General features: G+C 38.0%; 6 protein-coding genes across 34 annotated transcripts; 4 read left to right on the top strand and 2 right to left on the bottom strand.

Annotated features, from left to right (window-relative positions):
- Positions 1 to 22,981: 22,981 nt before the first annotated feature.
- Positions 22,982 to 30,258, bottom strand: LOC116711508 (uncharacterized). Of its 2 annotated transcripts, XM_032550837.1 has the most exons (13): positions 30,001 to 30,258; positions 29,770 to 29,914; positions 29,299 to 29,412; positions 29,066 to 29,210; positions 28,316 to 28,464; positions 28,075 to 28,208; positions 25,918 to 27,700; positions 25,609 to 25,753; positions 25,420 to 25,533; positions 25,182 to 25,326; positions 23,826 to 23,974; positions 23,596 to 23,735; positions 22,982 to 23,515 (listed from the first exon to the last, which is right to left on the bottom strand). In XM_032550837.1, exons 1-7 carry the CDS (start codon positions 30,104 to 30,106, stop codon positions 27,552 to 27,554), a joined length of 942 nt encoding a protein of 313 aa, XP_032406728.1. In that variant the 5' UTR covers positions 30,107 to 30,258; the 3' UTR covers positions 22,982 to 23,515; positions 23,596 to 23,735; positions 23,826 to 23,974; positions 25,182 to 25,326; positions 25,420 to 25,533; positions 25,609 to 25,753; positions 25,918 to 27,551. The 2 variants fall into 2 exon arrangements, with proteins under 2 accessions (XP_032406728.1, XP_032406727.1); XM_032550836.1 differs by lacking the exons at positions 28,075 to 28,208; positions 28,316 to 28,464; positions 29,066 to 29,210; ... (1 more) ...; positions 29,770 to 29,914; positions 30,001 to 30,258 and having other exon boundaries at positions 25,918 to 26,135.
- Positions 30,259 to 47,327: 17,069 nt separating this feature from the next.
- dlgap1b (discs, large (Drosophila) homolog-associated protein 1b) lies at positions 47,328 to 148,013 on the top strand. 4 transcript variants are annotated; one of them, XM_032550842.1, is made up of 12 exons: positions 47,328 to 47,529; positions 84,851 to 84,936; positions 101,370 to 102,495; positions 104,971 to 105,185; positions 110,725 to 110,902; positions 111,443 to 111,698; positions 135,215 to 135,588; positions 135,671 to 135,750; positions 139,499 to 139,920; positions 140,861 to 140,952; positions 142,282 to 142,434; positions 142,915 to 148,013. In XM_032550842.1, the coding sequence occupies exons 3-12, from the start codon at positions 101,437 to 101,439 to the stop codon at positions 143,128 to 143,130; spliced, it is 3,045 nt and encodes a 1,014-aa protein (XP_032406733.1). In that variant the 5' UTR covers positions 47,328 to 47,529; positions 84,851 to 84,936; positions 101,370 to 101,436; the 3' UTR covers positions 143,131 to 148,013. The 4 variants fall into 4 exon arrangements, with proteins under 4 accessions (XP_032406733.1, XP_032406737.1, XP_032406736.1 ...); XM_032550846.1 differs by lacking the exon at positions 142,915 to 148,013 and adding an exon at positions 142,633 to 142,908; XM_032550844.1 differs by lacking the exon at positions 47,328 to 47,529 and adding an exon at positions 72,420 to 72,468.
- Positions 148,014 to 151,367: 3,354 nt separating this feature from the next.
- On the bottom strand, positions 151,368 to 158,057 carry tgif1 (TGFB-induced factor homeobox 1). The gene is made up of 3 exons (XM_032550848.1): positions 157,774 to 158,057; positions 154,832 to 155,061; positions 151,368 to 152,961 (listed from the first exon to the last, which is right to left on the bottom strand). Exons 1-3 carry the CDS (start codon positions 157,787 to 157,789, stop codon positions 152,305 to 152,307), a joined length of 903 nt encoding a protein of 300 aa, XP_032406739.1. The 5' UTR covers positions 157,790 to 158,057; the 3' UTR covers positions 151,368 to 152,304.
- A 3,778-nt stretch (positions 158,058 to 161,835) lies between these two features.
- otud1 (OTU deubiquitinase 1) lies at positions 161,836 to 165,127 on the top strand. Its single transcript, XM_032550847.1, has one exon. It carries the CDS (start codon positions 162,096 to 162,098, stop codon positions 163,314 to 163,316), a length of 1,221 nt encoding a protein of 406 aa, XP_032406738.1. The 5' UTR covers positions 161,836 to 162,095; the 3' UTR covers positions 163,317 to 165,127.
- Positions 165,128 to 166,273: 1,146 nt separating this feature from the next.
- kiaa1217 (KIAA1217 ortholog) lies at positions 166,274 to 285,161 on the top strand. Of its 25 annotated transcripts, XM_032551771.1 has the most exons (23): positions 188,170 to 189,471; positions 228,888 to 229,174; positions 246,312 to 246,392; positions 247,711 to 247,906; positions 253,497 to 253,695; positions 255,253 to 255,346; positions 260,573 to 261,420; positions 263,060 to 263,164; positions 263,602 to 263,651; positions 265,727 to 265,869; positions 266,021 to 266,196; positions 271,079 to 271,209; positions 271,574 to 271,721; positions 272,145 to 272,640; positions 273,786 to 273,984; positions 274,078 to 274,346; positions 274,755 to 274,910; positions 275,189 to 275,311; positions 279,225 to 279,305; positions 279,411 to 281,057; positions 281,556 to 281,699; positions 283,524 to 283,797; positions 283,921 to 285,156. In XM_032551771.1, the coding sequence occupies exons 1-23, from the start codon at positions 189,129 to 189,131 to the stop codon at positions 284,034 to 284,036; spliced, it is 6,306 nt and encodes a 2,101-aa protein (XP_032407662.1). In that variant the 5' UTR covers positions 188,170 to 189,128; the 3' UTR covers positions 284,037 to 285,156. The 25 variants fall into 25 exon arrangements, with proteins under 25 accessions (XP_032407664.1, XP_032407666.1, XP_032407657.1 ...); XM_032551773.1 differs by lacking the exon at positions 188,170 to 189,471 and adding an exon at positions 166,274 to 166,580 and having other exon boundaries at positions 283,524 to 285,161; XM_032551775.1 differs by lacking the exon at positions 283,524 to 283,797 and having other exon boundaries at positions 188,168 to 189,471; positions 283,824 to 285,156.
- A 139-nt stretch (positions 285,162 to 285,300) lies between these two features.
- Positions 285,301 to 287,477, top strand: LOC116712057 (uracil nucleotide/cysteinyl leukotriene receptor). The gene is made up of 2 exons (XM_032551787.1): positions 285,301 to 285,414; positions 286,405 to 287,477. The coding sequence occupies exons 1-2, from the start codon at positions 285,392 to 285,394 to the stop codon at positions 287,324 to 287,326; spliced, it is 945 nt and encodes a 314-aa protein (XP_032407678.1). The 5' UTR covers positions 285,301 to 285,391; the 3' UTR covers positions 287,327 to 287,477.
- Positions 287,478 to 288,358: the final 881 nt, after the last annotated feature.

Genomic DNA, 288,358 nt, shown 5'->3' with positions numbered 1-288,358 from the left:
CTCATAAAGGTGCTGCTGCACAAAAAATACTCTTCATGGCAATCCACACATCATGTGACACTGCTCCTTCATATGCAGATGCAATACCATGACTAAAAGTGTTCAGCTGTTAAGGCCTCATGAGATAAAAATCAACTGCAGTACAGATAAACAGTATGCTCATATCTTGCAGGGTATAAGTAAAGTTTTTCACAGGAAATGGAAAGCTCCAATCATGCCTTTTACTACATGTGGACCTAGTTGGGGGAAAATGTGTACTTTGCCCTGTTTTGAGCTGATGGGAATCAACTCTCATGACATCATTCCTCCTCTGCTCTTCTTTCTTGTCCGAAACAGAGTTCTCTCTTTTCTACCTGTGCAGCTTCCCACTCATCACATCTCCGTCCTTGTCATGCCACACTTGTCCTTCCCCATAAATTGCCTTCATCATCAATTACTGCTATTGCGACCAGAGCATAAGGCCATCAGCAACTATAACTTCACTCTGCAGGTCCTGTGAAATGACCAGAGTGGAAATATGGCGCTGCCTTGGGCGAGGGACTTCACCGGTAAACATGCCATATAAATTCTAGCCTGGATGTGCGCCAGTGTGTGTGTGTGTGACATACAGCATCAATGTAAGGTGTGATTGAAAGTAGAGAACAATTAAACATGGATTTTCATTCTAGGGTGTCTAGGGTGCTGTGCTAAAGTAGTGTCATGATTTAGTCCTTTACATGTCCTTTGCTCAACTTCAATTTCTGATAATTGAAGTTGGCTATGATTTCACTCAACTTCACACAAAATCAGCATACAGGATGCCTAACAGGTGTGTTGGGTCCCTTTTTCAATATTCAGACCTTATGAAATAAGACAATGATTGGGTAAGCTTCTGAAATTATTACACACATGTAATTAATAACAACATTGTTTAGAGCTACTATTTTCATTTTGCCAGCATGAAAAAGGTGTTTGACTGAACTCATTTGATTGAGAAATCTATAAAAATAATAGAAAAATCCAGTATTAAAGTCCAAGGAATGAAATGAAGATCTAAAAAGGAGGTATACTTCATCAGAAAGTCCTTTGGAGCCATTTCTAAGCAGTGACAGCTTTCAAGAGCATCAGTTCGAACATTGCTGTGCAGGCACAAGCTACAATATGTCAACAAGGTCTGGAAGCAGACACTACTGACATTTGGAGGTTTAGGAACATGGGAATCACCAAATCGCAAGATTACCATGAATAGGGAACTGCTGGAACACCACCAGTATCATTGTGTCCAGTGAGACACTGTCACATCACAGGGGAAAGAGAGAGCGCTGAATTAGAAAAGAAAAGTCTGCAATTTCTTTTTTTTAAATTGTAAAATATACTGCAGAAATTTGCAGTTATTCTCATGGATAAGTCAAATGGCTTATAGAGAAACATTCCATAGATTAAGCCATTAGATCAAAAACTTCTAGGTTTGCAAGAGTCTGTGAAGATGTAATACTGAATCCAAATTCTTCAACTGTACCTCAAAAAAGAACCGGATTTTAAAAGAAGAAGCAGCGAAGCTCTCAAGCCAGATCCCTGCTACAAAGAAAAAGAAAAATAAGTATGCCAAATCTGCCAACACTAGTGATTAAATATCCATCTAAAATTATACATGAATCTTGCTGATGATTATATTATAAGTGAGTGGTTGAAGTGAAGTAAACTAAAGGACATGTAATTAAATCCCAGTGGATGTCTGAATGTGTAACTTTGATGCTTTTGTGAAACACACAAAAATACATAAGGACTTCAAACTTTTCCTTCCACTTCTTCGTTTTGAAAATCAGAAAAGTTATGTGTTCTTAACTTGTAAGAGGTCCAAGTTCTGTGTCTAAGACACCAACCCAAATCACTACCCCTGCTGGCATTGTTCCTGTTCTGGTTAACTTGGCTACCTGAGTCGCCACTGGCTGCATGTATTGTAAGTACCACATTTTCCTACAATTGTATGTGTTCACTTGTGTACCTGATTAAATTTATCAGGACTAAATGTTTTTTGGGTTCTTTTTCCTTTGCACTGCAGACAAGAAGGAAACTATCATGCTGCACTTTCTGCTGCCCTTGAAGCTTAATGATATGTATTTCCACTCTACCACCCATAGCTAATTGCAGCATCAACGTATGTCAGTGGCTGTGAAAGCCAATGGAGGCTCAGAAAGGCAAGGTGTTAGGTTGTGATGTGCTGAGGCAAGCAGCTCTGAACGAAGGAAAAGCAGAGGACATTCAATAAATTGAGAGGATGGAGAGGAACAGACACTGTTTGACAGGCTGTTGGCAGAGTACACCAAGAGCACAAACTCCTGAACGACGCTCTGAACTTGTGGTGTGTTCAGAAATGTTGCTCAAATTTAAGTTAGTGCAAATATTACATTTCCTCAAGCTGAGGATTTAATTTTGAAGACTTTGTATAGATGCCAAATCCTGCGGCACACCGTTTTGGGTTTATGAACTGTTTACTCTATTTTTTGTCGTCCTCAGTGCAACAGCTTTAAAATACGCTCCAAATATAGGGTGAACATGTATTATTAAATATAGATTTATATTTTTACATAATCTGAAATTATTTTAATGTTTTTCTGGAAGTAATGTTTGGTAAAACAGCTGCTCAGAAGTATTACTGTGAGAGAGCGGATCTGTGCTGTACACATTAAACTGTTAGCCTCCAGTTTTCCTTCATAACAAATACCCAAGCGTTCTACTGTGTTATTTTTAGGGCAGCATATGTCAGGCCTTTAGCTTCTGATGACACAGCATAAGACATCATCAGATCAGTTGCAGCCAGGCTACAAACAACAGTCAAAATATATTCACGTCAGTCTCTGGAGAGCCGAATCATGCCGGTTTTATCACACCGAACGATTTTTAACTTTATAACCAGTGTGTCAGCAGCTACAAGAACAATACAAAATATTGGATTTATTCTGTGCTTCACAAACATGCTGCATTATGAAAAGTGGAACATAATTCCATGCCTCTCAACTACCTTTTCCAACATCCTCCACACTTATTGCCACCTGTGGTGATGTTGTGGTAAAAGTCCATAGATGAACAGATTTCCTTGGTAGCAGTGTAATATCACACTGAAAATAGGTAGAAAAACATAACCTGTCATTTATGTAGTTTTCGAAAACATAAACCAAGGCAGGAGTTAAAGGGGGGTTAAAAAACAAACAAAAACATTTTCAGGTCTTGCATCATGTCATAATTTTATTCTCAACTCAAATATACCTAGAGTGTTGTTTTGATTCTTTCATAAATGTTTGAGAAATCCTTTTATCTCATGTGGCAGCCATTCAGGGGTGCATGTATACTTTGGTCTCTCAAAGCAAGTCTATTTTCACAAAGTACACAAGCATAGTTATTGATTGTCCTATAAAATGGCACTATGTACCTGAAAAATACATAATATTGCCCATTTAAGTGCAAAGTACACCCACCCTTATTGATTTCTACGAAACAACCCATACTTTTATTCTAAATGTATCTTAATGAATGATAAATTTAGATTTTCAGGTGTTTTAAACATCTTTGGGGGGACCATGACATTTTAAGGCCTGTGTTAGTCAAGCCTGAAATAAAAGCGGTGGATGACGTTTTGCCTGATCTTTGTAACAAAAGAAACTCACCTCCTGGCTGTAAACTATCAACCCAATTCCTTGACTTCCCAGAAAATGAATGTCCTTGTAAGTCTCTTACTGGCGGACCTAAGGGGTGAAGTGACCACTTTTCTAAAGCCACTCCAACATGTTAACAACTTGTTAGGGATTGAAGATGCCATCATCTGTCTTCATGCTTCAGAGACCCTCTTTGAGAATCACATTCTTTCCTTTCTCCAGAGCATTAAAACAACTTAGCCTGCCATGTTATGTGCAAAGCTCCAGAAAATCTAGTGAGAGGCCTCCATAACTGCCCGTGGTAGTGACCGACAGGCTGACCACAATGTATGAGCTGCAGAGGTTGTGTGTCACACTACATCTGAAGCTTTGAGTACAAGCCAGACTTGTGTCACCTGCAGAAACGCAGATTACTCCACTTTTGCGTTTGTCAGTTTGTCAGGAGGATGAGAACAGGGAAATAGTGGACCCATTTGAGGCACAGTGTGGGAACAGATCGACTTGTTTTGAGTGGGAAGAAGACAAAGGCATGACCTTGTACTTAGAAGAGGAATAAGCAGAAATAGACTGTCAGCTTGCACCAGACTGTGAGAAGGTGTGTGGGTGATGAAAAGGCTGTTTACTTGGATAACTGACAGGAATGTAAATGCAATACCAGTGCTACAGGAGAGTATTCTATAATCACAAAAAGACAGTACAAAGAAAATTATGCATGCATGAAAGGAACATGCAACTCCATGCAGAAAGACCCCAGTCTAGAATTCAGACTTAAGACGTATTTTTCTCCATGCAGCAGTGCTAATGCCTGTCTCACCATGTTTAACCAGGTTAATCCACAATTATTTATTATTAAATAGCACTTAATAAACTTTGAAGCTGTTTTGAAGCTGTCTTATTATTCAAAGAAATTACGGCATAATGTAAATCTTGAATGTTGCAACGGCTTCTTGGCATGAAAAAGTATTTTATTAACAGTGATTGTGCATGGACACATTCACAAGTGTAGCTCATTTTTTAGATGCTTCAACAGGAATGGTGCTGATTTTTCTGTAAAGAACATGATGTAATCACAGATCACCTTGGACCCAGTCGACTGAACTCAAATCAAGAACAAAACATGTACACTGCCGTCTTTAAGGGGGAAACGTCAACATGTTTCCTTCAAGGCGAGGGCTTGGTGACAGGTGAATGTCTGTACATGGGAAACAGATGTTGTTCAGCCGATGTTAACGTACACCTCTCTGACTATATCATCTTTTTCTTAACTTTAACAAAAGGAAGGCATACAGTCCAATTGTCAAAAATAATACGGTCGGAGGATTTTTTTTTATTAACCCTAAGGTTCAAGGCAAGTTTGCAGCTCCAGCACACACAAGCGGAGGAATGAAGCACCAACTTAATGCATTAATTTTAAGTGCCCAACATTAAAGAGACAGGTTTAGGTGACAGAAACCTCTGGGCAGAAATGCAAGTGGTTTCTGAGAAAGAAAACAGTTTTGTCTGACCTACAGGAGTCATCATTGCCTGTTATAATTCTGGCATTCTGATTCAATTTGTGGATGTCAAGGCATTTCTAAAACCTTCAGCTGTTTTCTTCTTCTTCTTCTAAACTCTCTCCTCTCAAATTATCTTTAGGAATTATAACTTTAATGTCCCAAGAGAAACCAAGTTAAACTGTTGATAAATATTAAACCTTTAATCAGCTATGCTCATAGTTGCAACATTCATTCCATGTAAAAAAAATAAATAAAAAAAATCTTTTTGTATTAATTCCCTGTATAATTCATATGAGAACTGTTTTTTTGTTGTCTTTTTGTTTAATTTTTCCTGAAAGAATTCACTATATAACACTGTGATTAATAATAAATATGACTCTAATAATGCTGAATGTTTTTAATGGAGAAATAAGTCTTAAATTGAATAATTATCCAGAATCTCTTTAAATTCTCTCTGTTTGATTTCACTGAGCTGAAGATTTCTTCCTGTTAAATGGGAGTTTTCCTCTCCATTGTCACTACATGCATCCTTGGCATGAAGGACTGCTGTGAATTAAATGACACATTGAAAGTGATTGTCGACTGTCACCACATGCTTAACCAAGAAGAGTGAATGATTTGATGCAACCTGCTGGGTTATTAATTATATTTCTAACTAATTTTAACTAATTTGATATCCAACTATGAACTGTTTGATAAAAAGGCTCAACTGTAATGTATGCAGGATTGGATTGAAATGATTCTTTTTACAAAGTGCTTTGAGATGACATGTTGTGAATAGGTGCTATTTAAATAAACTGAATTGAACTGAATTGAAATTACAAATACCTCCTATGGAACTAATTGTTACAATAGATTATGAGACTCATTTTTTATATTAATGAATACAAATTAAAATAGCCTTCAACTTTACATTGAAAATTACATTACATGAAATTATATTTTTGAACTAGAAATGGTTTGCATGTTTTCATAATCTAAAGCTTGTCTTGAAGTGGTGCTGCTGCAGTTCTTGTCACTGTTTTATGCCTTATTTTAGCTCATGTCTATTTTAAGGCCTTTCTCCCAATAGGTCTTGTCTGCTCTCGTTCATCGAAATAGCAGAGAGAAAAACGGATGTTCACTCCTTTTTGAAGATGCACCAAACCTGCCACTGGGCAAGCAGCATTATGTAAATGTGTTGAGATATAAAAACTTGTTGCCACCCAAGAAGAGGATAAGCTTTTGCCTTTTTTTTTGCCACAGCAATCACTTCTATGTTTGTATGTCCTGTCGTTTTATGGCATTTTGAAAATCTCCAGAGAGTTGGGATGTGAAGATTATGATGAAATTATGATGAAATTCAGCCTTAGTGCCACTAAGGGTTTTAGTAACACTGGTCACTCTTTTCCCCATTATTCTGGTTTGCATAAATTTGTTAGAACTGAGTTGTTAAGATCTTTCATACACATTGGAGACGCAGCTGTTGTTGGTTAGTTTGCATCTAAACCAACAAACAAACAAACCCCCTAGAACGATTGACAGATGTCGTCTTGTTAATTGTACACTTCTATTCAGCATGTCACACTGCAGGTTCCAGCCAATCAAGAGTCCAACAAACCCTCTGACAAGTCTAAGTTCTTAATATGAGTTAATGAAAGTTTCCTAAATCTTGCCAAAACAATTGTTTGGATTTCCTAAAATGTGCTATTCTTTCCAGTTGCAAATTACAGTAGATGGCAACTGCTTTAACCACTGGATGGCGATAGGTCTGTTTTGCAGACAACAGGCTTATATCTATAAAAAATATATTCTGCTTTACTAAGATTATGCTCTCCAGAGTATAAAGCTATTCTTTGTAGTTTTAGTTTATTGTTTTTGGGGAAATGTTATTTTGTGAAAATATATTTACTGGTGGTGAATTAACATTGCCAATCTACTTCATAAGGCTGTTTCATGTGCTACACCACTTCAGATAAATAAATAAATGAACAGATAAAGCTGGTGTTAAAGTTAATTATTTGACTTCTAATCAATGTTTTTGCCTGTTCACATATACGTTAAATGGGTAAGGGCAGAGTTGCTTGTAGTTTGTGTGCTCCAGTTTCAACATCCTTGCAACATCAATTGGCCTGTGGATATGGAGTGAGCTGCGTTCAGAGTCTTAATAAGAAAGCATTTAACTGACTGTCAAATCATTAAAGAGTACATATGATGAGGGCAGCACAGTTGCAATACTCATTGAGAACAAACAGTTCTACTTTAGTGTCATTAGGCCACAAGGCATGTCATCAAAAATAAAGGTATTTTTCCTATGTGCATTTGCGAACTGCAATCTTACTTTCTTATGTTTCTCTTGGAGTGATAGCTTATAATAATGGAGCAATAATTTTTGAATTAAAACAAGAGACTATCAGCCTGATGTGACAGTGAGATAAAGGCACGTCTTTATATTTAGTGTGTAATTTCCTGGTTTCGACTGCATTTTTTTAAACCACCACTTGCTGCAAGGTGTCTAGGAATCTGTGTGTCTTCTTAAAGGGAATTTGACCTTGTCTAAAATTATGGTTATAGCTGTAGAAATAATTGCCTGCTGCGGGAGTATGAAACGCATTGAAACTTTTCTTGGCAGGAAAAGAGACTAAGGTCATGAGAAAATGGCACTGAATGGTTGACATCAGGCTTGATGTAGACATTCATGGTAAGAAAAACAAAAGTGAAATATCTTCAAGACATTTCAGGTAAATCAGGGAGAGTGCTTCATGTGAGTAAAGATAACTTTTCTAACAGTCTGTGGTGAACTTTGAGTTTTGCAACTTTGTAGCACAAAAGAAATAAAATAGACAAAGTAAGAGGGGAATGTGAAATGACCCATTTGCAGCAGAAATAGGCTGAATGGCTTTTATGGTACTGTTGATACAAACTACCTAGTTGGTTGATTTATCATTTCTTACTTGCTCCTGATACATATCCAATGGCAGTCAGGTCAATGTAGCTCTTACGTTTTATGTTGTCGCCATCTTTCTGTTATTATGTGGATTCCTGTAAATCCTACTGCTTTGTTTTGTTTCCAGGCAAACTTTCACAAGTCCCTGCAGGACCCAGTGCAATACAATGCCCCATGGGGATTCAAAAAAAAACAAAAAAAAAAACAAGCACATTTTGTCACCTATCATTGTGTACCGCTTGTATATGATTCATTACTACTAGAGTTACATTTTTAGTTGACACTCCTGCATTATTCCTCATTGGCTATATGGGCTCTGGACATGCTTGCAACGTGGTACTGCAGCGATTTCCTCCTTGTGCAACCATCAGGTTGATAAATTACCTAGGCCCAGTGTACAAGCCCAGAATAGAAATACTTTACCATCTTCCTATGTTTTCAGTTGAATTTGAAGCAGTGAAAACTGAGAAGTTTGTCTGCTCGTTACCACCTATTTACTTTCCAAAGATTAAAAAAAAAAAAGAAGTCAGACCGTTAGCGCTAGTATGTGATGCCTTGCTGTTAATATAACTGGTAGTATATAACAGTTTTCGATGTACTGCTTATTTACTTATGACTCTTCACACAGGCTAATCTTGAGAATCCCACCCAGAAATGCTACTACAGTTTATATTCACTTAAATGTAGCTGTACTCTCAGTTAGAATTAAATTTTATAGAGGAAACAGGTTTGTTTCTTATTCTGCCCATATTTTACAATCCTGATTTTAAAAATAAATCAATTGTTATTTGAATTTATGTTTTAAACTACACAATATTAAGCTAAAATGAAAAACAATATTTTGTTTTTTTCTGGTCAAAAGCAGATGAATAACAATTTTGTAACCTTTTTAAGTAACTTTCTGCTCATCAGTTTCAGACTTTAGAAAGAGTGATGTGTCTCAGGAGACAGGAGTTCATCTTGGGTTGCCAGATCGATCTCCAACTTTGTCTTTCTAAGTTGTTGTGTCCTTGGGCAAGACCCTTCACCCACTTTCCCAGCTGGTGGCCAGAGGGTCCGGTGGTTCTGGTACATGGCAGCCTCGCTTTTGTCAGACTGCCCCAGGGCAGCTCTGGGTAACCTCTAGTAGCTTGCCACCATCAGTGCATGAATGGGTGAATGCACTGTGTTGTGGTGTTGCTATATTGAAATAGTGGAAAATCATCCGCATCAGACGTAGTTCAGGTTTTGTTCTCTCTTTACTCTCGTCCGTTCTCCTTCTCCTCTTTCTCTACCACATACAGCGCATTTTGTCACATCATATTCAGAGCTCCCCCTTCTATCCTTTTCATGCAATAGCAGAACATAACATTTTCCCTTTTCCTGAAACAATTACTTACATGTAACATTTGCACTGGATAACTCACAGCAGAAAGCTAAGTTTGTAAAATTACCATTTCAATAACCAACAGCAATCTGAAAATTTTACGAACCATATTAGCTAAGGCAGCAACAGTACATTAAATGAATGTCAGCATTAGAACAAAATTACCAGTTTCACTGTTAAGCATAAGCATTATAGTATGGACATTTAAACCTCTTTATTTTTACTGTATTTTACTTTAGTAGAACAGTAGTATATCTTTACTTGTCTTATAGAACACGAATACCAGTCTGAACAGTAGGATTTACATAAAGTTTCACTTTATCTTACAAAACCTGACAACCATCTTGGTGCATTTCTAGATCTCTGACTTCTTCTAAGTGTAGCAGCAGATTCATTATTGTTTCCTGGCAGTGCACAGGTATCAAATACAGTATCACTAGTTTAGTATGTTTAACTTGGTGCGCATCTTTCTGTTTCTCAGCAGCTCAAATGGGGTTTTCCGGTGGTTGCATGAGGAGTAGCTCGGTAGTTGTGCAGGAATTCTGTTACAGCTTTTTTCCATGAACTGTGACTTCTTTCGGAAGTCCTTAAGTACTCTGTTAAATCTTTCCACAGCACCATTTGCTTTAGGATAGTATACACTGGACCTTAAGTGCTGCATCTCTCTCCCTCAGAAAATTACTACATGCATGAGAAGTAAACTGACAACCATTATCTGAGACAAGGTATATCGGATTACCTTCCCTACTGAACACAGTGACTAAAAAGCGAATGACAACATCTGTAGTGACAGTAGAAGTGAATGCAACCTCAGGCCATTTGCTATAGTAATCTGTAAGTACAATAGCATAACGGCAGTCCCATGTAGCATTTTCAAATGGACCTGTAATGTCTATTGCAACTTTTTCCCATGGTTTACTAGGGAATTCAACTGGAGTAAGTGGAGCAGGAGCAGTTATGGCTACCTTATCACTGTACTGGCAGTTAACACAGGAAGCAATGACAGAATGTACAAATTTGTCCAGTTGTGGCCACCAGAAAAGTTCACGCAGTCTCTGCTTGGTACGGACAATGCCTTGATGTCCTTCATGTGCTAAATCAACAACTCTGGCACGCAGTGAAGCAGGAACAACTAGTCGATCTGTCAATCTCAATATCAGTGAACCATGAACTGACAACTCATGTCATATCTGAAAGTATGGAGCAAGGTTCTCTGGAAGACCTTGTTTGCATTTAGGCCAACCTTTTTCAATCTGGTTGTGCAGTAGGGACAGTTCTGGGCAGGTTTCACTGGCAGAAGTGAACTCTGGAAGAGAAATGGTACACAGTGACTCTTTAAAAACAGCTGCAATCATGTCAGGTTCCTCTGTTGCCTCGTTTTCAGCAGTTAGTGGTAGTCTGGACAGGCAGTCAGCAGTGACGTTTTGGTGTCCTGGGCGGTAAGTGACGTCATACGTGAAGCAGAGCAGTCGAGCGGACCATCTGCCAATCCTTAGTCCAGCACGGCCAGAACCTTTAGAGGTGAGTAAAGTCGTGAGTGCTTGGTGGTCTGTACGAAGAACAAAGCGACGACCCCAGAGGTATGTTCTCCACCTTTCCACAGCCCAAACGCAGGCAAGAGCTTCACGTTCGACCGTGGAGTACTTGCGCTCAGTAGAAGAAAGAGTTCTGGATGCAAAAGCGACAACTCTCTCACTTTGATCTGAATGCAGTTGAGTTAACACCGCGCCCAGTCCATAATCTGAAGCATCAGTAGTAACATAGGTTGGTAACTCAGGGTCATACAGAGCTAAGGCAGGACTGTTGACTATCAATTCTTTAAGTGAAGTGAAGCTAGACTGTGCTTCCGTTGTCCACTTGAAGCTTAAATCTGTGGAGTCTCTGAGCACTGCACATAGTGGCTCAATGACAGTCGTAAAATCTGGAATAAGCCAAGAAGAGCAGCACCTGACTCAACAACAACAAGAGTACCTGCAGTAGAATGACTATCATGAGGAATGGTAGCTTTTAAGCACCCTTTTACGGAAATGTTCTCTTTTGCATAGGTAACGAGAGCAAATGTAGGTTCAGTTAGCACACATTGTGAAAAGTAGGTGCTGTAAATGTCCTATCTTTGCATCGTCCATTAACAGTCACTTGAACTGTGCAGAGCATCTTGTCTTGCACTGCATTGTTCACGTAAAGAACTGTGGGCTCATTAATGACGACTTCACGTACCTCCTTTTGAGTCGAACGGCACACTCGTGAAAAATGTCCCACTTTACCACACTTATTGCATGTCATTTTAGCAGCAGGGCATGGAGATTTGTTAGCAAGGTGGTTGAAAGATCCACAGCGGAAGCAGGAACGGTTACCAGCAGGCTTGAGCTGTGACAGGAGCAGGATCCCGCGGCTTCTTCTTCGTGTCCCAGCGGCGGCTTGGCTTTGGTTGCTTTTGTACGGCCCTCACTGGAGCGGAAGCGCTAGCAGCAGGTAAGCATCTCTTAATCCACTTTCAATTTGCAACGCCAATGTAGTAGCTTTAGCAAGCGTTAAGTCCGGTTCAAGTAATAATCTGTCTCTTATGCGAGTATTAGCAACACGCTCGGTCAGTTGATCACGTAGCATTTGTTCCTCCATGTTCACCAAAATCACATGTAGCAGCCAACTCCCGTAAAGAAGCTAAGAATTGGTTTACCGTCTCATCCGGTCTCTGTGCTCGTTGTCGAAACTTGTGACGTTCAGCAATGACGTTCACCGTCGGCACAAAATGTTCTTTTAGGGCAGCAATAGCAGCAGCAAACGTGTCTCCGGTATTCGGCAGGGTGTAGAAAAGCCTTTGGCCCTCAGTACCCAGGGCACGAAGTAGAACCGCGCATTTTCTGGCATCAGGCCAGCCATCCCCTGATGCAGCTATCACCAACATGTACAGTAGTTGTGGGACATTTTTAGCCATGTTGGAAATTATATCGCTGGTTCCCCTGGGCATGGCATGAATGGAGCAGGTAAAGGCACAGAAATAGACATCCTCGTCGCCAATGTTGTGGTGTTGCTATATTGAAATAGTGGAAAATCATCCGCATCAGACGTAGTTCAGGTTTTGTTCTCTTTATTCTCGTCCGTTCTCCTTCTCCTCTTTCTCTACCACATACAGCGCATTTTGTCACATCATATTCAGAGCTCCCCCTTCTGTCCTTTTCATGCAATAGCAGAACATAACACTGATGGTGGGTGAATATAGTGGGAAATGCTCTGTGTTCCTCTGGACATGATAAAGTTCTATACAAGAGCAGGCTGATTACCATTTAGAATAAGTAAAAAGGGTTTGTGTTTTAATTAAAAGTTTTATTTTAAACAAAAGCCTGTTGACTATTTGTTATCTTTTTCATTACTGGATTGTGATATGAAAATCCAATTACAAAAACATCCACAGAACAGAAGGAGTTCTTTGTGTTCCAATGTCAGTTGTCTTATTTAAATTTCTCCCAAACTAAAGCCTTTGCAATGAGTGGATTCAAAGTAGGATTATTGTGCTTGATAATCTTTCACAAATCTCTCTTTAAAGTGCTAAGCTTTTAGATTTGGAATGAAATTGAGGATGATGTTTTCTCTCCCCCACCCTGCACTCAAATACTCCTGGCATGATTTAATTGAATGGTAGCCAATCTACTCTGAAAACACCTCAAATAATTACTACATTTTGACTAATTGAGAGAAAAGCTTGAATATAAAATATTGGGGCTAATTCAATCACTTTAATTTAATTATTCTTTAACAAAAATCTATAATTGAAATAGTTAATGAACTATTTAAGGTACTTTAACTAGTAATTGTCTAATTTCAAATATAATGTGTCAAGTGATCCCCTGATTGCCTTTTTATGGGAATAGCCAGAGGGTCTGCCCTAAAAAAATATGAAAATTAACAAAATAGTCAAGGTCATATGACATGGAATTAGCAGACAAGCTATCTGTCTGTGGCTGCTAGAGACCATCTAATGAAAAACACATGACATTCTTGGTTTGGGGTTTGAAGTAGTTATGCCTAACCAACATATTCATTCCTCTTAGAACTTTGTTGCAGTTTGTCACACTTCTGCTTCAATGTAATTGTCATGCTAATTGATATCATTAAGACCAAAGAATAAAGGACAGAAGACAGAGATGAAATTCTGGTGAGGTCTGAGGGAGGGTTAGATCATAAAGCAGCAATCCCAAGTTTTAAACAACTGACAGCGGACTGTCCAGTACATCCTCCAAATATGGAAAGAGCATAACACAACTTCAACACAAACAATACGACACACACTTTCTTCATTCAGTTGGACTGAGCTTCTGCTATTTTTTTTAAAGAAAACTGGGCAATATTTGAGCTTAAATGTGCAAAGCAAGTAGATACATGAACCAAACCAGTTTTATTTGTAACTCCAGTGTAGAAATGTATTTCTACAAACTACAGCCTTTTTGCATTGTTGTTGGTAAAAAAAAAATGTAGAAAAACCCTGTATAATTTTCTTTTTACTGTAAAATGTGGTACAAATTTGTGTTGTTCTGCTCCATTAAATCCCTCTAAGATATTATAAGAAAGCATGAAAAAGATGCAACAATTCCAACAAATCTAATAACCTTGCGTTGCAGACCCAGGCTTTTCTCTGGCTGTGTCATTAACCACACACTTTGAGTTTAACATTTAAAATATGATGTCAGGGCCTAATAATTTCCTTGAATGTCTCCCATCTGTTACCTGAAAGGACAATCTGGTTCTTCTCTCACCTTGTTCAGTGAGGTAATAAGCCCACTGATTTCCAAGAAAATGACACACTGGATTCACATCCCTCCCCAGCCTCACGGTTCACAATTCTTGTCAGACTCACATGTCATGACCACTTCTGAAGCAGTATGAAGGGTCCTTTAATCTGTAATTTGCTGCAATCAGAGACCTCAGACCTTTGGGGTATACTGAGTCAGATACTTGAAATTGATCCCCGCTGGAGGCCATACAGTAACACGCTGCTTTCTCTTCCCTTCTCTTTCTAGGTGTGTTGATGTGTTGGTGAGAATAATATAAAGTCGTTACTGACAGCTCTAATTCTGAAAGGTGTCTTCTTTCCCGTCTTGTGGTAGGTAATGATTCTGTCCCTTAGTATATTTTTTTAAATATGGCATAAATCAATACTTAGCCACTCTGCTCAAAATTTGATTTAAATCAGATTTAGCTCAGCCATACACAGAGGAAATTTGAACACATTTCTACCAATGTTTTTCCCATTACCTAAATGATTGCTTAAACTGTTTAAAGAATGTAGTTTATTGCAGACAGAGATCTAATGTGTCTTATTTTTCCTGGAGAAGCAACAGACTTAAGGATGATTTCTTATCTCTGCTTAATGTTTTCAATCATACTATCCAGCATATTCTTCTTAGAGTAGAGAGAGTAGAGATCCTTATATTTTGCTGAAAGGCAAAACATTAAACATTAAATATTGCAGTATTATATTGTTTCTTTTGTAAGACTTTTGTTAGATTAGAAGGGGTTCTTTATCAACATTTCTTCAGGCTTTCTTGTGGTCTAATCTACATGTTGCTATGAGATTTGCCCCACTACCATGTCATGCATCACAAATTTTTTAATTTAGAGGAAAAAGAAACCAAATGATGGCAGATGTTATGTGGAATAACGCAAAAACCTTTCTGAATTTGATAAACAGGAAATGTAAAACTCCAAGAATACAAAAATGTTACATGTGGAGATATTCACTAAGCACCGCTTCTAGAATACACCGAACAAATTGACAAAATAGTGGTAAACAAACAGATTTGACAAAAAGGAATGAAGTGAGAAGATAAAAACTCAATGATAGGAGGGAAAACTGAACAGGGAACAAGTTCACTGATAAATGGGGAGTATGTGCAGAGCTGAAAACTAATCAGATCTAGTGGCATGACAAAGTAACAGTTTTTCTTTTCTTTTTTAGAAAACTTAAAAGTGAATGTCAACACAAAGCTGCAGATAGTACACATAGAAGTGAGGCAGGGAAGACAGAAACAGGAATGGCAACTGGAAAGTCTGACCAATGACTTGGCAGGCAGAGTAAAGGTACTGTTTGTGGAGGTAATTGCTGGCGTGGCAATATGTAAGATTGATTAACTTAATGTGAAACAGCTGTACGGCAGCATTAACCAAGGAAGTTGAGTGGTGAACAGACAAAACCAGTAAACACCAAAATCATATAAAAGAGCAAGTAAACAAAACAAAACGAAGCTTCAAAGTAACAAGAAAAACTCAGCAGCTATAAAGCAACTTATGATCAAGAAGAAAATCAGAATCAGTTTAATTTGCCAAGTTTGTTCACACAAACAAGTAATTTGACTTCAGTTCCATTTTGCTCTCAATGAAGACATCTTAGAAATAAATATATAAAAAGGGAAACTAAAGTAAATTTGTACATAAAGGGGATCTTTAAAAAAAGAGGAAGACCAGGTTGATTTGGCCGCCTGGAATACAGTGCAAAAGACTAAAAATAACGAAATAGAAAAGTAACTATACTGACAAGAATTCAAACCAATACATGAGATGAATAAAAGAGAAAAAAATGAACTAACAGTCCTTCAGCCAGTGACTGAAGGTGCCCCACTGTCACACTTTATGTGACAAAGGGGCAGCGCAAAAACCAAAACAAATGGATCTTAGAACATGACATAATTTGTAATAATTACATCATGTCTATTTAAATACATTGTAAAACGTTATGAGATCATATATCAGAATTCTTAACTTTGGTCATATATTTAAAAACCAGCACTCTCTTTAATTGATCATTAACATGGTTTCTTTGTTGATTTGTTTGTTGCTTTCTTTTTTTTAAAAAAAAAAACAAGTCTAGGTGAAGGTGAATAAATGGAGTCAAAACCAAATTTGTTTGCTTGTGTGTGTTTTTAAATGTCCCGGCATTTGAATTATTTTCAGTGTTTCAGAATTTACAGTAATACCAAGATTTACATCATTATATTTAAATCCTTATAATGTGCAGCTTGATGTTCTCTCAATCTGTGAATTAGTCCATAATGTTTGTTAATCGAATACAGTCTTCGAAGGTCCACAAATGAAATAAATCTTAGTCTGCTTTCAACTTTTCAAATCAACATTTTGTACGTTTTTAAAATTCCCACAAATGAGAGCAAAATGCACATTTATAGCAACACTGGTTTTGTAAAAAAAAAAAAAAAGAACATTAATATAAATATGCAGGGAATTTGGTCAAAGATTCAGGAATGTAAAAATTAAAAGCAATACTGTTAAAAAAAGAAAGAAAAAAAAACCTCTGAAAGATCCTCAGTAGTCATAATTCTTATAAATGATTTATGTTTCTGTCTCATTTAAGCTACTCATGGACCACCAGAGAACCATTCTCATAATAATTATTGCTTGCCTTAATTACAACTGTAATTTAAAGTGCATATATTTTGATTAACATGAACCTTGCCCTTGTTGGTTTGCCTTAGTCCTAGAAGATATCTTAAAATGCACATCTGCAAAAACAGAATTGTATCACCACTAATTAGGCAAATATAGTTAAAAAAAAAACCTCATCCGTTTAAAAGAATAATTATTCTTACAGATTTCACACTTTTCTATCTCCTGTCCCCGTATCTGGACTGGGTGGGTTTGTCTTAAATATGGAGCAAAAACGGAGTCAGGGATTACTGGCTAATTAGTCTTCGTGTGTCATGGGATTAATTAATTCAGAGCATTTACATATATTCTAATTGTCTTGGCAAACTAATTGGCATCTGTGTGCCACAGTTGAAATACTGAGGGCTTCTTAAGTTTGTTTGTTACCAGCAAAGAGTAAATATGTCAGCCTCATGCATGTTGTTGCTCCATTAGCTTTGTGAAATGCACCAAACCCAGAATACCACTTGAATGTAATTCATCCAAAGTTTGTTCATTACAACTTCTGTTTTTGTGTGAATCACATCGGCTGCTCTCAGTTGTGGTCCAAAAAGTGCTGTAATTCAAAATTATTGCTTAATGACATTTTAGGGTAATGGTTTCTATTTCATCTTGTCATTTTATCCGTGAAGATATAATGTCTTTTTTGTTCGTTTTTACCTCTGTTTACCTTTTTTGTGTGTTGTTTTTTTCTTGTAAAGCGTCCTTGGGAGTTTTGAAAGGCGCTAACAAATAAAATGCATCATCAACATTAATTAAAAGAATGTTAGTTAATTGAGAATGTTAATTAATTGAGACAGAGTAAAAAATGTCTTTCCACGAGGGCCAGTTTCCTGCACACTTTTGGATGTGTCCCAAGTCCAACACACCTAAATCAACTGACTGAATTACCTCATCTTGAACTCTGGTTCCATGGAGTCCTGATAATTACCTAATTATGTGATCCATGTGTGTTGACACAGAGACATGTCTTCAAATTGCAGGACATTGGCCCTTAAAAACTTCAGTGTGACACCTGTGAGCTAAGTCAACGCATGCTTTCCAATAAGAATACAGGCTTATTAAAATTTTAAGGCTGTGTGTGTGCGTATGAGCGCATGCGAATACTGAAAAAGTTTACTTTATTTTCAGCACGGAGGATCATTTTTTGTTGGAAACTGTCTGGGTTCCTCTTCTCCTGGCTGAATAAAACTCTGCATTCTTACTCTGAGAATTTCAAAATTCCAATGCATGTTGCATTGGGTGTCAACATTTCAGAATTATGAAGCAGTTTGGCCATTCTTACAAAGAGTAATTAATTTAAATTTCCACCTGCCTCTGTAAGCAATGTAATCCTCATCTTTGGTTGCTCAAATTGGTTCTATAAATATTAAGTAAATTTGTTAAGAGGAGGAATACATCACTGTACTTTATGATAAGCTTATAATCATTCATACATAACTGACCAGGACTCTGATGGATGTTCAGGGGTTTTAAAATATATATTTATATATTTTATAATGAAGACCTTAATATTTTTCTCAAAATGTCCATACTGATCATACATGTTTATTTGAATGACAATCATAAAAAAAATAAAAAAAAATGGTTGATTGCAAACGATGCATAATTGTACTAAAAAGATTTTTTTTCCCCTAGTGTTCACAATGACAAATGAGACCTCCTTTGGTTTAGTTGATGAGGAGACCTTAATGAGGATGGCATTTACCAAACTAATCAGACAGCAAGAATCATGTCACCATTTGGCATTTGCAAATGATGTTCTGAAATTGAAAGTTCTATAAGTAATTTTTGTAGTTTTGTTTTTAAATTGTGTGGAAATGTTTTCTCACCTGATCACTGGTGCAGTAAAAATATTATTCATAATAATTGCTCAAAGACACATCATACCCCACATATGACACATTAAATCGAAAACAAAGTTTTGCTTTCTCTAAACACTCCTTGAGATCATTTCTTAAATACACAGCAGCTGTGAATGTTTTCTTGTCCCAAACAAAGACTGCTTTCCTCAGTTTAGATCAGCTCCTTTATAAGGAGCATTATGCTGAGCAGCCCTTTGGTTCACGTTAAAGCTCTACTTTAATTTAAGCTTTAAGAATATCTGAAAATGGGGTCATGTTTAGGAACGTAGCTGCTGAATTTAAGCCTCTTGCATTGATTCCTGCCAGAAGCACAGTTTGTTGATTTCAGACTCTGAAGACCTCACATTAAAATGTTAGAGATAATTGATGCTCATCTGGGCAGCCAAGCATGCTTCAAAATTTTAAGCTAATTTAGCTGTACCCTGTAGAGCAGGAGGGCTCAAGTGGGAGGACAACTTGGCACAAGGTAACACTTCTTTTTCTTCCCCAACCCAATCTCTTTCCTCTACATAATTATATGAATGAAATTAATTGGGAATACACATTTGCATATCTAGGTTATTTCTCTTATGGAGGGTAAGGTCTTTGGAGAGTACAGAAACAATTACAGGGCTGCCAGACAGTGAAATACCACCAGTTCTCGCAACACGTCTGCCGCCTTCAGCCAGTCTTTCACCCCAGGGAGGATTTGGCCGCAGAGCTCCAGAGAGATGTGATAAAGCTGTGGCGCAATATGTGCGCGAGCGCCATCCAATTTATTGGCCTTCACCTGAAATCTTAAAATTACCACTTGGGCATTTATCATTTGTTTTGCAGGGAAGCAAGCACTGAAAATTATGTTTTGAAGAAAATGGGATTATACCTTCTGGAACCCATGGCAGCTAGTACACAGTGCAGGAGAATCTCATTTTTATGGTCATGCTGAGATGTTTTTCTTTTCCCCCTAGCATCTTAAGACTATTGTGTGAAAATCCAAAGATATTTTTAATCCTCTGGTCTGGTGCAGTGAATTGTTGGAGGTGAAACAGACAGAGTGTCCTGTTAAACCGGAAGCTCCTTAGAAAAATGTGTGGGTGTTGAAAATGTTCTAGTTAGTTAGGAAACACTAATGCTTCACCACTAACAGGGATTTTGTAAAGGTGAAAGTAACAACTATTTTTTTATATACCTAGCCTTTGTAAGTTAATTAGATGTTTTACAAATCTGTAATTATTAATCTATTACTTTCAATTATCTTATAACATGATGTGATATAATGGATCATTTTATCCAGACCGTTTGAATCTCTGCAGTATGCTTATTTGGCTTGCAAGCATGGTAATGAAGATGGCAACTGTGGCATGCATCTTGGGACTACTAATACCACAACAAACACTGGAATTAGATCAATTAAAAATATTATTTTATAAAGAAATGTCAAGTTTCTGAAAAGTATGGAGTATCTATGAACTCCATACTTGTTTGAGTTACATTTTGCATTAATTACTGCTTCAGTGTTGCATGGCAAGGATGTATTCAGTCTGTGGTTCTGCTGAGGTGTAATGGAAGCCCAGGTTGCTTTGAAAGTGACCTCAGATCATCTGCATTGTTGGGACTGGGGTCTCTCATTTTCCTCTTGGCAGTATCCCTTAGATTTTCTCCTGGGTTCATATCAGCCAAGCTCTCTGACCAATCAACTGAAGTAACACCACAGTGATTGAATCACCTTGGTGCCTTGGCAGTGTGGACAGGTGCCAATTCTTGCTGGAAAATGAAATCAGCATCTCCATACAGCTTGTCAGAAGAAAGCATGAGGTTTTGTAATATTTCCCAGACGACTTTAACTGTGAAATTCAGAAAACACATTAGACCAGCACCAGCAGATGACATGGCACCCCAAGTCATCACTGCCTGTGGAAACTTCACACTGGACTTCAAGTAACAGGGATTCTGTGGTTCTCAACCCTTCAAGGTCTGGGACTTTGATTTCCAAATAAAATCAAACTTTACTTTAATTTTAAAATAAAACTCTGGGTTCTCTTCAAGGGAAGTGGGATTTTAATTAAGAGGGCATTTAAAGCACAGCTGTATTGTGGGAGCAAAACAAACATGCAAACCTTTCTGTGTTTCTTAACTCGTGTGAATGTCGGGGTTAATCTAAATTCAGCAAAGAGAACTGCCTTCCACCAGTCTTTGTCTCAGATTTCCATCCATAGGTCTCTGTCTGCTGAACAGGAACGGAGTGAATTCAGCTGTAAAAGTCTGCTTTTTGCTCTCCCTCTGTTTAAAAACAGCAGGGGGAACAGGCCAGCGTAGCGCCGAATCTGCTTCGCAATTACAAGGAGCAGCAGGAACCCAGAAAACAGTTAGCAGGGAACAAAGAGCATAATCAATTGAATTGGAATAAGCTAGAGAAAACAAAAAGTTTTCTTGATCTTTTATACATTTTTTCTTCTTTTTTTTTGCAGGATGGTTTAATACTGACTCCAAATGAAAGAATTTCATGCTTGTTCAATAAATACATTTGTCTGCATTAATTGCCTGCAGAGAAGAGATGTTTTTATATTGGAGGTTTTCAGCCCCAGATACTGAGCAAAGACAACAATTTGTAATTTTTTTGTGCAAAATCCAGAGTGTAATGCCACAGGATGACACAATTCACACATCACTTCCATCAATCATATTGTGAGAATCTGCCTTCTCTGTGTGAACAGGTTTTACACGGCAGAACAACTATGTTTTTCTTCAACTATTCAGGGAAAACTTTGTGTGATCTCCAAAAAGAAAAGAGCATGCTGCATGACCCAGCAGCATGCTCTGTTCTTCTTTTTATTACACCTTCATTTATGTAGGTAAAAAGTCTTAAAAATATATGTATTTTAAGATACTAAGAAACCAAAAGAATAAATAAAAATTCCATCTCTGATTACAATTACACCAATTAGCTAAGCTGATCAACTGAAAGCAAAATCTTGACACAATAGTGAATCTTGTCAAAAGGTTGCTCCCTCTTCTAGATCCAAATTACAGTAGTTGTACACAGAAAAGCACACAAATAAAACATAAAATGTAATCCCAAGAGGGTGGTCGGTCCTGTGCTTAGTCTAGGTAGGTAAGGTTTGTTGTTAGACTCTTGTTCTTTTCCTTTCTGTCCATGTTTAACAGAAAATAAAACAGCACAGCTTGGAAAACATCAGAGTCACATTGCACAAGACAGCTGACAAGGAAAATGGATTTTTTTTTTCTTTTTCCACAATCTCAACAAAGGATCAGTGTATATAAATTACTATCTCCTGAATTGAGCTGTTTTCTTCTGAGAAAAATAAGTTTATTGTGGCTCTTTAAAAATAACCAAGGGGAGCAAAGTACAGTAAGAAGAGAAGTGTTCTTTGCACAACATGAGTAATGAGTAATTTACGCAGAGTAAATAGGAAATAAGCAGCTAAACAGCTGCAGTTATTTAAGAGAGAGTATTTACAATAGTAATAGTATGAGGTTTAGACTAAAAATGTTTCAAAAATCCCTTATCCATAACATATTTACAGAATGTGTGAGCATGTAAGCAGGATCTCTAGCAGCTTTTCTTCTGGTTTTGATATAGTGTCTTTAAACAATCCTCAAAGCAAATCTATCTGCCTTAAAAGATCAGAGCTAATAATCTCCTGTAGATAAGAAAAATGTTACTGTTGCACAAATTGCCAATTTAAGCTTATGATGAGGGTCAGTGACATCCGCCCACCACAGAGGCCAGTTTTACAAGTTAATGTTTGTGTTCAAATACTAATGCAACCTTGTGCTGGCAGGCAAGAACAAGAAAAACACACCTAACAAGCATATGTGAAATAAAATTAACCGGATGATGCAGAAAATGGCAGAATTTTGCATTTCCATCTTTCAAAACAGTATCCATTTTGCATAACAAATCTTTATTTGTTGAACAAATGTCACTGCCAGGGTCACATTCATTGTACGAGCTCTTGTCTTTGTTTCTTCTGCTTTAATTACTTTAATAAAGCTCAGTGTCCTCATCAAAGGTTGAGCTGCTCTTCCCTGAAGCCAAAGGGCATGTTTGATATTCCATTCTTTAAGCAGTGTCGAGAAAGAGAGAGAGAGAGAGAGCTCTTAAACTTGAGTGTGATTATGTCTTTGGTACAGCGTCACAGAGAGGAGCAGAGAGGGAGCTGAAAAATACAGATGTTTTCTAATTTATTAAGAGGATTTTATAGTTATGTAAACACAACCAGGCACTCCCCCCCCCCCCCCCCCCCCACACACACACACTGTGCTTTTAAGCTTTACTCCGTTTATTTTGAGAGTTTACAATGCAGCACAATTCAAGCCACATAGGTTAATAAAATTAACATCTGTAGAAGGCCAGTATTGATTCTTTTAATTTAGAAACAGTTTTTCCTTATGCATGTTAAATGCAAGGCTTGCATCATTGTGCCATCTCCTGGTGCAGCTCCAGTTTAAATTTCTCAATTTTAATCTAAGCGTTTGCTGCCACCTTTTGGTGAATGATGTATACCACACACTTAAAAATTTTCAGCGAATGAGGTCAGTACACAAGGTTTGTTCAGACACACAACGGAATTAATTATTGTGTTCTTTTAAATAAATCTATTTATCAAATGATGGTCTCTTTTTTTTTTGCAATTCAACTCAGTTCTCTAGTTTGGCTTTAATATTCCCTTCTGGTTTGCACACGGTCTCACAGCCTTCAAGTCTCAGCTCTGCAGCAACAGGCTTGTGGGACTTCTCCAGACATGCAGAGAACAAATGGATGAAGCTCATGATGGTTATCAGAAGCATAAGGACTCCTAAAGATGCAAAATGCTCAGTGTGAAACTCCATGATGTAGTGGTCTGTCAGGATAATTCATCACACTTTCTCAACTTACCACAGAAGGCGGTGTTTATGGAAAAATTCTGGACAGAGTAGCTGCTGGTGAACATTGCACCCAGTCCCAGAATGAGGATGGCATAAATGCTGAATGTATGCCACATGTACTTGATCAAGAAGAAGTTCTGAAGGATGAACCTGTAGGTTTAGCAACAAACATGGTCAGTCGTTTCTTATTCTTTTATTTTATATTCCCAAGCAAAATATGTTCTGAATTTCTGCCCTTACCATGTAATAATGAACACGGAGATGATGAAAAGGACAGTGGCACTGGCCACTCGGTCCTGCACACCGGCATAATATTTAAGCACTATGCCAAAGCCCACCACAGAATGAAAGAGAGACCACCAGGCAAACACAGCTAATCCATTCTGTGTCTAAAAAAAGGGATTTGAACATTGATCATTTTTCACTTCCATCAACACTTCACAAAATAACTTATACCTCACAAACTTTTGAATGTTTCAAAAATACAAACACAAACTTTAGTATATTTTAACCAGATTTGTACTCTGATAGACCACAACACAGTTCATAATTGGCGACAAAGGAAAATTATCACTGGTTTTATTAGTTTATTTTTTTTTCTAATAAAAATCGTAAAAGTGTGACCTGCATTTATTTTTAACCCCTTTACTCTGATACCTTCAATTAAAGTCCTGTCCCGCCAATCACACTTTGAATGAAAATAGTAAAACAACTGAAAAACTGTGCTCCTTTAAATCTAGACTAAAACCCCACATGTTAAGAGTTATTTTTGAACCTTAATAAGTTAAACACTAACCTACATTTTTGATGTGTAATGACGGCACTTGGCAAAATATAATGTTTCGATTGTTGATTTTTGTGTTTTTATGATGTAAAGCATTTTGAACTGCCTTGTAGCTGAAATGTGCTGTACAATTAAACTTTATTGACTTACTTGATTGATTGAATCAATGAAAATGTGTCTTAAGTAAGCGAAAAGGTCTCTAAGTCACAGATCGAAACCTAAAAAGACTCTGAAACTTTGACTCATCAAAAGAAAAGTGTATAAGTGGATATTTGTTTTTTCTGTTGTGAGCAATAAGAACAGGATATACACTACTTTTCTTTTGAAAACTCTTGCTGTATTTAACTAGTGTGATTTTGAGTAAAAATTGTGTAAAGTTGGGGTGTGAAATTTGAGCTATTCATGAACAGTAGTCAGAAGCCATAGAAAACAATCGAAGGGCTGCAAGTGGGACCCAGACAACACCCCTGGTCTTTATCAAAGAAAACCTACTTTTGTTAGAAAATAAATAACACAAAAGACTTGTGGCTGTAATTGTAGTGAAAGATTCTTCTTCTTAAGTATTGACTCAGAGGCCTTGAGTACATATTCATACCACACTATTCAAATTGTTATTTGTAAAGAAAAAAAACATTCATGTTTTTCCTCCATTTCACAATTAGATAATATTTTGTGTTGGTCTACTGCATAAAAACCCAATAAAATACATACAAATGTTTGCTTGTAACATGACAAAATGTGAAAAAGTTCAAGGATTATTGAGGTTACTGGAAGGCACTGTAACACTGCAACAGCCGTCACAGTCTTATCACCAGATAACGTGTCCATGGAATCACACCAGGGTTGTTGATTGCCAGCCAGGCTTTATGCTTGTTCAGGTTGGAGTAGGAAAGGAAAAGCATGTAGAAGCTGTGAAGTGGTAAAATCCACCTAGACAACACTGCTGGTAGGATATAGCTGTAGAAAGCAGAAATAGCTTTAATTTACTGGTGTAAATAATTTACTTGTTCAGTCTTAGCCACATGATATGCAGTGTTGCACACAACTTACTGTCTATCCCACATAGGCATGCTACACACTCTTGTAATATTTATGATAGTCCACATCAGAAAGAATTTGGGAGGGTGGATTTCAGGATTGCACGACTGGGGGCCGAGTACATTTCTATATACAGGAGAGCAATGTCAAGATCAGAAATTCTGGCAAAAAACAACCTTTATTCTTGCACCGCAGATGTACCTTCTGAAGAGGCTCACAGCTGCATAAACAAGCCACATTTTAGACCACAGATCAATCCAGATCCAGAAGTTCTCAGACCACGAGTCCATCGTCAACTCTAGGGAGAAAGTCTTGGACACATTCCAGGATGAAGTCTGAAAAACAGCTAAGGACAGAAAAGCTAATAATCATTAATCTGTGTGTACTCACGATCTTGCAAAAATACTAATATCAAAAGTCGTGTGAGAAGACACCAACATTTCTTTGATTCCTACAATCTTTGAGTTTTAATTCCATGATTGAAAAATGCTTGCATGATGTATCACTCACCATTGGGCACTTTGTCTTCCTTCGCCAGGTAAAAAAAGACTTCTGAGATTATCTGAGTGATGATTGCAAGAAAGATGCTGCCAGCGTGCATCGCTAAATGGAAACCAGTATTTTCGTTCCGGGGAAACATGATGGAAGTCGTTGTACGATCGACTACAGAGGGGAGATTCTGAAGACAACGCATTAGTACTATTATCTTGTTCATGGGACTTTGGAACTTGGCTTTTGCTGAGAAATTTTATGATCTTGCTCTGATTACTTTTCCATGACATGTTGTAACAGCTTGGTTATTGAGTCCAACTACTGGATCCATAAATAGAATTTCTCCAAGGAGAAAAAATATAGTTATTTTTAATTAAACATTTATTACAAAACTAATAAAAACACCTCTAACAACTTATTGTTCTCTTAGCCATACATTTAACTCCCAGCAAGAATAAAGTTTAATAGTGTCAAAATTATTAGCTGCCCCTTTTCATTCATGTACATGACTTCTATGATCTTATGAAATATGACTTGCTCTCAGCTGTCAATGAAGCACTTCAGGTTCTTGACTTTAAACCTACATGTCACTTTTTGTTTACAGAAGTTCTGAACCCACATGGAGTGTAATGACACGGTGTATGCTTCCTCTGGTGATTAAATCATTACAAAACTATATAGTTATCTGGATTTTATCTTCAGAGGTTTTCCTAAGCAAGTTCAATGATTTCCACCTATGAATTTTATTTGTATTAACAATGTTAATGCAACCTGTGGGCAAAATGAAAATTCAAGAATATAAATATATTATGTTCCATGACCAAAAATAAAATCCCTTATGGACGTAGGTGACAAAAATCAAGACATTTTTTGGAATTTATGTTGAAAACTAGCTTAAGTGGACAATATAGAGTTTTATTAATTAAAAAAATGCATGTTTTGTTTTTCTTTCATATTCTAATTTTAGTGGATATTGCTATTTTTTGATATAGAACATACAATATGGAATGTGTATCACGTAGAACTATGTTAGTTCCAGGTTATTGTGTAAATAACTTGGCTTTTTGTCCTTTAACCTAATTGTGTCACACACAGGGTCCTCACTGCAGAAAATGGCGGTGCCAATCAATATTTTAGTCTGATCTGAGAACACATGGTCCCTAGTGCTGTTCAGTAAACTCCACCCATGTATGTTTGATATGATAAGATAGAAAATATTTCATACACATGAAACAGAGTAAAAAAATCAGTAGAAACCCAGTTTCATTATCATGACTTGGTGATGCCACTTGTAGCTTCAATTTTCTAACTGTTGCAAAAAAGCATGCTTGCAGAGTACACTCCACTCCTCAATGTATTGTAATTTATTTCCCATAAGTTATTCCAGTGTATTCAAAAGTTATATTGTTGTTGTCATTTATAAACAAACAACATTGTACAACACTTTTCCAAGAGGTATACATCCTTCCATTGTCCAAATCTGCTTATTCTTTCAGTTTTTCAGGGAGACTGGTGTCTATCTCCAGCAGTCTAAGGTATGCATGATGTTTCACGTTTTCTTAAGAAAGTGGAATGACATCCTAAGCATTCATGATGTAAAAATTCTTCTTTCTATGTACATGTAATATTTTATCATCATTACAGGAAAGTATTCATAGGAAAAGATTGGGTTGTGACAACGATATTTCCACTGGAGTCAAACTGAGTTCATTGTCCGTGTAAAGAGGTTGTTTGTGATGCCTCCACGCCACCAGGATGATGCGAACAACAAGCAGGACACAGGCAATCACCAGGATCAAAACTGCAGAGTGAGACAGAAATCAAGTGTTCAAGTATACATGATCTTGGAACTTGCAGGCCCTTCATAAACAGCAGATTTACAGTGAGATGAGACCTTTTTTCATTTTCATTTAGTTGAGTAATAACTTTAATATTTTCCCAATAATTGTCCACACATATATTTTTCCCCAAAAAGCTAACACCTCACTTGTACTCTCTTAAGCACCCATGTTTGAGGTTCATTAACATTTAGGAAATACTGGAAGCACTGCAGTTGTTCAATAATAAAATTATTTCTTAAAAAAACACAACCTGCCCACAATTAATCATACATGCAAAATGACAATGCTTTATCTGTTTTATCTTTTCAATATTGATGCACACTTGAAACTTTACCTTCAAGGATGTACAAATTGGTACCAGGAGATGCATTGTTGTCTAGGATGCCTGTCAGCCACAGGATAACTACAGGGTAGATGGTCACAGTATAGCGTAGGTGCTTATCAAGATAGAAGTTCTCCAACAGAAACCTGAAAGCAGCAGAAGACAAAAAAGGTTTGTTTTTTCCTCTGTTCCTGTCTTATGGCAAGCAACAGCAGCAGTTAAACTACATAAGGCAGCTGGGAGTCAGACTCACCACACTAACAGCTCCATCAGGAGCAGCAGCAGTGACAACATTGTGCAGTGATATCGAGATGCTTCCGTCTGATGCTGCAAGTAGATTGTCAGGTTCAGCAAAGTGGAGAGTGTCCCCCAAGTGGCATACACTGCCACTCCATTTTGTACCTGTTTTGACACAATGAGAGACAGCTTGAGTGAACCAAAAACCAGTTAGTAAATGCTACAAAGATGTGTGTTTTTGGTTAATTTATTTACATATTCTTAAAGTTACTTGCTTGTGAACAGTTGTTTGTGTTTTTATGGCATCAGATAGAACACATACATAAATTATGTTGTCTGTCAAACTCACTCACTCACAATCTGCTGCTTTTATGTTGTCTAATAATTGTAAAAAATAATCCCTCATTATTATTCAATAATATTTTTATTGAATAAAATATAATTCAATTATATTTTACTTTCAAAATATTAGGCTCAACTGGTAAAGTTCGACAAATCAGTGTCAACCCGATTTTACTTCGAAGGGTGAGTTTGGCAGATAAAAACAAGATAAAAATAGGAAACAGGGAAGTAAAAAGAAAGAAGACGTTACAATTTACCTTAATGATTTTCAGCATCAAAATGAATGTGTTTTTTTTTTTTTTTTACAATTACTTATCAAAGCTGGCTTCAGAATGTGATTTACAAGCTTTTAGTCATACCCGTCATAGCAAATATGTTGCAAAGGCCAAATAAAAAGAATGTTGCCCTATATTTATAGTTTTACCAATATCCTGAACATCCAGAGGTCTGCGTTGCGATGTTTGCTCAGCCAGGCACCATAAATCTTTAGCCCATGGCAGGAGAAAAATAGCATCATGTAATCAGTTAGTGTCATTAGAGCTGCGGTTATGAGCACTGGGAGCAGCATCCTGGACACAGAGAAATAAAATGTTCCTATGAATCAAAAGAGATGACAAGAGGAGGAGCCTGATGGTTAGAGTGAGTTAGCATACTTACTCTCTGTCATACAGAAAGAGCCAGGTGATGTTCAAGCTAAGGTAAATGATGATGCTGACATGAAACCCATAAGGCAACACTGCAGGTGTGGTATACATCCACTCATATGTACTCCTGCACTGGGCAGAGATAATACAGTTAAATACTAAGCACATGTCGACAAACAGAAGGAGCCTGTGGGGAAATAATCTGTCTTTTCATGCGATGTTTGAGCAATCTGGAAGGTGTAAAGAGAAAATGAGTGCACTGAGGAGAAATAAATTGACTCAGTACAACAAAGTGTGATTTCCCACGTGACAGGACAGCAGGGTGTTGTAAAGTATTAAAACAGAAAGAAATGTTCTTTCTGTGAAAAAGCTATAGAACCTTTCCATCTGTAACTCAAAAGTGTTGAAAATTGAGCATCTGGTTTTACACCAATGTGTCTGTGTTGTCTGTATTGAATAAATATTTTTTTTAAAAAGTGATTACCTTCTACAAAGTCCAGCCAACAAGTACACAAACATGGCAAAAAACCAAAAGTAAATGAAATCCCACACGAAAAACGTCCACTGAGCAGGAGTTACAGATGTTATGTACTTGAGTGAGACATCTTCTGTACGCTGCCTGAAGACACCTGCATTGAGAGTTACCTATTTATTCTGGAGAATCCTTTTAAAATCCTTGAGATAACTGGATTCATGTAAAACAAAAAAAATTCACCTGAATAATCTCCAAAGCCTGAAAGAAAGTTTAAAGTAATTGCAGGAAATAAGGTAAATAATCCGACAAACATCAGTATAATCCTGGGTGGGTTGTGGTTTACCATGGTGACCCTGAGGGGTTAAAATCCACAGGAGGAAAAGTGTGTCAGAAAAAGTATTAAAAATACAAAAAAGTTGAATCTATTTGTCTTTATTCATCTGTCCTGTGGCTCTTAAACAACAAACGGAGTAAAGTCTCAGCCGTATAACAGGGAAGGACAAGATGTCATAACTATCATAACTGGTGTCACGGTGTGTCCTTTTTATAGCGTCTGTTATCTCCCTCTGTCATAAATAGTTTGTTATTTTGTTGTTAAAAGCAGGGTGAAGAGTAAAGACCAACTTGTATAAAAAGTACTAGAAAGAGTTGAATGTGTCCAACACAAACTAGGTTACCCTGAAGGCTGCAGTGGGGAGTTTATAAACTAAAAGAAGAAATAAAGCTTTCAAAAATTAACAAAGATAAAGAAAGAGTGATGATCTCCCATGGTTGACAGGGTGCAAACTTCCTCTTCTGTAAAGACAACAGATGTGCCACAAACTTGTCGGGTTTTTTTTGTTCATAGTTTAGTAAAAAATATATAAAGTTTATTAAATTGTTCATTTCTATATTTCCCTAAATGTTTGCTGCATTTTTACTACAGTCTCTACTTTGGCTTTTTAGGGTGGGTACAAATACAGGTTGCATTTTTAGTAACTGAATGGCTAATATTTGAATTCTGTTTAAAAGGAGTGCTGACTCCTTTTAAGTCAAGATAAGCCTCTGCAGGTTTTGTGTGTGTAGCTTTTGTCCACACAGTGGCACCATTGCTTAATACGGTGGCATTGTGAAGCTGTCAGAGTTGTGTGGACCAGCAGCTTGCAGAAGAATTTGCATGAAAATACATGGTCAGTTAAGGAGATGAGACTTACCACTACTCTGAATGTTTTATTAATCTAAATAGTGCACAGATTTGAGAAAATGTAGCTGGAGTGGATTTCCATTTGCCAGGAGGAGACAAAACACACAATGCTATGTACAAGTTATGAGTCATTTTTAATTTCTTTGTATTTGCTTCCAACAAAGCAGATTCCATGGTGATCATTTACTATGATTATGTGAAGTATTTTAATCTAGGGCTCTAAATGTCGGAATTTTTTCTTTTTTGTTTCTTTTTAACGACCCACTCAACATTGGCCCAGGTATGCTTGAGGCACAAAAATGTTCATCGAGTTTTAGGTTGAACTAGTGTTGTGTTCACACTTCTATACAGTGCTGTGCACATCTAATTGTCCCTAAAATCCACTAATTAGTTGTATTACCTTTGGTGGCAACAATTACCATCAAGCTTTGCGAGACTTTTTGAGCATGAACAGCCTATTTAAGCTACGATCTCACCATCTCAATCCAATTCAAGTCTGAACTTTGACAAGGCCACTCCAAAACCTTTGTGTTATTTTCATCAATTAAGAGGTGGAGTTGCTGGTTTGCTTTTAAGTGTAGCAGCAGAATCTATCTTTTGGATATGCATAAGAAAAGGCTCTATTTCTTAATTTGCTTTTAAAAGTAAAACAAGTCAAAGCAAATATTAACGCTCCAACTGGTAAAGTCTAATTTGAAAATATAATGTGGAACTTGGCAGTAGGGTTCCCTAAAGTTATGTTTTTATGGTCATATTATCCAATAGCTATATGCCCACTTTTGTTTACTACAACAGCATCACACCGTACGCATACTAAGAGATTGCATTCCTCTGACATGTCTCTAATTATTTATAATGTTTTTTTTCCAGATTAAAGCTTTTTTTTACTTATAAGCACAGATTCAATCAGTGTTCATGTGGGTATGCTGCAGGACACAAATTGTTATATTTGATAGTCATCATAGAAGAGTGGATAAAAAGCTCTCTGCTGTTACAGCTCTTCATGACACTTAAGTCAGAGAGCTCTTCCCACTCTGTTGAAGCTAAATATACCGAAAGAACACTTGACATTGTTACAAACCTTACAGTCGAAACAATATTTGGTGTCAGTTGAAGTTGTGCTCTAAAGCTTAGAATGGACAACTCTTTCATGTTGACTGAGTTATTACTGTGACCCAGGCTGCTGGCAAAGGACAAGGCCCAATTTGTTGGCTGTTCATCATCTAATGAGCCAAATCACATCCAATTACACGCCCGCCACTTTTGATCACTTTCATTATGAGGGATATGTGCATGATGGGTATTAATAAAGATCACTGTCACTTTGGGATTATGTTGTGATTCACATTATGACTCATTTAGATCTTTGCAACAATAAATCCCATAGTTACACTAAAGCATCGTTTATTGACAACACAGTTCCTATATTTTTTTGTTGTTGTTTGCAGGAAAAACACATTTTATCTGATATTTCTGCAAAAGCTGCAAATCCTTTCAATCAGGGAAGTTGAAAAATCATGCCTATAAGACATTTCTGTGTAGGCTTTATTGGATAGAGACCGTCCTGCATACAACGTTTGGTATTTAGAGACCTTGACTAATAGGCTCCATGAATTCGTCTTTCCCCAGCGCAGGCTATGTGACTTTCACGCTGCAAATTTATGAGTAACATTTGTGGATCCCCATAGAACCAAGGTGCCTGTTAATGTCACAATTATACTGCCATGACCAATACTGGTGGCTGTGCCACATAGATTACAAATGAGGATGGCAGAGGACAATAAAGGTGAGGAAGTATGGGTGAAATGTGTAATACCCCTTGAATATCTTCCCTTCTTGTCCAGAGCAATAACAAACTTGAATGCCCACTTTATTCAGATTTTATATTACACAACACAAAGGATCATGGGAACTGGGATAAAACATGGTTTTATTCATTTTCTAAATATTTGACAAGTGTGGTATATATTTGTATTCAGCTATCTTTTTGATACAACACTGCCTTTAGAAGTCACTTAGTAAATAGAGTCAACCTGTGGATCTCACAAAGAGGGCCACGATAACTCCAGAGGAATCTAAAGATACACAAGTCAAATGTGAGAATCTGTTCAAAAGAAAACTACAAGCAATGCACTTCATGCTTCATGTCCTGTATGAAAAATCAGTGAGAAGAAAACAATTGTTGAAAGAATGTCAAAAGAAATCCAATTTAAATAATGGCACAAGTCATGTTGGGGAAGCAGAAAACATGAACAAATGTGCTCTAGTAAGATAAGACCAAATTATATATTTTTAATCTGCATACAAGACTGCATGTTGTTCTGATCAAACCAATAATCACAGTAAAACATGGTTGTGGCCAAATTATGCTGAGTACAAATTTTTTGTGACAGCGACAGAGAAACCAGTAAAAGTTGGTGGGAAGATGGACAGAGCTTTGAGCAGGAAGGAAACTAATTAGAGGCTTTAGACCACAGCAGAGGGTCATCTTCCTAGAGTCCAGTTACCTTAAGAATACAGCCAGAACTGGCATAGATCAAAGTATATTATGTGTTAAAAAGATCCAATCGAAGTTTTGATCAAAGTCCAATTTAGAGTCTCTAAAAAATAGCAAATTGGGGATCAAAACCTGGCTGGGCTTAAGTAAGTCTGAAAAAAATGAATGGGCAATGTTACAAAACTTAAAATGGAAGTTTGGGATTCACAGGGTGTAATACAAAATGTATAAAGTAAATCTACTGAACTTTACCCTGGTCACTTTTGGAATTTGGACTATATTGTCCAAATTCAGATTCACAAAACTTAACAAAAGGGAAAGCAGTAAACATCAAGGTCTCCAAGACATAAACAAAACACAAAAATATTCCTTTCTGACTGAAAATGACAGTCCTTACCTAATTCAAAATGAAAGTACAATGCATTAGTTATCTGGCTGACCACAAAACAGGACAGGACTAAGTAAAAGAAAATGGCAAAGAATCCCTACCATAGTTTCCATCAGTAACAAGATATCTTGAATTAAAACAGTTAACCAAACAGAAAAAAATAATCGGTACACAGGATTAAATTTAACAGTCAAGCAATTTACATATGCCCAAGAGGAATAGGTTTGGCACTGAATGACTGAAGGCTTTTTGGAGTCAACTGATGAAGAGAAAGTGATTGTAGCTGTGCATCAAGGTGTAACAACAAGCTTGCAAACAAAGCAGAAAAAAGAAGCTCTCTTCGACTAAGAGAGCCCCTAGAGGACAGTGGACTTAAGCAGCAAAATGTTCAGTCTAGATATGGAAAGCTGATAGTGCCATATCCCAAAGGACTTGCAACTCTAATTACAGTGAAAGGCAGTGCTCTAAATTATTGACCCAGAGGGCTGAATCCATTTATGCATGTAACAATTTTTAAGGTTTATTGTAAGAAAAATAAATAAATTAAAAACTTGTAATATTCATAATTAGGCAATAGTTTTTATTGCTCCATAATATTTGTGGTTGAAATGGGGCAAACATTCAAGGGATCTAAAGACTTTTGCAAGGCACTCTGTCTCATATCTCATATCTAAGCCTTTCTTGGTCCTTTAACTGTGACCTAAATCAGAAATCAGGAATACTTTGTTTATCCCTGGGGTAGACGTTTCGTCACAGCTACACTGGCCAAAGATTCTAAGTAAATAGAAGTGTAAAAGTAGAATATTTGGTAAAAATAGTTTGATAATAAATAATAAAGTATTAAACAAAAACTCTTCCCTAACTTTTAGAACCGCCTCTGTCCACAGCAAATGCAGTGACAAAAGACAAGAAATTGTACTGGGGAACAGAGACAAACGAACAGACTGAAAAACATGTCCCAAAAAGAATATAAATATATCTACGCAGCACTAGGAGATAAGAAATAAAAATTTTTGAACTCCTAGACACCCAAACTATGATACAAAAAATTTTAAGGGCCAAAAAAATTAATTTTGCATATGTCTTTTAGAACCTTAGATTGTTTTGTAGTTTGATTTGATTATAGTTTTGTGAGGGTTTTGCTGCAGAAGGGACTGGTGTATTTAAAAAAAATAAATGTATTCTTGGGAACAAATGGGTCTTCCTAATGGGCAATGACTGGGTGCACCAGCACTAGATCAAAGTAGATCTTGGGATAACAAAATGAATTACGCCAGTTATGCCTGTAAGGGTCCATAATTTCCACCAAGTATTTGAAGGAGATTGTAGCAAGAAGTTCAAAATGTATGACTTATTTCAAGTCATACAGTTTAAAGGCAATGCTTCCAAACACCAAGGAAATGTAAGTAAACATCTGACTGTATATGAAGAATGTTTAAAATGTGTAAAATATTCCTCTGGCATTTTTCTACATCTTAGTCAGGGGTGGGCAATCCTGGTCCTTGAGGGCCGGTGTCCTGCAACTCTTAGATATGTCCCTGATCAAACACACTTGAATCTAATAGCTGAATCACCTCCTAAGTGCAGTCAAGTTCTCCAGAGTCCTGGTAATGACCTCATTATTTGAATCAGGTGTGTTGAAATAGAGATACATCTAAAAGTTGTAGGAGACCGGCCCTCGAGGCCTGGAGTTGCCCGCCCCTGATCTTAGTAGATGAAAATCTTTCTTGTAATCTTAATTTAAGTTAAGATCTTACTCCAATTTAGCAATATACATGAAGAAAGAAATTTTAAGTATCTATGTGCTATTTGGTATCAGCTGTGGTTATGAGCTTGTTATCTGCAAACTGATCTAAGACAATTTAGATCCATCATTGTAAAGTATACAACTTTAACTCTGCAGGACCAATTTTTTTTTTCCAGCATCTTTCTATGATTCTCAGGGATCTTGTTTTTATCACCGTCCTCTGTTTCCCTGTGTACAGAGGATTTTTATGTTAGCAATTAAATTTAGGGGGACATTTGCGCCACAGCAGGTCTTTATTCACATGCCTTCTGGAATAATAGCTGTTTAGAAGTCTCTGGGGGGATGCTAGATTGTCATCTCTGTTATGCATGTGTATTTTCTGTATTTTTGTTATTTCATTACTTTTCCTCACTTTTATTCACCTATTTTTTTTAGGCTGATTCTTTAACTTTTAATAATTGCTTCTTTTGTGACATAATCCGTTTTTGTTGTTTTGTTTCATTTTGCCGTTGTGTGTTGCTTCTCATTGTTTCGCGCTTCAAGGACACTGACTGCTGAATCCACAGAATAGTGAATCGCTGTCCAATATTGTTCATTAGGAAACTTACTGACCTCATATGGCCAGCCTGCAGCAATACATTCTGAATTTTGATGATGGAAATTTTACAGGGATCACAGCTTTCCTCCCTTAAATCTCCCACATTTCTATCCTCAACAAGCTGTCATATAAAATAAATCCTCACATATGAAACCACTTTGGTCTGCAAAAGCCTGTCAAAATAATCATTTCATGCTACAAAAAAGACCAATAACTGTGGCAGACTGCTGCAGAGCTTCAAATCAAGTTTAAACCAACATATATTCTTTCAGATCTTAGGACATAGACACTGTTCAAAAATAGCCCTTATCTGGACAGTTTCCTGTCAGTCAAATCATTGGGGCTGCTGGTGAGGGTCAAAGGTGTACAGAAAAATTAGTCACATTTTTTTTTCCACATTTAGAGCCTCATGAAACACTTTTTAGATATTGTGGTAGGACTCTGTTATACCTTGGACAAAAATGATAGGCCAGTACCATAGTTCACTTTAGATAGTGTTTATTGTTCTCATCTTCAGGTGAAAAAAACCCCTGAAGAAGCTGTGCAGCATATTTACAATGGGCGTCCAGGTAAGGTAAAAAGGCAAAAAGAAAAAAAAAAATAGCAGTACCTTCATTGCAACTCAAAAGTCCATCACCTGTTGGGATTCTAAACTCAGACTGACTCGCTGTGATGCAGAGTCTGCCTGTAAGGCAATACGATTGGCAAGAAGCTGTTTACTGTTTTATTTAGAATGTGTATTCTTGTTTTTGTTGTTTTTTTATTACCATCTCAGCATATGTACAGCATTATTTGTACACACATTTACTTCTGCTGACATTTTTTCTTCCCCTTGTTTTTCTTTAATTGTGTCTAATTACATTAGGCCAAGGGTGTCAAACGTAATTTTATTTTGATCCACATCAAAATCACAAATGTCCTCAAGGGGTTGTAGCAGAACATCACTTCTAATTTACAAACTGGTTAATTATTAAAAACTGACTACATTTTATGAGTTCTTAAAATTAAATATTGAAATATTGGTATTATAATTTGTCAGCATACAGATAAAAACTGCTTTGATTTGATTTATAAAATAAAGTATATTTCTAGCATGTGTCCTGCTAGAGTATATAGGGCCACAAAGCGGGCCAAATTTAGTCCCTCTGCCTTGGTTTGATAAATGTGCTTTAAAACAAGACAAGGACTGTTTTGAAATGCCGATTTGGTGGCCTTAGGATCTCATCTCTGCTTTTTGCAGACGATGTGGTCCTTTTGGCTTCATCAGATCGTGATCTGCAGCTCTCGCTGGAGCGGTTCGCAGCCGAGTGTGACGCGGCCGGGATGAGGATCAGTGCCTCCAAATCCGAGGCCATGGTCTTGAGCCGGAAAAGGGTAGAGTGCCTTCTCCGGGTCAGGGGGGGTGTCCTGCCCCAAGTGGAGGAGTTTAAGTATCTCGGGATCTTGTTCACGAATGGGGGAAGAAGGGAGCGGGAGATCGACAGGCGGATTGGCGCAGCGTCTGCTGTCAAGCGGGCGCTGTACCGGTCCGTCGTGGTGAAGAGAGAGCTGAGCCAAAAAGCGAAGCTCTCGATTTACCGGTCGATCTACGTTCCCACCCTCATCTATGGTCATGAGCTTTGGGTCATGACCGAAAGAACGAGATCGCGGATACAAGCGGCCGAAATGGGTTTTCTCCGTAGGGTGGCTGGGCTCTCCCTTAGAGATAGGGTGAGAAGCTCAGTCATCCGGGAGGGACTCAGAGTAGAGCCGCTGCTCCTTCACATCGAGAGGAGCCAGTTGAGGTGGCTCGGGCATCTGGTCAGGATGCCTCCTAGACGCCTCCCTGGTGAGGTGTTCCGGGCACGTCCCACCGGGAGGAGGCCCCGGGGAAGACCCAGGACACGCTGGAGGGACTATGTCTCTCGGCTGGCCTGGGAACGCCTCGGGATTCCCCCGGAGGAGCTAGAAGAAGTGGCTGGGGAGAGGGAAGTCTGGGCCTCCCTTCTGAAGCTGCTACCCCCGCGACCCGACCTCGGATAAGCGGAAGAAGATGGATGGATGGATGGATGGACTGTTTTGTCTTATTATTTGATATCAAACACAACCAGATATGAAAAACCATTTCTTTAAAAAAAAAATCTACATACCTGATTGTTCTGATGCAAGACTATATAACACTAGCTATGTATTTTATATTCTTTTTATTCATTGGGGTTTGCTTGGTGATGCAGTGTCATGTTGGTTCTATGTGAGTCAATAGTGAAGGCCACAACAACAGACTAAAAAGGATTTAAACAGTTTACTGACAAGATAATACGTGAATTGTTTGTCCAGATTCAGGAAGGCTAGGTCTTCACTGTGGAGGAAAGGTAAGTAGTCATTGAGATACTATATGATGAGATGGTACAAAATGTAACAATACTGTTTGTGAGATGGCAGAGTTTCCAGGAAAGAAGCAAGTTCATCCATGAAGGTTGAGATCGGCAGTAGGTGGTGTGTGATGCATGTTGCTTATGGTTTCTCTGTTCTTTCTTCCAGAAGGAGATGGAGAGATAGTGGAACATTGGATGATGGGCAAGTGGGTATGCTGGTTGAGGAGAAGTCCAGACAGCAAGAATCACAGGAGCGGTGAGGAAATTCATGAAGAAGATCTTGAGGTGAGTTCGCCAATGAACTCAAAGAACAAGAAGGCAGAATGCTGGAATTCGGGAATGGAATACGAACAGGAACAGATTTTCCCAAAAGTAGGATAACAAAGAGGGCATGCGCAGGCATCAGAGAATGCCAAACAATAAACTAGTGGAGGCTTGATTACTACTCGTGCAGTAAGAACAATCTGGCATGTGTCTCAAGGGGATTTACTCCTCCTGAATAAACTTATTAAGCTTCAGTTGTGAAGACACACCTGCTGGTCGCACCCTGCAATCAGAGAAGGAAGCTGCACACAAAACACTTGCCAACCTGCGCACAGCTCTGTATGCCATTCAGAAATTCAGAATTTCTAAATTATAAAAATAGCATCATGTATATCAAAAGAACACTTTTGCATGAAATGCTGGTAAAAACAAAACAGCCTTTGAGTACAAGAGCATAGCAACATCTTAAAAACACATTGGTCCATCATCTGTAGGACTGTGTGAAGAGGTTGTTGTGTCTAACATGAAAAGTTCAGCAAAGGCATTAACAAGGTGATGGAAGAGAGCAGTGAAAAGTGTGTGAAATGTCAGATCTGAGGTGTTTGTATGCATAAACAAATAAAAGAGAAAAATATAAACTGTTGCGACTCACCATAGTAGACCCACATGAGTGCTAAATGTGTGATTAGGCAAAGACTTCTCATATTTCAGACATGGAAGGCCAAAGCCTTCATGTCAAGCAGAATTTATAAAATAAGTCTCCATCTTGACCAACCTTTCCTCCAATTAGCAAATACCTTTCAATCTTCTCATCTCTCCGGGAGATTTCCTAAGATACTTGCTTAAAGGGCATTGAGCCTTTTCTGTCTTCTTCCGGCTCCCGTTCTTTGTAGCGAGTAGCTTTCTGCTGGTTTGACCTTCAACATGTCAGATTTCAGCATCTGTAAAGCCATCAAGGCTTTTGCTCAAATCATCAACCTCTGTTTCTGAATTTATCTTTGAAGTCCTGTCAGGTCAAAGTCACTTTTCAGCTTTCAGCCCACAGCGGCATTCATTATCCTTAGGATGGAGAACACAAACTCTTTAATTTAATTACCCCAGCTTTGCACTCCATACGATGCTAAACTTCTTTGGACCAGAAAACAAAATTAAGACAAATTGAATGTTTGTCATGCATGAGAGAAAACAGCAGCTTCACAGAAGACAAACAAGCAGGAGGTTTGGTGAGACCGAGAAAGAGGACGAGATGTGCTTTGCAGTATAGCTCAGCTCCTCTGATCTCAGCAGTGATTTAGTGTACTGTTATGCAGTATACATCCCACAAGGATGGTGTGAATGTGATTTCTATTGATGGTAGATATAGAGCCGTGATCTTTCCCTGATGCCCTGACAGCAAAGCTTTCCTTTTTACAAACTAACATTTAACACATGTCTGCCTGCAGCGGCTTGTCTCTCTGTTTCTCTTTCTTTCTGTCCTGTGTGATTTACTTTCATATCCAGCTACCCCTCGTTCTTTCATCTCTGAATCCAATACTGTCAGAGTCATAAACTCCCAGCGGCAGAATGCATGGTGGTTTAGTGACATTGTTAGTGCCTTAAATGTAGAACTGCTTAGTTCTAAGGGATAATGCCAGCGGTTTGTGTTCACAGAAAAACTTTTATTTTTGAAATGTCCTTTTAAAAAGCCCAATTTTTATTGTCCTTCTATCCTCTAAATAAGTTATGGCCATAAGATTTCTTATAAAATAGTGTCTCGTGAAAGTAGTCATACCTTGAACTATTTTATTGTTTGTCTAGTTACAACCACCACAAATTTGAGCAAATGTAGTGTTTTGACCAGCACAAAGTTATTCATGATTTCGAGATGAAGAAAAATGACACGTCTTGCAATACTTTATATGTATAAATATTAAAACTATACTTGAATATGGATTTTAATGATTCACGAACAGGGCACATTCATGCTCTTTTTGACAGATGGAAAGCACACAGAAAAGTTTTAATGAATATGACACAGATTATTTGCCAAGGTCAAAGTCTTTATTGAATGTGAGGGGAGTTCCTCAGACACCTGTCATTTCAGGTGGGAAGAGAGATGGAGAGGGCAAAGAGAGGGAGATGGGAAGAGAAAGCAGTGCAGTGAAGCAAAGAGAATGTAGTCTGTTTGGTTCCCTCAGCACCTTTAGCTGTCAGCAAATAGTTCAAGCAGGAATTGCTCCTGCCTGTCTCAACCAAAAAGGAGAAGGCAGCAATGTGATGACAGAAAGTAATGACACAGTGCCACCGTAGCAGTATTAGGAACCGGCTCCAGGGAGCAGGAGTTTCTCTAACAAAACTCCCAGGCTCAGCTGTGAGGAATCTGTGAAGCATTCACTCTCAAAGCTGCATGCTGGTTATTAAAAAGACAAAGTTTTTTTTCATAACACAGGAGTCAATGTTTCAATTTGTGCATGTTCAATGACGCTACATGCATTCATGCCCTCCTGTTTCTATACCATTCAAAATATTTCGACTGACTAAAAAATCCCCTGTCATTCATTCCGAGTCATTTTTCACAGCTGAGTTTTACAAACATATTAAATTAATTATCTAACAGCCATGCAGCCACAAACATGGGGACAAAATGTCTTCTGAAATGTACTCTGCAAACACCCTCGATTTTGAAAATAAACCTTGTACACTTCATTTTGTGTCATCAACTTAAATTCACCATTAAAAGCTCCAAATCAATAACAGTCATACCCAAGACAAGTGAAAATAAACTCGTAGATAAAACTTTATGGTCTTTCGCAGGGGTTCCCAAGCCGATTTTCTTCACGTTGTGTGGAAGAATAGTTGACAGTTGTGAGGAACATTGAGGCCACCCGTGGAGTTTTCACCTGATGACATCAAACACATTATTTCTGAAATATAATTTTTTAAAACCTCTTCTTAAAACGTCTTTTCCAAACTGTCACTTTCCTTGGATACCTGCTGTGTTATAGCCTACACTTAATTATAACTTAATCTGTAATTAAATGTTTAACAGAAAACTGTGCTTGTCAGTTTTAACACTTTAGGTATCAAAGTATCAATTTATTTATTAGGCATACAGCTCGCATGCTCGTTGGTTTGGAAAAACCACAAACTATAAAACACTCGTTGGTTTGGATAAACAACTGCAGCATCAACATAAATGCTTAATGTATGAACTATGATACAATGATTGAAAAATCTGTGTGAAAAGGAAGAAATGCTTTGGCTATGTTTAAACTAATTCAGTTTTTCAGACATTTATTTCCAATATTGCACTTTAAAGGGTTAAAAAAGACATCAAGTTAAAGGTAAGAAAAAGGTTATAAAAAAGGTATATTTTTCTTAGGTCCTAATGTTTTTCAAACCAAGCTCTATGAAAAAATAAAAAACACTTCTTTGATTTTTATCACATTTTCCTTAATTTGAGGGTTGAATAAAAAGCCCTTATTTATTGACTTTCTGTGAATGATATTTCTTTTAAAAGAAAAAAATATATCAATACCTGACTTACTGATACTTTCCTCTTCCTCTGTCACCCTATGCAATGTCAAAAAACCTCTGTAACATACCCTTATATTGTCTTCAATATTTAATAGCTCCCAATGAATTTCTTTTGTAAAGCTTAGGGAAGAGGAAAAAACTTGTGTCCCATAGAGAGAACAGAGATGTTCCCATGATGAATGGAGGCTGGCAGCTGCATGAATGAGAGAAATAGAAAATTCTAAGTACTACCTGTTCTATTCAATAACAGGAAGAGTCAGTGGAGATTTTTTTTAGCATCGTAAGTGTTATCATGATTACGTCCATCGTTTCTAGTCCGCCTCATCCACATGGGTTCACTCAGCTATTTTTGTGTATTTCTCGGTAACCTTCGACTCACAATCACAAATCAAGTCGGTGTTAATGAATGAACTTGACACATTTTGGGTGTCAATGAATGAATTCAATTCTGTTTTAAGTGTTATTTAGTTCTGTTAAACAATCTCCAAATCTACATATCCCACCTACAGATACATAGTTCATTGTGAGTAATAGTGATGGATTGCCAACATTTTCAGGGCTTGTTTCGAAACCTCACAATTCATTGTGTATTCCACCCCCTTCATCTGAATAATTCAGCTTCAATGCCAGTTCTTTTCTTAGTACTTTACGAGTGTTTGTATGGCTGCAGAAGAAGCCTTAGCATACGGACTGAATAACATAAAGAGTACATTCCCATCTCTGATTCTTACCTTCAAAAACTCTCATCTATGCATAAGAACTTCTGGGTATCCTGGAGTCTCCAGAATTAGGTAATAATTTGCTGGGAACTGAAAAATATGCAACAATGAAATTGCAGGCTTGAATTTACACACTCGTGGTCACGCACACACACACACACACCCACACACCGACCCACACACACACACACACGCACACACACCCCCACACCCACACCCACACACACCCACACACCTACACCCCCCCACACCTAGCCTTATATGGACTGGAATTAATCATGTTTCAAGACAAAGAAGCCTAGATTAAATCATGTTGGGAAGCAATTGAGTCTTCAAGGAAACATCAAAGGTTTGCAGATGTCCCCCTGGGCCTTTTCACCAGCTTCGATTGAAAGCACTGGTGGGAATGTGCTTACAGCCTCCTATTCTGCATTTTTTTTTTCTTTCTTGTATCTAACCATGCCTCAGAGTTCAGATCTGCTAATCTCTCTAGTCTTTAAAATTGTTCCTCAAATAGGTGTAGAGACAGAAGGAAAAGTGAGATTGACAAAACTGAAGAAGGTACAGTCAAGGTTGTATAACTGTTTGTGGTGGTGGTGTTGTTATGAGAAAATTATTATTGGTAATATTAAAACTCTTTTCCAAATACAATCTCTCAGAATAAGATTTTTACTTTGGGGAAAGGAACAACACAAAGTAGAATAAAGGTGAAGCGGAATGAAAATAATATAGGGTTTTCATTTTATTTTGCAACTAAGATCTAAAATGTGTGGCATACCTATCTAGACCTCAAATTGATACCCCTAAATAAAGTTTAATGCATCTGTCTGGCTTTAGAAGTCACCTATTTAATAAATAAAGTCCTGCTACATACCAGACTTTTATTCATAAAATATATATTAAAAAAACATGCATTATTTTCCTTTAGCTTTATTAACTGTTGTCTAATTTAAAAAATCCAATGAAGTGTATTGAATTATATGATTATAATGTGACAAAATGTGAAAAAGTGCAGAGGGTATGAATACTTTGCAAAGCACAAAACATTGCACTTTGCATTCAATGAGCCATATAGAAAGAAAATATAACAGACTTTTTGTGTACCGGTAATTTATTTTGATATCCAGACTTCATTAACATTTGCATTGTTGCAAGGGTGTATTTGCAATAGCAGCATCAAGAGAATTTCTTACTGTGAAGTTATTAATAATTCACAACAATATAGCCTGAGCTTCATCTACCACCACTAGTGATTTGATCACCCAGGCATAGAAATTACTATAGGCCGAATAATTAAACTGAAGATATCATTTAAACTGCTGAGGAAGATAATTATGCCTTTATTTGTAGTAAACTGAGAGATTCTGAGATTTCTTTGCTTACAACCTGATCAGTTTCAAACAGACTGTCTAAATGTGATTTAACTGTTAAACTATTATTTCTTAACAATGATTTAAAGGTAACCTTTCACTTTCTGTCATTTTTCATACATTTTGAAACCTTTTTCTGGTTTGAATTATTGATAAATAGCTGGCTGTTGCATGCTGAGCTGAAGGCTGAGGAAAAACCTGCACTGGATTTAGCTGCTAAGGAGACTCCCCCTGTGTCATATCAAAGCAGCTACATTGTGGACATTGTTTTCTGCTTAAATTATTCATTTTTAGTTCCTGTTTTACTATAAAACTGCTTTGTAAATGAGCTTCATAAGAGGACTTTGTAAATCTTACGCTTTTGTTATTTACAGGGCGACACACAATCATGTGCAGACCAATGAGACCTTTAATCCTTCAAAGCCTGATACAGGAAACAATAATCAGAGAATTCTGGATTTTAAAAAATGAACTGTTTATTGGATTCTTTTAATAGAACAAATACAAGTTTTTCCTTATCTTCAGAAGGACTCATTTTGTGTATCATGATTGCTACTTTAGGAATTTATGGTTATTTATCATATTCTCTCAACCAAAAAGATATGGATTGTAATCCTTAGAAGTCAATTGCAGAAATCATCTTAAACATCTGTTGCTTGAATTGACAAAAGTGTAAGGGACTAACTTATTGATATTGCTCATGCTATTTTGGTTCATGCTTCTTAAAAGGTTTGTGTTGATGTGTTGGCCTCAGAGATTCCAGCAGGACACAAAACTATAAAAACGTATTTATTCCCCTTTTTTATGTTTTTGCTTTTTGTATCACTTAAATTTCAGGCCACCAGAAACTTTTTTGAACCAGACAACGACGATGAAAACTAGTATTTTCAAAAAAAAATTTTTTATTTATTCAGGAAAAAAAACTGCCAAAAATGTGAAGATGCAATTAATAAGTTCAGAATTCACACATACTGACCATATTTTTTGGTTTAATTTTACCTGCCACAGACTGGCCTGATTGACCGACTGGTAGAATTACTACAAAAAGCACTTGTCTGACAACATGAAGTAGGCCGAAAGATTTCCAGAAATCCAGAAAGGTTCTATAGTGGTTTAATCAAAATCTGCTGGATGCAAACAAAATTGAAGACAAAACAAAAATTATGCACTCTCCTCTCAGCAAAGCCGTAGTTATTTACTGCAGTCATCTTTGGGTAAGAGTTTTGCTTCCAAACACATAATGACTTCTCATACTGGGATAAAGCAGGATTAAATCATCACACTAACAATTAACCTCAAAGGGAGTGAAATGGCGTCAAACTTGATGGCTGATATTAACACAGTATGACATGAGCTGTGAATTATACAAATTTCTTTCAGCTCAGTTAACTCATAACGCTCCACTAGCAACACAAGTAATCAATGTAATCTGCATACAAAGCAAGGACTGCCTCTCATTATCACTCCAGTTGTTTTTTTTCTCTCTCTCTCTGAAATGTTAGCTGTATTACGGGGGAAATATTGATTCCACCGACACTTCCAGGGAACACCATTATTGACCGACTGCCACCAATAAATTGTTGAAAGCTAGCTGATGAAAAAGCTTCGAGCTATGGTGAAGAGATCCAATAATGACTGAGTGCCAATGTTTTCTTATGCAGTGTCATGCCCAAGCCTCTGTCACTGCTTGTATTCAACATGCATACTGTCATTGATTTCTGATCATTCAAAGGCCACACTAGCAGACCCAGGTAGCCTCCAGCAAGTTCAAGATTTTGGTGCAGCTGCTGCAGCTGCTGTTGCCAGGGTTATGGTATCAAAGTATGCAACCTTGTTATTAGATCCAGGCTGCCTAGGAGGCAAAAAGGCAGAGACTTGGTTGCTTTGTTGGTTTTCGTCTTTCCCAGCAGGATAGCCTCCAGTCATTCCACAGCGTCAGAAACACAGAGAGATGGAATAAGATGGCACAACTTCTTCTAATTAGAAATGTACAGTATCTCTTGTACATATAAAACATCTTTAGAGTAAAACAGCTACCAAAACTACAGGGCATTTAATGAAATTCATTAAACAGTGAAAAATTCTATATGTATTGACAGATAAATCCACTTTTAAAACACGAGAATGACCAAAACAATCTAGTCATAATAGCTGTGATAAAAAGATTTTGCTCTTATATCATAATAATCTTCTCCAGGATGGATTTACTTATTTATCATGGAACTGCCAGTGCAGATTTTTGCATTATTTAGTCCTCCTCTGTTGGTTTTATAAAGCGATTAAAACCTTGTTGACCTTTAAGATTACTATTTAAGTAATCTTTAAAAAAAAAACAAACCAGTAACATTACAGATTATTGTAAACAATGAAAATATTGATTTATTTACTCAAACTGAGTTTTATTCTTGCAGGATTTACAAGATCCCTGGATTATTTCAGTATTGAAAGGACATGAATGCATACGGCGCAGTACTGGACAAATTGAGTTGTTGACCCTGGAAATCAGAGAATCATACAAGCATTTGATGCACCTTACAAATAGGAATTTTGAGCTAAAACATAGTTTCTTTGGACTCTCTTCATATCATTGCACTAAACAAATAAAATAGTAAAGCAAAAAAATAAAAAATAAAAAAATAAAGCTAGTCTTTGCCATTGTCATTAGTTCACCTGATTGTAGACACAAAAACATAAAACCAATTAACATATCCCACTGTTCTTTTGCTATAAATAGGCTTTTAAGGTGGAGAGCTGGAGCTGAAAGATACATAAAAATCTAGAACTCGTTAGTACTCCAGAATGAACATTTTGAGTGATATTTTACTATTTCCATTATTTTGATTGTGTGGCACAGTGTGCAATGGAGGTTGGAGAATCCATACTAAACATACTCTACTCCGGCTTTTCCTTCTCTCCCTTCATGTGCAGCGCTGGTTCATACGTTCAGTGATGCCTCTGCAGCCCACAGACAGAGCGGTACAGGAAGATACTACGCTCTGCGGGACCTTTCTGTGCAAGTGACGTGCCGTGATCAGTCCTGACTTCAGATCATTTTAAAGGAAACAAGGAAATTTGAGCGGAAAACACAGGATTACTCTTTCAGGGGCTGCCGGACGGACTCCGCTCAGACAAGGTAGGCAGCAAATGTGTGCATGTTGCGCTCCCTCCCCCCCCCCCCACGCTTCATTCATTCTGCAGAGAGAATTTGTTTGTCATCAAGTAAAGTGATAATGTACTTTATGAAATACACACTTTTGGACTGGTGGAACTCAGACCGCAATGTCCTGTCGTGTTGTCTGATTTTTTTGCACGGAGATGTACAACTTTGTCTTAATTCTGGTAATTTTAGAAATAAGGTTAACATGCCCGACAAACTTGGTAGACTGCTTTATTTTAATTGGCGCGTTGACAGCTGTCCCTACTAGCCCTATGTGATAACAAGGCAGTAGTGGAATATCCAATCTTCCCCATCCGTGCGCTTTGACGGCAGACCTGCGTCTGCTATTGCGTATTAGGCATTTAAATATGAGGACTAGCTGCAGAATTTCTGTTTTTCTGCAGCGATCTTACTTCTACCGTTTCTTTTTACCATCCATTAACGCTGTTATCACTTGTGGGATGAGGTCACAGCTTTATTCAGTGTCATCTCACCGCACATTAAGGGCTGTGGGATGTTAAATTGACCAAAGCCTCCAGTCATTCCACAGCATATCTTCATTTTTGAGGAACACTCTCAAGCCTTTTCACCCTTATCCTTAGTAATAGAGACTACATGGATCATTCATGTATCCATGTCGAACTTGTTCAGCCTCTGTGGTACCCAGTTATCTTCAAAGATAGTTCAGTTTCTCTGAGTCTTTCCTACTAGCACTTCTCCACACTGACTGTGTGATTAGTCATTAAAACACTGCCTGAAGTAGCATTGCCAGTGCAATTCAGCCAGTATAAAAGAACAATGTTACATCTCCAAATTACTCCCCAGACTGAATCCAGCTGCGATTTGAATGGATCACTTGTCTGATCTAAACGCTTGACTGGTTTGTCTTGGGTGATAAAGTTGTTTGTCTGCCGGTTGAAGATGAAAATTATTCTATTAGGATATACCCAGTAATTAGGCAATAGTGTTTGAACTGAGGCGAATGCAATAAACCTCTTATTTCTGGAGAGGTAGACTGAAATCCTAAGATCAGGAATAAGAAGTCAGTGAAATATGCTGAAGCCATAATTCATCAACTAATTAGAATGCAAAGCCTGAATATCAGGGAAAACACTTAACGCTGCAGTTGAACTGAATTACTTTTTTTTTTTATTCTCTCCTTGTGTTATCGTTAGTTTTACTTTTCTAACAAAAGCCTTAAGGCGGACATTTTTCTGCTCTCTTATCTAAAGTATGCAGCAGTCCAATCCAACAATCTGTTGATCTTCCACTGCTGCCTGTGGAACTTGTGAAAAGACCAAACATGCACGCTTTCCTTATTATTCACAAGGCCACAGCAGTCTCCCTCACACGCCAGAGACTGTCTGCTTCTTCCTTGACTGTAGGGGTTTCATTGTACTGTGAAAACAGAAGTCTTGCATTTTTTTGCCTGTCAAGTAATGTTAGTCTCTAAGCTGAACTCTAGGAGCTCATGCATCATAGTCCATATTTTTCTCTTCAGTTTAGCTAATAAATTAAATAAATCTACCTCTTTGAAAATATGTTATGACTGGAACCTATTTGGGGTTTTTTTGTCAGTGAGCCAAGAGTTTTTTCTGCTCCTGAGTTATTTTTTCAACTTTACATATAATATCATCACGTTCATCATCACACTTATTTGTATTGCACATTTCAGCAACAACAAAATTTAAAGTGCTTTAAATAATAATATCTGGCATGTGTGTGATTGATCTCTACACTTTTAATAAAGCTTTTAAACAACATTAGTGATTTTCTTTAATTCACACTAGCTCAAAATTGTACATATGGGCCACTACAGTAATGTGAGCTTAACGTCTGTGTGGGAAGACCACCCTCCAAAATTAACACCTTCAAGCACATGCAAAATTTTCAGCTGCCTGCACGAACAAGGAAGATGTTTATGGCCAGATGAGACAAAGATTGGGTCATTTCACCAACAGTTTGACAACAGTTTAATGGAGCCAAGGAGAAGTTTGAAAACCTAAACACTGTACTAACTGTCAGACATGGTGGTAACAGCTTTACCCTTTGGGCTGTTTTTCTCACAGTCATATGAAATAGTGAAGAGAATACCCCCCATCAACAGACTGTTGAAAGTCGAATGCTACTGAGTGTTTATTCTAATCTACTTAATCTGTCTTTTTATCTAATCCATTGTATTGCATATTGTAATACAATGTAATTGTAATCCATATTCTGCTTACATTCCACCCTGGAAAAAGTTTAAATAAATCATTAGCGCCCCAAATTTAATCACATTATGCCCTTGCATAAGTATATGTATTTTCTGACCTGCACTAAGTCATCTTCTCTGCTACAAGACACCTACAAACACTGCCTTAGTTAATCCCTTGTAGGTGATGCCAGTGGAATATTGGGAATGTTTTCAAGTGAGATAAGAGCTGTTTAATAATTCAACATCTCTGCATCTTTTTCACACTTCTTACATGCCCCAGCTCGTCTCGCTTGATTATGCAGATAATGCTGTCCAGATGAAATGCGTCATCACAGAATGGTCTTGTTGTTGTACTGTTTGAGATTGACTTTGAAGCATCAGAACACTGAAATTAAAATGAAATTATATATCTAGATATAAATGTAACAAATGGCCCTTGTGTTTTCAAGGACCAGAGGGTAGAGGAGCATTGGCACAATGATTGCTTTCTAACACCCCAGGGGTTTATCACACAAGAAGATTCTGCAAAGTGCAATGATGATAGACCTGTTACTCATAACCTGGGCCCCCTGCAGGTTTTATTAAAGAAGGCCAAAAGTCTTGGCTGTGTCGTAATAATGCTTGTGGATGACAGCAATGATGAGTCAGGTGTTAGTGTTCTCTGACGTGCTGTAAATCCTGCCCGTGTGTCTTTTCCTTTGCCAAATTTTAATTACGCCGCGCTGTTGGAGAACCGGGCCTTGTCAAGTCCAACTATGTCTTGACTTGCAGAGGGACATAGTTACTTGCGTAACAGAGGGAGCTCTGTTACTTGCGTTGGAGAACAGGAGTTGTTCCATTTCCAAGACTTCAATTTCGTGATGAACATACTTACACTTTTAGCTCATAACGGGAGTCTTTAAGCACTCCCGTACAAATTCAGAAATTTTAGCATGTATACTGTCTAGAGCACTTTTGTGCCTTTTGAGTTGTAGTAAAAGAACTACAATCAATCTAATATAGTTTCCTAACTTTATTTCTCAGTGCTATGCTGGTAAAAATGTTAAAGGATTAATAGATGAGTGCTGTTGTGATGACTTCCTGTAGGCAGGATTTCAGAAACAGCAAGTTTTTAAAGAGACAGATGACTAATTTCAAGGTGTTAAATTAGTATGTAAAATGTCTTTTAAGTCATATTTGATATATAGATGTTGCATTTTTATAATGGCTGAAGTTAAAAAAGTTGTTTGATTCTGCTGTAAAATGTGAATGTGTTTGGAAAACACATAATGCTACCCCTTTAATTACCATGACTCATTTATCTGTTAGATATTATCATTGATGAGACAAATAAAAACATTTTGATCAATTTGGATCATACACTGGTAAAGTGGTTTACTCTTAGATATTTCTGTCACTTTCCTGGATATGCAGGTTTATGTTCAAGATTTCTATGTGTCATGACTTTTTAAAGTCACGACTAATTGAATGTCTGATGGAAAATAGGACTGTTTAAAACGATGCTAAATAAAAAAAATCATACCTGCAGATCTCTGATTTCCTTTAGCTCTGTAGCTATGTAGCTCTGATCTTTGTTGTTTGACAATATACCACTTCCAGTCTCTCTTTCTCTCTGTTTGTAGTTTGTATGTACACAAGCTTAGTAATCCATTGTTCTTTCAAGGCTTTTGTCTGTCTCCATTTTTTGTCAGCTTAAGCATAAAGAATCTGACTATTTTTTTTACGTTTTACAAGAATCGTAAAAATAAGGGAAGCTTATTAGATTCCCTGGAATCTAATGAGCTCAAAACAATCTGGACATCAGTCATGAGCATACTCTACTTTAAGAAAAAAACAATCAAAAAAAAAAAAACAGTTTGTTTTCTTCTTTCTTTGTTGCAAAAAATAGGACTTGCTTTGGTAGGTAGTATAAAAATGTATTCTAGACATGCTTTTTGTCAGGGGACACTGTTAATTCTGGTGGGAGAAGGAAAGGAAGATGTGTTTGTATGCCTTCCAGCAACTGGAGCATGCTCCAACTGTGAAAGGCCAGTGCCATTGTTGGGTAACATAATCCACCAGGGAGGCCTTAAGCCGGAGACTGGGGGAGAGCTGCCTTTATCAACGTCCCCGTACGGATGCAGATGCCTTTCAGTGCTTGAGTCTGCTGTAGAATGCTAAGCAACTGTTACTTAACTTGTGTGATGGAGTATACACATTCTAACCTTGTTATAATTCTGAACTTAAAGAATGCAATGTGCCATGCCTGCATAAGGAATGGCAATGACGGTGGCAGCTTCTGATTTAGTTTTTTCATGATGTCAAGGTGAGCAGATGTATGGCCAAATACAAATGGCTCCTCTGGGGAAAAGGCATACCATAGATAATGGTGTGTTGATGATTTTAATGAAGTGTTGTGGTGGAGTGTATGGTCATCTGCAGAATTGATGCAGATAATAATGTGTCTGTGAGAAGTCTCTTAATGGTTACTGTGGCTCAAGATAGATTTTATATAGACTTTTGCTTCTGTATTGGATTCCCTGGAATCTAATAAGCTCAGTCATTGCTGCTCACAAGCAGAAAGCATACAGTAGATTTACAGCACTGACTGAGCATATTGTGCACTTGTTGTTAGAGCTGCAGCAATTACTGATTGCCATTCATGGTAGCATTGTATCAATATGTGCACACAGTGAAATCAATGTTTCATTTTCTGTATGCAGGTGCTCATACAATGGTTAGATCACTTGTCTTTAGGCATGACAATGATGAGAAAAAATTGTTCATGCCTTCAATAAAAAAAAAATACACATTATTCTTTAATGGCTAGAGACACAATAGGTTATGGACCAGTAAAACAATTTGTCCTGGAACTATTTGCAAGTATTATTTGAGGGAAAAAAAACAGTTAGAATTTTGGAGTTTAGAAAATAGTTGATTCAAATCTGTTTACTTTGTATATTTTTAATTAGTAAAACAGGGACACTTGACTTGTCTGTCACAATTATCTTGACAGTGTAATAGCGTCTGCTGTCAACCTGAAATTGTAAGACAGTGTTTTTAATGTATCATAGTCCCAAGGTACATTGTCTAATTAATTTAGTAGGAGTAATAATTTTACTGCAGTCACTGGGTTGTGATGATCCACAGTCAGCGCTGCTGTCATGTCAGCCTATTTAACCTCCACAAAGTACAGATTTCATGTGCACAATAACAAATTAGTATGACATTTCCACTTTTGTCAGGCACTGAGTAGGGAAATTTGTCTTCCAAATATCTTGGTGACCTCCATTTTATTATATTTCAGTTTCACATAATTTGGCAAAAAATGATAATCTTGCATAAAAAACAGCCAAGCTTTCTGATGATGGTAGGTCACTAGTTATTGGTCTGAAAACACAAATGAGATACAGCCTGCTGAAAGCTGAGCTCAATCATCAGTTGGGGAACTTTCAATCACGTGGTTATATTGACAGTTTTGGTGTTTCCCAGAGCTATGGATTAGCTTTCTGGAGCAGCAAAGGAGCTTCTATGCCAGTGTCCCTCCATGCCAAAGCTCTCTGCAGTAGCCTGCAGCTTCTGGCTTGGCCGCCTCTCACTAGCTGTGACAGGAGATGGAGAAAGACGATGAATCAGATGCATGACAAAGATCTCCCCGGCACTGATGACGACTCAGTTTCCGGAGATCGTCACATAGTGAGGGAGTGTGATCACAGTTACATTTATTTTAAAGTTCTTAAGTCAGTTTGCTTAGGGACCATGTAACTGACCAAACTGTGTATCTATTGTGTACGTTCTGCAAATTCTGTTTTTTGAAAATCCTGATTCATCAAACACAATGTATGAGATTCTCATAGTGTCATACCTGAATGCAAGTGTAGCAACAATTATTCATAATTCCACTAATATGTAATTGTTTTATGATGCCATCATTATCAGAGTTTTATCAGCTTATTCCACAACTAGATCTGAATCTGTCTACTTCTCCCTGCTTCAGAGAAGTAGTTGGCCTTAAGTTACCTAATGCTAGTTCGAGTCTCCACAGGAGGTCAGACTATCATGTCTCCAAACATCGAAGTAAGCCTTTGTGAGCCCAGATCCTGTGTATTTAAGGCAAGGAGATTTATTTCAAGAGCCCATTACACAAGATAAGCTGGAAAAGGTAGGTCTCTGAATGGTTCACTGGAGCCTATTTTTAAATCAGATGCGCAAATCTGAGGTGATGAAGTAGCAATAAGCAGCACAAGGTAGATGATGTGTAGTGACAGGTTTTGATTGATCTGATTTTGTAGAAGAAAAATATGAGATTTTAATTGAGCTCATCCCAAGTCTGACAGCACCCGGTGGATGGATGGCTTACGCTCTTTTTTTTTTTATAAGGGCTTGAAAACAGAGGACCTGTCCTTTCTTTGATCTCATCCTTGACAAGAAAAGAGAATGTAAAAGATGGTCTGAGGCAGTCCTAACTCTGCACAAAGGTTTGAAGCCGTTGTCTTGCATCCAACTGGCATCAGCCCAGACTAAAAGCCCCTTTGTGTTCCTGATTTTAATATTTAAGACTCTTGAGTCTACCGGCAAGTTTTCCAGTAGGAAAAACCAAGAGAAGCTTTTTCTGCTTTAAAACCTTCAACTGCTCATCATCATTCTGTGCCAGCTTGCAGCTCTTCCAACATCTTCCATTGGATTTAGCATCAGCCAGTCTAGATTTAGCATTAAATTAATATGACTAAATTTGTTGGACTACAAAGCTTAGGCATGCTCCTTTCTAATTAGTTATGACTTGTACATCAATGCTTTTAATACCCATTTTGACAAGGCTCCTTTAGCAAAAAAACATCACATGACAAGGATCATGTTTATGCGAGTTTTACAGTCATTCTGATGTGACGGAAACACGTATGGCTAATAGATAATTTATAAAGAAAGAAGGTGTGGGCCTTGATGTAATCATAGCATGGTGATGGAGTTCATATTGGGGCCCATGAACTGTGGAATGTCCATGTGAGGAGAGGCAGGGCCCTAAAACGCTGCCAGATTTCATTTCACGCTCCGCAGAGCACAGCTTCTGAGATGGTGACATTTACATGGCCCTCTATACCACCGCTAGATGCTGCTGGCCCAAGGCGCCGGCTAAATCAGGCACAAGAGCCAATGAATGAGGAGCCAAAGCAAGCAGTAGAACAAGGCGGAGATAGCTAATATGCTGTATAGAAGAAGCACACAAAACGAGCCGTTATCCTCAGTTTAAACATCCTAATTCATTCTTTTTCCTATTTTCACTGATAAGATCATACAGTATAACGTGTCTTGTGAAATAATTTATACTCCCTCATCACATTTTTGCATCACAAAAACTTCTGTTGTTTTTTTTGTTTTGTGAATTTTGGCAACAGATCAGAGATCCTAAGTCTGGATCCAAACTGTGGTCTGATCAGGACTTGGATCATTTGTGATGTAAAAGTTGTTTTTTAAAATTATTTAAACAGGATGGATTCCACGGATCTTTTCATGATGAGTTTTAAACCCATTTGTGTAAGACGATGAGAATTAAACTTAATAATAATAATAAAAAAAAAAATTTAAGGAATCATCCCCACCTGTCTCTAATTTTTTAGTAGTTATAGTTAATTTTGTGACTCGCTGAATTAGTGAAAAGCTGATCCTTAGCCTGCTGGATTTTGTTTCAATTTCAGCAGGTGTTGGAGTGGAAGTTTTCAGTGTATTCTATTTTGCTGAGGTTTGTTATATATATATACTTAATGCTTTTTTTCCCCCATGTTTCCCATCTTATTTTTAATATTCACTGTGTTTAATTAATTGAAAAGGAAATCCGGTTGACTTGCCAGTAGTGACAATTTACCAAATTGTGTAAATGGCTTCTGTAAAAAATGAAAAGATTGCTGAAAATGATGTTTGGTTAAGACATTCACTTGTATTCAGCCACATTTACTCTGATTAACCTAAATAAAGCCCATGCTCATCTGCACTACATTTGACCAAATTATTATTATTTTTTTTTACCAAAGTTTAACCAGATTAAATGACTATTATCTATGCGCATCAAAGTTTACGTTTTGCCACAGATACTCATTTGGATTGTAGTCTGGACTTTGATGAGGTCCTTCTAACAAAAATGAATTCAAACTATTGAACTGTAACTGATTGTAAACCTCCACCCCATTCGTAAATCAGCTAAATCCTCTACCAGGCTTTTCTCGGCTTCTGCCCCGCTTTCCTCTGCCTTTTGGCAAAGGTAAAAAAAGATGTGTCCATGCCATAATGCTGCTAATATTATGTTTCACTATGAGACTGGTATGAGGATTTTTTCCAACACTGTGTTGTTCCACAGTTTTTTGGGGGGTTTTTTCCCTTTGGGGTATTAAAGTAAGGAGAGTAAAATACAAACAGTATTCATGCCTGACTGACTGTACAGACTTTTGCTTGCAAAAAGTTTTTTTAAAACATGTCATTTTCCTTCTACTAACAGCCTCACATGCGATTCTACGAAAACGCACTGAAATTTATGATAACTTTTGACTTGTAACTTGATAAACCGTTCAAGAGTTAGTCCTATTTTTTCAAGACAGTGTATGCAAAGCCATAAATTCCTGGTAACATATTGAAGCAATTCATTTATACTTACAAACTGTCCTGCTACAGCTGTACTAGTGTTTACTGTATGTGTATGCGTGTGTTAGTGGGGAGTGAATATTGCTAAGTCTGTAAGACCAGCTTTTCCAAAGGATTATCTGCTCCAAAGACCAACTGCTCATCTCTTGACCAAAAGGTCATCATAGTGTCGGTGCCAGTGAACCAGCTCTCACCAACTTCACTATGCTAACGTTATCCTTCAACAACCTGTCTCTCTTTCTTTACCACTTGTTGCTTGATGTGTTCAGAGCAAAATGAAACCCACTTACTGAAATCTCTGCATGAGTTAACCAGTGGGGTTGAATTTCTGTCAATTAGAGAATCATTCTATGTTTGACAACTTTCAAACGAAAAAAAATGTTGAGACTGGATAAAGAAATACAATTCTTTCTTGTTTTATATATACACAGGCGTTTCCATACTGGATTCTTAATGAGGCAGACAGCACTGGAGTCAGTTTGTTCTTAGAGAAAATACTGATTTTGAAGGTTGTGACAAAGTTCTGTTGGCATTCAACTAATCAGTCATCATGATCCCTAGAAAGCTGTTTGTAAAAGGAATTGAGTTTTAAAACATATTTCCGTAAAATGTTGCACAGTGACTATTTCGCCTGCATTATCAGACACAAAAGGGTATGAGGCAGATGGACATAATGACTGGAGTAACTCGAGAGCAGGTGGATGTCAGCATTGTACATGTACGTCATGGACTGGTGAATCAGCACAACTGTCACGCAGATGAGTGTGCAACGCTTTGTCCATTACCAAGATGTAAATCTAGTTTTGGCTCTTGCTAACTGCCACAATGAGGCGGTAATAAAGTTAAGGAATCATTAGTGAGGATGTCCCAGTGGAACAGCAAGGGAAGGTGAGCTTGGGGAGGTTTCAACAGATGGCGATCGTGCATGGGGTGTCAGTGTGTGAATACACGCTGCATGAGTGCCCTTTTTTTGCACAGAAACAAGTGAGATGGGAACCAAAATATGGTAATCCAGTTGGTGACACTGATAACAGCCGGCTTTGAAATTATTAAGTTTGTTGTTTTTCTTCAATTCTGATTCATTTCGAGGCTTAAGTTTGACAATAGCATATTGTCATGGCCCTGTTTACCATTTGTAGAGTTATTAAGTTGTAAACCTTTAGACATTCTGCCATGAAAATGCAGTCATATTCTGAGGGAGCTATTCCTGTGAGGTTATCGACAGGTTATAGTAAACAGAGCAGGTCCAAACTATGAAGACAGTTCTGGCTGCTGTCAAAGAAAAGCCTCAGGCCATGGAAGAACTATTCTAAATCTGAAATCATTCCTGACAGTATTTAATAATCTTACATGAAAAATGCTAAAGCTGCCTAGATAAAAATTTGAGCAGCATTATCCACGGCCTGGCAAAAATTTTCCTTATTCACATTTTGTCACATTACAACCACACAAGTAAGTAAATTTGATTGAAAATGTATTTAATAGTCCAACACGAAGCAGTGTATAATGTGAAGTGGAAGACATGAGACACAGCTTGCAAAATGTTTTAACACATTAAAATTCTGAAGTTTGGCATTATTTTATATTCTGCCCCGCTTACTCTGCTATAATAAGTTGGTATGTGGGTTACCAACCTGAAGGTGTAAAAACGTTTTAAAAAGTACGATTTTTCAGGATACTCTTCCAAAGGTTTTATGTCCCATTAATAAAATGCCAGGGAACATCTGGAGTGGGCTGAGTTTGGAGCAGAGTTTCTCCTCACCTGTCCTTCCATCCCTTCTTAATAAAACAGCAACCCTGTCACTCTCATAACTCTGGGTGAAACCTCTTAAATTTGCTGAAAACTAAAGGACATGGCCTTCTCCAGTTATTAAAGTTGTGATTTTTTTCAAGGTAAAGTTGATATCTGAAATGTCTAGAGCATTTAGGTAGAGAGCAGGAGGACTAATGGAGCCCAACTAATTAGCCAGCTAATATTAGATTTCAGTGTGACTGTGTGTGAAGAAGTGATAATATCCATCACAGTAATTGCATTTATTTAAATGCTTCTACTAAACTCAAAGGGTTTTTATTCCATATTATGCTTAAGTTTTCCTCCACTTACAATTTCTTTTGATAAAAAAAATCTAAACAACCACAAAAAAACTGTTTCAGCAATGCATGATATATCTGCATTACCTTTGGTATCCGCCAATGTTTGTCAATTTTCAGTTTGTTCCACACAGTTATATGTTGTTACTGTTTTTGTATGCATTTTGAGAGGGAGAGATTTGGACAGATGATAGTCACAGTGATGTAGTGCAGGATTGTGGGCCGTTTGAAGCAGAGAAGCAATGTGAATGGCCTGTTCATGTTTTCATGTTGTTGAAAGTGCAGGGAATATATATTTATACTTGATTAAATAGTTGATATTGGTGCATCCCTGATTTTTATATAACTTCTGAAAGAAGTAGGCTTATTTTCCTCTTTTTTTGAATATATTTACCTAAAAAATTCACTTTGAAAAATATGTAGTAAAAACAAGCTTTGTTTTCAATCATTTCAAGGCATATTTTCATTTTTTTGTTGAGTCTACCAGCTGGTATTCTCTGTATTTGGCCTACATTACAGCATGTGGCAAAATACCAAATGTTATTTTTGTATTAATACCCAGATTATCTCCTCATTTGTAGAGAGAATAAATTGTCCAATTATGTTTGTGCTCACAAAAGACGAAGGTCATATGACATCACAAGGGGCCATTAAACATTTAAACATGCTAGTGAAGTATAGGTAGAGGCAGGATAGAAATGGCTCCAAAAAGGTGTTACTACGCAAAACCATGGCTGATACCAAGGTGGCAGGCCTGGAGAAGAGAGAGAACATAAGAAGGAAAAACCCTCTTCTCGCTCTAATAATCGACATGAATGGATTCTGAAGTACAGAGTCCTTGTTTCAGAGCCAATCATCCAGATTGCCTCTCTATTATTTGTCTTTCCTTTTTATCTTACAGCAAAGCAGGTAGAGTTAGGGTTATGTTTTTACACTGGAAAAAAGGGTAATTTTTCCTCCTTCTACTTACTGCTGCAGGAAAAGGGCTTGAAAAAAGTACATAAGAGACCATAATAAGTAAGTTGCAACAGTTTTGGCTTATATGTGTCATGCACAATCACTCGCTGCTAGTCAAATCTCACCCACTGGAAGAAAACAGGGTTGGTCACATTGGTTTTTGCTTTTTGTGGCTCAAAATACAACACTCCAAATAAACTTGAAACTTATAAATGCCACATATTATTTTAGAATAAACTGCAAAATAATAACTGTCCTAAATTATTTTAAAATGATTGCAGTCATTGAAAGTTGGAAAGAAAAAAACAAGGTTTCTCAATGGAAGTTCTCAATTTTTTCACATCAGTATAGTCCGTTTTTCACTCCCAGGCTGAATCTTGTTTTTTTAACTATAATGTTGCAGCTGATATTAGTTGGACCATAGTAACCCTGTTTTACAAATTGAACACTGGTTAATATTGTTTTGTTACCAGCTTCCCACCTGCAGATGAGTTTGTGGGGAAACAAATTAGTCATGTTCATATCGGCTTGCCTCTACCCTTGACGTCCACACCCGTCCATTTGTGACAAAGAAATTTCATCTGGATTTTCTAGTAATTAAATTAGCAGGGAGAAAAGGTCACATTTGCTGAGATCCAGTGCATGCATAGGGAGAGTTCCTTTCTAATTGAGCACAAAAATGAACAGACAGCTGGAGGTCAGGCTTCAGCCTGGCCCTTTGGGCTGGGTGATGGGGCGGATGTTCTGGAATTAGCCAGCTTTTTTCCTGGTTTAGTTGCCACTTTTCAGGTCACTTTTCTGACTGAGCTTTTTCTGAGACCATTCCATTTTAGATAGATAGATAGATAAATCTTTATTGTCATTGTCACAAGAACAACAAAATTTAAAAAGTGCCATCAGTCAGTGCATATGCTTAAAAACAAAAAATAACTGTCTCACAATTTACACACAATGTAAGAAATAAGTAACCAATAACTGATAAAAAACTAATAAATAAGAGTAGCCACATTCTCACATGCATCATTCATGATGATTAATGGTTGTTTTTGATTGCAATTAGTTTTGTTATTGCTATCGGGTAAAAACCAATATATTTGGTATAGATAATCGAGATTATCTATACCAAATATAGAGAGATAATCTAGATGTGCATAATAGGTGGTTTTGGATTTGTATTCTAATCAGCGGGCTGGGGGAGTGCAGCCAAATGACTTCGTTAAGAGTGTTTGTGTGTATAAAAAGGGAACAGAAGATGGATGAATGTTCACAACATCCAGTAAAGTTAGCAGCTGTGAGGAATAATTTCAGCACCATGGACAGCACTAAGTTCTTCATGCATATGACAGTGCTTTCTTATCTGTACTGGTGAACACTGTTTACATCCACACATGCACCCATTTTCAAATGCAAATGTACATTTCTAGATTAATAAAAACTGCTGTGCAACAGAAATTTGAGGCTCATGTTATACAGTAAATGTGTTTGCAGGATGTGGAGAAGGACACAACCTTACTAAGCCGATATCTTTAAAGTTGTCTGCCCCCTCATTTCTAACAGACTTTATCATCTCTTGAGAGGAAAAAAAACGATAACCCATATAATTTTATTTGACTTTTGACATTTCTACAAAACATAAAATGAACAATACAAGATAGTTTTCTGTTTTGTTATGCGATAGTTCTAATTTAACAGATCCAACTGCCTCTTGTTGAGCAGAAGTGTCCCACTGAGTTGGTGCTCAACTTTGTTAGTCATGAGAGAGTTTAAACAACTAGCGTACCTCACTAAGGGCAGAGTCTGGGATCATGTCTCTCATTGTGTTTCAGCTTTACCTTACATTGTATTTCCATCTCACTAACTTCAACGACTTCACTCAGTTATTTTGTCAAAGGTCCAGGTGTTCATATTTTGAAAATATGGCTTTTGTTATCACTGTACCAAGTTTTTGGTTTGTTCAAAAAAATGTACAGAATATGGACAAGCTTCTCTCCACTGTAGTTTGTGAAGGTAAAACAAATCAGTTATCGTTTTTTGTTGCCCTTTCAGTGAAATGTAATAGATGCATGATGAAATGTAGGCAATCCTTTTATTCGGTGACAAACATGTTAAAAACAGAAAGTTGTTTTTTGTCTTGTGCCTCGCCTTCTCTAACTGCTTTCCATGCTGCCCGGAAGACTGACGGTAAAGGCATATGTGTTGAAAGCATGAAATACAGGCATTCGTGAAGAGACGCAGAGCTCCTTGGTGATTCTGCCAGAGAGAGAGAGAGAAACAAGTGCACATGCAGCAGAACATGGCTTAGTCAGGGTCATCACTGGCCAACAGCTTTGGTAGCTGTGACAAGCTGGGGCATTTTCCTCAGGCTTCAAGAAACCGAGTAGGAAAAGATTTTAATGATGCCACTTTCCCAGCATACATTTTACTAAAGTTACATCAGCCATGAGTATTGGATTTTTTTTTTAGCAGATAGGAGTTGAGCTAGTCAGAGGAAGTACATTTTTCTTTTTTATAGTTTTTGAAAGACAGGCCTATTCTAAACTATTTGAAGTTTGTCATTCTTTCATAAAGTTTAAGTACAAGCTGAGCTTAATGTAAATAAGAAAGTTTGTAAAAATAGAAAGGAGCAAAATATTTTCACAATACTGTAACTGTTAGTCATAAAGATGACTTTCATGTGGAAGGTGGTTTTACAAGCTCTTGCATCATGGATTGTTCTTAGGTTCTTAACACATACTGCATTTTAAAAGAAATCTTTTGTGCATTTGAGTTTGAATTTTAAAAAAATGTACAACAATGTTGTTTTTTTATTTTCTTTTTATGGTCTGATTTGTAAAACTGAAAGAAGGTTCAAGCCTTCTTTCCTTCAAGACCACAACTCTATTGAAGCAGAATTAAAGCTGCATTTTTTTTATATCAGGAATGACGATAACCTTCTCATTTCTTTAAACTTAGGGTTGATTATAAACCACTAAAATTATATACCAGTACATTGCACACATGTCTTATGTAGCAAATGATTAATAAATAAAAGACTGAACATTGTATGTATAATGTATGTGCAACACATACAATATGTTGCACATACACATTGTATGTGTATGTGCAAATACTACTGCATTTGCAATAGTATTTTCTTTTTTTGCAAATGCTACTGCAGAAGAAAGAGCAGCAATGCATGTGAAAAAGCTTTAATACCTTGAATAAAGAAAGTGTATTGTCATGAACAATTTCTCTAATCCCCCTGGTTTTTTCTATCACTTAAGGTGAACCTTGTGATTTCTGCTGTGATATCTCATTGATTCGTTTAGTAACCTTAGATTTGCAAATGGAAGGCTGGATGCTTCAAATGCAAAGCACACTTGTTACAATCTTTATTGGTAATTTTTTATCTACAAACATCTTTTAATATATTTCATAAAATGTGTGCTTTGTTGGCCATGTGTCTTGCTCAGGTAAAATCACTTTAATATGATCAAATTCTCGTGTTTTTGGATATCGTATTAAATAAGTGATTCTCATTGTGCACATCAAAGTTCATTAAATCTTTGATGTGCAGAGTCGATTGAATCTGCTTGTCAGATTAACGACTCTTTGCCGAGTTTTTTGATGAACTGAATCTGCCTGACTGGAATTAATCAGATTGAAATGTGTGAACTTTTTCTGATCAGTAAACGCACCTATGTGCAATACACTGTGCTGACAACAACACTGTTTGGTGAATGGAGTTGCTAGATTGAAAAAGATTAATTAGCTATTTTTGAATTTGCTGAGATACTTAAAAAGTCGGCAGAGGAGATGCTAAACTTGCAAACACTTTCGAGAAAGAAAAGTGGATTTTCTATTTAGACATGTCAGATGATCATTCAGGTTGCCACAGCACAGAGCATGACTACAGCAGATAACAGGACGCTAAACATTTTACATCACAGTTGATTTTTCTTTTTGAGAAGTACAATTTCTCATTTCATGGGACATGCTACTTAAGAAAATGTCTGCAGGCGCAGGGGCTTCCCATAATTTAGATATGGGTCTCCTGGCTCTATGTGAAACACAATAATGTTAGCTGTGCTAAATTTACTACAAATAAAACATGCTATAAATAACTTAAAATGTCAACCCACAGTAATTATGTCTTTATTTTAAATGTCAGCAAGATTCTGTAACTGTAAAGTTGTGCAACACAAACCTCTCTTTGTCGCTGGCTTACTTCCTCTCGTACAGTTTGACAAGGTTCCTGATATAGTAATTGATGATCATCCATGACAGGCTTTTTTATGGCTACTGCAATATTTCAATAAATCAGTAAATGATAACAGAAAATCCTTGATGTTTATACTGAAGTGTTGGGTTGGACATCACTCTTTTTTTCTGGAATTATTTATTTTAAATGCATTTTGTAATATGGTACACATATTTTGAGAAGTAGATGTTGGTAAGCTACAATATGCCTTAGAGAGAAGAGTAAGAGGATGTGTTTTAATTCATTTTAGTTGTGTTTTATTTATAGAACCCTTTGTCCCAAAACTTTGAAGAGTTTACTGCATTTGCAGACTTTTTTCAGTGACTCAGAGAGAGACAACTTTTTAACTTTTGGCTATGTTTGGGAAATAATTGTTTCATTTATTGCTAAGATGGTTCATTTTTCAATTGCTAGACAATGTAGATTTTTTTTTTTTTTACTGAAGTCAGAATTGACAGGACAGAACATCTCTGCTCAAAACTAATCTGCTCAGTGATTTGTGAGTTGAGAAATCAACCACAAAGTCTGGAACTGGGCTGGTTTATCTCTAAAATAAACTGAAGATTCAAATTTGGTTTTAGGTTTGGCAAATCAAAATAAACCTGTCTTTGTCATGACTTCAGTTTTACAAAAGCAATATTTTAAGCAAGATAATGTGCAATTTTATGAATTTTTCTTTTAAGTAAATTATGTAGACATTATGAGTTCCTTGTGGGTTCGCAACAACAAAAGAAACATATTATGTAGCTTAAATGTTAATGCTTTTGTGTAATGCTTAGAAACTGTATGATCTGAGTGTAAACATGCTCGGTCTATGATATTTGTACTTTTGAAATTCTTGGAAATGTGCAAGCAGATAAAGCAGTGTCGTAGCACAACGTCGGAAGAATGCAACATAGCCTTTGCAAGCCGGAGCACAATACAATAACACACTCAGTGATGTCATTTCTATAATCTGATGGAATCTGGGCCAGCTTCGACGATGAGGCAGCCCGAGGGATGAGCAGTCACTGTCATAATGATTCGGCGTGTCAGAGGGTGGAGCTTTATGGAAGAGAGGGAGATGCATATCATTTATGTAGACACGCGCACACACACACACAAAGTATGTATATATATATATATATATATATATATATACACATATGTAGGCGTGCGTGGGCGTGTGTTGGGGTGTGTGCATGCGTGCATATTTTGTAATGAGAAGGATTCCATTTTAATGGCATTAATTTTTGTGCTTTGCATGCAGGTTGCATAAAGAGTTGAAAACTCCAATATTGGACCATTTTTGACACACTGCTAGAGCATAGTCGCATTTACTAAATGCGGCAATTAACTCGTCTAATTTATCACAGTAGGTTTCTCTCAGCCTTAAACTTTGTTGCTTCATAATTTTTAGCGAAGTTGCCAACTTATAATTTTGATGTTGCATGTTTGGAGTCTCTCTTGCATTCAGACGCCAGATAATTTAATTTAATTTTCAGGACAAAACCTTTTGATGGAGAAAAAAAACCCAAAACATTTTATTTGGTGTCAAGCCATGCCATAATTTCTTGGAGCAGACCCTGTTAAAATTACACCATGCTTTCAGACATTCTAATTAAGCTTGTACTCAGTGCCAACCACAATTTGCGGTAGTTTTATTCTCCTGACAGTAAACTGGTAGAATGTTTTCAAAGCAAATTCTGACACTGATTGGATGTCTGTAAGTTAGGAAGACATTAAATAAAACACAAACACTGTAGTTGTTAGAATAAATTTCTTTTTAAAAAATGGTGTCTGCTAAAGTCTGCCCAGAGCAATACAATTATCTAAGAGTCAATGTGTGTTTATTGATTTCCTTGAAGGCTCAATAAGGCCATACTAATGTGTCAGACATTCTCATATTGCCTGAGCCAGATGTCAGCATGAATAATTAACTCAATGCATTCTCAGTGGAGAGTGAATGTTTTTGAGTTTTATCCACTAAATCTTATTAAAATCAAATGTGGTGGTTTAAAATGTTTCATTTTCAGTCTATGTAATAATTCAATATTTTCCAACGGATTACATTTAAAAGATTGACTGATCAAGCTTTAAGTTTAATGCTGCAGCCGTCAGTTTATTGGATTACGAGTACATGCCGGTATCTTACGACTCTCTTCTTCTTAAGAACTTCCTTTTCTTGCCATTGGGGGCTTTATCTCTAAGCCTACTTATTTTACAGATACATTTAGCCTTAAATAGTCACTGGGATGCTGTTTCTGTGGATGGTAGCTGAAAATTTTAAACAGTGGATTTAGATTATGTTTCTTTTCCTTCTCTGTACATGGCTGCAAATTAGAACTGCTAAATAGATAAAACCACAACCAGTCTTGTCTTTACTTCTCTTTTTGTTTTTAGTGCTTGGAAGCAATATTTGATAGGATGTATTATTTCATGTGTTATGTTTCTACATAACACATATGTTATGTAGAAACATAGAAACATATGTTCTAACATAGAAACATATGTTTCTATGTTTCTATGAAACAAATTGTAATTTGGTCTTTACAATTTGGCCTGTTCAGAGGCCAAATTGTAAAGGTCACAGAGAGTGGTGGAGAAATTATGTTGATGGAAAATGATGAGAAGGGGAATATATGGCTTAATCACATCTGGTATTATCATGGCAATATTTAGCAAGACAGCAACGCCTGTTTTCTAATATCATGTAGCACTATTCTTTTAGTTTGAGATTCTCAGGTATGGACAACACTTGAATGAATTGAATAGTTCATTAGCAAGCCTTTACAGGGCCAGGTGGCATGCTGAGGAGGTAATTCACCCATTTGGATGAGCTGTGTTGGAGCAACGACGTATTTAAAACCTGCGGCGCAACTAGACCTTTAGGACTGGAGAGTGACAATTTCAGTGTATTTCTGTTGTAATAATCGTTCCCATGACTAATTTTGGGTGAAGTGTTTAAAACGGATATGTAGCAAAATTGACTAGCAGTTAATAATGATCAGGTTGTTTTGAGTCACAAGATATGGAGCTAAAACTTACTTTGCATAAGTGGAGCAGTTGGTACATTTTCTCTAGTGTTTTCTCTAGTAAACAGTGGAAATTATAAACCCCAAGCAAAGTTACATTTAAATGCCAGAAATGAGCTCAAAATATGCTGTAATATCCAAAAATTGCAGTCTGTAAAAAGCTGCAATTTTCTTTAAGGACAACGAACCGCATAGAATATCATCTTAACGGAATTCCTGGGTTTCCCTTTTAGAGCTTTTATTCTATCAGTTCTGGCAGCCTTTTGTCACTTAGTTACTTCTTTCATCATGAATAAGTAGAATCTTTATTGTGAACGTACTGTGTTATGCAGTCAAAACAATAGCTCCCTTGCAGCAAGAAGGTCCTGGATTCGAATTCCTACCTGGGGTCTCTGTGCATGGAGCGTGCTTGTTCACCCTGTGCATGCATGGGTTCTCTCCAGGTCTTCAGTTTCCTCCCACTCTCAAAAATTATGGCTGTTAGGTCAATTGATTAGGTCAATTGATTTAAATTGCCCTGAGGTGTGAGTGAGTGAGTTTGTTCATGGTTGTTTGTCCTTTGTTGCTCTGTGATGGAGTGGTGATCTGTTCAGGCTGTAGTCTGGCTCTTGCCCAATGTTTGCTGGAGGTATGGACTCCAAAAGCAATACAAAAAGTCAAAATACAGTTTTTAAATGCTTTTGAAGAGATGGCAATGTTGTGTTTATACGATCATGTTCACATCTTTTAAGATACATAAAGAACAAATGAAGTCAAAGTCAACAAAAACACTTTCTTGGCGAATTGTCCGATAAAGCAAAATTGTAGGTATTTGGAAGAAACGTGAAACCACTACTCAAACTTTGAAGTAAGAGGGTGGCAGCACCGTGTTGAGTGGGTATTTTGCTGCAGTAAGGACTTATGCACTTAACATCAGGAAGTAAGAACCCACTTGGAAATACCAAAGCAATATCTCCAGTCACAAGCAAGAAACTTAGAGCGCAAATAGACAATGACCCTCAGCATACCGTCAAATTAGCTACAACATGGCTTAAGAACATCAAATGGATTCTTCTGGAATGAATATAAGAAGCAATATGTTTTTCTCTAACCTTCCTTTTAATTCTAGAGTGTGTAAATGAACATTCTGTGTATGTTCTGATGAAATGTTTGCTACCTTGTGGGTGTGTTTTTTGTAGCAGCCATATTGGATCCCTGCTAAAGAAGAGGCCAGCCTCAAACCCATCTGTTTAATGGACAGTACAGTGATAAGATCTGGAGTTTGATTAGTTGAAGCTTTAAGTAATTAAAATAATAAAATGACTTATAAATTGTGCATTTGCACACACAGAATTTTGTTTGATATTTTATTATTGATAAATAATTGTTAGCGTTTACACTATGTGAAAGTTAACGTTATTTCCTTTTCTCCACTCTAAAAGGTTGAGGTGATTGGCCAATGTAAATTGAGAAGGTGGGATTTAACCAGTGTATGGGTGGACTGCTGGATGTAGCAGGAGGACTGATGGGAAAGGCTGCCATCTTTGAAATCTGCGGTGTTGCATCAGACTTAATAGACCAACTTTGTTTGCTGTGCAGCCAAGATTTACTTACGTCTCTTTCCACACCACACTTCTCAGTGTAACAGAATATTCGAGTCTGATTTGTAATTTTGACAAAAAACTGTAGATACGCCAGGATCAAACTTGACTATACAACACTTGGGTTTCCAGAGGTCGTGCCTTCTTGTAGGCTGCAACAACCACGCTGGTAAACTGTTGCTCATTAAAAATCACTGGAAAATGTCACGGCAGCCAAGAAACCACAATGTCTGTAGTGGGCTGAGTAGTTTATCTGGTGCTGATAATTCATAAGAGATAGAATAAAGTCATGGAGGAGAAAGGAACGTTTATCATTCAACATATTACCTAGATACCAGGAGGTTGATATTTTCTGAGGGTTCAGTGGGAGCAGGAGTTCATGTGGACAGACAAAAGACTAAATATATTCCACATGTCCATAATAAAATATTAAAAATGACTTGGGAATCACCCAAATCTGTAGTGAATCTTGGCAAAGAACTATTGATTTATCTGTTTTGATTAAATGAAAATATTATAATATCTTACATAAGGTTTTTCCTCTTGTTGTTTTTTTAATCCAGTGTATGTTTTTCTTTTCTGATGCTTCAACTCTTATAGTAGATGATCAATAATACAAACTGTTAACTCACTGCTTTACTCTTTTTATTTTTTCTACTAAAGATTATCCATGTTGGGTACAAGCATTTATAGTCAAGTTCCTTTAAAATAACATCACGTCTCCTCTGCTGTGTCACAGTAGAACAGTGCCAAGAGCTCGTATTACACATATTCCACTTTGCAGAAAATATGATTCATTTACTTTTCTCACACAGGAATTTCTCGTGTGTTACATGTCCTTGTGCACGCAGCAGATCTTCTAGTTTTCTGACTAAGCCTTATTTTGTTCAGCTTGTGTAATCCCCTTAAATTCCCCTCTGATATCCCTACTACCTTCACTTTAGATTAGGAGAGGGAGAGATCAAGACTCCTCAACGACCAGCGTGGAGAGCCTTTCTGGGGAAAACACATGTTTTCTGGATAATAAAATGCCTGATCCAGCTTTGCATTTGGATTTCTTTCAAAGTAAAGCCCCTCCAACATATTAAAACATACTGTATGTTGTGTGCTGTAATGTTTACACTGTAATCCTGCACTGTCACATTTTTTTTGCATTTATGTTGCTATTAAAATCCTGTTTTACATGCATGCCATTCCTTGAATTTATCATAAACCTGATTTAGTTTTGCATGGAAACTAGCTTCTTATGTCCCAGAGATATTCCCACATAGCCACTTAAACATGGACTTGTCTGGTGATGAGATTTCAACCTTGTTTTGTTCTAATAATCAAGCCCTCTTCTTGCATGAATGTCACACTCTGCTGCATTAATGTCGTAACTCAGACAACTGTCCATGGTTACACACAGTGTAGTAATTTCATAGGAGGCTGCACATATTGTGTACACACAGATTTAATGACCATGTACTGTCTACTTCTTGGGATTGTCGTGCATAGCTTGTAGGTGTCAACAAGATGAATGGAGAGATGCTCCGCCTGCTTGCTTTTTTATATTCTACAACGGTCTGTCTCTAGGATTTTCTATCTGGTGATATACTGTACGTCACCATATATTTTTGATTCAGTTTTGCTGTCTTGATCTTTTAATTATTTTCCATTTGAGAGATTTTTTTTAATGCATTAAATGTCATGTACATTATTTTGTTGTTAATTATAAATAAATCTGTTTAAGAAAAAGTCTTTATTAAGGTAAACAACAATATAATGCTTTAAAACTTAATATGAAAAACAGGTCAGAACATTTGTTATGAAGATGTTTACAGGATGATTTTAAATATAATCTGGTTTCCCAACTATGCACATCACAACTGTTGCATCTGGAATTTGTGGCCATCCATTCAGCAAGAGATGGTTTTACACATTGAATGATTTGCCAGCACATCACAGAGTAATAGAGACACATAGGACAAACAATAATGCATCTATGTACTTATATCTGGGCAACTTAGAGAGACAGATTAGACTAATGTGCATGTTTTTGAACTGTAGGAGGAAGCTGGAGTACCTGAACAGAACCCTGTTCAGAATCCTCATATAAATGTGGAGAAAATGCAGAAAGACCCCAAGACAATTTTCTTTCAAAACAACAGTTCACAAAAAATGTCAATGCACATTAAATATGGGATATTGTGGCCAACACATGATTTTAACGCACAACTTCTTTATATAACATTTGGTAATATATTTTTTAGTATGGCTCTATTAAAACCTTTTGTTTAATAACGAAAAATATTTTCATGCTCTGAAAAATTTCAGAAAATCAAATACTTACGAAATGAAAACTGGTTCCTAAAAGTTGGGTGTAGTCTTCTTGGACTAAACTTTTAGCATCAAGGCAACATCAGTATAATTACTTCACAATCATAGGTTTATTTTGGTAACGTATACAAACTAAACTTAATTCTGCACTTAAAAAATAACATTAGCAATAATCGTAAGGACCATTTTGACATGAGCTGCATTTAATCGTCATATAAATCAGTAGTGTTTGTTTTTACAAATGTCAATACAAAAGTATATAAAACAGCTTAATCTTAATTTATCTCATCTTCTATTTGTGTTTTTCGTTAATTTGTGTTTTTGTCTCACCCTTGTTTCATAAATGGACTGGGAGTTTGAACTATATTTGTTTTATATGTAAACAACAAATACCTCCTTTTTAGTTTCTGAATCAGCAGATATGACAATCTCGAGAGAAGCTGTCCTGTCGGGCCTGAAGCTGTGTGCTTGTATGAGGGGCCGTTTAGGACAAAATTTACGTTTTGTCTCTCACACACTACCAAAAAGTCTCGCATACTCCAAAAAAATAGCCTCGCACACTCCAAAAAATTACGTTTTGTCTCTCACACACTACCAAAAAGTCTCGCATACTCCAAAAAAGTAGCCACGCACACTCCAAAAAATTACGTTTTGTCTCTCACACACTACCAAAAACTCTCGCATACTCCAAAAAAATAGCCTCGCACACTCCAAAAAATTACGTTTTGTCTCTCACACACTACCAAAAAGTCTCGCATACTCCAAAAAAATAGCCTCGCACACTCCAAAAAATTACGTTTTGTCCCTCACACACTACCAAAAACTCACGCATACTCCAAAAAAATAGCCTCGCATACTCAAAAAAATTACGTTTTGTCTCTCACACACTACCAAAAACTCTCGCATACTCAAAAAAATTACATTTTGTCTCTCACACACTACCAAAAACTCACGCATACTCAAAAAAATAGCCACGCACACTCAAAAATTACTCACGCACATTCAAAAAATACTCAAATTGCGTATACACACACTACTAAAATGTCACACACACACACACACACAAACGTTAACTTTCTCGCTCACATACACTACTACCAGCTCGCTCACATACACTACTACCAGCTCGCGCACATACACACAAACGTTAACGTTCTCGCTCACATACACTGCTAACAGCTCGCACACACACAGACATTTATCTCTCACATACACAAGACTAAAGTTGAACACACACACAGTACTAAGACTCGTTTTATGTATGTGTGAGAGCGAGACTCTTTATGAATGTGTGAGAGCGAGACTCTTTTTGAATGTGTGAGAGCGAGACTCTTTTTGAATGTGTGAGAGCGAGACTCTTTTTGAATGTGTGAGAGCGAGACTCTTTTTGAATGTGTGAGAGTTGTCACGGAAGAGGCGGGGCATAATTTTTGGATCAAACTGCGCATGCGTAGATCCTAAACTATAAGTTTCGATTGTTGACTCACTGTATGTTCTATTACTTAGTATATTTGTGCTTTTAAATATATATAGAACGTTTAACTTTCTTGTAGATTAAATGTGCTATAGAAATAAATGAATCTGATTGATTGATTAAAAATAGCAAAATTGCTGTAGTACAATCTGTCCACTGGGTGCCAGATTGTAGCACTGCGGGCAGTCGTTGAATCGTTTAATGCGCCTGTCAAAGTGCTGGTTGCCTCCGGAGAAGATAGAATGGTGTTTAAAATGGCAGCTGCCTGACCAATTCTCTCTCGTTTCGAATTAGAGTTAGCCATGTTCGGTATAGCAAACTCTTTCTTCTTCGGCACTAGTTGGCGCCGGTTAATAATTCCTGTAATACTGGCAGTCGCCGGGTCCGGGAATCGAACCCACGACGGCCGCGCCGAGGACCCAAGGCCTCCAAACGTGGGTCGCGCCACCCCCACGCCACCACAGCATGCCCATCTGTGGCTTTCTTAATGTAAATGCAGGCTTAGTAGTAGCATTATATGAAAAAAGATGAGCTTGGCAGCTGGCTTTTACTCTATTTTCTGAGAAGAAACCGTAAGAACAACCCTTACGTACTTTGCAGAAAATTACCATGACAAGTTATTGAAGTTTGTATAGACTCCAATAACTTGGCGTGGACAATTATAATAATTTACTTAAATAATCCTCACTTAGCAGCCTTACACACAGATTTGGTGAGATGAAGACCCGAGTCAAGTCTGGAGTCTTTCTTCTTGCAAAGTGCATCTCTGGTTCATACATTTTTCTTTTTAACTTTAGTGGGATTCAGTTGCTTCTGACACAACAGATACTATAGTAAGCCCTTCGGACTTGGACAGATTTATCATTGCTCCCTTCCCGTTATAGAGCAAAGCTATTTCTGTACTCATAGCAGCATTGTAACCCTTCTTCAGCATTCTGTCTAAGCAACGGAAAAAATATTGCTGATATGCAACTTTTTTGGGTTGTATTCTGTCTGTGAAAGAGGAGGGGCTGGCCTGGGGGTCCTGACTGAAAGAGCTGTGGGAATGCCAGTGGGAGCAGTAAGACAGCTTTATATCTGTTGGTGCAATTTACATATCAGCCATTTCCTTTTCTGTGTGAAGCAGATAACATTGTTTGCCTCACATGTAGGAGTATCTGTATAAAAAAACTTGATTGATTGATATCTTTTCTAGACTTTGCGTGATGCAAATTGTAGTACACACTAGTATCCTACAACAATCATTAATATGAAGTTGACCCAAACCTGCAGGTCTATCAAATTAAGGCAGCCTTAACACAAGTTATCACACTCTCTATTCTAATCTCAGCAATATTGCATGCAGGCCATGATTGCAACTCTAACACTCCCCTCTTTGATTTGGCTATTTTTCTAAGTCCAACCCTCACAGTGGGAGGTGTCCTCTTACTGTCTTTGTGGACATCTTCCTACTAAACAAAATAAGCAAATGAGTGTTTCAAAGCAAAAAAAATCTGGAAGAAACTTTCATTGTGGAGTATTTTATATTTTTAATCTTTAATATCTCAGTCAGTAAGAGTTTCAGAACAAGCTTTTCTATGGAGCCCAGTGGTGTACAGCTCTGAGAACCACATTTATTTTTGGATGTACTCTGAAGTGACCTGTTGTGAAAGTCATTCATGTAATTGATGTTTGAATAAGGCTTGCAATAGAATGTCTTTATTTTGTTTATTTGAAGAGCTTGTTCTGTATTTGCCGAACAGTACATGGTGTGACTGAGAATAGGCACTACACTCAAAGAATATTCTATGTATCACTTTCCCCTCCGTTCAGTAGTGTTGCAAATGACAGATAATTTACTCTGCCACAGGCACAAAAGCATGGCAAGGCCATTTCAAAGTGCTTCATGTAAAATAAAGAAACCGAAGTCAGAAAAATTGTCTTATAACTTGAAATATGTTCAAAGAATCTCTATAATAATGTTAAAGCATCACTTTAGAAAAAAGATATTAAAGCAAAATTTAAAACAACCAAGATGTAATTTGCTACGTGATTCTACAAAAACATGAATCTGATATTTTTAGTGAATATTTTGATGGTAATGATTGCAATTACTGCCATTTCCCTTCTCTTTCTTTTGCAGGATTCCAAATTCCCTGAGGTTTAACTTCTCTGGCTTGATCAAATGTAGGCAAAAAAGACAGGGAAGGTCCATCCAACAGTTTAAATACTATACAAGCAAGCAGAGTTCAAATTCATGGCTTCAGAAAGTCAGCTTACCAACTATTGCAACCAAGCAGTCCTTTGCCATTACAATATTGCACACATTGAAATTGCAATTACATGTATTTAACATGTTAAGCAACTCTTACAGCCAAAGTTATCTGATTTAGACCAACAAACATTCCTCATCTTATAAGGCAACAGGATTTTAACATTTGTATTGGTGTGATATGATTAATTGGAATAATGTCAATCTAGACTCAGGCTGCATCTGTATGTTTTTTTTTTTACACCATTAAAGACACTGACAAAAATCTAACCTAGTGAAAATAAAAGCATGCCTCAGTGTTTTGTATGTTTTATGGAAAATATTTTGCTCTACTAATGTAGTGAGGGGTAGTAAGGTGATCTGCCAATAGACTTTTCTTGCCTCATTGTGTTGAGTTTTGTGCATCTCATATCATTAGTATGAAATGCGATGAATTAGTACTCCATAATCTTAGCTAGCAGGAGCAAATATGTGGCCTTAGAATGGAGCCTTGAGGAACCCCACATGTGATTTGCATTGACTGTGGATTTGCTAAATTACAGAAAAGCATTTGCCAAGATCAGAACCACTGTACCATTATACCAGTCAATCCAGAAGATCATGTAATATCTATAGAAGAAAACATTTTAGATGCATCACTGTTAACCAATACTTTTTTGGATCTGTTGTACATTGAAAAACTGGATAGGAAGACAGTGATTTAAAAAAAAAAATCAGTATGTAATGTACTGAAGCAGTTGAATTTCGTCTCTTGAATATTTTGCTAAAAGGAGTACTTGGAAAACTATTTTTTTTAACAACGCCTTCAGTCTTATACAGTTATTTCAAGTTCAGAACAGATTTAACTTAGCCGATATTGTGATTTGTAATCCAGTGTCAGAAGAAATTTCAAAGAGCACATATTATTGGAAGATTTTTAGAACCAAGTAGTTTATTTCAATAAATGTACCCCTCTTTGTTGTCTCCTTCCCCTTTCAGTCTCTAGCTCTAGGCAAAGTCTCCATCCTGAGCCTTGTTTGCGTCTTTCTGTCAGAAATATAATTCACCTTTTGATGGTCTACTCATGACAGAGAAGCAGAAAATGCAACTGTGCACAGATTTTTTTTTTAATAATCAGTAAAAGGTTTTGGTTGAGAAAGGAAGAAAGAGAGAGGATACCACAGACAGATAAAAGAGAACCTGACAAAAGAGGCTAATCAGGCTGAGGAAAAATGTCGTCACTTTACCACCATCTTATTCGTCATTACTTTTCCCTTTTTCCACCGTATAAATTGTATTTTTCATCTTATCAGAAAGCTGCTGAGCATTGAGCTATGGACAAGAGATAAACACTTGATGTCTGACCTGCTGTCAGAATAAGCCTGAATACCATCAGATCTTTCTGCAGAAGGGGTGGAGGGGGCTCTTGCTTCTTTTATTGAGCTGGCTTGCATCCAGAGGTTTCAATCAATCCATTCACACCAGGAGCTCAAAAAGAAATTGAATTATGTCCGGGGCATTCAACCACAGTTTCTTAATTGGTACGGGATTAGTCCACATTGATTTGGTCTGATTAGAGGCCCCAGTTTGTGTTTCCACTTAATCACTGAGCACACCCTTCTCTTCCACTGCTATTTGCATGCTCCCCTTTCCAACAGCTTATGCCAATCATTTACAGCCTAGGGCAACTTTTAAAATTTGCATGAAATCACTAGTGCTGACTATTGCTTGATCTGCTGCAGCAAGGCACACACTTTTCTACTCGTGTGTGTGGGGGGGTGTGTGGGCGTGTGCGTGGGCAGGGGTGGGTGTGCGTGTGTGTGGGTGTGCGGGCGTGTGCGTATGTTTGTGTGTGTTGTATTATAGTAACACTACTGCCCAACAGGTTCTGAAAAGTTGGCTTGTGGTTACACCAACCCTTTCGGGGCAGTTGAGGGCAATGAAGTAAGAAAGAAAAGATCAAACGAGTTCTTCTCTAGAGGCAAGAAAGTAAAAATGGGAAGAAAGTCCAGCTATGCATGAGAAAGAATTTTAAATGCTGGGTACGTGTGGAGATGAGAGGCAAATGCGCCATTTGTTTTTGCCTTTCAGAAATTAAGCTCAGGATGGATAACTGAAAGTTTAAATCATTATTCCTTCTGTTAAGATTTTCTGTGCATGTCACAAAGTGGAATTTTGTTGCCCTTGGTGTTCAAGTTGAGAGCACAGAGTCTTTCCCTTCTAACCTCTGATTAGCTCCATTTTTATTGGACTTTATCTTTTTGTTTCATTGTCTTATGCACACGTGTATCTTTTTTTTTTTTCAAATTAATTTTTATTGTGCGTTGGTGAACCAGTGAGTCAGAACAAAACAATTGCTGGTTACATAGTCAGTTTTTCAATAATTCACAACATACAGTGGAACTGTCTTGAAACGTGACTTGATGACAAGGAATTATGCAGAGCATGCACATTAAATCTGTTGTTGTAGACATTGAACAATTGAAAGAGGGTAAGAAACCATGTCAACAATACTCAGTGATTCTTTACATCCCTTCTGACCAGTATCTATTCCATTTGCAATACCTTACAATGTAAAAGTTGTTTCTGCTTCAGGAGGTATATTAGCTTTACTATGTTTTTAGCTGCATTAACGATGTCAGCCCGCTGGTCTGTCTTAGGTGGGTCAGCAGTAACTATTAGGTTATAGAGGTTATAGATTTTTTTTTCTACTGTTAATCTTTAAAATTCCAGGAAGATCTCCCAGGCATTCGAGTATTGAAGCTGCGGATCCCAGCCAGTTGTGCGTTTTGCTCATGTTCAAGGTGTGCTGTTCTTGGCAGTTTATTGTTATTTTTGTGACATTTTTAATAAGTCAGTGATTAACTTATTTTTCCTACTGGTTTGGGATTTAATGGTTTATTTCTCACTCCAAAATGCCTGATATAAAACAAGTAACAAAATTACTTGGTTATGGGTAGAAAAACAATCTATTTTTTTCAGCATTGTGATTTGTGAAATAATGTAAAAATAGCAGTTGGCAAATTTCCTGATATATAGTTTCTTTGGTTGCAATACCTTGGATTGAAAATTAGATTTTCTTTCATATAAGCTACCTAATGTTACAATAACAATGATAATGAGTACACATCTACATAGATCCACTCACAAGCTACAATGGGAGTATACTCTCAGCCATCAGCATCCACTGAGTCAGTCTGGAGAAAGCAGAACAATGTAGAATGTTTCTTGTATTGCCTTTTATGATTCCATAAATATCACATTGGTATTCATTTCATTCCCAGGCTCAGTAACAGTCACACAGTCAGACATAATGCGCCATATGTTTCTATTTTCTCGTTTCACAGCATTGGCACTACAGGCTTTCACTCTCCATTCCAAGATTTTAGTTGACTGACTGCTGTCCTTAGGTAAAAAATAATGTAACTCTTAATCTGATCTAACATAAACTGACAGTGGTGTCAAAAATTTAAATTTGTTGCAGGAACAATGAAGAACTGTTTTAGTAGCTCATCATAAAGAAGAATATCATCTTTAGAGGAATAGCCTTTTTGATCTTTCCAAAAGGATAGTACTTCACAAAATCACTGGTGTGATCCAGTTATGAAGCTGGGGTCAATTTATATCAACAAAGATTTATACATATAAATAAACTGCATTGTTTCTTGTTTTACCTTGTTTCCTTTTAGTTATCAGACAATAACAGGGGTCAAAACGTTTCTCTCAAATGCTTATCTGAGTATTTTAAGACTAGCCATGAGTCAATATGGAGTCCTAAACAGTTCAAGCCAGTTCAAGGGCCGTATTGGTATTATGATCTAGCTCACTCAACAGTGGCATTCTGGATGCTGCAGGATCTGCTTTTCTTGATAGTAAAATTTTGCCCCAAGGGGGGATGTCTATAGGAAACTTTGTATCGTGAGATTTTTCTAAAATGACACATATTGGCTCCTAATGATGCTGTATTAATGCTACAAAGTGTTTGGCTCTTTTCTCTGTTGTGACGCTGTGATAGTTTTCCTATTGTAAACTGGACACACGAAAGCAGCCCATTACCACCTGTGTAATCTGAAGCTGGGTTGGCTCACTGAAGATTAGTTGGCAAATAGTATCTGGAGTTTTGTCCTAATCTTATACATCTCTTCCAGGATGTCTTTTCCATGACATCCAGGAAGAGATGTTAGCCTACTGGTTTTCAGTCGTCTTGTTGAAATTGAATTGTAGATTAGGCCAAATGTCTGTAAATTGTAGTGATGAGCAAATCCTTTTTCTGAGTTTGCTTAAAATGTACAAGAAAATTATTTTTTTATTTCTACTTTCTGCTTACAGTTATTTGTTTGGAGCATAAGATCAAGTAAAGATCTTTAGATATTAACCTAAAATTACTAATGTGTTCAAACTAACCAACTCATGCTTAGAAAACTGCTCCGTGATGTGAAAGTTGTGATGTGTAGTTTTTTTTTTTAGGACTCATGGTATGTTGCTCTCCGATCACATTTCTGTCACTCAGGTGTGTGTCTGCGGAGATCTAAGCTTCATCTGAACAGGCCATATCACACGGACAGGCTGGCATAGAGCAGAAAAAGAAACAGACTCTTTGTTACTGCTCTCTATCCCCATGACCATCAGTTTAAATGGTACTTTTATTTGACTAGATTTGTTGCATGAAATGCACAGACTAAATCCAGACTTTGAGAAAAGCGGGGTTAGTTGGACAGATGCAATCTTTGATCACAATCAAACCAATGAAAGACTTGTATAATGTGTTAGAATCAAGCTATTTTACTCCAGAAAACAATTGTGTGTAGTGTCTTTCACCAGAGGATTCCTTGTTTGTCAGTCATATCATTGTAGCTGCACCACAAAACACTTGTCTAAAACCCTTGTTTCCAAAGACAAGAGACACAATACCCTCAAAATAACTTTGAGAGTAACAAAAACATTGAAGAATTATTTTTATCCAATCCTGAAAATACTCAGACCTGAATTCACTTCACCAATATCTGAATAAGCATTATATAAATGTACATATAAACACACTGGAGAGCCAAACACCTGCTTTTTAATAAATGAGTGCCTGTCACCAGTGTCAGGGTTTTCACATTGCACCACTGTGAATTCATTAAAAGTGCCCTTTGGAAGTCTAAAAAACCAGGTGGGGTGCCATCAACCCCCATCTGCCCTCCAAATCATTCCATGCATTTCAATTGCAAATACTGTAGTCTTGTTATTGTCCTTGGACAAACACTACAGATTAAACAGTCAAACACTCATGCTTACATAATCTTGACTGACCAGGCAGGTATGTGTTTAAGTTTCATTGTAACCCAGGGGCCTAGAGGTGCATTTCAGCAGCTCAGAGCTTCCTCAAGAGTAAAGGAAAAAAAAACAAAAAACTTGAGACTGTGGCATCAGATGAGTCTGTTAGTTTAATCACCTACTGTTTTATTACTCCAAATCTGGAACCACTTTAATCACATAGAGATTTGGTTCTATACTAAATCGGATTGTTGTTTTTTTTCTTCTTTTTTTTTCTGTTGCAAGATGAGATTTTAAAAGCTCACAATCATTGCTATTTCCATGCTTTCTGCTTGCCCATACATTTGCCTTTCAGGGTTTAGAGAGATGTTCTATAGTTGATTTTTACTTGATCTATACTGATGGTGCAAATAGTAAACATTGCATATGAATAGACTGAGTAAGTGACTTGGCTTGAAATGATATTTTATGAGGCGATAAAGCTAAATGTTAAACATTATTTTTACATCTGGAAATATCATGAATTTAGCTGTGAATACATGATCCCCACTTTTGTAAAGGTCTGATCTGCTAATTCAAATTTAAGTTGATTCCAGTTTTCCCTTAGGAAACAAAAAATGACAACAAAACACTGGGTCAATCCTTCTTTATTTTCCAGTTACCATACCAGGGTGGCTGTGATTCCATATGATCATAACTATTTTAGGACCAAAGGCAATGTAAGACGGCATGTAAAAGGGATATAGTGATGTTGACATGTAAACCATGTTCAGAATTTCATGTTAGAAATGTGTTGCTAGCGTTACTATTGTGGTGTTTGTGTGTGTCCACTTGGGAGGGGGGGACATTTTTAAAAGATTGATCCATGCTCTTGTATGGCAAACAGAATTGGACTCTTCCAGAGCAATTTTGCTGTAATGTGTTTATAATGTTATGTGTTGACATCTACGTAGTTTGTAATAGGCAAAGTAAACAGACTGTAGAAAATATTGTTCCTTTGTAGAAGCTTCTTCAGCCTGTTACATTTACATTTGTCCTCATTTTTAAATGCCTCCATGACACTGAAAACATCCGACTCAGTCATCACTTCCACACTGATGATTGTTGATAGTTTAGCCTCTGAACGTATAGGTCTTTGGGCTGTTTGTACACAATTTACTTATCAGTGTTATCCTCCTTTAATCAATCAGGCATAATTTCAGTGTGTTTTTGTATCTTTCTGTCGGTGTGTTTATCAATCTTCACTGATCTTGATTTTGTTTTGTCACTTTGGTGTTCCTGCTTACTGATAAGGAATCAAAATAACATCGGAGTGTCACAAGCTCTTGCTCCACAAATTTAATCTGCGTCCAGAAATGAGCAGCAATAGGAGGCCTGCTGCTGTCAGGTGTGAAATTATACTGCTGTGAAAATATTACAAAGCACAGTGATGATTGCTGCTGAAGTTTGAATCTTGGTTTTGTATAATGGACTTGTGCTACACAAAAGTGGAGATTATGCCTCACGCTGGGCCGACTGGCAGCCAGCTGGTGCTGCTGCTGACGTTGTGCGAGCATAGCTGAAGCTTGGAGGGGGTTAATGCAGCGGGGCAAACGGGCTGATCCACACCCCGTCCTCAGCTGCCAAAACTTCAAAGGATCCCCTGATAGAGTCTAAATCGCCATCTCCTTCAGTCCAGGCTCAGCAGTTCACTTCCCCTCCCTTCACCTCCATGGCCAGGTCAAACACAGCCTCATCTTTTATGTATCGCTTAGTTCATTGATTGAGCTCAGAGATTCACGACTACAGGAAAAGCTATTTCTGTATTCCTCTGAAGCAGGAGAATGGATTTTTTTTTCGTGTGGAGAGAATTTATTCATTTCCTCTCAGTTTTTCTGTTTCCACTTCCTTTCTACAAGTTGTTCTTTTTTTGGATAGGTCAATCATTTTCTTTTTTTAAATAATGTAACACAGATAAATTATTTAGACTTCAGGTAGGATCTACTGGGAAGTTGCTGCTGCAGTTCCACTGCTGAATTTCAATATTAATTAAAAATATATATAATGACTGTAATATTATTCATGTTTCTGTACATGTAATTATGGCAATAATGGAGTCTCTGTTTCTTTCGCAGCACAGTTCAAGATAGAAATTTAAAACTGTTGTTCAAGGTATATAGTGTGCCAACAATGGTTCTTACGTAATTGTTTAAGCTTTTCTCTTGGTTATTTATTCATTAATTTCACTGTAAGTTGATGTATTATTTTCTAGATTGCTGCTCCTCCCTTTTTCCTGTTTCTGTGCTTTTGTTTAGGTGATGTGTTAAATGTATGTTGGCACAAAGTGTGTTAAATGGACATTTTCCCTGGAAGAGTTGGTGAAAATAATTCAAGGGAGAGAAAGTGACAATAAATCTATTACGGTACATGTTTTTACACCCCAAGCAGTTTTTAAGATTTCAATTTTAGATGCAGTGGTTTTCCTGTCTTGGCTGAATTAACTACTTGCTGATATGTGGCATATTACATTTTAATGAAAGTATAATATGGCAAAAAGAGAGGAGACACTGATTTTCAGTGTTTAACTTAGGAGATATATTTAGTTATTCTAATGTTTTTAGATTTTTAGGTTAGGAAATATTTTCCCAAGCTAAAAACCTAGGTCTTGGTGAAATGCATATGTAGATGCAAACAGACCAGAGACCTATAGTACAAACTATTGTTTGTACTGTAGCAAACTATAGTACAGTGCACTCTGAGTCAATACAACCAAAACAAACATGCAATTCTAACGCTATAAGAAGAAAATACAAGATCGAAGACAAAATAGAAATCACACAACTGCTAAAATCTGACGCTAATCCATTTTTGTTTGCATTTTGTGAGGAAGGAAGTTGCGCTCTTGTCATCTTTGAATGTTTTCGTATTGTTTTCTTCAGTGGCTCATGGTGGACTACCACTACAGGTGAGAGTATGAGCAGATTTTTCAAATAGTTTGGATTGTTTGACACAGTGCAGTGTGAAAGCGAATCGGACCAGCTGAAAATGTTGCAATTTTGGTCCCCAATTGAACCGAGTCTGCTAGACTATCAGGTGTAAAAATACCCTAACAACTAATTGTACATGGATGACTTTTTCTGACTCCACCCAATATATGCATGCATAGTCATACAACAGATTAAAGTGATTGGATAGGATGGCATGCCATGTGGTTTGCATCTCTTTGAACAGAAAATTCCCTCTCTTGAATCCTTTCAGAGCATAGAGAAGCTGTAAAACATCTGATTTCAAACTGCTTAAAATTACGGCTAAAATTGGTGGTGTAGGGGAAACATTGTAGTGAAAGTGTGATACCCTTCTTTCTTTACATTAAAATTAGGTTTTCCAAAATTTTCGAGATTCAGTAGCTGTCAGACAATAACAGAAAATGTCACGTTTCACCTTCTTTGGGAACCAGTGAGGTGAAAATAAACTGGTGAGAAGAGTTTCTGCATCATAAGGTCAATCTGTTGACCTCTACTTTTCGTAATCTCTTCGACATTGAGAATACATTTAAAAGCTAGTGAAAAATCAGGGAGTCGCATATTCTCTTATGGTGTGAAGTAAAGGGAAAAGCTAAAAATGATGTCTACTGTGTATTTTTAGCACTAAGCCCTGCCCCCTTGGTGCTTTAAACAGATGCTACTCCCAGTGGAGAGCATCTCCAGCAGAAACTCTCCCACTGTTCAGTTCATGTGTGAACATCAACTATGGAAAGGGCCTGGATTTTTTCATAATCTCCAATGTTGGACCAAAGGAAAAAGTAAAGCTGAAGATTCAACCAAACCTTCTCTTCGTTTTATTATGTTTCAATGATAGATGGGTTCATTGGACAGGTAAATCTTTTTTTTTTTCTCTCAGAAACCCCTCCAAAAACATCTTAATATTAAGTATTAGCACTTAGAAAAATGAGCGTCTCAAAGTGTTAAGCTGTTCCACTCAACTTCATTTAAACTAGATGTCAGGTGTAACGCTAAGTGGTAATAATCCTCTTTACAGATAAAAACAAGATAAACCCAGTTAATCTTAATTTAAGAGGTGTTTGGAGCTCTACTTTCAAAAGTTCTGCTTTTGCATCATCACGTCTGCTGTGAGCGAAGACATGCAGCGATACCTGATCAGGCTTAATGTGACACAAATTTCATGAGTAGATGACATCAATCCAAGTAACCAATGTTAGAGGACTTGCCTTTTAAGTTACTCTGGATGCATGGATGAATAAGATTCTTTTTATCTACATGACATAAAGTTTATGTTCTTTGTTTTGTTTTTTAGGGATTTCACACTATCTTTGCTTGACCTACACTTTCATCTTCTCCTTATAAAAAGACTCTGGTGCTCACTGGAGTATTAGTAACCTTCCTCTGACCTGTGAGATAGTATGTGTGTATATGTGTGTGCAACCTGTTCTATCCCAGTTCCACCTGGCGTGAGTTAGACAGACCACCATCTGTTCGGTGCCCCCACGCTGAACTAAATGCCACTTTCATAGAGTATCAGGAAATTGTTGTTTTTGCTCAACCTAATTTACTAACAGCATAAATTTTGTGGGGTTTTTTTATTTATTTTTTTATAATTGCTTTTTTGGTTCTGTTTCCTCCAAAGACAAAATCAGTTTGCGTTACCTTTGTGTGGGGGGAAATCAAGAGGCTAGGCCATTGATAAAAGCTATAGGAAGTGGAAGGTAAACGCAATCTGCTCGCTCTACCTTTCAGCAGTGAGGAGCCACTTCTCTGAGACAAAGGCTGGCTTTCACTCTCTTTCAGAATACCTCAAGGACTTGACATGCTAGATTTAAGCAAGTGCAAATAGGCTTAAAATGAATTCTGCACATCCCCTCCCTCCTTCCGTTTCTGTTTGCAGCTTTCCAAGCAGGCGGGGTTTTAGGATCAAAACCAACATGTTGGCGCAGATTTTTTTTTTCACTAAAACTAAATGGGACTTAGTTAGGTATGCACATATTTTAATGTCATTAATCCAGACCATTTTATGTTTGGTTTTTTTCCTAGTTTTTGATTTCAAGGTCATCTTAAAAGCGGGCATAGATTCTTAAAAATGCCTTTTGAAGAATTACACCATGCTTTGTCACCAAGCATTTCACCAGTAATGAAACACATGCGGTGCACTCTGAAGTGAGTGCAGGAAAGAGAGCAGAGAGCAACAGCACAGCATGAGCACATGGCACATGGACCAACACATTACCCACAAAGGGGGTGGGGGATCGGGGGCTCTACGAGTGTTTTGATGTGTTGTGATGAATTCTTAAACCCTAACTGTGTGTGTTTTCTTTTTTTATTATTCTATTCAAGGTGCAGAAATGTGGAAATGCAGACGGCAAGGAGTGTGGAATTGAGAAACTGGAAAAAAAGATGCCAAAGATGAAACAATAAAGCAGGTGAGTTACTTACGACTGTGGATGAATGCTTTTCATGTGACTGTTACAACTCCTACAGTGCATTGCAAAAGTATTTATACCTTAAATTTTTCACATATTTTGATGGAGGTGTTTTTGGTGCAAAAGTGTTTGTGCCTTTTAACTGTGAATTTGAAGTCTGACTGAAAAATCCTATAGGCGTTTTGTAATTGTAGTTTTTTTGTTTTTTTTTTCCAGTGTTTCACAAAGACAAAACAGCAGTTAAACCTCTTCAAATTCTTAAGTACAAGTACACACATTGTATTCTTTGAGTCACACTTTTAAACAATCTTACATTCTAAAGATTTGCCTCAAATGGAGCAAAACAAATCCACACTCCCATGTCGGAAAAAAAAAATTACTTGTGACATCCACTTGTGTTTTGTGGCTCTGAAGGAGACCGTTTCCCCCTAAGACATGCTTTCAAGGTCCTTGCATAAATTAACCAAGAACCGTGTCTGCATTCTTAACATAAAGTCAAGCTTGTTGTTAGTGCATGTTGGACTGCCTCTTGCCCCCGAGGTTTCTGCTGTTCATGGACAGGATCTCAAGGTGTCATTGTGGAAAGGAAAGGGTTTGGTTTGAGAGCCTCAGGGACACAGCTTTTCTTTTTTGCAGATGAGATTATGTTGGCATTCTCAGGCTGTGATCTTCATTGTTCCCTGGAGTGTGAAGCATCTGCTGTTTCACACTTGAGTCAACGAGAGTCAACTCGTTTTTCTCATTGCTAGAAAAACGTGGATTTCTTCCTCTGGGTTGGGGGTCAGTCTCCCCTTCACTGGGAGAAGTTCGGGAACCTTAGTGTCTTGTTCAGGAGAGATGGTAGGATGGACCAGGAGATGAATAGACAGACTCGAGTCACATGTTAATTTTCTTTGAGCAGAGCATAAAGAAAATAAACATCATCCACCATCAGCTATAGTCATTGGATATGAACCACGACCGAAAAACCAAGATGCCTGAAACAAATTGCTAAAGTTGGTTTATTCCAAGTTTACTCAGTTAGGGTGAAGAACCTCATCATTCAGGGGGAACTCTTGAAGTACTTGAATAGCAAAAGCTTCCAAAGTGGATGGATTTTATTTAGGGTTTTCAGATTAAAATAAAAAAATTCACAACACACTTTTTATATCTTTATTATTAGAGTAAAACAAAAAATCACATAAAATTGACTCTTCATTTCACATTATAAACTAGCTTGTGCAGGACTCTCATACAGAAGTCCAATAAAATGCACCGAAGTTTATGTTTGTAACATGACAAAATGAGAAAAACATTACAGAGCATAAATACTTTTAGCAGACACTGCACAACAGTCTTCAAGATGTATAGCTTTGGCCACAGTGTCGCACATGAACAATCCAATACCGCAGTGTGAATAAACCATTTGAAATGTACAATATCAAATTTAAGTCAACACATTCATAACTCACCTCTGACCTTTTGAGAGCCATCTTCTGTGGTGCAGCTATGGTGCATCTTCAGTAGAAAAGCATCTGTCAAGGTTGACAGGTTACAATCAGCAGCAGAAATGAGAGAGAGACACAAAGATATCTCTGAGACTGATGGTGTGGGAAAAAAAAATGTCAGGAAGATAAAGATCATGGGACAATTCTGGAATGAGAGGGACTGCAAATTACAGACAAAATAAAAGGTTTTCTAAGGCTGCTTGGGTAAAATAATGTTCCCTGTTTGTGTGCAATGATAACTGGTGACAGAGCAGATGGCAGTGGTGGGATTTACAAGTGGACAAAGTGTTCAAAAATGCCTAATAGCAAGTAAAAGTGCTGAACATGTTTTCTCTGCCAGGCATAAGCTTTAGCACTCTTGCAGCGTTGTGCAGAAAGCAAAACAGAAGGCAGAGCCAAGGATTTAGGGACACATTTATAAAAACATTAATACTTTCATAATCTGACGCTAGGATAGTAGCTTTTGCTGTATCGACTTGTTGATGGATGCTATAGAGCTGTGCACTTTATCGTCATTTTTGCCTAAAAGCACCAAATTACAGCTATACAAAAGGGCAAAAGCAATGGCCCAAATGATGGTAACAACTAGATACATATGAACTGTACATATGCCTGGGGTTTTGACTCTCTAAAGTAAATTATGTCTAATACCTACTTAAGACTTATTTTGAAAAGGTAGTTTTTATCTTACAAAGAAAACGTATTGAAATAAACATTTTAATTGTTTATATATGTGACTGTATACAGTTAAGACGGACATTTTTCAATTAAAATGCAAAAAGCCAGTCAGCAGTTTAAATGGTTTTTTAAAATTCTCTAGAATTTTTCAACATGAAGGCAGTCAAACGTCTTACTTAAATGAAAAATAATTTTAATGTTAATCTGCCATTCATACAAATAATAATTTGTGAATTTTGTGCCCCTTGATCATCTATTTCAATACCCCAAAGTTAGTTTGAGACTCAAAGGAAATTAATAAATTTCCTAGCAGGTTGTGTGAAGTTTAGATATTTTCCGTGAATCCTTTTTTGTTCTTTATTAAATTGATTCAGGTATAGAAGCTTATTCAGATCAAACACTATAGTTTTTCTGCTTGAAATGCATTATTATTGCAATATGTTATTTAAACTATAAAAGCACTGAAATATTTTTGCTAGACTGATGTCCTTTAAAATCAAATGTCAACCTTCCTCCTTAGATATTTTTTTATGTGCAAAACAAACTTGTAGCTATATATGTGATTTTTTTTTCAGTTTTGTCATTAAATCAAATGTGAAAAATTTATGTCAACACAAGGCAAACTGAGTCAATCGACAGTTTAAAAATGGCACACACCTGAGGTGATGTAGTCTCATGATTTGTTGTACCTATCATGACAATAACCAGACCATGAAGTCAAAGGAAACTCTTTGCAGACAACCAGATAATTAATTTTGATAGGTGGTAAAACAGGTGGTCGTGTCAGAATTAGCTCACAGATATGCTCATTGTGTAGTATTAATTTAGAAAAAAGTTTTGAGGATTTTAATAACGTTTGTTGAATTGAAATAATGTAAAAAATTAAATTTTATGAACATGTGGGTTATGATTTATTTGGTGGTCTCAATATTCAGCAGTGTTACTGCAGATTCACCTTTTTTCATCACATCACAGCTCTAATTTAAAAAAAAAAAATATATATATCTTTTTTTCCTTCTGCTTTATGTAAAAATGTTATGCAGCTGTTAAATAAGATACAAATTCATAATTTTACATATTTTTGAAAGGTTTACTTTTTTTTTTTAGCTGAGGAAAATTGTAACTTGTTGAATGGCTCGGCTCTTTTCTGATCAGCTTTAGTTTGCAAGCCAGCTGTGAATCCTCAGGCCAAGGAATTCGGCCAAATAACTGGATTTACTGCAAGCAGAGCTTACTTACCACTTGAGAACATATCACTGCCTTGGCATGGGTCATCATTGAAGGCTATTTGAAAATAAGCCATGTTCTTTTCAACTCTAAGCCACAAAGTTGAGTATCAGAGGAAGCATTAAGAAATAGAAAAGGCCCGGGAATTGGAGGCATAGATTGTGTCCAATATTTCTTCAGAGCTGCTTTGTCTTTTTTTAATCGTTTCACATACCAAAGGTTTTGATGTTAAACTGATGAAAGATGATTCATTACAACATCAGAGGTGAATGTTTAAGAGGAGTACAGTGCAAGCTAGTGAGTAATTGGGGACTGAATCCTCACAACTCTGATCTGGTGATAATGATGCACAGCCAATGGATAGGAACTGTGCAAAGATAGAAGATGAACCTTAAAGCTTGGAAAATGATTGTTGGTGAAAGCAAAACACGCCATAATGAAGAAAGGAAAGTGAAGTGCATGATTGGACATGCAGAGGAATATTGGATACACAGCTGACAGTTTGAGAGTGTTGAATCTTTTCCTCATGCAGCATTCACGTCTACATTTCTGCTCAGTTTAACAATATATAACACAGTCTCAGATAATCTACTGAAGATGCCGTGACACATTTGTTCAGATGGAGTATCTAATGAAGAATGTTGTGATTCATTTTTTACACTGTGTGCAAAGACAATAGACAAAACACTCAATGGCAAAAATAGATTTCTGAAGAAGATGATATTTCTGAGACAGAATTATGAAGCTGTGATGTGGCTGTGAATGTGATCCAAAAATCATTTTGACACAGCAGTGATGACTTTTCACACAATTTATAGGGATGATATCCTGCTGTTAAGTTGTAGAAATTGTAGGTATTTCTAAGCCTTCTCCAGAACTTTGATTAATACATTTTTGGATTAAGGTATTAAGAGGGGCTATTTTGACTCTTAGTCTTTTCTTCAAGCATCCTCAGTTAATTTATTTTTAATTACTTTTCAAAGTTTTAATTAAAACCTTATTTTTTTAAATATATTTCAAACGTGAATTAAGGTCATCTCTTTTGGAAAACCAAGAACCTTTATGTGCAGTACTCATCCAAACAACACCCATGATAACATCTAATAGGCAAGAAGTTAATGTTCTTTGATGCACCGTGTCACCTCGGTTACCAGTAAAATTAGGGGACAGTTATCTGTGTGTACCTGAGCAAATTACGAAATGGGAAGCTAATTCAACTTGCTCATTTCACAGTTCATTTAGCTGCTCATAAAACACCCAACTGCAAATCACCTTTTATATTCTCTGGAGTTTATTAGAAATTCAAACACTCGCGCACAGGAAAAATACAGGTAAAATTTGTGCACCAGTTATCAGCACACTTGAAGAAAAAAACAAATCAAAATTTTTAAGCATTGTGAGAAATATGACATTTACATTAGGGGGGAAAAAAACACCAGGTGATATTGAAGGAGAACGTTGAATCTGGAACCGTTCTCACTATTTCACAGAAATTTAAAAAAAGAATATTCTGAAAGTTTCTAAGTAATTATGTAGCATGTGAAATATTGCTGATATCTACTTCACTTTTGTAGACTTATTTTAAGTCTTAATAATGATTTTTTTTCTTTATCAAAAACACAAAGCTTATTTCCCCACTATGTAAAATTAAATCAGACCATACTTTGTTTCAAATCATTTTGGATTACTTTCTTTTACTGGCTAAAATGCCAGAATGATGAAAGAAGATTTAAAATTCAAAGGTTTCCATATATTTTTATAACATTTTGTAGCAGTATTCTTAAGGTCATTGTCCTTTTGGAGATTGTAACCCAGGCTAATTTCTTGAGATGTTACTTCAAGAACATCTCAAGATGTATCATCCTGCAGCAAAATACCCCCAAAACATGCTTGCAAGCTCCTCCCCATATCTCAGAATGTTAAAATGTGTATTATTGCCAAAAACTTTAAACTGCAAACATGTTTTATTTTATTTTTTTTCATATTTGTTAAAAGTGCCACCATGTCATGACAGAATGATATAAGACAGTCTCTGGGGGAAGAAAAAAAATCAAGCTTCTCTCCCTGCTCCCAGTGCTCCTGTTGCCACCTGCAGAAATGCACTGCTCCCGGTCAAAGACAATCAATCAGAGCAAGGAGGAAGGTCTTGGCGCTGTCAGAAACAACCAAAGTAACCAGACTTAAACATGTGCTACAGGGAGTATTCAGTTTCTTGATTTTGCCCAGTGACTCTGTGATCAGAGGAAAGCAAGTGGACTTCAGTCTGGAGTCTGTGATAGACTTTGGCTAAGCATGGGTTGACATGAGACATAATGTCCACTTTCTTGGCATAAACCCTGTAGACTCTTGTTTACTGAGTAATTTACGTCCCCTGTTCATGTCGCCAAGTTCTGATGTGAGGTCAGCTGGGAGCCGAGTTGCCAACCATCAGTGTGCAGCCTTCACCTGCTCTGACACCTGCTCTTTATGCTGGCATTGGTGTAGGAGGAAATCTCCATGATGTTCAGGGAGAGCTGGAATAATTCCTCCCAGTCTCAACAGGGGTATGTGTGTCCCAGTGTGTTTCCTTGGGGTTTGTATCTGTATTCGTGATTGGTTGACTCTGGCATGTGGGTGTCGCAGTGGATACATGTCTACCAGTGCTCATAGAAGAAGACAGCAAGTTGCACACCACCCTCCCTTCCTTGCTTCCCTCTTGCTCAGTTGGATCTCACTCCCAGATCTGTCAATGTGTCCGTTCATGTGTCTTTGATGTGACGTGCCACCCATGGTACAGGGGAGGCGCAAACCATCAAGATTTCCCTCATCTTTTCACCTCCCATTACGAAGTCATGACCTCTCCCCTCATGAGTTTAACACATAGCTTTGTGGAGGAAGAGTAGAAAGATTTCTTGAAAATGGCCTCTTGCTAGTCTATTTTTATGACATTTTTTCTTATTTTTTTCTGAATTCATTAGAATAACAATATATGCAAATCCTAATTATGATTGGGCCTTACTTCAGCACACTATTAATATAATATTTAATCCTTATTCTTCACGTAATGTTTAATTAAAGTTGATAAATTCAACAGCAATAGACATTTAATGTGTATTTAGACTGCATTAGCTAAGAGCATAATAACACATTAGTTGTGTGCGCACAGCTTTCTTTCCCTTCATGTAATTAACTGTAGTCAGTGACTTGAAATCACCTGACACTGTGTCCCCCTCTGGCAGCATTTTGACGCTAATGCTGGATGACAGAGGCAAGTGACTATACTGTGCATACTGTACAATCAAAAAGCATGAATATAACCTGATTTTTTTTTTTCTGCAGAGAAGGTGAGTCACTTTAGACATGATATCTTGTCCTAAATTGAGGAAGATATTAACATAGAAACAGCTTGAAAATGCACTTAGTTGTGTACCTATTATCTGTATATGCTCTGAGTATATGCTGCACTTCCAAGTCTCTGCATAGCTAAAAATAGCAGTGATAATGAAATTGTACAGTTATTATAAGCTACAAGAAATGAAGAAGGAATCAAGTAGGAAACTGAGGCAAGCCTCACATTGACATTTACAGCAACATTTATTACCTTCTGGGTAATGCTTGCAGTTGATATATCAGGGCCCAATATGCGATAACGCTCAGACTCACCAGGCTTTGATTTACTTGTCACCATCACAGTGCTAGCCTGCGTTCCCGTAGACCAGAATAAGCTGCCCTAGATTTTTTACGGGCTTTAATAAAAAAACGTGACATTGTTTCTCTGTTTGAGCACAGGAGAAAACAGCATATATGCAAACAGGCATAGGCTGTTTATCGGGCGCTTCAAAAGCCTGTTTACTGACGAGCTAAAATAAAAGCTGCATGAATGCTACAGTGTCCCAATTTGAGAGGAGTTGTAATGGTGTATATTGAGAAAACAAAATCATTTGCTTTTTATTTAATTATGAAAAGCAGTGTAGGCTTGAGTCTGTATGAGGTAGTCACAGTGTAATTGCTTTAGTAAAAACAAAATGATTTTATATCACAGTAGGTATAAGCAGATTTAAAAGATATGGTATGCATGACAACATCTAATTTCTTTTATTTAAAACAAACAGCAGCAATTTCAGTGTTAATGCAATATCATAGCAAATGATTACAAATATAATGTTATATTTTATATTGTTGTTTTTGGGTGCTTTGTGACTCAGGAATAGCGCAGGTGCAGCATATTGTGATGAATAACTTGGCTGCTCTAGGCTCAAGTCCAGAACCCAGGTGGAGTACAACATATCTTCTCCTGTTCTCGTCGCTCTTCTTCCTCTGAAGCTTCTTATTAATAAAGACTATAAGGTCCACGTGACCTTTTAAAAGCAAAGCACATATGGAATAACAAAGTGTAAATATAAAAGCCAGTTTCTCAATTTTGATTGTGCAAAATATAATTAAGCATTTTTACTTTTTACAAGTTAACTACCGAGTTGGCATAAACTAGCTATGCTGTTTGCTCAGGTTCCCTGCCTTACAGACTCTTGATAGATGTCACTTTTCACCTTGAACACAGATGTATGATGCATTGAGCTGAAATGTGCAAAGATGACACAGATTTTATGATATCCGCCTTTTTCACTTTCTTTTCAGAGACAAGAGTGTTTGAGAATTTAAAAGCGTGAAAATCCCATGGAGCTGCAGACAGTTCTGGTGTGGACCGCTTTAACTGAACTTTGTAGAGGTGTATTTATTGATGTACACCATAAACCGCTGATGTGCTTTACATTTTGCTACTCTTTTATAAACACCAAAATTGCTGCTTTTTCCCAAACTACCTTAAATTGGGTCATCTTTGTTGGATAAGTTAAAGCTTAAGAAAATTATTATACAGTTTGTGATTGATAAAACCTTACTTAATTTGCCAAAATCACTGTAGGACAATAGCTACAATACTATAGTGGCTCAAGTTGGTCAACAAGATGACACAATAAAAAGTCATAACAGAAGTTATGCTAAAATAGAAGTTAGCAGAACTTCCATGTTGGCAGCCAAGTTAGCATGGCTTCTGTCGTTTTTGTTTTTGGGTTCTGGCTTTTGCATTTTGTTGATCCTCGTTGATCAACAACATGCACTATACAGTTTGCTTTACTGGAATTATTGTTAACCTCTACTAATACTTTGCAGAAATATAGTCTGTACTTCTATGGCCCCCACATCAAAGATTACTGCTTATCCCATCATCCCCTTGAGAATGCTAAAGCATATTCACAATTTCCCTACAAAGCCTTTATACACTTACAAAAGGTGATCATGTGATTGCTACTCACATTTAATCTAAAAGTACCTACCACCTGTGAGTTTTCATAAAGAAAAAAAATATATAATTATTTTTTCAACAGAAAATCTATTTGTGATGATGATGGTGCCATCCTTTCTTGTCTAATTTCCCTCGGCTACTTTTTATGGATGTTTTTATTAGACTTGGGGAAATGAAAGAAAACAGGAAATTGTTATTCCGCGTTATATCAAGGTTAGTGAAAATAGGTTAGTTAAAAAAGCTTAAAATGACCTCTCTTTAAATGCTGTAATTATCCTCAAAACAGGCTTTTGGACAACCTCTATAATCAATTAGCACTGTGTGAGTGAGTGTATCTTGTGGCCTTTTAGTCAATTAGTTTAGAATTGTGAAAAAAGAAAATTACCTCTTTTTTATGAGATATTCTGAAGAAAGGCAGAATATGCTTTCACATTCTCTCAAGGGGATGATGGCAGAAAAGATAGAAAATAGAAAATGTTTAGTTAAACTAGCTGTAATGTTTGACTTTCCAAACATTATATGTGAAGATAGTTCTCATTCACAACGCATGCCATGTCAAGGCTCTACAAAAAGTCAATACAGTTCAATCATTCATCCATTCCAAGTGATCCGAGTTTACGTTCTCTGTTTTTGTATTGAATAAATGTCATTTTGAAGTTCAGTACAGCTTTTTGCTCAACACCTAGCAAAGGTATTCACGCCCCTTGAGTTCTATCACATTTTTTCACATTCATCATCTAAAAATGGAGAGAACATGGCAGCTCTGGAAACTTAGCAAGACATGGCCTTGTCAAACTAACAAGTTTGACAAGAGCAGCATTAATCAGAGAAGCAGCCAAGAGGTCTGTGGTAATTCTTGAGGAGCAGCAGAGATACGCTGTACAGTTGGGAGCATCTTTTGACGGACTACTATTAGTTTTTAAGTAATGACACGAACGATCTAAGAAAATGAATTTATACATTATTGTGAGAAAGTCTAGTAGGTGATGATGTGTTTGCACAGCGATATGACAAATTCCTTACACCAAAATAGTCTTGCCACTTTAACATTATTTCTTGTGAATTTTGTATTTAAAATGGATCATCAGAGTTTTACCTGACATCTTATAGATGTAACATTTAATAGAAAGAGAGAGGTAATTCCTTTTTTAGGAATTACCTCTGACATGACTGCCTGATAAAGAATAACTTCATATCTGACTGTAAATGTAACCTTTAAAATGAAAAGCAGAGGTCTGGACTGCCATCATTCTCTTCAGTTCCTACCATATACCCTTGATGGAGTCAACCTTAAGCCATCAAAAGCAATCTCAGTGGAGTCGTGGCCTTTTGTTATGAAGTCAAAGCCAAGTGTCAAGGCTTTTCAGTTTTGTTTTTTTTCTCTGACTCAGATGCCAAGATTTCTTAAATGATTACATAAATTTTTTATACAAAGGAGAAGATATATTTTTAAGCTGATTAAAGTTTTATATGGTTTGTATTGCTATACAAATGGTGAGCTGCTTGTCAAGTCAGTTTCCCTCTTCCAAGCCTGTTTTTTTTTTTTGTTTTTTTTGTCAAATTCTTTAGACATACAGCAGGAGCTTCAACGACAATACAGTGCCTCCTCCCAAACCCTCTGCCTAGGTTAAATTGTTTACTCTTCTCAAATAGTCCTCATCACTAGAGGAATTTGTCTCTGGAATTTGATTGGTGGGTCCCCTGCCATAAGTCAGCACAGTCACTCCATTTGTCAGGAAAAGGCCCCGACAGTCGGCCTAATTATATTGGTTGTGACAAAGGAGCTGTCTTACAAGAACCAGGCGTATTCATTCACCCGTAAAGGCTTGTTGTATAATAATGCAGCCAATACAGCTGGCAGAAATATGCAGATTTCAGTGTCAAAGCACATCATCCCATTAAGAAAGTAGATGCTTTGAAGCATTGCTGTACATTTGACTTGTTGAATGTGTTGAGGACATGCCAAGCTGTTACTTGCAGTCACATCAGGATAAAAACATGTCATGGAAGCAGTCATGACAAAGGCGTGTTAGTGCTTTATATTTCCGGGTGTAGGTTTAAAAACACTCTTGTATGAGTTATTTGGTAATATCACCACATAGGATTGTACAAGTTTGCGTTTGTTTTTGTAGATGGTCACAAAGTGTGAAATTGATCAGCAAAACCACAAGCTATGAGTTGCATTTTTCTTCCAAACCACTGTTCTTACTACAGCTAAGAACAAAAGATTAGTTCATTCATCATTTACCTGTCTTTGTAACATTAAGACATTAAAGTTATCTTCTCTGAGTCTCCTGACATCTCTAAATCAACTCCAGCATATTGCGGAAACACAAGACAATACCATCATCCTTAATGTCTGACTGGCCCTTGGGTGAATTTAAAACACTATACTATATCAGTCTGGTGTAGATTTCTTCTTTAAACATTCATGATGTCTGTATCTGACTGCCTCCAATCACTTTTTTATTTTCTCTCTACAGCTTCCTGCTGATTGTCTCAGATTTTTCAAAAATCTTATTTTCTTATATTCTTTTTTTTTTTCTTTCACAGGGATGCATGGTGGCACAGTTGGTAGCAGTATTGTCTTGCAGCTACTGTCCTGAGTTTAAATCCCAGCCTGTTCTCTGTCTGCATGGGGTCACATTTATTCTTTGGGTGTCAACCACATCTCACAATGTTAAAATGCTTTAATATTTCTCATCAAAGTGAGGTGTGTCTTGCAAAATGCTGTTTATTTGTTACTTTCAACTGTGATGCCTAGAATATTTTCTATATAATATTTTTCCGCCTCATCACATGCTTTTGTCAGAATTTTCACTTGTGGAGTCCAAGACAGGTCCACTAAGTTAGCAGATTCTGAGTGGTATCCCCTCACAGATGGTGAAATTGTCCAAGGTCTCGTTCAGACAGAGGCTGAGTGTAGGGGACATCTTCAGCAGTAAAACTATAAGTGTTGGTGCTGCCACAGTGACTCACCTTTACGACTTTTATAGAGTAATGTACAAAGGAATTTTGTGAAAGCTAAATTAAGTTTTACGTAACAACATATATACCTGTCCACTTAGTTATATTCTCAAGGCTTATTTGATTGATCATCTAGAAATGTGTCTATGAAAGCCTTCAGTTCTGTTTTTCAAACTGGAGTTTTAAGACAAAGAAAATAGTCATACTAATTGTAGTCCCTACCCCAGACTTTTATTTTTTTCCAACAGAAAGTAGTGACAGTCCTCTTGCACTAAGTCTTATTGATTTCCCCGTTTCCTTTAAAGATTGTGTGGAGTGAGTCAATGTGGCTTTGCATTTTAATACCACATTTGTTTACTTTACTTTAGGGAGACTTGAGGCTCAAGGTGATGAAAAGAACATTAAAGATGGAGCTAGCCACTGCAAAGCGGCACAGCTATTAACAAAGTATGTGAGATAACAAGTGAAATATGTCTTTAAGTTATGACATATGAAACCATTAAAAGCAGATTGCATCCATGCATTTTGCTGATGCAGTTTTAGTGAGCATCAATAGATTGTATTTGTTCTTTATCATATTAGTACTATCATAGTTTCAGTGTGTAATCTTCCATTTTTAAAATGTTAACTTAAGATACAATAGATATGGATTTTTTATATCATTACAGATATGTGTTTCATTAGATAACAGCATTCATGTTCATATCTCTCCTTTTATTCTGCTTCAATTATTGTTGATTATTCTTAGACTGCCTTTTAGAGAACTTTTAATAAATTTAAAGCAATTTGAAAAAGTTGGTGACACAGCAGTTAGGTTTTGGTTTATACTTTTGATTGATCAATCTACAAGCTACATCCATAAGATCAAGTCCAAACGCTTTTAAAATTCCTGCAAGTAATTATCAGATATACTGGGCTGTGGGTGGAAAAGCGTTAGTGTTACTAGGGATATGATATATAGCAAAGAACAAGTTAGTTGTCTGTGCAAAAAGCTGCATTATCATTGGATCCTACTTCAAAGAGGCCTGTTGGGTTGTTCATGTGCTATATGGGGAAGTTTGACCCGAGAGGTAGAGACTCAAATAGGTCAGTCAGCTACGATGGACGTAAAGTATAATCCATGACCACAGCTGTCTTTGAGGGCTTGCCAGTGTGGGCCTTACCTGACAGGCACAATAAACCCAACAGATCTACCTGCTGAAAGCTGCGCTTTTTGAGCAGCATCAAAAATCCACACAGATATGGCCTCTGTCAGCTGTACACCGTGTTTGCTTTCATGTGTGCATGTTTACGTGTCTGTTGCTCGCAGGAAAAATAGCATATATGACCGAACGTCGGTTTACAGCTCTAGTGCAGTGTAGCAGACAGCTGTGTCACAGACTCAGTGCTGTGGATCACCATGAGGGCCCTTTATTTAGGTCACATTCTGTGCTTCAGTAGCCAACAGAAAGGATCTCTGTCTACTGAAATGAATACCTTTACCTGGACACAACCCTGCAAGAAGTGTACGTCTAACTGATATGTGGTGTTTACTTTGAGTTCCTTCTTGTGGGTCTGTTGTTGTTGAAACAGAGCTGCTTAATATTGGTATTGAATATAATCCCGTGTTAATATTAGCAGTAAAATTGCATGCATAATTTCTGAGTTTTCAACTAATCAAGCAAGAAAATAATAAATGGACCTCAATATCTTGCTTTTGACCTACACCCTGTCCTCTACTTGCATAAAGGTACGCTTCCTCCTTTTTTATACTTCTTGCCCTCCCTTTTTTCCCCCCACATTTTGTTTATCTACAAAACAGTCTGTGCTGTATTATAAATCGCAGTAATGAATTGCACTCTGAGGCTCAGCCGTTCTGCTGTCGGTGTGCTACACTGAGGTGCATGGGGTTTTATTTTTGCTTCGCTACTTTTACTTTCAGTCTATTAAAAACTGTGTGGATTCAGCAAATAGCCATCCTCAGATGAGTAAGAAAAGTAGTGTAAGGGGTGCTGATGGATGTATTTGTTTTCATGACAGGAAAAGGTCATTTATTACAGTTGCTACTTGAAGCTCAGAAGTTATTTGCTGGGTCAGATAGTTTGCCATGTAAAGTACTAAAGGTTTAGAGGGAAAGTCCACAAGCATAATTCATGTTTGTGGACAGGCGTGTGCATGAATCCACTGTGTACAGGTGTACTGTAAGCCTAAAAATAAATGCTCTTTTTGACCCAGTTTTTTCATCCAGTGTTCTGTAAAAGCCCTAGATTAAATGCCTGAGACTGTGGGTAGCTTGTGTGAGCTTCTCTAGCAGAATTTAAACAACCCGACCATTTCCCTGGATCTGATGGTTGCAGTGGGTACATATCCAGAGGCTTGGTGGACAAAAGAAAAAAATAATGATTAGAGTATTTAACCAATAAGAATCGATTAAGACCTACTTTCTGTTTGTTTGTTTTTTAAGATAAAGTCCTGTATTAAGCTTTTATTAGCTTCTTTATTAGAAACACTTGCTTAATTTCTCCTTAACACAAATGTCAACTAAATCATTCACATGGCAGCGACTTGCTGCATTTAGGTAATCTAAATGTGGTGAAGATGACTTGCCGATGATGCAGTTTAAACGGAGCAGAAGAAGGTGTATTTACAGGATTTTGAACATGACATGGTTGTTAGTCCTGATCTGAGTATTTTGGAAACTATTGATTTGCTGCCACAGATGACTTTCCCCCTCACAATATCTTACTAGCTCTACAGAAAATGCTAAATAAAATACAAAAAATCCAGGGTAAAACTGTAAAAAAAAATGTTAATATCGGAGGACAATGGGCAAAGTGGTTTGAAATGATCGAAAGGCAACAGTAGCTAAAATCACTCGTTGCAAGAATACCACATACAAGACATTTTGAAACTTGTTGGACAACGTACTCGTGCACTGCAGAATTGCATCTATTTAGTAGTGGGTATTGTAGTGACCTCTGATATTTGCATATTTTATCATCTTCTGATGAGGACTGTGATATGCCTGACAGTAAACATTCTGATGATAATGATTGTGAGAGCTTACACCAACAGGAATTTGAGACCAATTGAAGGGCTGCTGTATCTGTTTTCTGTTTATATCTTGAGTAAAATTTTACAATTTAAGTAATTTCCTACAGATTGAACTGTAATCTGGCATGTGTAAATGTTCTTTGATAATGAAAGTGGTTCAAGGTCAGACTTGTGTCATTATGTTGGTTATTTTTACAGTGATCTATTTACAAATTTTGAAAAAATAATTTAAAAAAAAACCTTTTTTTTTGTTTTTATTTTTTGCAAAGTGCAAAGCTTTTTCTAATGTGATTTTTGAACAGTCACTCTGCTTATAAAACATCATAAACCACCTCAATTTTAGGTCACTCCAAAAACTGCCCTGATAAGAGTCTTATGTTTATAACATTTTATAATGATTAACTTAATAAAGAAAATAAATTAGTCAGAATTATTTATGTTTCATGTATTTAGGTGTATGTCAATAGTTGACCTTTGTGTCACTTTCATAAAGTTTATTCCACCCCTGCTTATCACCTGCGTTTTTAGTTTGGCATGACACTCCAAGATAATCACTTCCCCCGATTTAATCCTCTTTAGAAACTTCCTGGATGCACCCCTGCTCAGCAGTCTTAAGGAGACATTTAAAGTGGCAGTATTATGTATTTTTCAGGCACGAAGTGTCATATTGTAGCACACTCAAGTACCTATCACCTCCAGTTGTTATAAAATGCTGTCTATTTTAACAAGGCTTTAAGTAAATTTTAATTTGCAATTTAGCACATTGAAATTGGGCTTCTGTCTCTTTAAGAAGCTCCTGCTCTTTGAGACACTCCACCCTCAGCATGTCATTACAACAATGTTCCTCCATTAAGCCTTTAACAGTGTTTTACCAGCATAGCACTGAGAAGTAGTTCGTATGATGAGCTCAGGAGATGCTGCTAGGAATGGTTAACAGCATAACAACTATTATGTTATGCTGTTTTGATGATGAGCTGAGGGTGGAGTGTTGGGAAGAGAAGGAGCTTCTTAAAGAGACAGAGGTCAATTTTAAGGTGTCAAGTTGCAAAGTCAAATTTTAATTTAATGTTTGATATGTACAGCAATTTTATGACAACTGGAGGTAACACAGTTACTTGGTTGTGGTATAAAATACCACTGCTTGCCTGGCAAATACATATCACCACCTCTTTAAATTTTTAAAACTGCTGTTTGTTTGTGGTCTTTTATTTTGAATACATTGTTGCTTAATTTGACAATATCCTTGAACAAATGCAGTTTATATCTGCTGTTTTTTTTTCTGGTAATTTCAAGCCAAACACAGAAAAAAAGTACACTGAAGCTTGATGACAAATACGGGTGTCAGTGGCATTGTAGCTTGTTACTTCTAAATTTAGAGTTCTTACATGTGTGGTTTTAAAGGACAAACATGAAACAGTGACTGAGATGAACAGGTTCAGCGTCAAACGTTTTCATCTGCATTTCTGGGTAATGAAGAACTTTCTTCGAATTGAAGCAGACGCTATAATGTGCTTTGAGTGTGCAACAGTGTTTCCTCATTATGTTTAAATAGGTGGCAACCTGATTTCTTATGTTACTTGATGGGTTTTCTGCTCCCACCTGGTGAAACCTCTCTAGGAAACAAGATATCTAGTTGTCTTCTATCATTGCAGTAAGAAATGTCATGGATGATAGAGAGTCAGCACCAACATATTTATAATTCTCTTTTCTGTCTTTCTCTTCCTGTTTGTTTTATTTCATGGATGCGTGTTCCTTTATAGAGCTAGATTTGGGGCCTGTGCAGACTTTCTGCAGAAGCAGTCGGGTGCACAAGCCAACCGGGCCAAAATGACCATGAAAGGCCTATCCAACAGCCGCAGTCACCACACAGTGACTTGCGACCCATCTTATGACTCCATGACTCTGGGGCACGCCAACCGCCGGTCCTTCTTCCTCAACCAAGGGGAAGCTCATCCCACTGAAAACCCATGCTACACACAGCGGAGCGCCTTCCAGACTGAGTGCAGTGCCTATCCTGACCTGACCAGCTGCACTTTCCCTCGTAGACATTACAGCTCCCACCATGAGCTGAAGGAAGAGTGCAGCGCCATGGTGCCTTACACCGGGCCTACAGGGAGCTGTAAGGGAAGCGGAGGGAACAACAACCGCATACCGTCAAACTTGCTCGAGCAGTTCGAGACCCAAGCTCCGTTGAGACGTGAAGGCTACCACACGCTGCAATACAAGCATACGGCATTGGAGCACCAACGCAGTGACAGCCCTGGTCGAATTCGCCACCTTGTGCATTCTGTGCAGAAGCTTTTCACCAAGTCCCACTCTCTAGAGGGACCCTCAGGCTCTGGAGGAGGTGGGAGTGGAAAGATAAATGGCAGCAAATCCAGCCCAGATGATCCTCCCTCATGCTCTGGGACCCTCAAGCACAGCAAGCGTAGTAAGAGCAAAGACCGCTCCAAGTCAGAACCCAAGATGCGTACAACTACATCAGGGTACTGGAGCTCAGATGACACACTTGACCGAGAGGTGTGTCTGTACCATCATCACCAAGGGGGTGGAATTGGTTCCATGCCTTCAGGGGTCATGACTATTGGACGCCACCCAGATAAATCCCAGTCACAATACTTTATGGAGTCCTACAACACCATCAGCGCCCAGTCACTCAAGACGTCACGCAGCAACAATGACGTCAAGTGCTCTGCATGCTCGGGTGGCAGCAGCGGAGGTCTGCCGCTGATGAATGCCCTCGATGGACAAGTCCAGCTGAAGAAGAGCTCATGGTCCTCTACGCTGACGGTGAGCAGAGCGAGGGAGGTGTATCAAAAGGCCTCCGTCAATCTAGATAAAGCTCTCGTCAAAGCCGAGCCAGGACGCACTTGCCATTTCTTACAGGTAGGATTGTAGCATCATCCCCATCTCTTGCATGTCATGTTTCAAATATCATCTGTGGCCCGCTACTACTCCATGCATCTGTTTTTATTCCCGCATGAATATGCATTTGTTTGTCTGTAGGCGTTGAATGATTGATTCATTCTGTCAAACCTTGATCATTGTGTCTTGTGTTGTTCTCTTTTGTATATTCATAAAACATTCTTGAAAAACCATACCATGGCATCTCCTCTTTTGTGTTGATGTGCACTGAATTTTGTTTTGTAAGTTCGTATATGCTAATGCTGTGACATGTTTATGGAGTAGGGACAAGATCAAGTTCTTCTGTAGTTTCTTCTACTGTGTTTCTTCTGTAGAACAATTACAATTGCAGCACACCTTTGTGTCAAACTACATTTATTCTGCTGTCAAGATCATGCTTGGTCTGGTCTAAGCAGCAGTCATGAGATTGCGTGTTTTAGTCAGTGTGGTGCCGCTGCAAGATCAGAGAGAGCAGGAGTTCAGCAGACAGAAGCTGAAAGTAAACTGCCCCAGTCCCAAAGCTCAGTGGTCACACAGCAACACAGAGAAACATGCATTCTGACACTGCAACGTTGCCGGGTCACGCATATGTTAGGGGTTTATTTTTGCTTTTGGAAGAATTTTCAAGATTTTCAGTTTCTTACAAAAGTATTCATACCTCTTGAATGTATTTTAAAATTATTTTTAAAATACAACAGTCATAAAATCCTATTTAAATGCATTGGAAAATTAGCAAATAGAAAATAAACTAATTGTTTTGAATAAAATAAGTTACAAAAATGTAGTGTACATTTGTATCCAGGTCTTATGAGTCAATACTTTGTGGATACGGCTAAATACAACAGCTTCTACTCTACTGGGTTATGTCCTGACCATTTTACCACATCTGCAGACTGATTTATTTCTTCTATTTTTCTAGCAGAATTGTTCAAGCTCAATCAAATTGGAGCTAAATATGTTCTAAACTTAATCATTCTACTTTAGCTTGGGCTGTACCCTCCAGTCTGAATAATTTTGCAGTAGTTACCATATTTTTCCTCCATGACTCTCCATCCATCTTCCAATCAACTCTTACCAACCTTCCTCTCCTGCTGAGGGAAAATATACTTCTCTTATTGATAATTTTCTTGTCCAGACTGCATACTGTCCAGTCAGCATAGGTGGATACCTAGGCTCAAGCAGATTTACGCTTTTCATCCCCTTTCCATTTTGAAAACTTAAGATGTTGTTTTATATCACAAACCTGCTTTAAAATGTCCTTCCTGTTCACAGTTTTGCACTACTTTGTTTTGGTCCATCATTTAAGTTTCTGGATGCAGGAGGACAAAATACTACAAAGTTCAAAGTGTACAATATTTTATTCCATCTTGTGCAGTTGGTTAAAATATACTTTTTAAAGTGTTGACAAATTGTAAAAACAGAATGTCAGTGTGCACAGTTTGTGCCTGTGTGTGCATACGGTGCAAGAAAAAAAAACGTAAATAAGGGCAGCAGAGAAAAGCATGAGTGAAAAGGACAGAGTGGGGGAAAGCAAAGGCAGTGAGTGTTCTCTCTGGCCATGCATTTTAACATCCTGGAAAGACGACTGAACCGATTAAAGAAGGATGTTGTCATTGCAACGAGGCAACAATTCTTTCAGACACAAAAAGCTTTGTTTTTTCTTTTTCCTTTGTCTTCCAAGTGCATCTAAGCACTTAGTGGGAGCATCAAATGTTTACTGGTGTTTTTATACAAAAAAAGCATACTGCAAGCTAATGTTTGCAAGAAAATCTCAATCCAGCATATTACAAGTGCTTTATTTTATGAAGTCCAAAACAATAAATAAATAAAAAAATAAGCATGCCCTTATTTCACGAACGTCTTTTCACAGTAGCGCAAACGTGTTCTTTTACCACTCTGTAGTTGCCCCTAACATTAAGGTCAGCTCTCGGTTTCCTAGCTACGCAGTTGTCCATTGAATGATTCCCCTGCACTTTTTTCCTCACTCTGTATCTCATTTCTTTCACTTCAGAGCTGGTGCCCTAAAAGCCACTCACATTGGGAGTGCAGTGGTTGTGTCGAACAAAACCCCCTTTGTTTTTCCCCTCCTCTTTCCATCTCTGCTGTCTTTGACTCGCTCTCTTTTAGATTATACCAGCCAGGAGATGGGTTTTCCTTTTGTGTATTTTTTTTACCTTCATTAGTGAGTGTGAAAAGCCAGGAGAGCAGGCAGAGGCCAGGGTTTACAGAGGTATTCTGTCAAAACAATTAATTTTCCCACGCTTGATATGCAGCACTCATCATGGGACGGACAAAAGAAGGCCATCGGCATTGTGAGATTAATGGTAGGATCAAGACAGGCCGGTTTAGAATATATTCTAGTCTTGTTGGATACATTTTTGGATCTGCTTGTGGGAAGGATGTTTTTTTTCTTTTTTTTCCCCTCTTTGTTTTACTAATCTCACCTCATCTCTGCAGGTGCCTCAGGATGACTGGAGCGGCTTCTCTCCGGTGGGGAAGGATGATGAGATCCCTTGCCGGCGAATGCGCAGTGGCAGCTACATCAAGGCCATGGCAGAGGAGGATAGTGGTGACTCGGATTGCAGCCCTAAGCCCTCGCCCAAGGTGCAGGCACGGCGAGCCAGCTACCTGAAGGCCACACAGCCTTCTCTTACTGAAATGACCACGCTCAAGTGAGTGTACGCTATAAATGATTTGGTCAGGGCTGCTTTTTGTTTTCACTCAAAAATGCATTGAGATGCAATATTAAAAGGTGGTGACAGTCAGCATGAGAAATTGGCAATATTTTTAGAGCCATCCAAACATCATCTAGTTAATTTTTCAACTGAATTTGGACTCAGTCAGTGCGGACTGAGTATCAACCCAATTTCAAACATCCCAGCAGCCAATGAAATAGAAGGCATTTGCTCTTTCATTTTTTTTCTGGTTTGCCAAAAAGTTGAATACACTCTCTTTGCTTTGACAAATTATGCCATCTGTGAGGCACAATACTTAAGCCCTTATTGTTTGAATGTATAACTTTCTAGAATAGAGTGCTTATGATTTTGCAGTCGTCGTGATTCTAAAAAGGGGGGGAAAAATAAAACATTGTTCTCTGAAATCATTAACAAAAACATTAACAATGCACATGCCTTGTTTGTGAGGGTTGTCAGACTCTCCTCTGACCGAAGCATCTGAGCTTCACTCTATCAGGTCTTGTAATACATTTACTAGCTTTTTCACAGAGAAAATAAAAAAGTAGACGCCTGATCTGTACATCAACATCAATCCCAGTACCAATGCTGTGGCCAGTCAAAACAAATTTAGAGAAAATTGCACAATTCTACCAACTCAGCCATAAAAACTTAAAAGAAATTACCCATCCATTAAGCTCCTCCTGCTGCTGTCTTCATAGGCTTCCCAAAGGTTTTCTTAAGAAAGTTCTTCCTGTCATTGCATCTGATCTGATTGAAATAGTAAACTCATCCCTCTCACCAGATGTTTTACTCCAGGTTTTAAAAACAGCAGTTATCAAATCACTGATAAAAAAGAACAATCTGGGCAAGTCAGTTTTGCAGAATTACAGGCCAACCTTCAACCCTCCATTCATCTGCAAGGTTTTTTGAAAAAGCTGTGTTTCAAAAGTTAAACTGCTTCCAAGCTGTGACCAACCACTTTGACGTCTTTCAGGCCAGTTTCTGTGCTGACTACAGTACTGAGACTGCCCTTGGCAAAGTGTTCAGTAACATTCACATAAATGCAGACTGTGGAAGAACCACAGTGTTGGTTCTGCTGAACCTCAGTGCAACATTCAACACTGTTAACCATGATATATTATTGAAACGACTGGAGTTGAGTAGCACTCTCTGGCACAATATTTGACTGGCTTCAGTCTTACCTAAAGAATAGGGCTTTCTTCATGTCAATATCTAACGATTTATCGGAACTAACAAAAATCACAGCCGGGGAGCCCCAGAGTGCCATCCTCATACTTAATATATGCATATTTCTAGTAACACAGAATATAACAAGTAGTAGAAACCATTTAGTTCTGTCACCACCATAGGTTGTGTGTGATTTCTGTAACACCTTCTCATCACAGCTCTGATGCAATTCAGGTTTTTTTGTATCTTTTAATTTCAAATAACATTTAAATTTCATTTCAAATACACCTTGTACAGACCAAGGCATTATTTTAAATGGATCCCTGTTTGTGTGCAGAAATCTTTCTGAAACTAATTACAACATATCTCAAAAATCTGCTATACTTCAGGAATGTTTTTGATTTTTTCTTTCTTTCTCGAAGCAGTTCTGTGACTGAGATGTGAGATTAAAAGCTGAGTGTTATTAATGGGGAATTATTTAATGATATTGTTAGGTAAGGCATTTGCTTCTCAGTGCTGCTTTTATTCCTCACAGCATGAACTCAGAATGTTTCCAGCTGTAAGACAATCAAGGACATCTATTAAAGTCTTGAAGTGCAAATATGTAAAAGCACTGTGAAGACAAAAACAAAAAAACTTTTTGCATTTTTAAGAATTTAAAGGTCAAAGGCATTAAAGTACATCGTGTATGCCAAGTTTGGTTTTAAGAAGAGCAAAAATCTTTTTCGCTGTTTGTGGCTTAAAGTGATTTTAATGTGATATCAACAAAATTGCAGAAATGACTAATATTTGGTGGCTTTATGAAGCATATTTACTCTCAGATTGGTTCCTTTGCAAACAGCAGCCAATAGCATGAAGGTAGCATTGTGCCCAGGTATTCAAGTTTCCAAAGCTGTATTTTTTGTTGAATTTTTATGGTGTACAAAACAATCCACAAATAAGTGAGTCCATAACTCAATCATATGTCCTTTTACAATCATAAAAGGACATATAGCTGCAAACATACTTATGTTCAGTTTCCTGACGACTAACACCCGCTGTATATAAATGGCTTATTCAAAGGTAGCAAAATACAGTCATTCAAGTTTTAAAGTTATTCTATACCAGTAAACAAATCTCGTTCTTATAAATATTTTAAAGCATTCATTAAGTCCTAGACACTCGATCTTTATCTTTCACCAAATGGAGGTATTTTACTTTATACTTCACATAAACGGAGAAAGAAAGGAGGACACATTTCTTGTTTTGAAGCATGGGGCTGTGACTGATTAGCTGTGTAATACTTGGAGATGAGAAAAACACAAGTGTATACTCAGTCATTGTTCATGGTTGCACAAACACTAGCATGCAAAGACACACATTCTTATATAAGAACATGTGGCACAGCTTGGGGCCCCACTAATGACTAGAGTGAGGTGCAGGGAATGCCATCATCATTTGATACAATCCAGCGAAACAACCCCAAACTGCAGTGCTGCATTTTGGAGATAGGGAGTGAGTCGGGAGCCGCTGACAACTTGTTTTCATACTGAGTCTTTGTGAGCTGGCTCAAGTCTGTTCCACCCTGCAATGATTGAATAATCAGCTTTGTTCGTCCATATGTTTCAAAAGGCAATTTGTGACCATTTTGTCCTTGGTGTGCCTGGAATTGCTCCCAAAAAGTTAGGCAACGTGTTTATTCTACTCTGCTGTTTGAATGTTGTTTTTTTGTTGTTGTTGTGTATGTTGTTTTTTTTTTGTTTTGTTTTTTTGTTTTTTACAGAAGAACTACAAAGAAAGAATTTGCAAAGTGGGGAACAGGAGTAGAATGAGTTCATCAGACAGCTAGAGTTACTCCATTATTTATTGTTGGCTATGAAAAGCGTCTAAATGTCAATTGCTCTGTAGAGAGATCCTTTAGAAATCACTGACCAGTCAGTCTCATGTGTTACAAGTTGGATCTTGCTTTTAAAATGTCAAAACAGAGGTCATTGATTCCATAAACAGTCTTCACTGAAATATTGAAAAAGATGTGCAGAACAAAGACGTCAGTAGATTTTTGTTTTTGACTCCATTCCTCTGTGCATCACCTACGCCCACATGTGGAATTCAAGTTTCTGTTGTGAATGATTCACAAGTATCTCTGACATTTGAAATACTCGGTGTGACAAATTTGGCTCAGTTGAAAGGTATCTAATGTCTCCTGAGTGCACAAGAATATAGTGGGACAAGGTCAGCACAACTTCCGTTTTAATTCATTGGATGTTACTTAGTTGTATTTTATTTATTTTTTTACAAAATTGTCGAACCACCTAACAAAGCAAACGTATTATGTACAGACTTTATTAAATTGTTAGTAGGTATATTTTCTTATGTACATCTTCTACATTTACAGTGAAGTCAGTCCCGTAAATGTAGTCATTTTTAAGAAACATTTAAGTGAAATTTCAATACTTACTGAGTTTGAACAGAGCTGCTCATGCCACAAATAATCCTAACAGATTAAATTGAGCAAGGCAGTCTGCAGTTGATTTTAATTCAAAAATTTTAAATTTAGCCCCTCTAGAGCACTGGCCGTGCATGAAATTGCCTTTAATGTTCATTATGGATTGAGGAGTTATTTTTCATATTTGATATTTCTGGGTTATGACCTGAAAATTGTACTTTTAAGATAAAGGGGAAAAAAAGACATGGAGCTGTGCTTTTAGAATATATTGAAAAAAAATGAATATGAAAAGAATGATAATCAAACTATCCTTGAGGTGCTTGAGATCCATATTGTTTGATACCTCTTGAAAGAGGGTCAAACAATATGCATGGAAATTTTGCAATTGCTAAATGGGCATTTGACATCCTTATTCCTGTCCCAACAATTTGTCCCTTCAGTTCACCTTTATCCTCCAGTGTTCCATCCAAGGATGACTAATCTGGTTTGCTTTGCTGTGGCAACCAGGCTCTATTTTAAGGAAGAAATGCATAATTGAAGAGATCTGACCTGGAGGCAGAGAGCAGGAGCTGTACAGCATGTTTCATGTGATGTTCTTAAATACTTGGATAATAAAATGGGAGCCAAAAGGAGAGGGAAACACTGAATATTTTTGCCTTTATGTTATTAGTAGATTTAAGAATCTAATTGACGATCTTCTAAATTGTTGTTTTTGTGAGCTGTAAGCTGGCCATGATATGTACAATGAGGAGAACAAGTCTGATTCCTATTTCGATGTCTCCTGATTGATGACTTGTTTGACCTGTATTCAACAACCCAAACACACACAGTTGTTCACACCTATGCAAACAGACACCACAAATCATGCAGAGCAATCAGATTGGAAGCAGGTGGAAGATAATGAGACACTCTGTTCGTCGCCCTTAGAGACAGGCCTAGTGGGTTTTTACCAGGCTGAAAGTTGTAGTGTTTATTTGCTTCAATTCAAAAGACTGTGAATTAACCCAAACCTAAAGGCACAGGTACAGTCACATCCATTTCTTGACATTGATGAAACAGTCTCAATGGTTAAGTGTTTCAGAAAATGTTGCTAAGTATCTCAAGGACTGACTAAAGGTGCTACTGAAATATTGTAGTGTTTTGCTTCTTCATTGGATAAGAGTTTGTCCAGAAGCAGCAGAGCTTGATCATTACATCCTATATATTCAGGTTCACATACTCTAAGCTCCGTAACATAAAATACCATAATTTTTTGCCACTGTTTTAAAGAAAATATTCCACCTTATGCATACAGTTAAATTTATTTCCAAATCCAAAAGAATAGTCTGAAAGGAAAAACCGACCACAGGGCAGCAAATACTGAAGATAATGGTGAATGAATGGGGGTAATTACACATGACACAGGCTTGGGCATTGAATCATAACTAAGCTTTTTGTTCACTAACAACACCCACGGTCACTTTACTGGTCTGTCTGCTGATTCACCTATATTTATCTGCGACACTGGTCTGTCCCTGTCCCCCACCCTTTGATTTGTATTTCTCTTGAAGCAAAGACTGCAATTATTTTAATATACTGAGGTAAAAAGTTTTCTGGAGTAGCGGAACTGTTCTTTATTCTGTTCAGAAACTAAATTTACTATTTTAAATTGTTAGACAGTTATCAATCAAAATAATAGTCAGTCGAGATCACACAACATTAACCTCTCTTTAAATCGGAAAAGCATACTATCAAATTATATTTCTGCTGTGAAAAACAATGTAAAGATGGATTCTAATTTAGTTCTTTGCAGGGTGTTTTTTTGCTCTAAAACCCTTTAAGGTTCTCCCACCCATTTGTCCTGCTTCTACCTTGATTTGTTTTGATTGGTTCATGCTCTTTTTCCTCTTTCTTCAGTAATCTGTTTCCCTTCTCTTGTGGCAGGATTTCCACAGAGCACTCGCCCAAGCTGCAGATCCGAAGTCACAGCTACCTGCGGGCAGTGAGCGAAGTTTCCATCAACAGGAGCCTGGACAGCTTGGACCCAGCAGGGCTGCTGGCGTCGCCTAAATTCCGCTCCCGCAACGAGAGCTACATGAGAGCCATGAGCACCATCAGTCAGGTCAGTGGATATCTGGAGGCCTGTATCTTGTAGCTCATCCGCCATGTCTTGTAAGCTTTTGCAGTGGGAGGAAGTCTTCTCTGTGGTCAATTTAACGCCCCAACAACAATCCTGCAGAGACAGAAAGTAAGAAAAACCCCTGGACTCCTAATTAGTGTGTTTGCTGAGGCTCAGGTGATACATTAGTATTCAAATTGGCTATCTAAAAGAAAAAAAACACCCCCTGGTCTCATACTTCTTCCTTGATTTGCTTTTTCTACTGTCTAAACACATTCTTTGAAACAAAAGTAGCAAATGTGGGTGAATTTGCAGAATCTAAAATAAGGGGTCCATTTTTTTTCTGCATGTTAAATACACTAACAAACATGTTTGTTGTGGTGACCTTATCAGAATCAATTATCAAATATCAAAATATGTTTCCCTATCTTGATTCTCCAGCCTGTTGTGATTTGCCTATCAATTCGTAAATGTCACCTTTCAAAGTTTCTTTTATCCAGTTCTTTGTGGCATGCTGTTATTCGGGGTGTTTTCCTTTCGCAGGTGAGCGAGGTGGAGGTGAACGGGCAGATAGAGGCGGTGTGTGAGTCGGTGTTTAGCGAGATGGAGTCGCAGGCTGTGGATGCCCTGGACCTGCCCATGTCCGGCTGCTTCCGGATGCGGAGCCACAGCTACGTGCGTGCCATAGAGAAGGGCTGCTCACAGGAGGAGGAAGAGGGCGTTGTTGCGCTACGTGAGAGGGGGACGGACTCCCCCCCGCGCACCGCCACTACCGTCCGAACCATTCAAAGCAGCACAGGTTGGGGAAACGTTCGTTTTTCACATGCTGACTCATCTACTTGTGACTCCACCTAACATACATATTCTACATCCCATTATATATTAATCTGGGTGCAGAGGGGGTGCTGTGGTTTCGAAATAATGCAGCTCGAGAATAGAATTAACTGAGGAAGAAAAGAGTAGTCCAATTACAGCAAACGAAGGCATTTGATTACACTTGGTAGCCCTTACAAAAGCCGTGATCAATCTGCAGACCATAGTCACACTCTGCAACCGTCCTCTATATTTCCGTCCACCTGACCCAGTTTCCTTCTTCGATACAATTAGTTGAATCCAGAACTGTTTTTTTCCCACGTAGAGAGCTTATCTAAGCTCCGAAGCTTGTGGACTGTTGGATCTTATTTTAGCCCCCTTTTGTGCCTCGTGGTCTACAGAGCTTAACTTTTCAGTATCTCTATATGCCGGATTGATGCTTAGTAGTCCTGGCATTCAGCACGAGTGCCTTCATGTTTCAGGCTGCAAATCCAAACATCATTCGGGTACATCGCGCGTGTTGAGTCTCTGTCGCCTGATGAGGCCTGGCTTTCCCTTCAGCTCTTATTTAATTATGCCAATTAGACGAGAGCATTTCCCCAGACCAAGCTGACAAGTACACTAGTTGACTAATTAAACACATTCATTGCAAACTGGAACAATGGTGACAACAAGTAAATTTTTGAGTGCGACAAAAGGTTTGTTCGCCAGAGTTTAATTCCTCTTCAATTAACTCCTTTCAGGGTTTCAGAGACAATCTCTGCAGTGTAATTCCTTGTTTTCATCACAGTGTCTTGCATGACCCTCGAACCTTTGTGCATTTCATTATATTATAGTCACAACGCTCAGTGCATTTTATTAGGATTATTATTTATTAGGAGAAATTAACATTTAATTATGAAAAGGAAGGAGAATGAACCATGACGTTAAAATATTTTACAGAAGAAAATCTGAAAAGGTTTGCATGCATGTGCAGACACCTGGGAATTGTTCTTCTGAGGCTGGGGAACTTTGCCCTTTTTTCCAAAATAGCTTGTATATTGTTTACAGCTGCAAAACTTTATTTTACAAGACTTGCCATAGTGTCACCATTAAATTTAGGTTTAGGCTTTGACTGGGCCATTGTAGCACATGATTATGCTTCTTCTAAATCAGTTTAGCCCTGGCTGCATGTGTATTGTCATTGTCCTGTTAATGGGTGAACTTTTGCTCTAGGATTTCCTTGTGTTTAGTTGGCTTCCATTTCCCCATCAACTTAAACAAGTTAAACTTGTCATGAGTCTTCATGACCCTCCTTGCTCTCTAATAAGCTTTAACAAACCCCTGCGGCCTTCGCAGAACAGCTGAATTTAAAGTGAGAACTCTGTTTTCAAACTGCAGTGTGATGTGGAAAAATGTCAGGGAAATGAATACCTTGTGAAAGGCACAAACAGTGCAGGTTAACATTGCAATTAAAGACAATGATTAATTCAGCTGATTGTCCGGTTGTGTGACTGTAGTTATTGAACTATCGAAGACCAAGATGAAGACACAGATGTTTGCAGTTCCTTCCCAGGAGGAAGCAGGAGTTAATGAAAGCCATCTATCAGGGGAGATGCAGTGAGAAACAAAACTCGGTTTTCAACCTGCACAGTTGCTGAACTACAGATATACCACAGAGAATCCCTCTTCTTTTCCTCTCCTTTGCTATTTACTGTCTCTGATAGCCTTCACAGAAATATTTTCTCAATTGTAACACAAAGACAACAACTTTAAATGTCAGCAGAAAAAGCACTCATATCAGTCATAATGGCTACAGAGAAGCGGGCAGTTAAGTGGACATCCATTTTTTTTTGAGCCTCGGTTTGCCACAAGACGAGATTAGTTGGCGGTGTGGTCAGGGCCGATACAGCATTGCTCCTGATTGGTTGTCAGAGTTGTATGTAATTTGTTCTCGACTTCTTCTGACCTTTGAATGAAAATGTGCCTCATAATCAGCTGCAAACAAGCAGACGAGACAGGCAGGTTAGGTTGGTGATGTGGGGAGCAGTTTGCCGTGGTTTTCCTGGAGATAAAGGACTGCTTCACGTTACTGTCATAGTTGCACTACTGCACTGTTCATCACTTCCTGAGATTTTCACCACCTAGTCATCAGTCAGTGAAATTAATTAGCTACAGCTTTTTAGCCTGGCCCAGTGGGAAGGCGCTGACTGGAGAGGGAGAACAACTCGGCATGGCCACATTTTCTCGTTCTCGCTCCATATCGGAACATAGGCTCATGTGAAGAGGTTAACATTATCGAGAGGGTGGCACAACAGCAATTTTCTGCTCATGCAGTGTTAAATACAGGTGTCATGGCGAGTCTCATTCTTAAAGAAACTCCATGCCTTAATTAAGTCTCCTTTTACATCTTTCAAAATTGAGGGTTATTATTTCATTTTCATATCTGTTGTGACCCCTATTAGCATAATGTAATACTGAAAGAGTGGCTGCACAAGAAATATGATTAAATGCCCACTCGTGTCCCTTAATGTTCAGTTTTTCCATTTACATATTTTTGTTCTCAGATAATATTTTTAGATCACTTTCATTGAATAAAATACTAATAGGCTGCATGGACTGCCTTGTACTATCATTGCATAATTAGAATATATTTTTTAATCCAATGCACATACAATAGCCCCCAAACTTATTGCTGTTCTCCCGATCCCTGTTAAAGAATGAATAAATAATTAAAATTATACTGACAAATGTAAAGAAATCCAACCTTTAATTTGAATATATTTATTTAGCTTGACATGTTTAAAAATAATTTTGAAAACACAGTCGAGGTGGCACAATTTTTTGCAACATCTTTAGAGTAATTTGAGCCTGAAGACACTTTTAATTAGAAATCAAGAATTTCCTCTTTCCTTGTGGTCTAAATGTGGTGTGATACATAGATCACTTCCTCCTATGCAGTTCTCAAAATGGGGAAAAAACGATATTACAGACCATTCAAGACCATGTAAGTATAACTTACTCATAGTCATAGCAATAATTCTATATTTTTAAACTAATTGAACCATAAAAAGCTCAAGCCTGGATGAGGAGAAGTATTTATTTTGACACAATGCACAATTAGAAGGTGAAAACCTTGTTGGAGGACACAGGCTCATAAACTCTTCAAAATACCAGGACATTTTAAATGGAAAAACTGGTGATGTTGTAACAGGTCATGACTGGGACTCTCAGCAGGATGACAGGTTAGACCCAACTTTTTCATTCAACCTCCTAAAGCCACCAGATTTTTATACGTCTTTATCAGGAATGTCAGTATTTATGGAGAGTAAGTACATCCAGAAATTAATTTTACCAACAGGACAAAACAATTTTGCATTTGAAACCACATCCTGCATTCGTTTATGCTCTTGCATATTGTTGTGGACAGCATTTGCATTGAACTATACATTTCTCTAGTCATTGCACTAGTCATTTCTCACAAAGCGAAATCCTTTAACAGCTTTTTCACAGTTATTTATTGCCATTGTTCTACAATACAGAAGAAGCGCAAAAGCAGGCATTCGTGCACATACACACATGCGCGCATGCAAAAATTATGGTGGATTTCACAGGAAATCGACTGGGGGCCCCAAAGTGAGAAGTGAAGATGTTGTTGTAGTAAATATTGCACGATGTTTCAGAAGGCTGTTCTCAAGCACTGGTTCCAGAAAAACAACCCACACTTATGGCTCCTGCTCTCGTTTGTCCCAGTGGCAAACAGCCAAAATATCACACCAAGCACACACTCGCACTCTGGAAGCTGTGAGAATCCCATCAGCTTCCTTTCCGTTTCGCCGGTGTGCTTCTCCTGCCCATTATTATTGATGATCTTTTAAACCAAAGGAGGAGAACGGAACCTTTGATCTCCTCTCTTTGAACGTCAAGTGGCTTCCTCTCTCTCTCTATCCCTCTCTGTCTTTGCCTGTCTGCCCACTCAAACTGGCACACCGCATCACACTCGAGGTACCCTCGCAATCACTCACGTGTTTGCTAACTGCAGCCCCCGACAGACACGTTTGGCTGAGACATCAGCTGCATCGGATCGGTTTAACAGAATCTGCGGCAGATCCTCTTTGTAAAGCTTGGGAAAATCCGTAGTAATCAGTTAACGTGAGGATTTCGCCGCCACTAAGCTGTGGCTCCTCCACCTCGCTTCGTCTTCAGTTAACATATTAATCACCTTTTCACCCTGCTACGTCTCGCACCTCCTTCGCCTCTGTTACAACTGCCACATTCCCTTCCTTTTCTCTATAGTAAAAGGTTTGAGCTAGAGAGCTTTCAATTACAAACGTGTCACACTGATTTTAATGGAAACTTGTCATAATTTACTGTTTCTTTCTCTGGCCTGCCTTTGATAGTCCAATCACATTTTTTATGCATTTTTTTTCTATAGAAGTGGTAATAGATTGACTAAAATGCTAGGCTTTTCCCCCCACCTAGACTCTATAAAACGATCCAGGTCGGTGTTTAATGGCTGTGAATTTTCTTCAGCTCCAAAGAGAGGCGTTGTACTGAATAAAGCACTCCCTAAGGGGTTCGGCATTTGAGGAATACTAGCAGTTTAAATTGCTGAGTGCCTTTTCAGACACTCAGTGGAATATCACCTCTTCATTTAGTTTTTAACTCTCAGGTGGAGATGTGCTTTTATCTGCCTACATTGCTATGCTGGATTTGGAGCAGCTAAACAAAGGTAGATAAAGCTGTTTGCAAGGAAAAAAAAAAGATGCATCAAATTTTTGAGCATTAGAATGGGACATTTGGAAGATAAAAACACAAGAAATCATTTCAGTTATAAAAAGATCCATCTTATTTATACTTTTTAAAAATATATTTTTCCTAATTTTACAGGCTAAATGCTTAAAGAAAAAAGACAAAACAGCTGACTTGTTATTTTACAGAACAAACAGACACTCAAATTTATTTATTTTCTATTATTCCACATTTATTTTTAATATTTGCAATTCCTGTATTCAGAGCCAGCTGCATTTAGCTCCTGGTGAAAGTGCATATAAAGTCTTTAAAATATATTCTTCTTCAGAAAAAGAAATTGCGTACATTTTCTCCACTGAATTAATGTATTCAAATTAATAAAGATTAGATTTTATGCCAATAAGCATGAAAGACACATAATTTACCACTTAAATAAAAAACTAAATGCAGTGAGTTCAGACTGCATTACTCACCTCATAAGCATGGCCTTAGTAAGTCCCTTCTTGAACACAGTGCTCTTGAGTGTTTGCCGCTCTATTTTACAGTGGAGTACTACAAGCTCAAAGTGAAGACCTGTACAACACTGCCCCCAGGGGCTCAGTTTAACACAGCACTCCACCTCTGCCCCTTCTTCTACAGTAGCTGGGTGAGTGGGTGGATGGAGAAACTACCAGACAGCTTGACCCAATTAAGAACAATCCTTGCCATCGCCGGCTCCTTTCAGTAGGTCCTGATCTGAGAATAGAGCCCGGGAGAATAAATATCATCGGATTTCCCACACCGCTAAATATAGGCAGTAGGGATGCAGAGTGCCACTGTCTGACCAGATCAAGATCAAGCCGACCACTCGAGCAGCACGGGCCCACGCAAACATCCAGGAGCAGGGCCAGAAGTTGTTTGTCATGTGCCGGGGTGACTCAATTTTGGTAAAAGCAAAAGAAAAGACCACTCTAAGGTGTTTTTTGTCTTTTTTTATATTTGTTGTAAAGGTTCCCTTCCAAGATGGGCTGGGTGAGGGAATTCAGGTGAAGAATCAGTGTTGTAACTACTGGTTTAATAAAAATTTGTGGTGGAACTTGGCTGCAATTAATTGGTTTTTAATCAAAAACTATAACATAATAATCAAACAGTTTAAATTCAAATACCCTTTTTGCTGCGTAATTATTTAATAAATTGACATAGGAGACTGTTATGACAGGTTATGACTTTGTAATTACTTGGTAAGAGAAAAATGTTTTCTAGTGCAAGAACGAAATGAATTGATAACTAATTTGTGACACAAGCTAATATTGGACTTCTAAACAAAATACACAAATTATTACAAAAATGTACTTTGTCATATTCTTAAATCTGGGTGAATGATATCACTTACATACAGTACAGACCAAAAGTTTGGACACAACTGTGTGTCCAAACTTTTGTTTGGACACACTTTCTCATTGAATTCAATGAGAAAGTGTGTCCAAACTTTTGGTCTGTATTGAGTACAGACCAAAAGTTTGGTCCAACTTTTGTCCAAACTTTTGGTCTGTATTGAGTACAGACCAAAAGTTTGGACACACAGTTGTGTCCAAACTTTTGGTCTGTACTGTACATAGACATTTGAGAAGTCAGGAGGCTCTGCGGGGGGAGGTTAGGATGATGACGGTAAACGAGACTGTCCCACCCTGGATAAGTTCGTGTCGGATATGTTAGGTTGGAGAGGGGTGTAGGGGTTTCCACTGACACAAGATCCACTTGTGTCAGAGAGAAAAGTAGGACAGTAGGACGCTGTCTTGTGTGAGCTAAACTGAGATCTAGAGACTTTTCATGGAGATATTTCAGTGTTTGTACAACACGCTCCACAGCATGTGGGACTTCTGGATCCGACTCTGTAAGTAAAGCTCTAGTGCTGTTTGTTTCTGAGGACGGCATCAAGACCGGGAATTGAAAAGAGAAGCATTCACAGGAAGCAAGGATGGTCATTTCAGAATAAGAGCATGATTTAATCGAATAATTTAAAAAAAAAAAAAGTTAAGTATGTCCAAAATCCATTGAAAATTGTGAAATCTTAATTCTACTTGTTAAAGAAAACTATTTAACGGCCACATTGGTGGCACAAGTTGAACTTACGTTTGTCCAAACGGTACTGAGATATACTTTTAAAATTGGGTTCATGATTTCTAATTACCTCACATGTTTTGAGGTATAGACACCAACACCCTTCTCATTCTCATGGTTTCTGATTAGTCATCCTTCATTTCAAAATGTATTTGTCTTTACAAAGCAATTAATTTAGAGGTCACTAAATTAAGTGCTATTTGAGAACAGTGTAATTTATTTTGTTATGTTTCTAAAGATATTTTTAACGCAAAGTTTCAGTCTAGTAGTTTAATAAAGACGGTTATCTTACCCTATAGACACACAGTGTGCCTTTTCAAAAAAATATTCATACCCCTAATCATCTCTGCATTTTCTCACATTACAGTCCCAAACCTAATTGTGTTTTTTAATTTTTTTATGTAATAGACCAGTACAAACTAGCATTTAATTGTAAAGTGGAGTGTACATATATCTCTTAAATTGTGGTGTGCGTATTTAGTATTTCAAAATATGCTTTTTTTCACCGTGCATGAATACGCAAGGGCAACATTTCCACTTTAGATCACTAAATACTGTTTCTATGTGGATGTGGGGGGAAAAAAATGTTAAAAATCTTCCCATGTGGACAAGACCTTAAGTCTGTCTAGCAGACCATTAATAAGAGATGCAAGCAAGATATGTAACTGGTGGAGCTGCTGAGATCCACCTCCCAGGTGGGAGAATCTATAGATATAAATATCTTGCTCTATGTAGATGTGGTCTTTATAGAGGAATGACAGTGGAAAAAAAACATTGTAAGAAAGACTTCTCATTTATTGTAATGCATGGCATCCAGAAAAAACATGCAGAAAAAAGACTGGTCAGATGAGAGCAAAATAAGACTTTTTGGCCAACATGAAAATTGTTATGTGTGATGGAAAACTAACAACCTGAATACACCGTCTATGAGGTGACACGTGGTGGTGGTAGCATTGTTCTGTGGAGATATTATACCACAGCACTGACAGGAAAGCTGGTCAGAGTTGATCTGAAGGTAGCTGTAGGAAAATCTTGAATAAAATGCTTGTTGAAAGCTGCTGCAAAAGACTTGAGTCTGGGGTGGAGGTTCACCTTCCAGCACGACTACAGTAAACACACAACCAGAGCTTCAGTGGAATGGCTGAGGTCAAAGCAAGTCCATTTGTTTGAATGGGTTATTCAAAGTCCAGACTTAAATTCAATGAAGAATCTGTAGCAGGACTAAAAATTGATGCATTGATCGTTTTTCTTCCAATGGACTAGTTTAGTTTGCATTTTGTGAACACATAAAATCTATTAAAAAATACACAGAGGTTTCTGTTGTTGGATAAAATGTTCAAGTGGTATAAATACATTTGAAAGACACTGTAAGTGGACTGTGGTTTACAGCAATGAGGCCTTTATAAGCTTTCAGGATCTTTCCATTCTCTTTTCCCTCCAAAATGGACTCCGTATGAGCATGTGGCCACGTCAGAGCATGTGGTCGCTGGGAGCAACAAGCTCCCAGCGACCACTGTTGGAAGCTTCCAGCTCTGGATTTATTTTGGGACGTATTTCAGACATGGGGCGGGCTGACAGGTGATGGAGGAAGGCATGGTGATACTGTATCACAACATGAGCCTCTGCATGGTCTGGATATTTAGGTCACACTAAAGTCCCTTCTGGAATTTGGCTTCACTGGGGTTCATCTCAGAGTTCTGTGCTGCTTAGAGAAGAAAGATGCTGCACCCTAAATGCTTTCAGGGGGAAAAGATAAGTGGTGCCACTTACCGGTCCAAGGCCTGCAAGGGTCGATAGGGAACCTCTGACACCCTACTGCCTGACAGATGAGCAGTCTGTGGCCCCATGTTTCTGTTCAAGCATCTGCGTTTAAATGAGTCAGGGAGACGCTTGCCAAGCTGAGCTGCTTGCTTGCTCACCTACCATCTTTCAGAAGTCTATTTTAAGAAGAGGTTGAAAAACCCAGCTGAGCACAACATGTCATGGATACACACAAACACGTATTCAGCACTTGGGCATGTTCATCCAACTAGGCCATGGTCATGAGGGATTATACTACTATTGTGTCAATAGGAACCTTATGAGTTTAAGAAGACAGAGTTGTTGCCCTGTAGATACATAGAAAATTAAAAAAATTTTAAAAATGTAATTTAATTTACAAAATTAATTTGTAAATACCGGCAACAATGCTAGGATTTATTTATTTTTGTTGTACTATTATTAAATTATTCTATATACTGTTATCATTTTACTCAGGGAAACTGATAGTTTGCATCTGTCTTAAAGTAAAAGGAGTTACAGCTTCTGATCATCACCCTAAAGCTTCAACTTAAGCATATTTTTAGACTTAATGTTTAAACTTATGGTGCTGGACAATGTTTTTAGATCTCAGCCCTGTTGAGTCACTTTTCAGTGACTGAACCTCAGACAGGAAAACCCCAAAATAAACTGCAACTAAAGGCCATTGTGGTAAAAGCAATGCATAACAAAACATAAAAACTCAGCATCTGGTCATGACCAGGCAGTCAGCATTCAAACATAGTATTTCATTTTCAATCTTTCTTTTTTGTCCAGATACATTTGAGCTTCTGAAATGAAGGAAATGTATATAGCAATGGTCCTAATTTCTAACATTTGCACATCACTATTTGGTTTGATGTCCAAAGCCAAACCTTGTCATTGTCCAAATATTTATGGACCCGACTGTAATGGCTTATAAAATGCTCAGAGCAGGAAAAAAGGCAGAGACTCTGAGCTTTTGAGGATGCCAAAAAACAGTATTAAAAATCTGTTGCATTTTAAAATCTCTTTAGTTGAGTCAGATTTCTTAAACACGTTTGCTGTTGAATTTAATACGTATCAGTTTGTCACCACTAGAGGGAGCTGCATTCCTAACTATTTGTGTTGCATCCCTGCAAGAGACATCAGTATATGGAGAAATACATAACTTTTCTTTTTTTTTTTCTGCAAGCACTCTCAGGTATCATCTTCTAGGCCCGGATTCTGTATCGACATAATTATAGTGTGTTTACATAAGAGATGGATTCTGAGATACAGCATGAGGATTGTTGGATATTAAAGCCCTGAGTCATGACTGACATTCATGCTTCACTTGATGTATATGTGCCTCCAAGTCATGAAGATTAAGCCGCTTTTTGTGAGGATGTTGTATTTTGAGCTCTGTCAGCCTCCCGTGCTCCTTGGTTACACACAAACACACTTTTAGGTTTCTTTGTTTCCTCCTCTGCTCTTTAATTACAGGGCCAGTCAAAGCTCAGATTTAACTGTGTGTGTCTTTGCATGCAAACTACAGGTGCGTGTGAGCAGATCAAAGTCTCCATCTTCTAAGAGGGAATTTATATTCAAAGAGGAATATAAATTAAACACCACTCTCTCTCTCTCTGTCTGTCATCCATTTCTCGGATTCTCTCTCCTCTGGTCTCCTTTACACACCTGCATATAATGCTGTCATTCCCAATGCTTTGAAGGAGAAAGTAGGTGTGTTTGACAGGAAACAAGGGCCGAGTCGAGGCATGTGGGGACGCACTGTGCTCATGCACTGCTTGCATGTGAAATAAAATAGAAAGAGAGAGAAAAAAGATAAAGACTGCCCGTCTCAGTCGTGGCTGGCAGCTGTACTCGCTTTGGAGCATGTGTGTGTTGGAGGGTGTGTGCGCACATGGGATGTGTCAAAGTGTTTGTGTGTGGCTTCTTGGTTCGCAGCTGCGGGATCAAGCCCGAACTGGGAGCTGGATGTGGGTAAACTGTGATTTGGCTATCTCTTTTCCTGGAGGAGATAAATCCTTACCATGCTGGTGTGTCAGCCACTCGGTAATTACTTCGTCCTGTCACGGCTGTCTGAGAATGCGAGCCAGTGGGAACTTGCACTGTCGCTATTTCACTGACACAAAGAAGAAAACAAAAAAGTAAAAAAGCACTCAGCGTTTCTTTCAAACAGCTCATTGTCAACATATAATGTTAACTGCTATATAAATAGAGCCAAATGATATGTGTGAATGTTTTTTTTCTTTTACTTTTACATCTGACGTCTTGTGTAGGTGTTGAGATAAACTGTTCTTTTATATTTGTCAGTGCCTGTCAAATGATTCTATTCAAATTAAGGGTCTTATTCTGCAGGTTTAGAAGTCAATAAACTTTGGAAGTGACAGATAATTAAGTGCTTAACTTAATGCTACCTTCCTTTTTTTACTGCAACTGACAAAGTCAGTGCTTGTCTGAGACATTAATTTTTGTCTCCAGCCAGGAATAGAAAATAGAAAAGAAAAAAAAAGTAGAATCTATTTCTCTGTCATCTTAAGTGATGTTGTCTTCTGTGTGTCCTCAATGAGAGTCTGGAGAAAAGAGCCACAGAATAACAGGCTAAAAGATGTGGAGACAGAACCAAGAAGCAAGCCCAACTGGCATAAAATAACTTTTTTTAAATATGAATATTTTTATTCATTGTGACTATTTAATTGTTCACCATCTGATCTTTAAAGTTCCAACAATCTTAATTATGCTTTCACTGTTTTCTGGCATGGGAATCTATCAAAAGGAGGCCTTCCTCCTTTTGAATTTCCTTTTATTGTATCTCTCTCTCATCTAAACTTAGATTTCAGTCATACTTAGAAATTCCAGATAGCCATAAGACCATTGAGTTTAGCTTTCAGAGAAAGAGAGATGTTGATTATTTTGTAATAAAGTTAGGAATTTAATTAGCTAAATATACTCTACATGCTCTTTTTCAGCTCCCATCATAATTTCTCTTTACGCTAGTTTAGAGTTGTTTTGTTTTAGTTACTAACATTGCTATTCTGAGATTAAATACATTTTTATAATATCCCTCACATCTATATCTGTAAAAGGTGCAACCAGGACTAAGTGATTTAGTAGAACTTTCCCATTTAATTAAATATATCATAGGTTTGATAAAGATTTTAAATAAATGTATAAAAACTCAATGATCCATAGATTGTAAGACATTATTAAATCTCTTCTTTTATGCAGCACAATATAAACATGAGATATGAAATAAGATGCTATGTACCAGACAATTACATTTAGAGAAATCAATTGTCCTCAAGATGTCTGACTTCAGCAACTGAAACTAAATTGTCTTTTGTTCTTCTTGTACCTTGAAGATTATTTGGTGCTAAAATGTTTTTTTGAAGTAAATCAGGATTTTTATCCGATTCTTCACTAGATGTCACCATTGTCACACCTGTGTGTAAACGTGCTGCTATTAAAGCTTGTGTAATCTGATTCAGCTTAAGTGAATACGGCCCCTGTAAAGTGTGACATGATGTGATCTCAAGTAACCTTTCAGGAAAAGCTTTGTCTTTTTGTGACCTGAAATATTGCCCGTAACCTGCCTGAGCACGCTCGTGAGCAGAATAAAAGGTAAAAGGATAAATCAGAAGGACTTTAAGCTTTTCTTTTCAGTCGCTGCGGGGTGTTTATGTTTACTTACGACTTAATTGGTCCTGGCTTGTTAGGGGTCTTTGGAATGCTTTGATTATAGCCATTCAAGGAGGAAGAGTGGCGTTTGGATATCTTTTGACACAGGAAGCGCAAAGCATGAGAGTGTCATTCATGCTTCTCCTGCTGCTCTCAGTTCAAAAACAAAAAAAAAAATTTAGGAGAGGGGGCGCAAAGAGGAGGAGGAGGAGGTGACGGCAAACAGCAAAAGAATGGCTGCTGCTGTGCACACCCCTGCTGTCAGCACACATGCAGTTATTTCCAGTTGAAAGTAAAGCGAGGATTACACCCACCCTCCCAGGTTTGGAAAAGAAGTAAATGGGCCGACTGGTGCATCAGGTGTGTGGTGGGTCTGCTCTGTCCCACTCCTCCTGTTTCCTGCCCATGTTTTGGCATCAGAAAGAGCAAAGGAAAAAGCAAAGCCCCGAAAGGATTTCCTCACTGTTGACTGTGGATGATCCCTGTGGCTCCTGCATGCTGAAGCTGGGCAGGGCAGGGCCTGCAAACCTAAAGCCCCAGGGAATGAAAAACATGAGGGAACGGGTTGTATAGTCAGGCTTCATGCAGGGGAGGACAAACATGTTTCTGTTCAGCGCTGCGTTTTTTGCAGAATATTGAATGTTTTGAAACTCTGCTTGACAGCTAAATGGTGCGGTTACCGAGTTCATGTTGCTTTCAGAGCAGAATCTGTCGGAGTAGCTCGGTGGAATGGTGCACGGCTGTAAGTGGGTGGTTTGGGCTGCGCAGTGTGGGAGGCCAGGCCCCAGTGCAAATTAAAGACTTCTCTGTGAAAGTCCCAGACTCTGCTACAGTAATATGACTGAGCAAGAAGTCTGTGTGCGAGCGGCGGCCGGCGGGGGAAGAGACCCTGCCCCTCCCTACCCCACGCTTTTTTTTCTTCTTTTTTTTTCCTTTTTTTTTTTAACCAGTCATTAAAAATAAGCCACAAACTCAACCCTGATACGTACTGAGAGACAGAAAAAGAGAGAAAGAATGCATCCCCTCTTTCTCCTCCCTTTCTTAACGCTTTGCTGCTTCACTAACCAAGTAAAACAGGAGGACGAGGGGGAGTTTGGTTCAAGATTTTTAAGACATGCTCTCAGTCCCCTCCTCCATGTAAAGAGAAGCAGGAGGGGTTTTTTCTCTTTCTCTCTTCTGCAAAGGGAGAGAGAAATGAATGGGGAAAGGAATGCCGGAGACAAACGACAGCTCTCGGCAGGAGAGTGGGAATGCTGGGGAAGCCATTGTTCCCCAGTCCTCAGTCAAATTATGCAGGTAGTGAATGTAAATACGCAGGAAGCGAGAAGGGAAGATTGGTGTGAAAAGTCACACCTCAGACAGACAGACCCAGGACTGATGTATCAGCTCAGTAATTCATATGTTTTCCAGAAAAATATGCTTTTTATGCATCGCACATTCCTCCAAACTAACATACCCAGCCAGGACTTACAGCTGCCATCTGATCCCTTCTCCTCCTCCTCTCTGTCCTCCTCCTCCTTCAACAGGATGTATAGGGTCACAGGGTCAGGACTGGAAACCACGAAAAACTTTATGCACCAGCGTTGCCTGGTTCTTGTTCCAAATCCCCTCCACTCCCCCACCTCTTTTCTACCTCCTGCCTTTTTTTGTTGTCTCCCTCGTTTTCCTCTTCCTCTCTCTCCTAACCATCCAAACTCCCATCGCCTCCTCTCTCATAGAAGGCCTGACGTTTGGTTTTGGGCTCAGATGGCTTAAGTGTGCCTCTGGCAGTGGATTAGGCTGCTAGTGTCTCCTCTCTCCCCCTCCAGCCTCGCTCCATGTGCAAGTGGTCAGGACAAAGAACGTCAAACAGGGGGAGAGAGGGAAAGGAATGCAACAGGGGAAAAAAATAAAAACAGGCACCAACACTGATTTTTTACTGCATTCCTCAAGAAGTAAACTCGGCTCACTTGCAAAAGCAACTGTCTTCTTTTTGAAATTTTAAAACACAAGTTTTACTTTTCGTCTTTTGTTGCGAGTCCCTAGAGAGATTGCAGCAGAAGACTGAAAGAAGTGAACTTTTGACCACATTCTGCTGCATTTATATGTAAATAACAGCTGCAGTGAGCGCAGCAATCTTTCATGTAATGACACGACATCGGCATTGTGTTTAGGCCCTTAAGGCTGATTCCTTTGCGCCGTTTACGTGTGGTTTATTTCAGAGGTTTGTGCTAATTTTGGGGTTTCTTTTCCTACACTTTGCTACAAAACTTTTTAGGATTTATATCTGGTGAACAGTAGACAAGACAAGCTTGTACAAGATATTGGGTAACGAGTTAGAGACCGATATTTTAGCAATATTGTGATGGAAAACAGAAGAATTGAAACTTCACAAGGTGGTTGACGTGTAAGCAAAATATTACAAAAATATTTGTAAAATATTTAATTGTCTTGAAGAGGTTGAAAGTACTTTCGTAATGCTATTCAAATTATTATTCATAAATATTTTTGTGACACATTAAATTTAAGACCTATTTCAGTGATTTAAAACAAATTGAACTGCAGATGTGCAGCTCCTTTTTTCAATAAAAATAGTCAACTAAACAAAATAATTGTTCTCTGAAAAGTGATTCAGTAGACACAGTTGAAACCCTTTTTTGATTTGTGGAGACAAAACAAAAGCTAAACAAACGCTCCAAAAAATTGGCTGACCACAACAATGTCATTCTTAATTTTCCGCAAAATATCGCTAGTTTCATCTTATTCTGGCGAGTTAAACATTTCACATCTCCTGTAAGCTGGATGCATTGATTATTTAGAACCCTTATAAAGAATCTGTCCTTTTCTAGCCCAGAGAACTCCAAAGCACTTTACACTACATTCAGTCATTCTCGCACATATTCACACACTGATGGTGGTATGCTACAGTGTAGCCACAGCTGCCTTGGGACAGTTTGACAGAAATGGGGTTGCCTCTGACCATTACAAGCAGGCAAGGTGGATGAAGGATTTTGCCCAAGAACATAATGACCAAGACAGAAGAAGCAGGGGTTGGAACCGACAACTTGGCGCTTACAGGACAAACTCTTGCTGCCGCTGCCACTGACATATTCCTACTCAGAGACTTAAAAGTCCTTTAGCTTCTTCAGTGCTTTTTCTAACCGAGTATGGATGGTCAACTCTACAAGTGGTCTTTCTCAACTGACAATGTCAACACAACAGAGCAGATTTAATGGAACACAACTTCTTAATTTTTTACTTCAAGATAAGAGTCTCAAACATACTAGCCAGCAACTTAATCATAACATAACCATCAGCTCCTATAAGCACACAAGCAGAAGATTTCACGATGATGAACATAATAGTGGTGTTTTAATCTTTTGAGATCTTGTTGCATCCCTAGTGGACAGTGATGTATGGCCACAGCTGTGTTTGCTACTTCAAGATAGTGAGGAGTTGTTGGTGTTCTGGTTATTTTTACTTTTCTACTTTACTCTAATTGTAAAGTAGAAAAGTTTTTTGGTTTTTTTTGGGGGGGGGAGGCTCAAAAGAAGCCCCCCCAAAACAAACTGTGTTAATCAAAACTCACTTGCCATTAACTAGTTACATATTCAGAGACCTTTTTTAGCCTCAGTCACAAATCCAGTTTTGTTTAATGACTGACTGATTTCTTCCAGCTACATGATTTTGCCCTCAGCTATGCTGGACTCCTTACAGTTGCCACTGGAATTGCTGCCGACACATCTGATGTGTCACTCAGCACAGTGAGACAGTCATGCTTTTAAAGTATCAGTCAGTCAGTGAGCAATGCTTTGGGAAATGAGACTAGTGAAAGCATGCGTGAGATGTGTGGGTGTGTTAGCTTTAGTGTTTTGGCTAAACCTCAAGTTTATGCCCCACAAGGCTGCTGGAATGTACATGAGCTGAAGGAAACAGCACGGCCAACTAACCCCTTTGTCCCATTCTCTTTTTGTCTCTACTTTTTCTCACTTTCTTTCTCCCCTTTAAATGGTGACTATGCTCTCTCTTTTTCTCTCTCCATGTCTGAGTCCCCTGAAGCCAGGTCTTTTGAACAGTAAAAGAAGACTGATGTGTCTCTGCACGTAGTTATGGGCTAGTCAGGGAAAAGCTGTTGCCAAGGAGTGAAGAACAATGCGAAGTGGCCTGGAGCTGTGACAGAGCAGGTCTACTATGTGAAAACCCCTTCATGGAGTGAGATCTAGCCAGAGAAATTGGCAGAGAATCACCACTGGAAACATGTAGTCTCCACTGCCGCTTAATTCACTTGTACTGATATCTGGGATCAGATGTTCTGGATTTTGCTAATGGGAACCACTTATGAGTTAACCTGATATTTTCTTGCAAATGCCAAATGTTTGGAAAACTTTGCAAGAACAAACACTTAGTGTAAGTCATATTCAAAAAATATTATATTGAATAATATTTGGCCCTTCTGATGACACTAATGTTATCTATTTCCAGTGGAGATTCATGTGTAGTAAAACACTGTTACCTTCATGAAGGAAAAGTCTCTATGACAGTATTTAGAGTGCTCCAGATTTTTAGAGTTACATCAAAGATTTAACTACAGAGTTCACCTTTTCTTTTGCCAGTGGTACTGTTTTTAGAACAACTTGCAGTAAAGTAATGCTAATTTTAAAGACTATCAAACAATCATCTGCATACGTCATATTTACATAAACTAATAAAACTTAGACATTGCACTAAAGTCAAACTGAAAACAATTTGATTCAAAGTGTGTACAATTCAAATTATCACTATGCTTGGCGCGGAGAGCCTCAAGCCATTAAAGAAGCATGGAGGTAACAAGGCTTTTAGTTTGAACTTGGGTCATAGGAAAGTAGGTTAAGTGAAGTGAATCTGTTGCTTAACACCACACAGTTGGCTCCCATATTTAGTGGCAGCCGACAGTTGTAAACACACTCTTATCTTAGAGATTGAATAGCTTGGCGGGGCAGTTGACTGTTGTTGACACAGGTTTGTGTCAGAAAGGGCAGCCCAGCTTTGTTGATATCGTTGCCAGTCAGATGACACTGCACTTACATACAAACCAAAGCTTTGCAGTGATGTGCAAGTTGTAGTTTATCTCAAAGAAGGAAAAAAGTGCAAAAGTTAGCACAGGATGTTTATAACTTCCTCCCCAACCAGCGCTCACACATGCTAAATATACTCCCTTTTAAAAGGCCCTCTCAGACTGCCACCTTCCCCTCATGCTCACACATGCACATAGGCGCACACAGTGAGCTATTGTGTCTGAGATCTCAGGCATCTGGAGAGCAGAAACCCTCTACTGTGGCCTCTGACCTCTGCAGGCTAAGAGTTGCAGACTGACATGAGGCTTTCAGAGGGACTTTCAGGTGGCTGTCAGTAGGTTCTTTTAAAGGGGCTATTGTATACAGCATTTAGAGGGGCTTTTTCTGTGCTTGTGAATTAAAGACATAAAACTCATTTAAAAAAAATTGAAAACCCTCTAATTTGAGTGCATTTTTTTAGTCTGGGAAAACTAATCATACATTAACAGGTACTTGTTTAGAAAAAAAAAATGGTGGTACTGGATAACATTATTATATGACAAATGTAGCTGAATATTTTTTTTAGTATATATTTTACTTTTGTAACTATTTTACTTTTGGTAATTGTTTTACTTTTCTAATCCCTGACCTGCTTTTTCCTTGATTTATAAGTATGACATGACATAGAAGCCCACCATTCAAAATAGGAAAGACAGGAGAACTTGCCATTCAAGTAATTTAGATGTGTGTTGACATCAGAAAATGGCTAAAACAAAATAGCCACTCACCTGTAGAATTCTCTTACAGGTGAGTAAGTCCTCTTTACTTGCCTTAGGAGGTAAAGAGGACTTAAATGTACCTTATCAGCACTGACAGCAGGGTAGTATTGTATGGGGAAAAAAAGTCTGTTTCCTGATTTTTGAAGATCAGCACACATCTTCCTAACTTGAATGGCATGTTCATTTGTCTTTCTTTCCAAGAAGTACTAAGTGACATAGGTATCAGTGTCATGTCACATTCATACTCCAGAAAAACAGAACACAAATTTCTCATCAATCATAATATTCAACATTAAATAACTCTACTGAATTTATTTCTGAAGCACTATGACACATCCATACCAGTGATTGCACCCAGGCAACAATAAACTAATCAAGTAGCATCTGTCATGTTGCCTTTCTGTTCACAACAATGGTGTAATGTTGCACAGTGTGAACCTTGTAACGTCATTGTCATTCTGTGAAGCTGCCCTAGAAACAGAAGGACAAGCCTTTTTTTTCTTTCTTTTTTTTGACTAGGATCCAAGACAAACTGGTTGGGAGAGTTTTAGCAATCGGCTTCACAAAGCTGATGCTACAAGGCATGAGACGTGCTGGTGTATCCTGCTTTCTGTTTTATTTCTTGTCAGTGTTTTGCTGGCTGCCAAGCCTGCTGTGTTTTCTTGTTGGTTGGCGCTCGAAGTAGTGTCCCAAATGGCCAACAGAAGCTCTCCTCTGCCTGCTGCTGGTACATCACCGGGCCTACTGGCAAACCTTGTGTTGCTGTGTTTCACCATGGTGACACTGTTACAAAGGACTCCAGCTGGCTCACAGTGGGAACCTGCGTGAGGGAGTGTGACAGACAAAAAGAGAGAAGACAGAAAAATGGACAGAGCCTTGTCGTAACTTATCCTCATCCCTCCTGTTCCTCTTTTTCTTCAATCTACTTCGGTTTTTCCCTCTCTCTTAGCTCACCGCCCCCCCTACAGACCTTCACCCCCAAACACAGTGCAGCTGGGCTCAGCTGTCAGTCGTTCACCATCCACCCCCTTTTCTTTATCTTTGCATTTGTTTGGCTAGCAGTGGATTTCCCCTTGGCCTCCGCACGGGGGAGCTCACTCGCTCCTCCACCAACTCAGCCAGCCCTCTTAAACCAAACCATCTGCTCTTTGAAGTGGCCTATCACAGATCCACAGATTGGAGGTTACAAAGCAGCTGTCTGCCTTCAATCTGAGCACAGTGATTAAAACAAAGGAAACAGCGCACACCTAGGCAGACACACGGAGTGGGACACAGCAATCTGTGAGTCAAATAAAGAGGTGGGCTCCAGGATTGGCAAGTTCTGTTTTTGTTTCTGGGGCTAGAAAAATGAATGGAGGCCGCTTTGTCCCGGGGGAGGGAAGAAGGGTTTTCTTTGATATTATCAAAGCCAAGGGAGGGGAGAGTGCTCTGCCAAAAAGAAGAAAAAAAACGAGCCACTATTCACACCAGTTTGTCGGCATGAGACTTTTGAAGCATTTGTCAAATAAAAAGAGATTTGGCAGGGAGACACTAGAATTTTGTCATTCACAAACTCCTCTCCCCTTTTGGGATGACAATGATCACAGCAGGCTGCAGCTACCTCTGTGAGAGGGAGGACGAGATGAAATTCCTCAAGACAATTTCCACGAAGTGAGAACGCTGTCCTTTTCTGTTTCATGCAAGAGAATAAGTACTCTCTCCTGCTTGGTCTTTGATATTATTAGGTGAGGAGATTTTTCCTTAATTATCATGAAAGGATTTTATGGAATCCTGTGTCGCATTCCTGTTTTGCTCTGTCCTTGACCGTCTGCACGTGGGAGGTCTGGGCGCAGTGCACTTCTCCCAGCGCCTTCACTTCTGCAACAGAACCAAACTGTTTTGTCATATCGGTGGAAACTATGGGAAGCTTCACCTCTCACCCCCCTTCTCTCTGCCCCTTGTCTTATCAAGACAGTTGTTTTCCTCTCACTTCAGTCAGCCCGGAACAAATTTAGGGATTCACTTGTTTTCATCACTGGAATTTTCTTAAAACGCCAACATAGTCCCTTGCACAGACCGGCACATTGTTGACAACGCCTCCTGATGGATGGAGAGCATTTCACGGACAGGAAGTCTGCACTACCCCCCACCTACATCTTGATGTTGAGAGGCTGAAACATTACGCTGGCTTGTGTCAGTGTTATAAGTGTTTCTCTGCAGACCTGCGCATTTGCTCGTGTGTACGTGGGCCTGTCCAGACTCTTCTGTGTGTTTACTTAACCTGCCTTAGCATTCGAAACCGCTTGTCATTCTCTGGAGTCCCTGGCTCTTGCCCTGACAGCAAGGTGGGACGCTACCCTGCCGTCTCCGGTTTCATATAGTGCTTTATTGAGCGGATGAAAACCCTCTAACTCTTCTGAGGGCCCAAGAGGAGTGCACACACACACACGCGCGTGCGCGCATACATCCCCACACACACGCACACCCTCATGTGTGACTTTTAGATTACTTCAGGGGATAGATTGTCTGAAAGCAGCTGACATTTTATCCTTTGAACCTCCTGGTTGATAGGGGCAGGACCTCGCCCTCTCCCTCAGTGCATCTGCATGTGTTTTGTTGTTTCTTTTTTCCCTCTCCAATTTTTACCTAAAGGGCGGTTGCAGTACTTAACAAAAATATTTGTATTCCTTTTTAAGATGTTTCTACTGTGCAACCACAAACTTCCATGTGTTGTATTTGATAGAAAAACACAAAGTACTGCATATACATGTGAAGTTAAATAAAAATGATTGATTGTTCTCCAATTTTTTACTTGTTAAATTCTGAGGCATGTTTTGATTTTTAATAACCTTGAATAAAATCAGATGTAACCAAGTGGAATCATTACTTATTAAATGGAGACCATCTGTGTATAATTTATTCTCAGTATAAATACAGCTCGTCTTTGAAGTTCTCAGGGGTTTGTTAGAGAACATTAGTGAGCAAACAGCGAGGCCGAGTAGCACACCAGATGGTTATGGCATAAAGTTGTGAAGAAACCCAAAGCAAGATCAGGCTACAGAACTATTTCCCAAAGTTTGAACATCTCCAGGGTCTTTGTTGTCTCTGTTAGTACAGTGTATGACACAGTTGCAAAAATCTACCAAGACATGATCATCCACCTACACTGACAGGTTGAGCATAAATTACAGTTTGTGACTATGGATGAACTTCAAAGGTCTACCTCTCTGTTTGGAGTTTCTGTTTGCTGGACAACTGCTAGCTATTCACCCCACAAAAATGGGATTTACAGAAAAGCTGTTAGGATAAAGTCATCATTGAGAGAAAGTCATTATGCTGTGGGTTCTTCAGCACAGACAGGCTAGTTGGTCAGTGTTGTTGGGAAGATGGATGGAGGTAAACAGAGCAATACTGGTGGTTTGAGGCTGCAACAGAGTTTACCCTGGTACAGTCAACATACTCCATCTAATCTGACTTAACGTTATTTCGCAAAAAATAATAGAAAACAATTTCAGTATGCATGCATGTACCGCATAAAATCCAAATAAAGCACACTTATTTGTGTGGCTGAATACTCAAAAACTCTGAAAACGTTCAGGGGTCACACATTTTTAAAGCCACCACGTGCTTTCAAAATAGGCCCGTTTTGTGGCTTGCTTACTTTATGCATCCTCTTAATTGTTCAAGTTGAGTTTCCTGCTCACATTTCAAGCCGATGACATTCAGTTGTTGACGTGAATACATGAAGTTTTTTTGTTTTTTTTCTGATATGCTGTCATTAAAGACACTCACGTTGTCAAACATGATCTCAGCACAGTGCAGATCATCGGAGGTACATTTCCAGCCTGTCAAGGTCTGACTGAACTCTTGTCTGGGATCATCCAATCACTGCTGCAGCTGGAGGCGGCAGATGACTCAGGCAAATCAAAGTCAGGATGAAGTCATTCCTCTCTTCTCCTCCAGTATGTCAGGACACAAAGCAAACAAGATCCTCGGCTCTAATAGTTTTTAGACACGGCTACTGGCGCTGGGTGTGGCTGGCAACAGGTTGTCTGTTGCATGCAGAGCGCCAATCTCACTAGGGTAGGATGTTTGTCTTTTACAGGGATTAAAAGAGAGCCAGGAAACCCGCTGGCCTACTTTTGCCGCAGAGCACAGAGAGCGCGCGACCTAGTTTTGATGACAGCACCATTACAGGAAGAGGGGATTCCAAGTCATAATGTTGTTAGGAGATGGCCATTTTGGTCTCTCCACAGACAGGCTGTGTTTTCGTTGTCTGCTGGAGTGTTTCTATAGACAAGCTTCTGAGTCAGGGTGTGTGAGAGCTTCCATTGTCTGTACACGACCTGCAGCTGTAACATGAGAAGGAGGGAATGCTGACAGAAAGAATGAGCGTGTTACAGAAGACAGCTCTCATTATATATACATATATATTTTAAGATATTTATTCAGGTTGAATAGATCTCTATTGTTGATTTTTGTGGTGTCAATTAACCTCTGTGGTAATTACTTGTCCAAACAACAGACAGATTCTTCAGCAGGTAAACATTTTGTCAGCATTACCAAATTGTTTTAGATACAGTCAGCTTGTAGAGAGCTTAACCATTTAGATCAGTGGGTCAAGTTGCTCACATGTTAATCCTCTTATAAGATGCATCTCCGATTTGTCAAAGTTGCCCCTAATCTACTGTTAACGTGACTACAACACTTGGACTATAGATGGTGAATTGATGCAGAAAAACTTTGGAACTAGTATTATGTAATTGTTTTAACAAAATAATTAGCATCGCAATTATTAGCCCCTCTGACTGTTCCTATGCAATTAACATTGCTGAAGCTACTTGGATTCATATGTGCTATCTCCATAAAATAAATCAGTTCTGGACAGATAAAGGCCAATCAGTGCATCGCATTCCCAGTGTAGATCATTGTGAATCGGACGCTAAAGCTTAGAGAGAGTGATAGAAATGTTAGGATTTCATTCAAATCACATATTTGAATGTAAGCTTCTCTTGTTTTTCCCATTTTGAGGAATCAAAATAGGGAATGGACCATTCACATCGTGAATACACCCTAGGAAAATAAACCATCACAGATCATGATGGAAAAATTCATAGGCACTGATTTACATAATAAATATAGTGTACTTCGAAACACTTTTATTTCATAGGAATTTTAAGAGGTTGAACCAGAGATTTAGATTTTCCCTCTTCACCTATACATACACACTGCATAAATGTGCTCATTTTAAAAATAAACCCACCACCAAAGAAGTTGAGACTATGCAAATGTAATCAAAAGTAAAGTTTATTTTAAAGCTTTTTATGCATCATTACCTTATGGTTTTATTTACTGTCAGTACGTGCAATAGGCTTTTGATTTATTCTCCAGATATCAATACGTCTTTTTTTTTGTTTGTATGTTTTCCTGCTATTTTGCCGCAGTGTCATCATGCATCACTACATACAAAAAGACGCCTCCACCTGTGCCGCCAAGGACCACCCCGTCCAAACCATTCATCTCCATAACGGCCCAGAGCAGCACCGAGTCAGCCCAGGACGCATACATGGATGGAGGCTCCAGCCAGCGGGCCGGCATCAGCTCCCAGCAGGGCCTCTCCAACTCCACGGAGAGCATTGACAGCATGAAAGCCCTGACGGCGGCCATCGAGGCAGCCAACGCTCAGGTACACGGCCCCGCCAGCCAACATGTCACCAACAGCACCATCACCATCACCGCCACGGCAACCACCTCTGTCTCGGCCGACAGCAAGGCGCAGAGAGAAGCGCTCAGAAAGTGCCTCTCCATCGGGATTCAGGTGTGAAGAAAGAAAAACTTCCAATCACGCGTCTGAAAATAAAACGTGGTTGCCGTGTTGACAGATTCTTCCCTCCTCTTAGGTGGACCCGGAGGAAGGAGGGCCAACAGACGAGCAATCGAAATTCCAGTCGATAGGAATTCAGGTGGAGGATGACCGATGGTGAGTTGGGGGGCACAAAGAGAGAAACCGGATCAGCCTAAGGGGAGGCATGGTCTGTTTGGACTGGGCCTGTTTAGACAGATAGGGATCGTGGTGTGGGCTACAAGCTTTTGACTCCCACCCCTCCTTTCACACTGACAACTCCTCAGCAGCTGTCCCCAGTTTAGGGGAGGTTGGCGTCAGAGTCCCCTCATCCAGGGGCCCCAAGCGACAGCTGGGCTAGAGGATGTGGGGCGAGCTGAGAAGGGTGAGGGGGAAGAGTTGACAGCCATCTGTTGCCCAACACATTGTGATTCAGGCAACTTTGAGGGTCTGTGTTTGTGTATGTTTAGGACATAGGAGAGAGAAAGCAGAGGGAGGGTGTTTTATTGGGTTTGTTTGCCTCAGAGAGACACAGAGTTTCTTTCTTGCTCGGTTTCAGGACAAGCAGCCCAGCTTGCACACCGTTTGTCACTCTTTGTCCACTTTTATTCTCCCCGCCAATACAGTGAACTTCTATTCAGTGACCGGTACTGTTTTTTTTTGTTTTTTTTACCTCTGTTGTCAAGGTGCTGTTAACTTCTAGATTTCAAAGAGATCAACTACACTACAGAGCCGAGTCCAGCACTTTTTTTTTTTCAAATGCACACTTGAACAGTGTCTGAGAATGTGAGGGGATTTCCTCAAAGACTAGGTCTCAACTGATCAGCCAAGCTCGGATTTCCATGAGTCGCCAAGCCAAATATTAACTCATGCAGACACCTTCGAGTCTGTCTTGGCAGCGTGGGATGTTATGCAGCACAGAGCCCTTCTTTTTCTTTCTCAGTTAATGTTTAGAGTTAGTTGAGGTGCATTTTTTTTGTGGTTTATATAAACTATTTACCCTTTGGCATGCACCTACTTTCTTGGTTTGCTTGGGATGTTTTAGATGTAAGAAAAGTAAAAAAAAAAAATGAAAATGACCGACCAAAGTGGTAGACTTTTTTTCCTTCTAAAATGTCTGGAAATGTTCCAACTTACCCGCTTATTTCTTTCTGTATGACATAGCAAGTTTGTGGAGAATCTTTTAAAACATGCTGAAAATCAGCAACGTGTTGAGCTTTCAGGAGAGGGTTTAGATGTTTTGGTGGCAGATGGCTTTGCAGTCTGAGCTCTGCAGTGACTAAGCCACAGTCAGGAAATGTCTTTGTAACAGACAGCTTGGCGTCATTGCCTTTTCATTGTTACCTTACTTACTAAGGTGTTGACATCTGACTTTAATCTGAGAAGACAACAAGGAATCTCATCCTTTCAGCTGTCACTTTCTGGATGTGTTGTTCTGTTATCAATCACTCAGTTATTCTGTTTTACATTAACACTAATGTTTCAGTTTTCTAATATTTTGCGATTTAAGCAATTGTACAAAATCTAACTTATATCAATTATCTCTGTGTTTACAATGCCTGTTGAAAGTATTAATGCTAATTGAACTATTGGACTACCTTCCTTTTGGTCACATTACAGACCCAAATTTCAATGTATTTGGCTTATTTACAGGGTTCCTAAACTGTCTGAAGAGAAGTGCAGAACTTTATAATCTTCCAAATCAAGATAAGTGCATAAAAATACTTAGTGTGGAAAAATAATTTTAAGTTTTCTGGCTTCACTTTTTATCATTATCTAAAAAATTAAAAATCTAATCAAATCGGTACTGTCTGGAGATGAGGAGCCATTTGCATTTATTTGTGTTTATTTGATGGCCTTTATTTTTGGTTTGATCACCACAACTTGTCCAACTCACAGATCATTTTAATACAAAAATAAAGACAAAGTCATTCAAAAAAGAAAAAGGGGTCATTTTATGGCTTTTTTGACCTCTAAGATACTTATTTTGGGTTTCAAACTGGACCCAAGTTTCTTGAACTGGATTGGGTGTAGATGCCAAAAAAAAATAAAAAGTTATCACTAAAGCCAATTTGGTATTCAGAGGATCTAGAATAACCCAATCCAATATTATTCTGGGCTTAATTTAATCTCAGTTATAAATTTAATCTGATATAAGTTTTTGAAGATGCCAAATGATGCCCTTTTACCATGCTTCTGAGGTGGAAACCAGCTTTATTACTGTATAGTTTCATGTTTTATGGGGGGAAAATAGTTAAAAACAACCCAACTCTCTAAATGTTTTCTACAAGTGTGAGTAAGGCATCCCCACAGCATGATAGTGCCACCTCCATGTTTCCCACCTACGACGGTATGTTCAGGGTAATGGGCAGTTTAAATTATTGGTTTCCCAATTAAATATATTGAAATTTCCGGTTGTAAAGTGACTAGATGTGAAAATATTGTGTAAAAGCCTTGCATGTTGTCATTTATTGCCTTTTCTCCTTAAAAGCCTTTCTTCCTTTTGACCTCCTGTTAATCAATACACCTACCTGTCTAGGCTGTGTTTTGCCTCGCCTCTCTCTTCCCCTGCAGGAAGTTGTAGAAATTCAGCTGAAGTCATTAGAAGTGAACACCTGCCCGCTGCAGTTACTCTTTAACTGCTCTTCACACATACTTACACACACCAGGGCTGCCTGTATGCACACACGAAGCGCAAACACACACGCTGTTTGATCTGCTTTCTGCCTCTCCCCCTGGTCTTGCTCTCCTGCTCTTGCTCACAGAAGAGGAGGGATGAATGAGGGAGAGGAGGTGGGGTACTAAAGATGAATGCTTCTGGAGGAGGAGTGTTCCTCCGGAGATGGGCTGAGGCAGGGGTGATGGAGTTCTGGTCGATCGTACAGTCAGGTCAAGCTTAGGTTCTTGTGTGAGAACACTGTGGTCATGTTTGGGTCAGAGCGCTTTGAATATACTTGGCTACTGAGTCACTGGTGCGTCCATTGCAATCATTAAAACCTAACGCCTGCATCCCTCCTGTATTTTGTTCATTATTGGTCTGTTAAGCAGCACTTTGTCTATGTGTGTCTGACTTCACAGTCACATTGTGTGGAGAACTTAGTAAAGCCTGGCAGGCTGTGGCACAGCGCTTCAGAGCCAAACATTACTCTGCAGCCTCCCAGGTGTGTGAATGAGGGTGTTTTTCAAGCCTTGTACCCTGTATGTGCACGTCGGCTCTGCAGCAGTCCTTTCGGTGTGACAGGTGTTTGCACACACTATTGCTCCTGAATGAGACAGGTGACAAAACACTACCTATGCACACACACATATGCTTAAAACGATCTGCACTACAAAAGCTATTCATCACTATCTGCGGCGAGATCACTGTGATGATGATTTCAATTTTTCACTCTCGGCAGCCCCTCCAGGAACTCCATGCTAATGAGTTGGCTGTGGCATGAAAAGAGAACAACACGAACTATTCCTTACCAAAGTTTTCACACCTCTTCATTTTACATTTTATGTTACAACCTCAAATATCAATTTAGTTTTATTGTGATTTTTTTGTGAGAAGCCAACAAAGAGATGTGTGATTTCCCATATTAACGTTCCACCGCACTGTATACTGTGCATACTGCACATACAGACATGCAGTATAAGATTTTGTGTTTCCACAGCATGTCCTTGCCACTGTCATGTCTCATAATGTTTGATGGAGGTCAAAAGTGTCACATTTTAGAAATTTTCTTCCAATTTTCAATAATCCACTACTTTGTGATTGTCACATAAAAATCTCAAGAAAATATTATTATGGTTCTAAAATGGTTAAAGATCAAGGAGTAAGAATACGTTTGCTAGGTACTGTATGAACTCGAATACCTTGCCTTGTTTCTGCATCTGTCTGTAGTCACCGCAGGATGACCCGGTCCAACAGCGTGACCACAGCTGTGCAGGCCGACCTCGATGACCCGGCTGATGCCCCTGAGCTCCCGCTGCGGCAGTATGCCACTATGCCTCGCCAGCATTCCTACGACACCGCCACCTCCACCGTCAGCATCCAGGGCTCTGGGAACCACTACCATGCCTGTGCCACAGATGAGTATGGCGAGGTGGGCTTTGACCCATCCATCCTGCCTCCCCCGGACCTCTGGATGGACAGCGTGCCCGAGCCGGCTGCAGCAGTGCAGGCCCTGGAGGCCGTGAGCAGGTCGGTGTGCCCCCGTGATGGGCGCTGGTTCCTCAAGCTACTGCAAGCTGAGACTGAACGTATGGAGGGCTGGTGCCGACAGATGGAGCAGGATGAGGTGGAGAATGAGCTGCCTGATGAGGGTGAGTTAGATAATTTGATGTAAATGTCACATAAAGACATTAACATTAATTGTACAGTAGTATTAGATGTGGCTTCTCATCATTGCATCCTCCCTAGATTTAGAGGGTGCAGGCATTCGTGGTATTGGACTACAATAGCTTCTTGTTCCTGTCTCAGGCCCTCTGGCCTCTACAGACATACATACCGTGCATACTTATCAATAGGCCACTGCCGGCCCCAGCTCCACATGTGTCTTCTAGTCTGTGTAATGATCTTCCACCCAAACAGTGCAGCCCTCAGTGCTGCTCCAGAGCAAGTATTTGATCTTGAAGAAACCCATGAGCAGCTCCCAAGTGCATGGTCATACCAGTGTGAGCAAACAAGCCCCCAGGCAGGAGGCCCTGTATTTATACCTGTCCTTACTGCGCAGCTGATTTCATGCCTTACTGAAAATGTCATTGCTTATGCAGCTAGTGTTTTTGGTTCCAGGCAAGAGATTCTTTCACAGAGCGCAGAGAACAGGGAGGGTGTCTCAAGGTTATGTTTTCCCAGATCCCACGCTACCAGACACACACACACATGCGCACACGCCCGCATACACAAACATCCCGAGGGAGCTGAAGACTTAGTGCCGATTCATTACTCCCCTTCTCAGGTTCTGATTCTTCTAAATGTGGCATTTTAACTTGCCTGGTAAATGATGTGCAATATGGGGCAGAAATATGCAATTTAAGCAAATATTCAATTTTCCAGGATGGATTATATCCTCTAAAGCACCTGTCCTTTTGTTACATTACCAATGCACCTCCCCTTCTATAAATGGTGCAGCATGCCTGCAGTATGCAGCTCTGTGAGTAATTGCATTGTGAATTGCGTGCGTGTGTGTCTGGTATGTCGGTGCACGTGTGTGGGTGTGCATGCATGTGCTTCTATGTCTTCTTTTTTTTTTTTTTCCTGCAGTCCTAGGGAAGATCCGCAGTGCAGTGGGGAGTGCCCAGCTGCTGATGTCCCAGAAGTTTCAGCAGTTCCGGGAGCTGTGTGAGGAGAATCTGGTATGTGTCACCTCATCCTCTGCATGCCGTCCCTCTGTAACCCCTTCCCCCTCTTTACACTGACATCATCCTGCACAAATCATGCTGACAGGCCAGACTAGCAGTCATTTAGTATGCATCCAGTGTAGACATTCCATCTATTCCATCCATCACATATAGAAAAGATCTTACTGAGTTTAACTAGTAGCCTGATGAAGATGGATCTTTGAATTCAGACACTTGTACATTTAACTCCATACCCTTTGTTGCACAGCCTTATGTAACAAAAAAAGACACTACTTATTGAAACTAAATTGTGAAAGGTTTTGCTTTCTGTTTTGCCTTGTATAACTGCCTACTAAATGACAAGAAGATAGCCTCTCTTCCTAAAGTATTCATATTCTTTTGTCACATGACAACAACATTTCAATGTATTTTAATGTTTTTTTCTTTTTTTGGTGATAGACCAACTCAAAGTTGAGCATAATTGTAAAGTGGAAGGAAGATGGGATACGATTTTCAGCAATTTCCTACAAATAAAAGTCTGAAAAGTCAATTGTGCATTTGTACTGGCCTGTTACACTGACAGCCATGAACAAAATCCAGACAACACCTAGCTAGTAAACAGAGCTAACATGTGTATAATTCCCATTATGAATTCAGCTGTTCCTTGAGGGCCACTGAAGTTGGTTGGAGAACATCGGCGAGCTAAGACCAGGGGTCACACTGGATGTTTTAGGTATCAATGTCCAGGTTATAAGGCCCAATCTTTGAACATCTTAGATGGCATTTCTTAGTCCATCATCTGAAAAGAAAAGCAATATAGCACAACTGTAGAATCTACCTGGACATGGCGATCCACCTAAGCTGACAGAAGAACATTTATCAGAGAACTAGTAATGGAAAAGTAGAATGATTCTCTCCATCGATTCGACTGAGATTACGGTGATCCTACATTTCTCTAATTTTTATTTGGAAAATAAATAAATAATGTCTATTTCATTTTCCTTTGACTTCATGATTATATTTTGCTCTTTGTTGGTCTGTCATGTAAAAGTCCAAAAATGACATTAAAGTTTATGGCTGTAAGGTGAAAAAATCTAAAAAGTGAAAGATAAAAAAAAAAAGCTTTTTTGTCCTCGCTTGAAGAAAAACAAGGGGTATTGTAGTTGTCAAGGAACATACTGTAAAGCAGCCCATTTTCCACTTATTACAGTATGGTGCTAAGTGTCTGATAAACGCCGCCTCCTTCAAATATGTGCCAGTAGAAAAACCAATAATCAAAGCTGTGAGTAATCAAGCATATAAACAGTATTTGTCTGCATGCTTGTGTTCATGTGTATATGTCAGAATCCAAATGCACACCCACGACCCGTCTCCCAGGATCTGGCGGGTTTCTGGGACATGCTCCAGCTGTCCATCGAGAACATTAGCCTGAAGTTTGACGAACTCCACCAGCTCAAAGCCAACAACTGGAAACCTCTGACCCCCCCAGAAATTCAGGTGCGCACACATGAGGCACACATGAAATCCCACAGAGCAAATCTTTAGTGCTTTAGCCTCCAATATGGATTTGGAATGCATTAGTAACCTTGCATGCTTTCTGCTGTCATATTAGCTTTGTTGTAGCATGTATATATGTGTTGCCTGCCTGACGCCGCTACTTGTCTTGTGTGTTTTGCTCTATCTCGTTATTGACAGTGAGCTGCTTTTGAGAAGCCACTCTACCTGCCATGCACCGTTGGGGCCTGTCCATCTCCAATGGTCTTTTTACCTCACACAAAGGCCACCATTGTGCTCTCTTACCCCACACAAATGGCTGCCACCGTGAACCATAACCTCATTTGAGATTGCATGTTCTCACATTATGCTGCCAACTGCTCTGCATAACCTCCATACAAACTTACAGTTTCCCTGCTTATTTAGCTTCCGCTTGCCCCCAAAGGAATCCCAGCTTTAAGACTGTTTGTCATCCCTGTCCAGGAGAGAAGGATGCCCCCCCCTGTGCCAAAGAAGCCCCTGAAGGGCCACCCACCTCTGGCTAGGGACCGCTCGCTGGAGAGCTCTGAGCGCCAGCGCCTGGAGGCTCGCAAACGCTTGCTTGCTGCCAAACGTGCCGCGTCGGTGCGGCAGAGCTCGGCCACTGAGAGCGCAGACAGCATTGAGATCTATATTCCCGAGGCTCAGACCAGACTCTGAGACACACGGAAGCGTACGCCTACACGTCTAATATTCTACACTGTCTCATAAACACTGTAGTAGCACTGAATGGTAAGGCTAGGGTGCTAGCATAATATAATCACCTTTTCTGCCGACTTTCCAGATCACTGTGGGCTCACTCGCCGTGGAGGGTGTCTGAACAAGAATTGTACATTTACAGTATTTATTGAATTATTTATATATCTCACGCTCATTTTCTTTTTCCCAGCTTCGATGTAGCAATTCTGTTCCTCACTCACAAAGATTTGTCTAAAAACAAAAACACCTCTTCTGTTAATATACATGAGAAAGAGATCATGTCCTTGGCACTTTTACACATTTTGTCACATTACAATCACAATTTCAGTGTTTTATTCTGATTTTATGCCATATTGCAGCACGAATTACTGCTTTTACAAAGAAAGCCATTCCTCACCATGTTTCACAGTGAAAATTTACAGAGTTAATATTCTACCATGCGTAGTGTGTTGCATCTCCATAGCATGATGCTGACACCGCCATGTTTCAGTGTGCGACAAGTGGGTTCACAATTCTATTGCACAACATAAAGTAAAAAAGAAAAAAATCTTAATTTTACTTATTTTCAAAATTAATATCATTGTACTGTTCATCAATCTCTGCCCAATCTAATATATTCTGGTTTTGATCTGGGAAGTGCACACCTAAGACTTTGTTAAAACAAGACCGCTGTCTGGAAACTGTCGATATTTTAGATGTTGTTTGAGAAAAAGTTCCACATTTAGACGACACTGCATCACTGTTTAGACAACACCGCCAAGAAGCCTTGAATCTGCTGTAGTTGTCATGGCAGGTATCTATATGGCGTCGAAATTCTTGTAGAGATGTAGATGCAGTTAGAGATGTAGATGCAAACCAGACAGTTTAAGACATCTCCATATCAGAAGATGTCTTAAACTGAAAATATTGAGTAGCACACACAGTACAATACTAACCACCTTTTTTTTTGTTTTTTACTGTTATCGCCCATGCATACGTAGAACAAATCCTGCAGCTGTGCGTTCTGCACGTGTTCCCTTTCACACCTGCAGAATACTTCACACCTCTGTCGGGGGTGTTCCGGAAAGTTCCACTCTAAGAGCAGGTTTCCTCACCAGAGACGTGTAAACAAGCGGCTGGAACGCAACAAAAATGTTTGGGTTTCACCTAAAACCATCTCCTTTTAAACATAGTTGTCCACTTGACAGATTCTCACACCTGAGCTTTGGAACTCTGCCGCTCCCCCAGAGGTATACTATAATGTTATCTAACAAACCTCAAACGTAAGGCTTACAAAACAGTCATATTCAAACTGACATTCAGTTAGGCACAAGTGAAGTCTCATTAAAAGTGGGCTCATTTTTAATTAATTTTATTTAGAGGTATCAGAATAAAGAGGGCTAAATACAAAATCACACCACACTTTTCAGATTTCTGTGTGTAAAAGTGTTTGTAAAGCTGCGTATTCACATCACCATCACATAAAACATGAATATTTGCGGTTGCAATGTGACGTTAAAACAAGTTCAAAGCATTTGAATACTTTTGCCAGGTTGCGTATTTGGCACAACTAGATGTCTGTCTAAGCTTCATTGGAGCAGTTTGAAAGGCCGGATCTACATGAGGCCAAGCAGTTGGGACTGCAGTCCTTCTTTTGAAGGAGCCACAGGCTTAAGTCTGTGTGTTTGCGTGTCACAACGTGTGTGTGCTTTCATTCAGATCTCAAAAGTGCTTCCTATTTTTCTAGAGCCTAAAGAGTCCTGACTGTCAAGGTAGCAGCATAAACAAACTGAGTCTGTCCTGTCTCATTTCAACTCAGTAAGACGTCTGTAAAAAGGAAACACAAGTATAACGTAACATGACTCGCATGTGGACGTTCTTTTTTATTTTTATTTTTTTTAACGTTTATTCCTAGACAAGTGTTGTGTTCACACACCTCCTGTATATCAGACTAAGCTAAAATACTGATATTTGGTACAATATAATGTAGTTGTACTATATTTTTCTTAAATGTCATTTGCAGCCAAGAGACGTCTTGGTAGAATTGAGTCTAGAGAAGTGGAAAGGGACTATTTCTCCTCACTGTGTGTGCATCTCTGCCTCCAAATGAAGCAATTACTGAAGGTCATACAGAAGAATCCTATTTCTAATATTTTGTATTCATGTTTAATTTATTGATGGGGGAGGGGTGATTGTTTATTGACATTGTGATTATTATTATAAATATTAATATGCACTAACTATACGGCCCTTATACTGTGTTTGGGTTTTGTTTATTGGCTCTTCTGCATGAAAGGCACCTTTTGGGTTTTTTCTTCTGTTCCTGTGATCAGCCTTAATTTCTACTACAATAGTTGAGCACAACAGCAGTCTCAGGGGAAGGGGGAAGGTTGAGTGTGTGTGTGTGTGTGTGCGTGAGGGCGTGAGTGACTGTGTGTCTTACTTCACATGAGTGTTTTAGTAAATCAGTAAATTCAAATGTCATAGAAAAGTTAATTTACTACAGACAAATTGAAAATTTAACATGGAATAATAACACAGAGTAAAATATTTCAAGGGTTTTTATTTTAGTTAATTTGATCATTTTATTACAGTTGTTAGTTGTTGTTTTCTGACCATGTGATGGCATACACATTCATATGGGGACATTTTGACTTGCCAGTGTTGCCGTTACACAAGTAAGAAAAGTTAATTTCTATAGAAGCTGCCTGGGTCGCAGCATACTAAGGAAAAATTTTGTGAAAGGAAAAGCTGTTACATCGGCTATAAGTAGATAATGATTCTTTTTAGAAAAAAAAAAGATCCTGTGAAATATTTAAATCCAAACAAAAATAATAATAATTGCCTATAAAGTGTCATCTTTAAAATTAGCTGGAATATATTACTCTGTGTGTAATGAATGCCTGTATGAATTTTACATTTGGAATTTAATTACTGCATTAAGTACTGTTTCTATGCTAATCTAATTTATTGAACTGCACCTCTACTGTATGTGACCCAAAGTTCCATCTCTTGTTGTGTTTAATCCTTCTCATAAGGATTATCCCACATAAACTGAAAATAATTTCTGCCATATTCTGAACAATTTTGATGTTGGGGACACTTGACCCGACTTTCTTCAACTGTAACAAGGTATTTCAGTCAGCTGCTTGAATGTGGAGACAATCCTCATCCGGCCTATAGTCATTTTTATTAGTTTAGCTAACCGAACAGCAGGATGTCATGTGCAATTTAGTTGTCCATGTTGATCTGATAACGTTTGTGCCATTGAATATGCGGGAATACATTTGATCCTGCTATTTTACCTTACAAAACAGCTACCTTACGTTTTCATCAAGAAAGAAGTCATTTGTGACGGAAGTGATGATGTAATCTTACAATTAGTATTTCTTTTGCTGGATGGATGAAATTTTAGAGAATACACATAATATTTTCGGTCAAGGCCATTTTAGTTGTTTTTTTTTTTCATTTATTTTTTTATTTACTTGTATTTGCATTAAATTGTCTGATAAAAGATAGAACTTCTATTTCTGTTTTTTAGTATAACATATCAGTATAAACCTCCTCATATAGCAGGGAATTAGAAACCAGAATGTTGAATTGTGGGCAACAATCTTGACACTTCTGAAGCTTGTGATGTACACCAGCATCTCAATAAATTAAAATATCTTTGAAAACTTAGCCTATTTTAATAATTCAGTTTAGAACGTGAAACTCATATGCACTCGTTACACAGTGATATATTTCAAGCTTTTATTTCTACTCATTTTGATGATCATGACTTAACACCAATACAATTTTAGCCAAAATTGTATTAGCATTAACGTTAGATAACACCAAATAAAAATAATTTTCAATATCTAATGCCAGGGCTACTGAAAGCAATGTAAATGTACATTAGAGTATATACACTTAGTACTTGGTTGGGGCTTCTTTTGCATGAAACTACTGCTTCAGTCTGCTGAGACATGGAGGTGAACTGCTGGTGTCTCTGTAGTTTAACAGAGTTCAGGTCAAGAGGGTTTCCTGGCCAGTCAAACACAGCAACACTTTTGTGATTGAATATTTGAATGGACTTTGCTTCACCAATACCTTTAAACCAGCAGTTACCTGTGTGCTCTGTCACATTTCTTCACCCATTTTACTGAACTTTCAATGCAAGTTTCTCAAACAGCTGTGAGCTGTGGTAGCTTACTCTCCTTGTGGAGGCTGTCAGTGACAACTGTTGGATAACTATCATGTCTGCAGACTTCTCAATGATCGCATTACCCAAAGGTTCAAGTACTTTGACTTTTTCCAGCATGTTTTACATCATAAAGCAAAAACAAATATTTTTATCCAGTTCAAATTTCCAAGACTGATGTTTTTAGAAAGTAACCAAAGGGTCGTTGGGGTCGGGATTTTGAGAAAGTTGAGACACTGAGCATAATAAAAAGCAAATGCCATTGGTTTTTTCCAGTTGCATCCAGGTTTTTAGTTAAGAGATACATGGGCCAGCAGCAGAATTTTTTGAGGAACTTGATTCTCTGAAATGATGGCTGTTCATTAGCTGAAAGACATAATCATTAAAATTAAGACAAATAAAGGCTTTAAATGTCACTTAAATTGTAAAATTACATGAGTTTCACATTTTGACTTGAATAACTGAAATTAAAATTTTGACGATATTATAATTTGAGGTGCACCTGTGGTTGGTCAGATAAATATTTGTACATAAATGAATGTTTCCCTATGTAAATGTAAACTAAAACACATGAATAACACACTGAACAGATATACATTTTGTAATTATGTTATTACACTGTTGATGTTATGGCACATGTATAAGCTCTTATCAGCATTAAAGAAAAGAGTCCTTGCTGTTATTTTGTTGGGTTCATTTCTTCTTTCCCTGTCTCCACATGTGTTTTCAATTGGAATATAATTAAGCAGATTAGTAGGTCGTTTTTGGGCGTTTCCCCTTCCGCAGGGGCAGAGCCCCATAATTAGACGGCACTCTCGGGCTCGGTTTAGCCTTGATGCTCCCGTACACAGCGCAGCTTCTGGTGATTTGTCACTCACACATCAGTCATGCTGAGAGGGAGGCACATTGGTCTTGGTGGTCACAATTGGGGTTAGGGGTTTGTGCTGTGATGGTTGTGGGAGGATGTTGTCTTTGTGTGCACTCTGGGCCAAGGTCTTCTACCATATGCATGCTTCAACTTGGCGGTTAGTACCTGCTGTTCCTGAAGGTCTCCTTTAAACTTTTATTGGTGTGAAAGTTTTTAGAAAGCATAAAAATTGTAAACACTTATACCAGAGCATTTGGGACTTAAAACACTTCCAGACATTTTTAGTTGAGATCTCACAGGAACCAATATGTAGATCTCTATTCTCTAATCTACAGAAAACTAAAAACAAGAATAGATTTTTCTTTGTCATACTAACTCATGATTCCACTCTAGAATTGTTTACTGTTATACTTTTCAAGAGCTGTATGTACCAAGTCCATTATTAAGCTCCAGACATAAATTAATATCCCATACCTAAAGACAGAATATTTCATCATTTATAACCTTAGAACAAGAGGACTTCATTTGTTTCATTATACATTTTTAGTATATTTGAAATAATGGATTAAACAAATTAGCTTTTGAGCTAATGGGTCAATACAATTCTAGTTTTATGGCATGTTCAAGTGACTGGAAAATTTTTTAAATAGAACAATTTATATGAGGGCTACTTTGGAAACGAAAGCTTCCAGTTTAGTTATTTGTAGAGAAGTCTGTGGTTATTTACTCTGGAGACTGTGGTAGTTAGCAGTGTGGAACAAACATAGTAAAACACATGCTGTAAAAAAGAAAGCATCAAACGATATTTTTGATTTCTATTCTTTTAATAGACCTCAAATATTAAGTTTTTTTATTTTTTTCAATCACTGTGCTCTGAGGTGGTTGGAGGTGGTGCACCATTAATGATATCTGCTGAGTGAAACATGTAGATGATAGAACATGAACATGCATGAACAGAATGGTAAAACAGTGTTTGCTTAATTCAAACACTACAGATGTATCGCTCTTAACAAATGTTGCACACAGGAACATCATTTTTGGTGCACTGCCCTCTGTCTCCATTGGCTGTGAAACAATCCTTTGATTTTGTGAGAATTACTGCTCAGTGTGAACACAATGATGATTCATTTTTTCATGAAATAGTTTTTTATATTGACAGAAATATTTCAGATTAGAGATGTTTTAACATAGTAGAAATCTGCTTTGGTCTTGGACCCTCTTCAGCTAACAGTCAGTTTGGTGCTAACTAACCTGTATGTGTACTAAATTATGACACTATAAGAGACTTGTCTATTCCAAGTTATATGTTATTTGCTTTTTCTCACTTTTAAGCTCACATCAGAAATTCTGAACTACCCCTATAAGTACCGCTTCTGACCAAACAAACAGCAGGCATAAAAGGGAAAAATGTTACAGTGGTTCAATTTTATTGTACTTTGTGAAACTTTCAAGGTGTACAAGTCATTAATTACTTTTGCCCAATATGTTTAACATGCTCTATTTTGTTGAATGTTTCAAATGGAGAGGCCATTGTTGGAGAAGGAAATGTACAATCATCATTGTAAATAATCATGACTTGGTCAATATCAATCTAATGTAACTATGATGGCAGTTTAAAAAAAAATTAAAACAGCATTTACATGCATTAAGACACTAACAATTGTTTTTAACATGTAAGAAATATATTTTTAGCTGGCTGAAGTGGGGGGAAAAATAAGAGCTTTCAGCTATTTTGACAAAGTTGCTGATGTACACCAGCTCTCTGGGATGTTGACCTCGGAAACCCCAGGGACTGCTGACTTTCCAAACTGGAAGTCACTCTTTGGTGACACTTGAACTTTTCCGACTTTCAACTCTGAGATTTATATTTCAGAATGTAAATCAAGTGTACTGATTGATCATAATCTCCTAAATAAGCTTCACTTAAAAACCTTTGGTTTTTTTGTTTTGTTTTGTTTTATTTTTTGTCAAAGATGTATATATTTTTTAGATATTAATTTTGAAGTTAAATTTGCTCTCGATAAGGCCATTGATAGAAAGTATTCAGCAGGATCAGAATGATGCAGTTCAAGCCTTCATTTTCTGCCTGTTGTGAGCCATTGAGATGTAGATGCATCAGCCCCCGCTGCCAAGAAACTGTTGACGTCTGCAGTTTGCTCCATGATAATTTATGCAGGACTATGCTAATTCACAGGACTTGTCGTAAAACCTCTCACACCCTGGAATGCCTGTGGAAAGAATGAGAGTGCCACACTGTTTCTGTGCTCCTGTATTCCCAGTGTTTAATTACAGAACAGTCTAACTCTATGCCTTCTGCTTACCTTGAAAGGGTGAAAATGTAATCTCCAAATTAAAATTTTATTTACAGGACAGTAAACGCATATTAAAGGGATAGTTGAGGATTTTTGAAGTGTGGTTTTGTTAAAAGAATATAAGTAGCTAATATCTAATTCAGTAGATATCTCCCAAGACTTAATTTAATGTACATTAAGACTAGTTGGTCCCAGAGGCTGAAACTAACCTCCACTCTCAGAGGGCAAAGACCAAAGTGTACTTTTGACATTGTAATACCACATAGAAAATGGCAGTTGGAGGTTGTGTGATACCTTTTATCTATCGACGTGAATCACCCTGAAATACCTGTGGAAATAATGATGCAAATACTCAGATTGAGGTTGTAAAGGATGTACAGTCAGGCTAGTTGCTTCTTTTGACAGCGGGGCACTACAAAAAATCAAATTTTTAAGTTTAAGTAACCTCTTTTTTTTATTATTTGTATACTGCCCTACTCTTCTGTTAGGCAGTTCGTAGCTGTAACTGAAAAGACATTGCGTGTGATTCTTAGTATACAGGTGGTACATTAACTATAATAAAAAAACTCAGACTCAATGCATATTTTATAGAATCATTAGCTGACAAAATCATACGAGTCGACACACATACAGTGTGTCGAGTCAATATTTGGTTGTGACTACTTTTGCATCTCTTAATGCTGTGTGGCATGGGGATGACCCTACTAGCGAGGTTATTCTGTCTGCGAACTTTTCCTTGCACTCAATGTTCTAATGGCCTGCTTGGATACAGCGCAGCCATAACAGGTTTCTTCAACAATGACGATTAGTGGTTTAAGCAACAAGGAATTATCACAAAAAATAGAGAACATCAATATTTAGAAAAAACAAAACTTTATTTGAATCCCATGTGACCACTTTTTGCCACAAACATTGCACAGTATGAAAAGAAATCACATCATTGGGCATTGTGTCACATCAATTGTACACATGATCCTATTATAGGTGAAAATGTTTGTTTTTGGTGATTTCAAAATAAAAAAAAAAAAAGTCTTTCAGTTTGTAAAACAGCAATATGTAGTGTTTAACTTTACAGTCCACTGGCCGTTGTTTTCGCTGAGTGATGGTGAGGGGTGAAGGCTCAGTCTAAGAACCTGCTACATTGATCATATGAAAAATATCCCTTGGTATGAAAATAAGAGTATAAAAAAAAGTTTATTTTAAAATTAGCTAAAAGTAAATGACAAAAATCATAACTATACTTATGAAAACAGTTAAACATTAACTACAGTAGTGAATAAGTTTTTCATCGATGCCAAGAGCAAAGTGTAAGACACTGAGATGACCTTTTTCTGCCTTTAGTGTGCAAATGAATGAGGCAGAGCAATCAGGAACTCTGAAATGTTTTTAAACCGTAAATGAGTGTGGACGCGACTCGTCTGAAACATCCAGCTCTTGCTCCATCCCTCTATGGCGATATTCAGTACAAGTCAAAGACATAAAGACAGGCAGCATTTCTTTGATAACATTTTTGGTCCCTGTGTGCAAATAAAATACACATGTAGATACATACGCATGTATATGAAATGACTAATCTTACAGCCAAGGCACCTTGATACAGTTTTTTTAAAATAAAAAAAAACAAACAAAAAAAAAACATCCTCATCATGTCGATTGGTATACCAAAAATAGAAATGATCAGGCTTTCATGTGGTTTTGTTCTCTCTTGCGTGCAGAAAAAAAAAGTCACTGAACTGAGGAGTTCCATCCACATTCGAGACGCAAAGTCAGTCTCCTCCCCCCCCGCTTCTCCTTTAGGACACCAGCTGTTTGGCTTGCAGCTCCATCTCTGCAGCCCGTTTGAGGGCCACGTCCACCAGGAGCTGGAAGCCGCTGAAGTCTTGTGTGAGGTCTGGAGGGGTTGGGGGAGGGGTGTTGAACAGGCCGCTGCGGGGGCTGAGGTTGCCCTCCATGCTGGTGCTGCTGAGAATGGTGGTGGTGGCAGAGAGCGGCCCCTCATCCCGGCACCGGAACATCGCTTGAGCCTGCACGGACTGCAACAGCTCGGCCGCCCTGTCGCAGTTCATTCCTGGCGCTGAAGGATGGGAGGCTGTCGGGCTGGCCTGCATGGCTGTGGTGACAGTGGTGTGACAGATGACAGAGGGCCGGTTTGGAATGAGGCCAGGAGACGGAGACGAGGAGACTGGAGAGGACATGGAGTGGGACACGGGCTTCCTCAGGACGCTGGGAATGCTGGGGTCGAAGCTGGAAGGGTGGAGGGCGCGTTTGTCACAGGCCTCCTCTGCGCCCGCAGCAGGACTGCTGTGTTTCGGGGACTGGGAGCTGTCAGAGAAGCTGTCACCAGCCTTGCTCCCTTTCCTGGAGATGGTGAACTGGTTGGGGTCTTTGCCGTCTTTTCTCAGCATCTCTGGGAGGAGTCGTCGCCGGGCATTGATAAACCAGTTACACACCTGAAAAAGACAAGCACATAAGTCACTTTAATGAGAAAGCTGCATTGTTTGGCTAACATTTTATGCCTACAAAAAAAAAAAAACTTTTCACAAATTAAGAACTGATGAAAGTGGGAAAAAGGCAATTACCACATGTTCTGGGACTGCAGAAGAGCAGAGTTTATAAATTCAAAGTTTAAAAAATTTAGACTTCATAGAGTGGGAACTTTTTAAAGGTTCTTTTTAAGGATTAGCAGTTAATACAAGACCAGAAGTAAATGGTGGTGCATTCGATTTGTCTCATAAGAACTGGGAATGTTGCATCATTCTGGGAATGATTCAACATTCTGGGAATGATTCAACATTTCAGTCAAATTCTAGTTCCAAGCAGGAAAGTCACTGGGTTTTGCTTACTGTTGTGGTGCCAACTTGATTTGGCATTAAAAGCTGATAATGGATTTCTCCAAATTTACATGTTCAACACTACAGGAACATATTGTGCGCTACTTGTTTAAGCAAATGCATACCATCAAAAGATCAATTCTTATTCCTATAACTTTCACTAGGTTTTCTAGGCACAATCGCCATTCTGGAAGCTCTTCTACAGGGAGACTGCAAACTTCAGGAGGACTTCTTGTTGTGTTTCTCACTGGAGACACTAAAACTACACTTAGCACAAATAGCATGCACCATAATTCCACTGGCACCATTTAATTCGCATGAGTCCAAATGAGTTGTACTGAAAGATATAGCTAATGGCTAGTCCAAGAGAGGCCAAGATCAAAGTAGGCTGTTGCCATCATAAAAACAACTCTTATCTCAAAAACAAAGTGGCTGAAGCAAATGCTATGTTACGAACCTTTAACCCTTCTCATTTTATCATTAGGCAGTTAAATTCACAAATTACCTATGATAATTCAGACAAGAATTAAAGGATTCTTCCTGTGCATCACCAATGAGCTTCTACAGTGAAACACGTCCTGAGAAGGAACATGTAAAAGGTATGCAGGCACTTCTTTAATAGAGATAAAGAAGTGTATAATTGAGAAAATAGGCATTTATGTGAATTACATTTTATTTATTTTAATCATTATTTTATACTGCAGTTTCTATCAGGAAGATCACTGGTGACACACCACCTCAAAATGAGACTTCTCTGTAAATAGCCAACCAAACCAAATTAATTATGAATAAAAATTTTGTAAAATAGTATTCACTTAAATGTGTATGAGACTGTCGTTTTTGTATTTTTAAAGATAGTTGAACTTCGCTTTTGATCTTGGACCCTGCTCTTGAACGCAAGTGTAGGGAACCAACTTATCTGGATTAATACTGAATAAAAATGCTAAGAGTCATCTACAGCGAGTAGTACATTAACTACCTATGACTTAACTTGAAAAATCCTTAACTCTCCCTTTAAATGATGTATTTTAACAATAAGAGCTAATCTCCTTTGTCAAACTATTAACAACCATTGTCCCACCCCTATTTTTGTTCATTCCTTTAGGCTAGTTGTAACTGGCTCAGGGAGGCCTGTAACTCTAACTATGTAAATGACTATGCATTGTTCCCAGACAGCTGGGATGGAATGAGGCTGGAGGGAGGGAAATTCCTGTCCAATGTCTCTTAGCCAAACCCGCAGTACTCACAGGGAGTGAGTTTACTCACGTTGCCTCATATACTTTTTGTGTTGCAACGTCAAGCTGGTTTGGATGACCTTCAATTCACTGTTGACGTGTTGCGTTTGCCATCTTGACAGGATATGAGTCAGTAAAGCTCACGCTTGTTTCCTCTCAAGTTTTACAGTGGTGGTTTTTTTGGGGTTTTTTTTTTACTTTAATTGTTTACTGGCAGCAAGTCTTTGGTAATTTTATGTGTCTTCACTTCATACCTGCAACGTGGAGAGCTGAGTCTGCTTAGAGAGAAGAGCCTTCTCCTGCTCTGATGGGTAAGCATTGTAACGGTGCTCATACAGCCAATCCCTAAGAATCTGGACCGACTCTTTGGGCAGGTTCCCTCTCCGTTTCCTCTTCCCGTTGCTCCCGGCGCTCGAGGACAGATCCAGGGGGGCGTCGACGCTATCCTCGTCATCCGTTTCGCTCCCCGACAGCATTGTCAGACCTGAAACAAGAAAAGGAGAGCACATTAGGACAGGACAGGGGGGGGGGAGAGAGAGAGAGAGCCTATCCTGTTTTTATCAAGTCCCGCAGAGGCTGTCTGGAAGGCAGCTGATGTGTCAGAAGCGAGCTGTCAAGTTCAGCCATGTGATTCATATAAGGAGCGAGGGAGGGAGGATGTGAGAAGGAAAAAAAGAGGAGGGGGAGAGATTGAAGAAGGGGGGGACGTCACAAAGGCTCGCCTGATGCTGTGTCAGTTAAAAAGCCCTGCCTTCACAAACCAACCAAACAGTAGGGAAAGGAACATTTACAAGGGATTCCGTTTTTGAACAACAGGAGTGGTACCTTTAAAAAAAATTAGAAGGTTCTGCTTTCAATGTTAGTCATTATCAAACAAGGTTTTGGGTCTTTTGAATCAGCATGATGGTGACATATCAACAAAGTCACTCTCATGACTAAATAATATACTTAACCCCTTTTTTCCCGGAATTTCTCTGATTCTCAGTCCCATAATGTATTTATTATGTCATCTTAGGTAAACAGCAGTGGTTCTGCTGGGGGGAAAACAAGAGATTCCTCATGCTGACTCGTCAAAGGCTGGTATGTGATCCTCACAAGAAAGCAAACTTTAGCAATATTAATGCTACAAAAACTGTAATAATTGAGGCAATGCATTTGTTTTTTGTTAAAACTGAAAATATTTCTAATTATTGCACCCAATGAGTGTTATAGGTAACATGCATTTTTGTTCCCTTAACCCGTGCATTGATTAATTTATTTCTATGCATTAAATTAAACCATGAATAACGCCCAGTAAATCTGCAGTAGTTTGTAAATGACAATTTGATATTAATTTTGATATTTGTTAGACTCCACAGCCCTACTGCATTAGAGCGACGTGTGACACCTCTTACGTTTTTACACCATGACTGTCAGTCTGACTGACAAATTCAAGAATGTCAGGCCATATCCATGTGAGAATGTTTTCTATTCATTTGTGTTTTCTAAAAGATGTTTTGTAAACATGGCAATGATTATTGTTCAGACATATGAAACAAAAGTGACCCAAATGTCACACTAACTATGCCTGTAGGTGGCGGCAAATAGCAGTCATTGAAGTACACCAAAAACAAAGGAGGAGGAATTAAATCTGACATTTTGGGGGTTCGAGGTTTAAGTTTGTATTTGTGAATTAGTTGTGTAAAGTATATCTACTTGGAACAATACAACACCTTTAGCACTATGAACCCTGATGGCCTCTGTAAACCTGCAAATTCTTGCTGGTCTGGTTAGAAATATTTCTAAACAGCCAAATGAGTATTTTTTTTTGTAAATGAGAGAAATAAACATTTCAGCCAGCAGATCAGCAGTACGCAGCAACATATCAGAAGGGGGCAGTGCTGTGTTACTCTATGCCCTATAAACCTCGAGAAAACTCCAGTGCTTTGGGACTTTCCCTGGCATCTCATGCAAATTACTTTAAACTCCAAGAACGGTACATGGAATTTTTTAAAACTTCAAATTTAACTTCAACATATTGATAAGAGTATATAATCCCTGCCTGACTGGCAGCAAACTGAAAACTGCATTTAAGCAGAAGTATTCATTTGGAAAATTTCTCTTCTGAAAGAAATAACTTTTGAAGCAGCTTGCCAGTAGCTTGTGTGATATTTAGACCAATATTTACACCTGGACAGCTTAGAGAGCCATGTAAGAAAATTCAAAGGATAGACGAGGTTTAAGTGGTCTGCATAAGAACAAAGTAGTGGGAAAAGAGCAAGAAAGTTCCCAACAGGATGAGGTAATTACGTAGGCTGGAGAAGAGGGGAAAGGGGGAGGGGAGACCTGTTGCAAATCAGCGTCTCCAGACTAAACAAAAGAACCCAAGGGCTGCGTGCGTCTTTGTACCCAACTGAAAAGTTTCCACTCGCCAAGAGATACTTTATGCTGAACTCAACACCTTCCTAAAACTTACAACTAATCAGAATGATCAGAAAAGTGTTCAAACTCATTCAAGTCGTTGGTTTAGTAAGTTTAACACAACTTGTAAGATGGTTTCTATTGTGTGCCTGCGTGAAGGAGCTGCACCACGAGGTCCATGAACAAGGCAACAGCCAACTTCCCAACAATGAGGTCAATAAGAACATTAGCCTACTTTCTGATTTCAGACGCTTTAAAACCGTGCTTAATGTGTTTGTCTCTTTAAGACCGAAAATATACAATGTATCGATTTTTTTTATATTCGAAAGCACGTTGTGAAAATGTCACAAACTCGCGAACACAATAGTGCCACCAACTTGGGCTTTTATCATCACTGTCTTACTTCGTCACTTATTTAATGAAAAATGCCTAAATACAAAGGTTCAAAAAGCAAAACCGTGGTGTCTTCCTCTTAAGTTTTAACGTTTTGCGCTTTCAATTTAGGTCGAGACTTCGTTATAAAAACACGTAAACATAGGATAGCACAACACAAACAAAAGTAGCATAAACACACGTGTAACTAATCTTAAACGGTGAGTGAAAAACAAGCATATCGACTTTTGACACCGCGCCAGCACATGGTGGAAGAAAAGCCCCCTGTCATGTCTGAGAAGGAAACAATGGACTGCATGGTTTGCATATGAGGAGAATCATTCTGTTTACCGTTTTCCCAGTAACGAAGCTCAATTTTTTAAATATTCTTCTACAACAATCTCATCCAAAACATCCCACCTACCTTTTTTCGTCTTCATCTCCGTTTGTAAAATGCCCAGTAGTTCCTCTGTTTTTCGTCCGTTCAGTGTGTATCCCAGGGGGAAAAAAATCCTTATTCATCAAGTTTCTTTTTTAAAATATGTTTTATATTGGTCTCTCTTCTCTTGGTCCCTGTTGTGAATCTTGATATAAAAAAGCAAAGTAGAGGTGGTGGTGGGGGTTTACCTGAGACCACTCCGTCCCTTCGGCTCTCAAAGCCGTTTTCCTCGTTGACTCTGTGTGTGTGTGTGTTTGATCCTGAAACTGGGTGACAGCTATCTTTGACAGCTGCGTGACTCAACGCAGAGATCCTCCCACCATGTTGAGCTGCATGGGGAAGAAAATCTCTGACATCAGCACGGCTTGTTCCACTGACATGAATACATACGGTTTCGTAAGGCTTTAACTACTGCAGAATTCCCCCTAAATGCATAATAACTTACACATACACACACATTTGAAAACAATATGCTGGGAAAGCATGTTATTTCTTCAATAAGGGAGATCGGAATGAAAACAAAACAGGCTGGTGGAGGGAACACTGCGGACCTCGTGGCAGTAACTGAGTGAAACAAACACGGTTTTGCCTTTAGGCAAAACCTCTTTTAAAAAGTCTAGAACATGTTTTGTGGATTTATCTCCAGACTTACCAAAGGCTGTGCTTTTTAAGATCGTGATCCTATTATGCGTATTAGGGTTCAAACCGTTCAATTATTAAGTGTTGGACAATATAATGTACCTACTCCTCCTCCTTTCTCTCTCATTTTGCCGTGTTGCTACAGGAAATTCATTAATGTTAGTTAAATTTGTTAATAATGTTACCATTCCTAGTATAAACCTCCAGACGTGGGTGTAGTAGTGACTTATTGACCCCGCCTTATAGTGCGCCAGTTCAGGTTATTGAAACCAACAACAAGGACGGCGATGGGGAGGGAAACGATCGATGCCTTCATTTGTATGCGGACCACAATCTTGCGACAGCTGCTGTGGCATCGGCTGTTTGCATGAATTTGTTCCAAACAACCGCTTGGGTTCCATCTTTGAGGTGAAAATGTCCCCCTCTAGTGGTTCGTTTTGCCGCAGATTTTATATTTGAATATGAGGGAAACCTGAGGTCCTCGAGCTCCCTCTGGTAGTTAAAATGCTTCCGTGCAACCCCATATGCATAAATACGATAATAAAATAACACGTTTCAACTATAAAGTAAAATAAAATCTTCTTAAATATCTCTTTGTAGCCCACATATCAACTGAAGATATCTGTTTACATTTTTGACTAAGAATAACTGAGAATGCCTTGCACTTTTTCACATTTTGTCATTTCAAAAACTGAGGTGGATTTTTATTCAGTCCTTTTTAATTTGATGTCCCTAACTAAAATTAATTTGAACTTATTGCCTTTAGAAGTCATCCAATTAATAAATAATGTCTACATTTGTGTTGTTTAATATCAGTGTGAATGCAGCTTATCAGTGAACAAATAACATCATGAAGGCAAAAGAACACAAAAGATTGGTCAGGAAAAAACTGTGGTCAGGGTTAGGTTATAAATAATATTATAAGGTTTTAAGATCAAACAGTGCACTGCTCAATCCATCACCTGAATATGCAAAAACTATGCTACTACTGTACCAAGACTTGGTCGTCCTCCTAAACAGAAAGATTGGACAAGGAGAGCGTTGATCAGACAAACAGCAGGTGGGCCCATCATAATTCAAGAGCAGCTGCAGAGATCCAGAACTTAACGGGGAGAATCTTTGGGCAGGACAAATATGGGCCCTACAAAGCACAACTTTATGGAAAACTGTCAAGAAGAATGCTATTGTTGAAAGAAAGTTCAAGTTAAAGAGTTCCCCATGCCATGTAGAGGACACTGCAAACGCATGGATGAAGGTGTTCTGATTTGATCTAAACAAACCTGAAATATGTGGTAAACATAGACTTACACCACCTGGTTCCTTCTATACACCATGTCCAAAGTGAAGCATGCTGGTGGTGGGAGCATCTGAGAGTAAGGATATTTTTCTTTGGCAGGGCCTAGTTAGAGCTAAGAGGAAAGAGAAGGGAAATCCACACTTGATCGTCAATAAATCTTTCTCAATACTTGGTTGCACCTGCATTGACAATGCAGGTGCTATTCATATAGATGGTTTCTAAGTCAAGTGTATTCTACTAGTCATATCCCAGATCTCTCCATTTTTTCCTCACCTCAATCCATATGACACAAATTTTGCAATAAATATTAGAATTCAACATCCAGCCTTTAAAACAAAAACAGAAAAAAAGTTAATCTGAAAATTTAACAATGCTTCTTTAAAGATTTTATAACATAACATGAATATTCTACAGACTAAATAATTACCTCCATTTATTACTACGCATAATATTTCCTGAACGTGCATCAGGAAATGCACGTTCAGGAAATATCAGAACATGACGATCTATATCATCATACTCTGATGATATCAATTAATCAGAACATGTAACAGCTTGAATTGTAGCCACATGAGTGCTATGAGGTAAAGGCTATATAAAGCAGTCACATTCTGGGAATCTCCAGAAGGTATAACAGTCCAGGCGTTAAATATAGGCATATGAACAAATTTCTCATATCAAAGGCTTATAGCCTTCTGTCATTCAAGAATAAATCTAATTGAAAAATGTCATAATAATATTTAATACAATAATATAAATATTACATTCAACAATTTGTCGTTTGTTTGCAATTATTGTGGTTATTGTATGTATTTATTGTATCCCTCCCAAAAATGGACTATCTACAATTATTACGTCCAAGTCTCATAAGATTATTTCTTTTTCTTCCTTCCTTTCTTTCTTAATTGTGACTTTTCCTTCTTTATTCCCCTCTTTCTTTCTATGCTTCTCCTAGGCTATTGTGGAGTAATCCTGTAAACAAAAAAGAGTGACTACCTATGACTTGCACTGATGTGTCAAGTCACCTAGTAACAAAACAAAGCGGATGGCAAATGCGTCCTTTCAAAATAAAACTTTACAAATAAACGTGTTGGCCACTTGTTTACGACAAAAATGTTGTCACCTTCCTGGGCATGTACTTGCTAAGTAGCTAAAATATAAACTCTTAATAAATATACTCTATACTCTATAAATAGCTATTTTAACTTTGATGTTTAGACAGATTGCAGTCAAGTCAAATGTATTTTTTTCAATGAAAACTTAAATTTACCATATATATATATTTGAGAAAAGTCTTTAAATTTATCAATTACATTTTATTATTAAAATGTAAACAAAAAGAATCTGAAGGACTATTTACTGAATTAATAAGGGAGGGGAAAAATCATACAAACTGTTTCTGCTAATCTGCTTTAGGAACCCTTTACTTGCACATCTCAAATGCTGCCCTAAGTGTTGTTTCACATAAGTAAATGAAACAAGATGTTTTCAGAATGATTTAATTTATTAAGGGAAATAGACCAAACCAACATGACCAAATATTAAATGTTATCACCTTCTAAACCTGATAACTTGTTTCACAAACTCCTAGCATCAGCAACTGCCAAACAGCATTTGTGAAAACTGTTGATGGGCTTTTCATAACACTTTGGAGTAACTCTTCTTTGGATATTTGTTTTATTTTTGCAACATTTTAGGGTTACAAAGTATGAATATCATACTTGTATTTGTCCAAGCTTTGACGAGGCCAATCCGAAATGGACTTAATGGCGTGATAGTCCTTCTTTATAACTCAGCTTAAAATCACCACCTGACAACTGGACATTCTCCTTTATTAGTTTCTAATAATTGTGGCAATTTGTGCAGGCCCTGAAGCAACAAGGCAGTCCCAGACCATTGCTTTTTCTGTGTGTTTGTCTGCTGGCATGTTTCACTGTAGTTATCCTGTGCTATGTCACAATTCATGATTGGTGTTTTTATATTTTAAATAAATTTTTGGACAATTGTATATGAGAAACTGGCTTGAAAAAGATATCGAAACTTTTTTAAATGTAATTTTATCTTGAAATTCTCGAAGGGAAGTCTATGTGATTTAAGCCTGCCTGACTGTATAACTAGCAGGGTCCAGTTGCAGTTTCAACTCTAAAATTAGGGAGGCACCCTGTCTGCAAATGACGCAAAGAGCCCGAACTGGAGCGTGTCGTCGTCTCTGCGTGTTGCTGATAAGGTGACTGGGGGCCATGGAGACGTTCCCAACAGCTCCCCGCTGTTGTTACCGATGACACGGGTCTTAATATATTTTTAGCCGCTGTTGTCATGTTTTCGTAACGGCACGGCCGCTTCGCCTGCTATAAAGGACTGCGTTTCAAACATGCAGCTGTACAACAGCGTTCTCACACACTACCCGAGGGCGTCCACGTCCAGGAAAGTTACTGTCAATCTGTCTCCGGCGTCCGAACACTCCAACGCGGCGACGCAAAGTTCCTCTGAGGTCGACGGACAACTTCGACTGCGCACAACTTCAGCGACTAACTGCGGTGAGACAAACATGCCAGCCTTTTCCTGCTACGAAGCCTCACCGGTGAGGCCAGTTCACTTCACATCGACGGCTGAGATAATAATCCGGAGACCTGATGGAGTGGAAAGGTCTGTACCTGTTCACATCATCAAGGAGCCCAAGAACAAGTCGCAAAGAGGTGAAAATCAGCTCTGCAATGACTGTGATTCAGATATAATGGGGGAGATGATTAATCATCTGGGAAACGGAACTGATGAGATGTTTCGTGGGAATCATGTTTTTAGGAGGAGCAGTATCAGTGGGATGAGGAATTCATACGAGGATGAAACCTCTTCCCAAACATCTTCTTCTAGAAGGAATGGATTTGCCTCATTGGATATGGAAGAACTTTCTCCCATGGGGTCGTCACGTAAAGAGGAGAAGGCCTTTGAGCTCAGTGTCCTCCAGGAGTCTCCACCGCAGAGATGCCAAAAAACAGGGGACATCAACGATAAGGTCACCAGGTATCTGGCTGAGGTGGAGAGGCAGAACAAGTACCTCCAGGAGAGACACAAGTACAGGTACCACATCAGTCCAGATGGCAACTGCCTGTACAGAGCTGTGTGCAAGGCCACATATGGAGATCAAGCAAGGCATGGGGAGCTGCGGGAGCAGACAGTGCACCACATCGCCGACCACCTGGACGAGTTCATACCCATCATTGAGGGGGACGTTGGAGAGTTCTTGATCAGCGCGGCACAGGATGGTGCCTGGGCTGGGTATCCAGAGCTCCTAGCCATGAGTCAAATGCTGAATGTCAACATCCACCTTACGACTGGTGGCAGCTTGGAGAGTTTCACTGTTTCCACCATGGTGCACTATCTTGGGGAGGAGGACGCCTCCAAACCGGCAATCTGGCTTAGCTGGCTCAGCAATGGTCACTACGATGTCGTATTGGACAAGCGTCTCCCCAACCCAGAGTATGAGGACTGGTGTCGACAATCGCAGATGCAGAGGAAGCGGGACGAGGACCTGGCAAAATCTATGGCAGCCTCGCTGTCTAAGATGTACCTAGAGCAAAATGGTTATGTTTGAAATAAAGTTTGTATGACGGAGCACATATTTTCTTACAAAATGACAGACAGAGACTCTTCTGATGACTTTTTTCCTGCTTTAAATTATTTTTATAAGATTTCTAAGTGTGAAACAAAGTGCAGTGCACAGACTTGAGTTTTTCTATATATCATAACTTCCAGATTGGAATTTGAAGGATGTATGCTTGTTCTTTGGATGATTTTAGTTATGTTGACATCAGTGATGCTTTGAGTTTGAGTATTTTTGCAGTTTACAGGATTTATTTGCCTTTTCTTGGCTGACCATTTATACTTTTAACATCATTTGTGCAACAATTGAAGCGTTTTAAACAGGGCTCCAATGTAGTCTGGAATTTGTACAAAAAGCACTTAGGAAACTGTTAGATTTCTGACTTTTCCTTTTCTATTTTCTGAGGATAAACATCTAAAAATGCCAAAAAAATTAAGTGTTTTTATGTCTAAATAACATGCTTTGTCTTTGATTTGCTTAATCACAACTACATTTTAATGTTACCCATTATTATGTTTGGTTTTTGACTCACTGACTGAATGTACCTCAACCCCCCACAAAGAACCATTTCACTACTTTTTAGGTTTCAGGCAACTGTAAAGTGAGGTTAAACAAAAGATGTGGTTGGTGATTCAGGCCTGGGTAAAATGTAAAACAAAGCACCATATTTCCTGATCTTTGTTATTTTGACCAACCCTAATAAACTTGAAAAAAGTTCTTGATCTAATATAAAGAGCCCACATGTTATGTGAGATCCTTCAATCTTTATTTGAGAAATCAATTATAGATTTTAAGATGGAGCTGATCTCAGTTAGTCCAGACACAAAAAAGTAGTGAAACCTTGCATTCCAAAAAATTAAAGCCAGTTTAATTTTCATGACTTGCAAAACCTACAGATAATAGGACAACTGACAACTATTTAACCCATTTCAGCTTTAGTTTTTTATATTCAAATGTCCAAAGTGTTACAAAAGTCTGCTGAAAAAAATGTCCATTTGAACTGGGAAATGTATGTAATTTCGTTTTGAAATGTTTAAGAACCCAGTTTGAAATGCAGTGAATTTTAGATTGCATTTCCTTATGTATATATGTATTTTTTTTATTTGTCTTTTTTAAAATCTGTTTTCTCTCTTTTGCACAAAAGTTCCAACTAGGTATAGGTTGGTTATTGGATTCTCACCACGCTTTATCCGCAGTAGTACAGCATTAACAAAAAAGTACAACATGTTCTAATTGGTTTTCTTTAGATCAGTAAAACTTTCCTACTGCTGCTGAGATAATATATTACTACAGGTATAACTGTTTATCTTTTTTTTATCTTAATGCATTGGCATATACAAAGATATAAATTGTACCAACTCAGTTTTGCGGTAGTTTTAAAGCAAACATGTAGTACCTTAGTAAGAGTGATGGGTTTATTTTCATTTTTTTGTTTTAAATCATGTTTCTTTCTCTTTCTAAGCAAGTAAAATGTGCATTTTCTTTTTTTCAGACAGCTGACTAGCAGCAGCACACGGGGGAGGGGTAGCGGTAGAGAGTGTATGTTCCACACAACTGGAGAAAATTCCAGTCACTCTGGCACTTTATCTGGCTTGTCATTAAAACAACCATAAACTGTAGGCACATAATATAGTACAATTTAGAATTTGTGAAACCAGAATTGCTTCATGCCATTATTCAGTCCATGCCAAGTCCCACCACAATTAAGTTTTGGTGTCTTGATGATCTTGAGTTATTTCTATAAATTTCACGGATTTGTTTTTATTTTTTGGATTGTTTCTGAATAAAATGTAAAAATGAGATTACATTTTCCTGCTTTTTTAATATACAAATTAACATTTCTTTTTTTTTTTTTTCTAATGTACTCTTGCTAATATTATCTGAAAGGCTTTGTAGTACAAAGACTGTACTTGACTCCATTTGAACTATGTCAATTACAATGATCCTACAGCCAATTCTTCAGGTCCAACTGCAGAACTTGGTGTAAAAACAAAATTAAAATCATGAGTTTGCTTCCACATCAGTTAGGTGCTAGTTTGTGTTGGTCTGTCACATAAAATCTGATTAAAATATACTACAGTTTATGGCAGTTTATGTAACGTAACAGTTTAGAGATGCGAATATTTGTGCATCACACAGTACATGACAAATCTATGAATTTATAAACAGAAATAGATGGAGGTGGCAACCTTTGTCACCTTAGAAAAGGATCTTCACTAGTAATCTGTATCCATGAATCTTATGACCAAGCAAGGATTTTAAAAGCAAAGTCTGCAGAAGAACAACGTTCAAACCCCCAAAATACCGTAGTCTTACTGCAACACATTCCAATCTATTTTTATAAGGTTCCTGGAAGTGTTTCCGAAATACCTCCATCATGGTTTGTTTCAGTAAATTATTTGGAGTACAGAAAATGACCCTTGAATTTTTTTGTTGCATCCAAGAAAAACTGCCACAATGCCAAGAAAAAGAAAAGAAAAAAAACAAAAACAGTTTGACTTTGCTTCCACTAGATGGCACTCTAAACTCTAATATTTCCTAAATTACGTTAACGTTATGCAGTAATTATTTTTTTTTTCTTTTTGTTCAAATGTAGGGATAGTCAGGGCTTCTTTATTAACTCAGCGCACAAAGCACAAGTCTTAGTAAAATGTTGTATATTTTTAAAGTGTGCATTTAGGCACGTCATATTACGATTTTCATTTCAGTTTAAAAATTTAACTTCTTTCTGAAACAACCTAACAATAACATAAAAGTTTTGTGATGTGTGCTTCAACTGCTGCTGAGTTAACTATATTTTGTTACATTTTTTTACCTGAAACCTTTACAATAGCGATGTAACGACGCAATCACAAGCACATAGAAGAAAGTTTTAATCTCTTTAAGAGGAATGGGCTCCTCTGGCGCCTGAGTTTTCTCCTACGGATCATAAACAAGCAGGCAGGCTGAGCAGAGCAGAGCAGAGAAGAGAAGAGGAAGACAGGTGAGAACGGACTCCTTCTCTGCAGTGGACTACTGTGCTGGCTCTGAATCAGCGCACAGAGAGAAAGAAAGTCACCGACGGACACTGACGCTCTTCTGTCGCGCGCGGTGCGCCTGTGAAGGATTCCCACGCGCCAGAACTCACGGTCCACCTCGACACTCGGGAAATTTACGGAGCGGATTCTGAGGAACAAACAGCCAACATGTCGGGACACCGGGTGCAGTTCGCGGACCTTGCTCCTAGTGAGCACAAAGGAAGCCCCAAATTCACCAGTAAGAAAAAAATGTATATATTTTGAAAAAGTGCGTTTTATTCCCTTTCCAGTATTAAATGAAACCTTTGAAATACCTAATTAGCTCTAAAACAGCTGTACTGTACTTTAACATTGCTAGTTAACTTTATAGCACATTTTTGTCTAAAAAGCTCAAACTTTATTATGCATAATTATTAGTCATGTTAAAAAAAGCTGCATTTTAAAGGGTCGTTTTGTTCTTAAAACTAATATTTTTCTTAGCCAACATTACTTTCACTAACATGTTACTCATGCTACTAGAAAATGTGATAGTCGTACACTGCAATGACAAAATGATGGATTTATGATAAATTACTGGCAACCAGTGGCTGTTTTACCAGTTTTAGTGCCCTTCTTTCCTCATTTACCTCATTTTTGGAAAATACATTGTTTCCTTATCAGAATCATTAGGAATAAATAATTCTGCTTAGTCAGATATTTGACATATGCAAGTTTATTTAAAACACATGACAGTGGCATATGTGATATTCTGATCTGAATGAATTATATCCATTTGCTTACACAAACCCCCACTGTTATTGCTATGTATACAAATATACCTTGATGTGGATGACTGTGGCTCAGTGGGTAGAGTAGTTCTCTTATAATCGGAAGCTTGTAGGTTTGATTCCAGCCTCCACATGGCATTGTTCCCCTGGGCAAGACACTTAACCCCAAGTGGCCCACCAATCTGCATGTCAGTGTATAAATATGTGTGTATTTCTGAGTGCGAATGGCTGAATGTGACTCCTGTGTAAATTTGAACGTGGTTTGATTTTTATATACAGCTTTGAAACAATATACACCAACAAAGTTAAATAAATAATTGCCCTTTCTACAAAATAAATATTGAACATTTAAAATGTATATATATCTACAATGTTGGTGAGTTTGTTTCAAGTTAAGTCACAATTCTTCATCATGTACACAAGCATGATTGACAATTCTATGACCTTCCTCCTGGCTCTGATTGGTTCTTTCTGACAGCAGTGTAATTTGGTATTTTTGCAGATGGCAGTAGTAGCACTGGGAGAAGGGAGAGAGTTTTATTTTTTCACAGATATATGTTTCATATTATAATATCACAACATAATGACAGTTTAAAACAATACATAATATACATTTTATTACAGTGTATATTGTGAGATAATTTACTGTGAACAGAAATAAATTTTAATCCGTAATATGACGTGGGAAGAACAGCTTTCAGTAATTTATTGTAAATACCTAGTTGGTTTTTACATCGCTAGTGGTCCTTTGAGCTTGGGCGTCACTGGGAATATTCCATGTGCTTCCCTTTTTATACACTCATCTGAGGTGGCAGTTTGACCTTTCCGTGATGCTGCAAACTTTTTTCCTCCCTGGTCAGACCCGCCTATCATGAAGTCGAGTGGTTTTCATGCCTGATCTTAAGCTGATGCTGACCTTTTAGAGCATTTAGGGATGACCTGACTATAGCTGCCATCCTTTGAGGATCAATGAAGTCAGACCATAGTATATCAACAATAGAAGATTAAAGATGTAGTACAAATATGGTTTATTCTCTGTAATATTAGATGTGACCCATCTATGCTTTCCTCTATAGCTGTGTACTGCAGCACAGGGACTATGGCAGAGAAACTGAGCCCATCTCCATAGTGACAGGTTGAGTGACAGAACAAGTGAGCTAGGATATGGTTGGAAAATTGCCTGTTTACTGCAAATCGCTTGAGGAGTGCATCTGTAGTCCTTTGTGGGTAGGTCTCTTTTTAGTTGTGATACAATAGAAGCATTTGTGACAACTTATCATCACTTCATATACAGTTTTTATTTTTTTAAGTCATTAGGTCAGGGACATTCGTTTTGACTGCAGAGGGTAGAAGTGCTGATGCTGTGTGCAGGTTAAATTCAGATTGCATGTGGGCCATGCGGGGTTGATGTGTGCGAGGACACAACAGCAGCTTCAGCAACAAACTACACATTCTGACTCAGCCAATCCATTTTTCTGCCGCTTTGTGGCAGGTGACATGGAGTCGAATTTCACTGTCTTCATCTTCTTCTGTTCTGTTGCACATGCTCATAAAGCATATGATCACAGGAATAATGGTAATGCACCCCCTTCACAATTAATTGTGCTAGTCTGCTTTTTGGAGTATGTTACACTGATTTGAACATTACTGAAGATGCTTTGCTTAAGAAATTATCATCCAATACTGATTTGTGATATTTTCAAAGTCTCTCTAAGACAAGATAAATAACTTCAGGTTGAAACTGTTAGTGTATAAGAAATGCAAGGTAATAAAAATGTAGAATTGTAAATAAATTGATTTTTAATTGTTTACATATACTTGTTTATTTGTTGAAAAATCTTTACTTTCTTGATGACTGCCTAGGAAACAAGTCATAAACTTAATTGCATGTTGTCACCCTTAGTCCCTGCATGATAGTTTCAGCAATATGGTAAAATCTGTGTTGGAAACATAAACACAGATTAGACTTCTGTACTATCTATTTAAAGCAGATGGTGTCTGTGTCTACATTAATCTTCAGAAGCTGAGATGAGATTCTGCCAGTGTATCTTATAATTCTCTGTGAAAACAAATCAAACAGACATGAAGGTGAGGATGAAGCTTTATGTTTCTCAGACATATTCTGCTATTGATGGATCATTCACTGTTTTTCATTTTAGCTGCTGGTGATTTAGGTACAGTGTGAAATAGCAAAATCTGGTAGGATGATTGCATCTGATAACCATTTGAGGTGATCCTTCTTTTGGACTTTGTAAGCTGTTCAAAATGCTAAACAGCTGTTTTTACTCTTAATTAAAGACATGTCCCTGAAGGGTTCCTTAAGTTCCCCTAGAGAGCAAAACAAAGCATTAAGCATGGACAACACGCTGTTGTACTTCCTGTTTTAATTAGCCGCATTCCAGTGGTTTTCTTAGAAAAGGTAAAAAAGAAAAAGTGAAGTAGTGGAAAGAATAAAACCCATTACATTTCTCCTGATGCTTAAGAAAAGTTTGAGGTGGTTTTAAGGTGTTTTAAATAGGATTTTAGGGGGATAGAAATAGCAAAGGATCTCCAAATTAAGATTTTATGTTCCAGATGCCAATGAGGGTCACTTAAGTTTCGGCATACTAATTTCCAATCTAATAGTACAATAATTAAGTTAATACTACAAGTTAAGAAAGAAAAACTAATGTTTTGTATACACCTGGAAACCTCATAGCTTTAAAGTGCAGAAAAGGAGAAAAACTGTATTCTATTAGTATAACATAGTCTACATTGCAACTACCCTCTGCAGTAATTTCAGGTCTAGCTCATGCTGATGATGCTATTTGTGTAAAGCATTAACATGGCATTTTATGACGTAAAATCAAAGCATAGTAAAAATCTCTAACACAGTCAGTTTAAATTGCTTTGACTGCAATCCCAGTTCATTTCTGTGGGTGGTATAAGGACATCCCTAAAAACATCTTGAATTGTTTGACCTGGTATGAAAGGAAATGACATCACTGAGCAGCTGTTCCCTTTCTGCTCAAAGTAATTTCACATGACTGTGTCATAATATCTCAGATATCTCTTATGACCAAAATGTTTCTTAAAAAGAAGCACTATGAATTCCCCTCTTTCAACAGTGGTCATTTCACTCCTCAGTGTCTCTGTTTGTACAATGGCTTCTTTTTTGAGGGGAAGTTGTCGCCTATCTTTTTTTTCAGCTTTGTTTTTTCCAAAAAACATAGTTGATTTACTAATAAATCAATGACATAATGAATTCTTCTAATTGTTTTTTTTTTAAATACACTTTAAAGCTTAGAAGTTTACAAAAGTGAACATATTTTTTTCTGACTGTCATTTAATACGCGGCATATTCAAAGTGTATATTATTTCAGAAAAGAAAAAAAAACCTTAAGTACTACACCCTAACTTATGACATTTTGTCCTGTCATCAAGTGTGAGGAAGGCAAGTCTGAATACAGGTCTTAGTTGAGAAATTAAGATAAACATTGGGAGGGAAGTTTATTATTATTATTTTTTTTTACAAGACTAAAGAAGAAAGAGAAACACAACAGGGGTGGACAAGAGGGAGTAAAACTTGTTATGCAGCATATTCTTGTGGTTGCAATTAGTCTTGGTAGAGTCATCATCTCCTTCTAGCTGGCTGATGAGGCTCTAGATGCCTGATGAATGAACCGCCCTCCTCTGTCTTCTTCCGCTGCTGGAGGCTCCAGTGTCTCCTATAGTGGGATACTTGTGTTGTAGAGAAGGAACAGATGTTTTTTTCTTTTCGTTTTTGTTTTGTTTTGTTTTTCTAAACCATTTCCCTGCATGAATTCCTTCCTGAAGATGATATGATGGAGTAGCTAAAGAAATGCATTTTAGTGTAATGGTATAAGTCGGATATAATGTGGTTTGTCGTCTCTGGGAGCAACAAGTGATGAATGGAATCGGCTCCTTTTTTGTCACATGTAGAAGCAACTGAGAAACAACCGACATGCCTGTGATGTTAATAGTCATCTCAGAGGATCTAAGGTCGAATAACACAGAAGAAAATGTTCACTGTTAAAATAAAAACACCCTGTGGGCTGCACAGCTCTCTGCAGGGTTATTATTCATCCACCACAAGATGTGCTTTGGAAATAGATACTCCTCTTTACTTGTGAAGTGAGACAGTTTGTCTCGGTGTTAGGACTTAGGATGTAATCACAGTCTCCATATGCCCTTCCCTACCACTAACCATGTATGATACACTCCCTGATTAAGCTTCTTTTTTCATTTTTTTCCCAAAGGAGCAAGGTGAGCAAAAAACTGATTTAGACACACATCAGTTAGAAGTGAAATAGCCTCTCGTTTGATGTTGCAGCCAGGTCATGTTCAAAGGAAAATACCAAATAGGTGTGTGGGGAGGAAATGGGCCAGGTTTTATAAGGGTTTGCGCTGATTTTCAACACAAAGTGCGCATCTGCATTCATGTCTGCATACACACCCTTGTATGGTGGCACTTGATAATGGAGCTCGTGTAAAGCTTATCTCTACACTCCATGCTGACAACACTGAATCTTTCATACACATTTGGTGGGTTTAATGACTTCACAAATTGATCAGAAGATCTCAGTCACTGCTGCAGAGGTCAGCTATTATTACATACACGTGCATGCACGCACACATACACAAAAAGTTGATTTCCTTTCTATTCACTTTTTGATACTTCTAACCTTTCTAAATTTAGATGTTTGTATATGGTGTACCGTTTGCTTTTCTTCACAGTGCAGATTCTACTGTGAAAAACAAGGGTTGACTTTTTTCCCCATACACTCATGCCATGTACTAAAATAAACTGCGGTGTTGTACTCCTTGAGAAGTTTTCTTGTTTCAACATTAATATCTGCAATCTTTATTGACTTTAATGAATCAAAATCACTCCAGCAGTTCATGGGGACCGAACCACACAATTCTGTCATATTATGGAGGGTCATAATATGCACTATTATGCTGAAAAACTACTAACAAGAAAGGCAGACTGTTGCAATGTTCAACATTTAAAACACCAGCCCTGTGACAAAGAGGGTAATGAGGTTGTAAAACAGTATTTTAAGCATACTTTATGTTTTAATCTGTTACAGTTAAGATCATAATGTATATTTTACTAAATCAGACTGAATAGATTCTGGAAAAGTACTCTAAACCATCTGTTATGCTGAGTGGTGTGGTTTGGATAGAGAAGTCAGTCAATCGTGACTGTACAGCAAACAAAGCTGGTTTATTAAGTCTGATGCAACGCAGCAGATTTAAAAAATGGCAGCCTCCGCTGCTGGAGGCTCCAGTGTCTCCTACAGTGGGATACTTGTGTTGTAGAGAAGGAACAGATGTTTTTTCTTTTCGTTTTTGTTTTGTTTTTCTAAACCATTCCCCTGCATGAATTCCTTCCTGAAGATGATATGATGGAGTAGCTAAAGAAAGTCAGTCCTACATCCAGCAGTCCACCCATATACCGCCTTCTCAATTTACATTGGCCAATGGCCTCAGTCTGCCAGAGTGGAGAAAAATAAAACAAAGTTACCTTTAATATACACAATGTAAACACACTCCTTTTTGTGTCAATAATAAAATATCAGGAAAACCTTTTCTGTATGCAGAATTTACAAATAATTGTATTATTTTAATTTCTTTAAGCTTTAACCAACCAAATTCCAGCTCTTATCACTGCACTTTCTATAAAAGAGCTGGTTTGAGGCAGGGCTCCTCTTTTAGCAGGCTCCCAAGATGGCTGCCACAAAAGACACACCCACAAGGTAACAAACATTTCAACCAAACACAGACGAAAGGTTCATTTACACACTCTAGAACTAAAATGAAGGTTACAGAAAAACTTAATTCTTTTTAACACCATCATTGTATCTGACTTTTGTTGCGCTCAATAAAAATCTAAACTTCAAATGAAAAACAATAAGACAGTACAATTAAAAAAAATACAAAATAAAGATTCTAAGCTCGTCACAAATCAAAATGACCCAACAGAAAACCAAGACAAGTAAGTCATAGTTATAGGAGGTATAAGAGAAACCAAAGGCATGAACACTTTTACTCTGTAACTGCCGTTCATTTAAACAGCTCCTCCTGGTTACTTATTATTTACCTCACTTGGCAAACAGCAATCATTTAACATTCCACACGCTTTGCTTTTGTATCTAATTTGATAACTATGTTTGTGAATTTGAAGACAGTCTGCTCCCAGTCAATAACCGCAAGCCGCTCCTGTCAATATGACAAATGGGAGGTTTGGGTGGGCGGGTGTGTGTGTAACTGGATGGGATGCCACTGATTGGGTGCGGTAGCAGCATAGCGGCTGTGGGAGGAATACATTGAGAAAATGCTGAGAAGATTTTAACTGCAATCCATATACAGCAGTTGTCCCTTTCAGCTGCTCAAAGTCTCCTTTCAATGATGCAGTGTCTTGCAAAAATATTCATACCTTTTGAACATTTTAACATTTATGTCACAGCTATCAACTTCAATGTATTTTGCAGGAAATTTATGATTTACTATGTTTATACATTCCGCAAATACTTTTATCTGAAGCGATTAACAAATGAGGATATAATAGTGCCATTAATACCAGAGATAACAATAAGCTACTTAGAAGGAAGTCTGTCTGACTTTGTCTGACGTGACAGTCTAGAAATAGAGTGCCAACATGCAGGGAAGTGCACAAAGAGACGGTGTGTGAGAGGGGTAGGGAAGCTTAGGTGCCAGCGTCAGAAACAAGCAGTGCCACACGAACAGGTATTTGAACCCTGGGTCCGGCACATCAAACGTTTGGTGCTCTTACAACTGAGCTACCTAACACAAAATAGATCATAACTGTGCAGTCAGAGCATAATAAGACATGGTTTTCAAAGTTTTTACAAATATTCACACCCCTCTAAGAGGAAGAATCTGTTGACAGGACAACTCTTAGTCATTCATTCCACAAATCTGGCCTTTATGGGTGGATGGCAAGAAGGTAGCCGTAAGAGGTCTTGTTTGTACCACAAGTGCCACAAGTTATTTATGGGGCACAGGAAGCATGTGGAAGATTGTGTTCAGGTCAGATAAAACTAAAAAGCATGAAAAACATTAGGCATGGGAGAAAATTAACATTGACTATCACACCAAACACAAAGCCTCCATGATGAATCGTATTTTGTAAATCATCTTCACACCATGTATCCCTTTCTTTTCAGTTCTCAATATTTGCAATTCCAAAAACAAAACATGCACTCAGTATGTTGATCTGTTGCATAAAATTCCATTAAAGTACATTGCAGTTTGTAGTTTCAGTGTGACAAAATGTGAAAAAACTGTCAAGTTCTTTTTGTAAGTTGTCAGAGCTCAGCTCAGAATAATGAGCACTGTGCTACTTACTGCTTTATCAGCATCTGTCTCGTAAAATGAATGCAGAATACATATTTTGTGGAAACTACTTGGTTTTGTTTAACTTCTTTTCATATTTTAGGTCGATTTGGGCTAATCCACTTTCCTCAATGAAAGGTCTTTGAAATACGAACATGCCAATAAGTGCAAAGCTGACATCAGCAAATAGCTGCTGATCCTTTGATCCACCTCTAATCTAAAGACAAAGGATTTCTTCAATCAGGAGCTGTTTCTTTCACATTGAAGAACTGACAACGAAATTCTTTCTTAACTTCATGGTCAAGCACTTTCGTTCAAAGATTAAAACAATCCTTGTATTGATTTAGCTTTTTTAAGAAAGAGTAACTAATTACAATTTAATGAGGATTTTTCAGACTATTAAACATCAACACATCTTTAAAGTCAACTCACCAGCACTCTCACAGGTAATCTGGCTTAAAAACTAAAATATGATGAGCAGCCTCTGAAGTCTGTGATGATGAGGTCTTGGCTGTCAGAAGCCACTGCAGAGGCCAGCAGTTGTGTAAGAGATTTAATGGCTGTGGCTTTGCTTGATAATCAGACATCTTGGCAAGCTTACTGAGAGCTTTTACTCTTTGGCTCTTTCAGTCAATCATTTTCTGTTTGTCAGCCTAAATAATAATTTGTTGATCCTACATGCAAACCTTTTGGACACAGGACTCCTATGAAGTGTTGTAGGATCCTTTAACATTTTGAAATGTTTTTCAGTAAATAACACTACTTATAAAACCAAACTTTTCATCATAACTGAACAGACATCCAAAATATGGTTCAAGATATAAGCCTCATATACAGTACATCTATGCATTAAAATCCGATGTCTTCCAGACTAGAGCTCAGGCCTCTCTCCTGTACTCGAAACTATCTTCTAAATGTTCACACTGCCCTGGGGAATTGTGGTTGTTTTTATCTTTAGATGATGACACACAGAAATACATGTTGCTTTGCTGCATAAGTTCATGTGTCAATGTTCGTGCTTATGTGTGCAGTAAGTGCAGATCTGGAGTTTATTGGACAAACACTTTGGGTTCTTCTTGGGGTTATGATTCATTACTCTAAGAAGAAACATATGTTCTTTGAATGTTTTTCTAATCTTCAGCGTCTCCCTTCTGTATTGTTTGCATATGAGTCTGCTCAGCTGCAGCTCTTAGACCACCAAGATGGACTCAGTGCTAATCTAATACTAATCTCTTTAGTATGTGTGGAGTCATCTAGGACAGGTTTCTGTTTCATTTTTGTTAATCCCTGGTATTTTTTAACTGTTTGATAGTGAGCTTATCATTTTCATACCAACACCTTTAGGACAAAACAAAGTGCTGTGCAAACATTAGCATTTTTATTCTGTTTTAATAAGACTCATTTTGCTCATAGCAGGTTTCAGTTAATAATATGCAGAAAAATCTCACAGAAATAGTTGTTCCTTATAAACTTAAAACTTCCTTATAAACTTAAGGAAGAAAGAAAAACAAAAGGAAAGAATGAGAGAAAGAAAGGAATAAAGGGAAATAAATACACAAAAGGACCTGACACAGCAGTGAGCTTCATTTTATTCTTAATTTTTTAGTTTATTGATGCCTGCTCATAAATGATCAAAATAAAAGAGTTGCTACAGAAAGGTTCATAGAGGTTTAAATTACCACCTAGCCTGAAATTTGGTTGCAAGAGATTTTCTTAGAATATAGGTTCAAATTTGAAAGTATTTTCTTAAATCAGTGACTACAGCAAGCCACGATATGGTTAAGTTCACTCCCAGCAAGTTGATATTACATTTTAGCTTACTGGAAAACTGAAAATCATAAACAAGCAAAGGAAGTCAGAATTTGGTCCACTTTGAAATATAACTAGAAAAACATCCTTCACAAAAAAGTAATTGAATGCAAAAAAAATGCATCATTGAGTTTTGAGATCAAGTATGCATTAGAGCTAATAAATAAACTCTAAATGAACTATGTTCTACTAATTAAAAGCATCTGAGAGACTTGTGTCTTTCATTGTACAGTGTTTTAGATCATACTCACAGCTCTTATTCCCCCATTATCATCCCACAGCTGCTGGCTATCATTATCTCCTATTTTTTCTGCCCACAGAAAGATTGTTAACCGCAGGGAAACACTGAGGTGGGCAAAAGTTAACTTTCTTCTGACCTCGAGGACCTTTAAGTCCCCCAGCCCCAGAGTCAACCAAGTTCCTCTTCATGTATCAGAACACTGAGCGGCGCCCAGTTTTTAATATCATGGGGATTGTGGCTGGTCTTCACTGATAAAGGTTTTGGGTTAGTCTTTGATGTTCTTTGGACTCTTTAATGAGCATCAGACTCTTGGGTTTTCTGGCCAAAGCCACAGAACTCTCTTACCGCCCTCCCTCTTTTACTTGGAGCAATGAGGTAACAGAATGAAGAACCAGTCTCATCAAAAGAGAGGGATTTTCTTCCTTCTCTTTCTCCTGGAGTATAGTTTCCTTTCCTGTACTGTCCTCTCACTTCATGTATTTTTTTAGTCCAGTTTCTTAGCCCCAGGAGTGACTTATGTTATCATTTCATTGAGGGGAGCTTGCCTCAGATGAATTCCTTCCCCAAAGGAGCACACTGGGGATGCATTAGAGGTTTCCAAAGACTCGGGATAGGAAACACACCCAAGGGGCTCTGACTCAGTCTCGGCTGGGCATAGACACTAAAACGTGTGTACAGACAAACCAACAAGCAGCCAAAAGGGTTAGGTTAGGTACCAGACAAAGTGGGCGTCCCTGACTGACCTCTGACCTTAGCTCTGAAAATAAAAGCCAATCAGAAACATGTGTGCTGTGGTTGTATTTTCATTCTGGCTGGAGCGTCACATTTGCTCAGGAAAACAAAGACCCACTGTTGTTTCCTTAACCTTTGGAGAGAAGTGGAGATCAAGTAAGGCAAAGGAAGTTCTTGCAGAACCATGTACCAGTAAACTACTTTACCTTTTTGTCCTAAAGTGGGCAAAATATGTTAAATCACGTTCTTCAAATGAATATTTACACCACAATCCTTGTCTTAAGTATCCACTTCCAAAAATTGGCTGGAGCAAATTGTGATACAATTTATTGCAACTAGCTTCAAGTTAGTGATAGTTGTAGTTCAGAGAATTGACTATAAATTTGAATTATGACCATAGAAGGAACACATAAATTGAGGGACCATTATTCCTGTGGGATTCCACTGTACTATATAACAAAGAGAAGAGCCAAAGAATTGCCCTTCTAGTTCCAAGCCAGGAACCCATTACTACAAGCAGATATCCCACATAGCTGTTCCTTCCCCCATTGTCCTTCATACCTATTTCCAGTCCTTTTTATGCCATGATTTCTTTCAACACCATCCAGCCTTTTCAAACTTTGTTTAGTCTCCTATATGTGTCTGTCTCTTTTTTTGTGTGTCTCTTTTGACTTAGATTCTTATCTCTGTCCGGTCTCAGCCTGGGCCAAACGTTTCTTGTTTGCTCAGCAGATCTCTACTGCTGACTGAAGCCCTGTGTGTTTGTGTGGCCATACATATGTGCACGCATGTCTGTCCACTTGCATTTATGTGCACTGATGGGAGACATCCTGTTGTATAGTGACATAGATGCTGGCGTTTGCTGCTGCTGCAGTTCAAATGCTTTGCTCTATTCTCAGCTAAGTATTAAAGAAAGGGTCACAAGCACAGGGAAGTATGATTTTCTCTTCGGTCTGTATTTTAAAAATGAAAAAGTAGTAAAATAAGAGCATCAGTACATATTGAATCACAGTCATGAGTTTCTTTGTGTTTGGTTAGCTATGTAGAATATTTGAGGTACCATACATTCAAATTTTGCCAGTGAAAGAATGTCTGTTTGCAGGTATTAGGAGGTAAAATGGCTTTTTATCAGTTTAAATGACATCATAGAGAGGTGTATATGTTAGGTCTTATCCAATCTCCTGCCCAGATCTGCCATATTTTTGCGGCGAGGGAAGGATTAGATGAAGTGTGGAAGAAATGCCATTTGGGACTTATAATATTTACATGCATGGCTAGCCTAAGCTTTCTCTCAAGTGTCGATAGACACGCCAAAGATTCAGTGATTACCTGCAGTTTTGAAATTAATTAACTATTTAATCCTAACCCAGTTAATTTGTTGCAGAAATTTAAACATTGGTTAGTTTTTTTAAGGGTATATAATTCCAGCACATGACTTTCTGTATTCACTCTGCTCCACTGATTTACAACTAATCATATCATTTAAATATCTTATAGACTTGAGATGGAAAATAAAATGATACATGCTATATATGGTACGCTAAATTATTGTGCTGATATTCAGTCATTGAAACTGATTGGCTTGATTTAGAGAGCGAAGCACAAAAAATCCTCCAATGGAAATCTCTGGGCAAGCATAACATACGTAAATATAGACTCAGAGACACACAGATTATTTATAATCCCCCCAGAGAGTGCTCAGACAAGTGGCATTTTCACATGTGAAAGATCACAAATGAAATAACTGTTAGCGTAAATTACAACCACATGGCTGTGATGGTCCAGAGGGAGTCATCACTGTAAAATGTTACTTATTTCAGGTTGAAAAACTTGCTGAATAATTGGTGAGGAATTCAAGCTTGGCCTTATGAAGGCCTATATAATTCAGTGAGCACGCTCTTTGCAACATATTTCACTCTGGGTGGAGGATTCATGGAATTTTATAACCATTCTGTCCCATTCGGATAAGACTGAATGTTGATTTAATGGTGGAAAAATTATCTTCTGTGCATGCACTGTAGAATAATTAGCCCAGATCACATTTAAATGGAAGAAAAAAGTGTATTAGTGTAACTATTAAGCAATGGTGGGTGTGAAAAGATTTCAGTATAACATCCTTCTGAAAACATATACCTTTATGCCATTGTGACATTTACACAGACCTTTTAGAATGCTTCAAATAGCTGAACTTGTATGTAAGTCTCTTTCTGTTTTAGTGTAGATTAAATAATTTTGTGTCAGCATTTTACTTTTATATATATTTTTTTCATATATAGATGTTACACATTAAATACATTTTTGACAAAAAGTTTTGTTTAGTTTCATTTTATATTCCTTCAAGTTTTATTTATTTATTTATTTCAGTTTGAAACCTTTAGCCTGGTTTTGATGTAAGGGGAAGGACATCAGATGACAGCATTTTTTATAATATGATTCGTGATGCATCTAAAGGGAAAGTAGAGGTGCTTCTGGGTTCATAAATATTTGATTAAATTTACTTTATAGGTTATGTCAATAAACAAATAAAATTCTAAAACAAGGTCCTGCCCAGGAAAACCAGGAAATAGGATCATTTAAAAGTTCTGAAATCAGTGCAGTGGTTTCTTGTTTGTAAAAAAAAAAATTACATTTTGTTATTGGTCTTAAAGGCACTGAATAGTCCTAGGCTATTCAGTGCCTTTCAGAAACTCTTGTTGCTTCTCAATCAGGAACTGTTTAGACCTCCTAGGTATAACCAAAGGCTTTATAGACCTGTTGAGCAACATTTTGTTTCTATGCTTCTTTGGAACTTACTCCCTCAATAAATAAGAGGTGTAGAAACTGCTTGCTGAAGACAGAAAATATTACTGTTTAATACATTTTAACCATAGAGGTGACATATATATTTATTTATTTTTTTTATTATCTGATTTTACTTTTGTGTAGCTACTTGTTTTAAATGAACTGTTTAAAGTTTAATTCTTTTTTATCAGCTCAGTAATGTTTACTGGTATTTCTTTAATGTATTTGTAGTTTTTAATGCATGTCTCTTTCACTTTGAATTGCCTTTTGCAAGAAAGATTGCAGACTAACCTCCTTGGCCTTCCATGTGTTTCCCAGATTTCTGGTTTATAGTGTTTTCAGTGTTTTGACTCAAGTGTTTAAACTGTTCTGAAAGAGTGAAACTGACGTAGTAAGATAGAAACCATACTGTTCCTCATGCCGAACAGATGATTCAATAAGATGCTTCTTTCTTCCTCAAGCTTTTTGCATGATAATAAGTACAAGCTCACACAGGTGTTGACCTGCTGAAGTGTCTTCATGACTGTATGCCCTTGTTTTGGGCATTTAGTTTTACCAAAGATGAGGGAGGAAGATATTAAGTAAGAAACTCTTGTACAAATATTTATTTCCTTTTTCTTTGAGTGCAAACAGTAACATTTAGAAAACCATTGTAAGTATTTTGACAGTTTAGGTTTGCATAATTTCTAAAACATTTTCATTTTAGAAATTGAAATGTTCCAGATTCTTTAAGGAAGAATCTGGAACCTTAATTTGTCATGAGAATGTTACTATCATAAGATGAGAATCTCACAAGGAAATGCAAGAGGTTTATATTTATACCTGTTGTTGTAGTTACAGACAAGAGTATATGATGTAATAAAATAAACACATAAATTACCATAATTTCCCTACAGCAGTGTGATTACCTGTTTCTATCTTTCATTAGTTAGGCATACACTTGTTTTCCTTTTCCTAGCGGAACGCCTTTAATGTGCACAGAAAGGAGCCTGGGACTCCTCTCTGCTGTACTATTTATCTCCCGTCTTTGCTCTGCAGTCGGCCGCTGAACAAAAAATCAATATGCCATAAAGAGAATGGAGAAACCATTTATTTACATCAGTCTGGATGGAGAGGTAGTTTGTCTTCCTTCATATCCCTTTTATCCACTTCAGACAGAAGCATTTAGCTTCTCTCCAATCTCACACTTGACATGCTGTCAAAATAAGAAGCTGAATTCTTTTGAAATGTTGATGTGTAGTTGCTGCCTGTGGGGCAAAGAGGCGGAAATATGAAGTTTAGATGTTTTCAAATGGTGAGTTGGTGCTCACATGCTTCATACCCAGATGACCGAGGACCGAAACTGTCTCACAAGGCCACAGGGGGGCCCCAGAGACAGGATATAAAGCCCTGATGACAGTACTGCATTCTCACTAGAACCTGCATTATTGATTTTTTCAACCCCACAGTCTCTCAATATTTGATTTATTCAACAGTTGAGCTAAAATGTTTATATTCTTGTCTCTGGGATAATAAACCATCTGGATTCTTCTTAAGAAAGACTGGCTTGTTACCAGGGTTGTAGGAATATTTTGTACCTTCACAGCAGCTTAAAAAAAGAGACAAAGCCACTCTCATATCTGCTTTTATTATTCATCTGTTACAACAGTGAGGGGGAAAGAATTTGGCTATTAAGAACAACATTGGCGTTTTCAAGCAAACCCAAACTAAAGGGGTTTATGCATTGAATGGCAGTTAGAATAGCACATTGTATGCAAACTTACATGTCATTTTGAACCCAAAAACAAACTGGATCAGGGAATAAAAATTTAATACACATATAAAACTAGTTTGGAATTAAATGAGAATGATTACAGAATCACCTTACGGGTTTTGTCACCCTTAAAAGTTACAATTAAGCATTGGGGATCAGTCATTTGTTGGCATCCATCTATCCGTCCATCCATCCAGAAACTTTCAAATAATTGTTGAATTTAAGTTTTCTAGTGAAAGAAGCTGTATGTTGTCCATCCTTCATTTTTAGAATCAAGTAGGTTTAGTTTTCTGTAAGGCAAAAAAGTCACTTTCTTGCTGCTACTGCAGCATTTTTCACACTCAACAGTCAGTGTTAGTTTCTGTCTGTCACGCATTTTTTCAGTTGGAAAATTTTCTATGCAATTCTTTGTGCTGACCAAGTTTTTGTACAGGTCACCAAAGAATGATTAGCATCTATACACCTCATTCTAGTCAATTATCCTCCAGAAGAGTCTCATGTACCATGAATCTGGTTTAAGCAACAGATGATAAACACTTCTCTTGACTACAAAAGCATCTCAGACTTGTTAACTGAGTGATGGGCCCTTTCTAGAATGATTGGGATAGCATTATCTTGACTTGATGCGGCAAATACTGTGAGACATGCTTGGTGGTTCTCTCCGGGGAACTGCTGCAACTTAAAGCTAATTGGTTCCAACTGTCGCAGCGAATCTAGTCGTCTCATTTCTGCCCTTGAGTCACTTTTCTTCAAAAGGGATTTAGGGACAATCAACAGCTGAAAATACACAAGGGAGTAAAGGATTTCTTATTGAAAATGAAAAGCTCACTTTGTTCTTGTGTAGGATGGTGTGTTTCAGAGAGAGATTGGAAGCACATTTTAAATTCATGAGCCTGAGAGTTACTAAAAAGTCTCTAATCAAACATTGATGGCTTGCTCAAGTAGGAAATTGTGATGGAGATCATTTTAGGTCAGCTGCAGTATAACTGAAAGTTTGACAGACCTTGACACATTTTTCCAACAAGCTACAGACTAAATGATTATTTAGTGTCCTTTCCTGTGGGAAGGATTGGTAATGCTACCTCTCTGTTTGCACAAAAGAAAAAGATTCCTTAAGTTTTGTCAGTGCGGAGCTTTTCTGTTGCCCTCATTTACAGATTGAACTGTTGATGTCAACCAAATGCTACAGTCATTAATGACTCATGATATGGTTGAGAGGAAGCTCTGAGACGAAATGAAGGAAAAGAAACAACCACCCCTTAAGGGTTGGAAAATATACTCATTGTTAATCCTCTCCAAAGAAGTACAAAGCACACCCTTCCCCCCTGCATCGGCCTCCCAAGTCCTGCTCCCACTGCAGGCCGACCTATCCTTTGTGTTTAGTTAAACTGCAGATAAATTAACTTTACTGATAATTATCAGTGATCCACAGCCTTGCTCTTTAATCAACAATGTGTTCAGACACTGTTGCTTCCCTAAAATCCAATCTGATAAGGGCCCTGCAGGCTTCCTGTTCATCACCACAAACCACAGACAAATGCTTCAATTTTTATTTTTTTCTAGCCATAGTGGTGCTTAGGCCAGTCCTTTTTGAATGCAGAAACTAAACAGAGTCACCAGGTATGAAAAAAATAAGAAAAGTATTTGTTAAAAATGATACAAGGTGGTACCGTTTAAATACCTGAAACCTCTGAGTTAGGATTTATGTTTGTAAAATTGACTTTTTTGAGCTTTACATCATGTTATAATGTTATTCCCTCATCCAAAACATCCCTGGGGTGTTGCTTTGATTCTTTAATGCATGCTTGAGAAATCTTTTAATCTTTCTTGGCAACCATTCAGTTGTGCAAAACTCTTTGGGGGGACCGAGCTTCACCTTCAAGGAGAAAGCTCCTTCTTGGTGCTGCAGTTTCCAGGCTTTCAAGCTTCTGCCTCACAGAGCAGCCTATCCCCACAACTCTCCCACTGAGCTCCTTCAGACTAGCCATAAGCAATTACCAAACACCTAGTAGAACTGCACATCTGTTTCTTAAGTAGACAGAGGCCCAATTTCAAGGCATTAAATCACAGAGTCAAATTCCTTCTATCATATTCGACATGCAGACGTTTTATATCAACTGAAGGTAACATAGTTTCTTGATTGTGCTATGAAATTGAACTGTGTGCTTGGAAAACATATAATACTGCCCCTTTAATACTTCTAATCAGACAAACATCAAACCTGGCCAGAATGTAGAAACATAGTGTTGCAAATCAAACAGAGTTCTTTAAAACTTTAGTGAATCAGACTTTTGATAACACATTTTAGAGTTATTTTATATAAAGAATATAATCTCTACCTTCCTAATGTTGCTTGGAAATGCATTGAATAACTCTAAACTTGAACTCAAGTCAACTACGATTCAAGTTCCGCAGTTGTATAGACAGACCTGCACAGCAGTAATTTTAAAATATCCTCTCCGCTGAGCTGTTCTGAGAACTCTGGCAGATTGTGTTTTTAAATAAATAATACTGCTTACCTCCTTCTTGGTTTGTCTTGTTTTTAGAATATTTTCTTTTTCCCCTCATTAAACCACTCCAGTTATGGGAAGCTGTATCTGCATAAAGTCTTGGTGATCATCATCAGTTCTGTTTTGAAAGGCCCTTTAGACAAGCTTATGGAAAATACACACTGGCGAGCTCCTTTTGATTTTTCAATCAAAAAAGAGCGGTTTATAAAGAATTTGTACTCGGTATAGAAAGTTTATAGATTCTGAAATACAGCTTTTCTTAAATTATTTGAGTGCTCATGCTGACTCTAAGGTAAATCCACAATGACCATTTGCCCTGAGCAAAAACTACAGGTGAAGCATTTTCTCTGAAAACTATAGTAGAGACAACCCCCACTGATACATTAAGACTATATTTTTGAGTTGCCATGAAAGCTGCATTATGTGACATTTATAAAGAATATGTTTTTACATATCTGCTAAAACTATCACAATGTCCTGACAGTATGTTACAAGAGAGATAATCTTGGATAAGATCAAGCTCCTCCACCTTCTCCTTGAGCTACTAATAACATCTGAAGAAATGCACCGCTCCTGACTAAAAACAACCAATCAGAGCCAGGAGGAGGGTCTTGACTCTGTCACTCAATTTCATATACCGGTACTCATTGCTAAATGTGCTAATGGTAAATAAACAACTTTACTGTTGCAGAAAAACCATTAATCTTCTGTCATCGGTGACTATGCTAACTAGCCTTTAGCATTCACAACAGGCTCTGCTGACAGAGAAAAGTTGTAATGGTAGTAGAGAGCAAGGAGGTAGTTCGAGGAGAATGAGTAGCCCCACAAGATTGAGACTCACAAGCGCTAAGACCCTCTTCCAGGCTCTGATTGGTTGTTTCTAGTTACCACTGGGAGAAAACAGAGCAGCTGAATTTGTTCACAGATTATCTGTCGCATAACACACTGTCACGACATAATGACAGTTTCAACAAACATGTAAAAATATATATTTTATGAAAGTTACATACTGCCATTTTAAGATGATAAATTTACTACAAGTTATCTTTAAGCCAAATGATTACAGTATAACTTGCTAAGTTGCTTCTGAATGTAGACATGAACTTTTAATGTTCCATCAGCTAATGACTGACATAACTACCGTTTTGGTATATTAGAATAAACCTGAAAAACCATTGCACATGCTCTAAAAATGTCTTCAGCCTTTCTTGATTTATTGTCAAATTTTGCACATTCATTACTTGTTTGTCACTTTTACAGGCATGTCTGAATTAACAGCCACTCCTTTGCACATTTATCGTCTAAGATCAAAGTCTGTGGAATTATCTCCATATTCCTACAAAACCTGCTGTTTTGTTACTCTGATGTGTCAGTCTCTTACCTGCCAATGTTCAAACTGTAGCTGGCTCTTAGGCCTGGACTTGCACAACAACAGGCTGCAGGTTTGCTAATTTTGCTTTAATTGCTGGTGCTGATTTTAACTCATCAAACAACCATCTTTTCCAAGTTGCTTAATTGCAAATTTGAACCGCGAGTAGTAGATTGTTTTCTGCTTTGACTTTTTAAAAACATTTTATACCTGATTAATTTCCCCTCTGCATTTATCTGCCCTGTGATCAGTCAAATTATGCTAAATTACAGACTTAATTGGGAAACTGAATTATATCCATTCCTAAATATAATATTTAAAAACCCTTTGAGGTGAGTTCCTACTATATATTTGGATTATGGCTTTAAGTGTTGGAGGCTTTCAGTCGCTGAAGAAGGCTTTCATTTACTCCAACCATATATGTTGATTTACCCAAAGCCACAATCAAATCATAAAAGAGTTGACGTTTTTTGGCCTGCTTTACCACTGTCCCTGTTTCTTAGGCTTGATGTAATCCTGATTACTATAATTTTGTAAACACAACAGCTACAGTAGTGACGCACAAATATAATCTGACACAATTCTAATATTTCATCTTGTCTCCGCCCTTTTCTCTAAAATCCACCAGACATGCAGCAGTTCTCACAAGGTTCTTATCCCTCAGATTTTTGTCGGCAAACTATTCGTTGGGAAAGTATGTAGGTCAATCTGCTTTGGTCTTTGTCTAAAGCCACAGAGATAAGTGGCAATGTGATTAATATTTAATATCTATATGATCAGCGATGGCTGCTGTCATGTTCAGAGCGGGTTTAGAAGTGTTATAGGCAGTCCATAAGGGGGATGGGAAACTTTAGAAAAATCTCTTTAGAAAATCTCTGTGTTTTATCATTTTGTGGCAGCACATTTGACTTTTCATGCATTGGAGCTTGTGTGTAAGTCCTGTGCCACAGTCTATGCAGATTGCTGCTCTTTTATTTATGAGTGTTGCCTGATCACAGCTGATCCTTTGCTGTAATCCATTTTCTGGTGTTTACTCAGCGAGCGAACATTCACATCCGTGTGTGTCATTTCACATGTCTGCTTAGATGCTGCGGCATATTTTGAAAGTGTCACAGACTCATGTGGATATGGTGACCTCTTTGCAGAGTTTGGCACATTTAAATTTTTTTAGATTAGCAATAATTATTTTAACAACTGAAAATAAACTGATTTAGAAATGCACAAATCTGCATTTGGTATATCCTATGTCAACAATAAAATAAAATGTTGCATAAGGTGTTAAATAACTAATTCTGCTAAATGTCAAATATTATAGGTCAAAACTGTTTTTACAAGTGTTAGAATGTATTTTAGAGATGCATTACTCTGAAGTTTATGGGCTTTATGTAAAGGTTTGACCTGTTGAACAGTGTGGAAAATGTTCTTCACACGTTCCTGCTATTAGTGGTCATTTGATGTGATGTTGCTATGAGAGGAGACCATCTGTAACACTGTGTTGACAAAATGATCACAGACTTGACATTTTAATCTGTACTTAAAGTTGATACACAGGACACACTTTGGTTGTGATCGGAACTGTCTGTGAAAAGCTGAAACACTAAAGATGAAAATGTTCACAATTTATTATTTTTTTGCAACACTATATATGCCAGTGATTTAATGAGATACTTGTCGGAAGTGATAATAGATGGTGAATGCCAACAGCTTTAATGATGCTGAACTTGGGGCTGCTTAGTCACCTCCAACTTTCCCAGCCAGAATTCTGGGAGGATTCTTGTTGCATTGCTAATTATGCAAATTAAGTTTTGATGCTATTTAGCAACTTTTAGACAGTTAACAACTACCTTCCTTACTGAGCAGTTAACACCCAAATTAATTTTAAGCAATTTGCTAATACTAAAAGAACGAGATCCCAGATACAAGTGAGCTTCCTCTGGAGGGAGGCTGGACTCAGCCTTAGAGATAGGGTGAGGAGCCCCATCATCATTCAATACATGATATCTAAAGTGTTTCCCTCACTAACAACTGGGATGTTGAGGTCAGTGTGACATGGTAAAGATTAGCATGGTGCATTAACTGACTAGAAAAGTTAGGATTTTTGAGATTCTGACCAGTATGTCACTGGTGAGGGACTATCACACTGAAAATTGGCCAGTTTTGATCACTAGCTCATCTTCAGGGGTGAATTCTTAAAATCATTCTCATATTTAAAACATTTAAAATTCAACTGTTAGTATTCCTAACTTGCTACATGCATAATGAGATATTTCTATTGATCAGAAAACAGAGTTTGATCGTATTTTGCTTTTTGTTTTTTTTTTTATTTTGTCTCTGTCAAACATGTACATGCAACAACCCAAATCAGCTTTACTGTGTGTATCTTGCAGACTCATGCACATTTACTAATGCTCTGAGGATTCCCTCCTCTGGGCTTTGTAATTCTGTGTAAAAATCCACACATGAGTGTGTTGTGTTGCGCATGTGTGATTCCTGCCTCTGAACATTTCATCACATGTGAGGAGCGCAGGCTGACTGGATTTAAATAACTCGAAGCTGACAGAGAAGGAGTTGAAGAAGAGAAGAACAGGCAAAAATAGGACGAGGCGAAGTAGTGGTTTGCGAAGAGTGTTGCTCCAAGGAGTCTGCCGATGACGTGAAACGCTGTGTTCACATCTGGAACAGCTTGTGCAGCTGCACCTGAAGAGAAAAGCTCCTCCGCGCAGCCTTTGCCGGCAGTTTCTCCTTCCTCCTTCTGCTCTTTTTTTCCCCAGTTTTTTTTCTGGTGCTCTGTAATTCTTTCTCTCTCTGGTTTCTGCCTGTCTTAGCGCTGGGATGGTTTCCCGCTGTGCATCAGACAAGAAGAGCATGTAAATTAAAGACAAAGAGAAGAGAGAGCGGACAAGAGAACAGAAAGCGGACATTAACACGGGAAGGAACTATTAAGTATGAGGTAGGAAAGAAAAGTTCATGTTTGTGTTATGAGTGTAGGTGCAGAGAAGTGGGGGCAGGAGAGGAAAAAGAAAGGGATGGAGGAGGAGGCATAGGGGGGATTAAGAAGCTGGAATGTGCTGACATTGGAGACCTGAGTTTTTGTTTGCATTTGGCACAGCACATCCTGTCACTCCACAGGTTTGTCCACACGTTCAGTTATTTACCAACACACACACACTTACTTACATGCTCACTGTTTGCTTTGGAGGATGATCCCAGGAGGCCATGCCAGGAGAGGTGAACACCTTCCAAGGAGCTAAGTTTCCTCCCACCCTGCTTCCCAATAGTACCCTCCTTCTCTCTTCTCACTCCTTTTCTTGGCCCTTCTGACTTACCTGCACCAGCTTCAACACGCTGCAGCTCCAGAGTAACAGAAAGACAAGAATTCTTCCAGAATGCCCTCAGGATACAGCTGCAGTCACCCCGGCTGAGGAAAACTAAGTAGCTTTCACTTGTTGACTAACCTACAGGATGTCTAAAGCCTCCCGGCTTGCTCGCCCCCCATCGGCGGGAGCAGGATCCAAGCTTCCTTCCCCGAGGAAGGAATGCCCCAGCACCGCTGGCTTGGCTGGCCGTGCCCGGGTACTAAGTGTGGGGGAGAAGCTAATGAGGGCAGGTAACGATGGTGCCCTGAACAGACAGAAGCCCTTAACTGGAGCTGTGGCACAGGACAAACCCCAAAGTGAGACCCAGACTGAGATTCGGGATACTAGCCAGAGTCCATGTGAAAAGGACCAGAATGTGGAGATGGTATCTTCCAAGAGCAGGATCAGCCCACCCAAAGTTTCAAGTCAGCAGCAGGGCTCAGTGCAAAGTAAGTAATAAATATGCATTATTCTAAGATAGATAGTTTGTTATTGGTCTTGTGGTTTATTAGTATGCTATACTTGCTGTGTTTTTTTAATTATTATTTCTGCTGTTAACTTTATTAATAATATATAAATTGACGCAAATGTACGTAGTCTGGGGTTCATTTTTGTTTGAGGGGTCGTTTTTATTTATTCTGCTAAACCAACTAAAATATCATCTTGACTGAAGTGAGATATCATGAGAAGGAATTGGATGATCTACCCACACCCCAAGACTATGCTGCCAACAATGATAAAAGCTTGTACCCTTGCAACCTTCAGTAGAGCCCCGTCACCAATTTTAGGAACCTTTCAGGTGCAAATGATCAAATCGGCAAAATTGCAAAATGGTATAGTAGAGAAATGTATGCTAGAGCATCAAGCGAACTCTGTCTGTTGTAGTTGCCTGAATAAACAGCTGACATCCCTCCTTTTAAAATATATCCTTATAGCTTCTCTGCTTTAAGTACATTAAAATATTCCATTTTAACTTCCACACTGAAGAGTGTTGTGGTTGTGTTGACATATATGAAGTCACTGTCCTGCTGTGTTGGTGTCCACTAGTGCTTATCTCTCTCCCCTTTGGTTCTCCTCACAACATTCCCAACTCTGCATGACACCTGTTTTCATGTCCTGCTAGGACTCAACCTTTTAACACTTTCAAGTGAAACTTGGGCAAGACTGTATGCAACTGAAGATTTATCAGAATGCTTTACATCTATGATGCTCTTGTTGAGAGCTTGACTGACTTTTCTTTGAGCTGCTGTAACGTTCCCTGTCAGTCAGTCATAAATCACTGCAGACTGATTGGTTTGTAGTCAAAGACAGGGAATTGCAAAAGGAATGGGGGTGATGTAGATAAAGGCAACAAGGTGGAGTCCAATGGTAGAGTGACAGAAGGAGGTCAGGAATGTGAGCTGGGCATGCTGGGAAATCAACAGGTCCCGAGTTGTGTCTCTGTGTGAATCTCGGATCGTGAAGTCAGGTTAGGGGCAAGAAGGGGGAGCACGTTTGTTCTGGAAACCAGATGTGCTTGTTCTCGCTGAGCTTCTAGTATCTTCTTTATATAAAGAAATGGTCTTTCTGCAGAACTGATGACCTTCTTAAAAGCCTGGGTCAGCCCCTGTAGAGATGACTAAACAGCAAACCCAGAGTTCTTAATTAACCACACTTTGATTATGTCCGGTAATTAAAGCTTTCTTTGTTTTCTTTTATGTCCTCACGGAGTTCTTCTGTCTTCCCTCACTCCTTACTGTGATTCCTTTTGTCTTTCTCCTTGCCAACACCCTCTCCGCTTTTGTGTCTCCTTGAGTCACTCTCCTCTTCCTATCTCTTTCTCCTGTTGTGTTATGACAGCATTATTGAAAGACTCCTCCACCAGCCCCCGTCATACACATAGGCAATCATAAACTCACAAAAGACCATCAAATAGAATAAATGAACTGTTCTCTACATTTGCCCGTCCTGCAGTGCATTTTTAAGCAGGAGTTTTACTTCAGTGGCTGCTCAACTTTATTATATCTCTGGACAGTACCTTTGAAGTTCTCAGTTGAAAAGGCAGTACATCAGCAGCACACTCTCTGCAGAAACTTTCAACAAAGTAAACCTATTTCACATAACTTTGATGTATAAACTTTGTGCAATACAGTGTCTTGTCTTAATGCAACCTCTGTTAAGTGGTATCTTTGTTTTTGCATTTGAAACACATTTTGCTGTTAGCAGTATAATTAGCTATATCGTGACCTCTATAAAAACTGTGTTAAAATTAAAGTCTATGTATAGTCAATTCCTGAAATAATTCCAGCCACTGGGCTTGAGAGTAGCAATGACCCAAGCCCACGAGTCAAACAGAGCTGTTGCACATAGGCCTGTCAGACAATAAGTGTGTGTGACAGGTGACATTTCCACTGTGTAAAAGCTTCAAAGATGACTGCTGCTCACCAAAGGATCCAATTTCAGCCGTTAAAGTGAAATCCCCCACCAAGAGTGAAATCCGTTTGATATATTTGCTCCAGACAGTGTGTAACATTAAGCGTAGATTCAGGTACAATTTTCTTCAAAATTCTGCAGTAACCCTCAATTTGATACTATTTTGATGAGCTAGAAGTTTGACAATATTTATTAAACTTCAAAAAGCTTTTGAAAGGAAGCAGAGTTGAAGCCTTATGTAACACAAATTTTCTACTTTTGAGCTGGTTTTCCAAAGTTTGTTCACATTATTACTAATGCAAACCAGGATCCACTATGCTGGCTTGTTTTGGGCACAATTTGGTTATTTAATCATTGCTTATCCAGTTTTGCTTAGATGCAATCTGTATTTTGTTGCCTTGTTCTTCCAAATGGTGTAATTTGGAACCATTACAAGTTACAAAAGTGCATTTCAACCCCCCCCCCCCCCCCCCCCTCTCTAGGCACTGTCACTTTTCTAATTTTTCATACCAACTCTCTCATACCAACTCAGTTTGTTTCAATGAAAACAAACTGCATTTTGAATTTTGCAAACTGCATGTGTAGGGAGCAGTGTTTTTGAAGTAAATACAGCTAAATTTGTTCCCACACACTTATGAAGACATCCTTACAAATCTTCAGTGCTTGTTGTGTTGTTCACTGCTGTTTCTATATTGGGATGAGGTTAAATTTGTGGCCTCACCAATGTGTCTGTAATAGGAAAGCAAACAAAAACAATAGTGCAGCGGTGGCTGACAATCTTATGTACAAGTGAGCTCCCAAATCAATTTCTTCTGTTGGGCTGACTGTGTTTTAACAGATGAACTAACGCATGGATGATTCCAATCTGTCTTCACATCGACAGACACAAAGTGTCTATGATATGCAGTAAGCCCCAGACACCATTTTGACTCTTGAGTCAAGATTTTACCCTTATGTAACCCTGAAAATCTTTAGCCAAAGGGAGGTGAATTGACTTTTGCACTTTTGTCATGAATGTTTTGTACCACATAAAAATATTAAAAATAAAAATTGCAAAATCCAATCTATTAATCTATTTATCTATTAAAGGGGTGACTATAAAGCAGTGAAAGAGTGTGGAAAAGAAACACAATCATTTCATTTGAGGTTTGACAAAGGAAACAATATTCTGAGGACATACTAAGCGCATAGGAATGCACCGGCCAATTTTGTTTTAAGTGCACCTTGTTTGTAACAAGTTGGAGCATCATGCACACAGGTTGAAGCATCACACGGTTGCTGCAACACCCAGTTGCTGCTGATGTGTCAATTACACGTATGTGATGCATATCTCTTGTTCCAACACATCCCAAAGGTGCTCTGTTGACAACTATTGAGGCCACTGGGTTACACTGAACTAATAGTAAATTTCTAGAAACTTGTTTGAGATGATTTGAGCTCATATAAGATGGACATGGTCAGCAACAGTACTAAGGGAGACTGTGGCATTTAAATTATGCTTAATTTACATTGAAGTATGACAAGAAAATATCCCCCACACTGTCTTACCCCTACCAAAATCTTGTAAAACATCTTCAAAAAGCAAGAGATTAAACCCAGTTTTCTTCTGTTTCAGCATGACTCTGATAGACTATTGAAATTCAACATGAACTTCCTCAGGTTATTTTGAACAAAAACGTCAAGGCTGCAGTGTATTTATGAGAGCATCTTAACTTGGAAAGTCAAATCAGTTGGTACAGGGATTTGGAAAGGTTAATGTTTGGACAGTCTCTAGTTGATAATGACTCAACCTGTCTTTATCTCCCGATCAGTCTTTGTTATCATCAAAGCTCCAGGGATTTTTTTTCAGTCTAGACAAACTTAATGTTTTCGTCATGTGTATGATCATTAAAGTCCTTAGACTTTATGATCCACCAGGTAGCAATTTGTCTCTGGGAATCTCTGATTCTGAATGACCTCACTTCTGGATGACTGGAAAGGAACTGAGAACAGTTTGTTTTAAGAGGCACTCACACTTGTGTTTTTGCTGTGTCTGGCTTTTAACTGTGTAACCACATCAATATGTGCAGGGTTGCTTCAGCTTGTCTTCAAGTGTCAAAGGTTAGTGAGGCATTTGATATTTTGTTGTACTCGCCTGGGTGTCTGTAAAGGTTTGATTCACTGGTGAGAGATTTACTTTGACATATTCACTGCTGAGATCATCGTGTCAGTTTTGCTCACTTACTGTAAAAGTTGTGTTGATATGTAACTGACATTTTGGTGACTATGTTTGTTTCTTTAAAAAAAAGCTGAAAAGCAGCTTAGTATGATATAAATGAGTTTTAGAAATGGAATATGTTCATTCATTTATTTGACATTGAATCTTTGATTGGAGATAAAATAAATTTGTAAAAACAACTTAAAGGAAAAAAAACATAATTTCCTGATATTTTCATCTTTGACAACTATAAAATTGCAAAAATAAATACCAAATTAGTCCAGAACAGCAGCTTACACACATAGCTGACATAGCATGTCAAATTTAATGAAAAACCTTTGACCATTTGACAAATCCATTTTAAAACCGTTTCTATCTGAGAGGCCATGTAGACTTAAGCGTGAATTCTTTACTAGACAGAAAATAACGATTTTCAGTGATTTTAAAGGATCTTTCCTGTCTTTACATTTGAATTGAATGTCTTGATATATTGTCAGTAAGTAGGAAGTTGATTGCAAGCTACACCGCCTGCTTTTACTCTGAATCAAGCAATCAGAAACTCATTTTATGGGTTTATGTGAATTATGCTCAGTTATTCCTACATGTTCATATTCATTTGCACATAACTGAGAAAATTTGCTAAATCACATACACTTGTTGCAAAATAATCAGGAGGCATTGGATGGGTCTGAGCAAGCAAATGTTGACAAGAGTCATCGATCAGAATGTTCATCATATTTAGCCCTTTTTGGATATGCACTTCTACCACATACTGCATACTGTTTCTCCACTAGAAGTAAGAAGTTCTAAAAAAAACACATCCGTTTTTGCACTGGTCTAGTCCTTCACGCTAGCACAACTAATCTTGCTATACAAGCACACTGGCGATGGCTCAGCTTAAAAACAGCTCAGTAATCTGACACAGTAAATTACTGTAATTTACAGAATATAAGCCACAACCTTTTTCTCATGCTTTGAACATTGCAATGCTACCAATGTGTATATTTATTATTCAGAACATGACTCGAACAAGAGCAACAAACATGCTTCAAATATGCAATTGCTATTCATCCAAATCCCTGTTATTGCCTCATGTTTAGACATGTGAAACATGCAGTTTTCAACAAATCAGCATACTTGGGAAGAACAGAGACATTGTAACAGCACTATTCTATTTAACCAAAGTTGTCTCAGTTCTTTCTATCAAAAAGACTAAAAAAGGATCAATATTAAGCTGCAAAGATTTCAAAAAAGAGAATCATAAGAGAGAAACTGAATCATATTGAAATGGAGCTTTGTCATTGTAACCCATATCACTTGCTATTGTATGTAGCCAAAGCAGAAACACTTCTCTGCTTATCTGATTTCTGTGCTTAAAGAACTTGAGAGAAATAAAAAAGAGCATTGCAATAAGAAAAGTAAAACAAGTGACATACAATGCAATGGAGACAAAATATCTCAAATCAATTTTTGAACCTCTAACCCTCTAAGTTTGTTGCTTTTGTTAAAGTTAAACATTTTTTCCTTCTACAGGAGAAAAAAGTCAATTAAGAGAGTTTGGACAGGGCTTTCCATCTAAATGCCTCAAAGGCGGCTGTCACAATGCCAGGATGTTTTCACAGCTCTAGGGGACAACTTACCTTTGTCCTTGGTTTGTCAATAAGTACCCAGCAACTGAAGAGATGTCCAATGAATCATTAGAAGCAATGGACTATAGGTGAGTTAATGGTGTGTTCATTGACCTGGGGCTTGTGTTCAGAAGATGATTGGATGTGACTCATCTCCCAAACACAAACGGACAATAACTGGTTCACTGAGCAAGAAGAAAGAGCTAAAGTTATGTGGCCACTCATGAGTGTCTACTGTAAATCCTTCTTTTTGGGACTTGTGTGTGTATGTTTTGATTCTAAAGTGTAGTTCAGGGAAGCAAGGCTTTTCTCTTGATCCTTAGTCTGTCTGGTTCTCAATGAAAAACAGCAGAGGGGGTTTGGTTTCTCTGTGTGTTAGATTCAAGATGAAACAAAGGAATTGGTTTCAGTCACAGTTTCTCTGATTTGGACGTGCAAGGTCTTTACTTATTTATCAACATCTTGCATGTATTTTTGTTCCACAGTTTCCATTTATTGGCTTAATTAAGGGATAAAATGATCAAAGCAAAAATTCCAAATGCAGCGTGAAATTCTTTCCATCTAGACATATCACTGAGAGATAGATCTATTTTATGTTTGTGTTTTAGTCCAAAGGATAAATGAAGTTAATTCAGCCAACTGAAGGGTGGAAGTGAATTTAAAGGCTCCCTCAGGGTTTCTTCTCAAAGAGTCGACAGAGAAATCGATATCTTTCCACTTTCACTCTTTTTCCCTCTCAGGCAAATGTGATGCGTACACATATGTATTCATCCATGTCTGTCTGTTCTTCTGACTGTAAGCAAGAGCACGTAGATATACTTGTTCGACGTCAGACATTTTTAAAGCAGACTTCTACGTAGTATGTTTTCAATTTAAACCTCTTAAAGTGCTGGATTTTTGTGCTTCTTTGATTGAAATGTGAAGATTTTTTCAATTCTGCAAAGCATATAGTTAATAGAACTATGTAGTTAATAGAAGGGATGGGCTTTTGAAAGATCAAGTTAAGATTTGTAATTAGACGTTTGATCCACAAATGATCAGAAATGTCTTGCTTTGATGCAGGAAAAAAATACAACACTAACATATCAATATAAATATTGTATGCTACAATTACTAATAAACAGTAAATACTCAGAATATTACTCAAAGTATTACCTATCTAGGTAATACTGGGGTTTTGACCAGCCTTTCAAAGATAATTGGCTTGGATCATTCATTCACTTGTGTTGTATTATTGGAGAATGAGAATTACATCTACTTCTTTAGATAATGTAGTTGTGATGCTTTTTTGTCTGTCCATCTGTCCGTCCAGCCATCCACAGCATACTTTTTTAGATGCCTTTTTATCTTCACATAATCCCCACTGTATTCCTATCATCATGTTTCACAATGTGGTTCTACCTTTTGAAATTGCAAATATTTATCCATTCAATATTTGTTAAAGTGGTATTTATGTCTGGGTGGGCAGTGCGGCATGGTTCAGATTATGGGTTCAAATTCCAGCTGGGGCCTGTAAATGTGTATGCCAGCTTCTTCCCACAGTTCAGAAAATATGCATCTTTGGTCTGCCACACTGAATTGGTCTTAGGTTTGTGTAAATGATTGCTCTTTGATGGTCTGGACCTCTCCATTTCACTTTGCTTTCAATTTTATTCATATAGAAGTCAATTACTATGTTTCCATTAATTTATATTTGTTACCCTTGTAAAATGTGCTTGTTCACCGTCTTCTCTGCAAATAATTGTAGTTATATGTAGATAATTATCTAATGCAGCAGTGACATTCACCTAAATGTTTAAACATTTTTATTGAGAAAAGAAACAATAAACTTTTTGTGACAGGAGTTGTTTTAAGTTGAAAGAAATCAACTTTGTAAAGCTAGGTTAATAGTTCACGCACTGAACCAGGCACAGGAGGGCACACGCTAACCGTGCCGTCCCATCTCCTGTGTGTTGACCTTGGACGCTGTCATGGTGCCTGGTCATGCACCTCTGAATTTTGCCACACTCATGCACGCTCAGTGCAAACTTTCAAAAGTGCAACTATAACTTATCCTTATCTTGGCCATTGGGTTCTGGTGAGAACTTTTCTCCATACTAACACCACTCTGAGAACACTTGACCACTGGTAAGTCAATGACTGCTGATAGCAGCTCCATCAAAACCTTACTTCAAAACCAAAAAAAAAAAAAAATCTTCCGTAAAGACAAGGTTTTGCGTTCACAGTTATATTTGCTTCCTGTTGTATTGAGAAACCAGGTTTCTACTTGTTGTTACACGATGCTCCTTATAATTACTCCCTTCAGTCCATATTTTCTTCTGGATTGCTCTTTGCCATTTTTTGGTTGTTTTTCTGTAGGTGAATTTTCTGGATTGAAAATAAGACTAGCACATAAGGTTAGTACAGTGAAGGCAGTCCTTGCTTACTTTTTGTTGATGCCTTTGGGAGGGCAAAACTGTGTCCCCGAAGTTATGTTATGTCATGCCCACAATGAAACAATGAAACACTTCTTTCTCTGTAATTGGTTGCTCCAATAGAAGCATTATGAGTGTCTGAATCACCACAGTCACTCTGTATTTTCCTTTCAACTTTAGTTTCTTGTCTTCTCTGCCACTTTCCTGCGGCAGCAGCTTTTAGTGCCTCAGATGTGCCCTTGTCTGCCCCAGTTTCTAGCACTGAAAATGACAGCAAACTGTGAACAAACCACATTTGACAGCAACCTAGATCAGCAAGCAACTGAGATGAAAGGAAACAGAGTTCCTAAAATACTATTTGATGATACACCTTGATCTGTTATCTAGTGAGGATATTTAAGCACTTTTTATAAAAGAAAGAAATTTCTTAATACACTAAGACTTGATAAGTAATTTAATGCAGTGGAACATTTGTTGCTGTTCAATCTTATTTTAAATGTTTCCTCTTCTGTATTCTTATCATTTTAATAGAACAATGTTTGTACAGAGAAGATACAACGTAGAACACTTGTTCAGTGGTTCCTAATATTAGTCCTTGAGCACCAATATTCTACAACTTTTAGATGCATCTCTGGCATGAGCAATCTTGATCCAAATTGTTTGTTTCTGTATATCTGTTTATTTGTTAGTTTTGTTCAGTTGTAAAGCATCACCAACCAATAAGTAAAACCCCATTGATTTGAAGAATAACAGTTTTGCAGCAGGAGACCACCCCATGGCATTTCTTGTTTGCATTTAAGGTCACACAGAAATCTCTCATTTCTATATACCACATTTAAGCTTCAAAAACTGGCTAACCCTTTCATTAGTTTCCTTTTCCAATTCCTTCCCTACCTTGTTTGGCAGCTCAGAGGAGGGGTACACTTCAAACACAGAGATGGCTTGAAGGCAGCTAAGCTCCAGCTTTAAGTGTTTTGTGACATGGTCTTCATATGAATTATGTTTATAGGTCTGTTCCACTTTACACACACCATCTGAAGGAAAGAGATTATTCAATACAGACTGTAACATTGGAACAACTGACCTTTTAAGCTTCTGCTGGTTGAAACTCATTGTTCACTAAAGTAATGCTGATTGAAGACTCACTATTTATGTCAAAGCACAGTGAATGATGGCCCTTTGAACTTCTGTTGTGTTCTGCATGTAGCTATTTTTGATTGACTTTAGATGTCACTATATTCTACCAACCTTATCATTATTAGCAGAATATGTAAGAAATTCCCAACAAATCAAGTCTGCCTATTACTGAGAAAATTGCCTATGTACCAGTTTTATTATGGGTTATATACTGTAGATCCTTACCTTTAGGAAGAGTAGAGCAGAACACACGTGTGGCTTATTTGATGTGCAAATACCACATGACATCACCTAAATTGTGCACTCCACTTTCATGTGCCTCCAGTTTTTCAGTTGAATTCAAAATTTGAGGCCAGACTGGATTCATGTGAATAAATACATTAATGGGACAGTGTTTTAATTGGCTGTTTGAAAGGGCTTCCTTCAATTCCCTTCAACAATCTGTAAAACCCATCGCCAGGTAAAAGTTTATGAAAACCACAGCCTCTTTTCACTTAACACTTCTATTATCAGCTGAAAGTCTCACACTGTAGACACATTGTAGAACTAGATCTTTCTTTGAAATCACTTTGCATTTCTGTGCTTTCTCTAACTTAACTTTACTCAAAAGTCTAAGCCAACAAAAATCATTTTTGTGTGTTCTTCACTCAGTAACAGCACTAACTAAAGAGTGTTGTTGTCACTGCTACCAAGGTTGCACTTTGAAAAGTCTGTTCATTGATTAAGTGTCCAGGTTGTTTCCAGTCACTAGGACATGTCTTAGTGCATCTTTACTCTAGATTTCTTTAACTTTGATGGAGCTAATGAAGGTATGGGAAGTAAATGAGAAAAAATATGTACTTTAAGCATTCTAAAAAAATTTAAAACATACATTTTCAATATTACACAGAATTAAAGCATTTTTAAGAAGAGGAGAAACATGTGGTCCTTGTTTATACATCAAGGCTTTAGTTTAAGATTGATGACTTGGACCTTGTGAGCTGAGCAGGATAAGACAATGTTAAACCTAATTGATCTAAAAGGCCTTTCTTTTACTCTGTATCACCCTCACTTCATCCTTTCAGAACAAAACAGACCTTAAAGACAAATAAATATATTAACCAGCAGAATAAGACCTTTTTTCTGATCTTTATTGGGGCTCTGTAGTAGTCACTGATCACAGTTCTTCTTGTTGAATTTACTTGGAATTGCATTGTAGTTTTTTAAATCGGAGGCTGAATTCAGGATGTGTTTACCTACAGACTTCAGTTATCAGTGGAGTTGATACTTCAAGGTTTTTATTTACCCCTGAAGTATCTGGTTGGTAGATTTTTACTGGAATGTGCCCCATTTTATGACTGCCAGAGTCTGCAATATGTGGATAATAAATAATAACTAATGAGCTATGGGCTGTTTTGCCAAATGTCTGCTTTAGGTTTGCAAGATGAGACAAATTGTATTCCCTAGAAATTCCTGTTGCTGTAAAGTAATGCTAACATTCTTCTCCAGTTTCTGTCTCAATATAAATTGATTTTTAACTCAGATATTACTTATTGCATTTCAACATTTTTTTTTTTTTTACTAATGTAGTGTTTTTCTGAAAGTACCAGTTTGCTATTTACTTTTAGAGGGGGAGTCTAGCATCTCAATTTAAATGTTCATCAGCTATGCTGCTTTTGGGCTTTGATCAGATTCCTAATTAAGACTTTATTCAAATATTATGAGTCAAAAATATGTAATGCAGTGTTTGATTTACTAGAACTTAAAGTTTCCACTGAAAATAACATTGATCACATATTAATTAGAAAGATAAAGAGTTGTCCTGCTTTTCCCAGAGCATCACTTCAGTCAGAGAGTATATAAGGTTGTTTCCCCATCTGCGCTGTAGTACTAATAAGACACAAATAAGTTCAGAGGCAAGCATTTGGTTCTAAGTTCAGAGCCTGACCTTGGGTTTACCAGAGATAACTGACTCCTTTTTAAATTGAACACATTTGGCTCCAAAGCAACAGACACTTTGCTGTAATTAGCATGTCCTATGTAAAGTTTTAGCTTCTGCGCCTTGCTTTGAAACTATAAGAATTGCTATGCTGAGATTCCTAAGTTATACACCCTTTATTGGGTTGCAATTTAGAAAAAAGCTATCAAACTAATTCACATGACTCTCTTAGTTGTTCTCACATATGTGTCTTATTTATCTTATTTTTTATTTTTCCCTAAATCAGAATTATATTTCCCTGATGTCTTTGAAAGAGCCATTGGTTGGTTTTTGATTTAAAAGTGAATTTCTTCATACACTATTTCTGTGATTTAAGCACTTTTTTCATGACATGCCCATGGCAGTATGGGTTATTTTTTTCATCACATTGTATGTAGTGTAGGGTAGTGCCCCCCTTTCTCCCTGTTGTTACTTCAATCTGTCAGTCAGCTGTGGGTGATAGCCTTTTGAAGAAAAACTCTCTGAAATTTCAATCTCCTTGAAACTACAAAATGTTTGCAGTAGCAAATAACACCAAAAACACAAATCATTGTCTGGATACAAGAGTAATGTCATCCATCACTCTTTTCAGATATTTTTGTGTTTGTTGGATGTCATCTGGTCTGCTGGTAAAATAAACAGTACAGTCCAAGCTATTTACCGGAGCAGAAAAGATGGCTAACTAGCAAGCTAACATCAATGTGCCAGTCTGCTAACGTTACATTCAACCTTATGGGGGTCCCAACAATAAACTCACAATAATCTTGTCAATTTTGAATGTAAACAAATACAAATGCATATGAAGTGACTCTTTGTGTGGTGTTGGTGCTTCAGAAAGACATGCGAGTTACCTTGAATATTGTTTTATTTCATTATTACCATACAATGCTAATACTGACTATGCTTTCAAGTAGGAATAAGGCATCTGTTGTACACGTTTTAAGAGGAGTTGTCATAATTTTAATTTCCATTTGCAGTTAGGAAAATTTGTTTCATTTCTAAAAGTTGAAGAAGCAAATCACCTTTCTGTATTTAGTATTGACAGTACTCTAACAAATACACTGAAACTAAAAGGCATAATACTTAATATATTGAACATGCTTACTTTTTACTTTAAGCTAGTGTTAATTTTACATTGTTATGTACATCTTCAGTCACTGAATTTATGTTTAGTAATAAAAGCAGTTAGATTTTTAAAAAATTGGTTTAATACAGAAAAAAATAAAGTAATTATTTTAACTGCATAACTATATGGGAATGGATGTTTAAAATATATTTTCACAGAGTCTATCTGCTTCAGACAAGCTTGTTTGGCCCATTTGGAGACATTTCAATAGCTTGCATTCTTTCTACAACTTCAATAAATTACAACAAACAGTTGTAAAATATTTTACATTAAAAAAAAGATAGATTTCCCTCCACACCAGGTCAATCAGTACAAAATCTCCTGGCATGTACAGTAGCGCCCCCAGGTGTACGACTTCTTGGATTTCAAGTTTAGCCTGCAGTTTCCCTCTTGGTTTCGTTTTGATAGAGTTTAATATGACCCTATTCACTTTATCCCCGCCAGCACAGCTCGTTCAGTTAGGATGTGACTAAAACTTCACTTTTGCCAAGTTTCTCTCTCTCTCTCTCTTTTTCACCCCGTTAACAGAGAAGCTGAGCCGACAGCTGCCCTGTGCCTCTGAGCGTCTCTGATACATTCTTACAGTATCAAACACTAAGAAACATTGAAGCAGGGATCAAACATATTCTGTCCCCACACTCACTCTGAAATCTGGGGATTTTTCTTCTCTCAAAAGGGGGCATAAAAGGGTTTGGCTGTGAGATGACGTCACTGGTGAGACTCACATGCTTTTCAGCTCCTTCGCGAAAGCTCGTGATGAGACTGACACAGCACTTTTGTGCAAGATTATGAAGACTGAAGAAGGGGATTTCTTCTTAACTGTAATCACCAGCTGGAGATTTTGATACTTTTTCAGAAAACTGTGACTCAGAAGAAAAGTTTCCATCTTTTTTTTGGTCTTTGTTTCATTTCTTTTTCCCACCCCTCTCACTTTAAATCAGTCGAAATCGTATAAAAAAAAAACTTGAATATGTAATCGGATTTTGTGCCTTTGGTGAGTACTTCACAGACAGAGCAACAGCAAAACAACAATTCAAATAATCATACTTTGGCAGTTGTTCTGCACAAAATGAATGTTTATTATTATAATTTAATTTTTTTATGAATATGCGACCTATATCTGACTTTTCACGGCACTCCAATTCCGATCTTCACATACAAAAGCAAAACCCGATTTGTGCCACTTCCATATGTAGTACGAAATCGAATATGTATCCAATTGTTTCTGTTGTGTGAACATTACATCTCCTGTTATATAGTAAAGTAATTGAATGACAACAGTGTAGGGGCAATAACAAGGCTACACAAAGAGTACATATTTTAGAACAAAAAACAACAGAGAACTTGAGAATTGACTTTGTGATTTCCTAAAAAAAAATGTAACTTTCTTTTTTTCTTTGAGTGCAGAATGTAGTAAATTCCCCACCTTGCTGTCGCAAGTCTATAAAAAGAGTAAGAAGGTAATAGTGCAGCTGTTTTGAGGTGCTGTTGCATGTTAAGTTCATCGGGTGATGGTAGTAACACTATGTGGATGGTTCCACATGTGGTCTGTCCCTGGAGGCTTGTTGTTTTCACAGAACAGATGCTGAGTTTTGACACTCTGGTGACAGCCCTAACCTGCAAAGCTTCCTCCAGACCGTGAACCTCTCTCAAAAATCACCCAACTTAACAACAAGAAAAACCTCAGAGGAGATTTGGTGTTTCCAACATTTGATAAATCTATTTCTCAAGAAATTAAGGACATAAAAACTTCATGCTAACAAAAAAATTACATAATCCTGTCTCTTCAGTTTTCTGAAAAGTTACCAAACAAGCCCTTTGTCGCCCCCTAAATGAGGCTTTAGTTAAAAAAAATATCTCTGACTCAAAGACTAAGCTTCAACTCCCCTCAGTGCGATCCAAGCTGCATGCATTCCTGAACCCTGAGAAATATGTGGACACCTTTAAGTGTTTGCTGTAGATCAATGTTATGACATTGTTCTGACATTTTGCTGTTCTTTCAGCTGGACACGAACCTCTGTAGAGTTTCCTTAAAGTCATCTTTCTGACCCCTTCATCCACCACAAAGATCAGCCTGAAAAATGCCACAAATGCAACCAGACAGCAGTCAAAGCGATGTACCCTTTTATTCTCTCTTCTTTAGCAGATTGAATGTTAATTGTGTTTGGGACCAAATGCTTCTCTGTGCTGCAAATATCATAATGCATTTGTTTGTTGTATGATCCCCTGAAATTAGGTTTTGACAGGCATACTGTGCGAGTTCTCGCACCGATGAGACGTCGACAGAATTATGCTAAGTTGCTGATTGAGGCCAACAGCTCACAAGGCGACATCTGTCACTTAATGTGAAGCTCAAAATCATCAATTATTCACAGCTAAAACACTTTTAAAAGTACCAATAAAGTGAGCATTTATAGATAAGCAAATTACTTTATATCCAAAGTCCTTGTAGACATGTTCCACAAAATGAAAATTTTTAGATGGATGAAGTTCTTCAGCTTGCTGTAAATCCCATGCTCATTGTGAAAGCAATGTTTCTGTTGACATCGTAGGGCACAACTGATAAATATTTCATACTTGTTACTGTTTGCCATGCTAAATGGATATTATTAAGCCCAATCATTCTTGTCTTGCACCAGAAGGCACAAAAGTGCACTCATGGGCCAAACACAATTAGGCTAAATGCCTTTTATTACTCTATAAACATTATTAGATCTACATTTCTATGACAACAAAACCCATATTTACAACTATGGTTTGCTGCACTTGCAATGATTTACATGTGTGCCTTGAATTTTGGTTCCCTTATTTGTTCATTTAAGCATTTCTACTGCTTTCTCCCACCCATTTTTACTTTAGGTTGATTTTAGGTGCCTTGCACAAATATTCACACCTGTAGAACTTGTCTACATTTTATTATGTAGCAGCAGCTATGCAATTTTGATGTATTTTGTATTTTTTGGGCGATAAGCAATGCAAAATAGGTTCATAACTGGTGAACCATTCATGTGTACCATTCCATTTTTGCCAGTGACTCAGTTTGATTGAACAGAAAATGCCCTGCTCTTTGGACCTTACAGCTTGGACAAGATCCTTGTTGAGTTCTCTCCTACGAGAACCTGCCCAGTGTGATCACCATTTAAATATGACAAGGAATTTTAACATTATTCTAAAACGCATTTGTCTTCTTCCCATTTTAAATGTAGATATCTGAAATGAGGGTTTCTTCTATTGATGAATTCAATTTTAGCCAGGATATTAACTTAAAAAAGCAGGCATATACATTTATTTATGCATGAAATTTTGACTGGAGATGTAGCGTTGTGCGTCATTTTGACGCCTGCTTCAACCTGTATATGGACTGTGGAACTAACAGAAGTTAAAACATCTGGAATGACAGCGAAACTAAGTCACTACATTGGCTAAAATTCAAAGTTGCATGCAGCTGCCTAACTCCTGCAAACAGAGTTATCCCTCTGTTTGGAAAAAGTCCACAGAAAAAGGATAGCTGTTTAAAAATACCACAGGGGTTCTTTGCTTGTTAGCTGATCTTCAAAGGACTATATTCTTCAAACACGGGGGCATCACAGAAGGCATATCTGTATTAATATCAAACTAATGATGCAAATGATTGAAAACCACAGAATGCCAACAAACTGGAAACCAAGAAGAGGTAAATGCATTCAAATTTGTCAGCCCCCTCCATCCGCCCTAAGAGTTTTAATACATAGATATCCCCTTGTGTTCTATGTATAATGGTTTTGCAAATTACGGGTATAAGATAATGGGTATAAACTTTCAAACCCCTCTATTCTATTGCTTGTGTTTTAGGATGAGATGTTTTACTGCTTGGAGATGTTAAATCACTGTAACCCTCTGCTGGTGGACTGGGATACACTTAGGGCTCATACACAAAAGTTTGGAGAGGTGACATTTAGATTTGATTGAAGTATTATCAGGTCCTTCCTTTCTTCCTTCTTTCATTTTGGAATCTTAGAGAACTGAGATAACAAAGAAACAGGTCCGTAGTTTGCAAAATGATTTCTATCCCCTGCTTTATAAAAGAGCCTCACTTTAGCAATTTTCATGTTGCTTGGAAATAAACAGGTGTGAAAAGACAAGTTACAAATGTGTGCAATTGGTTTTTTAAAAATTCTCCAATTGCTTTGGATGATTTTTTAAAATAAAAAAATCATCATATCAATGTCACTCCAATCAGCTGATGTTTTATTTTTACATTTTACTACAGTTTTTGTAATTTCTTGTTCTTCTATAGGGCTAAGAAGAACTGTGCTGGGATTATTGAATTGATTTATCCTTTGATCAGATTTTCAAGCACCAATATTTTCAGACAACCCCAACTTTAACTCCAGTCTCTGCCAATTTTTTTCACCTTTACTTGTTTATGTTTACATGACTAAAAAAAGGAGACGGAAACAAAGTCATATGGCTCATCTGACCTCCTGTGTGGTGTTTACTGGGCGAGCTCTGTCTCATTGTTCTTTTGTGTCACTGTAGCAGCAGGCTACGGGACCGTCAGATGACCTCATAGTGCCACATTCATTTCTACAGATTGGCTCTGATGTTACACCTCTCACTTCATATTCTCATTACTTCAATGTGTTATTAATTTATTTAATCAAAGTCTGTTTAGCTCCTGCTCCGAAGAAACTCAAAATGGCAGCAGATTTAACAGTCTGCTTTATAAGCGTGTTTCTAGCAGTCTAGGATGGATTGCAGTCAAAACACAAATGTCCACTTACTCAAAACCTCAATGTTTAATGACATTATAAAAAAAGACTACTCAGTGGGCCTGTATATTTGTAACGAGGACATTTGGCCCACACATCTGACCTGTTGGTGGCGGTAGTGCTCCATTAAGTTGTTTGCCAACCGCCATTAAAACAGAAGTAGAAGAAGAAGAGGAACCAATTGCAGTACAGACAGCATCACACCTAGCAACAGGGTTTACCTCATCTCCTCACTCAGATGGGAATTTCTGTCATCTCCTCGCTCAGTAGAGACTGAATCACTCTGAAGCTAGGACACCTTGGCAGAGTTTTAAGTCTAATGCATTTTGGCTTTAACACAAGCCCCTGTTGTATGCCACACAAAATGTTCGAACATTCAGAATTAAACACAGACATCAACACAATTTGTTGCCTGTTTGTTATTTTTTTGCATGTTAGCTGATAACGTAAAAAAATATGGTTATATTTTTGTTTGAAATAAGACTCATCTTTTAAATCAATTCATTCAGCCTCATCTAGACTCATGTTTTCTTTCATCTTTGAAATGTTGAGATCAGGTTTACTATTTATTCATAGTAGAGATCATAAAGCTCTTCAGTCTCGTTTTCTGCATCCGGTTTGTATCACAGAAGGCAAACCGCACACCATTTTACCCTCTTTACTCAAGTTCAATAATACAAGTGCCTTCTAGTTCTTCCAAGACTCACAGGTGGCTCATTCACTGTGGTGACTGACTGAAGGATCGACTTCTCAGAAGCAGATTGGCACGGGCTGAGACACTGAGCTGAAAAGCCTGAGGTAAAATCCTCACCTGCTCTTTTAACTATTCAATCCCCGACTGTTTTGATTTATTTTGTCTCCTTTTGGCATTTGTTTGGGTCTCCTTTCAACAGTGGAAGGATTTAACGCTCAAGGATTAGTCAAAGTGAGACCCATTTGCAGTTTTGATGAAAAAATAAAAATCAGGAAAGGAACTTCAATGTCGCACCAGCACAAAACCAATGTGAGAGCACAGATGTGAACAAAGTTAAGTCACACCCATACAAAACACACATTTGCTGCTCCATAAATATCTCTCACTTTGAGTCAACATATCTTTCTCACCCATTATTACATGATTAAATAAATGCTGATGCATAAGGCCTTCATGCCTGCATATCTGAACCACAGGTAGAGTGACAGCACATTTCATCTTTGCACATTTCTGCCTTGAGGTCCATACTAGCCGCTGCTTTAAAGTGTTTTTTGTTTTGTGTGACTGTCCAGATCACGTCTGTCAGTGTGTGGTTTTTTTATTCTGTGCCAAAGGGAAAAAAAGGGGTTTGGTGAAGGAGGGAGGCCTCTCTGCTCCAACACATGGTGCCCAGACTAAACAACTAGACGAACGTTTCCTGAATCCAACTTGGCACAGAAGCACCCCAATCTGCCCATGTGTCTTGGCTGAATGGCTGAAAGGCTTGCATTCAAAACAGGATGAAAGGAGAGGTTAGAGAAGGAATGGGGTGAAATTAGTACAGTCAGATTGAAGGAAAGATGATAGAGGGGCTCATTTTGGTCATTTCAATCTCCCATGTAAAAGTATTCAGATCTCTTGAATATTTTTACATTTTGTCACAACTGCAAATCTCAATGCATTATTAGGATTTTATTTTGTAGACCAACAAAAGAAATTGCACATAAGAAGTGGATAAAAATTACAAATATACTGTACATCAAATCTGAAATGGGATGAATGTATTTTCAGCTTCTTTGAAGTCAATACTTTGTAGAACAGCTGCAGGTGTAATGGGATACAACTTACCAACTTTTGCAGATCTAGACCCAGAATATTTTTGCCCATTCTTTGCAAAGTTGATCAAGCTGAAATGGTTTAAACAAGCTTCTGTGAACTGAAATTTCAAATGTTTGTCCATAATTTTCAGTTAGATTTTGGTTTTAACCATTCTCACACATGAATACCTTTCGATCTAATTCATTCTATTTGTAGCTTTAGCCACAATAGAGATCACTGCTTCAGGTTGAACCTCCATGACAGTAAATTTTCTTCCAGGAATGAAAGAACCTGAAAGAATCCAAGGTGTGTGGTAGAAAATAGTTTCCTTTCTAGATAGCTTCTTGCATTTTTGTGCATCCTCCAGCTTAATTTTAAACAAGTCACTGATTCTTGTTCATTCAGTAATATCCACCACATTGATTAGAGTTGGTATTAGCTTGACCTGGTGACTGTTTATGTTGTCCACTTCCCTGCCCTTACTGCTCTGTACTCACACGTAGCACCGTAGCTCTTCTTTTATTTAAAATGAACATTGGCTAGCTTGCTGGGGAAATAATAATTGAAAGTTTTTAAAGGGGTTGGGGGAGTATGGAGAAAATTCTTGGCAGACTGCGGGAGAGGCTGAGGCTCTGTAGGGGCTATGAAGGGTTTGAGTCGGCTGTGGTTTTTAACAACAAGCTGTTGGATTTGGAGAGAAAGTTCCAGACACACCCCCAGCCCTAACTGAACACTACACCTCCTTTTCCCATATGCCTTAAAAATGTATCTGTCTCACTAAGACGATTTAGCAGGAAGCCCTTCCTCCACCTTCACCCTTTCTCTCTTGGTCTTGTGACGGAGGAGAATCAGATTCCCAAATTGTGGCGAGAGGTTAAAACACCTTTTAAAGTTCGGAGGGAACACACAAACGGATGGACGCCTGCATGTGACAAGCCTCTGACAAACAACATTTTAGAGAGAGAGAGAGGCAGAGAGAGAGAAGGGAAGGGGCTAGCAGTAGTTTCTTGGATGGCCTGATTGGAGCATAAACAACAGCCCAGGAAGTGCTGAAGTAAGAGCGAGAGAGTGGTTGGGAGGGGAAATCAGGAGATCTGCCGGCAGAGAGCAAAAAGTTTTAGGGCTGCGGGGAGCAGAGTGTTCGTTTGTGTCGCTGTGGTTGTTTCCAGTGGGAAAAGAAAAAGAAATCTTATCAGGACATACTGTGTTACAGAAAGAGTTCAGGGTGAGTAGCTACATCTCATACAATAACATACTCTCTCAGAGAGAGCTGATGGAAGCACGGATGTTTCATCTTCAAACATAACCCCTTTTTTTTCTATTTGTCTGTGGATTCATGCAGACCGAAATAAACTTGTTTTGCTTAAGAAGTGTCTCCACACTTGCAGTATGCAATGTTGTCTTTAATTATACCGGGACTTGGAGGTTTTTCATTCAGCGCACTGTTTTTAAAGTGTTGCTACTTTCTGATGCTGATCCTGGCTCTGAAAGCTGCTTGTTTTGCATAGTTGTTTTTATTTTTTGGGAGGTGAGGGGGCCTGAAATTCAGCCAACCATTCAGTACAGGGCTGAAAAAAAAAACAGAAAGAAGGCAGAGAAAAAAGGGAGCCACTAATGTGTGTGTGGCTTTGTCTAATTAAGCTGATGGGGGGAGAGGAGAGTGTCGAGGGTCAGATCATGAGAGGGTGAACTGGGAAAAAAAAAAGTTTTTACAAGACACAGTCCTCACACTATCTGTCATTTTAATTGTCTGAGATCTGTAAAGTCCTAGCAAGCTGAACTTTTCTCAACCTTTGAACCTTTTTCATCTTTTTAGATCATGGTTATCTGTAGCATCAAAGTAACCTCTTGTGCTTCAGATTTACTGGGGATTTGGTCTCGTTTGGATCTAATGGATTGCAGTATTTTCCTAGTCGGAAGACTCTGCATTCCTCCACTCAAATTAAACATTAGTGTCAGAGGAATCTTGGACTTAGCTGCTGTAAAATCTGTAAGGGAGTCCTAATTAGTGACTATCTCTATTTTATCTTCACAATTTCCTCCGAATCTTTTCTGTAACACTGAAGACCATTTTCTTTTTTCCTTGCCTCTAGAAACTTTAAGCATAGTGTCAAACTTAGTCTGTGTTTAACTTATCAAGGTACAACCAAAATATTACATATTTATTTTTACTACAGTTGATTTCAAAGAGTCAGAATATAACAGACAAATGAATCTATTTCAGTTATTTATAAAGAAAAGTCAAGATACAGTTCCACTGAAAATGATAATATATTACTTAAGACTAATAAAAAACTTATTTTTAAATAGACGTTTTGTTTTTGCCAGGTTAAGATTGCTGGCACAAAAATTGCCCACCAGACAATTCTGGACACCCGGCACAAGTTGGATAAGACACAGAACGTTACAGGTGTAGAAGTTTTAGAGAGGACCATATTCAAACATATTATTTGAAAGTTTGGCGGAAGAAAAAAATGTATCGCAAACTTTGCACAAGCAACATCAATAAGATAAAAAAGGAACTTTCCTATGCTGGGTGAATCTCGATGGTCCTTTTTAGATGTAAGAGCATTTTATATTTCATTTGTAAAACAAGGTAGCCTACCAGTGTAAAGGAGAAGCACAGAGTCAAAGTTGATTAAGGTGTACTCTGAAGTTTCCATAGTGAGTCATGTTCTCACTAAGAAAGTCCATGACTTCTATAGTGAGTATATTGCAGGTGTTGGTTTTATTTAGTCCAGGGTCAGACAAAATTGAACTTTTAGAACTCTTCATGCTTCTTTCTTCAAGCATAATGAGGATGTGGATTTTCATTTTCCTGCAAGACTTGGCACCTACTCACGCTGCCACATGTATCAACACATGCTTAAAAGATCTCTGGCCAGAAAACTGATCTGATGGTTTATTCATTATTTATTTAGAATCGTTTATTTTTAAGAGAAAAAATCAGAGACACCAGATATATCAATGCAGACTAAGCAAAGACAGTGAATAAAGCAACTTGTCTAAATGCCTCTGTACCAAGCAGCAACTTGCAATATGGACATTTCTGTATTAAACATTCTTCTTTCTTGACATTCTGTATAATTCAGATTTTCTAAGAAACTGAATTGTGGCTATGGTGGGCTAAATGAGCTACACTTTCTAAATTGCTGAATTAAATGAACTTGTTAGCTCCTTAATCGCAAGTTGTTGTTGTGATTTGTTGTGTCTGTTTGAGCTGCGAGTACATCAACCTCAGTCTTCCTGCTGTGAAACATGATGAAAAGACAGAAGATGAGTGTTCCTCTCAAAAAGACAAACGAGCTTTCACCCTTACACCCATCTGAGAGCCCCCAAAATTCATCATTCATCACCAGTTTTGGCATGTTAGCTGAGCTTAACTGTCTCGCAAGTTTTATGTGTGCTTTGCTGATATAGCAAGTTGTCTTTTTTTTTTTTATTACAAGACCACAGGAAACTGTTATTAAGTGTAAGGTAATGCTTTGGCTGCCAGTGCAATATAGCCGTGCTGTTTTTCTAAGTGCTAGCATATGAGGCGCAGCGATTTTGGTAGTGCTTTTATAAGCAGAGGTACTCTGTAGCTTTTAATCATATGCTTCAAGTTGTCTAACATTATCAGACAATTAACAAGTTTTGAATTTGAATGCTTTAATACCAATCTGAACTAATACATTGGATCAGTCATAGCATTTTCCATTTGTGACATACATCAAGCACCAGAGCTAGCTACCTTAGTTGATCTGCAACAGAGTTTGATGGCTGTCATTGAACATAGAGATTTGTGATTACTTACCTAGACCGATGGCATCTAGTTGGGGTACAAATCTGGATTTATTATGGAATTGTGTGAGAGATCTGACTGGAAGTTTTTACATTAAGCTGGCTGCACTGTCATCTTTCTGTGTGGCCCGAGTCAGCTGTTGACACATTGAGTTCTTGAACTTGATCAAGCCTTCTGAGATAACATCCATTATCAGTCGTAGGCATGATTAAAGACGGATGCGCTTAAACTTGCCCACACAATGGAAATCTCAAAGGCTTTGGTAGGCTTCTGCTCACATGAACAGAGTCTAATATTAAGGCAGACACACCCTTTTTTCAAAACACATTGTTAATCTAAGTCAGTATTACTCTAAAGTTTTCCCAATATTTATGATTGGCCAGCAGTTAGCTCCCATATTTTACTAAATACAGCTTAGCTAATGAGTGGTTTACTGTGTTTGGTATTTGCACTTATTCAGAAAACTATTGTATGATAAACTCAATATTAAACCACAAAAGATGGGAAATGAGTACTGACAGTTGTTACTAGAAAAGAAGCAGTTTGTATAAATACATTAAATGTATTTATACAAATACATGATATGTATTTGTATAAATAAATACATAAGATGTATACTCAACAGAATCTTTTCTGTTGAGCATTGTTAGAGTCAGGGATGTGCGATTTGTTCAAATGAGGATTATACAATGAAAATAGTGTAGGATAGCTAATGAAGAATTTGACTAGGTAAAATGAAAATTTTCTCTTTGATTTTTGTGTCGGAAGAGCATTTTAATCAGCTCAGACAAGTTTCCCTATATCTCCTGATTAGCAGTAATCCCACAGCACGGTGCCGTCACCACCATGTTCCACTACGGTGATGGTATGTTCTTGTTGACGTGAAGATGATCAATTTAACGATGCTTTATGAAATGTTTGAAGTTTGAACTATTCATTATATTTTGCTGCTATAAATGTCTTCACAACTTTGTCCCTGACCTGTCGGCTGTGTTCCTTGTTTTCCATGATGTTGTGTGTTTATTAGTGTTCTCAAACAAAACTCTGACGCAAAATTTATATCTACATAAAATTATACACGGGTTGTTGGTTGCAATAGATTTAATTTAGGTGTGTCATAGTAAAAAGGGGCTGAATACAAATGCACATCTCATATTACTGGTACCTCTTTGCAAAGAGAAATTGAAATCCATGTATTAATTTCCTTCCACTTGACAATAATGCAGTACTTTGTGCTGCTCTGCCACATAAAATCTGAATAAAATGCAATAAAGTTTATTATGGCGAAGTTGCAAAATTTGGATGAGGTTAAGTAGCATGATTTAAAAAAAACTGAAAAAGATATTTATACTGTTAACCTGTTGTGGGTTTTTTTCTTTCAAGATAAATACCCTGGGTCTCCCATTTATCACGTCTCTGAGGCTTTTGGCCAGACATGGTGCCTCCTGCTTTACACAGAGGCTACTGGGGTCTGCTTGTACCAGTGATAGACAACCTTTGTATACAAATTAACAGAAGCTTTATGACTGAGCTAGTGCTAAAGTGAACCCGTAGGGAAATGAATGAGAATCATGTTTGAGAGGTGATAAAGATTTGAATTTGCCTCTATCAACAACTTACAAATATGGCCACATGTCACAGTTTTTTTGAAAGTATACATCACTGAAGGTTTTTTATCCTCATAAGACATTAATTAAGAAATGGCTGAATTTGAGAATTAAGGCAGACTAATCCCAATAAATATGAATGAGACTTGCAGCCTTGTTAAAAACCTGCAGTGGCTTCCTTCAGATTAATTTTTTTTAATGCTTTCTATGGATTAAATTGACTTTCCACTAATAAGTAATTATTAACATATGATTGTATAATTACTCCTCAAGGCTCCTAAACTCTTATTTAAGCATGACTGAGATTACAAAACTCCAATCTCTGAAATAGTTCTGGTAAGTCTGTGACAAATGCAGGATGTTTTTTTTTTTTAAACTGGGATATTCTAGGAACGGTGGCTAATCGGGTTCTGGAGTTTGGACATTTTGAGGAAACCTGTCCTCTGTCTGTATGTGGTCTGTTTGGAAAACTGCTTCCTGCCTTGGCTGATAAATAGACAGGACCATGTAAATACTGGAAGGATGCCCGGCAGAGCAGTTTAATACTGGGTATCTAATAAAACCGTTATATGCTAAAAGTAATGACAGGTATATATTCAGAGAGTTGCTACTTTTGCACAGAATGAACTCCATAATCTTTGAGGACTTTATTTGAATTGGATTATACAAGTGTGACAGCTTTAAGTCTAACTGCACTTGAGGATAGTTTTGGTGAAACATGTTGAATGCAGCACATTGTGAACACACGTGTTTCCTAGGAATGTTTAGCCAAGCATAACTTTAGCTCGCTTGCCTGACAATTGGTTTGCTCATAAAGTTAGCCATGACTGACATTTCTTGTACATTTTTCAATAAACCACAATGAGATTTTGTGCAGAGATTCTTCCTGTTTGGAGCCTGACATGGAGACGTCTAGTTTCTAAGGTTTTCTTAAAGCTAAGCTAAAACAAATTGTGTGTTTCTGAAGCGAAATATCTACATTTGGCACTGAATTCAGTTGGCAGTCCTAACAAATATCTATTTGTTTTCCCTAGTTTTATCCATTAAGGAGACATTAATGTTTTACAAGAAGATTTAAATAAAATTTGTGGGTAACATAACACTGATTTCCTGAATCATCCACTTTAACCATTACTCTAACAGTACATCTACCTGTATATTTCTATTTATGTCAAGGTTTTCATTTTGCTGATAGTTTCTATAATATGAGGTAGAGTTACTCATTACACCTTTAAATCTGCAGAACACTTTATAAGGAATTGCGTTGATCTGTTTTTAGAAACAGAAATTGTGGAAACATCCACTTCACACACTATTTTATGCACTCACATTGTTGCCTCAGCTATGCCCCTCGACACTTTTTCTTAGCGCTTTATTTCAACATTTCCTTCCTGTAAGGTTTTCCTTTCACAGGAGAGTGTATCCTTCCCAGCAGTGCGACAACAATGCCCCTCTTCATTCAACTTTCCAAGATGTAAGACCCCTGGAGCCAATGGTCTGGTGGGCACATGCTAAAACCATCAACTCGTCAATAACTGTGGTTAGCCACACAGACATCACAAAACTATCTCACTGGGTGCAAAACGAAGCTGAAGGCAGGACTAGGGTGTTGTTTCAACTTCCTCCCTGTGGATTTGCATCTGTGTTGAAATGTGGCATGCATGCTCTCCAACCAGCGGATTGCCAGCTTTTTAAACTTTCCTTTGAGCTAGTAGAAAGTGGAAAATAGCACCGTATGCCTTGCTTGCATACTATAATATCAGTTTGACTTATTTTGAAATTACCCGATGTCCTCTTGCCTTTCACAGAAGCAAGCCGCGCTGAGGGTTTTTATTATTAGCCACAACTCATTTGGCCTCCAAAAGCTCAGCTCAGACATTTTGATGGAGGACTCTCTGTACAACTGGAGAATTACTTAATTACAGTCACTATCTTCAACTGAATTAACAGAGTGGACATCTATTATGCATGACTTGATGTTGATGCACTTCTCCTTAGAGCCGAGTAATACCCATGATGTAGTTAAGAAGTTAAGATTCTTTAAATTACTTTATCTGCATAGGGAAGAAGAGTTGCAGCAGGCATGATTTATTTATTTTACCACTTGTTTTTAGCTTTAATTAGGTGAACAATCGTAAAAAATGTAATGTGGTGGGATTTCTTCCCCCCTTTCTGGTAAAGTACAACAGTAAAATTGTGTACTTGTTTTTGATGTTTGTACAAAAACAATCTGTTTGAATAGGAAAAGTCTGTATTTGGACTACAAACATGTAAATTATATGAAATGTGTTTTTATTGTACTTAGAAGAGTAATCATTGGGAAGTCAGTAATCATTGCCAAATTGAAAAGCACTCTTTAGACTCATTGGTGTTGCTATCTGCTTCAGTCAGTGGTTCTAGTTTATAGCAGGAAAATGTGCCTGTTTAACCAAAGCTCTTCCTTAGAGCTTTGGTTCCCAGCGGCTCACAGACCATCCCTCCACTGCACCTCCTCCACACAGCTCCACCAGACTAGCGGCAGCAGCAATTAGTACCTGGTGAAACTGCACATCTGCTCATCATGTGCAAACTACAAGGTCCTTAAGAGGGGTTGTAAATCACATCATGAAGAAGCATTGTTGTGATGACATGCTGAAGGTGAATGTTGGAAAGGGTTGCAGTTTCTTAAAGGGACAGAGACCAATTTCGAGGTGTGATGTGAATTCAAATTTCTTTTGAGTTATTTTTGATATTTATAGGATTTTCATAGCAACTGAAGATAACATAGTTACTTGAGTGTGTTCCAAAATGAAACTGGGTGCCAAGAAAATATGTATTACCACCTTTTAACAAATTTAAACTTTGAATATGCAATGCATTCTTTAGCTTTACTGTTAGCTGCAAATTCTTACCACAAGTTTGATATTTTGAAGAAATACACTAGTATTTTTATTTTTTTCGGTTCAGGAAAATAATTTTTGATTTCTTCATATTTGTCTTTTGATATGACAATACAAAAAGCTGACATTTAGAAAAAAATGCGGAACTTTTTATCCTAAGATACAAACAGTTTTCAATGGTAAAAATAAAATCTTGAAGAAATGATGGTATAAATGTGATGTGCGATAATTAACTGGCACATTGCATAAAGTTTGTACCTAAGCAGTTCAACTGAACTCATCAACTCACTTGATGATGCTAAAAGATGGTTTAAAACAACCAACAATAGCTTATACGAGTTTAGCAGTTTTTCTTATAGCTGGTCTAGTGTTGGGGTTCAGTTTGCTTCCAAAGAAGGCATTAGTTCTGTATACATGTTGTCTTTTGACCAAACACATTATCGATATTATGTTAGGGGCTGAGAGGCTGATGTCGACGTATGAAAAAGAGGGCCTGATATGTCTCCATTAACAGTTTGAGTTTCTATGGAGCAGCTGACAGCTGCACGCTTTGCACTTGATGGCAGCACTTTGAATGTCTCTGCCCCAACTTCCATCTTTCTTTTTGTCTCCCTCTGACTGGGGTTCCTTAAATTGTAAGAAAGATCTACTAATGCTTCCAACTGTTGCTGTTCAAGAGTGATTCTTCATTAAAGCTGGCAAACTGTCTGCCTTTGGCCTGCATGCTTTTGCCTCTGCGTGGGTTATTTGTTGCACAGTTTGTCCCAGTAAGCTGGATTCTGCGGCGCTTTGATCAGGGCAGAGTACCCTCTCTAATCCGCTTGAGCTCTGGATGTTTGCCGAGGACACATATACGCACACACACATCAACAAACTGTGATTAAAAAAACATATGTGTAGGTCTTGCCAAAAAAGGGATGAAATAGTCTGAATAAATTATAAAGGAACAAACTGACATAAATCTCAGATTACATATTTGCATCTGCTTCAAGTGTCACTTTTGATAACTTAGAGGTTGAATTTGTAATAAAAGTTTGGGTATTACACCAAGTGTAATATATGTAAGTGCTAAGAATAATATTTAGCACTTTATCCAGAGGAGTTTAGTGCTTAATTGTGCAATGCCCACCTCAGTTTGCACCTCAGCGGGGAAGAAGGCACAATCTCTGATATATATTTTAATAAGAGCCACAGGACATTGGCATTCATTAAAAACTGCAAATTGTCATGTCTTGATGATTGTTTCAGAAGCTTCTCACTTGCTCTTGGCCTATTGCGTTTGAGTGCTATTAAACAGACAGTGAAAGATTTGATCTGAATCCAGCTGATGAGATGAGAGGCTGCAGCAAAAAGATAGAGGAATTATGTGAAGAAATAAGAGTTAGGTGGTGGAAGAGAAAAAGGAGAGGAGGGTGCTACTTGAGCGTTTATGATGGCCCTCCCTGCATTACATCACTGAGATGTTTTGGCACTGATTACATCGTCGGCTGGAAAGGAGGTTTGGATCTGGAGGATGATGTCATCAATAGCCAATCAGAAAACCTGAAGGCTGTTACAGTCTGGCCAGCTGCGGAGATGAAACAGTTGCTTTTCTTTGAAAATGAGTTTTCTTCCTGCAGCCTTTTTCCCGTTTATTTGTTTTTACATTTACATGATTAAACCGATTTTATCACATTCTGCTACTGCCACTGTCATTAGGCAAAATGCATCAGCAGCTGACTTGAAAGTTTGAGCAGGATATCTAAATATAACTACAAAGGAAAAAGTGTTTAACTAATTCATAAAGAAACAGTTTTCCACCCATCCCTGTTAAAAGAACACAAACTATTCTAAAAATGCCAGTAATGCCTTTTAGAACTGTCCAACGTTAACATATACTAAATGGGAAGCAGGTGAGGGCCTTTACTGGAACATGATGGTAATTTTAGAAAAGTCTCGGCATTCATCTCTGTGGGCAAAATGTTTAGTAAAGCAGCCATCTTGGCCAGTGCCTCTCTACTTCTTAGTCCTGAAGGGAAAAAGGGCTTGCCTTTGATCTGTTGAAGGAACTCTGCTATTGTTGCTCAATATATATATATATATTTATCTATGCAGTTTCCACAAAAATATTTAACTGAAAAGATTAGCTTAATTTGGTGCGGTGCTGTGCTGCTAACATGCATCCCAGGGCTGTTGGAGGGATACAGGAACTCATCCAGCACTTCTAAAACGTTGGACAAGTATGTCAATGAAATAAGACATTACACAGCATTTTCAAAGATTATTCCTGTGAGGAACAGTGTTCCAGGTCATGTTTGTATTTCAGTGTGACATAAACCACAGTTAGAATGTGGTCAGTTTCCCTCTTTAAGAAATGTGTCTTCTTTGCCATCTTTAATTTATCCATACATTAATTTTGTGGGAAAGACCACAAATGAGCTATTAATAAAATAGGGGCGTGCTATTTAAATATTTTTTCCAGTGGCCATATACTTAGCTTAGCAAGTTCACACACTGTTTCATAAATCACACGTGGAACAGGTCCTAATGACTTCTGTGTCCATTTTTGATAAGGTAACAAGGAGGTCTAACACATATTGTCTAGTGTATAATTTTTTTCATCCCATTTTTATCTGAATTTCACAGCTATTTTCTTATTAAAGTAGCTTTAAAAAGAAATAATTTGATATTTTGCTGTAATAATTAACTTAGTCTGTTGCTACATTGTACCCTGCGATTGAGTTAACTGTGTAATTTAATTTAGTGTCAAATTAGGTTAAAGGTACAAGTTCCTGATCAGAGCGCAAAAAGATCTGGAAGAACTTTCTATTGAGATTTTGTTAAAAAAACAAAAAAAAAACAATCTGTCATTGTGCGTTTCTCCTCTGATTCATTTTCCCACGACCTGATTATAGGTTTTGTATTGTGGCCCCAACATGGAATAACTATTAATCGTTTGCAGAAAGTCACTCTTTGTCAGCCTCTGCCATGGGAAAGCTGTAACATTTTTTTTGCTTTTCACATCTGCACAACAGTAAAGCTTCTGTTTCTTTCCTAATATCCCTTTAGAAATAATCACCTGCATTCTTATGATCTCATTAGAAAGTCCATGCTTCCAGCTCCTTTATGGGAAACATAAACCCTTCTACATTGCAGTTCATCCAAATTTCCACTGTTCTTCAGAGCAGATCCAACCAAGCTGGTCCACATTCAAAAACCTCCCAGTCGAACCCCCTATCTGCTCCTTGGACTTGTAAGCTTGGACACAATCCACCCAGCTCATTGAATGGCACACATATACATTAATGTGGGAATACACAGTCAGAAGCACACAGAGGATTTCACAGATAAAGACTGGGACAGAGGCACCAGTGTTCTCAGGAGTGGATCCCCCCCTTCATGGGGGCCCTATTTCATCTCCCACCACCTGCATCACTTATCAGCTCAGGCAGCACTCACCTCCCTCAAGCAGGGCCTCGTGCAGCCACTCAGCTTCACCTGCTACCCTCGAATGCACAGAACTGGACCTGATTTATCTCGTCATTGAATATAAAGAAGCTCAGAGCTGACGAGGACAGTACAGTTTAAAACAGAATGCCACAATGTGAATCTTCTGGTTGAACAAATGCTGAATTGTGGTTTTGCATACTTGAATTGTCAGTTGGTAATAACCGCTACAGCTGATTACTCCTGGCTTGCATGCAGGGCAGAACGAAGCGGGCGAGATATGAGGTGCAGCAAGAAAAGTGAGTGACACATGATTGACTGGCTGCAAAGTCTGGGTCTTAAGCTGCTTATCGCTAGGAGGGATAGAGTCAATTGCAACGCAATCACTTTTTAACAAACTTGTGAGAAAGCCGGCATATTAAAAGAGACATTTAAATGGAGGGGTTGTGCAGGATGAATACGTAGTTAACTTCCTGCAAATGAAAACATTTCAGTCATTTGCATAGGACTGCAATTATAACACATTTTTAAAGTCTCCCCGGCTGCACGGCTGCATCTAAATTTCAAATGAATGATTTATTCCAAAACTTTGAACCACTTCAGTTCTAAGCAAGTAGCATCATGCATTTTTTGTGGTTGCATTACACTTTTTTAGGTTATGTTTCTGTAAGCCAACTGACTTCTAAAATAAAATAATTTTTAAGCTTCATATCACCTAAAAACCATCTGTGTCTAGGCACCATCCAAATCATTTCTGTATGCTTTGTGCTTTCTTGTGTGTTCATGTCCATCGTGTTAGTTGACATAGAAACTTGCCAAAACAGATCTTAGATATGTTATCAACTCATACACACTCTCACATACTAAAATGCCTGAGTTTTACCTTTTTGTCATTTCAGTTCATGCAATTGCATTTCTTAGTAAGAAAGGGGCAGACTGTTATCTTGCGTTACTCCATAGGCACATATAGTGTGATACTATCAGTCAGGAGTTTTGAATATCTGGTAGTTCTTTAAATTCTGATGAAATTCTCAAAATGGCCATGTTTTGTTTGAAATGTCAACATCTGTGAAATAATCTTTCATAGGGTTTATACTGATAAAAACGAGTGCCATCTGATAAAAAAATATGCTAGATGCAATGACATATTTACTTTAGCCATATAATATAATGTAAAAGTGTTCATACCCCTAAAGGTTGTACAAGTTGTGTAAAGGTAACATCACACTTCAATGCATATTACTGGGGTTTTGTGTGAATTACTGACACAAAGCAGTGCATATTGGGAAGTGGTTTTCCACATTTGTTTTACAAATGAGAATCAGAAAACCAAAGCATTCATTTGTATTCTGCTGCCATTTTTCAAAACTAACCTCTTAAAGGAATTACACTTTTTTAGGTTATGTTTCTGTTAGACCTGCACATTTGAAGACAACATTTTTGTGCATTTATTTTTGCAAAATAGCTCAGAAAATGTCTTGTTGCCGATTCTCAATTAGATTTAAGTCTGATTGGGCCATTCTGGCTCATGAAGCCATTTTGATCTAAACTTTTCCAGCTCTGAGTAGGGTTGATTTATCAAACCTGATATTGTCTCCATAATATTAAACAATGAAAAGTCATTGGATGTTAACCAAAAAGATAAATTCTGTGCTCCTCTGTTCAGATGTAAGCTATTTGTTAAAATGTGACACAGCTCAAGACGTGTGAATATATTTTCTGAACAAAGTACTTTTGTGAGTGTAATCTACAGTGTTTGTTTTCATACCATTTGTTTACTTTTTTTTCTCCAAATGACCAAAGAACCACTAGTTGATATGCAGCCTTGCTACACTTGTTTAGATGTTAAACTGGTTATTCACACTGGGTATATGTTATGATTAAATGAACTGTACCCAGAGCACTTCCTATCTTTTATCCAGCAAGAGACCAAATTCCCTTTGGTGATTAAAGCGGTCAAGCCAGAGTGAGTCTGATTCTGCAGTTAGTTTTTAGACACAGAAGGAGAGGGAGAAAATTCCTCCCCCCCTGGCTCCTCGGTTGATGTCCTCTCAGTCACAGCTGTCCGTAGCGTCGCTTTACCCCTCCCTCAGAACTCTGCTGTTGCCCCAGCAAATGTTGTCAAGGGAAACGAGCCGACATCTGAGCCGAGGGCTGGATTGGCTTACACCTACTCTGGCCTATGAGTTAATGAAGTGCACACACTGCTGGAGATTACTGGCAGTCACGAACAAAGTCACAGCTAAACCAAAAAGCACAGCAACAGACACACCAGTCCGGTAAGAAGCACTTAGTGTTTTAATTAATAAATGACAGAGGAAATATTAACAACTTGTTTCTGGTCTTATGTTTGCAACAGATGCTTTGTTTCATACACGCACATATTTTGACAACAAAACATTGCATAAGTGGGGGGGGGGGGGTTCAACAGCACCCCCTGGTGGGGAGGGAAGAGGCAGATCTTTCTAAACAGAGCTATTTTTTGTTTGATAGAGATAGCTCAACAGGTAAAACAATATTGTGGATTCATTAGGTTACAAATAGATAGAAGCTTTTATTTATCATTTTTGCTGATGGATGGAGATGTGGTTGGCCTCTGAACGTCTAAAGCAAAAGTTGCACAGCTCATCTCTTTCCTCCTCTCTGTTTTTTATTTTGCTGGCTGAACAATGCGGGAGGAAGACTGAGGGGGAGGACAGTGAATGATCCCTAAAAGCACAACTAGCGACGTTACACTTGTCTAATGTAATATTGACTTCTACAAGGAATATAGAACATCTCCTTATGACTGACTGCGCATGTAGAGTTTTAATGACATCGTCTATTCAGTAAGGATGTAAACTTTGCACTCCATTTAAAGATTTACACCTGTCAACTTCTCAGGAGGAGCTTCGCCAGGAGGCAGTAAACAAAAAAAATCAATTACTGCTGCCAATAGCCTCATTTAACACTTGGTATTTCTTCTGTAGCCATTTTTTGTCTTTAAGTAGCCCACATCCTCCTTTGGAGCTGCTTTGGTATACTAGTCACTCATTACTCCCATATGCTGATGCTCAAGTAAACACACACCATGTGTCTGTGGCTCATCTTTTGGCCCTGTGCCTTCCTGTTAATGCGGGTATGTCAGGGCAGAAAGTCTGGAAAGTCTTGTGTATCTGATTATACACACTCACACTGATAAAGCACACATAGTATCTTAACTTGAATAATAGCTGCACTAACAGTATGTAACGCAGAGATTTAATTTGTAAGTTTTAGACTTAGATCTCTTTGTGATCTTAGTTAAAGGGATGGTTCATAATTTCTGAAGTGAAGTTATGATAAATGGTTATAATAGGTAGTAGCCTATTTGCAGTAGGTCATTCTGTCTGTGCTTTCATGATGAATCCAGATTACTTGGGTTTGAAGGATCAAGTCTAAGGCAGACTTCCACCATCCTTAACAACCCCAAACTCAAAAAGTTCATAGAACCTCTAAACCATTGCAATATTTGCATTCGGTGCTTATTTACAGAGAAGCCAATGATTATTTGCACATCAGATTGAGATTGGAGGTGGTATGCCACCATGGATCTTCCTGTGTCAAATATGTTTTGAAGTAGCGAGTATATAAAGCAACTCTGGTCAAAGAAACGTAACACAGTATTAAAAAAAACAAAGTTATAGAAGTTTAAAAGAATGCTAATTCACCAACATGTTTTTTTCCTGCAGACAATGGCGTAATGACGTTACAATCTTAGTGCGTGTTTCACAAAAGAAGGTTATCGGTAGCGCATTGTCATCCTAGAAATACTCATCTGCTTCTCTGTAAATAACCACCCAGTGCAGAAAGCGCAAAGGCAGAAGTCTGCTTTGATCTTGGCCTCTCTGTGACTACATTGGATCTGTGTCAAATAAAGATGCCAGATACAGTGATCCACCACACGTCAGATTTGACTTTTTAACATAATCTCATTTCAAAAATTCTGATCTATCCTTTTAAATAGTTTGGAACAGGGACATATTTATAGCAGCATATAGATGTTTAATTAATTTGTGACTCAGCAGATCACCTAAGCATAGACAAAATAAATGAACAGACATCATATGTCTGTTCATTTATTTTGCTCTGAAATAAACCAATATTCTGAAATAAAACAACATTTACAAGTTATGTGAGTTTAATAAAGGAAACTTACTTGAAAGACATTGCTAAACACAGTAAGACCATTTTCAGACATGTTGACTTAAAACTGATATAATTCTTCTTAATTATTACATAAGGTATTTATTTCTCCCTTTAAATAAGCAGTTGCATACAAAGGTTAAAACTCAATGTGTGAAATATGTACAGTATATGTCTGAGAATTTTAGTTTCATACTTTGTGCTTTAAAAAAGGAAAGCCAATATCTTGATCTGAAGAAAGATATTTCCGTCAGTAGATTTTGAAGGTATGAATGTGTTGAGTGACTTTGAAATATGCGGCAGAGCAGCATTGCCTTATGAAGCTGCATCCTTGGAAACATGTTGGTCATATTTGTAATGTAAGCTTATTTATTCTCACAGGCTACTTCTACAATTTAATGCTCTTTCTGGTAGCTTCAATGTTCAGACAGTTTGGTCAGACAGTTTGGTGAATGTAAACAAATCAAGAGCATAGAATACATGTATCAGCATTAGCAATGAATTCTTTCAGGTCTTGAAGGAGCCTAAATGTTCCTCCATTTTGGGGTTCACATGGCCAAAATGAATGGTCATGCAATGCCAAAACGCTGAGAAATTTCTCTCTGCTTTTTTAAAATTTTGGTTTCATAGATAGGAATATACGTATTATTCAACTGCTGTGGAAGAACAAACAAGATCTGGACCACAGTAAAGTGGTGTGCTTTTTCTGCAAAGGTAGTTTTCTGGTGCTTGGAAATTTTTGTGTTTAGTTTGTTTGGAAACTTTAATTCCTTCCATGCCTTGTCTCCTCACAGACTTTTTCATCACAGAATCAACTTTTGTCACTCAAAATTAAATTTCCAAGAGAGACCAAGTACAATTCTGATGAAGGTCGTACCTTCTACCAGCTTAGATATGTTCTACATCATTTCCTATGTCTATCTTTATTTACAGAGCCATTTTGATGAGGGTAACACAAAGTGATTTACACAGGATAAAAATATAAGGCAGTAAAAAAATAACAAATCAAGCAAACCAACAAGAATATAATAATGAATTATAAAATTCATTATTTTCATATGTTAATGCTAACTATTGTAATTCATTACTTTGTGTTTGTGATACAGCTCCGTGTGAGGTTATCCCATCTCTGATTACTTAATAAACACTGTAACTATAGCAGAGAACCATTATTGGTTTCATGGCTTCAGGGTATTGCCATGTGAGCCCTGCTTTTATTGCACACAACAGATCTTTGTGTCCAGCTGCATAGTTATGGGACAGTAATAGCAGGGGAGAGTGGGCGTGTGCACACTGAAGCATTCCTCCATAAATAAGTGACAGACAGAAAGTCACTGCAAACAGAAGGACTGCCCTGCTGTTCATTGAGCAAGTGCCCCATGTTGTCTTTCAATTGAGATGGCCATCATTTACTCAACGGTGACAGCTGGGCAGAAGAGAATCACATTCTTGAGCCACTACAGTTTGACATAATTCACTTCCAGGTCTCTTGTGACACCCTAAAAGGAGGATATCTTTTCTTCCCTTTGTGGTCTGAAATGCTGACAGCGAAAAGTGCAGCCACGCAGGTTGTTGGGACGTAAGGTTGTAATTGTTGGTTTGGGGAAACTGCTTTGATTATAGGTTTGATTTTGGAAAGACTAACCTGTTGGTTTGGGATGATGTATTTGCCATTGTCAAGACTGAGGAATTTTGACACATAAACACTAGCATTGCTTTCAAATCATAGAATTTTTTGGGAGTAACTTAACTTTTAGATGTAACTCCAAAATAACTCTTTCCCGGTGTAATAACATTCATTTTTCAAATCCTCGGGTCACAACTGAGACCATACAAAATTCTGAAATACATTTCAGTCAGTTCTGTCATTAGAAATACTCCATATACTTATTTGAAAATGTGCTAATTTAATTCAGTCATTGTCAATCATAACATTTTTAGGAAAACTGCCTGTCAGCAAAAAAAGAACAATAAAACCTGCATACACGCTGGTTAATTAGACGCTAAAAGCAACTAATTTTTTTCAGACAAACCCTGTATTGGGAGGGATTCTATTAAAGGTTTATTTTTGCAACACCCAAATGACTAGATATTGCATTTTTATACTATTATTTTGCCGGGGCTCCATTTATCTGATTTACAGACTGTAAAATGTATTTTAGGTCAGTTTTATGCAAATCATGAAGGCCATATACTCCCTACAACCAGAGCAAGATTTATATGGATACGGTTATGTAAGCACTGTGTTAAAGCTTATAGCCAGGAATGTAGTTTCATGTTATCCTAGCTCCAAGAGTCATAGTGGGGGAGAAATATGTCTTAAGTATTTCTGCAAATAATGAATACTACAGAGTACAATGAACCTCATCAGCATTGCATCAGCTCCGCAGTATGACCAAATGACACTACCCCCCTGTGGCCTGCTAATTCTCAGCCAGTTGTGAGCAAGTTCCCAAGCATGTGGGTGGATGAAAGAGGCAAGCTCGTCCTCATGTGGTTGACATTACAGGTCAGCTGCTGCTTTGTGGGTTCTTTTCACCCCAGAAGTTTTGATTACACAAGCCACAAACTGGCTCATTGATCCTATCACGTTTTGTTGATAAAACTACATTACTTTGTTCCTTCTGCTGGTACATTCAGACTGGGTCACCTTACATCAGCAACTGCAGAGAAACCGATTTACAAACAGATGCAGGCCTTTTCTGTTAAAAATGTAGGTAACAGTTTGTTTCAATTGAAGACAACATTGCCTACTGGACTGGCATGTGTCTTTTTCTGTCCCATACATCAAATGAGTTGATTAAATAATAGCCGACTGCATATGCTGAGAGCAGTTTGTGATGTGTTCAGAAGTAGATAATGACACATTGGGATGTGTTCTAGCATCTGGTGCCCCCCCTCAATATAGATAGAAAACTTAATGAGACACAGCCTGCAGACAGAATCCTGATCAAGAACAGATTGCAGGCAAACGCGTGAGGGTTCATGTCTGTCAGTCAATCTGACACCTGTTAGTCTCTTAGTATATGGTGATAGTTCCTGCTCTTTATCTATTGGGTTTTGTTTATTTTTTTTTCCATTTTGAATTCAGTCTGTGATCATTCCAAAGCAGCAGTAGAGCCTTTAGCCGGAGGGGTGAGGGTCTGGTCGCTCTGTGTCCTGGAATGCAGTTGACTTTCTAAATCCCCACTAGTCTATCCTGGGGCAGAGGGGCAGGGCCTATCTCCGGCCCCCTTTTTTTCCACGTGAGCTGCATTTGGAATCTGTAAGCCTGCCGAGAGTTGGTCCTCCTAGCTTGGACTTCTTTTTTTTTTTTTTGAAAGGTTGATTTTATAGAGCAATGGAGAAAGGAATTGCTGATGAACCTAAAGATTGCTCACTTAAGGAAGGTAATGAACTTTTTGATATGCCTCCCATATATTATTTCACATCTTTCACAGTATTTGAGTGTTTTCTTTCTACTGAGTGTAATTTTGCTAGCAGTGGGGAAACTGTTTTGGGAGTTAAAAATAGTATTGGAGTACATGAGACATGCTGTGACATGAGCAGGGTGGAGGTTTGGGTGGATGACGCAAGACCACTTAGTTTTTATTGTTTCTTTTTTTTCAAATTTATACCTGCTTTTGTAAAAAAATCATAGGTGAAAACAAAGCAGACAGTACAAACAAAAATGTGAAAGCTGCAGTCCTCTGGATAGATTCTCAATCTTTCAGTGCTTAGACAAGTCTTCTGGATTTTATTTGTGTGTCGTGACAATATTTCACATCTCATCTCAGAGGCTTCTTCAGTTCTGGCGTACTTCAGTTATTAGTAGGTGTGTATATACTACAGCTGTTAAACCTACAGCAAGGTTACAGCAGAAACTTTGAAACAGTTTCAAAGTTTCTGAGAGGGTAAGATTAGAAAAAAAATAAAGTCATTCCCGCATTTGTGGTACACTGTGTGCTTTTAAGGTTTTACAGGCAAAAAGTGTGGCAACTCTCTGGAAATTATTAATTCAACTGTTCATGGGCTGAAATCTGCAAGAGGTGCTTTATTTTACCCTTTGAAAGGTACAGATTGTATCTGCCTATAAAACAAGAAAGCAGATAATTTCAAGATATTGCATTTCTACCCTCTGACACATTTTCCAAGGCACTGTGACAGCTTTTCAGTTCCAGATTGATTTTAATATGTGAAAATAAACTTAAATTATAACAGGTTTTTGACAAATTAGTCTGGTAGTTCAAAGACTGTTGGTTTTATTCCAGCTTCCTTTACACAACTTGTTAAAGTATCCTCAAGCAAGATACCAAACTCCTGATCTGCAAATAAGTGTGCGAATGTGTGTCTCGTTGTGAATGTGGTTTTTTGTGGAGCAACAAGTCTACATAAACGCCGTTCACTAACTATTTCAGCCAAAAACAGACCCAATGAAATATTACCTTGGTTACAGTGACTTGAGCTACCTGTTTTAAAATTCTACAGAATAGTTGTTTATCCTGGATTTGTGGGTTCAGACTTTTACAGGAGACATTACAAGTTAGGATTCTACTTGCAGGTGGAATTGATTAAAATAGTAATTGTTCAGAGTTTTGACTCCTTGTCTCTCTGTTTCCCTTTGCTGTCTCAGAACAAACCAAAAGCAACCTGAAGGTGACCTCCCCAGAGGACACTGAACATGTAAGCCGCAGGCAGGCGTCTCCAAATGGGACAGCTTCTACAAAAGGGGATGCCAAAGGCAACCGCACTGTCCCTCGAAGGCACACATTAGGTGGGGCCCGCAGCTCCAAAGAGATCCTGGCCATGCAGCCCTCAGATATGGACAAGAAGAGGGAGGCCTTCCTGGAGCACCTGAAGCAGAAATACCCCCATCATGCCTCAGCAATCATGGGCCATCAGGAGAGGCTGAGAGAGCAGGTCAGTGGGTTTAAGGAGGTTTAAATTAACTCCAGCAGAAACAGGAGTTGATTTATGTAACGTGTATGATTTATGTAAACAATCTCCTTTTACACTAAACAATGCTTTGGAATTTTCTTTAAGCAAAAACAAGCAGGTATTTACAGTGACTAGCAAAAGTAGGCATACCCCTTGAACATTTTCATATTTTCTCATGTGACAACAGTCCACTTTAATCTACTTTATTCAGATTTTATGCATAATTAAGAAGAAGGAAAATGATACACTAGCTTTGGACAACTAAATGCTGAAACTTTAGGAAGTTCTTTCTTGTTAAAAGCTTTGAATTCTTTAAAGTCTTGAAGCAAATCCTCACTTGAGCTCTGGCTATATGTTTGTCTCCTATCCTGCTGTAAGGTTAAACATAAATGAAACTTGGAGTTTGAAAATAAGACCATATGAATACATTTGCAAGACACAGTAAGACTTAACAATGGGATAACTGTCTCTCTTTGTAAATACAAAGTAACTCAGAAGTTGTCTGCAATATGTGGACGATTGTAACTGTTTCTTAGTTATTTTCTGCACGTATTAGTCAGTGCACAGCTGTTTAAGCGGATGGTGAAGTCAACATCTGAAGTTGATAAATTGTGTGATACATTAAGCTTTGAGTAGGGTTAGTGGCCATTACAGCCTCTTACAGGTTTGGTGCCCATATGTGCCTTAGCTGTGGTTAAGTTAAGCCCTGTCTTTTGTTGCCAAATAGATCTGGAACAGCTGCAGTGAAACCAGACATTAGACATAATGCCTGATGTGACCTAAGCTAAAGAAAACCCCACTTGATAGTTTTGTTCCCACCAACCTTTAAAAATAGGGGAAGCATGGAAGAAATTATTTACATCCTGAAATACAAAACATACAATAACCTAATATCGGCAATAAAAATGGAAAACAAACAAGCAAACAAAAAAACATACAGATGGAGAAATGCACCACAGGTTTAGCTGAATCATTTAGATCAAATTGTATTTTATTTTTATTTAATTTATGTCTGAGGACGGGCATGACTATGGGAGAAGACGGATTTTGAAACCACAATCCACTATATATGTCATTTAAATGTCATTGTATTTCAAAGAGTTGCATGCACTCTCTCAAGTTTCCTCTTTGGAAGAGAAATTCTTCCAGCCCCACACTGAACATTTGCTATGACATGTTTTCTCATCATGCTTCATGGTTAACCTATCTGTGATGTTTGTTGTCAGAAAAGTTCATATTTAGCCTGCTCTGATCACAGGAGATGCTATTCTAGTTAAACTTCCGTAACTTTTCTCAAATCTCCTTACTTTAGTGATGGTAGGACTCATGGGGTTCTATTTTGGCACGTCGCCTAAGCAAACGATTGACATATGGATGGCATCTAATAGTCTTTATGGAGACTTGTAGCCTTAAGATGCCATTCTATGCTTCTGCTCTCCCAGTGGAGTTTGGAGATTTTTGTACCTTCTTCCTGCTCTTCATGCAGACTGACGACAAGTTTAGTTCCTCATTTATTTTTCTTTGCAGTGTCGTCATATTTATGCATCAGGGAAACTGAGAGAAGTAAATGTTTCCAAATGTTCTAAATGCTTAATTTGTGTTTAGTTTTAAATGATTTACTATGGATGCTGACTATTTTGCCTCTGGTGATTTTATTAAAAATATTTTTTTTTTAATGTTTTTTTTGTTTGTTTTTTTTCCTCTTGTTGAAAAATGGACTGAGATTTTTGTGCCGTTATTATGCTACAGCCAAGAAAGTTGCATTTATTTTAAAGGTCTTTACTCATCTTTTCTGGGAGAGGTAAGAAACGTGTCCATGTCTGAATTTGTGAAAATAACAGCTGTGTAAAGGGCTTTTGTTTAGTTTTAAATTATGCTGATTACTTTTCTTTGTATACTGCAATGAATCTCAAAACTATTTCCTTCCTCCTTTTTGCCGCGGGTAATATTCGAGGTGCATCCAATAAATCTGCCTGTCATTGTTCCCTCCCACATCTGTAGTGAAAGAGTGTTATGAAGTATAGCAGAAAACATGCAAATATCAACAGTTCAAATTGGCCACATACTGTATGCTCCTGCTTTAATCACCTTATTTGACTTCTCTTCAGTTTCAGGCAGACTGATATACTCTAAGAGACACAATAATGGAGAATATATATTTCCCAGTTTTGTTTCTGAGTTTTTGGAGGTTATAAAGTTGTGTCATGTCTTTCAACACTCTGATATATCTGGGCTAGAATCAAGGTGAACATTTCACCTCACCTGGTCATTCTCTGCCTGTTTGCTTTTGGTCAGAGGACACTAAAAGGATGAGCAAACAGAGGGTTTGTAGCCAAAACAATTCAGGTAATGGTAAGATAGTTACTGAGTTATGGGGTAGCTCCAGGCGAGGGTGCAAAGCATTGTCCAAGAGGGGTTTTGTCAGGCAGCCTTTACACGCACAGTGAAACCTTCTTCCACAACAACATCATAGACTCTGACATATGCAAATCTACAGCCAGTGAAGATAATAGGACAACACCAGCCCATTTGTTTACATCTATCTGAGTCTAGTCAGAGTTTTCCCGTCATCCAAATATAGATAAATATACAAATCGTGTTGTTTATTGAATTAAAAATAAAGGGAAGAGAATACTTCGAGTCGGAAGGAGTCAGACAGGTAGGATCAGCTCCGGACCGGGGTGGAGTCAGGGTTGCCATAGGGACTCGTGATGTCACAGCTGAAGGGCTCAGTTTACGTGTAGGTGCTTGTAGGAGAGAACTGGCTCGATGTGAGAGGAGCAGGAGAGCTCTGCTTGAACGGGCTATGGACCTAAAGGTGGTTTGGAGGGATATGGTTCTCTGCACGTAAAGTCCGGCAGTAATTAAACTGAAAAGGAACTTTCTGAAATTATTTGAGCCAACAGGAGTACATGCGCCCGGATCAGAAGCAGTAAAGGTAGAGTACATCGAGATTTGCGATGTCTTTCTAGTCAGCAAGTGCAGCTGAAGTCGTTTCAGTTGCTACTGTGTTGGAAGTTTGAGCTGGAAGAGATCACACCGATGCATGTTTTTGTTGCGGTTTTCTAACACAGCAGTGCGCCAGCCTTAAGCTGTTTTGTTTTTTCTTCTTCTTACCGAACCATGCTGTCACAGTTTGCGCACAAGTTTTACTTGCAGAAAAAAATTCCAGCTGCTGTATGACTTAATTGATAATTCGTTTGAAAGACCTATTGAGGTAAAAAAAAAAAAAAAAAAAAGATCAAAACGATGCGTTCACCTTCAACTTAATTGCAAAATAAGTCACATTATGATCGCGCGTTTTGGGGTCTGCAATAAGGCTACATGTTGCGTCTTGCATGAAAATAATTGTGATGACATAGTAATGACGAGTAGTTGCTTGAAATATTGACTGCTGTGTACTTGTTTATATGCTACCAGAAAGTTTTTAAATGGGTTTCCTGTTGAGGGCCCCAAACAGTCTTAGAATGGCAAAACAAATAAACCCCAATGCCTTGACTGCATTTGTTTTAAATGGACATTCTATAAAAATAAATAAATGGGAAATGACCTGTACTTGTTTAGCGATTTATCAAGTCCAGAGCAACCCCAAAGCGCTTCACAGTACATTCAGGCAAATGGTGGCAAGTCACACTGTAAAACGGTTTGGTACAGACCCCACATCACTGCAGATGTATCACCCATCTGCACCAATCCCATGGGCTTGTTCACAAATAAGGGAAAAATAGAGCGGGAGATTGATAGCTGGATGGTGTTGTGTATGGTAATAGTTAATACTCCCCAAATTCCCTTTTTTGTAGTGTCTCACCTTTTTTGTTGTTGCTGCTCAACTTCTTTGCCTTTGTAATTTTGACATTTTTAGACATTGTATTGAATCAAGTGTAAAACATTTTTTATAGATGAAGACTGATGCTAGATGGGATGTCTATAACATGTTCAGAATTGTTTAATTTGTTTTGGCTCTAATGGTCTATCATTATCTCAGTTTTACAAGACCAGATGCTTGCTGCCTACTTACAGGAAGCCCCAAGCTCCTTTCTTTTATTTTGTATCTAAATATACTTTGGGTCATTCCAAGTACATGGATCGTTGAGGATGTAGCCCAGTATCCTCAGAAGAGGTCATTTCTGATAATATTACTTTAATCTAAGTTTAGATAGTGTAAAAAAAACAAAAAGTGTTGTTGCTTTTAAAGTTCATCAACCCAGAGATTAGAGGCACAGCTAATGCTGATTGCAAGTTTGTTATTCAGATTGGTGAGATGGAGCTTACTGGTGATTACTTTGAATTTATTACAGGATATTGCCATAAGGCAGGCAAATACAAGTATGAATATTTGACAAGTGAATTCGGGGTTCATGAATAGAGGAAACCATGATTGCAAACTGTGCTTGGCATAATCTGATTGGCGTTCTCAAGAGGAACGCAATCAGTAACTGCTAACAGATGCAGTAGAAAATGAAAACAAAGTACAAACAAAGAGTTTATTGCAGCATTTGTCATCTTGCATCCCGGGGAGGTGTTATTCAGCTTCAAGACAAAACAAGCAGAAAACAAGCCTCACAGTAGCACTGCTGTGTGAGCGATAGAGTGGAGGATTTGTTGCCTTTCCCATGCAGGTGTAAAGATGCCGGCCATACAGGAAAAGCCGCATCAGTGGCAGTGCATGCTTCAGAGGTGAGAATGAAATGTCTGCTTGGGTTTGAGTTACACAGGCGGAAGTTTTATCAAGGTCAGCCGGAGGTTGGAAAGATAATATCATGGGAGCCGGAAAAGTTGATGACCCTTGTATTTTCTGAATGGCTGCCCTAACACTGACTCAAATGAAGAAACTGATGAGATACTCTTTTTCTACAACAAAAGCAAGTGGTTTAATCTCCTCCACTCCTCATAACCCCCCTCCTTCTCCAAACACCTGGAAACCTCCCAAAGGGAGATGAGATAACTTCCCACTGGCCCAGACTGCCACACATCCTCTTCACCCTTCTGCCTCTGCCCAGGGGCGACGACTGCGACTAAATGAGCTGCTTGACCGATCACAAACACACACACAGACACAAAATCCAAATTCCTTCCTGTGGCTGTGTCAGTTTCTGTGCGTGTGATGAGCTGTGAACAGGTTTTTGAACAGAATGAAGCAGATATTTTGGAGCATCTAAGTGCCTTTGTGTTCAAAAGGCAGACAAACTGACCGAAAGTAAATTAAATTCGCCTTTATTCACCTTTTATCTCCCCCACCATCATCTTCACTTTGCATTATGGTGAGAGAAACTTTTTTGGAATCAATTTTCCAGGTTTTTCATAATTGCACAAACTATGTGAGCTTAGGTAAGAAAATATTTTGTTGGAGCTATTTTCTGACTTATAAACCCTCATTTGCCTTACTTGAAAGTTATGTCTCTGTATCTTTCCAATTTTGAAGAGTAGGTAGGACAAATGGGCCTTTGTTTCACATTGTATTAATGCCCAAGAAAAACAGGAAGTTAAACTAACCCAAAAATCCTTGGCACTCTTAACATATCAAAAGTGAAGTATACTTAAAGTATACTCTTTAATTAAACTGGTTCTATAGAAATTGTTGGGGGCACAAATTACTGTAGTAGGCCTTTTAATCATTTCAATTACTGTAGTCAATTATTTCTTAAGGTGAAAATCACGCCAATTATAGTGATTTTCCAAATTGTTTCATTGAGATTTTTCCTTTCTTGTACAAAGAAAGGTTAACTGATTTAAGGGCTTTTCACATATTTACCAGTGATACAAAGAATGTGGAAGGCTTTCTTCAGTATTTCTTGTTTTCCAGGTCACAAAGCTTCATGCTTCTATCCAAACATTTGCTAGATTGTGTATGTTAGAAGATGAAAGTATTAACTCTGAATTATGTCACTTTGGAGATCAACAAATCAATGTCATTGGAATATCACTTGAAAAACAAACTGAAGAAAGAGTTGATATTTTTTCTTATTTAAAATATTTTTAAATTATTCTGTTGTTTGAATTAGTATGAACATAAAAACTGCATTCAGTGCTTATAAATTAAAATTTTTATTTTTGCTGACAAGGATATTTCCATAATTTTTTATCAATCAATCAATCAATCAAATTTTTATTTGTATAGCACATTTCAGCAGCAAGGCATTTCAAAGTGCTTATGTGCTTTATGTTAACTTTTCCTCTAATGTTAGATCTGCAGTGATCATATATAATATTTTTTCGGTATGCTTTGCTGAATGAACATGCACATTGAAACTGATAAAGGTCTGACTGATAGTCAAAAGCAGCTCTGTTTTCTTATGATGTTGCTTTATATAACAGGTTGTAATCATTTTGCTGTTGTTTTATTGAGATCAAAGCTGTTGTATTTCAAGGAAACTTTTGCTTACTTACTACCTTTAGTGTGTTTTGTCTTCTGTATATGCATTTTTCTGAAGATGTTTAATGTGTCATAATCTGCGGTTTAAGTTAATTTCTTCCTTATAGTTTGCCTAAGATTGTGTTGAAGCAATACTCCAGAGCATTTTGGGGTAGATTTCCTACTTCTATACCTTCAGCTTAAACTTTTCCTAAATATCCAGACCCATTTGGAACATGGTGTGACGTTATTTTAAACTCCGCAGTTATGCTTTTGGATTAGGTTTAGAAGGTGGAACTTGGACGCCCTCATAGATAAATTGAGCACACTTTATGTGGAAAAACAGCTGGATTTAGTGCAGTAGCCAGTAAAAAAATACTTGCTGGTCTTTTTGTCATTTTATTGTTTTGAACCACTGTAGTCTTGGACATGTGCTGTGGGAAAATAGATTACAACAATGCAACATTTCATAACCTTTTTTCACCTAAAAGGTGATTAGTGATGGTAGTGATTTTCCTAAAAAGAATCTATTAATAGTTAAGTAATCTCGAACAGATTTTGATTGATTAGCCGTGAATCTATGAAGCAGGAGAATATAAAGCTTTTGATGGGTACATAAATGGTAAACAGTGCCCTTAAAGTGCCTATGCTTGTACAGACCATGTTATAGAGTATATCTGCATCTGAAAAGAGGATCATAAATTCATTGCACCACTGAAAAAAGACCTCACCGTACCACATTTTTTAGCAGCTTAATCCATGTTTGAATATAATAAAAACTTTGAAAATGGGAGTTTAGAAAGTAGAGACAGTTTTTAAAGCCTCCACCTGAGTCTTTTTTAAGCAACATTTGGTCAGCCTCCCGCATTCTTTTCTCTGTGGGTTCCTGGCTCCGCTACACTCTTGCCTCACAGATTCAAGGTCAACAAGATAATGCTGACTCCAAGTGCAGCGTTCTGCAAGAGATTGGAACATGATTAAAGAAAAGTTGAACTGAGCTGGGATTAGTCTTGGGATGGAATCGCCTCTGGTTTTAAATACAAGCTAAACCCAAGATAACTTACCGTACTTATATCCAGTGCTGCCTCAGTATCCCTGTAGGACTTCACAGAATAACTCATTTAAATATAAAAACAGGAACTTTTAAAATCCTAGTAAATGGTTTCATGTTATTCTGTTGTTTGTTACATTGTGCCTTGAATGCAGTAGGTTAATTATAGATAACTTTAATTTTATTTTTAGTTGATTTTTTTTTACAATACATACAAAAAGTTTGGATTGCATTTTGATGTGAAACCTCTGAGTGATAAATCTTTTTAGGGTGTGCTGCTTGGTGTGCAAAAAGTACAATGATACATGTTTGGACCCAAACATCACCTTTCAAATCAGCAGGAGATGTTCTTGCTGCCGCTTCTACATAAAATGACGATCGGAGAAAAACAGGACGCAGAAAGATGGAGATGTCTATTTGATGACTGGATCATTAACCAGGATGTTTTGTTGGGGAATAGGCTTTGTTTTTAGGGGTGCGGTACCCCAACTGAGAGGACAAGTGGCGCCGAAACTGTGTCTAATCCCAGTGTCATTGGAGGGGTGGGGAGTTTTAAGCTGCTCTGACAGAAGGCCCTGATGGACCTGCCACTGACCAATGCTGATAATGAGGCAAGCCAGACAGAATTTTACACGCTGTCTCAAACGCAACTCCAGTGCACTAATCAGACCAGCTAATCAGGTCTGAGCTCTTCTCTGTGCCCAGTTCTGCAGCAAAAACAGAGCTGTATTACCACTGGCTTAAGTTAACAACAGCAGTCTGACTTGGAGCTGCTCTACCCCAAAAAGGCATGCAAAGGTGACAAGGATCCTAACAAGTTTGGATCATCTTGACAGGCAAAGGCAGTGACATTTTTAACCTTGTGCCCTTACGCTCCTTTGGCGCACCATGAATGCCATTTGTCAACATAGGAGCCTTACTGGCTAGTTATTTAACATATTTCTTCAGCTTGTTTGCCCTTTTTCAAAACCTACTGTTTAAACTACGCCAACACAAAGAAAGCAAAGAGGCAATTACATTAATTAACAAAAAGTTTTTTAATTTATGATGATTCCGACTAATGCATTTTGAATTGAAGAGTAATAATGGAATCACTCTGGAGTAAAGATGACTTGCATTAATTATTTCTGAATTTATGGTTATGGTTCTGGCCATGTTACTAAGCAATGGTAGAAGTAAATGTTGTGGCTGAGGCTCAACACCAGCATAAGTCTGCAGTGGAAAAGTACATCTGAGTACCAACAGTGAACAGGGCTTATATCTGACAACATATAAACCAGTGGCTTATAACTTTAATTTTAGTGGCTTTGTTAAACGTAGTCAGATTTGGCAGTGGTTGGATTGAGTTGTTTTGTTAGTCATTGGTATTTAGTATTGGTATTCAATGCTGTGGCATAATCTCACACTGAACATTTTAGAAAAACAATAATTAATCTCAGTACATTAAATCAGAGGTGGAAAAAATCCAATGTGCAGACACAAAGTAACTGTTTTGAAGCCACAATTCTTGCTACTCCAACCAATTTCTACAACACTTTTTAAGGAAGCCATTTTTGTGATTTATTTTTAACACTAAGTTAAAAGCAAAATGTAGGGATTTTTAAATAGTGATTCCAAAAGGTCATGCTTCCCTAGAGTATAAATACAATGTGACATAAGATCTATTTCTATTGGTCTTATGTCTTTATAGAAACACAAAATGTTTCCCATTTTATGTTTCCCTTCAAAATGGGAAACACAAAAGAACATGCCATTCACACAAGGCAGACATTCATAGGCCAGAAATTATGTACTCCCCTTAAGTTTTCTGCTGTTGGAGCAATAATTAACAACCTCTAAAACTGGTTTTGCAAAACCAGTTGTTTTGCAAAATAGTTTGCAAAACAACTGGAACTGTGACAAACAAGGCTGGATGACGACCAAGCAGTAAAAAATAGAGAAAATCTCCTAAGTTCAAGACAACTGCAGCAATAGAGTAGCTTCTTAAGAATACTAAGTAAGCTTTACCAATTTACTTTTAAAGCATAAGCAAATATCTTAATGTTGGCAAGAATCGTTGTGGGCACTGTATTTGAATATATAGGTTGAATTTTCCCCCTTTACCTCCAATCTATACCTTTGGTATGCAAGTCTATCCTACATCTGGACCCATTCCTTTGCGTCAAATGAATGAGCCTCACTTCAAAAGACGATTCAGAGATGAAGGAGTACCGGGATGATTTCACAGCTCTGAGCATCTGGCTCAAACCTATTTTGATCCTCTGTATTTTATTTCCCGCTGGCTCGCTCTTGGTGAAGATAAAGGGATGGGTTGGCAGCACAGCAGCTGAATTATTTAACGTCAAATAAGCTGCATTCATAAGATATTTGAAATACGTTTTCCAACTAATAAAATGAGCGCACAGATTTGTCTTGCACTAAGCAAGATGACATGGATGATAGGAAGCACCTGTAATTTGCAGCAGTAAAGTTTCTCTTGGCATTTGGAGCTAATTTGTAGTAACTAATTGGTTTGATAGATGTGGAGTGTGTGGCACAGTTCTCTTAATGTTTTTGCCTCAACTGGGGTTTCATGCTTTACATAAGCAAGCTTGTCACATTTTCTACTAATTGATCATGTATTTTGTTTAGACTGCAGTTTAAAAAGTGCAGTAGCTGCTAACACATTAAAACATAAGTCCAGAGATTTAATGGTTTCTACTGTTAATTGACTGGAACAAAGGTGGATGATTGGGAATAAGTTTTTGGACGAGTCAGCAAAAATATGAGAAAAAAAGTACAGTAATATTGAGTGCTAGGTGCTTGTCTGTGATTCTTTTTAAAACCCTTGGCTAATTATTAAGTATCTGCTCATGCAAGCAGAAAGTAGATATAATAAATATGTGGCACAAAGAAACCATGCAGTCTTCAGGAAGTTGCTAATTGGTTTCAAGAATTCCTGACAACATGTTGTGTCTTACAAGATAACAGGTTTCCCATAGAAAAACAAAACAAAAACAAAAACATTGTATCAGTTATTTAAGTACACCCATGTGCCACTTTATTAGGTGCACATTGTTAGTACTAAGATGGACACCTATTTGGTGACAGATTCAACAATGTTTCTGAAACATTCCTTAGTGATTTTGGTCCAAATCAACTTGATAACATCACACAGTTCCTGTAGATTTGTCCGCTTAATGTCCTTGAGGTGAATTCACCTTTCCATCACCTCTCAAAGGGTGCTCTAAGTGATTGAGATCCAATGACCGTGGAGGCTGCTGAAGTATGGCAAACTCATCCTTTTCCTCCTGGATAAAACCCATCAGAGGATGGGTATACCGCGGACATAAAGAGATGGACAGGATCAGCAATAATACTTAAATAAATTGGAGCTCATTGATCCAATGTGCAGAAAGGAAATATTCCCCACATTGTTACACTACCAGCACCAGCCTGATGCACCTGAATCCCTTTATGTTGTTGACACCAAATTCTCATGCAACACTACAGTTTTTGTGTTGAACTGAGCGCGGTGGCAACCAGTGTCGGCTTCTGCTGGCATAGCCACTTACTTCAAGGTTCAACTTGCTGTACAGTCAGAGATGGTGCTCCTCATATCATGGCAGTAACAAAGGGTTATTTCATTACATCTAGATAGTTAACTGCAATGAATTGGCATTTGTGTTAACAAGCATTTAAAAAGCTGTACCTAAAGTAGTTAGCATATGTTTCACTCTTCCTTTTGTGAATTTTCAGTTTGCTATACAGCATGAAGGATTTTCCTTTTATAGGAGAGAAGAAAGCTCTGTTTCTCTTTGTAAAAACAGCTGTAACTTGTGCAAAGACCGGTTTTCTGACTAGTGATGGCAAATGTGTCCACTTTTTGTTTTACCATGAAGGATTTATCTGCACATATAAGCAAATTGAGCACGTATTGCGCAGTTCTGGGCTGTCCTAAATGTTCAGTCTCACGGTCGACATCGAGGAGCAAGTTGGGACAAATCAAGCCGTAAGCAAATAGTTTGCATGTGTTTGTTTGGCAAGAAGGATAGTAGGTAGGTGAGAAGCAGACTGAATATGTGCAAATTACTACATGCAGTAAGGGATCTTTCAGTCTTGGTGTAAGTTTGGACCTGTTATCTTTTATAACTGCCAGTCTTTAGTGCAAGGCTTTAGTAACTTTTTGAAAAGCAAATAATTTTGGTACTGACTTATTAGAATATACTCAAAAACAAGATGAGCCTTTCAAGAAAAGAATATAGCATACTCAATTTTGTGTTGGCAGGTTAGTTATCAAACATTGGCCACAAAAACGTTCATTGCTGGAACAAGTAGGAATACCCTTTGTTATATGGGGGAAAAAAACAAAGGTCAGAAAGAACACACAAACTCTCCTGCTAAACAAACTCAAAGTGATTGTGTGACTATGTCTGACATCAAAATCCTGGTTTATTACTATTTGATGGAAATGCTGGCAACGTATGATTTACAGCTGTGCCAGGAATGGCATAATTGGCAGAAGTCTAACTGTATCTGAAGTTGCTATTCCACCATTAAGTTGCTTCCTCAACTGCAGGACTTGTGTTAGATAGTTACCTCTATCATTTTGTCAACCATGTCAACCCACTCATTTACCAAATATCAAACTGATCATCTGTTTACCATTTTAACCCCCCTGAGTTTGAAGCCGAGACTAGCTTCGTATTTTCATCAACACTAAAACCCATGTTGTAGTGTTGGAGCAGTTTGTTTTCTATTAAATACAAGTGTCTGTTTCAACGTTATGAAGTTTAGGGTTGCTGTAGGTGTCCAGAATTTAACCTCTGAGCCTTCAAGAAAGTAAGAAACATTCAGACATATTCAGTAAGTCCCTACCACTCCGTAACTTGGGCTGGACAGTCATAGTAAAATTTAAAAGGCTCACATAAAAACAATGGCTTTTCCCCTGCTGTCTTCCTACTGTGGATTGTGTGCTTGCTTGCAATGTGCTGCTGGATCGTTGGGGACGTGGTAGGTGGTTGTAGCGGTGGGGGGCGGTGTCTGCATCCGCTATGGAGTGGAGTAGAGAGGAAAGGGAGCAGGACAGGGGCCAGTTGTGTAGAGCAAGTGCTGTGACGATAACACAGGAAGAGACTGTTTCTCTCTCAGAGCGGGGAGTTTCTAGTCTCACATGGAACTCACTGGTGGACTGTTGAAACTTGGCAAAAATGGTAAATACTGCATTTTTTAGCTCTCTACCAGGTTTTGTGCTTCATTTATTATTGAAGATTGAATATTATGTTGACTATTTATTAATAAGTACAGGCCAAATAATAGCAGAACTAGTGTGCAATGCATTTAATGTTTTTCATGTTTTTTTGTTCTCACAGCTCCTTTTACAAGGTGTCTAAAAGATATTTGCCATGCTTCCTTTATCTTATTATCTTATGTAACGTCCTGTTCTGTAGCTACGATCCTAATTTGCATGAGACTCTAATTTGTTATCCTACTACTCAATCTGATATTTAATTAATGCATAAGAGTTGTTATTACTGTTTTGCATATTTAATTTTGCGAGGGTCTCTTAATATTTACTGGGTTTTCTGGCACTGTTCTTCCTCTCCATTGTATGCTTCGATTGTTACTACTATAAAGTCATCTGAATAAACACACCAATTAACAAACAAGCCCATCTGTGAAAGGTCATGCGAGGTTTGTAGCAAAAGGATTAGAAGAGAAATGCATCAGTGGAGGGAGCGGACAGAGGGTGGTGTTTGCAGTGAATGGGAATTGGTGACTGGGGAATTTTGATATAATGTCTTTTAGAGTATAGAAAACAAAAGCTGATCGTCAGCCCACAGACAGAGTACAGACCAGTTGTGTAGAGCTTCCTGTACACTCATGCGCTTGATTTTCAATTAACTCCCGCTCAGCTGAACACTGTCTCTGCGGCACACATAAACACATTTATCCTAAGGAGATGAGGAGAGTCCAGCTTGAACTTTTTCTCTTATCACATAAATTTTCCCAGGCTTTGCACTTTCATTGAAATAATGTGTTGGAATGAAAAAAAAAAAGTGAAGTTACAGCATTTCTAAAGCCGCCTTGTTCTGTTTACGAGTTTGCTGTTGAGCTCACATCCCAGTAATTACCGTAAGCTGTACGTCTTCTCCCCAGAGCTCCAGCCAAATTAGCATCTTAAGTGAAAAGTCGTGCTCCCAACATCAGTGTTTGCATTTTTAAAGCCATAACAACCTCCTCTTCTGTCCTCTGTTGGCTTTCTTTTCACCATATAGAATGAGTGAATAAAATGTGTTTCTCTGGTTACCTTGTGTGTATTTGCTCTGGTTGTGAACATAGTAGATGTTATGTGAATACATTCTATTGTATTCAGATAAACACCTCCACAGGTGAGCTTTGTTTGATATCTTTGGCTGATATAGTAGTACCATAAAAAGTACTTACACCCCTTGAACCTTTTTTTTTGTTTTGTCACATTCCAACATCACTTTTCTGTTTGAAAGAATCTTATGTCATAAACCAGTAAAAACAACACTTAGAATTTTAAGGTGGAGGGAAAATTGTGCATTGTTTATATTTTTTTTTTTACAAACAAAACCTTAAAATTGATGTATGCATTTTCTATTGACCCCCTTTAACTCTGATACCCTTAGATAACTTCCTAAATGTCTAATTTATTCTCAGCATAAAAACACTTAGGAGGTTTGTCTGAGAGATGTTTACCTGAGAACATTTGTTAAGATATGTAACAATATCCCAAGCTTTGAACATTTTTTGGGTACCATTTAATTCATCATCCCAACATGGAAAGAGAAGGACATCAATCCTAACAAAAAGGCAAGGAGCGCATTAAACCTAGTAGGAGGCCCCTGGTTACTCTGGAGAAGTGTCAGAGATTCACAGCTCAGGTGTTGTGAAAATGCCAGTTTTTAGAAGCTGGTACATGCCCTTCAAATATTCTACTTGTAAAAAACTCATTTACAATTTTCTTCCACTTTACTATCATGCAGAAAATTTTGTCTAAAACAAAAAAAAACTGTGGTGTTACATTTGATAGAGACATGTTGCAGCTAACAGGTCAAAAAGGGTTTGTGCAAAAATGACAGACAAATGTTCACTCCTTACAGTAAAAAGGGGTTTGTGTAAGAGAAAGTCATTATAACTTGAGCTATATACTGTAGATTATATAAGAACGTAGGCACCAATCAGCTGGCTTTGTGTGGACTGGCTGCAGGAGGTGTGCATAACGGCAACCTTTGAGGCCATATCTATACTTAAATCTCCATGAGTGACACAGTAGGCTCCTGCTGGGATCCGCTATTATTCTTAACAATCATAATTTACTTTAATCGTTCCAGCTCTGCTCCGTGTGGCAGCCTGTCCATCAGGAGCCAAGACGATGCCTGGATGACATAATGTCATCTACATTGCTTTAAGAAATCATAAAACATAGCCACTTTGCTTTTAAAGAGCTCTTTAAAGACTCACAACAGGTGATAAGTTGCAGTAAAAAAGCTTTTATAGACGAGTTGAAAATCTGGAAATGACAGCTCCGACCTGCTCTGTTTGAACAGTACCTCAACACACAGACCCGAGCTTTCTTCATGATGACAGCAGACTGTTGCATAAATGTTTGCAGGATGTCCCGGGTTCAGGTCAGATTTTCTGGAACAATGGCCCGAGTCACTCATGCACGCACCCAGTCCTTCTTTACATCTCTCTTACTCTTTCATGGGCGTACAAGCAGACTCACACAAAGCGACAGAGTGCAACCAAACTACTTCCAGCCTTCTCTGCTTTTTTCCCCACAACCGTGGCTGTTTGCCTGATCACTGCTTGCCCACACTGCATTAGTCTTGACATCCATGTCACATAAAGCTCCCTTCATGCATGGCATTCAGGCAAATTTAGGAGCAAAGGCTTGATGACTCGAGGAAAAGGTTGGCTGCAACTGCAGTCACACAACTGAGACTTCTGATTAGGCACCACGTTATTTCTAGACCTTCTCTAACATTTTCTAATCACAGTGACTATTGGACATGGGCCTTTTATAACAGCCTACTGGCACTGGCTGCAGCTCACCACACAACATGACATTTTCAGATTTTTTATTTATTTTTTTTTTACATGTTCAGGTGTTATTTTCAGACATATTGCCTCCTAGCAGCCTTGTTTCATGACTTTGTACCTTTCCATATTTCAGCATTGAAGCTAACGCCAATGTCTCTGTTTCACATTCATCATAGCTGTCAAAGCCAATGCGGTGTAAAACAGGGACTCGCAGGCTGCACAATTTTGACTGGAGTGTGGGATGGAATGCACTGTAGGTCCAAGAAGGCTGAAAGAGGGTTTTACAGTTGCGGCTTTCACATCTGAAAGCTGTTGGCTGGGACAGCTGTGTTTCCATTACATTCAAACTGATAATATTCTGGTAAACTCAAAATTATTCATATTCCTGGCATATTTAAACTTGAAGAGCCAAGAAGCTTTTAACTGACAGATTTTAGCGTTATTTAAAAATAAAATCCACTTTTGCATCGTCAATTTGCTTTGGTAGTGGTAATGCCCAAAACTTTTAAACACATTAAACTGTGATGGCACCATGAAATGAACAATTTCAGTTGCATTACCTACCACATCACAGCAACATTACCAAATGTTGCTTAATAATGTTGTAATAGTGTAATGATGCCTGTCTATGGATATGTTCACACTTTTTGTGATAAAACTTTAGTGCATTTGCTTTGATAGAAGGGTTTGATAGAGTGGTTATCAAGTGCACTTCATAACAGGAAAAAAAAATCTAAAACCTGTCCTATATCTGTATTCAAAAACATTAGTTAATTATATATGATTTTTAGCCATATTAGTAAGAGCCATGTTATGAAGATCCAGTTGTTCCTCCAGAACCGCAGTCCAAGGCATAACAGAGAAACTGTTCAATAAACATAGTATTTCATCCATAATAAGAGGCAAGCTACATGGGAAAGTGAACCTATGATCAAGGCCAGGTTTGGAAAAATAGAGCCACTGCATTCTCCAAAATTAAAAAAAATATTTCTGTTTTATTTTTCTGACAGAAATCTATTATATTTTGTGCTGTTGCAGAAAAAATGCAATAAAGCTTACATTTTAAAAACTTCTTAAATATTTTTTTAGTTTGTATTGTTCTTCTACACCTTTGGAGTTTCAGATGATATACTGTAAGTTTACACAGACATACCGCGCTGACATAATTAGTACCTAAAGTTGGTGGAAACCACTAGTTCTCCCAGTGGAGCATGTGAGAAGCTTGAGCAGCAGTGTGGGAGGGCTGTTTGCTACCACCATCACTGAATGAGCTTTTAAATCATTCAGTGCTCAGATTAAATTCCCAACACTTGTCTGGTTTCAGGTTACATGTTAACTCCATGTGACCTCATTCTTTTTAAAGGTCACCATAACAATACATTACAAATGCATGAGCGCAGTTTAATGCTGTTACATGGAGCATCATTTTAATCCCTGATTTATGAAACGTATTGGTGTGAAATACGTTCATTGTCTTGCATCTAGGTCTCTCATGCTGCTTCTTTCTTCTTTTCTTTAGCCTGCTAAAGAGATTGATATGTTACCAGGGCTCTTCTGTTGTCTTTGATGAACATCTCCTTTTCCATCTCAAGCTCCCACTGGCATTTTTTAGCCATGTTGTTTTTGTTTTTTCTCCTTTTATCCCTTTTCTTTTCTGCCATCAGTCTTTACAGGCCATGATTGCTTCTCTTCACTCTGAGCTTGACATTCAGAGGTATTTGATGAAAATCCAATCACCCTACGAAGTTAGTTTGCCTTTTATCTTATCTGCAACATGCTGGGTTTGTGTGTCATTAGGTGTGTGTGGCTGTGTTCTCACCCCTACTAGCATCTGTTGTATGACCGTGTTCCCAACCTTTGTGCTTCTCTCCTTCGCTGCCAGGATGAACTGGTCCAGGCAACGAAGGCTTCTAAAATATCAACTAAAAAAACAAAACTTTGGTTTTGAACATTTCAACAAATGACTGCGAATGTTCAGTAGCATGTTCATGTAGTGTATTAGATAACCCAATATGCCTGGTCTACAATATTTCAGCTCTGTACATTTTGTCAGAGCTGAATGTTATGACAAAACATTTGTTGTTTTGTCAGAACATGTAATTTTGTCATGTTACGAACAAGTGACAATTGAGTGAAAAAATGTAAAAATGTTTTACAAATAAAGATCAGAAAAAGGATGTGCATAGTATTCAACCTACCACAATTAATACTTTGTAGAATCTTCCTTTACTGCAATTACAATGGTGAGATATTTGAGGTTTGTCTCTACCAGCTTTGCATGATTCGCAGAATTTTCTTTGCAAAAAAAAAAAAGCTCAAGCACAGTCAGATTAGATGGAGAACATTTGTCAACAGTAATATTCAACATTCAAGTCTTGCTCAAAATTGTCAAGTGTAGTCATACCTGAGAGTCCTTTCATCTAAACCAAGCCACTGACTTTAGGTTCCGACTCCATTTAAAATTTAAAAAGCAACACGGGAAGTTTTTATTTGCAAAAATGTCAAAACACCATGCAACATTTCTATTCCATTCCACAGTAACTTTGTGTTGGTCATAAAGAAACATCCTATAAATACATTGAAGCTTGTATTTGTAATATGACAAAATGTGAAAAGTTTGAGTGGTCTGAACATTTTTGCCAATTTCTTAAAAAAGTAGGAAAAACATCAACTTAAATGACAACAGAGCACCTGTGTGATACTGTTGTCATTTTCCTCTTTAAGGAAGGTTTAAGGAAGCCACATCATACAGATTAGATTGAGGTTTATCATAAATGGAGCCCCAAAATCCTCTAAACTGTTTTCAAGGAACGTTTTTGAGATTAATGCCTCCCTGCATATTTGCATGGCTGCTGTTTTAGCTTGTTTTGTTACTGTGCATGAATCAAGCAGGGCAATGTATTTGACTTAAAAAAACCGGGCAGAGTCCAAGTTATGAGCAGTGTGGTGCTGCAAAGCAAACAATTTCAAATTTGAACTTTTATCTTTCATTCCAGTATGTGCAGTTTCATCATAAGCATCAATGGTCTCACTCCTGTTTCCATTTGCCTCCTCCCACTCCAGAGCAGAAGTCCAAAGCACGGCCCCAACCCACAGCCTGGCGTTGGGGATCAGGTCGACCACCTATCCTTGGCCTCACTAGAGTCGTTGGACACCATGTCTGAAACGGACGCACCCACAGCCTTCACCCGCGGCAGTCGAGTCCGTGCCAGCCTGCCAGTGGTGCGATCGACCAATCAGACAAAGGACCGCTCATTAGGTATACTCTCTTATTTGCTTCTTTGGTATCACATTTATACTTGAATTTTTTTTACATTTTGTCACATTACAGCTGCTGCTATCAGGCACATCTTGCCTTGACATACTGTATGTCATGCGGTGTCAGAATATATGTATTATTTAAAGTACTATGTTGTACAATGTTGGAAACCCTGAAAGCACCATTTCCACAAATCGTGGTGGCAGCCTCATTAGGAGGGTTTACTCGAAGCTTGATTAAAGGGGATGGGAGATGGAGCTAAAGGAGTATAATGAGGTTTAAAGGGGCATGAATACTTTTACAAGGGATTGCGTCTGCATTGATATCTGCATTGGATAATGCATCAGGACTCTTGTGGTGTAGCATCCAGACTGTTAATTCAGAAAGATACAGTTACGGAACTTGTGTGTTGTGTTTTATTACACAACACACAAGCAAATACAGGAGTCCTTAAATAAGACTGATGACTTTGCAGGAGAAACATTTATAAAGCTTATGTTATTATCAGCTATAAAACGTGTTCTCAACAAGTACTTTATTACAAAGTTCATGAGCCTTCTGTACATGGTGATGTCTTTCTGCAATGCAGCACTGAAACTAGGCCTCTACCTAAACAAGTTCTAATAAATTTGTTTTTGCCAAATAAAACTTTTAAAGTCAAGTACAAAATAAGGTAGAAGACTTTGCAATTTCCACATCTTGTGTTGCCAACAGTTCCTCTAATTTTCAGTTTACTTTGCAAAACTATGTTTTCCACTACTTCTAAAGACTCAACATAAACAAAGTAATGATCAGGGATGTCCTCTCCCTAACTGCATTACATTCCTGTTTTTCATTAGAGAGCCCGAAAACCTTCCCTGTCAAACTGAACAGTGCAGAGCAGAGTAGTCTTAGCCCAGGGCAGAAAGTTAGTGAGACTGGGGAGTCAGTGAATCAGGATGGGTCTCTTGAGCAAATTACCCTAATGGCTGCAGACTCAGCCCTGTGGCGGGCCCACCATCACCTCACTATGCCATAGGCTTACATCGCAAAATGAAAGAGAAAATACATTAGAAGAAAACATTTTTTGCTTTTCATATCTTCCCCAGATGGCTTAACAGCCTCAGTCTACAATTTTACACTGAAAATGTTTTCTCTTTAAATTGGTAAACTTCTATGCTCATTCTTTCAGTATGAATAAAACACCTACACTATCCATATTTTGCAATAAAGGTTTGTAGACAAGTAAGCAAAAAACAGTTCATGTTGGTTCTACCATCTTCTGAAGATCAAAGTGCTAAATGCAAAAAAAAATTGTTTGTTTCTTTTTTTTTTCTTTGAGAAAGCTTCTTCATGCTTCTCACTCCGTTATTCGCTGTCCTGCCTTAAAAACTAACAGGTTTTTAACTTTAGAGATGTCAGGGTTGACATCTCTAAAGTGTTACGAAGAACTTACAAGTGGATGATTTTGTTTATTTAGGGCTAATTTGGCTGTTACACAGTGTTGAAATCCCAATGTTTGGTGAAGGAAATTAGGTTTTAAAACCTGAACTGACAGCAGGAGCAAGGTGAACATTCATCATAAAAACAGCTAAATATCAACTTCAGTATCAAAATATAACAAATTGAGAAAATTTGTTAACAAATCAACATATTTGACCTTTTTAAAATAGTGACAAAAAGAAAACCATTTTGAAAGAAAGTTAATAAATCACATTTGCAGTTTACCATAAGCTGCGTAGGGGACACAGTAATAAATGTAGTCCCATCTGGTCACATTATACTAAACCTCGGTGGCAGAAGACTCAACAACTGTCTCTACAAACCAGCTTGACATTGAAATAAGGTGGTGGCAAGATCATGCTGTGGGATTTTTTTCTTCAGCATGGACATGGAAGCTGTTAAGGGAAGGTTGTTGGTGGGTGGTTGTAAAATTGGAATTAGCCAAAAACCTGTTTGTCGGCTGCAAATTACTTGAAATTGTGGTTGAGGTTACTTTCCAACAGGACAACCTTAAACATACATCCAAAGCTAGTATTAAATGGTTCAATTCAAATAATACACACTGGTCAAGTCATCACAAACAAGTGACAAGTGTATTTGCCGTGGAAGGTAGTTTTACATTTTAAATAATGGGGGGATTGAACTGAAATGCACAACAGTATTATCAGATTTTCTTTTTTTCTTCCACTGAACTGTTTTGATCTCATTCATGTTGGTTTGTCACATGAAACCACAATAAAAGCATGCTGTTAAGAAAATCTCATGAAGAATTTGAGACACTATTGTTAAACCTCTTAGTGTTTCTGACTCGTTGTAAGTTAATCTTAATTTTAAAAAGTTTTCCACTGTTACTCAAAAAGGTGTACAACTGTCACTTACAGTTACTAATGGACTTTTAACGACTTATTCAGTTAGTTCTGACATCAGCAAACTGTTACATAATTGAACACAAAAATTATTATGTTTCTACTCTCCCAGAATTCACTGACCAAAAATAATTAAATCTGAATGCTCCCAGTGATCCCTCTTAATGTTCAACAAATCAACACTTAGTTGGTTTGCCTTAAGATGTTAGTTTCCTGTATGTTTTTAATATGCATTCTTGTTTCAAAACTGTATGTATGTTTTTCTTTCATCATTACATCACACGATTACACACAATTTTTGCCTTCAATCTAATAAATGGAAAGATATCTTTAATTCACTTTACAAATCACTACAAAAAAATAATTGTGGTCTAATTTTTTTTTTCCGTCATGTTCTATCTACCTCTTATATTTCTCCTTTCACCGTCTTTCCACCACCCCTCTTAGTTTTGTCTTAGTTAGTATCCATTTTTTCTTGTGTTGAAATCTTAGTGAATCCTCCCATGGAATTCCTAACAGAATCAAAAATCGTTGTGTATAACTTGTCTGCAGATGCAGAAAATGTACACATTTTGTCAGTCCTGGGTGTGTTATTGCAAGGACCTTTCACACTTTTCAAACAAACAATAATGTTTGAAGGTTTTTAGATGATTTTTTGCAGTTCACTTCTTAGCAAACTCCATAGTTACGGATAAACAAAGAGTTGCGTATTTTGTCGGAAAGAATCAAGCTGCTGTGGGGTGTCGTTTTTCACAGGTTTTGATTTGTTCAGTGCAATGACTCTACTGTAGAAAACCAAACCCCATCAGAAAAGAGGCTTTACGACACACATATATGTACACGCATGAACAAACTCACACATATGTGTACTCTATTGCGCTCCTTCTCTCCATCGAAAACATCAGGACAAAGCGTGGGGACAGCGGGGTGTTATGGTGTGATGTATGGGTGGAGAGAAAACGGGGGGCACCACTTTACAACTGTGTCCCTCCCACAGTTTTTCTCAGGCACACACGGGTGCACACACAGAGGCAACGGCACACGCTCCACTTTGTCCCAACGGACATGTGGGGATTCCTTGTACCCTCGTCTCTCGCTGCACGAGTTGCTGCCTGGTCTTTTTCTTTACACCATAAGGCTGAGCAAGGAAACTGGAAATCCTCCAGACCTCGTCAGTGAGTATCATATTCAATAGTGTCGCATCAGTTGGACTCTATTTAATGGCTTTAACTTGTGGCTGAAATGTAGTATTTTACTGTTGTTTAGTTGTGGTCCAAGTGAAATGGGAGGTTTTTACTGCTGTGTTTAGTTTGTACATCTGTTTTTCAAGGAAGACATGTTAAACTCAAAAAGTTTCCAGTCTGTGCCCATTTGGTTACAAAACCAGCTAACCATTTGTTGCAAGCTTTCAGCAAGGTCAGGCACCCTGGAATGTAACTCGATTCTTCTTTCTGACCTACTTATAATACTTTAAATTCAGAAGAAATCCTCATAATAGTTGTGTATCTTTCCAAGTGGACAACATCTGCATAAAAAAATGTACATTATTCTAACCTATCTCACAGAAAAAGATGCAAATTTTCACTATGTGAAGTTGCGACTGCACAGAAACACAGACAAACCAAGGAGTGCAGTGCAGAGACTCAGCAGTTTTATTTCCTGGATTTGCCTTCCCCCTGTCTCGTGGAGCATGTAGTGTCTTGTATAATATTTCACTAACATCTGGTAGCTTTTATAGACCTGGTTTTTATTGGTTTTACCAAGTAAAATCATGTCTCCTTTCTGTTTTCATTGGAAAAATCATAAACATACTACTAATCTGCCTTTACATGTAAGGGTATTTGATGTTTGGGCTAATTTTTGCTATAAAATGGTTGAACTTTTGCAATCCAATTTTATCAAGTTTAAATGTTTCTACTGCGTATTTCAGTGTCAACCATTGAATCAGACAGAAAATAGAATTTGTTTTCTTCCCCCTGGCACTGTTTATACAAGTGCAGTGTGGGCGTGTTCATAAATGTTGTGGGAGAGCCATCTGTTTTTTTTTAAAACACAGCACAGAAGCCACACCCAGAGTTCAGAGGTTCAGACTTTGGTCTTTTTGATACATAACATTTACCATTCCTCCCAGAGCACACAGCTTTGCCTCTGCCCCATCTAACATGTTATTATCAAGTAATTTTCTTGACTAAAAATGCTTTCTAATTTCCAGGACAGATTGGGACTGGGTGAAAGATTTATATAAATATTCTGCCTATAGAAAACCTGACAGTTTTTAGGGAATCACTTTGATTTATTTTGTTCCATAGCCTAGGGTAGAAATCATTCAGCATAGAAAGTAATGATTTTCAGTTCAGTTAGGACTTTTACTAAGGTCACTATGTGTCATCAACTTAATGGGAAATTTCTAGAGGTACAAAAACTTGGGCTGATATCAATATCCAGTATTAATTAATACCACTGTTAAGACTGATATTTACTGATATTATATGTACATTGTATGTGTTTCCCTGCACTTATGACTCTGTGAAAGCAACCACACCACCTTCATTGCTTCACTGCTCCAAGCACCCTAACAATCCTGCACTGCATCACTATCTCTGTCACATGACCAAACTAATACCACACGTTGAACCCATTCCATTCCACCTCCTGAAACACTCACAAACGGCCCGGTTTTACTTCTTAGATTGATACCAATATGTTAAAAAATTACTAACATACACCAATGCCAATGTTGGTGCCAATATATTGTGCATCTCTAGAAGTTTCTTTGTTTTTTTCTGCCTATACTTTTGTACTGTAGTCCAAAACATGTCATATCAACTATCACATTTGGCAGGTCATGTAGTGCGGATATATTAAACTTCTATCTTTGTTAATCTTGTGCAAACATTGTCTCCAGATCCCTCTATTCCGTCCCTTAGCTTTTACTGGATTACACTTTAAGCTTCACATTAGAACTTCAGTTAAAGACAGAGCTATTGTATGACAGCTTTTCATTCTTGGTGTCCAGTCATTAAGTTATCACCATCAGTAAAGACATTCTACTGCTTTCTAACTGGACAGTTTTTATAGTTTTGTAGCTTCATAAACGGATTACTTCCACAAACCAAACCAAATTAAAAGTTGTGGGTTTCCTGTTGTAAGAATAAATCAAATTATGCATTTTCATACTTGGAAACCACATCTGTTTTTGAGATCTTAATTTCATTCTAATTTCATTGCTCTTCTGTCCCTAGGTGTACTCTACCTGCAGTACGGCGATGAGACCAAACAGATCCGCATGCCGAATGAGATCACCAGCATCGATACAATCAGAGCTCTGTTTGTCAGTGCCTTCCCGCAGCAGCTCAACATGAAGATGTTGGAGTCACCCAGTGTTGCCGTCTACGTCAAAGACGACATGAGGAACATGTACTACGAACTCGCTGATGTTAGGTAAGGAGTTATGTTTGTATGTAAAATCAAGGAAAAAATTACTAGGACAGTGTGTTAAATGAAAATATCCATCCTAACAAAAGGTCCTGAAACAGTTAGTGATATGCTGTCAGTTTTAGCAAGATGTTGTGTCACATAATAAGCTAGTCTTAGCATTTCAGCACAGCTAGCTGCTGCAGGAAGTTTGATCATTAGCAGTTTAAAATGCCAAAGCTAAACAGTTTCAACATTTGTGACTTTTTGCCCTCTGGAAATTATTTAATTGGATTATTTCTGTCGTGATCCTGTTAATAATTCAATAGTTAGCTTTCTTACACATTGCTGTAAAATCAGTGACTGATAATAAAATCAGACTCTCTAGCAATTTGTGATATGCTCAGTGTCCACGAGATGTCAAGCTCTCAAAAAGCAAACGTATATATCAGAGTATTTTTTATGTCTGCTTGAAAAGTATGTAAGCCATACTAATGGTCTAGCTCACGATTTGTGAGTTAGAACATTACAGTTGAATTTACTGACAGCTACACTTGGACAAGTTGGGTTCTCACTTGTTGCATTAAACATCTGCAAATATCCAATCTCTGATTTTCAAATACAGTAATTCTTTGACAAGTCAGAGATATAAATAAAAAAACCCCGGAAGGATCAGTGTAAATTAAGTTAACATTTTTATTGGTGCATTGAACGCTCTGTCTCATTAGGAAATTCACCCAGAACTACCCTAAGGAAATCTATCGCTCCAGTGACAAATCTTCCAGCCAAACTAGTCTGATATCTGGCTCTTTTGTTCCTAGTTTCCTTTGAACAGGAAATGTCTCAGGGCAGGAAAGTTTGCATCCTTTTCCCATCTATGTCAAAAGGAAAGTTATTTTGAATGTGGAGCTGTGTGGCAACATGTCTCGAGCAAAAGGAAGACTTTTTGGAAATGCTTTTGTCTTTTGTCCTCTCTTTTGCAAAAGTTTTGCAAAACTTTAGGTTTGTTTATGCTTGGGGAAAAAACTTCAAAAGTATGGTGTTGTGTGGTATTCCATTTATGTGCACAGCAATACAGATTGTATCTAAGAACATGTTTTATTTCTTCTTGTGGATTCATGGTATTAACTAGAAAAGTACATCAAAATGCTGGAGATTCTCTGTGCAGAGATAAAAAGCAGGAACCAAATGCTCCGAGACATAATAAACTTTGCCCTCTTACTCTGCAGAGATCCCGCTCAAGTGAAGTGTGTACTTTGTGACTAATCCTTTATCAAGGTTGTAAAAAATTGTCTTGTGGTGCCTTAAGGTTGGTACAAGGTGCAACACACTTAGAGTGAGACCAGCACAAAGGAAATAACAGGTCCGCTTGATGTTTATGTAGATCAGCCGCATCTCAGGAAACTATTAGTGGATATTTTTGTTAGAAAAAATGTCACTTGACGATGGACTGTCAGACGCTCTGTCAGGTTATGTGCCGTTGGCTGAGCAGTTAAAGAGATCTAGGTTGAGGCAAGACCGGCCGCGTTCTGACGGGGATATCTGGGCCACCTTCCTACCAACCAACACCTCCTTCCCTTACAGGAACATCACAGATCACTCTTGCCTCAAAGTGTACCACAAGGATCCAGCTCAGGCTTTCAGCCATGGACCTCGGCCTGCCAACGGCGATGCCAGGGTGAGTACGTCTCTTTTGTCCCAGCAGCTGAGGGGAGATGAATAGATCTGGTGCAATAAAAAAGCAGGCTTTCCCTCTAGTTCTTAAACTCACATCCTGTTTGGAGTTGAGGGAAGGAATGTCCCCCTGGCTCTTGTTAATCTGTCTACAGGGGGGGTTCTTTTTGTTCTCCCAGAGACCTTGCCTTATACGCTCTAGTGAAACTTTTTAGGGGACAATCCAACTCCATTCCTCGGACTATATCCCTTACTCATTTCTTATCCCAATGTAAGCCTTAATCTCTTTCTCGGTTTCTAATTCTACTGTTTATTTCCTGCTGATTTAGCAAAACCTAAGCCCAAAAAGCTATTTCCTCAAATGTTCCTCCTCAATCTGTCTCTCTGTAATCCTCATAGCTCTTTATCTGATAGTCTTGTTATTTCCTGTCTTCAACAGATTTACTGTTGTTTCACTGGAAATATTTCTTTAACATTATCCATAGACTTGTTGCCACAAACCAGGCCTTATGTCAAAAAAAAAAAAAAAAAGATTGATAGCAAATTATGTATGGCACAATGTTGGTTTTGTAGGCCTGAACTCAGTTGGTAGTATAAGTTTTTAGTAAAAATATAAAAAATATTAAATGTATGAGTTAATAAATAGAAGTTGACATTCTTTTTTATTATCAGTATTTATAAGGTAGTAAAACACACCATAGAAAATGCTTAGTAAATGAAGAAATTAAAAATAAGAAAAATAAATACTTAAATTTGTTAAGGAATTAAATTCTGTCAAACATTGTGCAGTTTCTAGCACGGAGTTAGCAATGCAGAAGAGTGGTGTTGTCCTCAACAGTTCTGTCATTGTTTAACAAACCATCAGTTGACATAAACTTTGAGAGTTGAGTAAGGCTGTGGGGTACTAGAGATTAAGTATAACCAAAGGAATTACTTTGTTGACATTTTATCCATTAATCCAAACCAATGTTGCTCTTTCTTAATAACGTTATTGTTGCAAGTTTGAAAACTAAAACAAAACTACAATAAAAATGTACAGTATTATGGGATCTATAAAGATTTGAAATGACAAATGATGTGGAAATGCTACTGAAAAACTATGAAATGATCAGTCCTTGTATTGATACCATTCATAATATTACAGGCGCAAATCCAATTCTTATGAAGCTCATGAGTAGATCAAGTCTTTGTAAATATACTTTTGCACTGCCCTGCGCAGCTCAACTTATTGCCCATTGATCATGGTTAAGACTTTAGTACAAACTGAATGCCATCAGATCTGTCTACACAATTATTTCTACAACCACAACAACTTGTGTTGTTACTTAATGTCAATTTAACTTAAGCCTGTGAAGCACTTACAGAGCATTTTTTGGGTATCAACTTTGTTGTGTTGAAGGTGAAATAGCAATATAATGCTTCATAATCACTGGAACAAACTGCCTAGCAATAGGGAAAATTTAGTAATATTATTTGAAGATGAATAACCAAATATTTTAAAATACTAATATTTATTTAGATCACCTACTGCAAAGAAATTTGCGAAATAAACAAGATTTTACAGACTTCTGTTGTCACCAGTAGTCTATGTCAGAGAGTTTTGTTATGTACACTGAAAAAATATGCTTTGTAAACAGAACGTTAATTTTTGCCCAACTTCTGTTCTGCTTTTCCATTTTCAATAATAGTATTGAAATGATAAATGTTTCACTTTATGTAACATCATTATTTCCAAACTCTAATCACTTTCTAACATCATTACAGTTATTTACACATTTACACACAGTGCGTCCATCCAGTGAAGCTTCTCTAAATGTTCACACTCTACTGCTTTACCACCACAGCTCAGCTCTTTATCTGTTTAGCTTGGCGTCCTGTGACTCTCTGCAGTTTGTGAATCAGTGTAGAAACCTTATCCAATGCTGACATGGCAAGAGGCTGAAGCAGCTCTGTGTACACAAACCAAATAGGCAACCCGCACTACCGGAGGCTTAAGACCACAGTGGAAAAATAAGCCTGGGTGTTGGAGTTAGCTGTTTTCAACAGGACCCCTCGCATCAGTCTAATCTGGTTGCCTGTGTGCTTATTTTTCAAGCCCCTGCCTTGTCTTTTTTTTTTATCTCAAAGCAGAAACTCATCCTTATTTTACAACAAAATATGTGTATTTTAGGGCTATTTTGAGATGTTTTGTTTGGTAGTTTAGGGTTCTAGCATCTGTTTGAGATTGACCTAGAATGGCTAAATACTTTCTGAATATAGCTCTGTTAGAATAGGAATTTTGCATCTATGCACCAACATTTAGAGAAACTCAAGATTTTTTCTTCATCAAGGTGTAAACTTTCAGAATAAAAAGTCATTTATGCTCTGCATATCACACTTGTGATACTTTATGCAGGTTGTGCGAAGTTTCTCTGTAAATATGTTTCTCTTTTCATTTGTTGTCACAGCCAAGCATGAACTCTTTGTTACAGTACAGTTTCAGGAGTTGTTTTCCTCCAGTTCACAAAGCACACTCACTTTTGCACACGCAAGAGTCACACCCACGTCATTGTTTTCTTCCCTACAATGATCTGTCTCGGCGTGCTTGAATAAAACAGATAAAAAACAACACTGCACAAAAAAGTGCTCAAAGAAAAACTGTCCCTGACGTGTTTAAGAACTTCCAGCAGGGCTTTTGACACATCTTGGCTTCTAGGTGTAACCTATGAGTCATACCTTGATGAAACAATAACTTGTTTGTTTGACAGGAAGGAAAATGGAGTGAATCCAGATCTGCATGTGACAGCTTCCTTCACAGTGTTATCATACAAAGCATATCGCAAATCTTGAGGTTTTGTTACTGTTTGTGCACTCGATATTAGCCTTGCTAGTTAATTTGTTCTTGTCAAAACAAATTGTCTTGAACTAGTAATACAGAGAGCATTGTTACTTTTTTGTTTGGTATGTATCTAAACTATGGTATATATTTGCAGCTGCAGGCTTGGATGTGAGCTAAAGTGGCTAAAAGGTTTAACTTTTCAACTTTTCTTGATTGAAACAAAATTTGCACTCCAGACATCACGTAAACAAATTCTCATTGTAGAGAATACATTTATTCATATTAGTGGAAGTAATCCACACATTGTGCCCAGCTAAACAAAGGGATATTGTGTTCAAACTGTTCTTTAGATTGTTGATTAGATCACATCATGTGGTCCTCTACAAAACCCAGATGTTAATCTTGATACCAATTCTTTTTTTTGCTAACCAAATCTCAAAGGTAATTTCCTCAAAAGTCATTATCTGAAGCTGGTGTCATTTTTCCTACATAACCCATTAATGTTTCTTTAAGTTAGTAGGGCTAACGATAAATGACAATGATTAGCTGACTGGTTAAACAGACATTGTTTGACAGATCTTGTTGCAAATTAACCAACTGCAAAGGCCCACACTTGGCTAGGCTAAGCGAGCAGCCAAAGATGAAAAGATGAAGACAAAAGTCTAGGCTAAGATAGACATAATTACCTTTTCAAATATTCAAATAAGGAAATACAAAGAAGCACCTCTGTACAAACCTTTAGGAGCTTGGCTTATTGTTTACTAAACCATACATTTTGCACCTTTCCAGCTAGGCATTAGGTATTTTCCATCAAATTATGTGCATTTTTACAACTGCAACTATCACACAAAGCTTACTCTTTACTGTTCCTGGTTCAATTCCTTCACCTCTAGGCTTTCAGAAAAAACGCATAGAAAAAATTTCAAACAAGGCAATTCCATTAAGTGTGTCTAATTAGAGTGCTGTAAAAGCAGCAAGGTACACAAGGACATTTTTTAAATGAAAAAAGACTTTTCCTACATTAATTAAGTGCACAATTAAAAACTAATATTTGCAATTAAGCCTAGGCTTTTCTTTGCATAGCTGAAAGCAAATGCAAAATCCTATGCTAGGCTAGGAGAGTCTTATGACTTACGACTTTGGCAACACTGTGTTTTGCTTAATTGGTAGCTAAAGACAAACTATCTAGATTTGTATCATAATTTCCATTCTACAAATACAAGCATAAAAATTTATTTTTAAAAAAACTTTATGTTCTAAACACTGTGATGGATCAAAATACTTATCCATATCTTTCAGTTTTATAACTGTATTTTCTGAGGTGACAACCAACAATGGAGGACACGGTGGCTTATCAGTCAGTTTCTTTGTTTCAATTTGACAAAGTTGTTTTGTTTTATAATTGTACCAGTCAGCAGACTACCTTTTAGCCTCTCAGTGACTATTAAATACTTTGTACACAAATGCTGTTTTAAGCTTGCACATCTGTTTAGAGGGTCTAAGGGTGTATTTGGACACATTAGTCAACACATTCTCACTCCCGACTCGTCATATATTGACGAGTTGGGACGATTTCTGACCATGTGTCACATATTGACGCGAAGGGGGTACCCTTCGCGTCAATATGTGATGACTTGGGCAGGGTCCTTCAGCGTCACATGTTGACGATTTGGGAAGTTCACATGTTTTACGTGGATTTTTGACGCGAAGGGTTCTCGTAACCACTGCCGAATCTTCAAAACCCACTGATTTGATTAGGTTTAGGGCAAAAATTACGGTAAGGCATAGTGTAAAACTCCTCGCGTCACATATTGACGTGAAAGGGGTACCCTGCGCGTCAATATGTGACGAGGATGGACCATCCCATGCATCAATATATGACGAGTTGGGAGTGAGAATGGGTTGCATTAGTTTAGCCTATAGTGCATAAGGCTTTGCTGTCTAATACACCAGAAAATATGATTAAACAGCTTTTAATACATTTAGTAAATACTAAATAAACAACAAAGGCATTCAATGGAAAGACTGAGTCTAAGGAAATAGCAAATGGCAAATAAAAATACCTAGTCTAGGCTAAGCTTGAAAGATTACTGGGCAAAGATAAAGGGCTAGGCTAGTAACACTATTGTCTTTCTAGACATTAAAATAAGGAAATGCAAAAAAGTAGTTTTCCATTGCAATCTACGTATTATTAATAATAGTTGAACAAATAAAACCCATATCTTATTCACCTTTAAGCTATTTGCTAATAAATGTCCATCAAAAGATTAACATTTATACCACCGCACCCTTTGTTTGCTCTTACTGGCTTAATTTCTTACTCTCCAGGTATGAAACAGAATTGCTGTATTCGACAGGTCCTTTAAAGAGTCTTTTACATGAAACAATAATAATGTTTTGGGATTTTTCCAGATGCACAGCGAGATGGCACATGTCACCCGTGATGGTCAGCACCCTCTAAGACATCCACCTATGGGTCCTCCATCACACCATCCCCTGCAAGGAGCACTCCCACCTACTCCCCACTCCATGCCACCATCCCCCTCCCGAATCCCATTTGGCCCACGTCAGAACTCTGTCCCTGGAAGCGCCACTATCCCAAGAGACCGGATGTCTAATGTCAATCCTTCAACCCGGTCTGTCTCTCCTTGTCCCAGCGCTATACTGGAGAGACGGGACGTGAAGCCAGATCAAGACTTGGGTGGGAAAAGTCACACTCTAACCAGAGGGAATGAGGGTTTGTATGCAGATCCATATCTGCTCCAAGAGGGACGAATCACCATGACTGCAGGTCATGGGCAGCACAGCAGCCCTGGACTTGATGGTCCAGAACATGGCATGGGGGGATTTCACCGTGCCTCCATCCGCTCTACAAGCTCTTATGGTGGGCCCAGTCCTACAGACTCTGTGGATCACTCTCCTTTGTACAGGCAGAAGTCTCGAAACAGTCAGTTGCCTACTTTGGGTTCCAAGACTCCTCCTCCGTCCCCTCATAGGATGACTGAGGTACGGATGATTGATATCCACGGCATGCCCCCTCATGGTGTACCACCTCATGGTGTTCCACCTCATGGTGTTCCACCTCATGCTGTCCCACCTCATGGTGTTTCCCTGGAGAGAGGCTCACCAGTGCGCCAGTCCTTCAGGAAGGAAGAAGTTGCAGGGGCTAAGCCCAGGAACAGCATGGGATCTCCTGTGGTCCCAGACCCTCAGGGTCACTCTCAAGGGCCGGCTCCAACTCCAAATGACCAGGAGACACGGTAAGCAACTGAATCCTGGATGTTACAGTCATTTGGCATGGGATTGTTTGTATTAGGATTAAAGCATAGCATGAGAGCATGTACTAATTCTGCATCACAGTTTTACTTTCACCATAAGCTGCTGAGCGCCTGTGACTGGCCATTTCTCTAATTCATCATCCACTACTAAAGCCAAATATAACCTGTGTTCTCACTGTTCTTTAAGGTCTAAAAATTTGGTTATGCAGACTAATTCATTTCATATGTGAGTACATAAATACAGATGAAAGTTCTAGAGGCTTCTCTTCCATGGTGTCTGCAAGAACTTTATGCATATGGAAAATCCAGAAAAATATTGACCTGGCTTTACTCACTCTGTCAGTCAAACAAGATCAGAGATGACCACCTGGGAGACTTTAAAAATTTCATTAGGAATGCTCTTGCATACTTAAAATGAGCAGAGGAATTCTGTTGGAAAGAACTAATGTTAACCTTTAAGACAAACTTTACTGAGCTGCCTTCATTTCTATTCGTGTGCGATATTCTGCGTGAGACTGTAATTAGGACTTGACTGTGTGTCCATCTATTGTCGAAAGTAGCCACAACCACAGTCCGCCCTGTGTCCTTAACTTGCCTCACATTTTTCTTAAGGTAAACATTCCGAGCAGAAGACAAAAGTTGCTCACTTTTCCAAGCACAATCTCATTGTATACTTTTGTGTTACTTCTTCTGGTGTTGTTATTTCCAGTTTTCATTTTTATTCTACTTTTGATGGCTACCACAGTTGTTTTATTTAAGGAGAGTAAAACAGTTTCTGATTTTACTCTGTCTATTAATCTATTTTTTTTGTTGGGGGTGGGGGGTGGTGCAGGATGCTAACTATGTTTTGGTGGTGTAATTGCAAAGTAGTGTTCTTACTTATTGAGTTGATTTGCATTTATTATACTTATTAAATGCAAAATGTGTATGTGTATAAATATTGTATTTTTAGTTTTTATAGAAAAATATACACCATCACTAAAAGCAAGATTGTAAAACAAAACCTGGAATATTTTATCAAATCACATCACCTACAAGCTACAATCAGATGTTTCAATCAAATGTTTAGGATTTTGCAAGTGATTTTTTTAAGTGTATTAAGGATTAGGGATTGCTTTCACATATTAAATAATTGCAAGGCTATTTTTATTTAATATGTAATGGTGAGATATTTGCCACCAAATAAAAAAAATATATAATTGTGTATATTCATACAAAATCCATCCATTTATCTTTTATTTACCTGTTTAGGGTCATAGGTGAGGTTTGGAGCCTATCCCAGCAGTTACTTTGTGAGAGGTGTGAGTTCACCCTGGGGAGTGTGCCAGCTAGTCATAATGCAACACAAAGACACGCAGTCTACTTGAGTCTAAAATAATAAAGAAAGAATTTCCACTATGTTGCTAGTATTTTACTTTTTTTATATTTCATTTTACTGACTCACCAGAAACAGAAGACATAAGCAGTAATATTTACTCCGAGATATTCACAAGTCAAATTTAAAAACAATGTTCAGTAAGCAATAAAACAAAACAAACTATTGTATTAAGAGCGTTGGTAATTAGCTGCTTTGTGTTAGTGCAAGATTTAACATCAGTAGCATTTTTTAATGTTTCTGCAGAGAGCGAATGAAGTTTATGGAGCAACAGATTACCAGCTTGACTGGTCTTGTTCATCATGTACTTTTAAAGGCTCCAAACTCTAGTGGCAACAAGGAGTCTCAAAGGTAAGCAAGTCCATTATAGAAGAGAGTGAGATCCCAGAGAAGGTAAAAAATGATTAGTGATTCAATAAAGGAAAGGAAGGATCAATGGTCTGAAGAAATAATCAAAAGTGAAAGTGATTTGACTGATCTTAAAGTTGGTCTCTATGTATTGACTTTGTTTATGGTTTTGGCTGCATTTAGACTCTTTGCATTATGATCCTCTGTTTTAATGTGTACTTGGAAATTAGAGTACAGTCTATGTGAATGCAGTGATTTTATACATTCCTATGAATGTCATTAAGCTTAACAACATTAACACCACCTTTACCCTCTGGTTTAACTTCTCATACTTTGTTAATGTATTCATCATTACTAATATTACCCTGTAAACCTTTTTTCAATATTTCTTTTGTGTGTGTCAAAATCCTGCTCTAATGTTTTTTTTTTTCTGCCTGCAGCGAGAGAACACCAAATACTTCATCTCCAGCTCACAGCACACCTAGTTCAGGTTAGTATTACTGTAATTCCCCTTAACCTTCTTTTTTTCTAAATCTGTTCTATCTTTTAATGCCAAAATATCTGGTGCAGACAAGACCACACATTGGCATCAGTCAACAGGCTGCAATGAGCAGAGTGTGGGGGGAGTAAAAGAAAACACAAAGTCTGGCTTCTTTTGCTTGTCATCAGCTTATATTTTCTTACAATACATCCAGTTTAATTTGAAGTAAGAGACAGGAGACAGCAGATCTCACACCAACACCTCAAAGCACTTCTTAAAACAAAATGCTGTTAGTTTCTAAGCCTGCCAAGATGATTCAGTGATCCAATCTATGCTCTGCAGCCCCCTGCCACCTGATCTGTGTTGGAAAAATTCACAAATGCCACCGCCAGTGGCAGAGCAAAGCATAACACTGTTTGTGTGCTTGAAAAGTTTATCAGAAGACAAAATCTTTCCTGTGACTGTTCGTTGCAGTTTTTTTAAAATATCTAAAACAGTATCAATTTGTCTTTTGAATAAACATAACAACACGCTGAGAATAAAACACAGTAATGTACAGTATGTGTCCTTTTTAGGTGAGAGGTATTTCTTGAAGCCAAACAAAAGCAGCAGTTTGAATTGTAACTCGTATTTCAGGTCACGGCATCTATCAGGTGGACATGAGAAATTTTAAGGATTACGCAGATTACTGTTTCTTTTTTTACAGCCTCACGGTCTGTTTCTCCTGTTGACAGACTTCTGAAGTTAATGGATTGCGTATGCAAAGAAGCTTTTCTTTTACTTTGATATAAAGGTTTCAAGTGATGATTATTCTGTTTTCTATTAAATGACCAATTTCCATTTGCAATGCAAGCAAATTTGGAAGGATGATTCAACACATACATGGCTGTTCAGTCTTGAGTCAGTTGTCTCGAGTCTCTATAGGTCATATAGAGACCTATAGAGGTCTCTAAGGTACTTACTCCTTATTAGGAGTAAGTACCTTACTCCTAATAAAATGATAACCAAAAGAGTAATGTGGCATACATAGCACATTTGTGCATTTTGATGCAATTCACAATTACAAATTATCATATTAGCAACAAATTGCCACTATCTATTGACTACAGTTATGCCCAACTGTGGGTTATTTTATTAAATTTAGAATTTTATTTGTGCAATATTTAGATTAACAATCTGATTTATTCAGCAGACACTTGACAGCAAAAAACACAACATATTAAATTTTTATATATATACTTCTAACTAAATGCAGTTTGCAAATATTCTAAATTACCATCTAAAATTGTTCAACTAATGTAACAGAAGAATTTCACCAAATCCTGCTGGGTCATAAATTGGAACCACTTGCGTGACACAAAGCTTTTCAGCAACAAATACTCTAGGTGTGACTAGTGTGAAATAAAGAATGAGATGTGGAAAAGTCGTTAAGCAGGGGAGGATCTGTCATTCTGCAGGCCTGCTTTTCTTCCAAAAGCCCTAGGAATCTTCTTTGAATGAATGGTATTATGAACTAAAATAGAAAATTTTAATAAAAAATATTGCAGAGTCTGCTAGTAAATTGAAAATTGGTCCTCACTGGGTCTTTCAACAAGATAATGATCCATAAGAATTGGCCAAATTACCCAGAAATGGTTCACCAGACACTTAATAACTGTTCTTCAACGACTATTAAAGTCCTCAGGCATAAATCCAATTGAAAACCTGTAGAGTTGAGCTAAAAAAAAAAAAAGCATAAGAAAGTATACAGGATTCTAAGTGATCTATACGGTACAAGCTGTGTGAAATGCCCAAGTTGCCTTTCTGGGGAAAGGGGGCTGTACAAAGTGTTAACAGCAGGGGTGCTAGTACTTGCAGTATATGTGGTTTCACATCAAACAAAATATATACAATCTTCATACAAGTGAAAGTATTTAAATGGTTTCAGCTTTCCATTTTATTTCAGGGAAAATATAAAAGAAAAGTTCATACATTGTCGACTGTGTGGTTTATTAGTGCATTTGTGCTCATTTTAAAGGCCAAAAGCTTTGCCGGAAATTATGAAAATGTTTATGACGTATTCTTTTTTTTTTTCTTTGCCCCAGCAGGTGGATCTACTATCGTGGCTCCTAAAACCAATTCAGCCCCACCAGACAAGAACTTATCTCCACTCAAAGTGAATCTCATGCAGTTCAGAAATAATGTTTCTGACCTCAGGATACAACTTCATCAGATGAGACAGCTGCAGGCAAGAACTCCATCTCCGTTTACCTGATCTGTACTGTTCTGGTTAAATTTCAGACTTGAACTCGTTTGCACACCTCTGACCATACACGCATCTTAAAGGCTCCTCACTGGAGTCCTCCGATATCTTATTTTACTGTGTACATCCCCTCCAGGTCCAGAACCAGGAGGTTTTACGGGTGCAGCTGAAGCGGGCAGAGCAGGAAATTACTATTAAACTCACAGAGGCAATGCGGCGGGCGGAAGACCCTGTCCAGAGGCAGAGAGCTGTGGTAGAGGAGGACAGGCACAAGTACTTGGGTCTGGAGGAACGTGTCCTTGTACAGCTCAGGTACGATTATAAAATAAAATTAAACACAATTCACATTTTAATTTCTGAGAAGGTTTGCATATTATTTACGGTGTTTTAGATGGATAAAATAAACAATTTGGACATTTTTTTTACTAAATTTTTTGACTATATGAGAATGTGTTAAGCTTCGAAAAAGACTACTTCATGCCATTACAATATTGCATGTTTAATATTGCTGATCAAGTATAAAGAAAATAATTCACAACACCTATATTTTGGTCTTTTAAGTAAGAAAAGGGACCTAAAGTACTTTTCACTTGTAGATTTTGACCCACTGTGAAAAACATTTGAACACAACTGATTTATGTGTCAGAATGACCCAAATCTAATTAAGAATCTGTGGCAAGAATATAGATGTTTTACTTGCTGTAATTGCAGCAAGAGATGGTTGCTGCTGGTGTACAATGTTTTCAGATTTTATTTTTTAATTTTAATCTTGTGTATCAGTTTCCTTTCTCTTCACAGTTCCTCCTACTTTATGTTGGTCACATAAAATTCCATTTAAATTCATTTTTAGTTGTAACGGGGTAAAATGTGCCCAGTAGGTTTGCATCACACCCTCTCACTGACATGCTGTACTTTCATAAACCAGTCAGGATGCTTCGCTCAGCAAATCAGCTACTTCTAGAAATCCCACAGAGTAGGTTAAAAACCAGAGGTGACTGAGCCTTTGGGAAAACACCCTCAAGGTATTAGAACAGCCTGATTAAGGCACATTAGATCTGCTGTATTTTGTTATTTTTAAATCTTTTCTAAAAATCTTTGTGTCATTGGGCTTTTAACATGGTTGAGCTCCTGCTCAACTATGCAAAGTACCATTTTCAAAATGAGAAAATGGCATTTTCTCATTTTTTGATGGATACGATCACTTTTAACCCTATTTTGCACAATAATGTTGTCATTGTTCAATAAAACATTAGTCGTGTACTTCCTTGTTATCTATTAAGTAATTTGGTCAGCCTTTTGGTTTAAACGTGCCTTCTTGTAAAGCTGAAGGCACATTTACAAGATTATAAGACACCTTATAAGTGTCTTATAAAGTGTTCATAAGACACTTTAACTCGCAACCTGCATGTTCAACTGGTCATAAACTGATTTCAATAAATTAGGAACCATAAACTGGGAATGTTTGAAAAATGTTATCAACATTCTAATTCATTGAAATGAAAATAAAATCACACTCCAGAAAAATCACCATGTTTTAAGGTGTAAAGCTAAAATTATGTGCTAAACCATCAAAACATGAACAAGACCTAGAGGTACTTCTGCCTTTTTCTTTTTTTCTTTTGCATAGTGTATCTAATTTAAATTCCTTTATGGAAAATGAAGAAGTCATTAAGAGCACATCCTCAGAGCCACAGCTGAATCATCCTTGGATGGCACAGAAGTGCTTTAGCATACTGGGCAAGGTAATACTACCTTCCAGACAGCATCTTTTTCAAGGAATATTTCAGCAAGATAATCTCAAACCAATCCCTGAAAACCTGGAAAAGCACAACTCTATGATAGAATGTCAAGGTGCCGAGGTAGCTGAGCTGCTGTCCTGTCAGCCGTTCAAAATGTATTAACCACATTTTGCCTTCAGCTCCTAAAACATGTTTTTTTTTTAAAAACTGATGCAAAACAATGAGAACCCTACCACATTTTAAACTTTTAGAAGTGCCTTGGTAAATAGCAGTTCAAAATAAGCCCAAATTAAACACACACAAGTTGCGTGTGTCTGCATCAAAGGCTTTTACAAGTCTTCAAGCAGAGAGCAGACACACCCGTGCAGCTCCAATCAGCGCTGCTCCATTTGTAGGAAATCCCCCAGAAGGTTTCATCTTCCTCAGCTCACCTGAGCCATTCAGTCTTGTACTCTTAAACAAGCCACACCCTCAAAACCCTCTTCAGCTCAGGTTTTTACAGGCAAGCTGTGCCTGCGCTTCTGAGGCTGCAAAGAACAATAGGGTAATTACTGACTACCCTGCTCTTATTTTAATTCACTTGCCTCGTCATGCCAACAGGGATCTCTAATTAAATCCTTTTTATTTGGATGTGTTTGCAATGCAAGGACAAAAAGTTCTGTATTTAATCAGCACAGAGCCTTTCAAACTTATTCATAGCTCTTGAACGTTTCCACATTTTATTATGTTACATCTACAAATCTCAATGTAATTTATTGGGAATTTTTTGTCACATAATCTTAATGCTGAAGGAAATTTGTGTTTTTGTTTTTTTCTTATAAATATTCAATGCAACCAACTACCTTGTAGTAAGTAGTCCACTTGTGACATGGCGATCCACATAAATTGACAGATGGGGCTAGCAGAGCAATAATCAGAAAAGCAGCCAAAAGGCCTGTGGTAACCCTGGAGGGGCTTCTTAAATTAGGGCAAAACCAATAAGTAGTGGAGAATTCAGCCCTTATTTATAAAAATATATAATTTAAAAATGACACTTCACTGTTTGGCAAAACAGTTGATAAGGTAACATATATGGCGAGAGAGAGAGAAAAAAAGTTATGTACTTTTGAGTCAGTTGTGCAAATATTTTCTTTTATTATAATTTCATATCTTTAGTGTGCCAGTGTGTGCTTCCATTAACCTGTCAATTTTATGTTCTTATTAAGAAATTTTACTACAGAGGGACAAAGAGTCATTCCATGCAACATGGAATCCTAACATGGATCTGGTCCATGCAGATATATTACAATTACTGTCTTTTAGTAATCTTGTATAACATTTTCTTTAGTCATCAACTACAGTAGCAGGGCAGCTTGCACTGCTTTGATATTTACTTCACTATTTAGTAGCACACTGATTAACATTTCCCTGCATTAATTCGTACCACAGTAAACGGAGTGTTGTGGGATTCACAATTTTGTATTTGGGAAGTGTATTTTAATGAACCAACAGAACACCATCACTGGGCTGTTCATGTTCGTGACGCTAATTTTTAAACAGATGGTGTTAGTTTCATATTTCAATGCTACAGATTCAGGAGCTTAACTAGCATTTATAAGTTCTTCTGAAACATCGGTGTCTCAAATGAACCCCTTTGGATAATTATTTTATCTAGTATTAGTTATACCATCATATTGATTATTTTGACCACCATAGTCTGGTCAAATTAAACCAAAATTAGACTTTTTTCCTACATGCAAAACACTGTGATGCAAAAGATTAAAACGGCAAACCAACCTGAATACAAAACAGCTATTGTGACACTTGGTGGCACCAGCTGTAATAATGCTATTCTACAGCAGGGACAGGGTAGCTGGTCAAAGTTAATGGGAAGTTGGATGGAATTAAATACACAGAGAAAACCTGTTAGAGGCTGTAAAAGCCTTGTGACAAGAGTTTTCCATTGACCAGGACAAAGACCCTAAACAAACAATGAAACAGGTCAGATCAAAGCCCCGCCATGAGTTGGAATTGCCCAGTGAAATTCAAGACCTAAATCCAATTGAGAATCAGTGGGAGGGCTAAAATATGTTTATATATTCTCTCCATCCAGTCTGACTGGGCTTAAGCTATTATTGCAATAAAATGGACAAATATTTAGTCTTTTTGTAAAAGGTGGTTTTACAAAGTGTTGACTTAGGATTTTAAACACATTTGGACATTGTGCTTTTCAGATTTCTATGTACAATTTAACTTTAACTTCACATTTGTGCAATACTTTATTTGATGTGTCAAAACAAAAAAAGACCTTCAAGTTTTTGGTTGCCATTTGAAAAATTGCTAAAAAATTCAATATTTATATATTTTGTTTATTTACTACACTTTCTATCACTGGACTTACAGTGCCTTGAGAAAGTATTTTGAAAGGCATTGTAAGTCCAATGATAGCAGTTTATAGCTTCTTAAAAAAGAACCTGGCAGAAGGACCGGATGGGGTGTCACGCCAATTGTAGGTTAGCAAAATGTGACTACTCTCACTCTAAATAAGGTGTGGTAATTAGGACTATTTTACTTCAGGGTGAGTCGGAAACTGCAGTTTGAAACGCTTACAATCTCACTTTTTACTTATTTCTCTCTTAAAAGGTTTTAAAAATAAAGAAATGGGTCCTGTAAAAAATAACTCAAAATGTTGCCAGTGTAATAATTACAGTTTACAGGAGAAGGGTTAAAGCAAGACGAAAGAGAAAACTTTTAGGCACATTATGGCAAAACCTTGATACAAAAGAGAAATCTGTTTTCCCAGCTACAATTTCCATGACTCCTCTCACCAGCTGGCCTTGGCATAGCCGGGCATTCAACTCACTGTCCCCATTGGGGAGCTCCATAAAATGGTGTATCTCAAGGGTACGTGACCACAATGAAACACCATTTTAGCAGTTCTCATGCAAACCAACTTGTCACACAATGTTATAGTTCAGCACATTTCCCCTTGGATTTAGTGCCTTTCTTTAAGAGTTTTCTGAAATGGCTTGGTGAAACATTTTCAGTGTGGAGTTGCCATCTCACAAGTAAGCCCTCAATCAGTGACTGAACATTTGCGGTATTGGAATTGGACTTGGTTAAGTCGGGTCAAAGCAATAATTTTAGTGTGGGAGTTGCTTTTAATGGTGGGTGATGATTATTGTCAATATTCTGAACATGTTATAGACTCAATTTACTATTTCCTTTTCTAAGAATTACGCTCTCCTCTGTTCCCCTACTCTAGTGTGAGATAAATTACTGCTCCTTGCCCCCTGGTGTTTGCTAAGTGTATATACTACACAACTATTTATTATTTATTTCTTTTTTTTCCGAACTGTACAGCAGAAACTCACAGCACAAAAGTGTATATATTCATGAACTATTTAGATGAAAGGGAAAAAAATATATTTTAGCTTTTATTATTTAATGAATTATTTATCTTGCTGTTTTTGCAGTGAGCTGGAGCAATATGTAGCATCTCTGCAACCCGATTCAGCAACAACAACCAGGGTGGTGACCTTAAAGGATGTAGAGGAGGGAGCAATAACTCTGAGGAAGGTGGGAGAGTCTCTGGCCGGCCTTAAAGGTAAGACGTTTAAAAATAAATAAATACAAAGTAGTAGTATATTAATAATAATAAATTAAAATGAGCAATCATGGAATGACATACATGATCAATTATGAATTAACTGGACTGAATTGCACTAAATTATAATAAATGGAGTTATATTGAATTAGTTTAAACTGAATCTAGATGCATTGTGTTAAATTAAATTGAAACAAAATTTAATTGATTCAAGAGGAACCAAGTTAAAAAACATAATCAACATGACAGATATCATCATGCTAATCTGTAACATTGATACTTTTTTTGTGCATTGTAAGTAATATTCCTACAATTATAAAGTAAAAAAGAAATCTTTACATTTTTCTCATGTTTGTTTCCTCAGGAGAGTTCCCAGCCCTGCAAACCAGAATGCGAGCTGTGCTCAGAGTGGAAGTGGAGGCTGTTAAATTTCTGAAGGAAGAGCCTCACAAACTCGACAGCATGCTAAAACGGGTCAAGAGCCTGACCGATTCTCTCAGCAGCCTGAGAAGGTAGGAGGAAAATGCAGCTGAAGTAGGAATGAGGTGAACAGGTACTCCTGGAGTATACTGTGAGTGTGTGAGGAGGCAATTCAAGATTAAATCAAAAAGACCTACACAGAGCTCCTCAAAGAAGTCTGATGTCTGGAGATTGTGCTGTTTGATTATGCTATCTCCGTGCCATCGAAGAGGTCACTCTGTGTGAATCCAGGATTCAGCTAGATTTTCTTTCATCACCTTCACTGAACCGATAAGCGAATTAACTTGGTGGACATTTGTAGCACCTCATTTCCATTTTAATATGTCACATATACCAAGCTCCGTCTTGGCTTTTTGCTCACCCATGAGTTGAATCTTTAAAAAGAAAATCTTCACACTTTTCTTATTACATAGTGTTTTTAACGTCAATTCAAATGCCATTTCCTTCCTCTGCAGATATGCAACCGAAGGGTCTCAGAAAGGAGTAGATATTTCCATCAATGCCTCAGTAGGTGTCAACCACACAACAGCTGCAGAAACCGCTGTAGAAGCTCCATCAACATCAGTCCAGCTCACCTCTTCCTCAGCTCCACCAGAGGCACAGAGCTCCACCGTAAGATCGGAGGTGATGCCCTCCTCCCCAGTGGTCATCCATCATGTCCAGAGTTCTCCAGTTCACATACAGCAGTCCCAGCAATCTGCGGCCCTCATAGCTCAGCCCAGTCCTCCCCTCACCCCTAGCCCTACTCAGATTCCCAGTCCTAACCTGAGTAAACATCAAGACCGGGAATCTCCAAAAGGGTCGGTCTCAGATCCATCAAGTCCTGCTCGCCTCAAGAAGATTCATGGGAATCTGGTGAATAATGGCAACAGCGCTCCTCATCAGGATCTTGTAATAGAGGAGCTCCAGAACACCAAGGAGAAAAGCAAAAACAGAGTTATGTCCATTGAGGTATTTTTAGCTGTTTTTCATATTTTACAGTTTACAACCCTTGAACCTTTTCACATTTTGTCACAAAATAGTCCCAGCCTCAATAGTATTTTATAGTGATTGTATTTGTCTGACCGATGTCAAGTAGTGCATACTTGTAAAACAGAAGAAAAAGAGTGTATGATTTTCAATTTTGACTTGTTTGTCTTATTTTCATTTCTATCACTCAAAAACTTCTAGATCTAGTGCAACCAACTGCACTATGTGCATTTAATTTCGTCATGAATACAGCTGTTATTTGAATACCTTGAATGTTTTTGAGAATTTTGATAAGTATACAGCATCAGGAAAACCAAGGAACACAGCAGACAAGTCAGAAATAATGTTGTGGCTATTTTAAATCAGGGTAAGCAGGGTTTCCCATGGTCTATTATATGCCTAGCAGGCAACTAAGCTTTACTTCTGCCCCCACCAGGCTTGATAAAAATATTTGGACACTTTAGTTAGGATGAAACCAGTGGCATTTATTTTAATTGTACTTTTTATGTTTGCTCTTTTTTTATATGTTTATCTTCATAGATGATATTGTTAATGATGCTTAGTCATATTTTAAAATTTCCTCTGAACTTTAGACATGTTTTACTCCACTTTGAACGCCTCACAAAAAACAGCCAAGAATGGTAACAAATTAAGTGGGAGAATCTGCCATTTTGTCTTTAAGGAAGAGTGACAAAATGATAGTCAATGTTGAACAAAAGTGAGCAACAGCAAATTTGTGGGAGAAGCAACTCTAGTGATATGATATTACAACTGATTATGGTTCAGTAGGAAAAGAAAAGCTGAATCAAAGTCTACACCTAGACCATTTATCACTTTTTTCCACTTTACAATTATGCACTACTTTGTCTTGGTCAGCTGCATTAAAATATTGAACATTGAAGTTTGTCCTTGTAAAATGACAAAAAGTACAATAACATTTAAGAGGCTGTTATACTTTTGCAGACCGCTTTATCTATCTGTCTATTACCTAGCTGTCTTATCTTCTATGTCTAGCCATCTAGAAGCTTAGAATCTAAGCAGCTAACTAGTTAGATAACTAGAAGTCTGCGCTTTATGCATTCTCTAAAAGATTTAGAGACTTTTTATCTTCTATCTTTTTCTTTTAGGCAGCTGAGAAGGAATGGGAAGAGAAAAGGCAGAATATGGGTCATTATGACGGCAAAGAGTTTGAGAAGATCCTTCAAGAGGCTCAGGCCAACATGATGAAGGGAATTCCAAGCTTAGAAGTGGAGGAAAGCCAAATACTGCTCTCTGCTGGCATAGTGGAACAAAGAGACATTCCCAGCCCTTTTGAGTCACCATCAGGTACAAATAAAACATACATTCAACTTCATTGAGCCATTTTATGCATAATAACACTTTACTTAGCACTGTTTGTTTGAATAATGTGTTTTGCAGAGGAGTCTCTAGTAGACAAACCCGCCAAAAAGGGGTCCGATAAACTACCGAAGCCTTTATTGGAGAAATCTATCAAGCCAGCATCTTCTAAAACTGCCATTAAGTCAGCAGCCACTGACAATTTGACCAGACAGGGGTCTGACAAATCAAACAAGTCCCCACCACCGCCACCTCCAAGAAAAACCTTCTCCAGCTCAAATTCAGGCATGACTACAACACGTTCTGGAGAGGTGGTCTATACAACTCGGAAGGAAAGCATCTCAGCACAGGTCAGTCACATTAATGTCATATGGATCAAGAGTAGGGTCTGCCATAATTAAGGATGCCATGTTTTGCTATTATTTTATTTGGGTGCTCTGAAACACAATATTTAATGTAATTCAAGAGGCATTTATTAATTTTTTTTTACATTTTGAAATTACTGACAGTAGATTTATAGGTTTCCTGGCTATACAACCTGTTAATATATCCACTTTAAGTGATAAACCCACTTTAAACTCTGTAATTGATTCACATGACCTGCCCTCTTCAATTTTTCATCATTGTACTACATCATTTTTCTTTGTATGATTAGCATATTGACACTTAGAGAATACTTGCTGCTTGTCAATCCATCCATTGTCTCTATCAATTATGCTGCATAATGAAAAGTAGTTTAATTCATTGATTTTTCACAGGAGGTTGAGGAAGATGCTCCTCTTCCATCCCCTCAGTTCAAGCCCACAAAGGTTGCTCCGGAGACCAAGCCGAAGCCCATCACACCCCCTCCTGTCACTGCTTCTGTTAACAGAGAAGAGGAGGATGAAGGGGACAAGATCATGGCGGAGCTTCAGGTTAGATGCATGTGAACACTCATATACGTCCTGGCAAACTTCTGGGCAGGGTTTATTGATTTCTGCTTACTGGGGGCCTTTTGCTTATCGCTTCTTCCTGTGGTTGTTGATTTTATTGGAAGTGGCAACGGCTGGGTGCTAACGGATGCCAAAACAAAGGATCCTTCTTGTCACCTGACAACAGTTGGTACAGCTGTGGCTGTGGTGCCTTAAGTCTGTATCCCACCCTAAAAGTCTCTATCACCCCCATATCCCTTTGACTTGTCTCCAACCTTCAGGTTTTCCAGAAGTGCACAGTTAAGGATCTAGGGATAAAAAATTTGGTTGAGCCTACCAATCGAATTGAAACCCAAATCAAAGAACTAAGACCAGGAAATTTGTTGCCCCACAAAGAGAAAAAGGTAACACATGTACCGCCGTGCAGCTGCCCAACTAACCGCCTGCCTCCACCAGCTGTGTGATGCACTAATTGCCTGTTGTTTCCTAACACTTCTTCAACCCCTGTGCTCCTGCTTTGGCTCGAGAGAAACCTGTAGCAACTGTCTCCACCAAACTCCTTTCCTTGCTGGCTTGGTTCCTTCCCTTGTTTGATTCTGCTGGATTCCACAGCTTTGGTTTCTTTCAGGATTAAGTCTGCATAAAATTGAGCTGGTGTGTCTTTTGTATGACCTGTTTCAAGACTGATTTAAATATCATTTGTCTTTTCTTCCAAATGAATAAAGACCTGTAATGTACTTTGTATGTTATGGGCAATTAAATTGTGTTGTGTCTTTCTTTTACTGGCATTTTTTTTTCACATAAAAATTAAGTATAAAAAGGAACTTAAAGATTGACGTTTCAGAAAACTTACATTTATAGACACAATATGTTTTTGCAGACTTGGTTCACCAGAGGTCAATCTGGCCACTTTGCATGCTCCTGTTCCCCACTTATTTTCTGAGATATTACTTCCCAATCTCTCTGTCTTTGCACAACTTCACCTCAATTTGCTTTTTCAAGTTTCACACATTTATCCAATCCAACTGCAACTATATTGTTTATTATTCTGACAAAACTCTTTCTGAAGAATATGGATATGTTCAAACATATATTTAAAGGGTTAATTGTGTGAAGTTATTTGTTTATCTTTAGCAGAAAGACATCATATCACCATTAGCTTTTTGCAAATGAAATAAATCCTAAGAGTGCTGGAAGGCTAACAAGCAAGTCAGACAGAGAACAAATAATCAGTGAAACCATGGCAACATATACAGGAGTATAGGAAAAACAAGTTATACATCATCATTAAAGGCAGACAGAGTGGACTTAAAATTTGAAATTTAATTGATAGAGTAGACCCACACCAGATGCAAAATATGATTACTTGATTACTTATGCTGCCTAACATTGCATTTATTAATGTAAAGAATTTGGTGTTGTCAGTGAAGCCCTCAACCAGTTTGTCTAGTTTGGCAAGAAGTGTGTGAGTGGCCAATACAAAGGAAAACACAGCTGTTATTACCAGCAAGGTATTTCCCCCCTATTTTATAGTAACTATTAATAAGCACAATAGGCAATGAACTTTCTGAGCATTAGCATTTGAAAATCTGCAATTTGTCCATAAGCAAAACTAAGCCTAAATTCAACATGTCTACATTTAACAGAGGTCTCTAAAAGTATAATAGATAGACTTGGGCTTAGATATAGCCCAACACTGGCCTGATGAGGCCTGAAAATATTGTAAACCTGTCTTCTTTTGTTAAGTGTTACAATAAGAGTCAAAGATTAGACCAATATACAATGAGCAGGTGCAGGCATGGTGTAGTCTTAAATTACATAAGTCCGCTCATGTTATTCAATGACATACAGACCATCTTCATCTTGATAGTTCATCTGTTTGCTCTTCCAGATTGGTGAGAAGGACTGATAAATTATCAGATCATCATCTGATGAGGCAGATTTACATACTGCTCTTTGGATTAGTTTGTTGACTTCCTACACTTAGGATTAATTTACTTTTCCAAATAGCTACTGGTAATATGTAATCTTTGCATCACAAGAAAGGTAACTGTGACCAATGATAATTTTATATAATTATACTTTAAACAAATCTGAACTAACTGTTTAAGTGATTTTTGTAAAACACAAATGTTAGTGTGGAGTAGGATGAGTGTAAACATGTGTTTGTAAACTCTGAACAACCTTTAAAACATCTTATAAGACATTAGTTACAATCTATAACTAAGTACCATTACTACATTTGGGCAATAAAATCATGTTTGTTTATGTCCCAAAGTCAAAATGTTCCTGAGATAAGAATTTTATTATTAATCTATAATCTCAGATTACAAGAAGTTACATACCCAACCGGTTTTCAAATGAACAGTCTCTATTTGTAGTTGTAGTTTTATTTCAATTTGGAGAATATTGTTAACAACTAAATCTTAGAAGCAACAGATTACATAAAAGTTAAAAATTGGTTTGTATTACATTGAGCACAGCTCACAGAATCACAATCATTTTGCTTTGTCATTGACAAAACGATTGCAAAGTATTAGAAAGAAAGAAAAAAAAAATATGACTCAACTTAGTTTCTGGGAGAGACCAAATTGTTGTTGTCGATTAGTTATGGCAAGATAGACAGGCTTGTGAGTTGGCAGCAATTTGGAATGGTAAAAAGTAATTCCATTATGACTTTAAAGAAGTCATCACTCACTCCCTCCTACATGTACAGGTTTATTCTGTTTGGTGACAAAGAAACTTTGCATTTTTTTACAACTATCCATAGGCGTTTCTATCTACCTGCTGGTTCTCAGTCATGAAGGACATGGCAAAACTAAAAAAGGCTTAAAAATAAAGCAACTAAACAAGTTATAATTTAAACAGCTCATAACTTGTATTGGGAGCCTTTTCAATAAATCAATGTTTAGGAGGAATTTTAGTAACAGCAGTTACTCATTAAAGCTTTTTTACTTAGTTTTTTATTTTTGTAAAGGTGTAGCAGAGATTAGATCACTGACACTGAACAAAACTCGTACAGAAGCAACATTTGAATTTTTGTTTTATTTCTCAATAGTTTGCTTACCGAGAATAAAACATGTTTGATATGCATTACTCATTTTTGGTCTTGCAGCTTGAATGTGGTTTAAAAACGTTCTAAACCACATTTTACGTTACATTTCACTGCAACTTTGCCGACCCCCCCAAAATTAGTCTTAAGAAATGTTCCTGTTTATGGTCCCCCCAATAATGAGATGGGATTTACGCCCTTGCAAATATCTCTATGAAAGTTCTAGAAGTTAGTGTCTCTTCACCAGTGTTGTTTTTTCCTTCTTCTTCTACTAATATTTTGTGAAGTACAGTAAGATCAGGTCAGGAAAACACAATCCAGGAGGCAAATCAGCTTTCACGTGGAGCATACACTGCCCAGGGTTATGAGAGACATATTCGATTCATGCGCACAGTAGAGAAACTGTATCTGACCAGAGCACTACTTAACTATCTCTAGATTATTTGAACGTTTTCTGGCAAGCTCAAGACAGTTGTATGTCTTTGATGGCAAGGGCTGATAGATTTCAATCCATTGTTGTTTTCCTGTATTACTAGTTTTGTTCCTGAATACTGTGATCTGAACTGCCCTCAGCTCCTTAAAAGCTTTTCTAATATTTCTGGTCAAGTCCTGTGAGTTAACTAAAATCAGTGGAGTCATCCCTTTGTTCAACAATATCTCAATTGAATGTTTTCCTAAGATTACTTAGCCCTAACTGATAATCAACTTACATTTATTTGAAACAGACAAAAAATTCACTAATTGTTACCATCCCCCCCAAGAGTGGAATTTACTAAATGACCAGAAAGTTAGTGTTTTAGCACGTTCCACCTTTGCATACTTGCTGTCTTATCCCTGATATTTGTTGGCTGCTCTGTAGTGTTCTCTAAGTTGGAGAAGACGTTAGAATGATAGACCTCCACTGACATCTGAGAACCAAAACCAAAACCAAAACTTACTGACTTGGTAATTGGGGAAAAATAGTTCTTCAGTCAATTACATGAAAATATATCTTTTATGTAATTCTTCAAGAATTGGGGTTAACATTATTTCTCTCTTCTTTATAGTAAAACTGTAATAAAAGAGACTGTTCATTTCTATCTACATGATGACAACCAAATAAAATTAGCACTTCCCCCTCTGTATAAAAGAATTCAGAAAGACATTGCAATATCTTGTCACTGACCAATGGAAGATAAATAATGTTGTTTTTTATATAGAGGTGATCTGTTGCAACCTGGTACACCAGTTGCACAGTAATATTATTCCCTCACACATTGTCCTAGCAGAGCTCAGAACCAAGTCGAGAGGATAAAGATCCAGACACAGATGAAAATGGAAACACAACTACAAGACAAAGCCCTGGGGTACGTACAACTTTTTGTATCTAACACTCTGTCAATTCATTCAATATTCATTCTAGAGTTTAAGGATATGAGAGTAACACCACATTCTAAATGTCCCATTGACAGGTCATATATTATGTGACTGGCCAGATTCCCAAAGATCAACCACCCCCATCAGGACTGGAAGACACCCCAGAACACAGGGAGTCCTCACAGCCTCTAACACAGGTGTCAAATGTCAATGCTAATGACAATTCTCCAAGCCAGCAACAACAGATGCTGCAGATGCAGATGTCTCCACAACCAAAATCACCTCCACCTGTTACACCCCCACCTATATCACCTAAACCCACTGGACTCAATGGATTCAAACTGCCACAAAAGCAAGTTAAGCGTGCTGAATCCTTGAAGACTAGTGCAGAAGTAAAGAAGGAAAAGAAACTCAACAAAACAAACACTGAAAAGAAAACCAAACAGGCCTCAGAGCATGTTTCCTCATTTAAAAATACAAAGCAAATATTGCCCACATCCAACAATCCTGTGAAAGAGGTACCTAAAGTTCAGCGACATGGAAAGACTGCAAGTAACAAACGTGATTTGACTATAGCTAATTTTGATGATGGTGATGATGGAGCCGGTCTTAGCCCTGACTTACCTGGAGAGGAAGCTCCCCCGCCACCAGACATTGCATTTATGATCACTAACAAAAAGGTTCAGCCACTTTCTTGTGGCGAGTACCAAGAACTGGTCAACGCCAACAAGGGTAGTGTCCAGACAGTTACAGTTGGCAGTGCATCAAACAAAGCCAACACCACAGTCGATCCCACTATGCCACAAGATAATGGCTTCCACAAGAAGCCTGTCATCATCATTTTTAATGAGCCAATGGATATCCGCTCAGCTTACAAGCGACTGTCCACCATATTTGAATGTGAAGAAGAGCTGGAGAGAATGCTTGCAGAAGAGCGCATAGATGAAGAAAGTGAGGAGTCAGACACTGAAAGAAGCACTGGATTGCAAGTAAGAGCTGGCAGTGCAGAAATGGTTGATGGTGAAAAGATCATCTCCACACAGAGTACTGCGGAGCACACAGGATCATCATCCTCATCTTCATCTTCAATATCTGAACTAATGGACAGTGGAATGAACACAGATACAAATGGAGATGCCAAACAAGATGGAAAGAAGAAGTTTAAATTTAAGTTCCCAAAGAAACAGCTAGCAGCACTGACACAAGCAATTCGCACAGGCACCAAGTCTGGGAAGAAGACCTTACAAGTGGTGGTGTATGAAGACGAGGAAGAATCTGATGGTACAGTTCGGCAGCACAGGGAAGCAAAGAGATTTGAGATCACTCGCTCAAAATCCTTTGCAGAGGGCACCAAGGGATCAGTGTCTATCACACAAACAGACCAGAACTCAGACGCCCTTTGCAGAACCAATGAGATTCGGAAGAATGCCTACAAGACTCTGGACAGTCTTGAACAAACCATCAAACAGCTGGAAACAACTATTAATGAAATGGGACCATGCTCCCCGGAGGAGCCAGTCAGCACTGAAGACACTAAGGCAAGACCTGGAAAAGAATCTGATGTGGTTGGGTTGAAGAGGTCTTCCTCTCTCCCTACCTCTAGAGCGCATGGGCCTAAAGTATCCAGTAAAAGTTTGCTGCAGAAGAAGACAAAACCTCAGCTCCTTCCTCGCCCTGTTGTGGCCCCTTCTTCCACCAGCACCTCCGCCACAGTCCTCAGTGTACCCACCAGCATACAACAGGTCTCTCTCTAGCTATTGTTGCTCCAGGAGAGTTTGGGTCCTTCTATTTCACTTTTCAACCTACCTTCACTCCAACCCTAACCACTGAAATTACAAAGTCATTAATCCACTCCACAGGTGCTCAGAAATGTTGAAAGCAACCCTGGTGGTTCTCTGCCACTGTGAAATCATGGTGACATGATTGGGGTGGCATTTTGTTGGGTGCCTGACTAGCATCTTTCTCCTGCAGTTCATTGCTAAAACTCTGAGGTTTTCAGCAAGTGGTGCACTGATCATCAGAGACTTTGTCGCGATGGTCGTTACTTCCTTATTCTCAAGTGCATGCACTATGTATACTGCCTTTGAGGTTTATGGTCCTTCTGGATGCATGGTCTTTTACTGGTGTTGATTTTTTGAGGTGTTGAACTTTTTCCATGTTTTGACTTCTCATACTTCCTGTTTTGGTCTATGTTTTTTTTTCTACCTTTTGTTTTATTTCTTGTTTTGTTTTTCGTTTGGATCCCCTTGCAGAACACCAGTGCCGCTTCCCCTTCTAGTCGGATGCCGGTCCCTTTGTCTGCGAAGTCCAGACAGTCGCCGGCTACATCTGACAAAGCTGGAAAACAGCAAAAACTGCAGGACGCTCAGAGGCAATTTCGACAGGTAGTTTTACTGTAGGGTTTTACCGGAGACTAGCAGAATTAAGGTCATGCCTTACTGAAAGCATGGAGCATATATGAGAGGACTACCAAAGCCGTGAGATCTCACAAATGAAAAAAAAAGAAAGCCACAATGGTGGCAACTGTTCTTGTTTCTCTCGAATCTGCAAAGACGCAAAGGCATGTTTGACTGTTGACTGTTACCCCATAACATCACTGTACTGTATGCTTCTGCATGTCCACACTGCTCATGGTTTTCACTGTGTTGGTGGCTATACAAAAAACAAAATGGAGAAAGGCAAAGAAAAGTGGATTCCTGCCTTATCATCATCTGAGTTGTCATCACACCTCCAGTTTTCCATCACAGCTGAGTTCCTTAACAGTGTCGCCAAATCCTAATATCCTTCTGGCAATGTTCAACTACAGGTTTAACTTTTTTTGTTGTTGTTGTTTGGCTCCTCCCTTCTTATATTCCAACTCTGCTCAAACCCGACGTCACTGCTCAGCTTCCTTAACCCCATGGTGATGCATTTTCTTGCCATCAGGACCTTGGCATAACCTACTGACATTGCATCATCGGTTCAGTGGAGTACAAAACCACATTTGTCCTCTCTGCTGCCACCCCTTTAACTTCTAACACTTTTTCCCTATTCATTCTAGCTCCTTGAGTGTATCTTTGCCTTCTCAATTTTATTCAGCCTCTCACAATACCTAACAATCCCTCTAACACAGAGACACTGCTGTCTGCCATCATGCTGTCTAACATTTGTAGTGTTTTGTTTTTCGGTAACGTGTCTCTCACTTCTATAATAATAATAAAAAAGAAACAGAACTGTGTACAGCATGCAAAATAAGTGTTAAGCACTTCATACATTTTTCTCAGTTAAGTTGTTTCTTAAACATTGTTGACATTAAAACTAAAACAGATATCTGTAGTAACCCAAATAACCTACACCTACAGAAAATTAAAGCAAGTTACTTTATAGTTAACCAATTGTTAGGATTTCAGTCTCAATTTAAAAATGCTTTTTAATCACGACAGGAAATTAAATATTTTATTAACTCTGTCCAAACTACCAAAGTTTCTTTAAAGGAACAGTTGTGCGTGGTTATTGTTGTACATAGGAGGGATCTCTCTCCTATTGCCGTCTGTATTACAGTGAATGTGAAGAAACCTCAAAGGCTTTGTACTAGAGTAGCGCCTTATCAAGTCCAGAGGCCCCCAAAGCAATTCCACTACAGTCATTCATCCATTCACGCAGACACACAACTGAAGACACTTTGTTGTGTCCTGTCTTGTAAAGTCATTTGAAAATCTATTAAAGAGACTTGTAATCAGAATGCAGAGAAGAACTTGTGACCTCGTCCATCTTGTTTCTCTGTGCAAAAGACACCTTGAAGTTCTCAGTATCAACAGCCCTTTACAAGTATTTAATTAATTTAAGTTAGTTTGTTTAATAGTTTTATCTTGTGTAATTCTCTTTTATTTAAAAAAACCCCATTATTTATGGACTTGCTTGTTTTGATTTCTTTGCATATGTTGAATGCCTGGGTTGTTCCTGATAACTGGTATACATTTCAAGTTGACAGGCCCAATAGACATATATTGACTGAGAAAAAGGTTGTGTGTTCAATTCTTATTTTCTTTGCTGTATGTTTTTGGTATCTCTTAGTTTGCCTTATTGATGTTATTGTTTGTGCAGCCATATTGTTTGTCCATGTGAATAACTTTTAGTTTGTGTTTTAACGTCGCCTTGCCTTTTACATGTGTTGTGTAACCAGTTTTCTTTTTTTGACAACCAGTATCTGTTTTGGCATCTGTTTGCAGGCTAATGGAAGTGCTAAAAGAGTGGGAGGGGATCATAAAACTGCTCCCCCTACTATACCCGTCTCTAAAATCCCTGCTTTTTATCCTAGCTCTGCTAAAGGCAGCTGCCAGTCTGCGCTAAACTCAGATGCTACTAATCCCATTAACCCGTCTTCTGCTCCTCCTTCTGCGACAAAGTCCTCTCACACCCCCCGTTCCGGTTCCCTACCCTCATCCCATATCCCCTCACTGTCTAACGGATCCCTCAAACTCCCTGCACCTTCACAACACACAGGTAAAGCTCTCTCGTTCTCCTCACAGACTCAGAATGGTCGAGTGCACTCCTCCTCCTCCTCTTCATTCTCCTCCTCCTCCTCCTTCTCCCCCTCCCCTCTGTCTCCCACACCATTGGGGCCAGGTGGAAAGAGCATCCGCACCATACACACCCCCAGCTTCACCAGCTACAGATCGCACAACGGCAGCAGCAGCAAATCCTCCATCCCAACAACTACAGCAGCTAAGGACACAACTTAGCCACATTATCGCCAAGCGTGCTTTACAGCACAGCAGGTAGACCTGAATATATTCCATGTAATACTTTTTGTTGCTTTTTCTGTTATTTGAACAATTTTTTTTATCATTTGAAAGTATTATTAAAATAATGCACTCACTCTGTTTATATTTTGACACTGGCATTTGCGCACTGTTTATTTCTTTTCAGTTCCTTTCCTTTTCTTTCACTTCCCTTTTAGATTTAAATAACACTTGTATGGATTCATATTCTGCATCAGAGGTGAACCCTATGACTTATGTTGTAATTTTTATTTTAGTGGCTCTTTCACATAATTGTAGATTGATTTTATAGTTGAATTGAAAGTTTTTAATTGTGGTGAAAATCTATATTTTTTGCAGTAGTTTTGAATAGGGAATATATAGTTAATTTGCAATCAACATATCATATAAATTCTTTCAATTTTGGGAAAAAGAGAAATGTATTAACTAGTATATTTAATCCTCTATATTTCTTACGTTCAAGACAAAATGTAAAAGAATTTAATGAATTTATACAGAATTTATGATGAAACTCATAATTAACTTAGTTTTCCAAGAGTATTTTCTTATTTTTCACTGTCATGAACTGCCAACTTCTTTAACAGATAGCAGCTGTTCTCATCATTAATGCAAGTTTTCGTTTTATTGTGCCTATTTGCCAAAGTGGTTGTATACTGACTTACTTCATGCCTAACTACAATCATCTACTTTTGGAAAATTTACTTGGCTCTTCTTGGTGTGACGGCTGACATCAGTGGTCAAAAGTTGTGCTAACGTATTGTTGCTGTTCATGTGATCTGTACTGAAAACAAAGTCAACGAGATGTACATACCAGTAAATGCTTCTACTAAGAAAATAAGTAGTTTTTTTTTGTTTTTTTTTAACATACCAAAGTTTATTTGTATGCATGCCTTCGAAATATTTTAGGAGAATAATGTAAAAGAGACAAAAATATGTTTGCACAAATAGATTTTGTAAATATTTTGGTTTTCTTTCTCTTTTTTTGTAAAGCTTTAAGTCATGACATAAAGAATAATGTGGTTAAAGGCAAAAGTTTGGTGGAGTAGTAAACACAAATAAAGACCTGCATGCTTCTAGTGCACTGAATTTCTGTTAGTTTTTTTTATATACATACATGTTTCCTGTCTTGCTTCCTGCGTCACATGGCAATGTGTGTATGGGAGTGTGTGTGGGGGTGTGCGTGTGTGTGTGTGTTTGTATGCATATATAAGGGTTAACATACCACAAACCATATTGATAGATATCTCACTTCTGCTTGACTATCAGTTTCTCAGTCACACACTGAAGTCTTCCACTCTTAGTGAGCATATTTTAGAATGGGGTCCAACTACAACTACAGGTAAGATTATTAGAGACTTTAAATCTATAATTTAGAGATCTCTAATAACTTAGTCTAAAGAATATTTGCATATTTGCTACTTTTTCTGTACTTATTTCTGCTATATACTTGTTTGAAGGCTATACATTGTGATTAATAACCTTCACATATTTAACCAGGTAATATAAAACTAAACTGCAAGAAGGTGATATTTAAATGGTTGACAGTTGACATCACCCTTTACTCACAGTAATTCTCAGGAAGGCAAATGAAATAGGTACATTATATAAATGCATCCTGCTTATAAAGAGGAAGTCGATGAGTTCCTTCTTTCTCGACAAGTGACCTTTTGATAGTTGTCATTATCTTCATACATTTTATTGCCAAAAACGTTTAGATGCTTGAATTTGTACATATGTGAACCTTAAAGCTGCAGTATGTAACTTTTATAAAATATATACAGTATGCTATGAGACAGATAATCTGTGAAAATACAGAGTTCATCTGCTTTCTCCCAGTGCCATCTAGAAACAACCAATCAGAGCCATGAGAAGGGTCTTAGTGCGGATTATGTTTCAGTTCTTCATTTTTTTTCACAAATACTTGTAGAGATAACCATAGAAATAATTGGAACGCACGGATTCAATAACTTGGAGGGGCATCTCAATACTTTTGGCAACTTTTGTCATCTCACTTTTAAAGTGCAGGAAATCCAGCATGGTTGGAAGTTAAAGCCTGGGGTACATGGAGTAAGAACCTAATATCCAGCCCATTGAGCATATTAAAATCAAAAAGGAGATATTATTGTAGTAAAAGTTTTTTTTTGTTGTTGATTTGTCTCATTCAATGTTCTAATTTTCAGAGAAACTGTTTTTTTTTCCATTATCTGTAGCCATAATCACAAAAAACAACAAAAATAAACACCTAACATGCTTCAATTTTATTAAGACAAACCTTTATGTGCCAAGAGTGATAATCACTGACTACACAATATGCTTTACCCTTCACTAGACCGCTCCTTGCCATGACACATGCAAATACTTCCTCGGGGAATGAGACCAGATTACCTCCGTGGGATATTGTCCTTGCCGTGTTTTACATGTTGATCTTCATCATTGCTGTTCCTGGGAACTCCTTGGCATTGTGGGCATTCTGTCATCAGAAGGGCACTTCACCCTCCAAGGTCTTCCTGAGAAATCTGGCTATTGCCGACATCTGCTATGTCCTTATTTTACCTATGCGCATAGTTTACCACCTGTCTGGCAGCCACTGGCCCTTTGGAGACATCCTATGTCAGCTGTCAGGCTTTCTATTTTACCTGAACATGTACTGTAGCCTCTACCTGATGAGTTTCATCAGCCTGGACAGATTGATAGCTGTGACTTTACCTCTAAGGTCCCAGGTGGTAAGGAAGCCTATGTATGCACATATAGGTGTGACCGTACTGTGGTTGATAGTCATTGTGTCTATGATTCCAGCACTTTTCTCACAAAAAAACCAAAACAACTCACCTAACAATTGCAGCATGCTGTACCTTGAAAGAACATCACCCAAATCTTTGATCTCCACCATAGTTGCTTTTATTATTCCCTTCACCACCATAGTTATCACCTCCCTAGTGATTCTTTTAAAACTGAGGAACCTGAAACAACAAGAAGAGCGTCCAGTGAAAGACAAAGCTATGAAAATGATCGTACTTGTAGTGCTAAACTTCATGTTTGCATTTGTTCCCTATCACGTGTGCAGGGTGATATACACTCAAAGTATAGCTGGAAGGTTGGAGTCATTGTCATTGAAAAGAGCCAACCAGATCACATCTGCGCTGAGCTGCATCAGCGGTGTACTGGACCCTGTCATGTATTTCTTCTTGAACCGAGTTTACAGGAATACGTTTCTTCATCTGTTCTTTAAAACTCAGAACCCGTCTCTGTAAGCATCAAAGTAAAATTCTTGCTAAATGGCTGTCTTATTGTTGGACATTTTAAAGATTGGAAGGTCTTGTAACTATAATTTAACACATCAAAGAGAACTTTGGAGAAATATTTTTATTTTTCAAATCTGTAAAGCATTTACTAGAATGTAAAGAGTTTGATATGACTTTTTCTGGTACTTTTGACTGATGTTAAATGAAATAGATAAATCTCTGTACATTCAACAGTCAGAGTGTAGCTTCTAACCTTAATAGTGTCAAAAATTTAAAAGAAAATGAAACTGTGACATACTTATGGTCTAACAAGTTTTCAAGGAACTTAAAGCTCTGCCTACTCTATTAGCTTTAGATTGCACTCAGAAGATTTTCTCCCTTTCAAATATTCTATATTTTGTCTTATAATAACCGCCAATTTATTTTTTTTTGTTTAATTGGGGGCTATATATTTTATAGGAAAAGGTACTTTCTGTTATTCTTTATTATGAACAAAGATTGGATTAAAATGCTTTTTTTGTGCAAATACGCTCTCTTGTGGGTTTCTGACAGGTTTGACCAGTTCTTCTTTTAGAAAATCAATATTTTCCAAATACAATAGTAAGTTTCTATGTATAGTAAAATCACACTTGTGCTGTTCAATATGTTTGTACTACTATCAAGACCTTTTATTATAAGATTAGGCATAACAGCATTCCTTTAAAATACCATAATGAATGTCCTTAATATCAATTAAACTATGAACATTAAAGATAGACTGACCTGTCACAATTTTCAAAGAAGGTTGCTCTTTTTGACTAATTTCATACAAGAAACCTTGTAGACTTGTAGACTTTTAGCCAAGGCAAGGCCAAATCGCTTTCCTATATATTTTGAAAACAGTTATTTGAATGAGGCAACTACATTTGCAAATTCTGCAGGAAATAGAAGAAAGCCCAGCAGTAAACCAACACATACTGTAGGTGCATTCTCTCATGACTCTTGCGTCTGCTTGAAACATCTGGAAAATAACTTGTCTTGACAAGGAAAGGTGAGTACCAT

This window comes from Xiphophorus hellerii, chromosome 21 (genome assembly GCF_003331165.1).
Source record: "Xiphophorus hellerii strain 12219 chromosome 21, Xiphophorus_hellerii-4.1, whole genome shotgun sequence".
In the NCBI taxonomy this organism is placed as follows: domain Eukaryota; kingdom Metazoa; phylum Chordata; class Actinopteri; order Cyprinodontiformes; family Poeciliidae; genus Xiphophorus; species Xiphophorus hellerii.
The sequence above is the reverse complement of the archived record's forward strand: the minus strand, read 5'-3'. Positions and strand labels throughout refer to the sequence as shown.

Bases quoted from the DNA above. Each gene is read 5' to 3' on its own strand.
- LOC116711508 (XM_032550836.1), bottom strand. From the start codon at position 26,122: ATGAACAAGATAATAGTACTAATGCGTTGTCTTCAGAATCTCCCCTCT. The intron at 25,534-25,608 runs GTACATCTGCGG...TCCTGTATATAG, and splicing joins GCTGTGAGCCTCTTCAGAAG to AAATGTACTCGGCCCCCAGT. The intron at 25,327-25,419 runs GTAAGTTGTGTG...TGCTTTCTACAG, and splicing joins ATGCCTATGTGGGATAGACA to CTATATCCTACCAGCAGTGT.
- dlgap1b (XM_032550842.1), top strand. From the start codon at position 101,437: ATGACCATGAAAGGCCTATCCAACAGCCGCAGTCACCACACAGTGACT. The intron at 110,903-111,442 runs GTCAGTGGATAT...TTCCTTTCGCAG, and splicing joins CCATGAGCACCATCAGTCAG to GTGAGCGAGGTGGAGGTGAA. The intron at 111,699-135,214 runs GTTGGGGAAACG...ATTTTGCCGCAG, and splicing joins AACCATTCAAAGCAGCACAG to TGTCATCATGCATCACTACA.
- tgif1 (XM_032550848.1), bottom strand. The intron at 152,962-154,831 runs GTATGAAGTGAA...TGTCTTTTTCAG, and splicing joins CTCAGCTCTCCACGTTGCAG to GTGTGTAACTGGTTTATCAA.
- otud1 (XM_032550847.1), top strand. From the start codon at position 162,096: ATGCAGCTGTACAACAGCGTTCTCACACACTACCCGAGGGCGTCCACG.
- kiaa1217 (XM_032551762.1), top strand. From the start codon at position 189,129: ATGTCTAAAGCCTCCCGGCTTGCTCGCCCCCCATCGGCGGGAGCAGGA. The intron at 272,641-273,785 runs GTATTTTTAGCT...TTTTTCTTTTAG, and splicing joins ACAGAGTTATGTCCATTGAG to GCAGCTGAGAAGGAATGGGA. The intron at 279,306-279,410 runs GTACGTACAACT...TCCCATTGACAG, and splicing joins CTACAAGACAAAGCCCTGGG to GTCATATATTATGTGACTGG.
- LOC116712057 (XM_032551787.1), top strand. From the start codon at position 285,392: ATGGGGTCCAACTACAACTACAG. The intron at 285,415-286,404 runs GTAAGATTATTA...ACCCTTCACTAG, and splicing joins GGGTCCAACTACAACTACAG to ACCGCTCCTTGCCATGACAC.